The sequence below is a fragment of the Manacus candei genome, unplaced genomic scaffold (genome assembly GCF_025592945.1).
Source record: "Manacus candei isolate 608988 ecotype Guabito, Panama unplaced genomic scaffold, ASM2559294v1 h1tg000010l, whole genome shotgun sequence".
In the NCBI taxonomy this organism is placed as follows: domain Eukaryota; kingdom Metazoa; phylum Chordata; class Aves; order Passeriformes; family Pipridae; genus Manacus; species Manacus candei.
The window spans coordinates 8,698,457-8,941,715 of NW_026138058.1; the positions used below are offsets into that span (position 1 = coordinate 8,698,457).

A 243,259-nucleotide genomic window follows, 5' to 3' on the forward strand; every position below is an offset into this window, starting at 1 on the left:
CTTGTGTCTGCCATACAACTGAAAGACCTTGCCTGAGTTCAGGGGAGAAGAAGGTCCTAAAAATCCCTCTGACCACAGATATGTGCAAGTATCCTGGCTGGAAGGCAGGGATGATGTGCCCAAAATGGCATAAGAAGTCTGTAGCCAAGCTATGAGGAAAAGCCAAGTCTCCCAAGTCCGATCTAGCATATGCTTGATAACATCCATTCTACAAGCCTCACTGTACTCACTTCATTATGATACAAATGTCATAAGCTCAATGCTGGAACAAAATCAGAATGAGTGCAGACTGTGCTGCAGGATCAGAAACATTAGGAAATCCTCTGTAGTTGGATTTGATAAGCCACAGTCTGGAACTGCTGCTGTGTTGGCCATGCCTCCTGCAGGCCAAGAGAATATGACACTTCATGTTGGGTTCCCAGCTGTTTCCAGTCACAATCTGCACCCCCACTCTCCCTCTCAGTTCTTCCCTCCTACCATTCAGAAGGATTTCTAACATGAAGGATTACAATGCCTGGGGTACTGTGATACTTAAAAAACATCCTTGCATAGGCAAAATCTCTCTCCTATTTGACCCCAGCAAGTCAATTACATTCTACCAGTGAGTATTTTTCATCTCTGCTCTCACCTCATTTCTAGCGCTGTGTGAAGACCTGGTTCCCAGTAAGAGACTCCAGGACCTGTGCAGCTTTACTAAAAGGAACTCTCTGAAGCAACTTACAAATGTACAGAGACTTCCTCTGGAAGTACTGGAGAATTCTTTGATTTACAGCAGAAAAATTGAAGAAGAGCCAGGAGATGTCAAAGCTAGATTACACAAAGAATGAGCCACCACATTTTCGACAGGTGATGGTCAGTTTTTGAACTAGCTTTCAAAAGATCTAGTGGTTTCTTTTGAAGCCTCCAAAATCAGATCACATTGTTTTCCTGAAAATACTGTAAGATAAGCACTAGTCTAAAGGCTCAGTATTGACATATGTGGAAGCCAAAGAGAGAGACAGAACTGAGGTCTAAAGTGACCACCTCTGGTTTGTAATGTCTTCCCTGACTACTTGAGGTTAATTTACTGTGTTGACAAGAAACAGCTGAGGGACAGTCACAGACATTTGCTCCTCTAAAGCTGCTGCTCTGTTCAAACCTGCAGAGTTTTCTGGAGTTATGCACGTGACCATATGGAGTCTGCAGACAATTGTGGAACTACAGGGGCAGACTGGCAAGTCACTGGTTCCAGATTTTTCAAGCAAATTCATAAGTGTTTACCTTGGCAAAGACACAGGTCCAGACTCCAATGTAGCATCTTGTCTTGCTTCTCCAGGTGAACAGTGGCGCACACTCCTCACATCTTCTTCATCCAGTCTTATTAGTTCAATTCCTCTACATGTGCAGGGTACCCTGAAATCTAGCCCTTGTGGCACAATGATCTATTAAGCCTTGAGGCTCAGTGTGAGTGTTAAAGAAATAATTCCACAAGTAGCCTCATACACCTAGTGGGATTGCCTACTCGGGACTGACTAAGAGGGAGCTTTGTAGGTCTGCCTACCTCTCTGAAAAGTAAAGGATTTAGCTGGAATTGCTTAAGTGCCTGCATGACTCAGGTCTAAAAGTCCCGTTTCAGAGGTGCTAAGGCCCAGATCTTCAATGGCAGTCATATGCCAAGTTGAGATTTGAGCAGGAGTTGGTCACACTGGCTAGATGAACGCACAGCATTACAATTATGACCTTCAGGGACTCCACAAGACTCTGTGAAAATGGAATTTTGAAACTAAAAAAAGGCAAATTTCTGCCACTCATTTTCATGGTTATGTGTTAGTTTTCCGTATTTTATAAACATGTACAGAACAGCCATTCAGCAAAATGCAGCTAAAATGTTTACCATCTCCAGGAATCATGCTTTAAGGAGCTCTAACAATTTGATTTAATAATGTTAACTAACAAATTTAATGTCTTTAAACAGATTGAAATATTAAGGCATGATTAAACTATGAATAACAAAATCCTGCAAAAATTAACTTTGGGAACTAGTCTTTGCCAGGTTCATCATTGTCATAAAGTCATAGAACCATAGAATGGCATGGGTTGGAAGGGGCCTTAAAGATCATGTAGTTCCAGCCCCACCCATCAAGGGTAACAATGGCACCCACTAGACCAGGTTGCTCAGAGCCCCATCTAACCTGGCCTTGAATACTTCCAGGGATGGCTTGTACAACTTTTCTGGACAACCTGTGCCAGTACCACACTACCCTCTGAATAAAGAATTTCTTCCTGACATCTAATCTGTATCTCCCCCCCCTTTTTTTTTTAAGTTTAAAACCGTACCCCCTTGTCCTATCACTATCTACTGTCACACTATATAAATGTAAATTGTCATTAGAGGTGTGGCCTGACCACCACTGACCTTTCCTTTGGCCCTGTACAGAAGTCCATTGCAGCACTGTCTGTCATCATGGGATTGCAGATGAGGTTTTTTCCTCATAGACCATTTACCTTCTCTACCTTATATGATGGACCTGCTCGTGGTGTGAATAATAGTTTCCCCATCCCCCTGCCCTTTTTAAAAAAAAGCTTATGACAGCATGTTTATCACTTTTTATCACTGTTACGCTAAACCTTAGTTCTCTTGTTAAAAATATGAGCTACACAATGCAAACAATTTACATTTTCTAAATCAGCAGAGATACTTTTACAGTTTCAATGAACAAAGAATATCTTTGAGGCAAAGAAACAGTGACCTTCTTATGTAGCTGCTCAGCTGGCTCTGGAAACTGTGCAAAACATTCTACATTCCCTCTCCATCACCTACACGATCCTTACTAAGGATCAGTGCTGATTATATTGGTACAATATCTCTTGGCACTAGGTATATCCCTTTCCCTGTTTCTTTCTGTTTCCAGCTTCTGATGTTTTTAAAATATCTGGTGGTGATTACAGAACAACATTGTGTGGGCCTCCCCTTCCTCTCAACATACAAAAAATCTCTTGTGTGTGCCTTTGGTGGATGGACTCCCTTACATGGGAGTCCAGAATTCAGTTAATTAAATGGTACTAAATGGGAGACTGAATCAGAAATATTATTGAGCATGAACACACCTATATATAGGAGTATGTAAAACCATTATATACTTTCCTACACCGTGGTCAGACTTTACCTAAACCCCTTAACCTTTTATGGCTACATTTTCTTCATCAATAGAGTAGAAAAGCCTTAGACTGTGGATTGTTCCTTACAGGAGGCTTTTGAAGCCACACTGTTATTTCTCTGTGTGCTGTAGTAATAGAAATTAAGATACTCAGTGCGTGGCAGTTCACAACCCCTTGTGGTTTATGATAAATGTGACCAATCAGCAAATCAAAGGCTGGAATAAACCACAAACTTTTCTGCAAGCTGTGCTTGGTAAGCTGAATGTTTGCCTCAAGCAACAAACAGTTGTGAATTGCAGTGTCAGACAAGAGATCGGTTCACAGAAGATGTGTTGCCAAAACTGGTCTGTGTGTTGGGTGTAGTACCACAGAGTGCAACAGTAAGTGGCAAAGAGAGGAGAGGAGCCTACTGGTTGGAGCAGTATTTTACCTGAGCCTAACATTGACTACAAGATAGCTTCTTCACTTCATTAGTGGTTACATTTGTTCTTCTAACAGAATTCAGGAGGAAAATGGGATATTCGGCTCAGATTTTTAAAAAGTATATTAATTTCAGTAGTATATTAAAGTACTTCGCTGTCAATATCTTTATGGCAGTATATTCACAGAAATGTCTCAGCATAAGCAAACAGCTGAGGCAGTTTTGTATATTGTTTGTATATTATTTGTGTATCATTTTGTGTATATTTCTAATGCACAAATTAGACTGCAACAACAGTCTAGATCATTTAAAGTGCAGGTCCAGCACAGTGTGATTCTCTGCATTCTGAGATTCTTGATGCAAAAGAAATGAAAACTGCTAGCAATTGATATGAACTAATTGCCATTGTTCTTGCATTCCCACTGCCATTACCCTGTTTGTAACACTAGATGTGCTCACAGCAGTCAGACAGACATGGCTGAAGGTCTGGTCCCTATTTAAAATTGTACAAGTTCTACAGTATCCACACTGACATTATGGACCTGGGTAAGCCATCTCCCAGCTGTACTAACTTGGAAATTAGCAGTTTTAACTCCCATGGCTGGTGTTTTCTTTGAGAGAATAATGGTTTGATGTCTTTTGCTACCAAATTAGGGGCTGAGCACTTCGATAGAGCACATTCCTATCTTGCTGTACAGAAGAAGAGATGCAAAGCACCTTCTTCTGACAGCAATTGCTTGGGTCCCCATGAATGGGAGGCAACTAAGGCACGAAACCATGAGTTTAAAACCTGGCATATACCCAACTTGCATCACAAACACATCTGGGCAGACACAATGTCCCAGGCAGGACTGGTATCTGCTCACCACGCTGGAGAAGATGCTGTCACACACAGGGAGTGGAGACTTTGTGACTTTGCTAGAAATCTTGCAGATTGCCCTAGACACTGGATTGATAACTGCCTTTGCATGGTGCAGAGGTTTCCAGCTTTTGTATCAGTTCTTGGACCCCATGGGATCTGAATGTTTCTCAAATGTTTCTCAAAGATGGAGAGGACCTGCTTTTTCTTCATCAGGCCCTGGAATTTCAGCACTTCATAGAATGCTTTGGGTGGGAAAGGACATTAAAGATTGCCTAGTTCCAAACCCTTGGCATGGACAGAGACATCTCCCACTAGACCAATTTGTTCAAAGCCCTGTCCAGCCTCACCTTGAACACTTCCAGGAATGAGCAACCTGTTCCAGTGCCTCACCATCCTCATGGTAAATAATTTCTTCCTAGTTATCTGATTTAACCCTGCCTTCTGTCAGTTTAAGGCCATTCCCCCTTGTCCTGTCACTACATGCTCTTGTAAAAAGTTCCTCTCCAGATTTCTTACAGGCCTCTTATAGGTACTGGAAGGTTCTCCAGGGTCTTCCCAGAGACTCTTCTTCTCTAGGCCTAACAAACCCAACTCTCTCAGCCTGTCTTCACAGAGGAGATGTCCCAGCACTCTGGTCATTTTTGTGGCCTCCTCTGGACTTGTTCCAACAGGTCCAGTTCTTTCTTGTGTTGTGGGCCCCAGAGCTGGATGCAGTACTCCAGGTAGGATCTCACGAGAGCAGAGTAGAGGGGCAGAATCACCTCTCCCAACTTGCTGGCCACACTGCTTTTGATGCAGCTCAGGATACAATTGGCTTTCTGGGCTGCAAGTGCACATTGCCAGGTCATGTCCAGCCTCTCACCCACCAGCACCCCCCAGTCCCTCTCCTTAGAGCTGTGATCAACCTGTTCTCCTTCCAACTTGGTTTTTTTGCTTGGGATTGCCCCAACCCAGGTGCAGGACCTTGCACTTGGTCTTGTTGAACTTCGTGACGTTTGCACAGGCCCACCTCTTCAGCCTGTCAAGGTCCCTCTGGGTGGGTGGCATCCCTTCCCTCCAGCACATCAACTGCACCACACAACTTGGTGTCGTCAGTGAACTTCCTGAGAGTGCCCTCAATCCCACTCTCCATGTCGCTGACAGAGGTGTTGAACAGCACTGGTCCCAACACTGACCCCTGAGGGACACCACTTGTCACTGGTCTCCACTTGGACATTGAGCCATTGACCACAACTCTGAGTATGATCATCCAGCCAGTTTCTTATCTGCCAAGTGGTCCACCCATCAAATGCGTGTCTCTCCAGTTTAGAGACAAGGATGTCATGTGGGACAGTGTCAAATGCTTTACACGAGTCTGAGTCCCATGAAGAGAATTTTGTCCCATGATGACAATTTTGATATCTGTAATCAGCAGTGTTTTCCCTAAGACCTTGCAGAAATGGAGTCCTTTCCTGTACACCAACTACATTATGGGCTGGTGCAACACACAGTATGGGATCTTGATTAAGCCATTGCTTTCCTTAGAAAGCATTCATGTGCTGTGGTTGTTCCACAAAGAAAATAACCTCTCCTGGGTGTTCTGGCTCCAGCATAAGATAGAAAATGTCTGCCAATATTTTGCTTTACAGGCCACTTTACACTTCAAAGTGGAAATGCTCAGACTTGCACGATGTGGCCGGGATATGCCATCAGCTTTGTCCATGAACTCTCATATTGCTGTATTTTCCCTTGGCTATTAAACTTTACGAGGTTATGCACAGAAGCCAGCATGTGACTGAGGTGTCATATCTGTGAGCAGACACACCTGCACCTGCTGAGCTTGTTTTGCAGTGTTGAGGGGTTATCTGTTGATCACAGCAGTCAAGACTACTTCCATTAGTAATATCCATGTCTGTTGTTACTTGAAAAGTCTACACAAAGGATTCTCTGTGTTCAGACAACACCTCTAGGACAGCCCTACTCCTCTGAAGGGTCCCCTCTACGAGGTAAGATTGCTTTCTTCTTTGTGTCTGAGGTTTATCCTCCTGGGTTTGATACACAATTTGATAATTGCACATTTTGACTGTGCAGGCATTTTTGACAATAGTTCATTTTGCATAAAACTCATAAACTTCAAGTGGGCTCCTTACAACAGAAACATCCCTCAGGAAATCAAGCTGTGTTCTGCTGGCTCTTCTTTTTGTTCGGTGGGGTTGGGTTGTCCCTTGTAAGTTTTTCATTGCTGTTCCAAATGCTACTGCTGTTCCTGAGGGGCGTGTCAAGTTCAGCTTTACCACTGACGGTCTCCTGCTGTGACTGCAATTAATCCACTTTGGCCCACCACCTATACAGAACAGTCCTACAGGAGGAATAGCCTGTCGTGTACTATGCGTAAACTTTCACTGATGAAGAGGGGGGGTTCTTTATGGTGGGAAGGGAAAGAGAGTGGGTCGCTCAGTTAATCTGCAAGAAAACAGTGTTCAGTGTTGCTGGCTTTAGAAAGGCACTGGTGAAATGGGACACAGCCACTCTCAAAGACACCTAAAATGGAGATGGGGCAAAGGACATGGTTATATCCCAAAACCTCTTCTCTGTGACTTGGCCTTATTTTCCTCCTATCCACATGGCCCACGAACTTCAATAAAATAACCTCATGCAAGTACTTCACTAGAGGTCTGTGAACATGGCAAAGCTACTGCAGTATATCTAGAAATGTGACATAGCAATAATTCAGAAATTCAAGATGGTGCTTCCTACATACCTTTGGAAGGATACAGACCATCTGGACTCAAAACATGCTATAAGAAGAAACTAGAAGACCAACAGTTGTGAGCACACCAAATATTAAAATCTGGCATTGCAAAACTCCTTTGGACACATTTGTCATCAGAGAAAGATTTTCAAAATAACTTTTTTACTGAAAAATTAATAGAGAAGAGTCTAATGGTTGTCTGGAAGTTTGCTGCTAGCTAGACTGACCTATGTTCTTCTTCCCAATAGCTCAGAATCATGAATTTGAATCCACAGTCAGATTTTGCAAGAAGTCAGCTGGGAAACAGCTCTAGGGGATATCTTCCTGTCAAGGATTCATGATTCACTCCATCTTCTCTCTCCAGACCACATCACTGAGAGAGCTATTCTTTCAGCAAGAAAAGTTAAGGAGATCAGATATATTTTAGACTTTGGAAATAACAAGCCATTAGAGAACACACAGTTTCAGACCCAGGTTTACTTGTTAGGAAACCGAATTGTTTGCAAGTGTTTTCACCCATTAGTGATGTAAAACCTGAGCTTTCTAGTAGAGAAGAGACGCTACTCTGCAAGTAAAAGCTTGTCTTTCAGTGGAAGAAAATCTAAAAAAAAAAAAAAAAGAGATAATCTTGTTAGGACTGTAGTGCTGATTTAAACTTTTTCTTGTGCATTATTGTTTTTGGAATAGTATGGTTTAGATGTTCAAGAGATGGGACATGTTGGACTGAGTTTTAAGACAAATGGAGAATCTTAGAGGTTGGCATTCTTGTGGGGGCTTTTGGCGTGCAGGAGCAGGCTGTCTTCAGATGATCAAGAGTCATCTTGGTATTTGTTTTTTAATTTTGTCTTCCCTGGGTTATTGTACACCACTATCTGAATTTTTATCAACAAGATAGAGTCCTTTTTTATAGATGATTCAGGCTAGTGTCACTCGAGGATATGTCTTTTTAAAAGAAAATAAAAGGGAAATGGTATATACTAAATGGGAAATTAGAAAGACAGACAGAAAGCACTCACTACTGCAAAGGAATTCAGAGGTATTTGTAATCCAGTTCCAAACTATTAAAAATATGTGCTAATTTTTTGTTAATGACGTATCCATATGTAAACTAACTTGGCTTTTTTTTTTTTGTGCTAAGATATAGTGGGATGTTTTTTCTGTTGAAATGTTTCATAGGCTTTTAAAAACTGATAAAAACACTTTGAGAATTTTGATCATTTATTCTGGCTTCCTATACAGCCCAGGGCATGGGCAAAGGAACCTGTTCTGTCCTCCTGCTTAAGTGACATTCTTTAACTTCGTTACACGTGGTTGCATTGGTCCCCGTTCTACACAAGCGGTTTCTCACTAAAATCCTGCCAAAATTTCTGCTTTTCTGAATGTGAACTTACCAGACAGAGAGATGGTAAGATTGCTCACAGGAAAAAAGCCGTACATTTCATTTACCTGAGGCTTCATTCTGCCACTTCTCATAACAAACTGGATATAACTCTAGTGTCACTAGAACTATTTGAAGTTACTAATTGATAAGCTTATCCCAATAACCAAAGCCAACCACTCTTTAAAAAGTAGTCTATGTCTCTTTATTGCTATGAGGATCTACTACTTGATATTTCAAGGTGAAAATCTTACATGAAACCTGTTATTCAGCAATGGATATATAGCATCAACTAGTCAGCTGCAGACTATTCATTGTTGCTCACTGTCACCCCAGTCAGAGATTTTGACAAGCTGACCTCTTTCTAGGTACTTAACTGCAAGAAGTTATGGATTAACTATATTAGCAGTTCAGCTTGCAGTCTAAATGGACAGCCAGCCCATACCTAAATGAAGTGGTTGAGTATGGATTGTCTCAACCTGGAAGGCTGTTGAGACAAAGAGAGGCAATAACTCTATAGATAGAATGGACATCTATAATTTTAGGCTGAGCTTTGTACTCCTCTGTATTGCTTGGAACTCTTTGCAGGGAGGGGTATGGGAAGCTCATGAGATTCAACCAAGCCAAATGCAAGGTCCTGCACCTGGGGTGGGGCAACTCATACAGGCTGGAGGATGCAAGGATTGAGAACAGCCCTGATGAGAAGGACTTGGATGTGCTGATGAATAAAAAGCTGCACATAAGCCAGCAAGCCCCAAAAGCCAACCATATCCTGGGCTGCACAAAAAAAACATGGCTAGCAGGCTGGGAGAGGAGATTCTGTTCCTGTATTCCATGCTGGTGAGATACCACCTGGAATGCTGCATTCAGCTCTGGAATCTTCAGTACAAGAAACAGGTCCAGAGGAGAGCCACAGAAATGACCAGAGGGCTTGAGAACCAGAGGGCTTGAGCTCATGAAGACATGCTAAGAGTGTGGTAGTTGTTCAGACTGGAGAAGAGAAGGTTGATTAAAAAGAGACCTTATTGCAGTCTTTCAACTCTTTAAGTAGGGAGGCTTATAAGAAAGGAGGGGACAGACTTTTTGATTGAGTCTGTAGTGACAGGACAATGGGTAGTAGTTTTAAACTAAAAGAGGGTAAATTTAGACTAGATAAAAGGAAGAATTTTTTTGTGATGAGGGTGGCGAAACACTGGCACAGGTTGCCTAGAGATGTGGTCTATGCCCCACACCTGGAAACATTCAAGGCTGGGTTGGATGGGGCTCTGAACGACCTGATATAGTTGAAATGTCCTCAGTCCTGCAGGAAGTTGGACTAGATGACCTTTAAAGGTCTCTTCCAACACAAACCATTTTAGGTTTCTGTGATTCAGTGATGAAGTTCTATTATCCTTAGTTTTTCTTCCAGCATAACAGGAATGGATCAGTAACTTGCTGCCTGGACAATGCTTTTCAAATCACAACAGGCGATACCTTTTTTTCATCACTAAGTCTTGTTGAAAAAGTTGAGTTAAAACTGCATTTCAACTGGGGCATCATTTCAGTATGCCAACTAAAAAAACTGATGTAACATTTTCATCTTGTTGTGTCACTCTGTTTTCCTCTACAGACAGTTTTTACACCTGAGCTTTTTCTCCTTGAGTACAAGTCACACAGAGACCCTCCTGCCATACCGCAATAGAAGAAACTGAAATGTGTAGTGAAACATATAGTACAAATAAGAAGCTTTACCTTTTGAGGCTTCAAGAAGCTCATGTACTAGGTCTGTGATTCCAAGGAGCAACACAGAGATGTTGCCCAAAATTCAGACGTTGGCCAAAACAGCTCCTTCTGATTTTTGTATGAATTGACATGATTATCTAATTGCAGCAAAACACAGCACTGTTAGTTAACTTGCCTACATGGTGAGTTGGTGTGTTCCCTTGCTCTGAATAAATCTGATTGGTCTGCTCACCACTTGCAGAGGAAGTGGCTCTGTAGCCTGAGTGAGCGCTATCAGTACCTTTGTCCAAAATACAAAAGGAGAAGAAGGTAACCCAGCAGTTATTCATGAATCTTGTTTTGTGAGTTACACTTGCAGGGAAATGAGTGTAGTATTACAGACTCTAAATTACAGGTAGCAAACTAGACTGAATAAGACTGATTAGAAACATCTGTTTGCATAGAGATACCACCTTCTGGCAATGAATGACAGAAGAAGTAAGAATTTGAGTGGGGTTTGGTAGCTGTTTGCCTGCTTGTGGTACTGGATCTCCTTTAGTGCTCAGATGGCTTGCGTGCCCACTTTGAATCAAAGTTTAGATTCTCTCTCTTGTTGTAAGAAGAAAAGCTGGATAGAAAATGGCACAATATCCATGATTTTTAATATTCATACTTAGGACAGACCTGCAAGCTGTACAATCGTTTACAGAAAACAGGAAATAGTATGAGTCAGTGAGGAATGAGAGATACACGTTGCTTAAACCACCCATACTCCAACACAAAACGTGCAGTGCTGTTCATATTTTAATGTGAATACCATTGAAAAGGATAAGACAAGTCAGTTTTGCAATATTGCTCTGTTTTGATACGACCGTGCAAAGTGTAAAACAACACTCTGGGTCACACAACTGTACTCCAGCTTTCCTCAAATGATTGTCACTTTAACACATCCCTTCTAGAAAAACAGAAGATTCTCTTAAGAGTATTAAGTCTTTGTTTCTCCTTCTAGAGCACTGACTATTAAAAGCTATGTACATTCCAGCTGATTTTTTTCCCCACTATCTTTAACAACAATATATTTTTCTATTACTTTTACAAAAGCTTTTTGTTGCAGTCAACATTATCAGTCAAATACCGCTGCTGTAGACAACTTGAAGCAGTAAGAAGTCAGAACTTTTGTATTTCATCTTCTGAATGAAAATACCACTGCTTTTAGTATCAAAACCCTCACTCTCACACACAGACAGTCCTCAATAAGGTAATGTGCTGGTCTCAGATGATGCTATTGAGTGGTAGAAGCTTCCTATTTCAATTTTTTGCCTAGAAAATTAAAATTGGCACTTCAATTTATTAATTTTTTTAGTACAGTCGTTCTATCTTGAAATATTCAAACAGTACAGTCAATTCTACAATTGCAATTGGATATTTCTATGTGGAGTAAGAGTTCCTGTTCTTGTATGTGAAGAGTGGGATTGCTTATGCAACCTGATCTCTAGTCAGGAGGGTATTTACCAGTTAATGCCACGGGAGCCAGCATAGATCTGCAAGGACCACTTAAGGATTATGGCTGTTATTTGATTTTGAAAATGATTTAATTTTTTTTTTTTTTTTTTTAGTCATTCCATGTGGTGGGAGAAACTGTGACTCCTTAAGGGCTGCCCAAAAATTAAAGTGGAAAAAATGTGAGAGATTCTTCTGTGTCAGCCCTTGCTCTGCACATTCTAGTTGCATTACTCCTGCTTGGAGTGGAAGTGTCTGGTAATTTTCACTTTGATTTGTCAGACTGGAGATTTTGCTCCTAGGTGTGAGATTAATTTTGAACCTTCTTGAATAAAAATCTACCTTCATCTGCTCTGCTAGCCTGGCTGCATGAAGTTCATGCAAACCCTTTCAGGAACATGAGGAAGGAGATTTCCAGTGTGAGTTTCCTCAGCCAGTGAGTTTCTTATTATGCATTGCAGGTCTGTTAGGAAAAGCAAGTTAAGGAGAGTTGGCTTGTAAGTAGAAAATTAACATTTCCCCTTCTGTCTTTTGGGATCATGAGATAACTGATTACTCAGCCAGGGTTGGCAGAAAAAGCACAATTCCTGAGGAAGTGAAAGTGTTGAGGCCACAAGCAGTCAGACTGAGGGAAAGAAACTTTGGGTTTCTCCAAGCATTTGTCAACCACTGTTTCTCCAAGACCTTCAGCTAGTGTGGATGACACAGCCTGGGGACCCAGGATCTTGTGCCTCCCTGATGCTAAGCACAGTTCCTGGATGGGGCCATCTGCTACGGGTACTATAAGGACACTGTCTTCACTGTCTTCCTCTCAGACTCATATTGCCATCACATCCCTTCCTGCAGTCCTCAGGCATTACCTGTGAGAAAATGTTTTTAAAGGCAAAGATTCTGTGGAAAGCTCTCTTTTAGGGCATGATGAGAAACATGCAGCACGAAAGGGAGCGTGGTACGAGCTACACCTTGTGGTGCTCACATTACTGCAGAGAAGAGAGGTAGACTTCTGCTACACACACATTGGCATCATTTGTTTTTTTAATACTGAGTCGTGCTGTACTCACCTGGCATAACAAACACCGCTCTATTCATAATGCTGAAGAAATGTAGGTCTTTTAACCAAGGGGCTGATGTGGGAGCTACTTTAGCTACTCTGACCGAAGATTTGTGAAAGAACAGTGACGACACCAGGATAAGCATGTCTCTGTGATGGAAAATATATTCACTGCTTGACATCTAGTGATGTCAGCTCCCATCATTGCCTCACGGCTGATCACAGGCTCTGGGCAGTAAAAGAGGTCAGAGGTCTGCATTTCAGGCTGCTATCAATAATATGACCTAGGACAAACTGCGCGTGAAAATCTCTTCTATTTATCATTTCCAGTTAATAACTCATGTAAAATAAACATATCATTTCACGTGTTCAAATTATAACAAGTAAGTTGTGTTTCACCTCCACTGTGAGTAATGTATTCTGAATATAGGAGTTACTGTGTATTGGAGTGCCAAGCAAATGTTTTTGGGTCAAGAGGTGCCTTTGCTGATAAACTTTGAGGTAAAGAATCCAGACTGGCAGTGGTTCCTGGCTTAGGAGGCCTCATTCCTTCTGCTTCAGGCACCTCATCAAACAGCCCTCTGAAAAATTCAGCTATGCTTCTCTCTAAAGCCAGACTGGCAGCCTATGAAACCTGTAGGCGGGCACTGCTAGAACCTCCCTGCTCCAGTGGTTAGGAATCTTCCTTAATTTCTACCCTAAACTTACTGATAGCCAGTCTGTACTCCTTTGTTCCTATGCCAACATTGTGTTTTAGCTCAAAGAGTTGCTCACCCAACACAGCACTTTGTAATCTGATGTTTTTACAGGAAGTAATTAAATGCCTTCAAGCCTTCCCTTAACTGAGTGAAACAACCAGGCTCTTTTTGTCTTCTTTCAGAAGAACTGTGATTCTGTCCAGAACCCTGAGTGTAGCACTGGGTAATACAGGATGTATTAGGAATTGCCCAAGACCAGGTTTGTTTCAACCATGTGTGAGTTGAGATTTCTGACCCTCATGTTGTGTCTTTGAATATTCTAACTGCTTTTTTCCTTCACTGAATTTTTCTGTCTAATTTCATATTTTAGCATCCATGAAACTCCGGGGGTCTATGAGTGGCATGAAGAAACAGCTAAGTCTCCATTTTGAATTTATAAACTGATTTCTTTGAGTGATGTCACCAGTTAGTGATTTAGGTCATTTAAAGAATCACATCAAAGATTTCAGCAAAAGCACATTTAACATAAATTTGTGAAAGCACAACTCAAAAAAGTTTGGCAGCAAGGTTTTCTCTTACTACACAGATGAAGCATACACAGGGCAATTGTATTATGAAGCATACTTGGGACAATCAGATTAGAAGAAGGTTAGAATGATTTACACAGAGACCAAGGATGCAAAAAGGTAAGGATGCAAAATGGTAAGGGAGACCTTCATGTTGAGTCCAGACATTCAAGGAGGACCCTCTTGCTTTCTAAACTCCAGATGGAGCCTAGGTGAAGTTGAACACAACCTTAGTCCCAGACTGGCTCAGTGGTTTATGTCTAAAGGATTTGGTAGCACTTGATGAATTTAGAAAGAGATGCAATTGGATTTACTACAATTACAACAGTAACTTAATAATAGATGGCAACATCCATACTACACTTGATGAAGGGTATTTGAATTAATTCACACACACACATACAGAGACACAGAGATGTAAATATGCGTATATATGTACAAAAGTACCTTTTAAAATTCACACCTAATGCCTTTGCATCTCTCAACAGGCAAAGGGTTGAGCCTCAAGGAGTGGGGGCACCAGTCCCCACTCAAGGAGTGGAAGGTACTTGTGCCGTCACTGAAGCCCAGGGGAGCTCAAGGGGCCTCGCTGGGAACTTCTCTTCATAATTTATCCCTGTAGCACAAATTCCTTGGTATTACAGGTCTTCCATTCCTCACCTGTTGTGGAAAACAGTATCTTCTCTCTTACTTAATCAATTGCAATAAAAATGAAATCATAACCCACACATACACTGATATCCAGATTTTAAAAATCCTGGCCGTTACCATATCCCATTTTTTTCTCCTGAGAATTGGGGAGGAAGGAGCGGTCTCCATCATTTTAAGTAGGAGGTGCTAGGTTGGGAGTTAAACACTGCAGTTTGAGTTGAGTTCTGTAAAAACTGAGAACTCTCATCCCCACCTGAACATTGCCATGTGTTTGTCACTGCAAACTGACTCTCCCCTTCGTCCTTTTCTTCCCCAGAATGATGAAAGACAGAGTTCATGGCCAGGTCTACAGTGCTAATGTCTGAGTGCTCAAGTGATTTTTGAAAAAACTTTTACTTAGGAATGTGAAACATAAGCTGAGGTATATTGAAAGCATAATTCTAATCATAAGCAATAATTACTCTTAGAACATGGTTATGTGAGATGGTTAGTTAGTAGAAAATCCAGTTTTCACCACTTTTGCTTTTCCTCCTGAAGCTGTCCTGGTTCCATGCTGGCCATGACACTTCTTGGCTGGCTCAGAGTTTTGAACATAGAAGACAGTAAAGCTTCTTGTGTTCACAATGTTTAAATCGTCTTAGGTCAAGAAAAGGCCTGAAATAAAAAACATGTCATTTTTAAGTGGATGTGCAAAACAAGTTATACAAGTGGAAATTAACCTGAGAGCACATATCCATCCCTGGGGATTCCAGCTGATAAAATATCCCTCACTGGGCTCTTGATGTCATTAATGTCTTTGTTCCAATTGAATATAAATTATTCTGATTTTCAAGTAACTTAGTAATTATCTCTTTCTATTGGTCGCATGACCTAGGAGATAACTTTCAGCTTAGTGACTGCATAGTAATTAATAATAAAATAATTTGCAAATTATTTGCTCTCAAGACCAAGTAGCCTCCAACATGCAGCATGCCCTGTAGCCATGGTCCGTTGCAGGCAATATCCCTTCTTGGTCTTTCAAGCAATTACAGGTTTTTCTTGCAAGGAGCAGCTCAAGTCAAAACAGTAACAAACTTAACTTGAAATCTTCCTTCTGCACCATTAAACACAGGAGATGCAATTGCTAGTACCAAATGGGGGGAGCTGACTGCACTGAGCTGGCTGAATTTATCCTGCAGCCAAGGGATCTCCGTAGGGATCCGTAGGGCCATGCACGTACGGGGTAACTGCACTGTGAATCACCAGCTCCTGGACGTGTGTGATGGTCTTCCCATCGGGGTCAATACATTCTGTTCCTCAAAAGGGCCACATCATTGGCTTTGGTGACAACTAGAGGGGAAACATCGCTTAGAAAATTTGCTTGGGTTCACATTTAGCACAGCTGCCCAGTTTGGGTAATAGGAAGTTCTAAGCAACAGCCATTTAGGACCTCCTTGGCTCAGGAGCTATGGAAAGGTTGTTGGAGTCAAGCAGTAGCCATACATTTTCTTTGATTTTTCTGTCGAGCAGTGAGGAGGAGATTTGGGTACTAATCCTACACATACTTTACTGCAAGGCAAAGGCCTTATTTTGCAGAAATAGGTTCTTTTCAGAGATCTTGGAGCAAACATGCTGACTTTGTTGTTTCGCCTGTGGGGCATGTTTCTCTGTCCTTGTTGGATTTAAAAAATCCAAACCAAACCAAACCAAAACAAAACAAAAAACAAAAACAAAACAAAAACCCAAAACCAAAACAAACAAACAAACAAAACAAAAAACAAAACAAAACAAAAAAACAAAAGAGCGACCAGATAAATATATGGTGCAAAATTTCTTTGAGGGTCACTAGTTACTTACATACAACTTCTGCTATTCAAAATCCCTGAACCGTTGGAAACTGGAAAGATGGAGCAAGATCGATACTGCTGCAGATCTCTTCCTACAGGAAACTCATTTTTCTGTTTGTTTCTGGACACTGTCAGCACTGTATTGGACGGACCTCAGTCTTAGCTAGGTCAGCATTTCTCTCCATCATGTCTGAGGCTTTAATTGAGCAGGGCCTTGAGCAATCAACTCAAAAAATACACAAAGTACTGTCATGCTTCCAGGGTTGCAGACACATATTCTTTTATTGGGAAGGGAGAAGAAAACAATCAAATACCTCCTTGATTTTTAGATGAGCTCCATAACAATTGAAATTCAGTTATTTCCAAACCTACAAATATTCTGGTTGGTAGAATAGGTGTGATAAATTCTCCAGTCCTTATCTGTGAATGGGCATTGCATGCAGCTTCTCTGATTGCAACATGCAGTCGCTCAAAAAAGTTATCATAAATAAGTAATTATACAAAGGTTAAGAAGCCTGGAGATATTTGCAGCTAGGAAAAAAGCTTCTTGCGCTTGGATGAGAGTGAATGGATTTTTATTATCATGGAAAAAACATTATTTCTGATCTAATAAATCACATAATAGAGTAGATACATAACCTGTTTGTTTTGTTCATCAGGAAACGAAGTGGTTTGGGAATAAAAGTCTTCAGATTGCTATAACAGTGTGTGTCCCTTTCTCTAGAGAGCAAGACAGCATGCTAGGAATTTATCTCCTACATTGGCTGAAAGGGACCTCATTTGACATTCAGAGTTCTCTGGACAATTTTGATTATTTGAAATATTATTGCATATTCTAGAGATAAATGATTTTAAACCAATAGTGACTGAATGGATGGTTTTATATGCATTTTTACAGATTACTAGTACTCCTTGTTATGTTCCTGGATTATTTGCTGGTTTTTTTTTTCCCCAGATAATCTTATTTCCTGTTGGTTTTTTTTTCCTGAATATTTCCAAAAGTCAGAGTTTACACTGGATTTTTTTTAATTAATTCCAGAGGCATGAATATGCCTATAATTCATCTAAGCCCACTTAGAATATTTCAGAATATTCCGAATACTCTGTTTCATTTTGCCTTGTATCTCTGTTACAATCAAAGGAACCCGTGCTCTGAGTTCATTTTCTGCAAGCTTCTGGCTCTGTCTGTGTACAGTACATCCACTGATGGACCAATACCACGTCTGCAGCATGCACTTGAACTTCCTGTGATGAGATAATTTCAGTTAGCCAAGTGTAACATGTGTAAACCAGGTGTGGTGGTTTAACCCACCAACTTAGCTGCTCGCTCACACCCCTGCCCCTGGTGGGATGGGAAGAAGAATTGGAAGAAAAAGGTACAACCTGTGGATTGACACAAGAACAGTTTCATAATTGAAACAAAGTAACGTGTAACAGTACTAATACTAATGTAGTAATAACAATAATAACAACAACAACAATAACAACAGCAATGAAAAGGAGAGAGGAAAACAAATAAAACTGAAGTGATGCACAATACAATTGCTCACCATTTTTATCTGGGTAACAGGAAAATACAGCATGAGCAATTGTGTGGAATTTCTCAATGATTCTTCAAAAATAACACAAAAAATAAGTCAGTCAAATAACTTACTCTTCTTCAGATCTCATCTTCATGTCTCATTCCTAAAAAATGTATAATTATTGTTCAAATCCAATCCACACGCTAAGACTCAGATTTAATCTGTGTGAAAGCCATGTTGGGAAAAAAAAAAGATCAAAAAGCTGTGCTGAAGCTGTTCTGAAGAGAAGCAGGTGCTGAGTCAGTGGTGGTGATTCTGTTTTCATTCTTTGTTCCTACCACTTCTTACTTTCCTAACCATGCTGCACGCGGTTCATAGCCTGTGAGGTTCAAAGGATATCTCTTTCTGAAAGCACTCTGTGACCAAGACATTCAGATGCTATTGCTAGAGGACATGTGAAAATGCTATTCGTGCAAATAATTAGCCTCGTGCTCCCTGAAGCCTTCTCTCATAGCCGACCTCTGGCAGAGCAGAGGGGTACGTAAATGAAATAGTTGGTGGAACTATTGAATCAACTAAAATAACATGACTAATTTTACCTGGAAGGTAATTTCTTTCCCAGCTTTCATGCATTTCATAGAACACTACCTTTTGGCCTCCAATGGTTTTGGGAATATTTTATTCTCAATTACCCCATATTATTCTGAATCTCATCCAGAAGAAGAAATATCTTTTCTTTCCTTGGTAAAGACAGACACATGCATTTGCACCTATACTGCTTGTTTTACAGCCATTTAGACTGAATGCGTAATATGACATAGGAAAAATAATTAAGATGAGATAAACTAAATAAGATAACTTATGCTGCAATCCAGCATCAACATGGCTTACTTTTCATCAGGCAGACATTGCAAACTAGTCTCAGCTATTGTCCAGAAATGAAGAAGTGCCTGTTAGCTTTCCCTGGCCTGTCTAAGGTGGTGTTGTACTGCATTTTACGTCACCGAAACAAAAACAATAATGCATGTCTCTCAGTCCCTTGTTAATGCAGGTTGAAATGACTGCTGTAGGCCTCATTCCCTGTTGTAAAACCATGGATGACTCACTGAAAAAATTTTCCAACAATAGCACTGAACTGGGAGAAAGAATGTGGTAAATTGCAGACCGGAGACTCTGGGTTATGGCTGAACACAATCATGGATGTAGCAAATACTTAGATCTGTTCACTATCATCCAGCCAGATAATTTCTAAGTTTTCCCAAGGTGCTATATTTCTAATTGCAGGGTGTCTGAATGCTGTACAAGGGTAACCAATTTTATCATTCTTCGCAGCGCTCTGAGGGGTAGCAATTGTTTATTACTTTTTAGAGTAGTGGCCTGAAGATTCATTGCTTCTGATGATACATCATTCCTCATTGTTTGCCCTTCCTGAGTTAAAAACACCAAAAAGACACAGATGTTTCCCTCTTTGTATTCATTAAAAGTTCCATGATCCTTTTTTGACCCACTCTTACTGAGAATGTGATCTCAGTGGAAATGTTGGTGAACCCAGACTGATGACTAATGAGCTGCTGCTGACCTCTGCACTTCATGGAGATGAATTTTATCTTGCATTTATTCAATTATGACCCAGATCCTTGGGGAAAAAAACCCAAACACCACCAGTATCTCTGGTACACAGATAAGTGAAGGCAATAAAACTTTTAAAACATATTTCAAAAGTCTTCAGATGGAGTTTTTATTTTATGCCCCTTGCAACTGGATTCTCATTGAAATCTGAAACTCAAGCAATAGAAATACAAGGTCAGTATTCCAATAATGAATAAAGGAGAAAATTTGTACGTGCAATTGAAGGAAAAGAATCTTGGATGGGTGAAGGTGATATCTGGCCTTATAACAGATCCAGTTGTCACTGCTTACCTAGACCTGCCAGTGTAATCTGAAACACACTTGTGAGATCATCAAATGGAAGATTTATAGCTAATTGGGATTTGCTTAATCTGACTGAAGAAAACCAAGGTTTATGAGAACTTCTGTAGGGGATCTGGTTCCTACTGATATTAGTGTTGTGGTTTATGTGTGATTGAGGCAGCCCTAATCACATATCATACTGGTTAGGGAGCTGTCAACTGCCACCAGCCCCACCACCATATTCCCTGGGAAGCTTACATGGGTCATGCTGCTCTAGCTCAGTCCAGGAGATGGTATCTGTCCTGAACAGCTTCGACAAAAATCCACTTAGCAAAAATCGCTTAGCAAACAGGCGAGAAGCCCACATGGCTAGAACTTGGCATGGAAATACAGCACCAGAAAGGCAGACACAGTACTGTGCTATGAGGAGGAGAGATGCAGTTTACAAAGGCTGCCCTCTCTTGATGGCAGCGTGAATGCATTTTCCTGTCAGCGGTGGGGTTTAATACAACATGAGAAAAAATAGGAGTGGCGTTCCCTGCACTGCACTGAGGGTGTGATTCCCTTCTGGAAGGGATAATTATGTATGGGCTGTTTAATCCTACCACTTGCAGAAAAGCCTAGATGAAGTGGACTTGCTCTGCCAAAGCAATGCACAGTAATTAGGCAGACTCACATATCCCTTCTCCCTCTCAACAGGGCCTGAAAGGACTAAATGTCTTCTTCAGCTGATCTCTCTTCAGCTGCCTGTGCAGTTTCAGCAGTGCAATAGGTTTTGATGAAATTACACTGATGTAAATTTGACAAGGTGTTTCCATGTCAGTTGGGATGCAGATAATTTTATAAGTTTTCCAGACTGGCAAGGCGTTACACTGGGTGGGTATAGCTCCCAGGAGAGGGTGTTTTTCGTTCAGCAGAATGATGCAATACCTCCACTTGTCTAATTTACACCACACTGAGGCTATCTGAACTGTCATGCTTTTTTCTTGCATTACTGTTAACTGCATGACAAATCACACTGCGTTTGTCCAAAGTATAGCAGCACATACACACCACCCTGGCATCCTTCTCTGGCTTATTATTTTACATCTGTTGGTTCTCATTCAAAGCTCTTTCACACTTAAAGGCATGTACTCACCAGGAGCTGGTCACCAAAATTGCCCCGGGTGCCATTCTGAAGATGGCAATGATTGGATGGGATACCCTTCCAAGCAGAGGAAGGCCACACTGCCACAAGGAAAATTTCACAAGAAAAAACTCTCCTTTGACCATGCTCCATGACTTTCCCTTTAACATAATTTTTGAAGGTAATTGTCAAACTTTTTTGCACCTTTCCTGTAATATCCCACCTTTGACATTTTCCTCCAAGCACTACATCCTTTGGAAGCTCTCACAACACCCGAACCTCTATCTTGCATCATTGCAGTACCCACTTTAAAGAAACCATTCTTAATTAAATTCTGCTTTTTCACATCTTTCATATTTACAACTTTAACTTGTAACAATCCTTCCTTAAGCCATTCCTCCTACTTAGCACTTTCAGATCTGTATTTTTTATTCAGACCACCTTCCCAATTATAAAAACTCACGATTAGAGTTTTTAATGACTGATTCATCTCTTTTGAGAGAAAATCTTAAGCTCAGCACTTTCCTATGAACTGCAAATAATATTTTCACTGATCTTTTCCCTATGATGATTAAAATACTTCAAACTCAAATAAATATGCTGGTTGAAAATGAACAGCAAGGAACAGATCTTTCATGAAAGAGAAAAGGATCTATTGCTTCATAGAAGTTTACTTTTGAAAACAGAACATAAAAATGAAGACATTTCACTTTCATCATCTGAGTTAAATCAGAGTCTTCAGTTTGGAATATATTCTTCATTCTATGTTTTTTAAATCAATTCAAAGCATCATAAAACTTCCCTAATGTCATGACATCTCCTCCAACATTTTCCTCAGTCAGATGACCAAATTCCATTTAAATTAATAGCAGCTCAAAGCCAATCAAATACAGGAGATCGCTCTCAGGAGATCTCTGACTGCAAGAAAATATAAAATTTTCAAAGAACTTTCCAACTTTAGGTACTGTTTGCACTTGAAACACCTGTTCTAAATATTTCTGCTATGCTTGATATTACTGAGAATGCTACTGTGGAGTCTTTAAAAGATTTTCAGTCTAAAATTGACTCATTTTATATAATAATAAAAATCTAATTGCAACCACAACACTGTGGCCTGTTCTAATTCTGCTGAAGATCCTTAAAAGGACCTGTCCCCATCGCATTTGGTAGCACCGGGGGACACGCACCACAGGGTGAGATGCCCAACACATTTCTCAGGACTGGGAAATGTTTCTTCCTAGGCAGGAAATGCTGTCACTGTTTCCTTCTCAACAGAATTGGAGCTGTGAGGTGGGAGGTGGAGTTAGCAGGAGTCAGCAGATTCCTGTTGGGATGCAAACCCAGGGTTGGATTCCATGTAAATCGCAGCTTTGGAAGGCCTGTAGTATCCCAAAGCACTTGGGCAGTGGCCCAGGTCAAGGAGGGCTGCCAGACCTGTTGGGCTGTCAGTGTGCTCCTATGGTAGTGCTGCCTTCACAGGCCTGGTGGCAAAGCCCTGGAAGGAGAATGGGGAGTGGAGACAGTGGCCTGTAGAGACAGGGCTTAGACTCCAGCTTCAGGGCATGGCCTGCCTGAGAGCCCTGACCTGTGCCCGAGCTTTCCTCAGAGGAAGCCGAAGGCTGCGGAGTTTTCTCTGGCAGCTGCAGATTGCCTGAGTGGAAACTTCTTCACTTCATCAAAGAAGAGATGCCAGGAGCTGACTCAGGCAGGTAATCCAGCCCATGGCAGGCTCACAAACAGCTGCTGGCTGTAACTCAGCGAAGGGCAACAGAGCCTGGGGAGAGAAAAGCTGCCACTCTCCTCTGTAACCTGGCAGCTGCTCCAAGGGACAGCTCTGCTGAAAGCCTGGCCAACTGTACACTGTGTTTCCTTGGAGCAGGAACAAGACCTGTTCAGGAATAGGAACAAGTAACACAGTTCTCACCTCTACAGTTGCTGGCAGCCATGAGGGAAATATCTGGGACTGACCTATTTCTGGACAGAGAGCCAGATCCTATCCCTCCTGCAGTCTCTGAGTCTTTCAAAAAATGGCCCAGGGTTAGAAGGTTCTGGGGCAAGCACACCCCTGATGAAAGCAACTCTAGACCTGATAGGAAGCAGAACAAATGTCACCTTTAGGGCTGTGACAGGCAGGTCCCAGTGAGTTGCTGCCCTGCATGGGCTTGGGGAGGAAAACACAGTGGAGAGTGCTTTGCCAATTGTTAGCTTCTGTGGGGCCAAGGAAGGAGGTTCCAACACCTCCCCTGCTTTGGCAAAAGGGAAAGGTTTGGGTGAGGGTCAGCCTGGAGTGGTAGAGGTCAGGGCTTTCCCGTAACACCGCAAGGGTAGGGAGGAGGGAGAAAGATTCTGTCTGCAGCTGGGAGACACCGTACTCACAAACTAGCATGGTGAACTGTTTTGGGTCTGGACAGGGTGGAGTTAACTTTCCCCGTAGCACCCATGATAGAGCTGTGCTTTGTATTTGTAGCTAGAATGGTGTTGATAGCATACCAGTGTTTTGATTATTGCTGAACAGGCCTCACACAGCATCAAGGCTATTTATTCAAATTCAGTCCAAAGGCCAGTAGGCTGGAGATGGGCAAGAGTTTGGGAGGGAATATAGTCAGGGCAGCTGACCCAGACTAACCAAAGGGGATATTCCATACCATATTGATGTTGTACTTAGCAATAAAATAAAAGTTAAGGATTGTGAGAGGGATTTGTTACCAAGGTGCTTGTCTTACAAAACAATCACTGTATGTAGTAAGGCCCAAATTCACAGGAAGTGGCTAGACACGACGTGATGATGAGAAAGAGAGAATAAATCTTTTTGCTTTGCTTCTATGCATGGCCTTTGGCTTTATTCATTGAGCTGCTTTTATCTTGACCTACAAACCATTTCATCTTATTTCCTCCACTGTGCTGTTGAGTGATAAAGCTGCTTGGTGGCCACCTGGCATCCAGTCAAGCTCAACCCACCACAGTCCTTTATGGCACCCAGCATGTGTATTGAGACAACATGAGTTTTGAATTGAGCACGCTATAGCTGTAGCAGTTATAAACTGGCAGGCTTCTCTGTCTTTGAAGTTGGCTTGCTGCACTGAATACCCCTTTGTGTTGTTGAACTTTGGAACATGTTAATACAAACATTAGCCATATCCTTGGCCCTGGCACTGATGCACTTAACTGTGCTGGGAAAGTTATCTTGTAGAGAGGATGAGAGAATATACCTCCCACTTCTCATCTGAGATTGATGTTGGTGGTTTCATTGCACAGACTCTCAAGGTTCTTGTTCACCCCTGTGTGAGTGGTTACACCAGCAGCCATACTGCAGTAACAGATACTCTGGCTCCTGTCCATGAGCTGATTCACCCAGTGCAGAGCCGAAGAGTGGTGAGCATCTTTTAAATGTCCTCCTATACGGCCAGTGCAGAAGTCTGATGGAAGGTGAAAGTCAACAGGGACTATTGTACCCTGAATGAAGTCACTGCTGCTGAGTGCTGCTCTAGTTGATCTGCTAGAGCTCCTCTATCAACTGGAGTCAAGGACAGAGAAGTGGTATGCTACAACATATATTGCCAATGTCTTTTTCTCAATTCCTCTGGCAGCAGAGTGCAACAGTTTGCTTTCATGTGAAGGGATGTCAATACACCTGCAATCGACTGCCCCAAGGTGGGAACACAGTCCCCCCATCTGTCATGGGCTAATCTAAGCTGCACCGTAGCAGGGCGATCCCACTGGACATCTACCATACATGGACAACATCATCATGTGGGGTAACAATGCAGTGCTAGGTGGGCAGCAGGGTTTCTAGAGCTGGGAGTCTGCGATGTGATTTTTAAGAAGTTAAGTCTCTAGAGTCTGGTGAAGAAGCCAGGCCTGGATTGGGACTAACAATTAGAGCAGAGCAGGGCTAGTGAGCAGCAGGACATCTGGGCTTCCTGGAAAACCACAGGATCCAGTGCTTCTCTCCCCAGCCTCGCCTTTTACAAGATGGGCATCTTCTTCCAGTTGTACCTGTGCTGAGGGTTGAGGGTTATATCTGCTTCCTTGGTGTTGCAGATAGTTTTGCTCATTACTGAGCTGAACCTGGAGCCTCAAACGGCCCTGCTGAAGTCTGCCTCATGAGGGAGCTGTGTTCCCAGAAAAAAAGAGAGTGTGAGGTGATTCCCTCCCACTATATTAGCCCGAGACCTAGAATAGGGCTGGGGGAAAAGATCTCTCTTTCCTCTCCCTGCATGCCTTACCGAAGGGGTGCCTCTATACAGCCCCAGTTATGCCCCATAGAGACACAGGGGCAGGGAAGATGAGGATTTAGAGCTGTGGGGGACAGGACAGGGGGACCTCAGCCTAGGGAAAGAAGGATCATTGCCTGTCTGTGGGAGGGTCTCCACTTTTGGAGGAATTTCCTCATGCTCTGTCTCTATATTGAACAAGGCCCCACCTTTGGGCAAGCTGGGGGGCATTCAGTCCTCACAAGGCCGGGAAAGGCTGGGTTCTCTCCAGCCCCTTCCCCTGCAGCCCAACAATGTCCTGGCCCACAGAGGACCCAAGACAGCAGTTCTGGGCAGAGAGAGGACACAGCCATAGCTGCTTCAGCCCCTTCAGAATCCTGGGGACTGCACTGTCTGACTGCCTGCATCAGGACCACACATGCTGGGATTGGCCACAACAGCCAAACAATATTTTCATCTTGCATCAAAATATTATTATTTTTTTTTTAATTTTCCAAAACGGAAACCAAAATATTTGACAGTTAGATTTCAGCTTTTCAAGTTGGTGGGTAAAAGGAAGAGGAATGGGAAATTAAGATGAAGGAAGAGGAATGGGTAATTAAGATGAAGGAAGGAAAGAAGAAATGCAGCTGGCTAAACAAATGTAAAAACTGAAATGAGCACAAACAGGCCAAACACATCTTCCATTTTTCTTTTTGCTGTTGTTGCAATAACCAAAGTGCTAGGATTCAGTAACAAGAAAATTCAATATGAAGAAAAATCACAATATGATGAACACTAAGTTAACATTTAGCTTAAATGAAACTAACCTAAAAAATTGCCATAACCCCCACTATTATTGCCTTGGGCTTGGTTAATGGGTCATATCTTTAAAAGCAGAAAAATTTTGTTTTGCACATGAATGAGCCTCCTTCTTCAGCCACGGGGTGGCTACAGCTGTAAATGGAAGACACAAAAACTGAAAGAATGCAGGTGTGTAAAAAACACAGCAGTTCAGCAGCTTTGGTGATCCCAGAATAACATCGTAAGGTGTGTTTTCAGGAAGGTTTTGGGTTTTGCAGAATGTTGAGAAAATGAAAGTAACTAGAACTGGGTCTAAGAACTATGAAGCAGTTTGCAGCACGTCTGATGCTGTGAGGAAAGGCTCTGTCCTGCAGCCAAGATTGTGATTGATGTTCATTGTTCTGTGTTCATTGTTCTGTGCTTTCCAGCTCTCTAATAACACCTTCAGTACTACATATTCTGGACACAACACCAATCAATCAATCGATCAAACAAACAAAAACAAACTCAGAAGAAACAAGGCAAAAAGCAGCTGTCCCTAATTTGCATTATTTCAGTTCAGTCTCACATTTTTAAAATAACCACAGGTATGATTCCACTTATTTGCACAGAGTTAAATCAGAAGAAATCGAAGCTGATGCAATGAAACGCAGAAAGACAATCACAATTCAACAGGAACTCAACAGACACAAAAGGAGCTAAAGTTTCAAGATGAATAATTTTGTGTTGAGCCTCCCATCTGCTGAATGCTGTCTTCTGCATTTGAAATTTGATCTGAAACAACCTCCACATACAGACAGACACTGATACAATATAGTTAGCCATTTGATATAGTTGCACAGGGAAGCTTTAAATAAACAAGCAAACGAAAAAAACCTGACCAACTAACCAAAATAACTTTCATCATTGTAATCCTTTGCTGCCTTTGCAGAAGATGAAGTGTCCCATTTCAGCCTATCCCAAGAACCACAGAAGGCAGGAGATAAAACAGCTGTGCTTATTGCCACCCAGAAAAAGAAAAAAAGCTCAGCTGTTGCTGTTCAGGACAAAGTGTTTCCACCTGCCCTGAGAGTAGCCATACAGGTGGGTGTTTGGCTCTCAGTTTCAGACAAGTGAGAGTCCATTTTTTGGTACTCAAACCTAAGGTTCTTCTGCCTCCAGAGCTGTACTTTCATTTATGGGAAGGGGGCTGCTGCCACCTGATGAGGCCTTTGGAAGAGGCCTTAGGACTCTGCTTGTCATAAGGTGTCTGACCTAAGATAGTTCTTACTCCTGAAAACTTCCAGACTGCCATAATCTGCAGTAGAAGGCAGTTATGGGGAATGCTGATAGAAGCTCTGTGGCAGTACAGTGCACTCTCAATCTCAGGAAGAGAGGAGGAGTTCCATCAGTTCCACTTCAAGTGGCGGTTTGGCTCCCTACCATGTCCCCTTGGCTCATGGGCTCTCTCACTGCTCATCTCTGGAGCTGCAGCTCCCTATTGTGGGAGCACAGTGTTCCCACCCAGACACCTCCTAAGCAGCTAGATCCCAATCACAAAGGCCAAGTTTCTGACTCTCCCTCTTTGGGGCTCACAGAACATTCCATCCATGCTTCACTAAGTCCTATGAGGATGCTAATGGCCTTTTGGAAAGAAGATACTTTGTTCTTTTTCAGAATTCACCACTGCAGTTCAAAAGATTATTTTCTTTCTCTTTTCTTTTCTTTTCTTTTCTTTTCTTTTCTTTTCTTTTCTTTTCTTTTCTTTTCTTTTCTTTTCTTTTCTTTTCTTTTCTTTTCTTTTCTTTTCTTTTCTTTTCTTTTCTTTTCTTTTCTTTTCTTTTTTCTTTTCTTTTTTCTTTTCTTTTCTTTTCTCTTTTCTTTTCTTTTCTTTTCTTTTCCTTTTTTTATTTTTACAGCGAATTTTTTCCCAAAATACTCAGCTTTGCCTTTTCCAGCTATAAGGTAGATTTTGTTTTCCTATCAAAAACACTGCTTGGTGGAAGAGTTTTGATGCCCTTTTGTCCTTCCTCATGTCCCCTTCTCATGCATCTCTGGAAAATTCCCATGTATCCAAACAGCAGTGTTGCTTCAGCAACCCCTGCTCTAGACTATTTATAACCTCTATGCTCCAAGTGGATGGGCCCCAAAAAGGCTTTGTGTCCCACAATGGTCTCCTGGAGCTTAGCAAGGCAAAGACACAGCTCCATACTTCAACATTTCTCTTCCTTAAGAGCTGGCAAAATGCAAGTCTCTCACCTAGAGCATGGAGACAACACTGGCCTGAAAGATTGTTCCAGAGCTGTGAAACAATTTATGCTTCCAGAAAGGTGTGTGCATGGATACACCCATCTCATAGGGTGTCACAGCTCAGTTTTTTACAGCTTTTCTTTCACTGCTATAGTTTGAGGTCTTTGAGCTCACACTCTTCCCACATAGGTGGTAGAAGGAGTGTCCAAGATGTGGAAATCTAATTATCTCTAGCAAAGAAGGCCCATGCAAATCAGGGAAGCCCAGAACACAGGTAAAAATGATCCAAATCATCTGCCCTGCTCAGGCAGAACTAGAGCCCCTGCCTGGGACAGGAGATAAAAACCACTCAAATCCAGATGTTAGTGCTCTTCTTTCACACTGTCACCTCTCTCCAGGAGAACAGGAGAGGCAGACACTTTCAGCAGGCACTTCTTAGCTATGCAGCTCTTTCTGAGAATGCCTGAGCATCAGATCTCAAAGCCCTTTAATGCAGACAGCTGACAGTCTGCATTAGGGCTGACAGAGTCTGCAAATGGGCTCTGCCTTTCTTCTGTGGAAGTGGTTCCCCTGTGCACGGGCACGTCACTCTTCCAGCAGGACGCAGAGCAGGACTAGTTCTGTCCACTGCTCCTTGATCTGGTGGAATCAAGAAGACAGCACTGCTGGGATGGGGCCTAGCTCTTGTTCTTATAATTTCCCTGTCTTGACTGTACCCAGAGGCAGCTGATAGTTCTTTACCTCATCCATGACTTCTCAGGGAATATTTTTTGTCTGCTCAAAATGTAGCATTGAGCACACTAGTGGGCAATAGCAACACGCTTTACAAGGCAGCCATAAGTGAAGGTCACCATGCCCAGTCTGGTGAACATGCTCAGGGACACACTTTATGTAACACATGGAAGATAACCAGAGTGGTGGTGAGCAGCAGCACCTGGGAAAAAGTAGCTCTGCTATTCTCTCCCAGGGCATGAGAATAACCAGTAAAACTTGGGTGTCTCCCAAGGAAGGACATCCTTGTTGTCAAGTTCCAACCCCATCATTTTCTCATGACCTCTACAGAAAGACAGCATATAGCTGAAACGGTATGCAGGGTAGTGGGTTTTTTTTTTGGTTTTGTTTTTGGGGTTTTTTTGTTTGTTTGGGGGTTTTTTGGTTGGTCAGTGGTGGGGGTTTTGTTTTTGTTTTGTTGGGTTTTTTTGTTTTGTTTTGTTCGTTTGTTCTAGGCATTATTCTGAGTCAGCAAGTCACTCTCAGTCTTGTGGTAAAACAGCAGGTGCATAATGACATGACAGGCCTGAAGTTAAGCCTGGAAACCAAACCAACAGGCCAGGATTAGGGTCAGAATCAAGGAGGTACAGGGCAACGAGGTACACAGGTAGTGGCTACAAAGCTGTGATATGTAGCACAGGTAGAGGCCAGCAGTAAATTGTCAGCTTAAAAGCAGCTTTCCAAGTGGAAGAGGGACATGCTCTCATTTTCAGCTTTCTTCACCACAGCTCCTCTTAGTGACAGAGCAGACCCTGGACTCTGCAACTCAAACTCTTTAATTCAGCTTATACGCAGCACCATGACATCAGAATAATTCAGGCAGTCACACAGTGACAGCAGAAAAGACAAGTAAGGGAAGGGACGGCTCAATTTGTTTAACAGAGGTGAAGAACAGCCTTAATAACAACAAAACTGGTGCAACTAATGGCTAGAGGATGGCTGGACCATAGTAATCATGAAATGACAGTGTTTTTGAGTCTCAGAGAAATAAGGATGTGGTTCGTAGGACCGCTACCTTGGACTTCTGAAGGGCAGATTTTGGCCTGGTTGACAGAGCCCCTGGGGAGGCACTTCAAGGAAAGACATTGAGGTGCTGGAGCGAGTCCAGAGAAGGGCAATGCAGCTGGTGAGGGGCCTAAAAGGCAAGTTCTATTAGGAGCAGCCCAGGGAGCTGGGGTTGTTTAGCCTGCAGAGGAGAGTTGGGGTGACCTTACCTGAAGGAGGTTGTAGGGAGCTGGGGGTCAGCCTCTGCCCAGGCAACCAGTGACAGGATGAGAGGAGATAGCCTCAAGCTGTAGTAGGGGAGATTTGAGTTGGACATCAGGAGGAATTTGTTCATGGAAAGGGTTGTTAAACATCTGAATGGACTGCCCAGGGAGGTGATGGAGTCACCGTCCCTAGAGGTGTTCAAGAAGTGACTGACACAGCACTTAGTGTCATGGTCTAGCTGACAAGGTTGTGATCAGTCAAAGGTTGGACTCAGTGATCTCAGAGGTCTTTTCCAACCTAAATGATTTTGTGATTCTATGCTGTCTTAAAGGGCAAAGGAATCTAGGCAGGCTGGAGATCTTCCAACAACAAAATCTTAAAGGTGTGGGAGCACTGTCCCTGTGTGAGAAAAGAAAAGTTGCAGGGTAGGGGGAAGAAAACCAGTCTGAACAGAGAGTTTTGACTGTAACTCAGGAAAAAAAAAGTTTATGACCTTTGAAAGATGTGGCAGTCCACTCAGGAAGACTACAATGATGTCGTGAGTTTATATGGAGAGAAAATTAAAAGGGCCAAAGCCCAGTTAGAACTTAATTTGGCAACTGCAGTAAAAACCAAAATGTTTCTATAAATACATCTGTTGAGCTGGAAGACATAGATGGGGAAGAGAATGATGCCCTCATAATCCAACTGGAAAGAGTTAGAAACCTGCACACCACTTAGACACACAAAAGTCTACGGGGTCAAATGGGATCCATTCAAGGATACTGAGGGAGGAGGTGGAAGGGCTCACTGAGGCATTTTCAGTCATTTACCATCAGCCCTGGCTACTCGGGGAAGTCCCACTAGACTAAAAGTTAGCTAATGTGATGCCCATCTACAAGGGCTGGAGGGGGCATTAAAGGCGTGTCTGCCTGGGAAGGTCATGGAGCAGATCAGCTTGAGTGATCTTTGTACACAGCATGTACAAAACAACCAGGGGATTAGGCTCAGCCAGCGTGGCTGGGTGCTACTTGACTAACCTGATCTGCTTCTGTGACAGGGTGACCTACTTAGAGGATAAGGATAAGGCTATGAATGTTGTCTGCCTTGACTTTAGTAAAGCCTTTGACACCTTTTCCCACAGCATTCTCCTGGAGAGACTGGCTGTTCATGGCTTGGATGGGTGCACTGTTTGCTGGGTAATAAACTGGCTGGATGGCTGGGCCTGGAGAGTGGTGGTGAATGGAGTTACATCCGGGTGGCAGTCGGCCGCAAGCGCTTTTCCCCAGGGCTCAGTTTTGGTGCCAGTTCTATTTCAACAGCCTAACTGATGATCTGGACGAGTGGATCAAGTTCACCTTCAGTCAGCTTGCAAACAACACCAAGTTTGGAGGGAGTGTCCATCAGCTGGAGGGCAGAAAGACTAGCCAAGGCCAGTGGTATGAGGTTCAACAAGGCCAAGTGCCAGATCCTGCACTTGGGTCACAACAACCCCATGCAGTGCCACAGGCTGGGGGCTGAGTGGCTGGAGAGCTCCCTGGCAGTAAAGCATGTGGGTGCTGATTTAACAGCCAGCTGAACATGAGCCAGCAGTGTGCCCAGGTGCCCAAGAATGCCAGTGGCATCCTGGCCTGTATCAGCAATAGTCTGGCCAGCAGGACCAGGGCAGGGATTGTGCCTCTGTGCTTGGCACTAGTCGTGTCATACCTTGAGTTCTCTGTCCAGTTCTGGGCCCCTCATTACAAGAAAGACATTGAGGTGCTGGAGCAAGTCCAGAGAAGCACAACAAAGCCAGTGAAGGGTCTGGAGCACAAGTCTGATTAGGAGTGGCTGAGAGAGCTGAGGTTGTTTAGCCTGGAGACAAGGAGGGTCAGGGGCAAACTTTCCCTCTCTGCAACCACCTGAAAGGAGGTTGTAGTGAGGGGGATGTCAGCCTCTACTCCTAAGTAACAAATAAGAGTATGAGAGGAAACAAGCTCAAGTTGCACAAGGAGTGGTTTAGATTGTATATTAGGAAAAAATTCTTTACTGAAAGTGTTGTCAATTATAGACCAGGCTGTTCAGGGAAGTGATTCAGTCACTGTCAATGGAGATATTTAAAAGATGAGGCACTTAAGAACATGGTTTAACGGTGGATTTGACAGTGTTAGGTTAAATGACTCAATGACCTTAAGGGTCATTTCCAACCTAAATGATTCTATGGTTATATGGAATTTAGAACATTCTCTAGGTATGAACATAACAGACAGATGACAAAATCTTACAGGCCAGCATCTCAATTAATGAAACTAATTAGTGGAGGTAAGTAATAAGATGATGTCAGAGAAAATCTACTATGTTTGTGCTGAATGGAGATTATGAACAACAAAAACCAAAGACATTTTTTATGTGGCCCTTACTTTCACAGAGCTGATAATACTCAGGTTGAAAACACAGTCCATCCTGGCCATATGAAGTTACTAACCATAATCCTTTCATTCTGATTTAATACAATTATATCCCATAACTTTGCATTTGAAAATAATTAATAAGGAACAGGGAGCGCAGGGCTGGTTTTTGCAGTTGAAGAGCAAATTGGAAGTGTAGAGTCTAAATGGAGTCAGATCCAAAACCACTCTACACGTGGATATGTGTGATGTCAACAATGAGTAACATGACCTTCCAGTTCCACAGGGCAGTCCAGGGGAGAAGTTGGTTTGGTCTGTGTAGTGGTGCCTGACATAACTTCCTTGTCCTGTGTGGGAGACCACATGATGGTCTGTGAGAGAAGTCAGGAGGGTCAGTGTAGCAGTTCCAGCCCTACTGTGTGTTGTCTGTAAGGTTGTTGTAGGGTCCCCTCTGTTTCTCCCAAGGCACTCCTGTAACCTCCCTTTTTACTCTCCAGGGCTTTGCTTGAGGCCTCTTCTGAGTCTTTTGCATTCTCCTCAAGTTTCTCTGGTCTCTTCTCAAAATCTCTTCCTCTAGGCTATCTCTTGTAGGTCTCTTCTGTGTCTCTCTTGAGAGACCCTATGCAATATGAGTTAGAGACTGGTAGAGAATGCCTGATTCCCAATAGACTTATCCAAATTCTCTTGGTGTCTCAGACCTGGGTCTTGCCTCACTGGCACTGACAGTCTGCCCCTCCTGAAAGTATCTCCAGATTTTCCCCATGACACTTTTGCAACTTTCATAGCAGTTAACAAGTTGTTTACTCTTAAATGGTTCCCTTATTCTTCTCTATTCTTTCATAGCCAAATTTCAGCAAGGCCCAGCCCACCTGACACACAATCTAGCTCTTATTCTATAAACAATCCTGGAACTCTTCCTATAGACTAATTCCATGTACTTATCATGTTTCAGTCATCCCCATGACTTTTACAACTGAGTAAGTTTCCAACCATCCTGTTGATATTTCTACCATGGCTAGAACCATTGCTTCTTGGAGGCAGACTTGGGGAGCAGGCTATTATGGTCAACTTGCCAACAAGCTTCCTCAGGCTTGTGTCTTGGAACTGTCAGCAGCAATAAATGCAATCCAGGGAGCCTGAAAACACAGGCACTGTTTGGACTAATCTTGTGACTGAACTAAATACAAGGTACAGAGCAGCAACTCTGAATTGTACATACACAGTTCTCAATGTAAGGTCAAGCCCTGAGAGAGGAAATCCATGCTGCAGAAAAAGGGATTTTGTACATGGTCATCCCTTGCAACATATGAACATCCTTTTACAGTAGGACTTCTATTTGCTTTATTTCAGATCAACAACTTTGTTCAGCTGCTGTGCACACCAGCAATAAGTAAGAGAAGGAAGCAATCTGCAGTGTTTTATGTGGGATCACTGCAGATCATTACGAAAGAAAGAATGTATGAAAAACAGTTGATCCCCAACGTTTAACTTCTTTCACCTCTTGCTCAGACCAGGAGTGCAGAGAGGTCTGTTTCATCTCTGTTTGGTTTTCTCTCCTCTGCAGGGAGATAGTGCAGCAGTGTGTTAGGTGAGGGTTTTTTGATTTATTTATTTAAACAAGTGTTAAGACCTCACTTGTTCTGCTCAGGCACTACTTTAAGTACAACCTGAGGACAGCATGAATAACTCAGAGCAGCAGAGGACCGAGTACACCAGAGTATAGCAGAGTCAAAATGGAATCAGAGCCTGGACAAAAGATGGTACCAGCAGACTCCACCAACAATCCCACACAGTGTTTGTGTTGCCACCTTGAGCCATGACACCACAATGAAGTGCAAAGCATGACCCTCTCTGGAATGCTGAGAAGCAGCACACAAGTGTTCATTCTTCAAGTTTTCCTCAGAACACAGGTTAAGGCCATGTTCTTTGAGAAGCTGAAAATGTGTGGTTTGTACCTTTGCACATAAGACAGCCCTGCACTTTGCATCCTGTCTCTAGAGACTTAATTTCAGAGTAAGAGAATAATATGTTATCAAATACAGAAACCATGGTGATGACTGTACTTCCACAAACCTGAATGGTTCTTCCAATTATGGAAGGACCTGTGAAATGTAATCTTGGCCACTAGAGCTCTCCTACCCGCCATACAGATGTTCACAGCTTTCATCAAGCTGTGAAATACTCATCAAAATAGAAGCCTAATTAACACCTCTGCAAAAAGTCTGCAAAAAGTGACTCACCAGTGTTATGCTGTGAGCAGCAATAAATGGATTCCTTGGACACCACCAGCAATGTCATTCACACATGCACCCATGTCAGCCCTTGTAAAGGTGCACATTATCAAAAGAATTAGTCAGGGCAGAACTGAGACATATGATTTTCCAGACTCCAAAGCAGATTATAACCTAATGATTACTTTCACAACACAATTAAGACACACAAACACAAGTTGTTCTGAAAGGCCGCTTCAGTTATTAGCTGTTCATGGCAATGTGAGTACACAATGACAATCAGAGGAAGAAAAGAGAGAGGTTTACATTTTTTTTTAAAATAAACTTTTAATGTGCTATATAGGCATCATTGCTACAAAATCTTCCACCTAAATGCAATACTACACACTGTTACCACACTGCATTTTCACTGTACATTAAAAAATCTGGGAAGAATATTCCTTCACTGGAAAAATATCATACAATCACTTAAATAAACAAAGACAACATTACAGTGCAAACAAAATCCTGGTTTTATTTATTCTGCAATTACTCAGTACTTTCTAGAAGTCTTTTAGAAAAATAATAAAAAACCTTCCCATGGACAACCAATACTTTTGAGATGATTTCTTCTTGCTGAACCAAGAACCTTGATCTGATCCTTGAAGCTGTAATAAGCTGTATACACAGTTGTATGAAGCAATGGATCCCAACCCAAAATTTGCAGACAGCAATAAAATGGCACCTGCTGGCTTCATTTGACATTTGATCAGACCCCTGACAAGACAGGTCTGATACAATAGTTATCCCCATGAATTAAAGACAAAGTGCTTAAGGAAGCCAGGCAAGGCCTTGGATAATGATGCTGTTGGTTTCTACTTGTAATTGCTGTTAGACAGAGTAGGGGCATACTCTTTTTCCTTTAAAGAAGAAGAAAAGCAGACCATGGAACAGAAACAATGTCAGATTCAACATGCAAAAGAAGAAAGATGACATGTTTCTGTGCCAAAGGGCATGATAGTGTTGCTAGAGCCCACAAAGACTGAGAGCAGATGACACCTGATTCCTAATCTGTGTGAGCTCTGCCACCTTCATAAACTCCTACTCTGCTGAGAGAATATGCTAACTTAAAAGTGCCTGTACGCTCTTGTCAATTGGGTGATGTTAAGACAATAAAGAGTTCTGCAAAGACTTTAGGGAAATAAAAAATGCATGTAAGTGAGTACATGAAAAAGTTTCACTTGGAGAAGATTGTTGTCTCTTTGTTCTCCATTGGGTCACCCTTCTCTCAGAAAACCAGAGAACCTATTCCAATGCAGCTTCAGATTCTGGGTGAGACAGGGACAGTCTGACCCACTACCGTTGCTGCACAGAATGACACTATTCACATATGTGTGATCCACTCCTGTTCAATCTGCATTGGATGTCACATAAAGAATAAGGCAGGCTTAAAAGGAAACAGAACATTTAGCACCGGTGATATTACATGGGTCATCCTTGAGATTCTTATCAGATTAGACAATACAATGAAGCACTACTTTTACAGGCAGTAAGTGGTTATTCCATTACAATTTTCAGATTTGCACTTCTTTCTAAGCATACATAAAAAATAGTAGTAGCTAAGAAAGCTGAATTAAATAGCACACAATTTCACAGTCCTATTGCAGTCTGTAAAATACATAACCTGCATATAACCAGTTTGCTACTATAACAGCTGATGGGTTAATGCATGACATTCTAGACATATGTGGGAGATGGTTCAACACGAGGACTATAAGGCTATTGATTCCCCAGTTCCAACTTGTGCACAACTATAATTTTTCACTTATCTCATTCAATGAGCACACAGAACATGTAGAAAATATGTCTCAAGTGGAAAGGCAATGAGCTGGCAGGACTAAGACACAGAGCAGCTTCTACAGTACTTCTGGCTCACAGTGACTGAAATACAGCAGGAGGCTTCTGCTCATGGTGAAAAAGAACACTGGCCAGAAGGTATGTGTCAAAGGGGCTGTGTTTTAAGAATGGTTTGGTAGACCAGAAAAACAAATTCTGCTCTGCTACATATCACAGTTCTCACAGCTGCAAAAGCCTTCTCGTGGAAAGGCAGTGTGACACACACATGTTAGTCTGCTGTATCAGTAGGACACCCGTTTGATCCAGACGAATGAGCAAGTGAAGATTTTGCCTACTAAAGTTTTATAAAAGCCTTTGGCCACCCTCATGCATAAATAGTAACCCACATATCAAATTGACTTATCCTAACTACTTAAAACATTATGGTGTAACTGCCCCAAATAGAATTAGCTGCCTGTACCTACGAATGAAACTTGCAAATGAAGACAGTAAACATTAAGAGATTATTGTACCAAAAAGGATAAAAATATATAACTACTGTTTAATTACATCCCCTATTCATAAGTAATTGACCATGATTCACTCTCACAAAATTACTTTAAGATTGTGTGTTGTATCAGGGATGGTGATACTTTTGGCCCAGCCACCTGTAAGAGTTTATATCTTCCCTGCCAAGTCCACTGATAAAACGGGAACTTCGTCCTTGGAGAGAGAGCTTCTTGTATAAACTGTATTAACTGGTGTTCTGTGATTGGTTCATTGTCTGCCAAGGACATCTGAAGGAGAAACCGAAGAGGAGGGGATGAAGTAACGACTCCTGACTCAATTAGGAAAGACCCTCGAAGCATAGTGTGCACATGGAAGGGAAATCCAAAGTTCTCACTCATGTGCTGAAGTGATGCACATAACCAAGGGAGTGGGACTGAGAACCTCTGGCGGGGCAGTGCTGGCCACACCTGCCTAGGCAGACGTAATCAGTTGACTGTATAAAGCAGACAGCTTGTTTTTTGGGTGAGCTTGCTCCACACGAAGGACCAAGCTGTCTTTAGCAGGGACGCCTGCTATGTGTGAGCCTGCTAACCCTCTGAAAAACACAGCTGCTGCAGAGGATTATATGGTATTTGGAGTTGGTAAGATACCCCATGAATGATGCCTGAGTGAGTAGGGTGTCATATTTCCTCATTGGTTTCTCTTTCTCTCGGGTTCCCATTTACTTCGGCCAGTTCTTTGTAATAAATATCAGTTTTGTTGAGCTTTCAATGGTGTTATGGTTTAAGATTTCGGTATGCTCCAAACCCTTTCCTAATATATGTGTCTAACAGAAGTTCAACATTTGACTACCCCAAGAAACTGCACTAAAAAATCCCAAATCCATCAATCTAAGTGACCAGAGCCAGAGACTTGTCTGCTAAGCAGCTCCGGTCCATCAAGAACACACTAGGATCCCTCAGAGTACTTTACTCTTTCTCATGGAGAAGTTTCTCAGGGTAGCAAGAGAATAGAAGCTGTTGGTTTTTTACTGCTGAGAAGAACTTGTTGGTTCTTCTCAAAACATGAAGGAGCAACTTTTGTTGGGAAGCACTTTCATTCACAAAGAAGGTCTGGGAAGGTTATCTACTCTCCTTGCACTAAAATAAGTTTTCTTTCTCTTACGTAGCAACACAGTTCTAGAGGCATGCTTCAGCACAAGAGTATCATACACACGGTCCCATATGCAACTCTGCAGAGAGCCCACATTCACAAGACTAAACGCTGCCACTCTCCATCATAGACTCAAACTCTGAATTCTGGCAATGAATTCAGTGCAACCCATCTTACCTCTCACCTCCCATCCACAGGAAGGGGTGAGACTAGGTTATCAGAGTGTCCGCACAGCCACAGGGTAGAGCAGGGACAAGTGTTCTGCTCCTTTGATAGGCAGCTTTTTTGTGGTGTAGTAGTGGATGACTTCAGGAACACTGTCAAAGGGAGGGCTGTTCTGGCCCAGGATGTATTTCTCTTTGGTTTTCATCAATTTCATATGCATAAAACCTTGACTGCTCCTGCAAGAAAAGCAAAGTGTTAGTTTGCTGCAGTTTACAGCTCTTTAAATACAGCTCTTTAGGCATACATATATTACACAGATAGGTCAACTCAAATACACAAACCATAATTCTTACAGCTGATAGGTGGACTTTCTTAGTTCTACTTTCTCACAACATCTCTGCACATCTGTTCTTGTTTTCCTTTAATGTTTATATTTTTCTCAGCCACTCTGTTCGAAATAAGTCCTTGTTCTCATGGGACAGCTTTCTCCTGATGTTTTTCTCTTCTTCTCAGAGTGCATCAACACGTTGTCAGGACCAAGGCCTCCATTCTCAGTCAGCTTTTCGTTCTATATCAGGGGTTTCGGTCCAGCTGAGATTCCTCACAGTAGTTCATGCTTGTGCATAAGGAAGCAGCACCATGACAGGCTCTCCTCATGATGTAGGGGGATGTAGGAGAACAAAGTGCAAGTAGTTGCTGGCTCACAGGCCAAGACAGTGGTCAGACTGACAGAGTGACTGCTAGCTGCAAATCCCCACGGACAGTCCAACACAAAGGCAGGCTAAGGCAGTATTTTGTTCTCAGAGCCTATGCTGCCTGGATCCAAGTGCAAGGCTGTGTCACCCTGGAACTGATCCAGATGTGTGCCAGAAGACAATCCCTTTCCTCACTCACGCCCCACCCCCCTCCCAGCCCCATCAATGTTTTCCTGTGAACTATTTTCACTATAGTTAATCATTACTTTAGGACCCAAACATATCACTGGTGTTGGCCTGTCAGAGGCCTGAGGGTCCCTTCGTAGACACAAGCTGGCCACGAGCCCTGCTCATCTTAGGCAAGACCTGTCCCATTCTATCCTATAGAGGCCTCAGGACAGACCTTACCCATCCCACCCTGGCAGTAAGTGCCCAGAACATGTCTCTGTGCATAATCTGGTGGCTTCAGCTGGGAAAACTTCCCCAGATAAGCATAATGCTGCACTGTTCTGAGCACAGGCTGCTATCCTGCAGTCTTTCTGCAGGCAGAGACCATGGTGCGACTTCCACAGCAGAAGTAATAAATTCCTGGATAACCAGCCTGCCTGCACAGTGCACTGTCATGCTGAGGGAAGGCTCATGATTACACAGGTAAGAGAAGAGAGGCATGGCAACTGCCCTGCCTGCTCCTGCCAAAGCAACCCATCCAACACAACGCCACTCTGATGGGCAGAATCCACCCTGCTGTACAGTATAGTAGGTGGTAAAACTGACCTAACTCTTCCCAGAAGTGACCCTTCAGTGTCTGCTGTCTTCAGCACAATATATAGGTTACTTTTAGAGTGCAGAGTTTAGCCCCAACAACACAAGAGCAAAGAGCAGCTCCTACACTGCAAGATGTTAGCTGAGGCCTAGAGGGTTTTTACAGCTTGCTTAATGTCCCCCAATCCCTAACTTTCTCACTCCAAGCCATTATCTCTTCCAAGTGTGTCCAGGGGCAAAGGCAATAGTGTTAAAACTGGAGTTGGTCTATGTCAGCAAAACCCCCACAAATTAAGATGACACAGAAAGCCACAGTTGGAAAACAAATCATGCCGTGTTAAAAACAGCTTATCTAAAATATGCCATTTTCTAGTTAGCAGGTGCAGCACTCCCTCTGGAAATACCTGTAGCATAACCAAGCTCGTATCTTTCAGATGTACTCAACAATTCTCTGATGAAGTGAACCTTCCTAGGGGGCAGAAAACACTGCAGGAAATGTAATTATAGCTCTACATGTTTAAAATCTTGCTTTAAATATCAATTTCTTAGTGGAAAAATATATCCCTCAAGTCATAATTGCTCTCCAAATTATTCCCCTTAAATAAGAGTGACTTATCCTTAAACACTTATTATGAGGACAAAGGTATTGTTTTCTTTCTCCAGTTCCCTATGCATCTGCTTTGCTACAGCATGCCTTAAAAGTGTGTAGATAAACTATGGAATTGCAGGTGCATGCTAAGTTTAGAAGTATAGCAAGGATTAGAGAACAGAAGTGCACTTTAGCAACACTTCAGTGCAAAGACAGTTTCTGGCCTTTTTAAAAATGGAAGACAACACATCTAATGTAAACAAACTGCTACAAGCCATATATTCATGACAGACATTTATTGCTTCTCTAAGAGTATCCTACAGTCAATGAGCTTACAGTATATGATGTCTGTGACTGCCAAAATTATACAAATGAAAAAAAAAAACATCTCTGCTGTATCATGACAGGTCAGCCTTTTGAAAGACCACACTGATTGTGAAGATGAGTAAAAGATAATGTGACATTTGGCTCATTTAGCCATCGAAAGCTGACTGCCTAAGACCAACAAAGCTCAAGATTTTATTTGCACACAGCTTTTCTGTTAAAACCAACTGCTAACCAGGATCTCTGTGGAATATCCCAGATGATTCAACTGCCAACTGGTCATGTGCAGATGAAAAACTGTGAGGTTGTCTTCATCCAGTTATTCAGTCATCTTCATTCTCATCTCCTCTGATTATTCAGTGACATCTCTAACAGCTCTCAGTCAAGCACTAGTTCCCATTTTCTTTTCAAGACAGTCTGTTGGTAAACTGTGAGGACATGGACGGCCACCTAACCTAAGATTTTGATTGTTGAAAAGCAGTTATTTCCCACCTGCATACTGTCTCATTTCCTACCCCCTTTGTATCTTCTCCACTTCAGCAAATGTGGTGTTTCATCAGCATTCACAGTTAGAGCAGATTAAAATCTAGTTTCCCTTTTGTAGGTCTTCATAGTATTTTGTGTAAAATATTTTCCTCCTTCACTCCCTTTCTTCCTTCTCTTAGTTTCCAAAAATTACATTGTGAATCTGCTATGTGCCTTCCTTGTTCCAAGTGAACTGATCTGTCTTTAGCTGCAAGTAGAAATATCAAACCAGACAATTCTTGTCTTCTAGAATGAAGAACAAATTAAGTTGGAAGAAAGTCAGCTTAGCACCTTGAAACCATGCCCTTGAATTAAACACTTCCAACTGCATAAGATTTGAAACTGTTCACATCTACAGTAAGGATTCTTCTGTGCGGTTTCTCTTTCTCTATTTGCCCTTGAAGTTTGTCCTTCTGTCACAGACTCCCCTCTTTTAGTATGCCTGGACTCAGAGAATCAGTGCCTTTAGTAACTGGTAAGGGCAGAAAGCACCTACCCTTGATTAACAGTACTACTGCTGCTAGATCAGTGACCAGGATTAAAGGGACACTGTTAGAAAGGAACCTGGAAGTCATACTCCTCCCTCTTCCTGTCCTCCAAATTCTTTTGATTTAAACTCTGATTTTAGTACGCAAAGACATTACTGAAATTTCAGGTAGCAACAGGGAAAAAGCTTCATGGCTGAACTGGTTGTAAATCAGTTTCTGCTTAGGTCTTGAAGCACTGTTGGAGTCTACCCGAACAAGTGCCTGACAGTGAGAAGACCTGGTTTTGGAATGCTGATTTCTCAGTTCTTTCAACAGCAATACCTATTAGAACCTGCCAGGCCCAAGGTTTTCAAAGAAGAGAACCTAAATGACAATTCCAAATTCACATATGTGAACACTGATGACAGCCAGTATAGTGAAGAGATGAGACATACATGTTTTGCAAGAGAAGATGCTGGAACCTGACCTAAGATGTGATACTGCTACTTTATGAATTCTGAACGTCACTGCAGTTTCTCAAATGTTGCAACTTTTAGTTCAATTGAGGGAAACCACTGACAAAACATTGCTACTGCTCTTCCCTTCTATTTTATTCTCTCCTTTTCCTTTTTGCAACCATTCCCATGAGTTTCAAATACAGAAGGAGAGAATTGCTAGTTGCTAATCCCTGCACCAAATTGCTTTGGAACTCTCAAGCACAGATGTTTACACAGACACAGTACTTGATATATGACTAATAGTCACACCTTGTTTAAAATGTTTGGCAACAGAACCATAAAACCAAGTGACTTTGAATTACAACTTTCCCACACGTTTTCCTTCAGTTTTCAAAATCCAGTGAGGATGGGAAAGGAATTGTGCAGACAGCTAAACAGACTTTGGGTTTTTTTGATCTTATGCCTGAAGTGTGATAAAAGAACATTAAATAAATATTAATTAGGTATTAAACCTAGTATTTTTTTTTTCCAGAAAATGCTAATGGCTTTGAAACATCATTTATGCTCACAATCAAAAAGTTTGGCCAAGCCTTCTGAAAACTGTTTTTGCTGAAGAAAGCGCTGTTTTGTCAGAACAGATTTTCTGCATTAATTTTGACAAAATGTCACTTGAACGAGGAAAAAGAAGCAACAGCTTTGCAGTAACATCAGAAAAAAAAAATTCTTGCAATGTAGAAAACACATATTGTGTAGTTTTTCCATTCTGAAATGCTTTTCCAATTCATGATTTTAATTTATGTTACATGCTGTCACTTTGAACAAAACCTATAATGTTTCATGTCAATCTACAGCAACAAAGAAATAAATTAAAACCTCCTCTGAAAAATAAAAACTCACTTTTTTCCCCCAGATGAAAAAAACTTCCAAAAATCCTTTACTAGAGGCATTCAGAGGATGGTCTGTCTACTGCTTTTTCTGTTTCAGCTCTGCTTTTTCAAGCACAGAATACACAGTGCCATCATTCTACATCTAGCACTGTCTCCATGGTAAAGTAAACAATGTCTCTTCCCCTACAAGCAAGAGCTAGTAGTGTTCATTTGCACCCAAGATGTGAAGATCACCTTATTGAGCCCAGGCTCCATTCTCTATAACCAGCTGCTATCTACTGCTTTGAAGGTAGTGAGGATGTTTAGCTTGTTGGCACTCTGTAGAAGTGACAGAATCCTTGCTGTCTACTAACAGCCTCCTGGCTATTACCTGTCAGTACTACTTAGGCTGACAGCAGACTAGTAATACACTTTTAAATATTTTCATTGAATCGCTGATTTAGAGAGCCATCAAAAAATCCCACTACCTCTTTACAAATTATATTGACAGGAAGAAACTTGTAGTTTTTACAATATCACAAGAGTTACTTACAAGAACATATTGTGTGTTTTAAATCAACTCAAAGGTGCAAGTCTAGCATTCATCCAAAATCCAGAACTACCCAAAGTCTATGTACCTAGCTTTGGAAAACAGGACCGCTTTCTGCAGTAGTTTGGACTTTGTTTTTCCCCAGAGGCTAAGAAAAGTGGTAGACCCCAAGGGGTGGAAACCCCTGGAAGTTTTGAAGTTCTGCCCAATGGGCGCTCCTACAAAAATGTCAACATCCCACAAGCTCACCAGAAGAGATGAGTTGTAGTTGGGTTTGTTGAGGAGAGGTGGCCATGTTGTAGAGCCATGAGGAAGGGGCTCGGAGCCCCTCGGGGCCTCTGAGGGGGGGACTGCAAAGACCTGGAACAGTGTTAGACTGGGCTAAGTGTTTGTGGTTAAGCTGGGAGATGTTTCTCTCCACCCTGGGCAGCGGAGACAGAGCAGAAAGCAGAGACGCAGCATCCAGAGACTGGCAGAGAGCCAGGAGAGATAAGACCTGAACCAGAGGAGCAGCAGAAACAACATGCAGCACACAGAGAGAACTCCTGGAAGGAGACAGAGAGCCAAAAGAGAGCCAGTAGCTGAGAGACAGAGTTTGGGGTAAGAACTGATACCAGACTCCTCCAAAAATTCCTTTGAGACCTCCGAGAAAGGAGGAGTAGATGGACACTTACTTGAAAGAGCCTTGGAGTACAGCAGCACCAGAGAGAGAGAGAGGAGCTGAGAAGCTCAGTCGTTCTGAGAGCTGAGCCAGGACGGTGTGGGAGGTTGACCTTGGAGCCCTCCCTTGCTGCAAGCTAGAAAGAAGCTCGCAGCCTGAGACAGCAGAGCACAGAGGCCCTGCAAGCTTGAATCTCCTGGAGATACCAGACCGTCACAAAGACCCCCCTGTGTCTTCGTGATATGACCGTGGTGATACAACCTTTGTCTGGGGTTATGAAGCCCATGGAAGACCCCTTTGCCTGCGTCAAGGGGGCCGAGGGAGCTTGGATACCTCCCTCGTGAGTGCTGGCAGAAATCCAGCCACAGCTGCTGCATGTGGAGAGGACAGACAGATCGCTGCCTTAGAAGATGCTGCTGCTTAAGGACTGGAAGGGATCTGTCCTTCTTTCCCTCCTGGACTTTCATTTGGAGGGGAGAAGAGATCTGGTCCATTGTAAATACTATATGTCATGGTAGAGATAGTTGTGATCGTGTGTATAATGTGTTGTAGTATTTGTACAGTCATTGTAATATAATCCCTTGCCCCGACTTTGAGTCTGGCGTGTTTTGTCTGGAAAAACCCATCCCACATTAGGTTGAGATGGGGTAGGGGGCTAGGACTAGGGAATTGGGATTTTTGGGGCTATCTCAAACCGTGACACTTCCACAGATCATGTTGACAAAAAAAACTTTGCTTGCTGATCCCTTTACTATTCAGGGAAACCACATGCGTGCTTATGAGTCCACAGGATCGCGATGCCACTGACACCATCCTCTCTGAATTCAGCTCTGTAATTCCAGTGGCTATGATTGTGCAGAAACTATGTGACAGAGCAGAAAGTAATGCCCACTGCTATTTTTACTCGCAGTTTGCACTGGTGAGATAATCCTAACCTAAAATTCATGGCTAGGCTTCGCGAACGAAGGGCTCAACCCACATTTGCTACAGGCGCACTGGTGGCTAAAGAGGCGAGATAGACAAGATCAGTTGCAAAAGGCACAGCAGAAAGACTGTTTCAGTTTAAGAAAATAAACAGTAATGTAGGCATTCTAATAGGTCAATGTCTACTACAACACCTAGTTTTGAAAACTGAAGCCAGCTTGTAAGGTGGAGGCTAAATTTAAAATTTCAACAAAACATTTTAATCTCTTTAGTTACTGACATTGTTCATTATCAAGTAATCTTAGATGAGGTCTGATACACTACTTACTATGTGACTGCTTTAATGTTGGTTTGCATTAGTCTCTAGTCGGCCCCGGGCTGTGCGTGCTCGGCGTGCCCGGCTCAGCCCTGGGTGTGGAAAGGAGCAAGAGAGGGGGAGCTCTGCCGGTGCGGACAGTGCCATCGTGGGAGACAAGAGGGGGAGCCCAGAACACACAAAAGAGAAGGACAACTCCAAACCCAGGCAGATGGAGCTCATTCAGCCCTGTAAGGCCATCCATCTAAGAGGTCACTCTAATCAAACCTACGTCCTGAGGACCTCACTGTCACTGTCCAAGCTCTCTCGGCCCCGGCAGATGAACCTTAGGATTAAAGGGTGGGCTCAGTTCAGCACACACTGTGTCTCACCTAAAAAATCCATTGTGCAGGCTCGAAGGCCTTACCTACATTTGCAAAGCTCTGTATCAACATCTACAAATGCAGTCACACAAAGATCAAAAGACAAAGGCATATACACCTGCCTCCAAAGGTGCAGCCAAATTAACTCTAGCATGTTGGAATATCAGAACCATGCTCAATTCTGCAGATAGTGGACGTCCTGAGTGCCGGTCTGCCCTGACTGCCCATGAACTGTCACGTCTCAACATTGACATTGCTGCTCTCAGCGAAGTTTGCCTTCACAAACAAGGTAGCCTCAGAGAACATGGTGCCGGTTACACAAAGTTCTCTATCAACCAGCACCTCAGGAAGTCCCCCATCATCCCCATATCATCATTGGCCAATCAGAACTCAAATCAGTCCAGCAGTTTAATTACCTAGGCAGCCTCATCTCCTCGGATGGTAAGATTGACGGAGAGATAGACAACAGGTTAGCAAAGGTATATAGTGCCTTCAGAAAGCTTCATAAAAGAGTTTGGCGAAATAAACACTTGAAGACAAGTACAAAGATCAGTGTTTACAGAGCCATAGTGCTGTCTACTCTCTTATACAGTTCTGAATCATGGGTCATCTACCGCCACCACCTGCGACTCCTAGAACACTTCCATCAGCGCTGCATCCATACAATCCTAAACATCCACAGGTCAGATTATGTCACTAATACATCTGTTCTAGAACAAGCAGCAGTCACAAGTATTGAGGCCATGTTGCTGAGAACACAGCTGCACTGGGCAGGGCACGTCTCAAGGATGAAGGACCAACCACTGCCTCCCTAAGATCCTGTTCTATGGATGAACCTCTCCGCATGAGAGGAGCCCCAAAGAGGAGATACAAGGACTCTCTGAAACAACATCTCAGCCTTGGCCATATTGATCATCATAACTGGTCTACTCTGGCCTCCAACCAGGAGGTCTGGAGACACACCATCTATAACGCTGCTGATGCCTTTGAGAACGCAGCAGGATCACCCTTGGGGAGAAAAGACAAGGCAGAAAGAATTGTGCCTTGCAGAATATACCACCTAAGGAGTCTTTCTGCTGTGCCTTTTGCAGTCGGACGTGTCTATCTCATATTGGCCTTTTTAGCCACCAACGTGTTTGTAACAAATGTGGGTAGAGCCCTTCCCAAATCTTCGTTTGCGAAGCCCAGCCATGATTACGCTGTAAACTATGTAGTCTGTTCTTGAAAGTGAAGTGTCAAAGCAGAACACTGATATTTTCCACACTCATCACACGCGATCTTTCCGTATTTCAGCATGCTCCGAGGGACAGCCCTCTCTGCCAATAGCGCCGCCTCAGAGGCACGGGCTGAGCGTTCCCTCCCAGGCAGCTCCGTTTTCCTTCCCATCCTCCGCCCCCGTCCCAGGGCAGGGAGGTTGTGGAGCAAGCGCTGGGCTTGTGCCAGGGCCTGTGCTCGGGCCTCTGCCCGGCAGACACAGCATCGAAAAGACAACGCAGAAAGAATCGTATCCTGCCGATACCATCCAAGGAGCATCACGCTGAAAAAGAGTGTGAATAGGGTTGGTGTGAGAACACAGCCTTGTTTCACACCATTAGTTATTAGAAAAGGCTCAGAAAGTGCGTCACCATATCTGAGTTGGCCACGCTGACCATCATGGAGTGAGATGATCATTTTAAGGAACCTGGGGGGACAACCTAAATGCTCCAAAATCTGCCACAGACCTGGTATTTGTTCTCAGACAACTGCAAGAGAAGTGCAGGGAACAGAACAAAGGTCTCTACGTAACCTTTGTTGATCTTACAAAGGCTTCTGATACTGAAAAGGTCTGTGGCCTTGCAAAGGGGAAATTGTGACTTGAAAGGATTACCTAGTAGAGCCCAGTCAGTGGTTGATCTTCAATGAGCCAGACAAACATAGTAACCCTGTCCTGAGGTCCTGTTCTATTGTTACATTAGATAGGCACCTCTGAGAGCTTGATGTGCAGTGAAGTAATAGCTTAACACCTAAAACACTTAAGAAATAGTTCTCTCTCTTCCCTTTGCACATCTAATTCCAGCTTGATAGTAAAGAACAGGTCTAAGACAAGGAAATCACAACTAGGCATTTCAGTGGCAGCCAGAAAGCAGGATTCCTGGTCACAACAGAGTTACCAGGAGTAAAGTTCTCCAGTTTTTACCAAGCCTTGTGCAACTAGAACTAGGTGTAATAAAAGAGTGGGTGGGTGTGAATGAGTCAAACATCTACAACCCTGAAGAAATACAGAGAAGAGGAAACACAGGGAACAATGCAGCAATGCAGGGCTGACAGAGGAGGTACAAGAGAATGTACAGCTGCCCCTTGGGCCTTTGGGATCATATTGTTCTGGGAAGGTAGATCATATTCTTTCCCTCTTCTGCTATGGAGAATTTAAACAATACTGACAAGGGGGCTCAGCTCTCTCACAATCCATAGAAGGATGCTTTTAGCTTCAAACACTTGCCATCAACAATAATTATTCCGTGTTTCTGACATGAGCAACGCATGAATGTGTACATCAAAAATACCTTCTCTGATGCCTGCAGAGATAGCCAATCCACGTGCAATTAAATGTCCTTGGGTAAACTACAGTATCTCAAAATGACAGACACTGGCATGAGCAACTTAAACTACCTCAGTGGTTGCTTTATGTACAGATGCATTTTAACTTGGTAATGAAGCTGTTTTGATGTTTCATTATATTTGGAATGATAACTTCTGGAATTTGAATCAGACAAATATCTCACACAAATTCCCCATGCAAGTTAAGCCTGTCTGGCCCTCTCCAAGTCCACAGAACACAGAAAGGTTTCCTGCTATAGGAAAAGAAAGTCTACAGAGATGACTCCATTGAGCAACACTCAGTTCTATTAAAAGAAAATGAGCATGTGCTACCATCTTTTAACTTTTCAAATACAGATAATATTTGGGTAGATTCTCATTGCTGTGTTTTGGGAAACATAACCTTTTGCTACTAGAGAAACGAAACCCCAAAAACTAGAGTAAAGTGGTTTGAGTGGCTCTTTAGGTTTTTGTGTGTGTTGGACTTCATTTGTATATTGTTTTTGTTTGTTGTTTTGGTGGGGTTTTGGTGTTTGTTTTTTTTTTTTTTTTAGAAAAAGCTTGCCACATGAAGCTGCAGTAAAGACTTTAAATCACTGTTACTTAATCTCAATACAAAATCAGGGTGTCACTCTTCCTTTTCCCCTGAAGCAGATATGTATGATATTTAACTGAAAAAAATGCTGATTCACACATGCTGGTGAAGGTCCCCAAGAAGCACAAACTAAGAGGGAATATTGTCCTGTGCAAAGGGACTACAAAAGGATACTAAGAGCCTGAACCCAGTTGTTCAAAATAGCAAAATATAAATTTAACTGTCACCTTTTCCTCTGGAAGTTGTGCTTCGGTTGAGTAACAAAAATTACTGGGCTGATGCAAGAATTAAGTGAAATACTTTTAAAAAAGTCTATTCCAAGACTTCCATGAATTTAAGGGAAAATTTAAGCCCTACACCCAAAGCACATGCCATTAATGCTTCAATGTTGGAAAATATCTAGAGACCAACTGTGTCAGAGAATAAGCAGATCAAATGATAAAAGAGACAACACGAGCTGAACCGCACTTCTAAAGCAAGTGTATTCCAGTTCAAGGCAAATCTCTGCATTACAGAGAAATCCCAAAAATAACAGCAAAGGAATAACGATTTAGAAAACAGTCCTACAAAATATTTTTTTATTTAAGTCTTAGAAAAGAATCTTAAAACTAGTTTAAAAGATGCACTTCCTCTCAACCCAAAGTGGGGATATAATACCAATTTGAAATGTACTGTTTAGACAATCAGACCAAACCAGGTTAGAGTAGATGTGGGCCTCTGTTTCTAATGAACCTATGAATGTAAAAAAGGATCAGCTTTCGTGCTACTCATAAAACTTTTCTTGCTACCGTCAATATCACCATCATCCCAGCCATAAATTTGTGTCTTCAGGCACATGAAGAAACAGTGTAAAAGGCAAACTGGCAGAAGTAATGCTAGTTAAAAAGGTAAGTAGGCCTGTGTCTCAGACCTACTTGAAAGGGTAGGTTCCATATCAGACCCTATCCTATAAGACAGAAAGAAAGGAAGCAGTTCCCTTTAACCTGTACAGTTTATACAAAGGTCAAGGGGCTTCTTTTTCTTCTGCACAGAAAACCTTGAAAATCTTCCTCAGCTAGAAACTGAAGTGAGTTTAAGACCCTGCCCAGGCCCAAAGAGTTGAACTAAATGGTCTTTGAACATGCCTTCCAACCCAAAGTACATTCTATGACACGTTGAACACAACATCTGTAATGCACCCTGCTCAGCCTAAGGTAGGTGAGGCAAATTCAAAGCACTGCTAAAACTGGAACAATGCTCATTTCCTAATTCTGTAGATCTTTCATCCTTGATCCTGGGCTTTTTACTTTCAATAACTGTAGCAATGCTGTACGTCTCTACTCCAGTAAAGCACAAAAACCCAAAAGGAATAAAATTCCCGAATAATACAGTTCCTTATTCAGCCTAAAGCATAAGCAGCAAGAGTATCTCAAATCAGAGCCAGAAAAAAACTAATCCAAGTTCATTTAGTTAAGTGGGCACCAAACGAAGACCAACATCCCCAGACTGGAAGGTACTAATTCAAGGACTGTGACTGTACATAATGCAGGTTGACAGTCCCAAATTCTGTCCTTTGGAGCTGAACCAGTATAGCAACAAACTGGATAATCTTCTCTTCTTGCACCAGAGAAGTTATGGCTCATAAATTACATTTATTATGTTTTACTAACAAGTACTTACTTCAGTGAAAGAGAATAGTCATGCTTGCTCGTTTGACTGTTTCTTACAAGGTAGCTACACTCTTTACATAAACGTAACAGGTTTTCTGCATCTGTCCGACTGATTGCTCCATGATACCATCTAGAAAAAAGCCAAGAGATTAATACATACACAAATATTTCCACTCACAGTGCTTTCAACCACCTAATTTCTTTAGGTATGAATAGTCATTAATATCACATGGAATATCTTCATGATCTAACAAATTACGGATAAAGATCATTATCTGAAAGTTAACATTACAACTTGTGGAGGCCTGTAGTTCCTGTCAGCTGAAAGAAAAAAGATCAGGATGCAGCATGCATCAAGACTGGTGTACGGTTTTATGTAAGAGATTCCCATTTAGAGTAACACATTACATAATCTGTCTTGTAAGCAGCAGATCCATGATACAAACATGTGCTCTATTTCATCCCAGTGGCAGATCAGTTTTTAAACTAGTATACCAGATTAAGAAAAAGAAAACAAAAGCAAACAAACAGAAAATCACACGTGGAGAATACAAACAGTTAACAGTCGAAAAGATTTTCTAAAATAAATCTTTGAGGAAGGAGAAAAGCGATAAAGTGTGAAGATCTATAACAATGACATGTCCTAAACAGAGCTGTGGCAGCTCAGAGTGCTTTATGCAAATCCCCCGTGGATCTGTGTACCCAGTGCAATCAATTCAGGGAAAAAAGGGAAATTGGCAGAGGAGATGTGTGTCCTTCATTAAACTGACCACTGCAAACAAAGAACCTCCTCAGCACATGCTGCTCTATATCAGCTTTTAAAATGTCACACTCCCCAAGTAAGTGCTTCAACCCTTCCATTAAGTTTCCCAAGCAACGTTATGTGTCTGGCTCTGTACTGGGTCAATCGCACCTCTGAGGAAGATCTTTCCCTTCCTGCAATTGCCAGATACACTTTGAAACACGGTGTGACACTACCATGTCTCTCAAGGTATACATCAGAAGTGCTTTCTGTCTGTTCTTACCAGGAACTGTTGCCGGCTTTGTGTAAAAAAACTTCTTCCATTTGTTCTGCTGAATTAACTCTAAGGCAGATGCTCCAGCTACAAGGTAAGTGAATAAAGACCCTTTGACAGAAGTCATGCTCTTGACTACCTTGTGCTGGTGTCAGCTTCATTGTCAAAGCTGATGAATGAGTTAAAAAAAGAGTTGGGGCTCAAATTAAAAATTCATTGTATGCTTGGTTACAACCAAAGTCTGCACCAGAGAGAACTAAAAGGAGGTTATACTGTTGTATATTCACAACAAACTATTAAGGGAGGCCCTGAGCGCTTACCACTTCATAAAAATAGAGACACAGATAGAAATGTTTTCAGGCAATGTTCTCCTTATTTCCCTTCAGATATTTACTGCTGAAAGGTATTTGTCAACAAGCACTTTAAAGACTACATTGTCTTATGAGTGCGAGGGAATAATATTAACACAAGTGTGATTCAGAAAGTGGATTTGGGAAAATTTAAAAGCTATTCCTATTAGCTAGAAATATATTAGGGTCAAACAAAAATATTTTTTATATTTTTATATTTATATCCCCCTTGCCAAAATCAGGGAGATATCCCAGACTCTGATATTCAGAGGGAAGTATTTCTTATATTCTTCAGATCTGGTGTTCCCCAGCTGTCAGAGAGGTTCATGGAAGAAGAATACAAGGTTGGTTTGAGAAAGAAAAACCTCCTTTTAAGATCTGGAAGTAAAAGAGCAAAAAATGAAGACAACTGTTGATGAGAGAACATTTGACTCATATCTGTTCAGATGGGATGCATGGAAGCTGTTTTGGCTACAGTGAGAGTAAACAGCAGTATCCAGTAATTGCTTGTGAGTCATATACCCATGTAAATGGGACACTCAGATTGCTCCTGTTCCTGCTAGCTAGTGAGATAAGCATAGTGCTGTACTCAGCTTTAAATTCCTGAGTAATTTGCTGTTTCAGTTGTATTGGGTCTGTTTGCCCTGGGTGTGCTTTTTTTTGAATGTCAACATGTAGGTATTTGTGCAGAAAAGGTCTGCATCAAAGGTCAGTGATGTGATCTTAAAAAAGTGAAATGACAGCTTGTGAGAGACATCAATACAAACACACAGGACAACCTGCATGTCTCCTAAGATAGCCTGAAAAACATAAGCACACAATGCAAATTAAAGCAGAATTCAAAAATAATCACACACTTTGACATTTATTCAAGACCCCCTCCCAAGACTGTAAGTACCCTGATTATGGTTTACATAACATTCTTCCTGATGTCCCTTACTTTGTCAATGATCAAGTTTCAGCCACCTAGGGGCCACAGTTCCACTGAAGACAGGACAGTAGCATCAATTAATACAAGTAAGTATAATCAGTTATTACAGCTCATATAATGTACAACGCTACTCTGCTTCTGAGTTGGTCAGAACAAAACAGGAAACCACCAGATCTTGATTATAAGGCTGGGAGGGATTCACTTTCAATAAGACAATGGAAACAGCAGAACACACTTTCTTCTTTGTACTGTTATTGAGGAAATAGAACAAATTAATTTGATTCCCTTGGGTCCATGAACTATGAACTAAGTTCATAGTTTCCAATTCCTTAACCACAAGTAACTAAAAATATTTTCTTGATATCCTAACACACCTTGGTATTTCTGCCTGTTTGGGGAATTTCCTAACCTAGCTATCCATTTACTAACTTTTGTACTTCCTTTCCTCTAGATTGTGTACTCCTTTCTACAGAAACAAACCCCGTTTTTGTAGAGAAAGATGGAAGGGTTTGGCAAGTGCTGTGGAGATGTCTCACAGCACTAAAACTTGAGCAACTTGAATTATTACGAATAATCTATGGTACAATAAATCTAAATTCTTCCACTTTCTTACACATTATAGTTAACTGTGCATTCATTTCAGGTTTGAGCCTGCATTCTGAGGAATCAAAAATAACCTCATGTCACTGACATTTGAATAATTAAAGGAAGAAAAACTAGCTCTGCAGTTTTTCAGTGGCTACTATCAATTGCAGTTACATGTAGCTGCAACTATACTGAAAAAGAAAACTACACAACAATGTATTTATGAGTCAAAAATTAGTTAACAGATACTCAACCTCCTGCAGTATTATAAATGTATTTGGGGGGCGAGTATGGTGAGCTGGAACTACCAGTCAAATTTATAGCCTTTTAATCATTTATCTATCTAACAGTATTTTGCAATAACGGTTGCTACTTCCTCTGTTGGAGATAAGCACACAACCTGTCAATGAGCAGATGGTTCAAAGGTTGAGGTTGATTAGATGGAACATGACACCAGGTAGATGATATTACTCTCTGTTTTAAGCTTAAGCTTCCAAATACTGCCTGTAAAAATAGAATGTCAAAGGAAAAGGAATTCTGGAACTACCTGCTCTCAGACACAATGAGAGGATTCAATCCTACTGAGGATTTGAAGTGCAAAAGGATCGTTCAACCTCTTAATACCACCAGCATTCAGGAACAAAGTATTCTCACAAAGCACACATTCACATACATGCAAAATTCTGCCCTCCCTCCCCTGTACAGTTAAATTCTGCATCTAAAATAGAATGATAGTTTCTGGAGTGGGCCTGCCTTCAGGGATTCAAGACACAGTTTCCTTCTTTACTTCATGAATCTGCTGGTTTTTTAGTGCCCACAAGTATCAGTCTAACCTGTGTAAATTGCCCCACATGAAGATTTTTCTTTGTGTAACAGGATTTCTGGCCCCTTCTAAGAGGCAGCACCTTTGGTATGACAGAGGATGGTGGATCATTCCATCACACAAGCCACTCTGTCCAAATCATTCAAGGAAGGGTAACAATGAGGCAGCACGAGGGCCACTTTTGTGGATACAGACATTCACTCCACAGAATTCTCTGAGAACCTGATTCTGGAGCTGATAAAACTGCCTCTGAACACTGCTCTCAAGTTTGACACCACCAAAGCAGAAATAAGTCTTTTTTCCAAAAGCTTTTTAAGTGGTCTTATCATTCTCTCCCTGAAAGAGTATCACAGCCAGATGCAAGGCATGTCTGATATATTAGAAACATGTTACGAAGCCACAAAAATATGGAATTAAGGCAGTTTTAAGGCAGGCTTCGTACTAGGTGATATACAATTTTTTTTCACGAATGCAATATAACCAACATGGTTGAAAGTGAAATACCTGCATATACTTGATAGATAAAATTCACTGTTCCCAACAGGAGTTTCCCATTTAAGATTATTCTGCCCCCCACAAAAGTTACTTACACTTAGCAGGATTAATAAAGAGTAGGTTTTTTGTGAGCACAAGGGATACTGAGGAGGGCAGCTGGACAGCAGCATCTGGGCACTTTCTGCTCCTGTATGTGGGGAGGTAAAGAGCTAGAGAGCAATTACTGTGCTTACTTACATCTGCTTTTCCAGTTGAATAGCTGGATCTATTCTCTCTCCCAGGATCCCACAAAATTCTGGACTGCCATGTTTGATGGGTTTAAAGCCTCCTCCAGGTGCTCTTAATTGCCTGTGCTGGTCATTTGAGGGAGAAGGAGATGCTTGCCGTTTCCCACTTCCATTAAACTGGGCTGCAAGATACACAATAGTTACCTCTCCAGGCAAGGTTAAGAAGGACCAAAAGAGTTGTAGCACTTAGAGAGGTTTCACACCCCACGGAGAACAAACATACACCCACTAGCATTATGATGTTTTGCTTTATCTACAGAGTTATATGTATCATGTAAAGGTGTTTCTTACTATGCAAAGTAGTCCTAAAACTCTCTTTCTTTTCCAGTAACAAAAGCCACACTCTTCTAAACCTTGTTATAATAACTAGTACTTATCTTAACATTTGTTACTTTCATCCCCCAGAGATGATGCTCTTAAATAATTAACAGTAACAAGCTTTTAGTCACGTACAAGTGAGAACATCAAGAAATCCTCAGTTTAATGTGGTATCATCCTAACAGTGATCTGGGTGCAAATCCAGGCAGCTAACACCCATGACAAATACTGTCAAGCAGCAAAGAATTAACAGTGGCACTTATACAACACTGGCACAAAGCTTTTGTCTTTAAATACTAGGAAACAAAGAGGTGAAAACAGAAAACAGCATTTGCTAGTTTCTCTCACTAACTATAGTATTCCAAGAAAACCAATATGACTTACTTTGCAAAGCTATAATTTATTAGAGCACTGCACCATCCCTAGCAAAGCACATAATGATGTCAGCGTCCTCATTCTACACTTAGAGATTGCACGTATCTGTAATTTAAAAATAATTAAAGAAGAGAATGTTGACAGAAAGAGCGAAAGAAGCTACCCACACCATATTCCTGACTCTCACTGCCTTCTGTGGTTTGCTGCTTCATCAAAAATTAACATTCCCACCCTGCAGATGACTTTATTTCAAGGTCATCTACTGGGCACCAGGCAGAAAAGGTTTCACTGTATCAGGAAGTCAACATCACAATGTGCACCAGCACAAACAGCTCAAGCAGCTCCTCTGTGAACTTCAACAGCAGCATGAGAAAAAATGTTGCAAGGTAAACTGAAGGGGCCCCCTACGAAGTTATAGGTATTATGCATTTAGAACTAAACTTACTATAACACACAGCCAATTAGGCATGTGGCTGGTAGTACTTAGTGTTTTAAAGCCATCTAAACAGCAGGAAGACAGCTATAATGTTAAAGTTCAAAAAAGATAATGTGTAGAGACATGATGGACATGGAAAATGTTTTGGAGCTTTTTCATAATATATATATATATGCTATCTTCATGGGACTTGTGACAATTCCAAATTTCTCCTCTATTCAGACAAAGCAGGCACAAATTTTTGCCAAAACTGGGCAAATGTATTCAATCTCATTCTTAAGTATGCATGGTAGTAATATGCTGGTTCTTTCTTAAAATATAAACTCAGATTTAACCTCATTACTGGGTAATGAAAGCTAATTAGCATAAGAAGAACAAACATTGCATGTGCATACTTGCCCATAACATGTATGAACAGTACCATTATTTCAACTGTAAGAAAAACAGTGTAATCAGGAGATTCTCTGAAAACCAGTGAACTTAATGTCAGCTTCTGACCAAGGAGCATCTTTCAGACACTAAAAAATTCAGTTCACAAAACAAACATGAAACCCAGCTCTGATTGTAAACAGCAATATCTTTACATCACAGAATCATAGAACGGCTTGGACTGGATATGACATCAAAGATTATCTAGTTCCAATCCCAGAATGGAAGGAGGGTGTCACCACAGGCAGTGATTCCACCCACTAGACCGGGTTGCTCAGAACCCCATCCAACCTGGCCTTGAACACTTCTGGGGATGAGGCATCCACAACTTCTCTGGGCAATCTGTTCCAGTGCCTCACCATCCACCTCAGTAAAGAATTTCTTCCTAGCATCTAACCTAAATCTCTCCTCTTCTAGTTTGAAACCATTCCCCCTTGTTCTATATTTATCTGCCTGTCACTAAAAAGTCACTAATATGATGGTTTAAAGGTAGGATCTATTCTCCAAAACCAGCAAAAAGTTAAATTTCAGATGTTTTTTAATATTTTGGAGGTTTTTTTCTGCCTGAAAAGCTCAGACATGTCTCTGGACTCCTGCCTTTTTTTTTTCCTTTTTGGTGTTTTTTTTTGTGTTTTTGTTTTTGGGGTTTTTTTGTGTGGTTGTTGTTGTTGTTGTTTGGGGGGTTTTTTTTGGTTGGTTAGTTTGGGTTTTTTTGGGGGGTTTGCTTTTTTGTTTGTTTGTTTTGTTGTTGTGAATTAATTTGTCAGGAAGAAGCAGCCTTGAATGGATAACCCAGCAGATTAAACCAACAAGTGAGATACAATCTTGTTATCAGGTCTGAGTTTTGGCTGCTATAAATCCCCTCTTAAAACCTACTGTATACACAATGAAGGTTCAGAAGCCTAATTCCATGGAACTGGCAGTGTAGTTCTTTATTGGTACAGTAATTCTGTTTATCACAGCCATTTCAGTTACAGAATACCTGCACACCTGACACTTCCCCATTCTCTGTGTGGCCTCTCTTCCACTGCCCTGTATCTGGTGCCATATCCCAGGGGTGGTGGCATGCCAGAACTCCCCTGTGCTTTAGTAGCCAGCAGAGGAGACCCAAGTCTGGCATCTACAGATTCCCCTTCAAGAAGCAGTCCATGATCAGTGCTGGAAACTACTACCAAATGGCCCTCTTCATAGCATAGGCCCATATATTTTTTAAGGCAGACGGGTTTTACAGACTTCACATGCATTTTGTTTACCCAGAGGTTTGCTATTCCCCTCCAAGGCAGACCAAGAAGTCAGGTTTCTCATAAACTCAAATGGAAGCCAGTGTCAGCCTGATATGCCTGAATGGGCTCTTCGCTGCCCATGTTATCTTCCATCTAGCCAACGGGGTCTCCCTGGTGTTAGTCATCCCCTTTTCTAGCCAGACTTGTGTACCTGAAAGCTACTTTGTTCCTGTTACTTTGCCAACCTCAACTCTTCTGGGCAAACCAGTCTGCCCAGCTCAGCAGGAGTCCTATCAAGACCTGCCCTCTTCCCAGAAGAGCCAAACACACATCTAGCTTCAGCTGTACAGCTTCCAGTAAAACAAAATTAAATTTGTTTTTGAAGGAACTCAAGCTGCAGACAGTCAAAATGCCACATTCCAGCTCTGCTACACAGAGATGCATCTTTCAGCACTTCAGAAGTCCCTGGGCTACCCACAGCTTGCTTCATCTACAGTGTCAGCATGACTTCAGCTCCATGCTTAGGAGTCAGGGCACAGATATACTCTACTCAACCTGAGCATATTTCATAGCCTGTGTACACTTACATTCTACTTTTTCAACTACAGGTTGGAGATAAATAGGTTTTAGCTGTGCTTCAGCAATAAATCCTGAAATCACGGCAGAGGAACAAATGTTTTCCTTAAAAGACTTGCATGAGTAATTAACTTCACGATAAGTCCGGTGTTGCTTGCCACTTTGGTTTGTTTCTGAGATCACCTAACAAATCAAAAACAGGTGCTGCACAAATCTGTCTGCACTTCACATCACAAATATCTGTTGTTCCCTTCAGATGAACTTCTCAAAATAGAAAATTTTTAGCAGAGGGTACCTTCAGGACCTCCACAACTCCAAGTAGTCAGGGGATGGTAGTTGTGAGCCTGTAAAGTGGGACTTGCCCACTATCAGAATTTATAATACCACTTAGACCAACATTGTGCTTTTCAGAGAAATCCACCTCAGCTAAGAACTAAAAAGAACCCCATCTGGTCTAGGTACATCAGGTAGCTACATTATAGAACCACAGAATAAATCAGAAGAGTACTTCATATATCTCAGCAGTGGGTCAATACTTCTCCATTGCAAACTTTCCACTGTTTCAAGTTGGACCTCCTCTTTCCTTATTTTAGACATCTATAACTCCTAGGACTTAAATGTAGAGACACCAGATGAAACAGCAGCTTGAAACTATGGTTGCAGTCAATCCTTACACACTCCTTTGTAACAAATAACCAGGTACCTAAGATAAACTAAGTTATAATGAATGGCAGATGCAATCAAAGAAATCTAATTAATCTCAAAAATTGTTTACTCTTCTTATTTTAAATAAAAGTGCTACATGCTGAACCAATAAGGAATCCAACCATATTTTAGTCTATTACTTTTAGTCTATTACTTTTGTAAAGCAGTGTTTTGTTCTATGTGCTCTCATAAGAGTTAACTACATAATGCTTAGAAGAATATTTACACATAGACTGGTCATAAAATCTCATATTGGACTGACCTTGTTAATTTACAGTTACATGTACACAAACTAAAAAGCAAATATCAAGAAAAGAATTCATAAAATTAAGATTCTTTTTTTCAAAACAACTAAAAAAACCCCTATTTAAGAATTTACCTGTTAAAGACCAAAAAAGTGGGCATGAAGGGGAGTACAGAGCTTAAGTTCTGAATGAACTAAAAATTATCCATTTCATATAATATGAACAACACATGAAGAATAATGTCTAAGATTTACATACACACACAGAAGACTCTTTAAGACAATAATTTTTAAAACTAATAATCCCATTTCTGTGTCTGCTGTATTACTAATTGAAAAATCTGTGAAGCGTGATCTTACTGGAGACAGACATGTACTGGTCCCACAGTTTGTATCTCAGTGTTTTTAAGGTATGAAGTTGCTGGTTTTTGAAAGGAAAATTACTTCTAGGTAGCACACAATCACTGTTCTTGTGTGGGAAGCTCAGAGCCACTCGCTCACCTGTCAGGATACGAGGCTGCATATATGCTCTAGGCAAAGACAGTACTGCTGTCACCACAGGGACACACAAAAAGGCACAGAAATGTCTACTGAATGCCATAGTATGAACCCAAAGCACAGGGCTTCACACACACGACAGACATCTGCAAGACAGCCATTATGGCACTGGAAACCTAGTGATACCCATCTCTGTTGATTAGCCTATCTTGATATACACCAGATATCCCAAATTACAGCCAGGATCTCACAGCCAGGAAGTCTCCCAGCACAAGCCTTGCAAGCGTTTTAATCGGTCCAGCAAATGGGATGAGTCAGCTCAGACAAGCCTAAACCAAAGCCTGTTTCCACCAGCCAGACCTCAGGAGCAGAACTGCAAGCCACATGAGCAGGTTAGACTATTGTGTTGGAGTTCATGCTCTTTAGAGAAAGAGACTTCTTTACCTGTAAAGCATCCAGCAAAATTGGATGCTGCTTTAGATCCAGGTTCAAAAGATCTATTAGCATATGCTTAATGAGAAAGTCACTGAGCCTGTAGCTCCACAAGATTATTATCAGCTCACATGCCAGAGCAGACCATGTTGCTAGGAAGCACAAATCAGTTTTCTTTGACCTCTTCTGTTCCATAGGAACCCAACAAGAGGAAAGGGGATGTTAAGCAAGAGGTTTCTTTTTAAGTATTTTGTTCAGGTTCATCTGTGTGTCTCTTGTTCCCATGCACATTTCACAGGATGGATAATGCAGACATCAGTTGGCTTGGAAACAAACACAAATCAACCACAATCTAAAAATGTAAGAAGAAATGAGGAAGAGAGGTAGAATCACTCTCACAACAATAGGCCATTGCTCTACTCTGTTGTGCTAGAAGAGGAACATATTTCTGCCAACCATACCCACCTACCTATTAGGGAATCAGGTCAGAAACCTGATAGAACCAAGAAGGGTACTATCACAACAGGCTCTGCTTACAGAACACTAGCCCTGTACAGCTATGAAGGGAAGTCACTTCTCATTTCTGTAACACAGCAACATCTTGACACATAGAATTGCAAAATCACAGATAATTCAGGTGGTAGAGTCTGCTGTGCGATCGGATCAGGTTGTTTATCCAATCACTGCTTCACACAGTACGAAAACATCTGAAGATGGAGACTGCAAGAGCTCCTTGGACAACTGGTTCCAATGCTTAACTGTTCTTGAAGAGAAAATTATTTCCTGTATTGAGTCAGAACCTCTCCTGATTCATCCTATGTCTCATCTTCCCATCACACACCTGTGAAGAAACTGGCTCCATCTTCTTGAGGATCTCCTCTGTACTGGAAAATTCCTATTATGTCTCATCCAAAGTCTTCTCTTCTTCAGGCCAAACAGGCCCAGTTCTCTCAGCATCTCCTCACACATGTTGTCACGTGCTGCAGTTTCCTGTCATTTCGGTTGCTCTCTGCTGACAACATTTATAACATCCTTCCAGTATCAGAATACTGGACACACCATTACACAATGTCCAGGAAGTGTGAATTAAAGAGGAACAGTCACTTTGCTTGATCGACTGGCTTGCTCCTGTTCACACAAGCCAGGATGCTTCTAGCCTTCACCACCAGGTGAAGAGCACTGCTAGCCGTATTTAGCCCACTTTCCCTCAGGACTTCTTAAGCACCTTGTAGCAAAGTTGTATTCCAGCAAATCAGCCAGTTCTAGGTCCTTGTCACTGCAAGGGGTTAGTCTGTTCCAGATGCAAGTCTTTTGGTTTGTTCTGGTTGGAATTTTGTAAGCTTGTTGCCAGCCTATTTCTGCAGCCTGTTCACGTCCCTCTGGCAGCTTTGCACACTCACGCCCTCCCCCTCCCTTGGTTACTATCCCAAAGTTCATAAGGGGCATTTCTTCTTTCTGCTCTGGGTTACTGATAAGTGTGCTGAACAGGAAGGGTTCCAGAACATATCCTCTGAGGAATCACACTCGTAACAAGACTCCAGGAAGAGTATGAATCACCAAGCACTACCCTTTGAGGTCAATGACTAATCAGTTTTCACTAATCTACTAGTCCTCCCATCTAGGCTACAATATTCCAAACACAGTTGATGCCACAGCACACCATGCTGAAAGCTGAAGTCAACCTAGATGACACCTACTGCTCCTTTCCATTAACAGATCTAGTAGTTTTAATACTGAAAGCAAACAGGTTTGTCAAGCAGGATTTACCCAAGGTAAATGCACACTGACTACTTAGTAATCATTGCTCTCAGGCTTCTTCCATGCTCCCTCACAGAGCCTGATCTCTTTTCTTCCCTCCACATCCCCAACACTATCATCACACTGTCCCTTTAAGAATTGCTCCACAATTTCAGGACCTTGTAAGGTAATGTCCTTGTCATAGAGTCAAAAATGGGGGTAGAGACAAGGAGTGAGAGAATCAAAAGTTTTTGTAACATGAACCAAGTGTTAAAGATGATTGAAAACAGGTCAGCTGAAGCACCAAACAAAGTGCAGTGTTCCATACTTCTGCAGCAGGTAAAGATTTGAGACTGCCCACACCTGCTTTTCAGACATTTCTACAGACACACACATGCCAAAAAGAGCTTGCAAAAAGTACTTGATTTCTCCCAAAGGCAAGTGTATATGCTATAAGTGTGAGAGAGAATTTTGTGGTTGGGATCTAGGAAATCCTACCTGCCAAAGCTGGGATGGTGACTTTGTTCCACTCCCACGGCTGATCATACTCATCTGCAGGCCTGTCGTCATCCTGTGGCAATTTGCTTTCTCGTAAACGGTGACTCACCACACTTTCAGAATCAGATTCCACACCACTGCCTTCTGGTTCATAGGGTGTGTCATAGAGCTGCATGTTTTTCTGATGGGACTTCATGCCTTCCTGCTGTTGAAACTCTGTTGGCAAGAAGGAAAATTGCATCAGAATCACTACTAACCATGTCTTATCATTATAGTCTATAATTTTAGAGCATTCAACTTCCACCCATTTCTTAACAGCCACATAATTATAGAGATGACAAGCTTGTACAAGACTTCTAAATTCTACCTCTACATTGGTAGCTGGCTGGAAGCAAAAGTTTGCTCCAGCTAACAACCACAGCACAGTCTCATGCCTCCAACAACATTTCCCAGCTTGTCCAGAGCTAGACTGCAGGAAGCACACAAACCCTGTCAGCCTGTATAAAGCACACTTGGAAGCAACTGTACGTAAGTCCCCAAGAACACTGAAATTTTTGTAAAGAGATTGTTCTGAAGTACAATTTGAAGCTAAAAAGATCATAAAAAAAATAAATCTCACAGTATAATTATACATGCTGATAAAAAAAAAAAAATTGCATTTATGCCTACAGAGTATCAGCAAAAAATTAACTAGGACTAGAGTAAGGACACTAAGCAAAAGCATTGGTAACTACTGCTTAGCTCACATTAAGGGGATTTAACAGCAGCTCTCAGTTGCCCGAAAAGCAGTCAGAATCAAACCCTTCTAGGGCAGAGTCAGTAGATACAACAAGGAGAAACAGATATAAAATGTAGCTCAAGAGTTCCAAGCGGTATGTTGCAGGAACCTTCCTCCCCTGGTGTGTAGTGCAGCCCTGGAACAGGTCACCAGGTGGGTCACAGGAAGGGTCTCCATTCTTTGGAGTTTGGCAGAGCCTGGGCTAGGCAAAGGCAGCCACAGTCACCACATCCCCGATACAAAACTGGGTGGAGTGGGGGACAGGCCAGATGGCTGTGCTACCGTTTCAGAGGGACCTGGAGACTCTGGAAAACTGAGGGCTAACAGGCTGGAAAGCCGCTCAGCAGAGAAGAGCACTGGGGTCCTGTATGACAGCAGGTTGAACACGAGCCAGCAACGCACCCTCATGGATAAAGAGGGACAATGCTAACCTGGAATTAGGAATTTTGAAAGCAGATCAAGGGATGTGATTCTTCCCCTCTACTCAGCATTGGTGGGGCCACAACTGGACTGCTGGGTCTGTTTCTCATGTCCCCAGCACAAGAAAGACATAGAAAGACTGCAGCAAATTTCAGCAAAAGGCCATGAAGCTTGATAATGGGACTGGAGCACTTTTCACACAAGGAGAGGATGAGAGACCTGAGACTGGTTAGCCAGCAGAAAATAACTCTTAGTGGGGACATTATCAATGCATATAAATACCTGATGGAAGAGAGGGAAGATAGAAACAGACTTTTACTGGCAGTGCCCAGTGACAGGACCAGATGCAGTAAGCACAAGTCAAAATACATGCAATTCCATCTGAACGTAGGAAAACATTTTTTAACTGTAATAACAGTCAAACACTTCATGACATAGGTTGCCTAGAGAAGCTGTGAGATCTCTACTTGTGGAAATAATCAATATATGACTGGACACAGCTGTGGGCAACCTACTCGAGCTGACTGTGCTTGAACAGGGCTTTTTGTTAGATGATATTAAGAGGTCCCTTTCAACCTCAGATGTTCTGTGATTATATTTACCACTGCAAGGACAAAGTAGGAATGTCAATAATTTTAGAAAATTGCAAAGTTACAAAAAAAAAAAAAAAAAAAAAGACTCAGTCTGAGAACTTTTTAACCCACAAATGAAGTAAAGATTTAGAGCAGTTCTCTCCGTTAGTGTAACAAAAGTCATTCATCAATTAATCTATCAGCAGAACATTATAACCAAGTCATTTCTCCAAACCACTTCAAAGTACTGTAAAAGTCTGCAAAATGACAGTGCAATTCCTTGGGAAAAAATATTTAGTTTATACATTACAAATACAGTAAATGAGAAGAGATATACACCAAAACTGATGATGCAAATACAAGCAAGATAGGTCCTGCTAATTCCTAGTTATGAACAGCCACATTACCCTCTTTCAATACAAGCAAAACCTACAAAATGCCATCTTTAAAGGGCAGTTTATTTGAAAAAAAGGCTTTAAAGCTTTTAAAAAACCACAGTCCTTGTATTTCAGCTCTTCTTTGAAAAGAATTTTGCTCAAGAAAAAAATGCTGCTCTGAGAAAAAACTGTATTAGAAAGAATTCACAGCTGATACTCTCTAGAATATTCCTGGACCAGAAAGATAAACATTTTATTTCTTCTAAAGTCAGGAATGTGGCATGTATCTGTTTGTCTTTCAGTACCATGAAGCCAGTAACTCGTACACAAAGAAATAGGCATTTCTGTGGAACAGAAGCCATGATCCTACCAAATCAATTATAGGTGCCAAACACAAACCAGTGTGCCAAACACAATTAGGCTACTGGCTCCTTTTGTGTGAGTACATTTCAATACAGGACTCCTTGATCAACATTTGTCTTTTACCCAGAGGATCAAAGCATCAGACTGCACAGAAAGTTTACTGAGAAACACAAGGTGATTCATGTTCAGGGACCACAATTAGAAAAATTACAAATATTTGATCCTAAAGTAGAAATTTTTTTCTAGAAAAAACTAAAACCTACAGAGAGTGAAGTGGAAGAACAACATATACACGTATATACAAAACTATATGTGTTTACACACATACACTTATACACATGTTTATACAGCATCTCTTTTATAAAGCTTCCTATAAATATGTTTGAAAGTTCATCTTGAAGAGTATGTGTAAATAAAAGTAATTTTACTAAAAGTTAAATCAGAAAAAGTTCCTTTCCATAAGTCACAGCACAGCTGAATCTGTACCAGAAGCAGTTTTAGAATTATACACACTGATATGTCAGTGTACACTTGATATTTAAGAATCGGATAGTGGAAGACAACAGAACATTTGTGATGAAGCATTTCTCATGGTTTTCAAACAGTCTGTAATAATGACAGCTCTAAGGGCTACAATAGTCACTGGAATGACTAAAAATCCAAAACTCTGTTAATTTAATTTTTAAAAATATTTTTCACTTTTATCAATTGTATAATTTGAATTCTTACTACTGGTGAAGTATATTTTTATAGAATTATGCGCATTAAGTTCATAGCCATTAGAAGGAGAAACAACCGAAGTTTTGAAAGCACTAATTTTGCTAGCAGGCTGGAAGACTCCCACAAAAAATTCTTATTCTCACAGATTAGAAGTTATGACAGAATTAGGCTCCAGAAGTTTGGGCTCCTGTGTAAAATCAAAAACCTGACCAGTAAGGTACAGGAACTGAGAGAAGATTATGAGATACAAGACTCAACTTGACATTTCTCTTCCCATTCAGTGAACAATTCTGACACTCACATATAGAACAGAGCTCCAATGGATAAGCAAGTAACCTCATGGTAACCTTTCCAGCAGCCACACTAAATGCCTTAATAGCCCTAAATAATGTAAGAGCATTAGTCATAGGTGCACCATATTCCTGATGGGAGTGTGGAGAGAATTAGGGGATCATCAAGAAAATAGAACAACTAGGAAGACAACAAAAGGAAACATTGAACACATTACTACTTGCTTACAAAATCCATTAGGTGAGCTTCTACAGCTTGCTTTCCAAAAGGATTTGACAGACAACAAAACAACCAGATTATTCTGTAATGATACCAATAGATATTTCCTCCATTCATACATGCAGTAACAAGAGGTCAGTGTAGCTGCACTCTCAAAAGGAAGTTCTGATAACATAAAATCCCATTTTCCCAAATCAAGTACATCTGTGTCACCAGGCAGTAGTAAACTCACTGCCATTTTACATCCCCTTTGCAACATTTCTTTTGATGAAACACAAGACAAGCAAAATGCAGGAATCCTCCTGCCACAGTTGTGTAAGGAAATGTCAGACACAGAAAGATTCCCTGAAGTTAAGCACTTGCAAGAGTTTTTGTTTTCCTATCTGGTGAAAAACAATGAGCTAGATTCTGTTGGGTAGGTTGGGAATCAAAGCCAGGTTCCTGCACCACACAGTAGGGGCACACTGTGCTTGCCTACATCCAGTATGCAGAAAGAGTCTTAATCTGCAGGAGACAAAAGCACTAAGCTGTATTAATTCCCTGGGTTTTTTTCAACCTACTCTACTATTCTGTTGGGAAATATAGAATAACTTTTTTCTTTTAAACATTTTGTTTAAATTTTCTTTTAAATATTTTACATGCAACAAATCACAGCATCAGTGGTAACACAGACATAGGTGCTTCTTTATCACTCTGAAAGCAAACAGTACTTTATGGATGCCCCACTGGAAAAAAAGAGAGATCTACAGCGTAATTGGGTACAGTCACATTAACTTATAGATTAATCAAGAGCAGCACAATAAAGCTGTTTTGACTCACCATTATGTCAGATTTCAAAGTGTACTGACCCACATGTGTCCAGTGAAAATGAGATAAGCCAAACCCATCTCCATCTCAGCTACAGCTTTCAAGACTGGTACAGGATTTAATATTACAGTCCTACCACCTCCTCAGGTGCTTTATCTTAGCTAACAGCCCTATCCTAGTAAGACAAATCTGATTGTGAAGGTAACATGCTGGAAACAGTACTGCGAACTTTCAGAAATCTAGCACTGAAACTGTGTTTTAAGCAAAGTACAAGGGCTATCCACACCCTCTGTACCTGATAAGTCTAAGAACAGCACTCAGGACAGATAACAGAATCCTACTGATGGGATTTTACAGAGCACACTTAGTAGCACCCATTTCCATTCAATTACACCACCCACTACAGAGTTTAAACTGGCCATAATGCTGAATAAAGCTTCACTCGATTTCCTAAAGCATTGGACAAAATACTCGAAAACATTACTAACCTCAACAAGCGGCTGTTGATAGAAACCCTTTAATGTAAATATAATGATTTTTAAAGGCCACTTTTGCGTGCACTTAAGGTTTTTCAGATATACAGCTATTTGAAGGAAGCCCAGCAGATTTTTCATTCATTCATTTAACACCCATTAGCATGTAAACACTATGCTGGAGTAAGACTGTACAGCGCACAGCTGTCAAGCTGTCAGCTTTAAGAATTTCTGTCCTCCTATCTCTGCATTCAGACCACAGGTCTCCTCCAGATGGTTGCTTCTCTTCTGCTCTCTTCCCCGAAGTCAGCATTTTAAACAGCTTCAATCCTAGTGATCTGGATTTAGTTTCCCACTAACCAAATAAAAAGCACAACCTGCTGTTAACTACACACAAAACTATAACCAACCTACAGTGAATACCACTGTGATACTATTCTCATTGAGTACATTTGCATCACTCAAATCTACCAGGTAATTCCAGTGGGAAGGGTCTTAGCAGTGAAGCAACTTTATCTGGAACTCACACAAGTTTTCAAGGCACACAGACCTAACACATCATCAGAAAGATATGGATATTTAATTAAAGCAAGCAAGCAAACACCAATATCCTGCAAGAGTCCACGTCTTGCATCTTGTTCTCCTGTGTAGACAAAATGCCCCACAGGGAGAGGGAGCCCTTCAGCAGTGAGAGAACAGGCTAACCTATCTTCAACTACAATAGTCAGAGCAGAACTTTTGGAATGCGGGTTCAAACATTTTATATTCAAAAGCCCCAGAAGGGCAGTCTGCAAAGCGTTTGGAGGACCTGCTATAAGCACACCAGCTTTCTATGGATAAGTCTGGGAAAACAAGAACACCATATTCAAAAGTACCTGAAAACATAACTCAAGAACAAAGCCTGTTCTTGACAACAGCAACTTGTGTTCCTTGTATTCTGATCTGCCATTGAAAACAAGAAATTATCAATGGTAGCAGAAAGAAACTTGAAAATTATCAGGTTCACACTGAGAGGTACTGATGAATATCTGATGTATCCTTCTCCAACATTATCCTGACAGCCTGGCAATTTCTAGCAGGTGAATGTCACATCTGATCACAGAAAACCAAGTCACATCTGCACGAGTTCTTCCTTTTAAGGAACAGGTTTTTCTGTAGTGGCCCAAGCCTCTACTTTCCATGTGTTCTGCTCTTGAGATTTCCAGTGGAAAACCACTGAACTGGCAAGTAATCACATTAAATGGCAGTGAGTTGTTTGCTCCAGGTGCATGGGTAGGCAGCACATCAACCAACAATTTGCCAGTTTTCCAGAAGCGTAAGACAGATACTAATGCGAATATTACCCTGACACAAGAACATTTGCTTCCATTGAATCCATTTCCACATAAACAGGTCAAAATAATTAGTCAACTGCTTACTTAATCCAAGCCTCACCATTAATGTTTCTTTTCACATCCACTGTGGAAAGATAATCTGGAAATATTTTAGGACTCATTGTATGGAATTCTCATTGTATTACTGCAAAGTCTATTCATAAGAGAAGCTAAGTTTTACCTCTGCTCAAATTTCACCTCAGGCCCCCAGAAATCAAATTGCTTTCTACTCTGCTTCCAGAGCCAGCTGGATGCCTCCAACTGCTGGGACACAAGGGAACACCAATAATGTTGCAATGGCAGGGAGGGCTGTTCTGCTTTGAGACTGCAGCAACTGCTGCCGAACGGTGACGATTCCAGATTTTGCTGCAGGAAAAGCTGGATATGAGAAGACCTTCCCTCATCTTTTCTTCTGAACAGAAGCCAAGTGACTCAGAAGTGAGCCACTTTCCAGGAACAAACAGCTGATATTTGCTCCCCTGCCTTGATGCGAAGGCTTGGCATAACCCCTTGATGTGAAAAGCAATGTCTTCAAATGGCCTGAATCATGCTGGAAGTACTACTGAAGTCCAAGTATGACTCATTACCCCAGGAAGAAGCATTCAAAGCAACTTTACATTCCAACAGCCCTGATAAAGAAAAGTTATTAGGCCAGTCAGAGCAGGGGTAGGCTTATTTGTGATAAGTATCAATAAACCAGAAATAAAAACCATTAATATTTTCCACAGAAGGTACGTACTGAATTAAAACAAACAAGCAACCGTACCCTGCCCAAGAAGACAGGAAGCACACATTTGTCTTTATGGGAGGGGAGGGGAAGGGAAAAGGAGGGGTGGGAGTTGGTGGAGTTGAAGGAGGTTGATTAAGAAAACAAAGCACATGGAAAAAACCCCTAAATCCTGGTGGCCTGGAAGAACAGCAGTACAGCTTCTAAAGGATGTCAAACTTGTCCTTGGAGACATATTTGTCTTATGGCACAGCAAAGAAATAAAAAAAAAATGTCTTTTCTCTTCTGAAGGTATTCTAAAGTCTTCCCCCTCAACACCTAATTGTCTGTTAAATAAGCAGTGATTAAACACTCTAACTGCCATCTTAAAATTCTTAATTTTTGCAGACTTCGCCTCTTTGGAAGTGCTTTGAGGCTGCTTACCTACTTACTCCATACACATTTCTCAGTAAGGCACAAAAGAGAATTAGGGATGCCCTTTTTATTTAAGGCAAGGGGAAAGAGAATTCAAGTAATCTTCACCAGACTGTACATTTATTGCTGCCTGGCCAAGAGCCAACTCCAGATGCTGCTACCAGCCATCTGCATCATAGTGCTGTTGCCAGATCCATGGTTAGCTCACAGGTTTTTCTTGATCTTTCTGATCAGGATCACTGACCTTTGGGGTTCACGGATCATTATTCCATAGGCTAAATGGAGCAATTCAAGTGGCAACAACTCAAAACAGAGACCTTAGCTCAACCAAAATTTGAGATCCTCATTCCACAATATGAAGCTTCTGAGCTGTGTAAAAGAGCTTGTGATAAGAGGGGATGGAAGCCCTCTGGGAAACAGAGGGCAGTGCTGGTATTTTCATGTACACCAGTTAGTACAATGGTTCTCATCAGCCTGTGACACAAACTACAGTGCCCCAAAAGGCTTAAGATTAGCACGAACAGAATCAATTCTCCTTGAAAGTGACTGTAACACCAAAGTCATGCCTATTTTAAAGATGTTAAAACTCTCCAGAGAAGCTTGTAGCAAATATGACTATTTCCTGAAGTTAGATCAGTCTAGTGACTCATGACTGCTACTGATGCTCCCAATGGCCTTGCTAGCTCTCTTCAGGAACACAGTATCTCACCTTCACAGGAATCACCTAGAGAGGGGAAAGGAGTGCAAGAAGAACCCATTCATAGTGTAAATGCCATTCAACACTTACACAGAAGGAAGATATCTTCTTGAATCATGTCTGCCTGTGAAAGTCTCTGCTTGCTGAAAGCTAACTGAAAAGAATCAAATGAGATAAGCACTGATCAAAATGATTCTTTAGTGAGTATAAATATTTATACACATTTACATATTCAGGACAATATTGCAAGGAATAACTAGATGTGAGTAAAAGTGAGTTTACAGGACCAAGACAAAGCATGCAATTATTTCCCAACAGCTGGAGGCTTAAATTCAATGAGAATTATGCAGAGGGGAGTTATCTTTTCTGCATGTAACTAACTTTGAACATGGCATTACTAAGGATGGGGAGAGGGCAGAGAAGAAAGGTAAGTGGATAGAGGCCTCTCTCCAGACTTCCTCCCCACTATGCCCTATGATACATATAGTGGGGAAGAAGTTGCCTACAGGTACAACTTGTATGACAGAGTGAGGCAGCAGACTCATGTAGCCAGAAGAAATGCCATAACTGATTTAACAAAGACAGATTGGATGTGTTCAGCCATATGAGATATGTTCTTATCTTCTTTTAGGCACCTGCATTCCCCACAGAGAGTACAAGGCAGAGAGAAGAACTGCTGCTTAAAAACTCCTGTAGTAGATTTATTCCATAGACATGGTGGCTATATGGTTAAAAGGAACACAGAAATGTAAACTGTATATTGTTTTTAATGAAACATCCAGCCTCTGAATTATTGTGTCACTATGATTTAAAAAACCAAAACCAACCAGCCAATAAAAAACAAACCCAAAAAACCCCCAACTGCCAGCTCTAAACAGCCTGAAATTTCCCTAATTACTAATGCCCATTATTTAATCTTTGTTAGTAATTTTTTTTTTTTAAGAAAAATGCTAAGAAAACAAAGAGAAGTCAAACCTTTGGAAGTGGTATCTGATGAATTTACAAGAGATCTTTCCCTGACCAGGATTCCAGAAAGAGCAGGCATTATCAGCACTGTTTGCTCCTTTGGTGGGACTTAAAAGCCACACAGCATGTGGTTTTTTTCCTGTTCTTTGCAAGGAACAGCCACAGTGATTATTTGCCACAGCGATCATTTGCAATTTTGCCTACTTTTACATGCTTTCCCTGAGGGAAGTGTTGTCCTAGTTGCAATCTTTCTGTTCTGTCACTCAAGATGAGTTACCTGCACCATCTAGGAACTCTGATCGGCATCTAAATACCTAATGAAGACTAATCACCACCTCTTGGATGTAAAAGCTTTCAGATCTAACTCCAAATACTAAACTCCAATGTAAACTCTAAGTCCAGCACAGTCCTGCACATGCATACAGCGAGGATCATGAATGTAGGGCACAAAAGATGATCTACAACCTTCACATGATTAGACCAATATAGCTGCTCAGTTGTCATTACACACAGCCATAGATTTTACTCATCACATTACAAGGCTTTGCATGCAGTAAAAGACAGCTGACAGCACAGAAAAAGTGACAGGGATATAAACATTGAAATTATTGGGAAAATATTTCAACTTATCCCCTTTGGCCTATGATCTCTTTACTCATTGAGTCAGCTAGGTCAGCAAGAGATTGATGGGAGGAGAAGCTTGTGTATAGAATTTTTAGGATTTCAAATACTACACGCTGAGCTGTGCGGCTGCTAATAATCAGTACCTTGCATCTGTTTGCAGCTTTGTCTGTAGTTATTATACTGCTCAGACAAACCCTGAATAGATGCCAACTCTTAGCTGAAAGCCCACTTGCAGAGTAGTAAGTTAGTTACACGGTGTTGGTTTTTCCCCTCGGACACATCATCACTCAAGAGCATTTGTACTTTAACAGATACGTAACAACAGCAAATAAATCTGGTTAGCATTCAGCACAGGATCATTAAAAACCGACCCTTTAAGACAGCAAATGACAGTCATGCAGAAACACCATAAATCAGTACTTTTTCACTTCTTGCAAAAGAAGTATCACTAATTCTGGAGAGTAATATTTGACATTTTCCACTTGGATCAAGTCAGAAAATGTCGTGCTATAAAAATCCATTACAGACATGATCCTGATGCATATAACTGAGTCAATACTTTCTGGTAATTTTTCCAGTTACACTCTCATTTCCAATATGCATCTCTAAACCACTAAGCAGTGGGCATACAAATATTTTCAATGTGCAAAACCACACCCAAGGAGACAACTGTGGAAAGCTGTGTTTTTTGCTGGGTATTTTATTTGCTTTTAAAGAAGGATAAAAAAAGAGCCTCTAAAATATGGTTAAGAGAGACTTTGTTGACATGCTACCATGATCCCAAGTTTTCTCAGTGGCAGCAGAACTCACAGCCAAAGTCAAGGGCAATAGTAAGTGCTTTATGTACAAAATCAAGGGTATATCTGAAAGACATCACCTTTTTTTAAAACTGTCTCCCTCTTCCCTTTCTATTTTATTTGAGGCAGCAGCACAGACAGCTTCTAGACAATTTCAAGCTGCATTACTTGCTTAGGAAAAGCTCACAAGGGCTCAAGCTGTGTCATCACATTTTTCTGCCTTGCAGCCCATCCCAGGCAAGCAGGACTGTTTGACAGACCATACAAGAGACATGAGCTAGAACCACACAAGAGCCACAAAATCCACTGCGTCATCATGCAGATTTTCAAATTACCCACTCCACAGAAAATGAATTCAAAACTGAGAGCATGCCCAGAGTTCCTTCAGGCAAGCCTCATTTCCCTAGGTTTACCTGGGTTGTTCTTAATTGCTAGTCTGACCTGCAACAGGATCAGTTTTGCATGCCTTCATCCTGCTTCATAAAACCAAAATATACGTGAACTCTCCCACTCCAAGCCATCAACATATGGAACTGAACAAGGCAGAACCAGGAACAAACTCCGATGAAGGCTGAATATTTCCATCTCCTTTCTGCACATGTTGTTATTATTCAAGGAATTCGGTCACAGTAGCACAGTACAGTCCACCAGAAAGCAGAAACACAATGCAGGCTTCCTAGGTCTTTACTTGAGTAGGAATAACAGAAATAAATGCACATATCAGCACACCAACACACGCCAAAACCAGACAAGGCTTACCTGATCCCAGCCAGAAAGAGCAGGCTGCTCCCACAGACAATAGCCTCTAACAATTTTAGCAGCTGGAATGGTAATCAACAGCTGAGTTTGCACAGATGTTTGAGCTCCTCCAAAAGAGCACTGTCAAGCAGAGTTCTTCATAGCCAGAAACCAGAGAAGGAGAGGAGCTGTATGTTGTTGCCAGCCTACATAAAATGCACAGAGCACAAAAGTTGTGTTTCTCACCACTTCCCACCGAAGTTTAAAGTTCATTTTATGACACTGCTGTGAAGCCAGTGTTGTAATGTTGGTAAACTGATGTGGCGAGATGTTCAGTCTCCGTGGCAAAAGCAGACACAGAACTAGCCGAATCTTCAACTCTCATTTACTTTTAGGGACAAGCTAACACCTGGTTTGGATTACAAAACTGAAAAAGGCACAGGAGAAGTTTTAGCTACTACATTACAGCTGATATCAGAAACAGACTCTGTTTACTGAAGTTTTCACTCATATTTTGCCACCAGGGACTTCTGGAGTTTGGATGCAAAACCAGGAGGCAAAAATTTTATTCATTTACCAGCAAGTTAAGTACAAAAAAGATGACGAAACAGCACAGTTGAAGGGGTACCTTGTTCATTCCAAGAACTACTCTGTTTACTTTACCACATGCTTAACTAACACTTCCTGTACCAGCTTGTTTGAGCTTACTTAACTCTTCTCTACAGTGCAGATAAAAAATCAAAAGTGATTGGAGTAAAAGAGAATATAATATGAAAGAATGATTGAGAAAGTACTTCTGAGAAAAAAATCCTCACTAGTTTAGGGGGAAAAAAAGGAGCCTTGCAGGACCTTTGACAAACACAGATAATTGGGGAAAGGGTAGAAATTCCTTCTAACTTCACAGCACATGTCATGTCCACTAGCTGTCTTAAAAAAAAATAAATCCAGGTTTGGGTAGAAATATCTATTCCCAGCATTGTAATTCTGGCACTGACTTGCATATTAAAATGCTACTCTTAAGCATTTTCACATTTTCTTTGGCTGAGTACCTCTTTGCGAAAAATAAGAGGAAAGAGAAGAGGAAAACAAAGCATAATTTTGAAGATGCATGCAAGTGCAACGAGGGAATTTTATCTCAATTTTTTGTCCCAAGTGCCAGTCTCAATTTTTTCACTTAGTATCACTTTTCCAGCTCCATTTAACAAATCTCTGTAATGCTCATCAGCAACAGTCCACACCTCTCACACTGCTGACTCTTCATGTAACAAATTCTTTCCATTCTCCTCTTGAGCTATGTTGCAGAAGACAATAGAATTGGGACCAGTTTGAGAAGATGGAGGGCTGAACTGACAAGCTGGCAAGATGTACCTCTGATATCTCCCTGCCTAATAAAATGACACTCCTCCCAGTCAGACCGAAAAGTGAGTTTAGAGTGCTTCCTTCCTTTGCCATGGCAGACACAGCGGTATCAGTCATCTACACTTCCATCACACTTCCAGCTGGAAAGCACCCAGAATTCCTGCCAACAGAGTCCAGAAGTGCATATACAGGCCCAGTCTAGTCTGCAAGCCCATCTGTTCAGCCTTTGCTCCTTCCTCCCAAGAAGTGATAGTGAACAGCTGTCAGGAACTGTACTCTCTTGCTGCAACAGCATGCTTTCAGCATGCATACTGCCCATCTAGTGTTACCTCCAGAAAACTGGGATATTTACGGATGAGCCCCTGTTCAGATACATTTCAGCAGGGTGCCTCCTTATGCCTCGCAGTCACCTGTCTGGTCTTTCTAGTGATAAAAGTTTAAAAAGATCAGTACTGGGAGCATACTGTCATGGTGTCAAAGCTGGAAATGGACTGAGAGTAAAAAAACATGAATTCCAGCAAGCTAGTCTGGGATATCTGGATTCTCACAGCCATTTCTCACTTTCACAGATTAGCTGTAGGATCATAGGATAAGCCAGGTTAAACAAGATCTCAGGAAGTCATCTTGTTCAAAGCAGGGTTTAGCTATGAGGTCAGACGAGATTACTTAGGTTCTGGTTCCTCAGTCCAGTCTTGAAAGATTCCGAAGATGGAGACTACATAATCTCAGAAGGCAATCTTCTCCACAATTTGACTGTCCTCAGTTATTTTTTTCATTGTATTCAATGAACCTCTTATTTCTGTTTATGTAACCCTTTCCAAGCATAGAAAGACAGATGCAACACTGACCAAATCAGAAGGAATTGCAGTCTGCAGATTTTCAAGGGAAAATGCAAAACAGTTTCATTTTTAATTTACTTCATCCAGTTAAAGGGTTTACAAAACTCACACAAATCTTTACAGATCCCTTAGCTGCCACATGCCTTCATGCATAGGCATATTCTACCTAAGGGAATCCTTTGCAGTAAAGGAAATTCATCTCTTCTATCCCACTACATGACTAGAGCAGTGAGACATCTTCAAATTCAACACACCTGGTACTAGGGGGTAGGGATGGGGAGAAGAGAGCAGAAATGAAATGGGAGGGAGATTAAAAGGACCTTGAACAGAGCAGCAGCAAGTTGCTTAATCCAGCAAGACACGAAATGCGAAAAAAAGGACCTCTTTCACCTCTGTAGTCAAAAGAATATCAACCTTCCACTGAATTCAGACTACTGAATTCTTCTCACTCAAGGGTCACAGTTTTCTTTTTTGTATTTCTCAAGAGACAGCTGCTGGAGTTCTAAAATCACAGATCCTCTTAGACCACATAGACCTCAGTGCTTCTCAAACTGCTGCCAGAAGCACTGCTGTCTTGAAGTGACAGGCAATTCCCATCCAGTATTAAAAGGACTACTGTTCTTAAGTAGCCTAAAAACTTGAAACTCATATGAGGGGGTAGAGGGAAGACCTGTGGTAACTGGCAGGTGAAAACAGACACAGACTCAAAGCAGCATATTAAAAAACTGAAATACAACCCCCTATGGCAAAGGCAATGCTGCATTCAAACGACATGTAGGCACCAAGGAATAAGCACTTTCATACATTGCAGATGTTGCTCGTACCAGGAAAGCAGATAGGTTTTGTCAAAATAATGCTCTTGATCAAAGTGGCTTGAAACTCCTGCTTCTTTATCAACATGAGTCTTCCAGAATGCAGACAAGGGATTAACAGCATTTTAAGCTCATTGGTTTCTCTTTCCCAACCACCAAAGCATCCATTCCTTCATTTTGCTTTCTGTGGAAGAACATAGGCCAGACTCAGACAGTGAGCAAGTAAATTGCATGAATGAAGTTATATTGCTTCTACATGTACCCTCAGCTAGTCTACTAGGATGCTGACCTGTCTTCTTAAAGTTCTGGACATCTTGTTTCCTTTATTTTGGGCATAAGCTTTGTCTTAGTGAGAAGAAGCAGAAAGAAACAGGGAAGAACTCAATTTATATTCAGGCCTGTGATTCAAGTTTCACATTTAGTCCATTTCCAGACTACATCAAATCATAAAAGCAAGACGAGGGTGCTGACACAGGGGGGGGAAAAACAACAAACAAAACCAGTATTAAATTAAACATATAATATTAAACATTAGAGAGAATGCCTTAAATCTTTCTAAGAGAGGAGACATATTTAAAGAGAGAAATGCTATTAATTTTACACACTACTGGTTTCCAGCCCAGTTATGCATCTAGTTACAGCAACCACAGCACAGTTTCTCCCAACACAAGAAACCAGGCTCTATACATTCTGGCCTTATCTTCTTGTAACCACTGATGGGGTATGAAGTGCTCCATGAAGACAGGAAGAGAAGTACTGATCATCATGGCAACTAGACATGCTTCTAAACTGATCTGGTTTCACAGCACACGTGGGATCTACTGCTTTGCTTACAGAGAAGGTAAGGAAGCAGATCCAGCACTATTTAAAACATGTCTCAGTTCAGGCACATCAGACTTAATGCTAAGGAAGAAGTTCTCTTCTGTAATTTTTCCTAGATGATTTATTTCCTTCAAATCATTGCTGAATGAAATCTCTTGTCCAAATCTCTAATTAAGTAAGAAACAACTTGAAATAGATGCTGAAGCCCAGGAGGTTTCTAACTAACATTACATCTAGCATACTTTAAAGAAGGAGCACAGCTGTTCAGAGCACATGTCCTCATTTCTAATGGGCTGTAGGGAATTCTGCACTACAGGACAGTAGCAGGTGACAGTAACACTAGCACTGTGTTCCAAATGATGGGTATGCTCAGAACACTTCAGACATCCCCATCTTTGTCAGTTCTAGGAAGAGCTCCCCAAGATTTCCAGTGCATCCCTATAGGAAATTCCCAACATATAAATAAAGACATCTTGTTGCTAGTCACAAGCTTACTTCTGTGTGCTATTGAACTTCTTCAGATCTTACCCAGTGGTTCTCCACATTGCAAATGCTGATTTGAGAACACATACACATCAAATTTCAAGAGTGAAGAGTCACCTTGCACTTTCCCTGACTTTTTAAAGGAAAAAATTATCCCCAAACTTGTTCTTCTAAAATGGCCAGCGTGTAGTCATATCCACACCATCTGGCAACAAGACAATAAATGTAATGCTAGTGAGGAGTCCAGAATACCACATGAGGTGGATTGACAGTGGGTCAATTCTCATTTTGGGCTGATTTCTAGTCATGGCTAGCCTACAGTTAGAGCCTTGAAGAGAATTAGAACTGGAACACACAAATGTAGGAACAAGAAAAGGGGTTTGAAGTTTTTTGAAAATTATGCCAGCTGTTGAGCTTAGTGGTCAAATATACTGCCTTTTCTGTGTTGGCTACGTTCAGCTGTTTGCCATGTCCAAATACTAGCAGACAGCAAATCTTGAGCAGAGCCATCACAGTGCTTAAAGGTTGGCTTGCTAGGCTCAGTGTCCTTCAGCAGGCCAGAAACATTCTTTCTACACTTCCCATGCTGTACGTTGCTAATCAAGGCAACCTAATCAAAGCCTTTATCAAAGTAGTTATCATTGCTCTTTCTATATTATTTGCAGTCGTAAACTCAGTGCCAACAAGCAACATGCCAGAGGCCACCTGGTAAAGAATTTTACAGTATCTGACTCACCACCGATGTGCTGTAGTGACTATTCAGATGAAGTTACAGGTCTGAACAAAAAACCAGCCTTTCTAGTTACAAGGGAAACTGACACCCAAGAGCTTTTGAAGTAGGTGCAGGTTCATGGGAATGCTGTTTTCTCCATACTCCCAGCATTTCTGTGATAGCTTGCATGAAGACTGAGCTACTTCTCCCAGCATGTCCATGGCTCGCTCCCAGTTAAGGCAGGTGCACGGCTTTTTTTAGGCTGCCTGTCATGCACTGGAGATTCCATTGTGATGCAGCCACAGACTCTTTCTTACGTCAGTCCCTAGAAAGAACCAGTGAGTGCAGGAAGGCATTTACTCTTCCAGCACTGTCTGCAACTAGAGAGGAGTCTCAGCTTTCTGCACCCACAGGGAGGGAGGCAAAGCACAAAATCTCTAAGTGTGATCTATTTAGACTTGCTCACTGCTGTTCTACTGCACAGCCAGCATGATACATACAGAGACAGGATGATAAATACATAGAAAAAGAAAAAAGGAAGAGGATGCTAACGTTGTAAGCCTGTGAAAAAAGCTGTGTTTTTTTCTTTTGGAATTTTCTCTAATATCCCCTCGTTTCATTTTAAAAAAGCTCCTTTTGGCAGAATGTTCATATTTATTAAGGCCTCTCCAGATGAAAACTCTGCCCTTTACTCATCAAGCACTTCCCTTACTTTATGCTCACTTTTGCTGATGGGGCAGATGTGTCATCACCTAGGTTGATGAATACACTGAATAACATAGGCAAGACAACAGGTACCATGATCCAAATGCTCTAGAGCACCCCTAGAAATAATTTCCAGCTCTTCAGGTCCAGTACACAGGTCCTTCACACACACCAGTCGCTCAGCCCTGGAGCATGTATACAAGCTCATCTACTCAGTCTGTGAAACTTGAATTCAGCTATTATGTCCAGAAGCCCTTTTGTGACTTACTGGGATTTTCCAGTCTTCAACAGGTACTGGCAGCAGGCTTCTGAGCTGATTTGGGACTTACCCGAGGCACACTGAGCTTTCCCTGATCTCATGTGTTAGCACAACCCACCTACAAAATCTAACACGTCCAGTTCCCAGGACAACTGTGTGACCAGCCTCCTGTGAGAAATGCATCAATAACAAAACTGATTTCCTTCTTCCTCAAATACCTGCTCTGGCTGTACAAAAGGAGATTTTTTTTTTTTAAATGTCCTGAGTAGCTTCTAAATTTATCCTGATCAGAAGAGAAGCACAATGTATATTTTATTAATAGTGTTGTGACAGCCTTCTGAAGTCTGTTCACAACGGAGCATTTCCTTCATGAGGAATACCACATGGTATGTTACATCTCAGGGAAAGTACCTGTTTTCAGAAGTGCTACTCATTTAGGTCTGCAGAATTCTGAAACACAAGAAGAAGGTTTTCTCCCTGTCTACCATATGTTTGAGGCAGATGCATGATCTAGAAGATGCCAGAACCCCATGAAGGGGGTCCTTGGCACAGTCCTAAGTCATACCTACAAAAGCAAAGGAAAAACATGGTGTACATTAGAACTTCCAGAGCACATACCTGAGGCATTTGTAGACCTCTAAGAAATCAAGGCACTGATGTACCACAGGCTTAACTCAAATTCCAAACTGTTGTATTAACCTAAGGGCTTAGCTTGCCCTAACTCCCCATTCATAACCATTCTAGACAACAGAAAACACAGCTCCTGATCTGGAAAAAAACAGAAGTGATTTTGCTAAGAAACATTTCTCAAGGTAGGCATGCCCCTCAGATAATGCTTTTTACTTCCTTTCTCACCAAACAGCACCTCCCCTCACCCAGCCATTTTTGATAATGTGCTTCCGAATTATTTTGAGACTTGAAGTGACCTATGACCTTAATTTTACTGTTTTTCAGTTAATTTTATTTAATAGCACGTATCATGCTAGGCACCTTGCACACAAGACATTGTGAGTTAGAAGCAAGGGGCTCCCTTCAAATCCAAGCAGCAAGAAGGACAGCAGACAGTTCTTCATGCAACAACTTGGCTGACAGCATATCTCAGTCTGAGTGATGATCCAAAACTGGATCCTCCTCCAAAGGTGAGTTCTTTCATACAGCATATATAAGGCTGTGGTATAGACAGCCTTGACATGGCATTTGATTGCAAATGTCTCATGCAGTCTGAGGACTTCTCTTAATTCCTTCTGCAAGGCAGAGATGCCTGAAAAAGCTATGTCAACATGTGCAGCTGTCAGGGGAACGTGGAAAGGCATACTCATAAGAGTATGGCTAGAATAGGACCTTATGACTTATAGGGGATTTTAAAGGGAAACAAATGCACATTTTCCCCAAGTATAGCCATAGCAACATCCATGAATTAAGTGCACCTTTCCTCCTCTCAGGTAAGGGATTACCACAGAAAACAGACTCCTCTCCGTGATTTGACATCTAGTGCAGACCAATGGAAGTAAATACTCAGGTGGAACTCAATTTCTCTTCCCCCAGCACTCCCTGCAAAGAATGGATGACAGAGAAGCACTGACACTCTGACCTGACAGTATCTCAACCATTCACTTCTGGAATGTTCAAATGCAGCATCTCCAGCCACAGCTTCTCTGGAGAACTCTTTCTCAAGCACGAACTAGCTTCTACACCTGATCGAAGCAATGATGCTTGGTTACAGGCTAGGTAAGGCAGCACAGGCTTGTTTCTGTGGCAGGACACACGTCATTGCAGCAGCTACAGACTGATACTATGGGGAAAGTAAGGTCCACCTAATTCTCGGGATCCATAGAAATCATCATCTTAGCTACGTCTGTTGCTCTCATGCATGCACGAATCTCACTCCACGTGTAGTCCATGACACAGTTTGTCAGATATTAACATCACAGAGAACTTCCTTCATACATATGTAGTTACACTGAGACATCGAATCTCCAAACAGGTTCTGGATAAGGCAAAGATACAACGCTGTTCCCATGGCTTTAGGTGCACACACAGCCAACCAGAGACTCACACCACACAGCACATCAGGAACTGTACTCCCAGGGGTTTTCTCTGAACCTCTGGCACAGACTTCCTGAAGACAGGACACTTATGAATATCACTACTAGCCAGCAGATGTGCTTGGCTGACAGGAGATGACAGCTTCTTATAAACATGCATTTGTTATCAGCACGCTTTTCCTTAGCCTCAGGTCAAGCCTTCCTTCAAAAAGTCTTTCCAAAACTTGGCATAAAGGTTGCTTTCTTTCAGTCCTCACAACCACAAATCTGGCAAGACAGTGTTTTTGGAGGACACTATCAGCAGAAGAAACTTCAAGCCTGATTGAACCCAATTCTAACCACAGACAGCATAGAAACAGATAGACCATTAAATAATTAATTGAAATAATTAACTTCAAGGATTGCATTTTTTTTTCCAAATTAAATATCCGCTCAGAACAAATTACATGACAACTGCAAGCCCACAGAGCTCTCAGGGAGAAAGGAGAAGTACTGAATGAAAATACTAGTTATTTCAGACATCATACATTTCTATTCAGGTGAAGTTTACTTTCTCATATTGAAATCATAGGGTCTTATTTCATATGGACACCTGCTGTTGCCTAATCCTTTCCTAACTCAAGGAGCAGGTAACATGCACAAAAATTTTAGGCTCATATTTCAACTAGCCTTACACCTGTTTTCCAGAATGCAAAAGTTTGGGTACACCAGTAACATGTTTTCTGTCTCTCCTACATTTCCTGCGTTCTGCTGGGGTATGCAAATTACTTCTCTCTGGGATTAACCCATTTTAAATACAGTCCGAAGGATTTAATCAGATTAGTCAAGCTACACAGATAGCCATCTCATGTTCTTCTATTCATCAGACAACAAAACCAACAAATAAACATAACAAACAAAGCAGTAAAGATTTTGAGGCCAATCAAACTGCAGTCAAAAGGTCTTCTTTAGAAGGTGCATATACATAATAGAACTCACCTGGTAAATAAAAACTGAACCTTTAAAAACTCTCCAACAGGATGCCTTTGGATTTTCATTTGTCAAGTAAAGGGCAAAGGCAATACCTGAGCAATAAAAAACCCCAAACACAAAACCACATGCTTGAATATAGCCAACACAACCTGACCTCATGGAGGTTTGCAGGAAGACCTTCTCTATTTCTATCTGCATTAGGACAAGACAGCCGGATCTCAAAACACTAAACATCTTCATGGGTACATCAATCATCTTCTGCTGGCTCAATCAAACACATATTCAGAACACTTGTTCTATCATTATAATCAATTAAACCTCGTTTTCAAAAGGACATCTTTGAGAGCTCCTCAGGTTTCCTTTATAATAACATACGGAGCAGATATAACAGCTTATCAGTTGCATCAAATACGAATTTGGCAAAAGGGTGTCTTGTAAGTGCAAGGGTTCGCAAACCCACTGTTCCTTACTTTAGGTAAGTCATCCAGTATTGTCCACTAAATCATCTCATTCGTTATGGCTAATCTGGAAAAGGAGATAGAATAAACTCCTGTCCTGAACACAGGGAGAAACCAGTGAACGCACTGTAAACTTCACAGTTAAAAATCACAAATGCTCATCACAAAACACCTGTGCATTTTGCTCAACACAGAGCAAAAAATTATTTGGACTAATTTGTTTTTCTGAAAAATTACTCAACTTAGAATGGATTCACACTAATGAGAAATAAAAGCTCCCAGCCCCTCTATAAGATACTGAGAACTTCCAAACAATAGTTTCCATGTCATTTCCTGTCTCTCTTCAGAAATGCTATTTAAGAAAAGAAAAATAGGAACACTTGCATGAAAAAAGGATCTTTGCATCCAACAGCCTCATCTTCCCCCACTGATTAATCTTTCCTGAGGGCCCAAAACAGGAGCTGCCAATAGAAAAGGAAAGCATACAATCAACTTAACTGGGCACAAGAATGACTTTTACTCCATAACGAGAAAAAGAGGACCTGCTCCACAAATCCAAGAAATGCACAATTGATCTGCACAGAAATGTGTGTTGATTGAGTCAAACCATCATAAATTAAGAACACGTGGTCCCATACCTTGGAGCATTTTACAGAATGCATAGCCAATAAGTAGGAAATTGATGCAGATAAGGAGAATATACGGAAAATACAGTTGCATAACACTAGGACAAGGGGTTCAAACAGTCCAAACTCCTACAACAACGCTACCATTAACCACCTCCCTACATGACGAAAAAGGAAAAAACCTATCAAGAATAGCAGTTAAAGGCTTACAGGCATCCTATAGTGTCTCATTCTGACCACTGGTAAAAAACAATCAGAGCAGCAAGGAAGGAAAGATGGAAGCTACATGAAGACGTAGCTTTACAGCCATCCTCCAAGAGAAGGAAGACCAAGAAGTCTGAATCCGATTGAGGAAAAAAGTCCATAAGCAAACTGATCAACTGTTTTTAACTGAAATAACACAATGCCATGCTTTGGCCATCCCTACTACATACACGAATTACAGCCTTGACATTGCCAAGCTGAGCAATACACACTCCAACTCTCACTGCTCATATTTTTTTAATCTTCTCACATGACAGCACAAAACACCTATATTTTAAAGTGAGGTCCAGAGCAATATTTTTAGATATCAAAGCACATGCAGGCAAATTAAAAGCTTTCATGGCATTTACTGGTGCTTACCTAAGTATCTTCAGAAACACGGGTTTCCATGCCAAAGTTTTCCAAACAATGACATTTCTGTTTCACAGCAGCTATAATATACATGGAAACTGCCATACAACTGGAGTTCACATGTGCAATTGTCTTTTCTTACCAGCCATTATTCTCTGGGCTTCATATGGTTCCATGTAGCCAGTGTTCTCCCCTTTTCCCATTCTGTTCAACTCACTTTTGGCATCAAACGGATCTGAGTAGTCATCAGCTATCAGTACCTGAAAGACAGGAAAGTGACTGTTACTGAATTCTCCAGTCAGATGTGCAAATCAGAAGGCAGTAACATCCTATCAGCAAAAAAAAAAAAAAAAACCCCAGTTCCACAGACCTGTATCCTATTCCATCTTCAAAGTACAGTCTGAGTTCAGAGGAGAAACACACAATTGCCACAGATCAGTTACTAAATGGTAAACTAAACAGAAGTGTGCTCCTGCTCACACCAGAAACCTAACAAAGGCAGACTCCGTGTTGAAAAGATTTCTGACAAGCACAAGCTATAGAATAATTGCAATGGACAAATTAGAATTGTCCACTGAGCCAATCAGTCAGCAAACTCAACCCAGTGCAACTCCTATCAGAGAAGTTTGCTAATATTCAGGAAAAAAAAAATCACATTTTCTCTTGCACATACTTCATACCCTCTGCTTTTCAGGTTTATCAGCTACAACTGAAAATATTGCTAGAAATTTTTCAAATAAATACGCTACTATTTATCATTCAAATAAATAAGTCTACTATTTTCATCGCATTAATAAGAACCTTTGTAATTTTAGTTCTCAGCTGAAAAGAAACAAGACATAAAACAAGCTTCTTGGCTAAATTTAAATCCTTGAACCTATTTGTGTCATTCTTTCTCTCAGAAAAACATTATATTTACTTATATTTCGTGAACTTAGACAAAAGGCAGCAAAAAGAAATTCTATCAGAACATGTTTTCCTCCTCTACTAGAAGACTAAAAAAATCTGAAGGCTTGAAAATCTCACACCTTACATTACTATGCTTTCTGAGCTCTGTAAAAATCACTGAAGGTGTAAGTCCCATATATAGTTTTTTTTAATCAGTCAGTTGAAGTCACAGGAACTATTCCTGTCTATAATTGAAGGGGCAGAGCTAATCTTCATTTCTGCAAGGTGACAAGGGGATCAGGGCAAGGGCAAAAATCCTCACATGAGAACTATTGCAGAGCACAGAAATGCAATGTACCACAGACAAGATAATCTCAAGCTAAGCAGAGGCAGACCTCAGCACCAGAATCCCCATAGAATCATAAAATAATTCATGTAAGAAAGAACCCCAGGAGACCACCCTGTCCAACCCATCACTCAAAGCAGGGCAAGCCTAAATGGTTTACTCTATTAAAGAGGAATTTTTCAACCCACCAGTTACTTTGCATCTTTAAGACCAGCACCAGTACGACTTAGAACAAACTGCTATTCCAACAGCTTCAATCTTTTCAACAAAGAACCAGGAGTACACTGCTAGCTAAGAGACCAAAGCTGCATCCACTTCGGTCTCCTGCTGCCAACATACCCCACCAGACAGAGAAGAAAAACAGGACACACGAGTATTTACAGATCAAACACCTGCACAAATTCTATGGAGTAAATGAGCACTGCGTAACTCCTTTAAAATTACGGAACAAAACATCTAACACACTTCAGTGTCATTACTCAGGCCCTGCAACACTGCCATTTTATACTACTTATTTGCTTATTTCACTACTAGGACTGATGTTTTACCTATATTTTTTGTGTGTTTTCCTCCAGTCAGAGTCTAAAGTGACCAGAAGTTTCTTTTTGACCAGAAATCACCAGACTGGCATGGATCATAGAGGGAGGAAAACATAATCCTTTTTCTCACTTGGTGTCCAAAATTACTCCCTCATTACTGCAAAAAGCACTTAACACAAAGGGGGAAAGTCCCCTCCCCCCTGTCTAGCAACATATGCCCAAGCAGCAAATCAAGTGACAGCAGCTGCACACACTTGAGACAAAGACAACAACGTGTATCACGCAGCAGTAATTTCTCCTAGTCACAAGGACAAGTTTATCTCCAAGTGATGCAGCTGAAATGCCATCCATGTAGCCTTCTGATCAGATCCTGTCAAGAGCTGCTAGATGGTAGCATGGGCTCTGTACTGCTCTCCTATTGCAAACACTGACATGTAGTACTCACCAATCCTTAGCATAACTGTACTGAAATATGAAACAGAAAGCAGTCTTAACACAGCTATTTTTGCCAAAAATTTACTAGGACGAAAATTATACATAAAAAATGCTGTCAAACAAGACCACCCCCTCAAAAAGCAAAAAGACCCCCACTCAAACAACCCTCTCCCACAACAAACTCCAAATCCATTTTTCAGCACTCAGTCAGGCAGAAAGAGCAGCCTGTTTCACCTTTCCTGGAACTGTGTATCTCCTTAAAGGTGGATTTACAACTCTGAGCTGTCAGAGGGCTTCCCAGCTGACTGTTACTGTTTCCATATATATTAAAATCTAGTAATTCTCAGCCTGGATATAGCAGCTGGCCAGTGTCAGAATTTGATTTCTTCTACACTTGCAAACAGCTATAAATTCTCTACTTCTATAAAGTCTCAAGTTTTTCTACTTCTTTCAAAGGGAAGCCAAAGCCTCAAAACCTCAAATGACTGTGCTTGTTGGTTCTATTATAACATACCTACTTTAAATGTCTGAACTCCTTCTCACGATCCCATTTCAGAAGACTGTTTCTCCTATTTTCAGAGATCTCAGTCAGAAAAAGGATTCCTAATCTGCAAGTCCTTGTGCCACCTCCACATAAATTACTTTTACCTAACGAGCTCATTTCCCAAGCCTATATGCAGCAGGACAAAGTACAGACAAAGACTTTTGATGAAATACAAGGTTCTGAGTACATGAATTTCCTAGTTATGGTACACATAATAATCAAAACATTTGCTTCATGATAGGCAATATTAATACACTGTCCTCGTACTCCTTAGTGCCATCCTCACAAAGCACATGCTTGCCACTGCTACACAAAAGTTCTGTTCACAAAGTATCGCAGGTACATGCCTTGATTCTGCAGACCATCTTTATCACCTCAATGCCATGTAGGGAAGATCCAATGTGAGAACATTACATTGGCACCTCTCCCCCATGGCCACGTGGGAGCAGGTCTTTCTGTGTGTTGACTGAAGTGCCTCCATGTTCACTAGGGCTCATCCATTTTCCAGAAAGGGTTATTTGTTGCCTGCTTTGTTTATTTTTCTCCCAACAACCTTTCAGCCACTGCCCAGCAAACAGGTCTCAGTCAGCCATTTGTTTTCTACAGTTGAGAGGCCAAGGCCAGTACAGATCATCCCAGGTTATGGCCTGTATGTAGTGCCCCTTCCACATCTTTGATTAGGCGCACTTTCAAGGCAAATGACTAAACTTGTTCAGTTGGCCTCCAAGTTGATGTTTCATGTTAGTGACAAACACTGGACAGGAAAGAGAAGGGAACAGATGCCATCCATCATCTACCAATGCATCCCTCCCAAAGGTCTTGAACACTCAGACTATCCAGGATCTAATGCTGTACTTCACACATCTACCCTGGACACAATCAGAGGAATGGCAAAGTGTTGAGGTTTTGTAACTGTGGCTAGAAAGAACATTCATATACAAGTTCTGACCCTTGGAGCAGGACACATTTAATTTGCCTCCCTCTTCTGCTAAATCCAGCCACCTTCCTTAGGGGTCTTATTTATCAAAATGAAAAACAGTTAACAGGAAACCCTAGAAGGACTCAGGCAGTCATTCAGATTCCATATCAATGTTTAAACTGGCTGCATTTGTCAAGGCTATTTTCAAAGACCTGTGGCTTACCTCTTAACAGAATGCAAGATCACCAGAGTGGACTGTGAGCTCCTACAGCTATTCCTGCTCTATACAAGCCCATTCTATGGCACCCCATGCACATATGATACTATTTTCTATCAGGCACATTTAGTAATAGTAGCTTGAGGCATCAGTACCATCAAGCAAAGAAAATTCCAACCCATCAATAGAAGTGCACTGATCAAAAGAGGTCAACAAAGATTAAGGGAACCCTCACAGGAGTATGTCCCAGTAGGTTGTCTTTAAAACTCTGAAGACAAAGAGTACAGCTCAGTTACCAGACCAAGTTGACAAATTCAAAACCATAGCTCTAGCTAAAAAGTTAGCCAGCAGATACAAGACCAAAAAAACAACCAACCCCCAGAAAATAAAATAGAAGCTGGTTGGTTTATCCCTCTATTATATATTAACTTAGTTGCAACCTTCACTGTTGATGCATAGTCTTTGTTCTTCCACAGTCTTAAAAAAAAAAAAAAAAAAGTCTGACAAATATTATCATATTAAATACAAGTTTAAGTGGATGTTTGCATATACAAAAGAATGATTTGCATATACTGTCACAGGAAGAAACCAAGGAACACACCTATATGCTTAATTTCACAGGTATCTCTATCTGACTAAAAAACACATTTTAAAGGGAACAAACAAGAAAGAAACAAATGAGAACTTACCACAGTGAAATAATCGGGGTAAACCCTTTTTGAACTGAAACACAGAAGATCTAACTACCTTTAAAACAGCAACTTCAGCACAGAACTGTTTGCTATTTCACTGATTTAGTGACTATGATGATGAAGGACACACTGTTCCAGAAGAATCCAAGAGGAATTACAACATGTAGCAAATAAACCTAAAAGATCTCTCCTGCCCACCAGTCCTTTGGGAGATTTATTATGGGAGATCCAGTTGTGGTGGGGTGGGGGGCTTTGTCTTTTTTGGGGGGAAAGATCTGTTATTAATAAATATTATTATTTTATCAATATATAGAATCATAGAATGGTTTGGGTTGGAAGGGTCCTTAAAGACCATCTAGTTTCAACCCTCCTGCCACAGGCAGGTATACAGTTAAATAAATATATAAAGGCAGATCATATATTGGTCTTTTTGACCTTTGTGATCAACAGTTAAGTCCAGCAATACCACAGACAAGAATATGTCACTGTCAGCAGAGATACAGAAGACAACAGTAATTAGAAACTGTGAATATGTCTACACCATAGTTAACTGACACAATTTAACACAATGTAATGAAAATTCCTCGTCCTCTTTGAGAATTTTTACTCAGAAAAGTCACTAGCTACAGTACAAGTCACTCTGTACTATCACAGAAACATAGAATGGCCTGGGTTGGAAGGGACCTCAACAATCATCTAGTTCCAACCCCCCTGCCATAAGTAGTGACTCTTTCCACTAGACCAGGTTGTTCAGAGTCCCATCCAACCTTGCCTTGAACACTCTCAGGGATGGGTCAGCCACAGACTTTCTGAGCAATCTGTTCCAGTACTTCACCACTCTCACAGTAACATCTAATATCCCAGAATCTAATCTAAACCTACCTTCTTTCAGTTTGAAGTCATTCCCTCTTGTCCTGTCACTACATGACCTCGTAAAAAAGTCTCTTGTAGGATCCTTTCAGGTACTGGAAGGCTGCAATTAGGTCACCTGGGAACATTCTCTTCTCCAGGCTCAACAAACCCAATTCTCTCAGCCCTTCCTCACAGGAGAGATGCTCCATCCCTCTAATCAACTTGGTGGCCAATACCAACTAACAATATTAGATGTTTTGTTGCTGTTGTTGTTATATTTGATTGTAGTCATGAAATTAAATCTTTGAGAAACACCAAATTTCTCTCCTTGTCCCCAAGCAACCTCCAGGTCTCACATCCCAGACAGGCCCTGGGCAGATGTTTCTTTAAAAATTACACTTTCATTTAATGTTCAGGTAACTACACATCAGAAATACCTCTGATGTTGAAGCCTGGACAAAGCTCAGCCTGCATACAGCAGTACTGTGAAGTTTTGTCTTGATTTGTTTTGCAAATAAATAAAGACTTGCACTTACGTTTTCCTCCATGAAGCACTGAATTCCAGAACCTGTTGGGTTCTCCCTGTAGCCTAAGCACAACCTTTTTTTTCAAAATTAAGTTCACAGCCTTGGAAAACCTGCTGATACAGTGATCTGTACATAGTTGGATTCCCAAAAGTATCAGGAAAAATAAATCAAGGATTTTTAATATCTTGCTAACAAGTTAGAAATTTAGGACACGATTCTGGAGGACTACTCAACAGATAAAATGTGTATAGAGCCTTTCCTTCTACTCCTAAATTTGAGTATTGGAAAGGGCTGCATCAGCTCTGGCCCTGTAAGAAAACACAGGCCTCATTCATAGCAATGATTTCCAGAGTATGATACATTTCTTGTCCAAAAGGTAACTGAAACACAAATGGGGAAATGTCTAACTTTCTGAGACAGTTGTGAACTGGTAGTGAGGTGCTGGGGAAAGCAAAAAATACCTAATTCAGATTTACACACTGATCTTTAAAACTAGATTTGGAACATTTGTGACTTTTCTTGAATTTTTAAAACCATCTCTTGTTCCTTTGGGTTTTCTGTTCTTGTTTTGTTTTAAACCCAGCAAGATTAAAATAGATCTTTAAATATCTCAGAAGAACAGAGATCTGAAATCCAGGAAGGCAGTCTGCTCACAGACAGTCCTCCTGTAGTTCCCTTCAGCAGCCTTTAGTCCACAATCATAAATAAATATATATCATGTTGTAAATTTCGAGTAGCTGAAGTCTCCCCATGGTCACTACTGCTCACACATAAAGCCTGTAAAATGCTTTTAAATCCTCTGGGAATACAGCTACTGATAATCCAATATCTAGTATTTTTGCAAAGACACATGGAGAGAACACAAGAATTCATGCATTACTGTTTAACACCAATGTATGGAATTTGGGTACAGAAACAAAAGAGATCTGCAGGTTTCTTTTCATCTGGACCAAACAGACTGTAGCTATTTTTTAAGAGTCAAATATTAACAATAAATTAACTTAAAAATGGCATTTCATCCCTCCAATGGAAAACATCCCAAGTACTTGCAGCTGTGAATGGTTTTGTTAGTTTTTCAGCTAGAACTGAAAACTGTAGCAAGGAAATCTGACTGACTGCCCCGGTAGATGAGGGGGAAGCAGTGGCTCTTGTCTATCTGGACTTCAGTAAAGGCCTTTGACATTTGTCTCTCATAAAATCCTCATGCACAAGGTGTGGATGTAAAGGCTGGCTGAGCAGTGAGGTGGATTGAATTCTGGCTCAACGATGAGGTACAGAGGGTAGTGACCCATAGCACAAAGTCTAGTGCTATGGGTGCACCAGTGAAGTGGTGTACTCCATGGGTCAATATCGGGTTTAGTCCTGTTTAACATCTTCATTAGTGACACGGGTGATGAAGGAAGAGTGCACCTTCAGCCAGGTTGCAAAGGACACCACACTGCGAGGAATGGCTGAGATACGAGTGACCAGAGGGGCCTCTGCAGCCTGGAGAAACAGATCAACATGAACCTCATGAAGTTCATCAAGAAATGCAGTCATGCACCTGAGGATGAGCAGCCTCATGCAACGGCGCATGCTGAGGGACATCCAGCTGCAAGGTAGCTTGGTGGAAAAGGAAGTTGAACATAAGTCAGCAATGTGCCCTTATTGCACAGAAGGTGAATGGCACCTGGGCTGCATTAGGCAAAGCATTGCCAGCAGGTCAAGGGATAGGATCCCTCTCCTCAGCACTGGTAACGCCACACCTGAAGCGTTGGGTCCAGCTGTGGGATCATCAGTATAAAAGAGACATGGACACACAAAGCCCAGCAAAGGGCCACAGAGATGAAGGGAATGGAGCACCCTGTGTACAAGTAAAGGGTGAGTGAGAGGGGACTGTTCAATCTATACAAGCTCAGGGGGAATCTTATCAATGTGTATAAATATCTGAAGGGAGGGTACAAAGCCAGGCTCTTTTCAGTGGCACACAGTGACATGAAAAGAAGCAATGGGTACAGACTGAAACACAAGAGCTTTCAACTGAACATCAGGAACATCAACTGAACAACTTTTTCCAATGTGAAGGTGACCAAGCACTGGCACAGGAGGCCCAGAAAGGTTGTGGAGTCTCCACCCTCGCAGATATTCAAAAGCTGTCAGGACATGGCCCTCAGCAACTGGATCTATGTGGCCCTGCTTGAGCACAGGACTCTAGACAAGCTAATCTCCAGAGATCTCTTCCACCCTCAACCATTCTCCAGTTCTGTGATTCTGTCCTTGCAGTAAAGGCCCCCATGCCATTTTTAGTCATCACCAAATGTCTTTTGGTAACCATTTCAAAATGTGACTTGGAGTATGTATGGGGAGACAACAGTTAAAGCACTAAGCTCAGACTAACTGCCCTAAAATATATACCAGCCACCTCTCACACCACAGGATGCTCAGAACACAGGTTGAAGAGACAGAAAAACACACATGCTTATTCTTGTTGCCCAGCAGTAGGACAGGGTCACAAGATAAGAGATTGAAGTGTCTATAATTACAGATGCAATCAAACAGACTACAGTTGGACAATGTGAAGAAAGACAAACACAGGTACTTTTAACAAGAAAAATTTATCCCGTCTGAGTTTTCTCTAAAACTTTTAAACTCATACCTTGTATCCTTCACCCTTTCAGTCCTAAAGGAATGAGTACTTTGTAACATGCAATGAGCCCAAAAACTTAGCACATGATAGCCCAGATCTGCTGTTTCTAACAGCAATGGGGATCCCTTCAGTTTGGGAAGACAGCCCAGCGCAGAAACATGTTTGTCTTGCATGCTCTCCTGTGAAACAAGTGCGGGAACAGATAAAAGAGTGATGCAGAGATGTTCTTGCTCACTGGGGGCCAAGTGGTCAAAATTCATAGAGATTAGATACACAGGCTGCTTGGAAAGAGGTGGAAACAAGACAAAGGTCCACCACGTTGCCCAGTTCCCTTACAGTCATTTGTACTGCAATATTGGCCTTTTTTAAGAATATGGAATGTGTTCAGTTACTGTCCCAGTAAACAGTTCAACAAGCACATTTCAGTTCAGAACAGGCAAGTCAGTCTCCTTGTTTGAATCCAGTAGCTAAGGTATGTTTTTTCAATGGGATTGATATGCATACTGCAAAGGTATACACTCTTCCAGAAGGCTACCACTCCCTCCTTAAATCTCCACGTGTCTTCCAACTGCTTCATACTCCTTCCTAGTAGTGTTTCTCTGCTTGGATCTCTGTGTCCAGAAGTCTGATAATATGGATGGCTTCCAAAGCTGAGTGTTCCAAGCTGTGCATACACTGCAGATGCCAGGCATACTTGTAACTGAACAGCCTAACACATCATTTCAAAAAGCCCTAAAGTTCCTGAGCCTGTGGACATTCAGCGAATATATGAATATCTTCCTTTTCAGAAGACTGCAATAGTCCATTAATCATGAGACTGACGCGAAAAAACGCGTTTCTAGCTGCATTATGACATCATGAGATACATGAAAAAAATAGTTTGTTGCCTTTGTGCATAGCCTTGCTCAAGCTTTCCATGCAACCAGATATCATATGGGCATCTGTGCCCATAACCCTATCTAATGGAGATGAAAGCTTAGAGTCAAAAATTTCTTTAACACCTGTGGAAATGGATCTTGCAACTTGCAGTGTCTTCTGCATTCAATATGCGGAACTGTTGCAAAGTTCTGCCTCTACTGTACAGAGAGAGGGCAAAATAATGTTCATTATGAAATAGTTATCCTTTAAAGAACAAGAATACTACAGTCCCACCTTTTAAATCTTAAGAACTTCCTGCAATGAAGTATGGTACAGCTTGTCTTTGAATAGTGTCCCAGGTTCTTCAGCTGCAAAATCAGGCAGAGAACATTTCGGTTCAAATAAGTAACAGGTGAGAACATAAATGAAGTATCCTTTTACACAGGCACTGTCTCCTCAATTATTGCTGCTTTCATGGATCTACACACTCCACCATGCCAGACAGAGGACAGTCACTCAGGAAGATTTCAGCTCATTGTTTTCAATCTCCAGTTCATTAAGTGGTTTGCCTATTGAGCTGATCTTAAACCGAGTCTCTCATTTATTCTTGCACAAATACCGTAGCTCCTAGGTTGCTGCAGAATACAGCCACATATTGTTTCAACTTGCCTACACTCATTTACTTGCAACAGAGGAATTAAGAAGTTAACATCTCCCAAGCCAGCACTAAAGACGGAAGCCAGTAATTTCTTATCTGCTACACTGGAGGAACCGAGCTGCTTCAGCCATGAATTCTAACACAGCCTGCTCCCCCTTGTCTGAAGGTAAGCATCACAGTTAAAGCCCCTGAACTCAAGTGATTGTATTACCTTAATAAAAAAAAAAAAAATCTACCCAACAATTTGGATTCAGAAACATCTGGAAATGACGACTCTCCTCTGAGCATCTGCTGTAGAGGTTAGTCGCTTCACTGTTAAAAAGTGCATGGCAATTTGGGTTTGTCTGTTTCAACTTGAGTTTGTATTACTACCTCTACACATCAAAACTTCTTGAACACCAGATAAATTACATCTGTGCCATTACTTTTACAGCCTATGTTGGGCGTCTTGCAGAGCACAATCATGTCTGCCACTGCTTTAAATATCTATCTCCTTTATTCCCTGAATCAGCTAGACTAATTTTTTTTCCCCTGGGAATTTCAACTAAATTGTCACTATTCATACTCTGCCATTTGCCCTTTATAAGTAAACACACCAAACAAGCACCTTCCTGAATCTCCTTCACATTCCAGTAAGTCTTTCAAGACACACAACTCAGTTCTTCAGCCAACTCTTTACTGATGAAATAACAGAAATTATAAAATTGCTTACTGAATTTGTTGAAAACAATACTTCTCACTTCTCCATTAACACATAAAGGAAAACAGCACCCTATCCTTGTAAATGAAAACAGAAAAAAAAACACCCAACAAATGCTGGAATGGAACTCAAGCAGACAGTATTGGATCATTAAACACTAACATACTTCCACAAAGTCAGACCTATATGGCATCTAGATCATTTTTTTCATTACCAAGTTGTTTAGTCGTTTATGCTACAGACTTTTTTTCCCTTAAATGTTTTTATCATTTCTATGAATTCTTCTGAATATCGGACCTCAATAAGCCCCTAGTCTTGGGGGGGTTTATTGCTTCTTTATTGTCCCCTGTACTACATCGTTCTTACACAAGTTTATTTTCACTTGCTTTATTTGCTACCAAACTACAGACACTCCATTAACTAAATTCCTCATATCTCTTCCTCAGTGAATCACAGGTGTAGAAGACAAGCAGTTCTCTGCCTGTCTGCTATGACCCTTGCTTACCAAGTTCACCTGTCAGACTTTACACTTCGGGGCTGTGAAATAATAGAGATTTCACATCCACTGCTGGGAGGAAATAATACAATTAAACAAAAGCATGTGTTGCTTTTCTCATCCAAATTCTGTTGTGGGCAGGCACACCTAACTTTTTGAGGCACAAGGACTATTTTATTTCTCAGACATGATAAGACTTCCTCCTTGTCACATATAGTTCTCTGCCTCAAAAAGAGAAAAAAAAATGTGACTGTGACTGAAGCTTTTTGCGGGCAAACTTTAAAACATACAAGGGCTTGGGAGCAGCACACAGATTTATGACCACACGAGGTAGCAGGTTACCTAGCAACAAATATATAGTTTCTGCTTTGAAATTTGCTTCAGTAGGTTCTAAAACTGAAAGACGATTAAAAAAAAAAAACTGAAGTAAAAGGAAGAAATAAACATTTTGCCCCAAGCAGTTGTTTTTGCTGAAAGTGTTTCCCTAAGAGCAGATACCTGGTATCAACCCAGGAAATTTAAAGAAGACTGAATATATCATAACATATCATGTAACACAGTGATACACCAACTTTTAATCAATCATTTCCACAAAAGAAGTTGTTTCCGGTCTGGAACTACACCTAAAAAACACAGTGTAATAAATTCTAGACTTTTAATCTTGTATCATCACTGTCACAAGCTGATTTCTTTGGAATGCCACCTGGACAGATACAAAGTTTATCAAGTTGTCATGAAAGTGTGGCAATGCAATCATGTTACATATTTAAACATGTACACACAGATCAGTCAGACTGATAGCATTCAGCACATACTTGCAATTCTTGTGATGTGACTATTATACTGAAGCTGAAAATGCCAATTAACAAAATTGAGAAATATTTATTTCCAATATAGAAGAAAAACTAAACTATACTCACAACACCAACAGAGGTGGGGGGATGTGCTGTGCTTACAAAATATTTGATGCTACTTCCCTCTGTAACCTGAGTTCCTGAGTCCAGCACTTTACAATGCTGTGTCTAGAGAATTTGTTAAAATTCGTAGAGAGTGACCACTGAAAAACAAGACATTTGCATCTCAGTAAGTAGCTACAGAGTTTGCTTCAGCCACCTGCCAGTTGGAAAGACAGTTAAGGAAGTTGTGATGCTCTTGTGACACAGGACTTTGAACTGCCTCACCTTTGGTACTGAACTAGGAGGCAAGAAAGTTATTACTAAACAAATTACAAACTGGCTCCTTAAAAACAGACAGCATGACTTGGGATGGCATCAATTACCTTTTTTTTTTTTTTAATGTATTTTTTATATATGACTGTTCCATATCACAAGCAATGGGCCTGAGGCCACAACTTTGGATCACAAGCACGAGGCTTTTCAAGGGACTCTAGCGCTCCCAAAGCACCTCCCTAAAGATTCACATCCTATTCTGCAGGAGCATACCAACCCAAGAGCCTCGAGGTTGGCAGTGCATTGCGCCGCAGAGCAGGACTAGGCACACCTGTGAACCTGCCCCATAGAAGGGAGGTGAGTTTGAAAGCCAGGAGGACAGGGCACCATCACTTCACGTGCCAGCCTTGCACATGCCCTGCCTGCCCTGAGATACTAAAAAGTGCCAGGCCACCCGGTGAAGGATGATTGAGAACAGCGGCGGCTCCAGATGCAAACAGGAGCTAGTCCCCTCGCCAAAAGTCCTTCCAGGGGCTTACGTAGCCCCAGCCCTACTCCCTAGTCTACAGGGGCGGGAACGGGAGCTCAACACTTACCTTATCTTTCACGGCAGAGGGAGCAGCAGTCGCCGGCTGCTTGGAGCCCTTGTGAAGCTTCTTGCCCGCGCGGTCGCTGCCGCCGCTCTCCACCTTGATGAGCCGGTGCTTGGGGGAGATGTACTTCACGTCGGGCGGTGTCGCCGGGCGGCGCTCGCTGTGGCTGCGGAAGAGATGCGGGGAGCCGGTGGTAGGAGGCGTGGCGCAGCACGACGAGGAGGAGGAGGAGGAGGAAGCCTTGAGGGCCGCCTCGCCCAGGTCCTCGGGCGCCGAGTAGTCCGGACGGCACATGGCGCGCAGCTTGCGCAGGGACGAGCCGGGTCCGCTGTAGGGGTCCTCGAAGTCGCGGTCCTTCTGGGCGTGGTAGGCGCGGAGCAGGTCGCTGGTGTCGTCGCGCAGGCGGCGGCGCGAAAAGCCAGGCGAGGTGTGGTGGTGGAGGTGGAGGTGCGGCGGCCCCTCGGGGCGGGGCGCGCCGCCGGCACCGTTGCGCTTCTCCCGGTAGTCGGGCCGCGGGGGCTGCGGAGGGCTCTTGGTCTTGCTATTGCCCAGGCTGAAGTACTTGTTCAGCCATTTGGCCATCGTCTCCCCCGGCCGCGGCCTCAGCGCCGCTGCGCGCTGCCCCCGGCGCCCCGCGCCCCAGCGCCGCTGGCCGCCCGCATGGAGGAGCGGCGGGGCGGCGGGGCGGGCCGGGCGCCCCGCTCCGCGCACCGGGCGCTGTCCCGCTGCCCGCGGCTGGAAGGGCTTCACCGAGTCCCCCGGATTCCCGGCGACAGGGAGCCGCTCCCGGCCTGAGCCAGGCGCTCGCCGTAGCTCCGCGCCCGCCCCCGCGGCTCCGGGTCCGCCGCGACCTCAGCCCCGCTGCTCCGCGCTGGCAGCGCAGCCCAGCCTGACCTCAGCACGCACCGGAGAGGCGGGGGACGCATCTGCATGCGGGGCCCGCCCACCGCCGCGGCCGGGCGGGGCCGCGCCAGGTGCCGGGGCGGGCGGAGCGGCCGGGCCGGGCCGGGGCGGGCGGGGTGTCCGCGGTCCTCGGTGCGCGCTCCCGCGGGTGGGACCCGCCGCGGCCTCCGCTCCGCGCCCGCCAACGCGCGGGGGAGAGGCGCTGCCACCGTGAGGAGGCGGGAGGTGCTGTTGCTTTCCTAGGAGCCTCCGTCCGTCCTCTAGACAGTCGCCTGGAGGGGCCGGGATACCTGCACAGTCTGAGCTCTGACTGCTCTACTACCGCTGCCTCTGTGTCCCACTTCCCCTCCGTGGGGGGTCCAGCTGGTTCCTAAAAGGCCACCGAGCCCTGTTGCTGGCTAGGGCTGATGCTAAGCAAACAGGATATTACATATTTTCTTGGTAGGTACCTTTCCCACGTGCGTTCCTAGGTAGGGCTGCAGTAAACCAAGTGCAGAGGTGATACGTAGGTGAATCATGCTGCTCAGCTTGTGCGTTGCCAGGAGGGTTTGTCATCTGGGCCACCACAGTTGCCACCAGTTAGTATCACACTTTTTTTCTTTCTCCATCTGCCCAAAGGTAAACATACACTACAACAGGTTTCCCCAGGTTCTCTCTGCCCAGCTGTGATAGCCTACCTGTGTTTTTAGTTTTCCTCCCAATGCTGATTTGCTCTCTTCTTAGAGAAGGCTGGAGGCATTGCATGGATGTTCAGGTGGAGATAGGAATATCTGCAGACCGATGTCTCCAGACCCATCTATGGCCTCTGCCACAATAGAAAAAGTTAAGCAAACAAAAGAACTACTCAGGCGATAGCTTTAACCGTGGTGCTTCAATTGTGCATTCTGATCTGAGACAGAAGATTTTGTTGCGATTTTATTCTGTCCACACTGCACGGTGGAATTCTGCTTCACATAAAGAGTTGGAGAAGGCCCTCACAGTTGCATTTTTGGGAGACTTCCACCAATCATAATTCAGACCCATCAATACAAGCAATAAAGTTGGTTGTTCTTTTCCTTTTGAGATCATCTTTTTCATTCCTTCAATGCAAACCATTCCAACCTGTGATAGTGTTTTCCAGATCTATACTTTCACACAAAACACCATTTCTCTGTTGCTTTATCAATGAATGCAGAGACACAAGTGAGCAGGGGACCTCTTTTCATACAGGTCAAAAGTCTGCACAAGAATATCCCAGTTTCATTGGGAGCCATGGACATGTTTGTAACATGTTGTGCTGGTTTTGACTGGGGTACAGTTAATTTCTTCACAGTAGCTGTTATGGGGTTATGATTTGGATTTATGCTGGAAACAGCACTGTTAATACAGGGATGTTTTCTTTACTGCTGAGCAGTGCTTACACAGAGCCAAGACCTCATCTTTTTCTCACAGCACCCCATCAGTGAGTAGACTGGGGGTGCACAAGAACTTGCCAGGACACAGCCAGGACAGCTGACCCCAACTCACCAGAGAGATGTTCCATACCATATGGTGTCATGCTCAGCACATAAAACCAGGGGAAGAAGAAGGAAGTGGGGCACATTTGGAGGAATGGCATTTGTCTTCTCGAGTCACCATTACTCACAATGGAGCCTCACAAGGGAGATGGCTGCACACCTGTCTGCCCACGTGAAGTGGTGAATAAATTTCTTGCTTTGCTTTGCTTTGCTTTGCTTTGCTTTGTTTGTGTGCACATCTTTTACTTTACACATTAAACTGTCTTTATCTCAAACCATGAATTTTCTCACTTTTACCCTTGCAGTTCTACCCTCCATATCACTAGGGAGGAGTGAGGAGTGGCTGCCTGGTGCTTAGTTGCCGACTGGGGTTAAACCACAGTACATAAACAGCAAGAGGTCCTAATATGCTTTTTGCACCAAAGGGTGGCCTGGAACTAGAATTGAGATGTAACCCTTTTTTGGAGATGGGAAAAGCAATGTTATGCAGTGTTTGGAAAGTGGTGTGACGATGTTGTGTTTGCACTGTTGCTTTTAATAATCTCTTTTTATCTTTTTATATTCAGAGTAGTAAAGGGGAGAGTAGAGGAGCCCTTTATCAGCTTATCATTGCAAGTCATCTGTGTGTTGCCCTGCTGCATTTTGGCAAATGCCTATGTAGTTCGCTGTTGGCATTGTTGAAGCCCAGTGTGAGAGGCATACCTGTAGTGTATTTTACACACCCACCCCCAGTCATGAACTATGCGGGCAAAATGGAGTCAGTTATCTTCATGAAGTAATTATCTTTATGAAATATAGATTGGATTTTCACATAAAGTTTTTATCTGGTTTTATGAACCCTTTTAACCTTGCTCTTGGCTGCACATTCTCTATAAGAAGCCTCATTCTCTCTTTTGAGTGCAAAGGAATTCCTCGAGCTTGGTCACCATCATACAGCTTGCTCTAAATAAGTGTGTCTGTATATTTAAGTGTGTTCCTGAGAACAGACCTCCTCCACTATGAACACATGGTTCAATTGTAATTCCTTCCTGCAGCATTGTCATCAACCTGTGTGGAAAGGAAGATAGCATGCTCTCTTTACTGCCTTGAGCAAGTGGAAACATTTATTTTTTTACATCCTTAGTGCTGTTCTCCCATCTCTGCTCAGTATATTCATCCTGTCCAACTATGGGGTTTATGCAGAGCAACTTCTCAGCCTGAGCCTGAAAAGGGTCCAGTTTCTTGACTGGCTAGTACCAGGGACTCTCAGGGGGCTGCAAGACTCCCAGCAGTTGCTGTTTCAGAAATGGCGTGTTAGAGGCCCTTTGTACAAGAGCGAGCTTTTGCCCTGAAGCAAGATGAATTTATTTAAAACTTGAAGGATCTCATTATCCAGAAGTCTAGCAGCTCCCTAATTCTTGTTCTGCCAGTCTTTCAACCAAGAATTTGACTCCAGCATGGGAGGGGCAGGAAGGTCCCAGAAGAACCCCAAACTCAGCCTAATTCTGTCCCTTGTAGCTTAGTGAAGAATCACGTTTTCTCTGCTGCATTGATAGGCAGTATGGGGTGACAGGTGAGAAAAAGGATGCCAATGCGGGGCAGCTTCTCTAGTGTTTCAGAATTTCTCTTAATATACCTACCATCAAATCTCAGCAGTATGGGAGGATAGCAATTATGGGCAAACCTGGGTAATACCTATGAATGAAAACAGAATAATCTGCAAGAGAGGCATGGCAGAGAAATAAAATTAATAATTCTATTGTCTGTCTAATCTCAGAGGTTTTTCCAGTCTAAGTCTGCAAGGACCACAACACTTCTGAATGTGCATAGGCTGCTTTCCAACCGCAGTCTGCTCATGCAGGGTGCATCTGCACCTGCAGCACTCCAGAGTGAAAACTCTGAGGCATTTCCACATGGGTTTTTGGAGGAAACAGGCTTCATCTTTTCAGAGCGTTGACTGCATTTATGAGTTCTGGTTGGTTGTTTGGTTTCTGGCATATTTTTTTACTAAACATAAAGATGGAGGGGCAATAGTGAAAGTGAACTTTTTCTGTGAAATAAAAAATCCTAAAATTTTATGATCTGAATAGAATACCTGATTCTGCTTGGCTCTGCCTCTATCAAAGTAGAAATAATTTACAATTTGTTCCAGCATAGGAAATGAGTAATAAAGATACTCTTATCATGCATATTATACATGCATATTATTGCACACAAGTAATTCATTTGTGCTAAGTAAGCACTCTCCTAATCATATTAATTTAATTAAGTAATGAAGTTAAGTAGCATCTACTCTGGAATTTATAAGACATTTGTTTCCTCTTATGCTTCTAGTTTCCATGTGTAATAAGTGTTGCAGTACATGCAGTGCATTTCAAATTAAGATAAAGGAGAATAAGTAGCAAGTGACATAGAAAGCAAGAACTTTCTGCATTAATAAACACTGAAGCAGTGCTGCCATATCTAACTTTACAGTTGTCCTACATGAAAACAAGTCCAAAATTTGGAAAATCACAAACAGCTCCCAGCTTTACTGAAAAGATTGAAAAAAAATTCTCCACTCCTTTTAACCCTTGCTCACATCAGGCTTAGAATACCTAATTACTTTTTCAATTTGGTAATGAAGAAGAAATAGTACTTTACAGGAGTTAACTTGTGCACTCCTCAAGGAAAATACTATCAGAATAATTCATCTTCATAATTTATTAATGATCAATTTTCACTGGTCAGAGATTAGAAATGAGGATTTTTTCAAAATGAGCTTCTTGGCAGAGAATAAGAACAGAAACATAGAATGTTTTGCATGTTAAGAAACAATTAACCTGCCTCGATATATTGCAGGGAATTGAGGAGTAGCTCAAATACAGAGACTCCAGGAAATTAACACATCAACCCATAAGCATTCTTCTGAAAAGCTGAAGCAGACACTGCAGCACAGTGAGTTCAGCCTCAGCAATTGGGCAAGTGATCATATATAAGTACTGTTTAAATACACTAGTAGCAACTACTGAGACATGAGATGTGAGAAATTTCATAATCTTTTCAAATTGGTCTGTAGAGGATGAGGCCTTGCTCCATGCATGAATCCACCCAGCAACCCATCCATCTGGTGCAGTAATTGAACCTGGATTGTATGGAAACATGAAGCCTAATTCTGTAATTAAAAACTGAATTATAAAAACTACAAGTAACCTGTTGAATTAAGTTTCTACATGCAACCTTGACTCTAGCATTTCCAAATCTACATTGCAAACACAGTACTCTATTATGTTGTTGGTTATGTTTTAACATTTCCCTCCTTCGAGTAGAAGAATAAATCAATGACTTTCAGAAGTCATGTTATACCTCATTTTCCTGAGGTTTCAGTTACCACAGAAAGAGGAACGGTTCTCCAGTCTGATTTTTTAGATTGGCCATATGTTTACACTGCTTTTGGAAGATGGGCCTGTAGATTTTCCTTTTGGTTTCCTGCTCGTTGTGGATCTAAGGAAGAAAAATGTTGTTTCAGATAATCCAGATCAAGTATTGCTTCATGCCTCTAAGAGCCAGCAGCAGTCATTTACAATGTGTTTCTGTCCTAGTGCATTTCTGTGAAGTAAACAGCTCCTACAACCCTTCTCTGTTCACAGGTTCCTTGATTCACAGCTTTCCTGTCACATTCTGAATATGCAGCAGGAACATAAGCCATGTCTGCCCCTCCTGATCACATGGTGTTGACAAAAAGAACCTTGCCTCTCAACACCTGCAAATTTTGTAGGTCATTTTTCTACTTTAGCTTGTACAGAAGATGAGAATGGTCAGTAACCAAACAGTACTAAGGTGTTTCACAATAACCAAGCTCCTACAAGAAAAACATACACACAGTTGTTGCTGAGGCCTGAAATTCTGCAGGGCAACCAAGGCAGCTCTGATTCCTTAATAAATTACTCCTACGCCTTGAGTCAGTGTTCTCCTCTCAGGCCTTTCATTCCACTGGACTCAATACTAGGTTAATTGCTCCCATTTATCTGGTGTCTGCTGGTTTATGGGTGTCCAAACGTGGCTATGTTACATAATGAGAGATTTTGCAATTGCCTTGCTGGTAATCCCGATGCATTTTAACATGCTTGGAAACAATAAAAGGAGCTTTAAACAGAATCAGGTTGTTCAAATGCAGTCAAATGGCAGACTTGTCAGTTAAGATAATGTAACTCACCCAAATAATATATCTCACCCAAACGCCAGGGGTCCTTTCTGCACACAGCTACTATAGCCTTTGCACTTGTATTGGGGTCTGGCTGAGATGGAGTCTATTTTCCCCACAGCAGGCCTCACAGAGCCATGCTCTGCATTCGTAGCTTAAAAGATGTTGACAACACACCAGTGTTATCAACTGATAGCAGCTGAACAGCACCAGTGCTATCTCTACAACATTCCACCCGCAAAGGCCAGCAGGCTGGGGGTGGGCAAAATCTTGGGAGGAGACGTGGCTGGGACAGCTGACCCAAACTCAGCAAAGGGTCAGACATTCCATACTATGTGATATCTGTCCAGATACAAAAGCTAAGGGAAAGGAGGAGGAAGGGGAGGCGTTAATTATTTATGGTGTTTGCCTTTTGGAGCATCTGCTGCGTCTACTGAAGCCCAGCTTCCCAGGAAGTGGCTGGGCATCACTTGCTGATGGGAAATAGAGAACAAAACCTTTTGGGTCTTTTCCCCCTTTGTTTGCACGCATGGAACATTCTCTTTTGCTTCATTAAACTGCCTTTATCTCAACCTGTGAGGGTGTGTTTCCCATCTTATTTTCTGCCCCATCCTGATGAGGAGGACAGGGGCACAGAGGCTTGGGGGGCACCTGGCGTCCAAAAAAGATCAGCCCACCATATCACTGTCCCCTTGAAGCTCTCAGAATTCACCAGGTTTTTAAAGAATATTCACAGATTGAACTCTGAAGAGACTAGTGGCTGCTGATTATCCACTGATGACTTCATAACAGTCTATAGTGTTTACTGCACATGCATCCATCTTTGGCAAAGAAAACCTCTTTTGTTTTGTTTTGGGGTTTTTTTTGGATGGTTGGTTGGTTGGGATGGTTTCTTTTGTTTTTGGAGAAAAAAGTTGGTGATCCCCAGTGTTTCCCTGTAAACTATTCACGGCAAATTCAAATGGAGGATGTCTAGGTGTGTCAGCTGGTGTCTGTGATCACTTTTAATAAGGAATGGTGAAAGGTAGGGACTGTTTGAGGATGCTGTATACTTTTTTCTCTGAATAAATATAAATGATACTTTGAAGGAATTCAGATCAGAATTTCTTCTTCAACAGCACAACATGAAAGACTGAGTCATTTGAATAGTTTAGGTTGGAAGGGATCTTTAAAGGCCATCTAGTCCAACTCACACCTGCAATGAGCAGGGATATCTTCAACTAGCTCAAATTTCTCAGAGCTCCATCCAACCTGATCACTTCTGAAATGGACCAAAAGAAAAAAACAGTATTTGCAAAAGTTTTCCTGAGAATTGTGTTTCTTTAAATATCCCGATCCCTTATAAAATATTATGTAGTGAAAAAGCAAGCAATGTGCACATGTCAGCAAACCTGCTCCAGCAGGGGTTCCTCTCTCCACAGGTTCACAGAACCTGCCTGGAGCCAGCTTCACTGCAGACTTCCCATGGGGTCACAGCCTCCTTCAGAAATATCCATCTGCTCTGGTGTGGGTCCTCCACGGGCTGCAGGTAGGGATATCTGCTCCGCCATGGACCTCCACGGGCTGCAGGAGAACAGCCTGTCTCACCATGGTCTTCACTACAGGCTGCAGGGGAATCTGTGCTCTGCCACCTAGTCCACAAAGGAAGTGAAAGATTTCTTAATCAGTGAAGAAAAGCCTCATCTGAGGCAGGCACCAGGAAGGGAGGATATTTCTTAATTCTTGTCTATTCTAATCTCCCCAAGGAGTCAAATGCTGCAGAAATCTCAGAATGCAAGTTGTCTTGTCTGTCATTTTTCATTGCTGGTTGGCAGGATTTGCATTCATGTTAAGCAAGCAAAGTCTCTTCCTTTTCTCTCAGTAACAGATAGTTCCTGAGAAAAGCCTGTGATTCAGGTTTGCTGTTGTGAAGTAGGTAAAGATGTAATGTGAATAGGAACAGAGGATTGTGGTAATTCATGTTAGCTGACAGCCTGGCTCTAACTTACACTTTGTCTACCTGGGAAGATCCAATTTCAGGTATTTTCTAGGCTGATCTTTTGCAGAATACACCTTTACAGAGCCCATCCTACTCGACCAGGAGATTTCAAGAACAGATATTCAAGTGCACATATTGAAGTGCTTAGTCCAGGGTTTGCCACTTGATACTGTCTCTGAGGAAAACTATAAATATATCCGTAAAGTATCATTCCAAACCCAACAATGAAGCTCAGGTTCCTCCTTTTGCCCTAACCAAAAAGAATGTTCTTGGTTGCATACCATTCACCCACTCAAACTGGAGCTGATCATTAATCAGAGAAACTGCAGCAGGCCAAGATGTAGCAAGTGAGGGGAAAAAAGAACAAGTGAACAGAGTGGTAGATCTGCTGGACTCTTAACACCGGTGTGAAACAGCATGGTTAAAGGGAAGGCATGGTCTGCATTCACACTGCAACTTTCTCCTGGTCAATGGCACTTCTACTCACAGGCCACTGGAAAGCTGAGTGGCTGGGTTTGTGAAGCTGCTTGGTGTCTGCCACAAAGGAGACTTTGAGAGGATTTTAGATAGGGGCTGAATTCTGGAGCAGTGCAGAGGTTCCTGGAATAGACCTCCCTACTGCTGGAAAAAACATCATATGTGTGAGTCTCCAGTGAGTGAATCCAGCTTTGTGGAATAGCTCTTGCCACTAAAATGAACAGGAAAGAATAGATAATTTATCTTTCAAGACTGCAACTTGCAAAACCCTTTAACATATTAACCCATTTGTTTATTACTCCTTCACTGATGAAATTACATTCCCTTATGAACTGACACTTTGTCTTTTACACTGACACAATAAAACATGATTTTTTGGGATACCAGAACTTAACATCCTTTGAGTTCCCGGCCCTGAGTCCAGATGGTTATTATCCAGAAGTTACTCGGGTCTGACCATGAACTTGCTTGACTCAAAGCATGGAATAGCAATTATGTCTTTAATTGACATTCATTTTCCAGTAATTATAATGGAGCCTGAATATTTGTTTCAATTGAATAAAAAACGCAAAGAAAATCCTGTCTCATTGTCATCTGATATATTCATCTGCTGCTTTCCCAAATTGGTATGTGGTGTCATGAAGGGAGGAATGATCCTTACATAGTTACAAAACTGACACAGCATACGTGCTGCTGCAATCAAAATACTCTAACTGCTGCCATTCTAAAAATAGAAGAATGGTGCGGGAAAGAGAATTTTTTTTTTAATAGGAAGCATGAAATGTCCTTCTTGTATTATTGTGAATCATAGTGAAAAGCCAAAACATTCCTTAAATATCAGAGGTAAAAGGTAGATTACTTATTTTGCAGTATAAGGTCCTACACCTGGGTCCCAGCAATCCCAGGCACACCTACAGGGTGGGTGGAGAAGTGACTGAGAGCAGCCCTGTGAGAAGGACTTGGGGGGTGATGGCTGATGAAAAACTCAACACGACCCAGAGATGTGCACTGGCAGCCCAGAAAGTCAGTGGAATCCTGGGCTGCACCAAAAGGAGCGTGGTCAGCAGGTCGAGGGAGAGGATTCTACCCCTCTACTCAGCTCTTGTGAGACTCCACCTGCAGTACTGCAAACAGTTCTGGTGTCTCCAACATAAGCAGGACATAGAATTGTTGGAAGAAGGCAAGAGGAGGGCCACAAAGTTGATATGAGGACTGGAGCACCTCCTCTACAAAGACAGGCTGAGAAAATTGGGGTTGTTCAGCATGGAAAAGAGAAGGCTGCATGGAGACCTCACAGCAACCTTCCAGTATCTGAAGGGGCCTACACGGAAGCCAGAGAGGGACCCTTTGTCAGGAACTGTAGTGGCAGAACAAGGAGTAATGGGTACAAATTGAAAGAGGGGAAATTTAGGTTACATACTGAGGAAAAATTCTGTGCTGTGAGGGTGGTGAGACACTGGAACAGGTTGCCCAGGGAGGTTGTGGATGCCCCAACCCTGGCAGTGTTCAAGGCCAGGTTGGATAAGGCCTTGAGGAACCTGGTCTAGTGGGAGGTGTCCCTGCCCATAGCTGAGGGATGTTGAGACTAGAGGATCTTTAAGGTCCCTTCCAATACTTAACATTTTATAAATAGTAAATTAAGTAAGTAAATATATTCAATATAAAATTGTTAGTATAAAAAGTATTATTTTCAAAGGGTAATAATATTTATTAATTGAAATAAAAATATAGAGAAAAGAAATAGACTTAACCCATACTTCCCTGCAGAAAATTTTTCTTCATAGAACTGGAAGTGATTGAGTAACATGCTTGCCTTTTTTAGCTGAGAACTTGAGTTTAGAATGAAACATCAGATATTATTATCAAATGCTTTTTAGCACTTAGCCTCTTTCCATTCACAAGGTTTTCCTCTTCTTCTTTTTGGTGAGCTGGAAAAATTTTCCACATTGTTTGGAGTACTTTACTGGAAAGAGACTGTATATACAGACATCTCACATGGCTCTCCAGGGCTGAACTGTGACCTGCTACCTCAGCCCTTGTACCTGTAAACTGCAGCTGCATCTCAGAATTTGTTCTACGGCTTGTGGATTTTCCCTTCAAGGTAAAGTACACAGATTTAAATAATATTATTACTCTGCTGATTAAGACATTATGAATTATGTAATGAATGCCTGTCAAAGCGATCACAAAAGGCAAAACAGCTAGAAAATTATTTTCTTCTTCTCTCTCATATGTTAGTAAGAAATTAAAAAGAGAACAATTAATATCTTCTGCTCAGCTAGGCAAGGAAATGGCTGGCCTTCTGTTAGAAGGTAAACAGAACTTTGGCAGAGTGGTTACAGCATGTAGAACTGACATTTTGGTAATTATTTAATAACAGCACGTCCTTAGGGTTTGTCTTATTTTGTCCCATCTGCTGTTTGTCAGCTGTAATGTCAAACAAAGCCAATTCGAATGTAACATGTCTCTCTGATCTACAGTTCTCGTGCTTGCCGTGTAATATAGGAATGCAAATGCCTTCACTGACCTTCCTTATTCCCTGATTCTGCCGCCTGGTACATTTAAATATTGCAGTATAGCAGTTCTGCTCCTTGGTGAGTGACGAAAACTCCTCAGGTGTTTTCCTCTGTTCACCACTCTGTTTACAGACCAAAATACTGTTCCTTGCCTCTGGGATCTAATGTACCAAGAAGCTTTAGCTTGTGTATAAATATGAGCTACCCCAGCTCAGCAGTGCACACCACAGTTGGCTAACAATTAGCTTGCTCAGGAAGGACAGATTGTCAAAAAGGCAGACTGATAAATAGCCAATGAAATCATCTCTGTCTTGTATATTGGGCAGGTTTCCAGCTGCTTGGAAAAATGCAGTATGCATGTGGATTTGGCTGATAACTTGAACTGATATAATTAGCTTCTAAAATGAAAACCACGCTGTCGTTTGTATTATTTGAGTGTAAATTCATAGAGGAATTAAAATTGAGTGAAAACATGATCTTGCTATATATATATGTGATATATTTACATTGCAGATTTAAAATTCTGAATATTTTCTTAAGTTTTTATAAAACCCATATTATTTTCATGGAAAAATTCCCCAAAATCATAGAAAGTCATCTTATTCCAAGCCATATTCTGAATGCAAACATGAACTTCTATAATACTTTATCTCTAAGTCAATATGAGAGAAAAATATCAAGTACGTTAAAGTGCATTAAACAAAATCAAACAGTAAATATTATGTAAGACAAGGACTGATCTTGTGATTGTGACAGACGTTTGACCCCTAACCATACCTTTTTTTAGACTGACTAAGGAGCAACAGGCCTCATGCCTGTGATGAATCTGCATGCTGTTAAGCTCCTGGCTCACATACAAAGGAGTGGGAAGTGCTGCAGAAATATATGTCCAGAAGTGGTCTCAAAACCCAAAAATGCAAGATAATTGAAGTACAGGATAAGGTAGTACAGCTAAAATGAAGACATCTATTTTGTCTACACTACTGAGTAGCAGCCAACTACTTCACTCTATAAATATCACCACCAGGATGGGCTGAATTTGAGCTCTCCCTGGACTGTAGCTGGGCTGCACGCCAGGTGCCTCTCCCCTTCAGCAGGGATGCCTCAAGAGGTTTGAAATTCCCTACCTGAGACTAGAAGATCCTTCCTTACCTAAGGTGGAGAGATCCCTACTTGCGACAGATCCTTGGTAAGTGATTGAAATGGTGCTGATAATGTGTTAATGTTATTATTATAAGAATTTGAAATAATGCTAATAGTAATTAAATATTACTAATCCACAAAACTATTCAATATTATTATAAACATTGTATAGATAATTCCACTGGGCATAAATGACCGGCCAAGTCTAGCATTATGATTGGACCTAGCCATCCCTAGAATCCATAAGGCATTAGGAAAGTAAGGTGGCCCCACTCTGAACCTCGTCACTTACTGAGAGTGTTTCCCTTACTCTCTGGTCTCCATGTGAATCATTCTAACTCAATTTGCTTGTATTTTACTAAAAACTTTTTTTTTTTGCTTCCTGATAGATGTTTCACTGTGGTACTGTATGCTTCCTGTTCCTTCAGCTCAACAGAGATAAAAATGCTGGAGGTGACCAGCACCAACAAGCAGCCTGTGCCTTGAACTGCTCAGTAAATAGTGGTATGTGTTCTCACCTCATTTAGGCAATGTGCAGCTCTTACAGTATGCCATGAACCTTCAAGGGAAAAATATTAACACTTGCAAATATAGGTTTTTAAAATTATGTCAAATCTCTAAAATCCTGTCAACATAATAATGACCTGGTTATCACAGATGTTATTCATCTCTCCCACTAAACTCTGAGGAAGCTGTGGGTGCTTCTCCTCAGAAGACCTCTGACAAGCAACTTAGTGTTATCCAAGGTACATCAGCCTTCTAAGATAGCCAGATATCTGCTGAGGTAGCTAATAATAAGATTTGCTACTGAGAAGTGCTTCTCAGTGTGATTCTAGCCTTTCTTGTTTTGTCCTAAATCAGGTTTCAATAAATAATATTTTTTTCTTTTGGACTTATTTTAATATCAGTTATTCATAATGTAGGTAGCTGTCAGAAGGGAAGAACTACAGAGGCAGGGAGAAATACAATAGAAAATATGAGTGAATATTTGCTGCAACTACAGAAGAAACTTAAGTATTCAGTCCATACATCCTCACAGGAAGTAAACTATGAACTAGATAAAAGGCAACTTATTTTACATAGTGTCATGAGATTAAAAGAACATAGAGTGATTCTTCTAATAGTAAGAAATAAATTAGATTTACAAAAATTTTGCGTAACAAGTCACTCAGTGGCTCTCTGGGTAAAGACATGCTTTTAATTGGAATGATGTTGTGAAGGAAATTAAGAACAAATTCAATTTTGAGGAACACTGTGAGGATACAGTGCAGTATTCTAATTATTGCTGAAAAGTGTTCATCTTCACAGATTTGAATTAGCTTTTTTCTCCATTAGAACTAATTTTTCTGGGAATACATTTTACTTTTTCTGGGGTGAGAAGATGTTTACACAAACCAACAAGCAAACTAAAAGCACAGAATACTGCAATTATTAATTGCATTATAAATCATTAAACTTTTGTCTTTTGGTATTGGGCCGTGACTGGATGATTAAGGGAAAGAAGATGACGTAAGGTTTGGATATTTATCTAATAAATCGTAACAGTTTAGCCCAATGTCTGTGTTAGTTTGGTCTTTACCTATATAGTATGATATAAGCTGGTGTCCTCCGAATGTGTTGCTATAGGCAATACCATAGTATGTGCAGCCCTTCTTAATTGATACAGAAGGAGATTTAATCTTCTGATAATTGTGTTTGTGTTCTGGCTTTACTTTGGAAAACATATGTAGTTCACAAAACAGCATGTTATCAATAATCACTGTCTCATGCAAGCTTTTTGGTAGCTGAAAAGGTGTATTTCTATTTGTTCCTTTGTTTCTTATATTTATTAAGCACTAGCAATTTAGGGACCACATACTGGGCCAAAGGATTTAATTCCAAATGTAGTTCTTACTTGACTTAATTCTTATTAATATCAAAGGGAATTTCTTATTGAGAAAACTGTCCTAAAAAGAGTTATTTTTACAAATATTAAAAAGTTCTACAAAATTCAGTGGGTGCTTTATTCTATTATAGGATAACTTCCTCTGTTCCTTGATACAAAATCATCTCAAGAAAAATGCAGCCAAACAACATAAGCAGAACTTATCATCAAATAGAGCCATAATAGGCTGGAGCACTGATTTACAGAAAAACAAACTCACTTTACTCCTGTGACCTTATGAATTTTCACAAGTCACTGGTTAGGAAGATGCAAGCCTCTCCTCACGCATAACCTTAGAGGTCAGGATAAGGAAAGCTCAAAACTCACAAGTATGGTTACATATTTTGAACTCATTGTTTACCTTGCATACTGTATTTGACGGAAACTGTTCTTCTGGCAGAGGTGCATGACTAAAGCTGACTCACATCAGGTACTGATTGACATTTGGTTTTTCTAGACAAAGGTTACCTGTAAGCCTCTGGAGAACCACGGATTGTGGCTGCAAACCAATGGGATTGTGTCGAATACCGTCACCAGGAGCCTCAGACAGCTGGAGAAGAATCTCAACAGCCTCAGACTGGCTGCTGAATCAAAGGTGAAGAGAGACTGTATGATGTCTGATATATATGATCTAAATCACAGACTCACAGAATATGCTGAGCTGGAAGGCACCCACAAGGATAATCGAGTCCAACTCTTCACCCTGCACAGGACCATCCCCAAGAGTCACACCATGTGCCTGAGAGCATTGTCCAAATGCTTCTTGAACTCTGTCATGTTTGGTGCTGTGACCACTGCCCAGGAGAGCCTGTTTCAGTGCCCAGCCACCATCTGGATGAAGAACCTTTTTCTAATATCCAACCTAAACCTCCCCTGACACAACTTCAGGACATTCCCTCAGGTCCTCTCAATGAGAAAGGATGTAATTAAGTGTTTCTATTCTCTGCTGGTAGTCATTATTTGGGTATGGTGTTCATTCAGAAAGAAAATGTCAGGGCAAATAGTCAAACCTGGTGCAGCTGGCAAGAGCAAATGTACACATGCAAACTGGAAAGAAACTTGAGAGGTAGTCCCTGGTTCAACACTGGCAAGTATGTTTGGAAAGAGTGCCTGTCACAAAAAAACCCAAAGGGCTGCGAACATGTGAAGGTCTTGTCATGATACAAGGCTGTAAATATTGGTCTGGAGACATACTTTGTTTACAGCTTAACAGGAGAAAACTTAGCAGATATTTTTTCCTGTTTCCTTCTATTCCACTGTTCAAATTATTTTTGTCTTTTATAGTTTTGGTAACAGAAAAAAAGGAATGTGATATTGCTAGAAGTTTTTGGGTGCAGGCTGAATTGACTTGGAAGGATAAAGGACACAGAAAACAGATTTATAACAGGTGCTTCCATAGAGAAGTTACTTACTACAGAGAAATAGTCCAGTAGAAAACACATGATTATGGGTCAGAGGTTCTTAATTATCCTTCTGGCTCTGTCAATTACCTGCTATATGACTTTGAGTTAAATGATTTCTTCATTTTTCTCTATCTAAACACTCCACCTCCTTCTGTTGAGATTTTACACCCAATATTTAAGCTTTCTCTTGAAAGCCTTCTTTGCAATGGTGATCTAAAGTGGACTCTCCTCTCAGCACTAGTCCAAAAAATTCTCTAGAATTAAAAATGTCTGAAACATAGGAGAGGATTGTACTGGTTTTAAGTCTTTTTCCTACATGGCAGATTCTTAATTGATTTTCTCCCCTAGCTGAAAGTACAGTGTGTTTCTTCACCTTGTGACTTTAGAATTTTCAAAACAGTTAAGTTCACTAAATGATGAAGTAAATTCTGTACAATATCACACCCTGTTTTCCCCCACTCCCACGTCCCCCAGATCAGTGAGCAATATGTAAAAGCACAAAAAGACAACAGGCTCATATAAGAATCCATAGCATAGCATTCTAGAGGGCTTTTATTGGTATGTCGCCTTAAAGGCATTTAGCCAACAAAATACCCTATACAAACCATTCAAGTAATTCAGCAGTTACAATGCTTTGACTCCTACTTCTAAGATTGCTAGAAATTAATAAATTGAGTCTTTTGACAGAAAGAAACTAATTTGTTCCTGTGAAAGCACACTCTTATGAAGTATCCAACTGTCTCATACAAGGGAAGGCTAAAACTGTGCAGCTAAGTTTGCAAAGTGTCTAAGGATTTTACAAGGCCTGGATGACCAACTTGAAGCATCCTTTTGCCCAAGTCCTGAACACTACAACCCACTCTAGGGCTTTTGGGAGCTTAGACATGCTGTATCTGATCACACTTTAGCTGGTTTTTACATCATGGTCCATCTTCCATATACATTTTGGCTAAATGCATTACTTCTCTAAGGTCTTGTTTTAGCCACATCCAACACAGAAATAGTGTTCTTCAGATGTCTTGCACGTTCATCTGCTTTTAGCTTACCTATAATTTCCAGCATTGTGTGGAGAGAAGTGAGAATCAGCTACCATTCAGAGGCTGCCTGTGATCACAATCACTCTTCTCTGTTGAAGTGCTCTGCCACCAGAAAGTAAAAGTAGGTAGTTAGAGTAGAAGCTTACAGTTAGTTAGTATAGCCAGTACTCATTTGTATGCCCTGGAGAAAGCAAACTGATAACAAAGTGAGGAGCTGCTCCCTGGCAATACCTGACATCTTGTACTTCCTATAAGGTTCAGGGTCCCCAGAAAGAGAAACACTACTGTATACTACAATATTTTCCTTTATGTTTCATAAGATGAAAATTTTACAACGAATCAAACCTCTTAATAGCCCTAATAGTCCTCTGTGAAAAGACTAGAAAATATATTACTCACTGCCTGTACAATTTGGCCTGTTGGGAGCTGCTCTTTTTGCTTGGCCATTGCTAATTTGGTCTGCCAATTCTGAACAAATACCATTGCCAAATGGTATTCATTCAGCATCATACAGCTTGCTACTGGCAATGGCCAGTCACTGCTGCTAGGTAATATTCATCCATTTTCTGTACTTGCTTTGTTCCAACATTCCACGTTTTCCTCATGTTATGTAATTTTGCAGGAAATAGCTGTAAAGTGATATATTTGAAGATGATGAACTCAGTTTTTAAAAGAAAATACTTTCACAGACAATAGTACACCTGGCTACTCTGAAGTCTTAGAGAGAAGAGATCAAGTCAGAGATTAAATTACAATGATGTAATGAGCTACTGCTCATTATCCAAATAATTGGATTCATGATAAATGATTGCGTGCAGACATATAGTCTGACGAATAAAATTTATTACATGAATCTACTTTGAAGGTACGTTGTTACACTACAGTAACACTTCTGATTGAATTGCTTTGCTACTGGTGTCATTTTCCCATCCACCAGTAAACTAATCAGGAATTTTTACTAAATGTGTAATGGCAGCACTGAAAGTAGAGAACTTGGAATGACAGCTTACCTGAGAACAATATTGGGGTTTATGTAAGGATGAATTTAGGAATTTACAAGCTACTTTCCCTCTGCTGGGAAAAAAACAAACAACAGAAAAACCCAAACCAAAACCAACCAAACAAGACCCCAAACAAAAAACCAACCAAACAAAATCCCCAAACAAACAAAAAACACACACAAAAATCCCAAAAAACAAACAAACAGAAAACCCACCAACAAGACAAAGTTTTATATTGTTCAGTTGCTAGCAGTCAGGACACTTACCTAGGGCTTGGTTACTCAGATTACAGTTCTAACTTTACCTGACCTAGAGGTGACAAATGCTCAGGCCTGCAGAATCACACCATCTGTCTCTCTAGTGACCTTAGCAACTCATCTGTTAGGGGAGAGATTTTGACCTTAAAACTGTATTAGCCATAACATGTACTGTGTATAACACTGTGAGATTAATAACTAGGACACAAAGACCTAAAATCAAGTCTTTGCTATCTTCAAGTTCACGCAAACATTTCAGGACTTATAATTGACCTTTACTATATCTCAGTAACATCCTGGCAGGTCAGACGATTGTTTAGATCTAGGATGACCTGCCTTTTCTGTGTATTTTACAGGCACGTGCTAAGCCAGAGAACATGGCTGATGCAAGCTCTAAAATTCTCTGTCTCCAGCCATCCTGCTCTCCAGTTTCTGTCCATAGTGATTGGACAGAAAGAAGAACAGAATAGGCAGCCTAATGTGGACACCACAAGCAATCAGTACTTCTTACTCAGCACAGGCAAGGATTGTCTTCTTCAGGCTGAGTCAAACATCAAATGCAGACGTATCCTAAGACATCTGCATTTTAGATGACTATTATAACTGCCAAGTAATTAATTGGGTCGATCTCCCTCTAAATTCAACTAAGAATTCCATATCTGATGTGAAAAATCTTTGCCAACTAATATTTTATTGGCAACAACATATTTCTGGGGGAAAAATGCAGTTTGGTGAGTAATATTTTTCTGAAACTATATACTTTACTCTAAGAACTCTCAACTGGTTCTAGCAAGTGCCTGAGTTTTCCTCTAAGTTTTTGTTATTTATCACTCTCAGTATTTTCAAACATAAATGTACAAGACATATGTCAGTGCACCTCCAATTTTCTGATAGCTGAAGCCTATACTTGTTCTGTAGCTTAAATACATTATTCATAAGACAAAATATACCAAATAACTGGATCTCAAAAGTAGTTAGGCAAGTAAGAATATTTCAATATTATTAGGCACATAACAGGTTAAGTTTGTTCTGAGAATACTCTATTTCTGGCCTGTGATTCATCAGTTGGCATTTGAAGGGGGGATTTAAAAAAAACCTGAGGTGACATCATCTCATCTTCCTCCTGTAACCACGTGTTTGGTTTTTTTTAATTTAATTTTTTAATCCAACTTTTTGCTAGTATCTTACCACAAGTAAACGAATAGAAAAGCTCTTTTCCTTAGCTTGGCAACTGTTTTTCCCTAAGATGGTGTTTTCTGGTGCTTGTAGGAACAGCAACTGAAGGAAAATTAAATAAAACTAGGTATATTCAAATCTCAAACAAATACACATTTTTAAAATACATATTAAAACCAACAGACGTTACACATGAAGAGTGTGTATGTAAAACCATCTCATCATGCATAGGGAGTTTAGTCCTTCCTTCTTTCATCTTTCTACTTGATTTCTTTTTCGCTTGGATTTGTAAGAAGAGTTTGTAAGCCTCTTTCAAAGGAGAATCTGGATGTAAGAAAGCTCCTTTGCAGAAGACTGCAGCGCCTCCTGAGGAATTTAGCTCCAGGTTTAGGGCAGCTCAGGTGCCACATCAGTGCCATAGAGCTGACTGTCTTGGGGAGGCAGTATGCTCCCGCTGCTTCCCATCCCCAGCCTCGCTTGTTTATGAACAGGTCAGATTTCTCTGCCTGTGGGTGTGTCCAGAAGCCTTGGCCAGAGAAAGAGCCTGCGTGAGGCAGTGCTATTATTGGATACCAGCATCCTTGAGGTACACACACACACACACACAGTTTTTTAATAAATATGGAAGCAACACCTTGTCTGCTGCCTGTAGAGATGTTTCTTCTTTTAGTAGCCTTCTCATATTATCGTGATTGGCTTTGTTTGTTGTTTGTCTTCTCATTTGGCAGTGGTAAAGCATTGTCTGTGCTTGAAACACTGATGTGTATCAGTACTAAGCGATCCGAGGCAGTTGTTGAATGTGCAGTTGACTACCCCTGACATTGTTACGTGGTGATTATATTGCATATTCCTAGTGTTACATCCCCTCACAGCACACTGATGTTTTGAAGTGCATGCTCTGCATTCCAGCCAGACGTCTTATCAAGCACCCATTCTGTTCCAACACTGTGTGCATCTCATGGTATTCATTAAAGGTTTTGTAAGATTCCCTCCAGACATGAATAGTACTTTGAAAGTTTCGTTTACAGCATAGTCTTATAAGGCTTTTTATAGCTCTGCACAGTTCTTTTCCTCCAGGACAGTGATGTTTGTCAATGCTCAACCAAGGAAGCATTACTGCTAAAGTTCTCAGAACAGTGAGCACGAACAGGCTGCACACACAACCGAAATCGTGAATTTCTCAGAAACAGGACTGCAAGACTGAAATGTTATTCACAGTCATCTACTTTATTTTCAATAGATATGCACTTCCTAAGACTGTTGAAGTAATTATAACATTCCTTGCATCATGCTATCTGGTCAGTATTGTTGCTGATGCGGGGCTGAAGATGACTTGGGGTTAGTGTGAAAAGTTCAAAGTTGTATGCTTCAGGTAAGCTGTTTTTCATATCACATTCCATATTCAATTCTTAGGAGCTTGGTCCAAGGTTTCTGAACAATCCTTTAAGTTTTCTGCCTAGGTTTTCTGCACTAATGAGGTTAATGAGGTGGGTGGAGAGAGTAGGATAGAAAGAATGGCATTTTGATAGGGACTGATAAGTGCAGACATGCTGAGGGTATTTTGGGAAGCAAGTTAGGATGTTGCAAAACCAGGCAATTGCATAAGCACACTTGTAGTTAGTTGTTCTGGAGAATTCTTTCTTTCCTTCTTTCCTTCTTTCTTTCTTTCTTTCTATCTTTCTTTCTTTCTTTCTATCTTTCTTTCTATCTTTCTTTCTTTCTTTCTTTCTTTCTTCTTTCTTTCTTTCTTTCTTTCTTTTCTTTCTTTCTCTCTTCCTTTCTTCCTTTCTTTTTCTCTTTCTCTCTTTTTTTCTTTCCCTCTTTCCTTCTGTCTTCTCATTCTCTCTTCCTTTCCTTCTTTCTCAAAACTGAATTGCAAATGTACTCTTGCAATGGAGTATCCTAGCTAACCAAATCATGACATTAAAACTACTGTGAAATTCAGAGCTTTGTTTCTCCTCTATATAACTGGCAACTGTCATAGGTGCTGGAGAGAATTTATTGCTCTGTAATTGTAATGATTCTACACTTGGATAAAAATCACCAGTGTGAGAACTGAACTTATTCTAGTGGGCAGGTATTGTGCATCTTTTCTGTGGTTTCTTTTCCAGGGAAGACAGCAATTTTTCATTTTCCCATACCAGTCTATGGGGAAACTGGTCTTCAGTCTAGAAACTACGGAGTTAAATTCTTAGCTTATAATTCATTGTAAAACTACTGAAGTCCAATAAAGCTATGTCAGTCTACCTATTCCTGTCAGCAGTGGGGCCCATTAAGACTAGTGTATACAGAGTCTTGGGAATTGGGGACTACTTAAAAAGTTTCAAAAATTGATGTTTTTAAAATATTGCTTAAAGGAATAAAAATACACAGGACTGGTTAACTCTGAGCCCTATGTTATTTGATTCTTATATAAGTTATGCTCTATTTCTTTCTCTTTGAGTCCTGTGACTATGTTGTTTTCACTCTATGACTCAGTCTTGAAGGAACTACTACAGTGAAAGGTGCCAAGACAATAAAGGGAGCACAAGCCATTTCATAGGAGCATAAGATCTTCATATAAATCCCCTCAGGAAAGCTGAACTACAAAATGACTTGTTTTCTAGTTTAAGGGCTTGTCAATACTTGAAAGCTATTCCAGACAAAATGTCATTATTCAGTACTGTGTCTTATGTCCACAAACATTTTTTGTGCATTATTGGTGCTTTAATAATTGGTAATTATCCCCTGCTGCCTTTGGAGCCAGAGGTGTGTGGATGATGAATTTCTAACCCATACCACATTTTGCTATCTGACAGTGGTACCTGCCTGGTAAATGATGTTGCATTTTAGCTATTTGGATTATCTGTCATTGCACATCTGTATCACCTACTGGTTCAAAGTTAGCCTGACCAAGTGGCAACTCAATTTTAAACCAACGTTTTTGTAAGCCATCTAGAATTACCCTTCCCAACTGCCATCAGCTGCAAAGTTCACATAGATGTGCATGCGATCATGTATCTTAACTATGAATATTCACTGCACTATTTTGTGACTCAGACTGCACTGACTTTCTCAAGAGAAACCTTGTAAATATACTGCTATTCTAACAACAAGGATCACATGAAATCAGTGTTTTTTAATGTGGTTGTGGAACAAATGTATGAACAAAGACATTTCAAAGGACAGTATACAGACTATAAATTTAATACCAGCAACAATTCTATAACTAGTTTCTCACAGTAGCGCATAACTAGCATCAAGCAGCAGCACACAAGCCTCATTAAGTCCAATCTACTGCTTAGAATGGATAACAGGAATAAAAAGGGGCTAAAAGCATTGAGATTTAAGCATTAGCATTAGCATTTGTATTTAGCATTAAAGTATTAACATTTAAGCATTATTCCTTAGAACAGTGAATATCAGGAGGATTATATTAATCTCTGAAATTCTTTTCACTTGTTATTTAAAAATACAGTAATTATAGTGTTTGATTAGAAACAATGATACATCTCTTCAACACAGTGTTATCAGGTTATTTGTCACCTGACTTTCTCAAAGATTTGTTTTCAAAGAAACACTGCCAACACGTGGATAGACTTGCAGTGAAATAAATACACCACCACAAAATTCACCATGGGCAAGTGGAAAGAACTCCAGTTTCTGCATATATATTTAAATTAGAGCTCAAAAACACTGGCAAGACTTCATGCTTTCTTGTTGCCTTGAGATGCAAGTTAGATTGTCGTGGTTTTAAATATATCACTGATACGCACACCTTGTTTAGCTCATGGCATGTTCTCTATCCTGTTACTCATGTTATCTGACTGAAGGCTACATTTTCATAACAAGTAAAAGCTCTACAGCCTTCTAAATTTAAGATTATGAAAGAGTGTCACTAAGGAACACTATTTTGCAACAGAAGCATTATTCACACTGTTTTCTCACAATTTTCATCTATAATCCTTTTTAGATGGATGCAAAGGGTTTTGTTCCCATGAAAGCCTTGTGCAACTAGAATCAAATTAGGGATGTCAACACTGAACACTTCTGAGAAGTATATGTAATAATATGGATATGTTCTGTATCAGCACCTTGACCATTCCACCATGCCTTTATGGAGGGCCAAGAACACATCAACCAACTCAGTACCCCTGTGGCAGGCATGTGCACAGAACACAGCATATCAGCATCAAAGTTTCTTTGGATGATTCACCAGTCTCATGTTTCTCATATTCGATACTTCCATGATTCACGTCTCTTAACTTTGTAATACTAGCACAGAAATTATTAAATACGTCAATAAAAATACATTGAATAAACAGTGCTGGTTTTTCACTATGTCTGATGAGTGGCTGATAATTTCAGTTCATAGTTCTTTAGCAGTTTTCCAGTTTGCAGAAGCAGAAAATAATACTATTCAGTTGCCTAATTGGGTACTTTAGAGGTGAGCTGCGAGCGTGGATGACTTCTTAAATTCCACAGTGTTATTATGACTATAAAAAAAGGGCTACTTATGTATCATTTTTATAACTTATTTATTAAACGCAGTAATTGAAGTTCTTGAAATCCACGATAGTTGCTGTTGCTTTACTGCTGTTGATGTCATTTAGAGTTGACTTCTGTGCTGATTTTGACTGGAGTAGAGTTAACTTTCTTCACAGTGTCTAGTATGGGGCTGTGTTTTGGATTTGTGCTGAGCACAAGGTTGAAAATACAGAGATGTTTTTGTTACCGCTGAGCAGGGCTTACACAGCATCAGGGCCTTTTCTGCTTTCATACTGCCACACTGGTGAGGAAGTTGGGGGTGCCTGGGAGATTCAGAGGAGCCACAGCTGGGACAGGTGACCCCAACTGACCAAAGGGATATTCCAGACCATATGACATCATGTTCAGTATACAAAGTGGGGGGAAGAAGGAGGAAAGTGGGAGGGGAAGTTTGGAGTGATGGTGTTTGTCTTCCCAAGTAACTGTTACACGTGATGGGGCCCTGCTCTCCTGGAGATGGCTGAACACCTGTCTGCCCATGGGAGCAGTGAATTAATTCCTTGTTTTGCTTTGCATATGTGTGTGTGGCTTTTGCTTTCCCTATTAAACTGTCTTTATCTCAACCCACAAGTTTTCTGGCTTTTGCCTTTCCAATTCTCTCCCCAGTCCTGCAGGTGGGGGAGTGAGTGAGGAGCCACGTGGGGCTTGGCTGCTGGCCGGGGTTAAACCATGGCACTTTAATAAGAAAAAGTCCTGTCGACAGTGAGTGCTTTTGAAATGCTCAGTGTGTATTTATTTTGATCAGATTTCCTACTTTATAAAACTTCTGCCTTAGAATCAATTTGCTGCCATTTTTTCACAATATTCAAGAATAATTATTTTCAATGCCATAAAGCTTCAATTAGTGGTGGATAAGAGGAAGCTGAGAATGGAATCACTGGAAAAAGAAAGACAAATCTAGAGCTGGGATACAAACATACTAGAAATACTCCAAGAGAAAGACAAAAATACACTGATTTAATTTTAGGACCTGAAAATTTTTACAGTAGCTTATTTATTTTTATGATTTAAACAAAATCATCAAAGCAAGAAAAGCATTTACGGGCAAAGTGACTATACTGTAATAAAATGTTCTAACCGTGGTATGACTCTTCCTTCTTAAAATAGCCTGGGTTTTTTTATCTGTAATGTAGCACGGTAATCCATCCAAAGGTTCATGTGCCACAGATGTTTATTTCTATATGACTACTGAGAATGGGACTGCAGTTGGCATCATGTCAAATCCTTGTTCTAGGCCACAGAGAATAAAAAGTTTGCAGGATTCTATGAAAACACACAGTGCTCTTGAGGTTCCTGAAAGAGACATGGAGAGAGGAAAGGAACAGTGTAAACTTAACTAAACTCTGTGAAAAATGGAAGGTAGATCTAGGAAGAATTGCAGAAAGGTATGTTGTAAGATAACATAAAGCACGAAGCAATGATGTTTCTGTGGAGCAGCTGCTTCTCCTACCAAGCATCTGCAAGGAGTTAAGATATGCAAAGACAGCCACGTCTCATTTATCTTCATTGTTCACAAAATCATTTACTTTAATTGTTTAACTGGATACACCTGTAGAAATAGAAAGACACACAGTTAGATAAGGATATTTATTTTGTAAACACTGTGCTAAGGATAACACTCTGAACAGACAGTGGTTATCAACAGCTGTAGTTCCTGCTGGCAAGGGACGAGGGTGTCAGATTTATGCAGAGTAGTGTGCACAGCAATAAAACAATTTTGGCTTTAAATACAAAGCCCTAAATTAAGGAAGAAATTAACATGCTAGAATTAACCACTTGAGTCAATGAATAAAAAGAATTTCCCCCGTTCCTTATCTCTCTGCTCAAGCTTTAGGCACAAGCATTCGTTGGGACAATCTTTTCATCTCGGTTTAAGGTTGTCAGCCAAATGAGTCACCAGTCCCACACCTGATTCTGAGCTACCTCTAACATGTTCTAGCAAGACTGATGAAATAACTCCCTTACCTTCAAATCCCTGGAGGCCCGGCGACTTCTCAGCTACAAAGCTCTACATCTTACTGTTTGTAGTTGCTTCTTGTGTGCAGATCAGGTTGAAAACAACTGACAACTTTTCCACTGCGTCAAAGGCACCCAAGGGTTACAGACATTTGTACTGTTCGTGAAATCTTTGTTCGTTTCACCAGAAAAATAAACCAGGACAAAGAAGGTCTGTGTCATGTTTCCGGCTGTTTAGAAGCTGAAATATCTAAAGCATTCTTAGGGATAGCATGTCTTCAAAGACGAGAGGGAGGTGGGGTTGCTAGCAAACATGTTTTACCCCATGGAAAAGACCCAATTAAGATATTGCCGAAGCTACCAAACTAAGTTGCGATATAGGTCATTACAGATGCTTTAGGGATATACTTAGGGTTTTGAGCAATCAAAGAAATGTTTTATTCTACGTCTCAAAAAAAAAAAAAAAAGACGTTGTAATAGTTGACTTAAAATTTGGACACAGGTACCAATTTAAAATTCTTCACTTTTATAAATCTCTCATACTATAAAATATAACTAAAAACTATATTTTAGAGGAAAAGATCTGTAACTTTTAGACACTTTTTTAAAAATCATGTTGTAGAAATTCTAGGGTTTTTTCCCAACATGAGCAAAGATGAAGCTTCAGAGCCATTCAATTTTTTTTTCTAAATGACGTTATACAAAACTACAGTGAAACCCTTATTCTTCTGCTATTGCACAGATGAAAATAGGTGCTACTGTGAAATAAGCTCTTTACCTGTATGAATAATTCCCATTGCATTACCTTAAAACCTGATGTTAATATGAAAATTTGGATATGGAAATTGCTGCGCATGTAATGGAGCATGATCTTATTTTAGCTTTTCTGCTTCAGAGATGTATCATACTAATTAAGGACTTTCAATTAGCAAAATTGAAGAACGGTGAAAAGAAGTGATGAGGAGCTCAAAAACCACCATTCAGACTTCTCTTCAGCCTCTGCATAACACCATGTAGGATCCCAGAACTGCAGAGTTAGCCAACTAGTTATTAATGTTTCTTTAATATATTTAAATACAGGCTAGACAGGGGCAGTGGTTAGAAAAAAAAGCTCTTGGAACATGTCATCCTATTAAAAGAAATGCTTTGCTAATTTAATAATTTAAGTTTTTCTTTTGCAGATGGGCTCTTGTGACATGTTAAGGGGTGTCTAAGAATACATAAATGGTTATTAAAACTCATATAGCTCTGTGCTCAGCATTAGGGCCAGTATTAAACTCCAAGGACTTAGTGTTAAAAACGACTTTGACTTAGTTTGTGCTACAGGGTTGTCTTTATAACCAAGTTTATGAAACGCACTCAGGTATGAAAAAGTGCACTTCTAGGTTTATGAAACAGTAAGAACAGGTACAGGGCTGCAATAGGGCCTGGGCTCTTGTGGACCTCTGGCCTTCGTCTCCTCTCTCACCCAAAGAACAATTAATCTTAAGATATTTATTGTTGTTTGAATAAATACAGGGCCATTAGATTTTATGTTCTTTGGGATTAATCAATTCCCATTTTCTCCTTTCCCAAAAATCAGCGGTTAAAAATCTCTCGTATTAAAGAAGAAAAAAAAGCCATTCAGTACATCATGTGACAGCAGAAGCATAACGGTTGGGGAGGAGGTAAGTCAGTAGTGAGGCTATTTATCAAACACATGTAATTTATATATGTTCCTTTTCCATGCTAAGTATAGGTGGCCTGCCCACCTTGGTCAAAATTGGTAGAACGTTGTTCCAAAGCAATGGTATGTGACACATCATGCAATGACTCCTTTGTCACCTCTCCTTACAATCATTTCTTGATGTCAACTGGATTGCAGTGGCTTCACGTTCACCGTGTTCGCTTTGATCTTACGGCTCTTTGTTGGTGTTTGCCCATATTCACAAGCTTTTGTCACTCCTCCTGACTCCTCTGGGAAGGTAGGGAGTGGCAGCAAGTGTTACTGTCACCTGTCAATACTTTATTATAGATATTAATACCTATTACAGTAAGTACAGTAGTACAAGGTGCTACATAGATATTAAATATTACTTAGTTTAAGATGACACAATACAATGTGCTTTACAGCAAACATGTGCACAACGTCCACAGAAGTAAAAAGTGCCCTGGAAGCCAGGACATGGGCAGCTCTCTCTTGCCTCGAGCTGGAGAGACGCAGAGTCTTCAAAGGTTTGTAATTGCCATGACACCACTTCCCACGTGTGCCAAGGGGAAAACCCATAAACACAGTATTTACAGCATTTGTTAGTTCTTGAATGTGCTCTTGAAGATGTTTCTATTCCTCTACTTTTTCCACAGCAGCCTCTTCCGATGATGTTTCGGTACTTTCATTTCTCACAGTGACATGCACCACAGACGGTTTTCTTTCACAGAAAAACCAAGTCTGGTTTTGTATGTTTCGATCTCTTGCATTCGGTTCCTGGAAACACTCTATCCAGTCTTTCTCTTTAGCCTCGTTTGATAGTATTTCACACGGTTCGTTGTGCCTTTTGGCTCTTGCCTCTTGCACAGAAGAACAGCACCCAACAGTATGGGAATTTTGTTATTATTATCATTATTTTATTTTTACAAAAACTAAATTGCGAGATGCAGGCAAAGCTGCCACGGCCTGCGGGGCCCCTCCGCAGCCGGGTGCCGCAGTGGCCGGGTCACCCCGGCTCTGCCAGGCAGCCCCGGCCATCCCGCGCTCGGCTCTCGCTCCCTCGCCGTCCGCAGCGCCCGACACGGCACCGCCGGCCAGAAGCGAGCCCCTGCGAGGAGGAGGCGGCGCAGCGGGCCCAGCCAGGGGCGAGGAGGAAGCGAGCGCTGAGGCCCCGGCGGGAGATGGTCGGCAGGAGCTCCCTCTCCCGACAGAGCCGCCGAGCAGGGCGCGGGGCGGTGCTGGCGGTGGGCAGGGACTGCGCCCGCCCCGGGAGCATGCGGCGGCAGGAGGAGGAGGAGGAGGAGGAGTGAAAAGCCGTGGCAGCGCCTCCGCGTCGTTGCCCGCCTCGCCAGGGCTGAGAGCGGACTCGGGGAGGAAGATGGAGCCCTTTCCCAGCGGTGAGTACCCGGCCGGCCGGCGGAGCCCCGAGCGGGGCCTCCCGGCTGGAGGCGCGTCCGGCGGGAGCCACTTGCCCGGAGCGACGGGAGAGGCTTCTTAGTCGTGCTGCCCTCACGGTCCGCGGCTTGAAAATTGCCTCAGGTCAGGTTTAGTTTTGGTTGATTAGGCATAGGTGCCTTTAGCGAGAGAGGTGAGAGGAGGCGCTCTCTCTTTCTCGGCGCTGTTGCGCTTCTCAGAGCCCGGCCGTGGTCTGACCGGCACCAAGGAGCCGGGGCGACTTGTACGCCAAGGTGTGCGCTCGCTGCGTGTTGCACCGGTGAAAGAGCCTTACGGGCGTCTGGAGTGCCAAAGCCGTCATGAGTGATGGGAAGGAGGAGCCAGGCTCGCTGTTCATGGCGTTTTCCTGATCGGGGCACTCTCGTCAGAGCGTTTCCTCCCACCGAGCGAAAGGAGAAATAGAATACAGAAGTGTCTGGGGTGTACGAAATAATGTTTGAGGGTGCTCATGAAAGCCAGAAGGCTTTCAGAACTGCCCGTGCACTGACAGAAGTGCTTGAAATACCGACGTGGTTGCATATGCTCCGAGGTGAGCATACGGGAGCGTTTGTTGACATCGTGATACAGCAGTGTGCGCGCATCCTGCTTGAGACTAAAGTGAAGCCATGTGAATTCCGTGTTGCTACTGCCTCGTCTAACAGAAACTCATTCTACCCGTCCAGGACAGAGGAGGAAATGAAGCTCTCAGATCAAACTGAAACTAGAGTATGTTTGGTTAGATGCAAGACCGTGGCCAAATATGGAATTAGTGCTAGACACTGGGTAAAACAACAGCCTTCCTGTTGAAAACACAACACTTTTGTTACAGGTGGGATTTGGTCTGTTAAATAACTTGCGTATTGAATAATCATCGCTAAAACACCGGGTAGAGTTTGCTGCATTATATTTTAACCCCTCAGAGGCCTGACAAGTCAGAGTATAAAAACCCCCATGCAGTAAAAGGTAAATTTTCTGTGTCATGGCAGGTGAGTTGGAACTAGATGATCTCTAAGATCCCTTCCTATCCAAACCATTTTGTGATTTTATAAATTTATTATCACTGCCTTGTGTTTTCCTTTTCTCAAATACACTAAAAATTCTCTGTAGTTTGATGTTGCTGTTAAAAATCTAAAGATTATGAGCTTTGGGCATATTTTGGTGGCTTAACTAGCAAGATAGACCTTTTCCCTCCTTCCCCCCCCCCTTATGTTAATATTACAGTTCGTAGAAGCAGTTGATGTTTTGGTTCTGTAGTTAATCCTGGCCTTAGTAAGAGATCTTTCAACTTCATCTTATTTCAGTCACAGGGTTGTTATCTGCATTCCTGTATGTGTGGTAAAAAGACCTTATATTTAATAGTAATGCACTTTGGGGAAGAATTTTTTTTCTAAGTCATCCTGCTAAGTATGTTCTCTTTAGAAGAGACAGCCATCATGTTGCTTTAGAAGTCTATTTGACATAATACTCTTACTGCATTGTGCAAGAAAACATTAAAAAAATTCAGCTCCATGTGACTGGAAGAAATGGCCTTGTGGGCATGAGCATGTAGCTTAAAGGTACTGAGAAGCAATGTTCATGGACAGAGCTTCCTAATTGTGTTCCCTAAAGTAAAAAGTGTGGAGGTGATGGTGAGACTGTTTGGAAGAAAATTTGGAGTTGAAGCTGGTCAATAAATTTCTTTGGAAAGCTGGCTCTGCTGGAATGGACACTACAGAGAATGGGAAAATATTAGAGCAGAGATGTTGTTCCTTATTTTTGATGACCTTGGGACATGTTTGGTGCTCAATACCAGCTGCTAAAATCTGAAGTGAAGAGATTGCTTACATTGTTGGCTTTTTTAATTTTCGTTTTCATGGCTGGTAATCTAGAAGCTCATGTGGACATCAAGTCTTCCAAATAAACTGAAAGGCTGTTTGTTTTGTCTTTCAAATAAACTGAAAGGCTGTTTGTTTTGTCTTATACAGTAGTAATGAGTTCTCTTTGTGAGTCTGTATGTTGATTTCTCGTGAAAAGTACCGTGTAAATTCAGAGGAAAAGATGTCTATCTTACAGTATCTTACAATGTTATGTCTGTAGGTCTCTGGCTTAGTTCTCTGGGGCTTTTGCCCTTGTAAAACAGAGGGAACAGACTGGGTCATAAGATTTTCCAGAAGTGTTTCAGTTCGATTCAGAACTATGATGCCCATTTGTAAAACTGGCAATAAGACAATTTCTTGTTTTACTTTATGGATGTTGAGCTGTATCAGAGTGGATATGTATTTTTAAGTAGTCTTTTTAAGGCAATAGATGCTCTAAAAGGGGTATGGAAGATCACTGGTTTTCTACTTCAGTATTTGGTGGTTTTTTTTTTTCTTTTCCTTAAATAAAAGAAAAACCACACCCATAATGCATTTTGAAAGTCAAAGAAACCCTTGTCCTTTCCTTGAAATGCTAGTGGGTGTGCTGAATCCTGTATTGTTTTAATACTTTTTGCAGTGGAAGGCTTCAGATAACCTAATTAAAAATACTGAAGGTTTCTTTTTTGATTTCACCCCCGTACTGGGATTTTGGTCCTCTTTGGAGAGATCTCTGCTATGCCTTCCCTACTGCCTTGGAATTTAGTTGAAGATAATATGTGAGGTCTGTAGCTCTGGAATAACAGTCAGTTGAAGATTTATTTTTTCGGGCCTGGAATACCTGAGTTAATCATAGAATATCTTGAGTTGAAAGGGACCTTTAAAGACTGTAGAGTCCGACTCCCTACTCCTCACAGGACTACCTAAAACTAAACCATATGACTAAGAATGTCATCTGGAGTTCCTTTGATCTCTGGCTGCTTTGGTGCTGTAACCAATTCCCTGTTCTAGTGACCAACCACCCTCTCAATGAAGAACCCCCTCCTAATATCCAGTTTGAACTTCCCCTGAAATGTTATGAATGCTATAAATTAGTAAATGTTTTAGAAATGCAACTAGTAAGACTTTTTTTTTTTTTGAGAGGAATTCCTCTGTTTTACATGACCATCCTTAATTTGAGATATTTTCCAAAAAATGAATAATCAAAGTTTAATTAGAAGTGCATGTAAGTCTTCCTTATTGTTGCACATTGTTTTTCCCCCTAAGTTGTATGATCTCAAATTCCTCTGAATTGGAAACTGCAAATTAATGACCAGTATTACTTTTGACTAGTCGTTTGTTACTTCGTTTCACTATAATAAAAAGAAACAAGCAAAAAACCCAAAGCAAAGAGAAAAATGAAATAAAGGGAGCATGTCATGTCTTTTGGGATGTCTCTATTTTGGGCATTATTACAAATTATTTTGCAAGTCTTTTGCCTTTTTTTTAGGTTGCATGTGTTTCTGAAAGATCATTTCCTTTTTAATGCATTAAACATGGTACTTATCCATTTGAGATGAAAGTAAAAGGTAGAAGTGAGCTATTACATGTTTCTCACTTAAATAGGTGGTATGCATGAACATGCAACTGCAGAAGGGATAACTTGTGATGATTTGCTGAAATACAAATAACATTCACATTCGCTGACATCCCTGATTTATTTTTATCCTTTTTATACACAGCAAATGGAATCTTTGATATTAATTACATGACTAAACTGATGAACAAAATAAAAAAAAAAAGTCTTTCCACGTGGAAAGAAGTAGGAGTTTTTGTTTGGTTGTTCTTTTTGTTTGGTTTTGGTTTTGTTTTGGTTTTTTTTTGAAAGTAGAAATAAATCAAGTTAGCCAGTTCCTGTCAATTCCAAAATGTTTTCTTTCTTTGTGTTAGTTTTGTTCAGTATGTGAATGTGTTGGAGAGTGCAGGAGCATGTTCTGTGTGCATAGACTAAGTCTGTTGGGTACAACAGGCAATACTGTATACTCTTGTGTCTTGGAGAAGAAGGATTGCTGATTTTTATTCAGTCCTAAGCAACAGATTGAGTAATCTTTTTTTCGTAAGATGGTAGATAAAAAAATCTAAGAGGTCTGCTCTCAATGTCTTTTTCCATCACCCATATTTTGCATATCCCATGAAATATTACTGACAGAAAAAAATGCTGATTTCATCTGTTCCTAAATTTGAGTTTTATATTGTTCAAGTGCATGTTGCTGGATAGAATTTTCCACAAAGCCGTGTTATAGTATCTGCACTTGTGTTCCTGTGCCAGCTAAGCTAAACAGAAACCTGTTTTCTCAATGTGTTGGGTATGTATTTGCTTTTACTGCATTTCTGTGAATTCCCTGTCTAGCAATGGATGCTCAGAAGAGAATTCAGTAACTTAAAACTGTGTCTGAAGATCAGAGTATAGGTGTTCACCATGGATCGTTTGTTAGTATTTTTCTACTAAGGAATTAATATTCTACTTGCATATTTGATGGACATTGATATAGTAATTACATAAGAATAAGAAATTGAATTTACCTTTGTTAATGCATCCTCTGATTTCAGTAGTGATGAATTCAGAGAATACAAGTTTTTCTTTTCCTCGTTTATTCAGTGATTTGAGTGAAAAGAATTCAGTGAATTTCCAGATCTGCAGAACAATATTTTTTTCATTAAATACAAAAGTAAAGATTGCGTAGAAGAGCAAAAACATTAAAATGTCTTTATGAGTGAAAGCAATATTATTCCTTTTTCTGTCCAACAATAACTTAAAATAACATCAAATTAACTTTTAAAATATGCCAAGATTTTGTGTGATCTGGGTTTTAGTTGCCTGTAAATGTTTTAAGGAGTACATACGGACCTTCTAATAGTTATGTTTTGACTATTCATGATACTGCTTTAAACAGTGGAAGTATACTAACCTAAAATTCTACTAATCCCAAAAAGATTGTGTGCCTTCTTGCCAGAAAGAAAGGAGGAGGACAGATGGATACTCCTGAAGGAAATTTGGAGGAAGAAGGAGAGGGAACATCTGTGGAAATCTCATGCAGTTGATCAAAGAGACAGGAATTTCAGGGTAATACAGTGTTTTGGGTTCTGCCCAGTTTGCATCCCTAGGGCACAGCCGATGCTTTATTACATCACAAGTGTTGTCTTGCAATAGATATTCAGGGAAGACCTCAGAGGCCAGTTTTTCTGATGGATTGTTCATGATGTGTAGTAGTTTACTGCACCGGTGGTCCTCTTTACTACATCTAGTGAAGAGTGAAAAAGTGGAATCCTGATTCTGCTGAAATATGTGACACTTTTGGTTCATTTGTTTGTTCATGTGGAAATAAGGTGGATTTTCATTTGGGGATTATTTTTTTCCCCCCCTTCGGAACTCCCACGGAGATTTTTGGAGTCGTCTGTTTCATTGCACTTTATTAAGCATAGCTGAGTGCAGAGAACTTTTATTCAGTTGTAGACACTCTGATATTGAAAGAATAGATTCTGTAAACACTGGAGTTCACGTGTAACAATTCTTCCATCAGTGCTGTTGGCTTTTATGGATAACCACTTGCGTTCAAAACTAAGAATGTGCCTGATTCACCTACTGCTTTAGGGCCTAATACTGCTTTTTATTTAAGGCTTTCTTTTTGTATAAAAGCTGATAATTTTTTCTGCAGTAACGATGAATTGTTAATACCTCAATCAAACCACTTGTAACTCTGTTTCATGCATGAAAGCTAAGCTTCTGGAAACAGCAGATTGTATCAATGGGAGTCCAAAATCTTCTGTATACTTCTCCTTACTTCTGAGCTGTAAACCATTATAAGAGAACAACAAACAGTAGGTTTTTAGGAAATGAGGCTGTGAATACAGCATGTATAAGCTGTTAGTTTTGTTGTCAAAATTTGTGCCTTTTATCATTGATGGAGATATTAATGAGGCCTTACTATCTCTTTTGGCACAAGTGAATGTTCATAAGAGTGAATCATAGAATGGTTTTTGTTGCAAGAGACCTTCTGAAAAGTGTCAGATATCTGAGCTGATCACTCCCCCATGGTGGTGGTTGTAATGAAGATAATTTCCAAGCTAATATATAATACCTGGTTAGGGCTTTGAAGTAATTTAGATCTCAGTATTTCTGGAGCTACCATGCAGACATGCTGCCACTTCTATTTCTATCAATATCCTTTGTCTCATTATATCGTGAGACTGACAAAATTTAGGTAGATGTCTTGTTGCTCTCTTAAGAGGGTATAAAATTTACAGCGTTGCAAGTCACAGGCAATAACCTTTAGACATTGTTGCTTCTGTGAGATGAAACACCAGTTATGGAGCAGAGACTGTTTAGGACAAGAAGGTGTGATTCTATGAATTTATTGCTTAAAAAGAAAAAAAAAGACCAAGCAAGCATCAAGTTGTATGCAGTCTGTCAGGTTTCATATCTGACGATCTGTTAGATGTTTCACAAAGCTGTCAAAAAATTTTTCATTAGAACGACTGACACCAGCAGAGAAATGTTTTGTATTTTCAGCTGTGATGAACCTGGTATTTATCAGCTATGAAACTGATGGACGGATGTTTTGAAGAGGATTGTCAGCAGTTCTGAATATGGGAGTTGAGTAGTTCAAGAAATTCAAGAGACAACTTCCTGCGTGTCTCCCTGGCTCAAGGCCTTTTCATTAGACCCCTGTGGTTAAACATTTTATATGATTTTAATTGCAAAACGTACCCTTGGTAAGATTGAAAACAGGAAACTAAAAACCCATGTTCTATAATTAAATGTCAAAGGCTTCTCTCCTAGCCTGTATTTTGTTCAGCCAGTGGCTGAGGATTGAACATTGGCTTCATGTTGTTGGGACTTGTGGAAGGTTTTCTCTCTCAGTAGTGCTGAAAGAGTAAAGTGTCATTTAAAACAACCTCCTCTTCCCATCCTTCCACTTCCTCTGCCTTTCCTCTTTGAAAATGTAACTGGCACAAGATTGAAATTTGGAAATATGTGGATGATAAGGTGTGAATGGACATGGTATATCTCTGTTGGATATGAAAACCCAGACTAAGCTTGAATTGGTTAGCCTTAAATTCTCCACTTATCTCCATTGACCTTCTTCAGCCTGAGATCCTGACAAAAATTGCAATTGGACTTCACTTAAAAATCAGGAAGAGACTTTCAGAAAACCTTTTAGAAGCACCCAAGACCAATAAACAATGACTTACTTGAGATTACACTCTTAGCTTATGTTTCTTGTGGCAGCTTCAGATAGAAGAGGGTCTTAAAATACATAATCACATATTGGTTTTATTTCCACGATACAGTTAATTGGCAGAATTTTGCTGCAATGTACATGCAGAAGCTTGTCTTGCAGTATTTGATCTGATATTCATTTAAAAAACCCACACAAACAAACAGCAACACTAGACTTCCCAGTATAGGTTGAAGGAGTGAGTGACCTTGTAAGGCTTGGGATGCAAATTCCCTTGCTTATTTTGGAGTGGAAAGGAACATTTATCCTCCTTTACAGTACAGCAAAACCTGTTAATTCTCAAGTTAGCTGTTTTGTGGAAAAGGGCTTTTTTTTTTTCCAAACCAGCATCTATGTAGTATGTTTTTTTGTCCATACCATGTGACTTAATTGGGGAAACTGTGATATGTGCTTAACTATACAGATTCTTGTAAACTTCTACCAGTTAGATTACAGTTTGTCTTAGCTTTATTTGTCTCTTGAAATCAAACCCTTACAAAATGGCATTTGTCACTAGGATGTACTTCTAGTCTGCAGCAGACTTCATGTACTGCTTGCCTTTTGAGAAGAGCTTGTAGTAAAATTGTACAGAGTCATCATATCTGTTTGCATGTAGATGTTGACTACAAGAAGCAACAAGACCCTATTTTGTTTTATTGGAGTCAATGTGTACCTTTTTTTTTTTTTTGGTACCTAAGTAATATTAGAAGGACTAGAAAATGTTGGGTTAGGCTCATTATCCACAGGAAGCATAAGTGGCTTTCATGTTTCTGTTTCTTTTTAAATGATTGCATTCAGTGCAGAAAAGTATATAAGCATATATGTCTGAGTTTCATCTATTAAAAATGTGCATATGTAATCTTGCAGCATCATGAGAATTAAGGACATGATGTTAGCCTGTCTATTGCTTCTGTTCTATCTCCAAAAAGCAGATAAGTCACATGGATGATTTAGATTTTAATAGCAATACTTCATATTACCTAATACTCCTTGGTTATTTTTTTCTATTTGATTATATCCTTTTTTCCTCTGAATTCAATAATTTTAGATAGAAAGTGGTGACATCTGTCTTCTTAGGTTTTTTTTAGAAATGTTTTTCTTCTGTGAAAGCTTTAGAAGTGAGATTTAACACGTTTAAAATAACTGCAAGCATGAAAGTTTTTATTTCTAAATTCAAATATTTGAGCCTTCCTGTAAGTGGCTATATATTGCCCTTATGCACTGACTATATAAGTAAGTAAAAATTCTGCTTAAACTTTCTTCTTGGGGGTAAAACCTGACAGGCAGCTAAGCTCCATGCAGCCACTTGCTTACCCTGACCCAGCAGAATGAGGGAGGGAATCAGAAAGATAAAAGCTGAAAAACTTGTGGGCTGAGATAAAGACAGTTTAATAAGGAAAGGAAAAGCTGCCTACACACAAACAAAGCAAAGCCCCAGCTCAAGGTCATATGTGAAACCATGATGAAATGAGAGCAGAGTGGTTTCCAGTAGGACTTACTGATTTCCCTGAAATTCCACGGGCTAGTTGTGTCCTTGTTTGTTGTCGGAGTGGAGGTTATAATTGTATGTTTTCTTATTGTAGAGAGATACTGATTTGAAATTACATGAATGACACTGTGCACTCTTTCTGTTATAGTAATAGCAAATAATTTTTGTGTATAGAATTAGATTATTTTCCTGCTCTGAAGGAATTTAAAATGCATGGAACTGTTAGGGAGACACAGTAGAGAAGAAAACCTTTAGTCAGAATCTTAGCATAACTAATATGTTTGTAGATATAGGCTTTGTTTGCTGAACAAGCAAACAAAAAGACAAGATAAGCTTTCCTCCATTGCCTCCAGACACAAGAGTTTTTAATGAATGAGTTGGAGAAAGCCCAAAGTATAGCAGTGCAGGAAGTAATTCACATTATAGAAGGAAGAACTAAACTGATATGACAAGGAATAATCATCACAAACAAATAAGTACCTTTTTTTAGTGCACGCTGAAAAGAAACCAGGCTTGCCAGTGATGAGCGATGGGATGGTGTGCCAAAACTCGAAGAAAGGAGCACTAATGGGATCCCTCAATCTGGTTCATGAGGTGTTGGCTACAATGTACCACACCTGAAATGTTTCTACACCAATGTCCGCAGCATGAGGAACAAACAGGAGGAGCTCAAAGCTTCGGCCCAGTCCCAAAGCTTTGGCATCATTGAGATAAATGAAACCTGGTGGGATGAGTCCTCTCACTGGAGTACCCTGTTGGATGGTTTCAGGCTCTTCAGGAGGGACAGGCAGGGCAGAAGAGGCAGAAGGGTGGCACTGTGTGTAGTAGAAAGGTCAGGATGATGGAGCTCACAGTTGGCAGTGGCACAGTCAGGAGCCTCTGGGTAAGAATCAAGGGGCAAACAAATAATGCAAATGTCATTGTGGGAGTCTGCCACAGACCTCCCAGCCAGCATGATGATGTCCACGAATTCTTCTTTGAGGGACTAAGGGACACTTCCAAGTCAACTGCCCCTGTCCTTATGGGGGACTTCAGCTTACCAGAAATTAACTGGGAGCATCACACAGCTGGTACAGACTGGACCAGAAGATTCCTATAACAAAGTGGGGAATGAGAAGCTGGAAAGCAATGCCATGGAAAGGGACCTGGGCGTCCTGGTTGATGGCAAGTTGAATGTGAGTCAGCAGTGCCCTGGCAGCCAGGAGGGCCAACCCTGTCCTGGGGCATCAGGCACAGCATCACCAGCCCAGTCGAGGGAGGGTATGTTCAGCTCCGCTCTGACCTGGGGCAGCCTCACCTTGAATACTCAGTACAGTTTTGGGCACTGCAATATAGAAAAGATATTAAGCTGTTAGAGAGTGTCGAAAACAGGGCAATGAAGATGGTGAAGGGCCTTGAGGGGAAGCCGTGTGAGGAGTGGCTGAGGGCACTTGGTGTGTTCAGCTGGAGAAGAGAAGACTGAGGGGAGAGTTCACTGCAGTTACAACTTCCTTGGGAGGGGAAGAGAGGGACTGACACTGATCTCTTCTCTGTGGTGACCAGTGACAGAACCCAAAGGGATGACATGAAGCTGAGTCAGGGGAGATTTAGATTGGATATTAAAAAAAGGTTCTTCCCCCGGAGGGTGGTTGGGCACTGAACAGGCTCCCCCGGGAAGTGGTCACAGCACCAAGCCTGACAGAGTTCAAGAAGTGTTTGGATAATGTTCTCAGGCACATGATGGGACTCTTGGGAATGGTCTTGTGCAGGGCTAAGAGTTGGACTTGATTCTCATGGGTCCCTCCCAACTCAGCATATTCTGTGATTTTAAAATTAAAAGTCAGCCTTTTAAAAAATTACTGCTTTCTTGAATTGTGTAATTTTTAATGTATGATGTGCCTGTTGACACTTATCCACAGGAAGAAATAGTGTAATGCAATACTGAAGTGTTGATACAGTTACTGAAATTACATCTTCAACAACATGCAATTGTCCAGCAAGAGTTTTGAAAATATAAAGGTTTTTACTTGTTTTACTCTACTTATGTTTTACTTACATACTGTTCTACTAGCGAAGTACAGTATCTTTCAAAAATTAGATTTCATAAGTAAATTTTCAGTTTCTTTTTTTTTTTCCAGAAATGTGTGCACTCAGAAATTTTAGTATGTCTTGAATTTAAGGAGTTATGCTTGTCTTCTGTAGGATCCATGCAAGCAGCTTAACTGCATAGAGTTTTTCTTTAAGTGTCAGGGTCAGAAATCACTTCAGATGAGTAATTTGCTTTCATGCAGACTCTGAATAAATATAACTTCTTGCTTGAAGTTCACCCTTACACTTCCTTTCCTCTGGGGGAGGGAGGACAGGACCAAAAATATTACTGCTTGCCTGACCCATGAAAACATGAGGTTTTAGTTAGGATTTTGGATAGTTTTCCCAATATACTCCGGGGCTTTGCATGTTATCATCGAGAGCCTGTGCCAATACTCTTCTGTTCTTTCTGCAGGTGAATTTCTGTGTCCCAGAGAGCATAAAAACAGCCACAGGGAATATTTACTGACTATGCTGTAAATCAGTTGTCTGTGGGCAAAATTTAAGAAAACTGATATAACTTCTGTTGAGTGGTATTTTAGAAGAACAGCAAAGCTATATTTTAAATCAATATTTGTTAGTGAAGTACTTTTTTCCACTTTAAATTTTTTTTTATCACTTCATCAAAAATTTCAAGGCATTTATTTTCAAGCTATGACAAGACTAGACATGCAGTGACAGGGAGGGGAGAGCTGGCAATTAGAGAGGGGAGGAAATAGAAGTTAAGTGACTCCTATATCATGGCTTGGAAACCAAAGTAAGGAAAAATCTAGTTAAGAATCTGTGACCATTCCAGGCTCCAAAATAAGAAACTACATTAATTCCTGTGTTAACTGCTCTTGGAAATAGGAGTACAGTCCCACAGTGTATCGGTGGATATAGTGCTCAGAGGAGAAATAGGAAGAGCTTGCCTACATTTTTAATGATTTTATCTTCTGGGTAGCAGCAGGAGGATGTCCAAGAGTTGTATTCTGAAAGGAACAAAGAGGAGAATGGAAAACAAAACAGTGACTGCATTATCTTGAACACAGGTGTCTGGAAAGGAATGGTGGGACGTGATGAGAGGATGATATATCTTTCCATTAGAGAAAGCAGTGAGTTAGGAGAGGGATTAGTCACAATGATGTTCACTGTGTGGTGCTCTACCAGTTTTAACAGCAGGGAATACAGTATGCCATGAGCAAATAAATTGAGAAAGTCTGCAAATTGAGCAATGTACTTGATTAGGTCAGAGTTATAAAATTTGTACCTGATGTTAAAAACCCCCACAGTAAGCAATTAATTTATGGAATGATTTAGGTTGGAAAAGACCCTTAAGATCATCAAGTCTAGCCGTTAGCCCAACACGGCCAAATCCATCACTAAAACATGTCCCTAAGAGCCACATCCACATGTCCTTTAAATACCTGTAAGGATGATGATGACTCCACCACTTCCTGGGCAGCTGTTCCAATGCTTGATAACCCTTTTGGTGAAGAAATTTTTTCTAATATCCAATGTAAATCACCCTTGATGCAACTTGAGGCCGTTTCCTCTTATACTGTCACTTATTACTTGGGAGAAAAGACCAACCCCACCACAATACAACCTCCTTTCAGGTAGTTGTAGAGAAACAAAGTAAATTGGATAATTTCTTCCTTTCTTAGTTGGGGTTTGTGTTTTGATGTTGTTTTCTTTTTTTCCCCCTCCAGAATGTATAATTGAAATTTGATATAAAAATGGGAATTCTTTATCTTGTTTGTATGTGAACGGTCATACAATTAAATAACTCAGTATTTTGGCTCTAAGTTTGTTACTATTATTTCAACTCCCTTAAATTTAGACTAATTTACTGGTTGATAGAGCAGATGAAAAAGAAATATCCCAGATTTAACCAAGTAAGAATTTAATTTCTGGAAAGAAAACATTAAATCTATATACTGCTTTGAGTTCCTTCATCATGAACATACAGCAGTGGCTCTGTAAGTTGATGAGGTCATAATCTGAACAAAAGATACTCTTTGTTTTTATTCCTGTTGAAAGGAATTGCTTACTGATTATCAATTTTTTTTTTCCAGAAAAATTTTCATGACTGTAACTCAGTATGTAAGTTACACTTGTTTAGATGTTCTGACCCTAAGCCTACACAGTAACTCAGACTCTCCAAGAGGTAGGTATGGGCATGCAGTGACAAAGTTGGCTGTCAAGCCTCTGAATTGTGGCTTTTGTTTTTCAGCAACAAACAAATTTCAGACTTCTGTTTACTTGTTTCTTTTTTCTTTTAAATAACCCACTCTATACCCATATGTGATATATTTGAACTGATAAATACAGAAATCTTTATGAACAAGCCCTGGGTATTTTCATGCAAGTTTTAAATTGAACATCAACAAAAACTGAGAAATGGAAAAGTCAGTAGCAAATAGTTTTCTGAGTATTTTTGGTGGTTTGCCTTAATTGGAATTCATATATTGTGAAGGTGAAAAATGGCTCTATGGGATGGGGAAGAAGGATCAACAAACAAAAGACAAAAAAATTACTGTTTTGGAAGAAATTTTGAGGGCAGTCAAAATATCTGCATAGAGGAATGTGCAAATGAGATGCTGTTTTCACTTGGGCTGCTGAGATTCAAAATAATTCATCTCAGAAGAGATCATTGCTGAACTATCAAGTAACACCCTTATCTCTTTTTTAAACCTCTGTTTTACAAAAGAGGAGGGAGGTCTTTAAGAGACCGGGTAACACAAACAAGCTGTTGTTAATCACAGCGTCTTTGTTTTATTTTTCTATTGTCTGCACCAGCAGTTTCAGAAATCAGACTGTAGACACCTCTCTAAAGATAAATTTGTAGTAACTTCATGGCCTGTTTAACCACTAGAAACCTTTTTTGTTCAGTTTGAGCCTTTTGCTCAAACCTTTAAGCGCTACTTCTGACTCAACAGCTGTCACTGAAGGGATCTACTCTCACTGCAGCCCAACCTACAGGCCATATTAAACCTTTAGACCAAGAGTTGCCTTGGAGTCATATGTCTTTTTAAGTGCAGTTATAATAAGAGGAAAAGCATTTAGAGGAATGATCTCATTCCCAAATAGATCAGAGAGTTTTGTAAACCAGGTGAAATAACTTCTTTTAAATCTGTCAGAATTTTTTTCTGAAGTTTTATACTCTTGGGCACAGATTTATGAATGCTGCTTGCTCGCCACTATCTTCTATCCAGGAGAACTTATTAGCAAGCAATGAATGAAGGTTATGTTCTCTCAAAAATAAATACCTCTCAAATGGACTCATCCATACAGCACTTCTCTTAACTGTTTATAAGCACAGGTCTGATTGACTGTTCTTAGTATCATTTTCTGCTGAATGTGTAAAATGTCTGCCTTTTTTCTTGGCCCAGTTTCTATCTTTTATTTATTTATTTATTTATTTATTTAACTAAAGCAATCTGCAGAACCATTATGTACTGATTTTGACCACCATAGTGTACATCCAGGAAAGTTAAGGCACTAGACCACAGCAGTCAACAGCTGATAAAAATGGCAAATCTGATCCTTAAAGAATGGCTGTTACGTAGAACCTGCAGTTCTGGGAATAATTGCCTGCTGAGCATGGAATATTGCTGGCAAATAAACTACAGAAGAGTGTATTTTGCGTTACTGACATTATAGGATATTTAATTTCCACTGCACCTTTTTTTTTGTTGGATGCTGAAGACTTTTTCCTTGAGGTAGTGAGTAATCAGTTAAATAAATAGAAGGTATTGCTAAGATAAGGTAAAGGGGTTGTGGGACTTGGTTTCAAATTCATATAATTTCAATCTTTTGAGAATAGAATTGCATGTGAAATGTCTAGATCGGCCGTCAGTTCTTTTGGTTGTCTGTGACAGTAAGAACTGGACTGCACAGCTCCAGTCAGTACTGTATTTCTGGTGTTTAATTTCCTGATTCAGCAGAGTTGGAAAGGAATTCTGCTTCACAAGTAACTTTGGAGGTGGTCTCCTTTCAAGTGTGGGAAGGTAATGAAGCTTCTATGTACTCAGGTGAAGTTCAGGTGAATTGAGAGGCTCCATCCCATTTTTTTGGACTGGCCATAAACAGGCTATTAAGATGACAAGTACTTTTGCTTATGAGTAGGTCTGTTTACCTGTTTGCTCTAGCTAACTTGGAATGTAGACTTCATATTTATGTTCAGTGCTCAGAAAGCTTGGCTTTCCTTTCACAGCTGCTGATGCTGCATCGACAGGTAATTAAAATTTAAAGGTTAACTACTGGTATAGTTACTTTTAGCCAGTTGATTCAAATGTCTCTTGTATAATTTTGTTCAGATAATGAAGTGAAAATGATTTGCCTAAGCAAGCAATCTATCGTAAGCCTTATTACAGAACTGAGGTTATTTCTGATTTGATCAGCAGCTTTTGAAATTGCAGTAACACAGAAAGCAGCTCTGAACCTGCATCCAAACATTCATAAAGAGCTTAAAGAAGGCTTTTGATAGCAGGAGCTCTGTTACTCTTAAGCACTTGTAGACTGAGAAGTTACTGGCATATTCAGCCAGGGATCAGTCAGTGCCAATTATTTGTATTCTTCGAGAATTTTTGTGGGGGAAAAAGTCAGATGTCACCTAGTAGAGAGATAGTCATCTCTGTGTTCAAATCCTGTGCCAAAGATCTCATGATACAGCATATAAATAGAGCATAATAGATATGGATTTGAATTATGCCTAAATAAAAAGGGAAGTGAGACCATGAAAATCAAAAGAACACTCAGTATTCATATCTTTTGAGGATTTTATTCATAAAATACTTATTTATCTTCCACTAAACTATTGATATAAAATAATGTAAAGTTTCTGAGTTGTCACTCCTGATTTTTTTTTATCTTTTTTTGTCTATTTTTTTATTTAAAAAATACTGATTTGCATTAATAAAAATTCTAACTGGTGTTGTTTGGAACTATGACTTTAATTGCAACCTCTAGTGAGGAACCTTTTGGATTTCTAGTGTAGTATTTAGAATCAAAATTTTCTTCAAAATGCCTCTGTGTGCCAGTTTCAGCAGCTGTGACAATGAATCTGTGTTTTGGCACTCCCTTCTGGGCTGCCTGTCTCTCTTCTTTCCTCTCAGCCAAGGCAGAAACAATAACCATGACAATAGTTTTGGCTGAGAATAAGGTCAAGATTTGGAGCAGGTCTCAAGCAGTGAATCCAGCATGGGGTGCACAAATAAGAGTGAATGTTCTCTTCTGTACTCTATAATAATGTTAATATTTGACAATTTGGAATTGTGGAGATGGATCTGTTTTGTGTTAAGCAGAACTGGTAAACTACCATTAGTAGAAGAAGCAGAGTATATCGTTCTAATTTTTACAATCTATTAAATTATATTTTTACTAAGTAACTCAGCATAAATGGATTTATTGCTTTGATTAATTAAATGTGGAATTTATACCAAATTGAAAAAAACCCCAGACTTAGAAAAAGGTGATAAAAACCCATATGTTATGTTTCTTTTCCATAGTAACACTTCTGCAATTTTAATCAGGACAGTTCAGAGAGATTTTGAGTATTAAACATTTCTCTCTCTTTACCTTCTTTTTATTTGAGGTTGAAGATACAGATTTTGGGACAGACAGTTCAGAAGAAAAATTTAACTCCTTAATAGTCTTTCCAAATCCTTAGTGCCTCAGATGTCCTTACACACATTTTAGATGACTCTTTAATGTGAAAAGTTACAGTTTTGTTTCTACAATCAGGTCAAGCTTTCCTCTCCTCCCTATAAGGGATATTTTTTTTCTAGTGATAGCTTTAGTGGCTTGTACATTTAAAATGTTGACTTATTTTAAATTTATATAGAAACTAGTATTTGTTTATCTATTGATTTAATCTTAACAAACCCATAACATTTCTGAAAACTTGCTTACACTGTTTTCCAGTGGCTTGTTTTCTTCCTTCTTTCATTCAAACTGTACAATGCAAGTACATCTGGTTTTAATTGGCTCTCATATTTCATCTCGTTCTGGTCACTAGCTTGGGAGGACTGATGACATGAGGTATGTGTGAGAAATTTCACTGGGTAAACCTAAGTAGCTGTATTTTTGGTTTCCTCTCATAAATGTAGATGAATAAGTGATCTGTTCATCTTTTCTCTAAAAGAAGAGATTCTGTAGAAGGTACACCTTCTGTAAAATTTCTGGTGGCATATCTGCATGTCAACTGCACAGATCCTCTTAAAGACAATGCAAGCACAGCAGAAAAATTTTATACCTTTGTCCTGGCTATAATAGGTTCTTTTTAATTTATGGAGTGCTTCCAATTTTTTTTTTTTTTCCAGATACAGTGAGAAACTTTTATTTCACTAAGCAAAATATAAATTTTAATGAAAGCATTCTTTTGATATTTAATTTTCAACCTTTATTTTTTTCTTCTTTTTTTCTGGAAACATGGCTATACTGAATATAGTGCTTTTGATATGAGGCAGTGCAGCGACTTCACATGTGTCATTATTTCTCCAAAATTCCTTCACAGGCTTTTCCATGTGACATAATGTTAGTTGCTGACAAGGATTAAGTAACAAAGAACAGTAGCATTTGACAGTTTTGTATCCATGGCTATGTATCAGTGACCTGCTTTGGCCTTTACTATCCCATTCCTTTCCTTTACTACTAGTCCCAAGGACCAATAAAACAGAGAAGATCAAGTTCCATGTACTCTAACCAGTCTTACTATGTTTATAGGTGACACATACATAAAAGCATACAGCTCTCTGCTTGAATTGTGCTTACCTGCCATATACACAATGTATTTGCAAGTGCTTGTAAGTCCTTCAAATCATTCCCTGGAGTCTTGGAAACAAAGAGTTTTATGCTGATTGCTAAACCTTAAAAGTGTAAAAGTAATTTTCCAATTCTTAAGGAACGGTGGAGTCTTTGCTCTTTTGGCTTTAGACTGTGTGGCGCAGTATTTGTGACCGATGGCATTGTTTCCCCAAACTCACTCTACCATCCTGGAAGCAAGCTCATTTGTATATTAGGAATCACATATTCTGATCTTACTATCTGTGCCAAAATCTTGCAAGTGTTTCACGGCTACTTTTGTGTGAGGCAGCATTTAGACCAGTACACGCAAATAAAATGTATCTTTAAGGGGAAGAAATCCACCTCAAAGTTGCCTTTTGCCCTGTAGGATGGCCTCAGCAAAAGCAACTAGACTTTAACAGGAGCAAATCTGTAGAATTTGCTGTTTTGTCAGCAGCTGCTTCTGCTAAACTAAAAAGGCCAATGCTTTCAAATTTGGGCATAAAAATTAGGTATACAAAACAGTATTACGGCTCTTAATAGCTAATGGCATTGTTAAACATCTGTAGCTATTCCTGAGATCACTGGACAGAATTATTCTTTGACATAGTATGAGTGAGGTGCTTGGTAGCGAAACAGGTACTTGATTCACAGTGTTTCTGTGTTCTCTCCTGATCCACCAGGCACAGTTGTTTGATTTGGGGCTGGAGTAACTCTGTACCTTCTCTCCCATTGTTTGTATACAACTGAAGTAGTTTACATTCGGTGGGAATCAGTTTTTACTCCGGGTAGTCAGCACACTTTATACCACTTTACACAGCGCAGTTTGGTCTGGACTTGGGTTTTCCTACATCTGCTGGTGTGTGCTACCTAACAGTTGTTTGGCTCCAAGGTTACTCCAGGGTAATAGAAAGTTTTCTATTATCTGCAGCAGGAGTTTGGTTGCTACAAAATGCTAGGTGTTACTGTAATTCTTTTAATATTTTTTTTCAGTTAAAATATTCTGTGATATTTACTCACTATTTGAAGATGATGTTGTGCTGAACTTCAGAAAGTGGCGACAATCTGTCTGAATCTAATAGGATTTGTTTGTTTGTTTTTTTATTTTAACCTCTTAATTAGAATAGAGAAAGTTGGAAAAAATGCCTTTGAGTATTTTCTGCATATGTTTTAAAAAGGAATGAACTTGAGGAATGGGTCACTTAGATTCATATAAGAATTTTGACTGTTGAGATTTCCATTCTGACATATGACCAGACACAAATCCTGATAGACAAGTTTATTTATTTTGCTTTGCAAGGGAAAAGTACATACTTCTAGAATTAAAAAGAGGTATCAATAGCATTAGAGGAAGATATTGTCTCTGAAATATAAAGGAATAATGATTTTTTGTATTTTAGAGAATATTTGTGATGAATTCCCAAGCCAAAACATTTTAAGATACTTGTTGCTGCACCTACTGAAATTGAGTAGGTGGTGTTGCCTGAGGCCTTTACAGTTCAGGGAAAAGCTTACATTCTCCTCATTAATGAAAACGGAGCTCTTCAGACAAAATAAATACTTGGAGGAAATGCCAGACTGTTTTACTGCAACACCTGATTGTTCCTGCGTGATCACATTTCATGCTGAAATTGGGTATTGTAGTAAAGTTGCTTTCTAAGTTAAAAGACTAATTTGTGAAGGGGTGTAGGAGTGAAAAACATATGTGTTCTAGGAACAAGCTGTGTGGTTTGGTCTCATTAATCACTCACCTTTGTGTCCTTGAGTCATGCCACTGTTTAACAACTAGATATGACTTCGGGGATCACGTTATCAAAGGGTGCAGTACATACAGGGAGGTTGTTGTACTGTTGGCTTGGTGCAAACTGCATTTGAAGTTCCTGACTAAACATTCTGCCCTCTTCACAGAAAACAACAGACCCAGCTCGTTATAACCCCCTGAGCATACTTGTAGTGAGGAGATATGTTGAGATAGGTTTATGGGCATCTCTGCTGTAGGAGGCAGCTCTGAAGAAACTTTTTCAGAACAATGCATTTTGAGAAAATGTCTGCCTTCCTTCAGCTTTTCAGTATGAGGAGGATTGGTTTTCTGGATTTGTCTATCACATAGCGTTTAACCTCACATCTCTTCTCAGGATTGTTTCTAAACTGTGACTATTCAGACTGTTCTCTGCTAGATGTGACAGTAGGTATGTATTGGGGGAGATGTTGAAAATCTCTAAGTTTTGGATTAAAAATTTGTAGAATTGTGTAAAATCACTTTTATTTGGGTGTGTTTAAGCTTTTAGCTGCTGTAGCTAAAAGCTTAAGCTTTAATCTTTAAACATTTAGCATAATTTCATTAGTGCTATTTAGGGAGCAACAAGATTCAACTCCATGACACTTTTTTTTTTTTCTTAGAGAAAAAAAACCTCTCACACTAAGCTTACGTTTAGCAAAGATTTAGATTCAAATTGCCATGCCTGATCACAGATAGTTTCTGTAGTGCATTTTAGCAGCTTGGATTGGTACTTCTGTAATTGTGGACTTGTGTGACCACAAATGTCTCTAGTGCACCTGCAGCCCCTGGCATGACAGTGGTGGTTCACTGGAACCCTATAGCTTCTTTATGGGTTACGCTTCCTAATCTTGCAGTTGTACAGATTTTTCCTGTGTTATATTTGGAATCTGAATTAATCTGCTTGAATATCTGGATTAATGTGCTTTTATTATGTTTTGCAGTGGGAATGTTTGCCTCTTGGCCATACATGGTATGAGAGATGACAGTGAAATGTGATGCTTGCAATCACGCTCCTCAGGCTGCTGCTTACTCCTTGTGGGTTGTTTCAGTTTAAAAATACTAGTTTTTCCCTTTCCTGTGGGCAACCCATGGGTTAAAAATGATATGTCTTAGAAGTTCAATTTGCTCACACTGCCATGTTATCAATTCCAGTGAACCAAACAGGAAGTTTACAGTTACCAAACTGTAAAAGTTTTAAACGAATTTGCCGTGGTTCATCCTCAGAAAATGTATTCTGTGAATAAAGAAAATTGTAAAAAGATTTCTGTGCTTCTGTGAATGCATATGTCAGCATAAATACCTTTTGGTACCTGGTCAATGTTCTTTTCAGTGGAGAGTAGTAGTCTCATGATGCTCTTCATCTGAAATAAGGTTTTGATCTTACAGATTTTGGTTACTTCCAATTTTTGCAAATACTTCCATAGAAATTGGCTAAAACTGTTGTTTCCTAGAAATTATTGTCTCTTAGGTATTAAACCTGTGAATTGTCTTGAAACTAACTTCTAGTTTAACTTTTCTATCTTAGTTTCACTTTGATATTTTCTTTGTATAATTCTTTTTGACTAAAAGAGTTGTTAGTGCCTGCATGCAACTTTGCAAATATTAAGGTAGTTGTCTTTAGAAGAAACTTATTAGAGAGTAAGCTCTTCAAAAAGCAAACTGTTCTATGAGCAGCAGAGCTGATGAAACCTACTTTCTGCTAGATTTATGCGCTTTATCTTTCTCCTCCTTCCCTCTGCAGTGCCTCCCCTGTCTTCTACCTCTTTTGCTGGCCATGCAGCAGCACATGCCATGGCTGGGTTTGGAGCTGTGTACTGATTGACTGCTACCTTTTGGAGTGGTTAAGATGTGAGTTTTAATACCTGCCTTTTCTACATCACGGATATGGATTTGGGTGTTGTCCACCAGCAGCTGGTTGTTTTGGGGTGGGGTGGCATTGGGGCTTGAAATTTGGTCTTGACTCTGTTTTCAAATTTGATTGAAGCTAGTCAGCAGGTTTCAAAATCAACCAGCTGAGGGGAGTAATCAAATACCTCTGCTAAAAGTAGCATAATGAATTCCTGATGGACTGTTCCCGGGCAGAGGAATTGTAAAAGAGCTTCTGTCTCATGGCACTTTTGTCTTTCCACCTTTTTCTCCCCTAGTTTTTCTGTGTGTTTTCATTTGTAACTTAACTTAATCCTCTATATTCTGTGGCCTCCAGTCTGACATAGGAGTGCACGTGCTCCAGTGTACATCTGGAGCCATAGTGCTGGGCCACTGAACTGCAGCTGTGGCCTGAAGGCTGGCACATGAGTGCTGTAGTGGGAAATACCACAGGGACAGGAAATTTCAGAAGCACTTTTGCCTAGAGGTTTGAGCAGATAGCCTTCTGAAGTCACTTCCAACCTCAGGTATCTCTTGACCCTACAGTGCTATTCCTAGTTAGAGCAGCATGTTTCCAGTGGGACAAAGGGTAAGCAGGTAGATCCAAATTCCAGCAACTCCCTGCTGTTATGCATCTCCATGTCTCTTGTTCAGATTGGCTGGTGCACCTTTCTCTTACTGAATTTTGTGGGTTAAGATTTTTTATTTTCTTTTTTTTTCTTATTTTAAGGCCTTTTCAGTGTTACAGCTACTGACACTATAGTCTTCTGAGTTTGTGGCCTGAAACAGGAAGTTAGAGTAAATGTTGAGGACTCTAGTACATATGGTTTGAAAGTATTCTTGCCATCTTTTCTTTAAGATGCTTTATTTTCACCTTTGAGAATTTCAGCCATATGGAAATTTGACTCTAATAAAATACAAAATAAAATAAATAATGTATTATAGGAACACTTTTATTCTAAAATATATATAGATTGGCAAAATGTACGTTCTTATCAGAAATTAATAAAAGTAAACCCACTTTCAGTATGTTTAGATCCAAAGAAAAATTTAGCTTTTTCATTCTGAAAACACAAAATATGGAAGATAGGGGTGCAAAGGGATAGTTGTTCACTTGGCAGTAGACCTACATGTCTGAAAGATTAGTTTAATTTCTGAAGCCTTGCAGTTGCACAAAAGTTTTGTCTAGTCCCTTAGATAGAACTGTGACAGGAGAATAATTCAAATTAATTTCAAGGCCCTAAAAAGTTGATAGTGTGATTTCTTGAGCTTTTGGGAAAGAAATCTCCATGTAGATAGCTTTTCCATTTGAATTGTTTTGCTTTCTAGTCAACTCCATGGTGTCATAAGAAAAGCCAATCAGCATCTTTTCTGTGTTGTTTATGGTGATTTGGATTAAATACAATATGAAAACAAAGTTCCTTGCTGCTACGTTAGCTACTTTTGGATGTCCATGTCCCATTCCCTATATAAAATTCTCTCCAACAGTGTTTTTATTTTTTTTCCACTTTCCACTGAGCAGGTTAGCTGAAAGATAAACTTTTACATAAACAGTTACAGGTATGATCAGAATTTTCATTAAAATATAACTACATGCAGAATATGAGAGTATCTGATGCTTTTAGAATTTGGTATGAATTTCAATTCCTCACTTATGTTCAGTGATACATTATCTATTAAGGACAAATTTTATGGAGGCCAGCAGTTTGATTGGCACTGATTTGCCTTCTTAGTTGCATGGACAGTTTAAAGCACTGTACAAGCTAGATCTTATATGAAGATCAATTTGAACTATAATTTTTATACTGCTATTTTTATGTGAGAAATACATTTTTATAATTTTGGGGATGTGTGTGAAAAATGAAGTTTAAAAATGTCAAATGGATATTTTATTTGTGTGGCTGCCAACACACTGGCAGATTTTCTCCTCTGCTGAAGAACTTAGTAACTAGTATATTCAGAAGCACCTCTAGGACTATGTTGGCTGCTGTGCTTTACCCTGCAACATAAAAAATAATCTAGCTCAGATAATTGAGTCAAATACCAAATATAGGTTACTGGGGCAGAGGAAATGCAGCCAAGACAGTAACATCAGTGAGTTGTGCATTGGTTTAAATGATCTCCAGTTGTGGTGCAAAACATTTGCGATCATGCACAAGGGAAGCATCCTTTTGAAGGTACTGAAAGCAAAATTACAGTAGGCAGAAAGGCACAGAAGTATTTCCTGGAAACAAACCTAGGAGAGAAAATTGAAGAGGTCTTGGTGGTATGTGCTGTAAAAGTGTTTCCCATTCTGTAATTCGGTAAAGTATCTTTGAGGTATTATGCTCAAGCCTTTTGTCTGTGATGTAATGTATGTGGTGATTTCTTTTTCAGATCGAATTCAGTTACCCAGGAATATGATTGAAAACAGTATGTTTGAAGAGGAGCCCGATGTGGTTGACTTGGCAAAAGAGCCTTGTTTACATCCCCTGGAGCCCGATGAAGTGGAATATGAACCAAGGAGCTCCCGTCTCTTGGTGCGTGGCCTTGGAGAGCATGAAATGGACGATGATGAAGAGGATTATGGGTCATCAGCAAAACTGCTGGGGATGTCCTTCATGAACAGAAGCTCAGATCTGCAGCATAACATGTCTACATATAGACAAAATCCAAATGGATCATGCTCAGTGCCCTCTGTGAGGACCATGGTGGTTTGCACAGTTGTTTTTGTGATTGCAGTTTGCTTAGTAATAGTGATTTATCTTCTTCCCAAATGTACCTTTACCAAAGAAGGCTGCCATAAAAAAAATCACACAATGGAACTAATATACCCTTTGGCAACCAATGGAAAAGTATTTCCATGGGCAAAAATTAGGCTTCCTACTGATGTTGTACCACTGCATTATGATCTTGTCTTGCAGCCAAACCTAACTACTTTGAAATTTGCAGGCTCTGTAAGAATAGTGGTCAGCATCCTCCGGGTAACTCAGAAGATTGTACTTCACAGCTCAGGACTTAATATCACCAAGGCAACCATTACTTCAGCACAAGGGCATCAAGCAAAGCCAGTTGAATTCCTGGAATATCCATTGCATGATCAGATTGCAGTCATGACTCCAGAGGCTCTCCTTGTAGGACAGAATTATACTATCGACATAGAATATTCATCTAATCTGTCGGACACCTACTATGGCTTTTACAAAATTTCTTACAAGGATGAGAATTCCAAGCAAAGGTATGCCCACAAATACAGCTTCTCTCTTCTGTCCCTTCTAGGCTGTGCTTTGGTGACAAAAAGGGTTTGGGTTTTTGTCGGACATTTTCTACAACTTATTCCTATTGAGAAAAATCAATCTTTATAATCCACCTGAAAAAAGTCTTTCATAGGTGAGTTCATTAAGTCAGGGCAGCCTCTCCTACAGTGGAACGTAGTGCAGTGCAGGGGTTGTAGGTAGTCGTAGTGTGGCTTTTGGTTTGTTTAATTTTCAGTTTTTCTCTTTGGAAATTCTTCCCACATCTCTCAAGTCCTTGAGTCTCAAGACACAAACAAGGGTAACAAAGTCCCATCATTACAGAAGGAGATCAGGCTCAAGACTGTTGGAGGAACCAGAACACTTAAGTCCGTGGACCTCAGTGAGATGCATTGCACAGTGCTAGGGGAACTGGCAGATGTTGTTGCCAAGCCTCTCTCAATCATATTTGAAAAGTCATGGCAGTCGGGCAAAGTCCAGGGAAACGTAACATTCATTGGCCTCTTCCTGAAACTGTGGGTTTTTTTCTAGCCTGATGTAGTTGAAATTTTCTTTTCTTCTTGTATTTACTGTAGTAGAAAGAGAATGTGTGATCACAGAGGAAAAAATATGACCTGTAAGTTTGTTCTTGAGTTTCTGTCCCCCTTCGGTCCAATGCTACCTACCTGTGTTCAGGAAGAGGATGTAGCACATGTTTTAACCTGTATGCTTTTCAGTAAACCCTTTTCAGATAACTCTTTGCTGATGTCATCACTGCCGTTGCCTTACCTGCCTCTTCTGTTTGCAGAGGCATTGTCTCTTTGTGCCTGATGTCTGTGCTTTTACAAATGCAGACTATTCTGACAACCTCTGTTGTTACTGTATTTTCCGTATAAAAGTCAAGCTGTCAAGCTGATTTTGCTGGAAAATGTATTTTCTTCTAGTTTAGTTTTACTTTATTTTGAAGATGTTTTATACTGTCACAAAAATATAAAAAAAATATAAAATGGCAAAATAGCTCACTGTTGCCAGAAGCAAAATAAAAAATTAATAAGTTGGGCCGTATTTATAATTTTTTGCGGAATGGTTCTTTATTATTTGTTTTTCTTCTGTAAAATCATGGGGTAAAACTCCACCAACTTGTCAGGAGGAAGAGAAGAGTGAGAAGTTGAAAGCAGGCATGGAGTTTAGTCTTATGAATTGTCAGCAGCGTGCCTTCTCAGAAAAGTTGTATGTCCAAAAATATTGGAGTCATGGTGTGGAACAAATAAACCCCCAAAAAACTTGTGGGTAACTTGGCAGTAGGGTAACAAAACAAAAAGGGCAAAAAAAAAAAAGCAGTCTGAACCACTACTCTCTCCACTGTCTAGCTCCAGTAGATACACAACTTCAATTAGTAAGCTTCTTGTTGAACTCCTGTTGTTCTCTTGCAGGTGCAGAAGTCAGAGATGCTCTCTATCAAAAGCCGTAGTTTCTGCAGCTAGTTAGTGTAAAAATACTACACTAGTAAGGTACACTTCTGAGAAGTCTTCTTGTGATATGACTGACTGTTGGATGGGAGACAAGACAGTGCATGAACTTAGACAGAATCCATCTCCTAGCCAGCACAGGGAGCAGGCATACACATTTGGTTGAGCTGTGGGAACATCTGCAGGAAATGGCATGGCAATTAGATGAAAAAGCTTCCTTGTAGTCCTATCTACTGCTGAGGTTTCAAAACTGTTGTTTAGTGGGCATGCCCTCTGACTTCATTTTTCAATCTCCTTTTTGTTCCTCCTTTCTGGAAACTGGCTGGCTTGTATTTTGGTGATTGTTCTGTAATTGTGTTATTCCAAATGTATTTTCCTTTGTTCAGAAAGCAAAAATCAGCCAAGCAAGATTACTCCTCAAATAAATACAGTATTGAGTTTTAAAAAATCTGTTAATGAAACGTTTATTCTGGCTGGACCAACCTTGTAATTTACTATTCAAAATGCTACTTCGACAACAAGCTCTCAGAAGGTTCAGGAGAGAAATTACTATTTTATCTTAAATAAACTACGTTTGTCCTTTCCATATTTCTTATTTTGCTCTTCTCTACTCTTCCCATTAGGTGGTTTGCAGCAACTCAGTTTGAGCCTCTGGCAGCAAGGTCTGCTTTTCCATGCTTTGATGAACCTGCATTTAAAGCTACTTTTTTAGTCAAGATCAAAAGAGATGAGAACCTTTCCACTCTGTCAAATATGCCAAAGGTACATGCTTTTGTAGAGGAATTCTAGTAGAGCTGCTGCTTAGGTTTAACTGCTTTTGATTGTGTTTTTATTGCATTAATGTCCAGAGGATTGACTAATAACGCCAAGGTCATGGGTTCAGTCTCCTGTATGGACCATTCACTTAAGAGTTGGGACTTGATGATCCTTGTGGGTCCTTTCCAACTCAGAACATTCTGTGATTCTGAGACTTGAGTGGATAAGCTATAAAGTGTATGACTGAGAAACAGATGTTTTATTCCAATTTCAAAAGCGTGAACTTTCTGAAGAAAACAACTGTTCAATGCAGTGCACAGTGTAGGATGTTACTGTCGAACAGTTAAATGGCTGAGGGATTCCTGCTGAAATTAAATGAGTGATTATTTTGCAGGAGTTTTGTTGGTGGTGACGTTGGTCTCAACTGCCTTAAGATTTCCTTTCAAGTTTTCTGTCCTTCTAACTATCTTTACCAGTAGTTTGTGTAACTAGCACCAACTCTGTGAAAGATATGCCTGATCTTGAAGGTCATGCTTCTGTGCCTAAACAAGGGGAAGTGAGGTGTGAATACAGAGTCAACTCCAGATTGAGGGATCTGAAATTCCTTCAGTTAGATCTTTTCAGGTAAAATCTTGTAAGAGCATATCTGAATTTTATGATGCTGTTTTATGCCATTAAGCCTTTGGACAAGCCTTTATAGAAGCCTAATTTATTCAAACAGACCAGCAAGACTAACACTTTCTAGTCTGTGTGAACTAGGTCCTCTCTCATCAAAACATTACCACAGTTTATCACCCAACAGAAACTCAATGCTGACATTGATCTAACCCATAATGAAAAAAATTACACCCCTGTTGTTGGTGGGGCATGCATGTACACTTGTGCTCCAGAAAGTTGTCTAAAGCTCAGGTGCTGATGCAGCTACCTGGTTTTTGAAAACCCACCTAATGGTTGCAACCTTATGGAATAATATCTTTTCACAGTGCACAAATGTTTATGTTCCTGGATTTGTGTTGATACTTTAGAATTACTTTAACAGAGTTGCAGCACTTTAGTTTGCATCCAGAGCTAAGAGCACTTTATTTGCTGTTCTTTTCTTCACTGAGATTCTGGTGGACCACTCTTGTATTTTATGTAAAACAAGGAAGAGTGCTCGCTCATTCTCTTCTGCTAGGAGCTGGACAAGTGCCTAAGGCATCTTTCAACAGCTTGCATAGTCCTTCATGTGCAGAAAGTAAATGATGGTTTACCATTGCTGCATGTTTATAGCAGACATTCTGAGATAATGGTCAATACCTATATGAGCAAGAGATATCAGAAGCAGGCCCTGTCAGCTAGCATGTACATCACTAACAAGGCAATGTATAGTGGCTGACACATTAAGGCTAGAAGTAAACTGTGTGGTTTGGGCTTGTGGTGTTACCTTTTGTGGGTTTGGTTGGTTGGTTTTGTTTCTTTTTTTTTAAAATGAGGATAACTGATTTTTTGAACCAGTTAATCTGCAGCTGCAGCAGATTTTCTTAAACAGTGTGTTACCTCCTTATGATGCCAAAGCTGCAATAAAGGCAGAAATTTATGAATTTAGTAGAGGAATTCAAAGATGGCATTCTATTCATATGCAATGGTCAGATTAGATGATTATATTGATTGTACATTCAGACTTGAAAATCTATTCCTCTTTAAGGCTGACAGTTAAATTTTCAGTAGCATTTAGATATTAAATCATTGTTTGGTTTCAAATGATCTTGTCTAAAACTAAGGTTATTGTTACCAGTTTTTTTACGCTTGTGGTTTCTGAAAACAAAATAATTTATGAAGTCTCACAGTTTATGAACTACCATCTCTCTCTCCACACCTCTACTATTCTGCACTACAGTGATTTCAAACATTTTGCTTTGTTTTCTATTTTATGTTTGTGAAGGAATATATAGAAAAGTACTTTAAGGCATATAGCATACTTTTCTATGACTAATATTAAAGAAAACCTGTGTACCAAAAGTAATTTGAGGTACACTGTGGTGTCTTACTTCAGAAGACTGACCACTCAGTTACTTTTGACTGTGTATGTTTAAAGTGGGCATGTTTTTGCTTTCAACTAACTGGAATCGTAGATTTTTCCCATTTTTTTAAATGCAATTTCTTTCAATTTTTAAGAGTGAATGTGAGGGGTATTTTGCTCTGTTTTAAATAATGAATGTCTCTGGTTACCTAGTTTTGAAGAGACTTCTAAGAAGAGACAAATATGTATCTCATGCAATACCAGTATTTTTAGTAGGCTATTCTGAACTATGTCTCTGATCTAGCCTAGAACTGCCTTGAGTTAATGCTAGTCTTTATACTGACTTTGGATTATACTGGGACTGTTAAGTGTGAATTAAATTAGATGGATTTTTATTCCAACAATGTAGTTGTTTGGTAATACTACCTAATAAAGCTTGACAAATAATTTTTGGGTAGGCTTAAATGTTTATTTTCTTCTTAAGTTTGTTAGACTGTTTTAAGTATCATCTGTCCCACTGAAATATAACCAAAATACGAAGATATTTGTGTAAATTTGCCTGTAAATTGTTCCTAACATGAATTACTTAACATTGATTCCTTGCATGTCTTAGTGTTCTTTTGCCTGCATTAATAATATTTAATTTCACCCGCAGAAATCCACTACTCCTGTGACAAATGGAATTGTTCAAGATGAGTTTTTTGTGAGTTTGAAGATGAGCACCTATCTAGTAGCTTTTGTTGTTGCAGACTTGAAAAACATCAGTCAGGAAACTAATGGGAGTCTGGTATGTGTTAGTTTCACTTTTTCTGTGTCACCTGCCCAACCAGCCTACCAAAACAAAACAGAAGATTCCCAAACCAACAAGCAAACTCTGTCTCTTTTAAATTTACATTTTTCTTGGTTTTATTTTACTCATTATAGGTAGGGAACAAAAGCCATATATTGTAAGTTGAACTGAGTTCAGGGCTTATATCAGGCTGTGAATATTTTTACAGCAAGGGGCTCAGCATCAGGTCTTGTTAACGGGGGGAAATTTACAAAATGTAAAATTCCTGAGAGCTTTTAGAGCTGGAAACTTTAAACTCTTTGTTTCGCTGCTTCATCTGTGAGCAGTAATGTCACGCAAGCCAAGAGTTGTTCTGAGGATGTAAAGAAACATTACAGTTTACAGGAACACCTACACGTGGTTTAAAGCAGTGTCGCAAGTATTCTCTGTACCAGCAAAGATAACCTACCTTAAGAAACCCATGCCCTGCAGTAAAGCAAATTTAGGCTGATTTTAAATCTGCATTTAGTTACTTAAATGCAATTACTTCATTGTGAAGGTTTTGTTTTTCCAAAGGTTCAAAAAAAATCAAACAGTTGGTCCTGTTTGATCTTTGTGCTTTGCAAGGATGTGACCTGTTTCTACAACGTGTGCGATTAGAGTAGCTAAAGAAAAAACATGGTAATATTAGGAGTTGCTTCTTCATCTTGTTTTAGAAAGTGCAGAAGTTTCATGACAGCAATAACTTTCATGACTCTCTAGCAGGAACTTTCCCTTTGTGGTGAAATGTCATTATGTACCTAGAAAGAGCCAGAGGAAATAGTGCTAGTAGCACTGCAGAAGAAGAAGCCCTTACTTTAATCCTATATACACAAGTAAAGATGCTAGACAATAGGCTTTGATTCTCATTTAGACAAATATTTCTGTATACAGCTGAATGGAACAGACTGTTTAATTTTCTTTTTTTCCCCCTTGTGGCTACTGTTCAGGTCTGTATTTGAACTGTGTTCTGGTAAAACCATTTAACCAGTTCTTTGAGGCAAAAAACTTTTTAGCTTATTAAAAATACTTATTACTTTTAAAAAAATTATTTACTTACTTATTTACTATTATTTTTATTTATTAATATTTTTAGCTTCTTAAGAGTGCTTGCCAACTTGAAGGGAGAATAAAAATGATCATACCAGAGTCTAGCTAGTGGGTTTTTCTGTTGCCAGCAGTGTCTAGTAGGCCAAGGAATTCAGTAAAAAGGAAGCATATAATGACATTTCCCATGAAATACAGACTCAAGATGCTTCTAGCAGTTTGTCCCTGGGAGATTCAAAGCGTTTGAACTAAGCAGTTCACATGGAGTAAGTTTATTATCATGAATGCTCTAAGACAGCTTGGAGTTGAAGTAAAGTTGCTTTTCTCAACTCCACAAGATCCTGGGGATTTTTTATACTTTGGTTTTGAGCTTAATATGTGCAGCTAATAATACTTTTGTACTCCAGGAACAGTAGACTAGATTCTTACTTGTCTGTGCTTCATTCAAACTCAAAAATCAAAAGGTCACCTTATCCATCTATTTGAAATGTCATTTGTTTACTAATTTGTAGCACAGTGAGAGGGACTTTTTTTTAAAATGAAACTGGAAAATTGATCTCCACATAGTTTTGCGTTTGTGTATGAGAGGGTGTCCTAAACCTCAATCTACCTGTAACCCAATCAAAGTTGTTTTCTTGATACAGACAATTCAACATGAATAGAGGGAGTCTATAACCTCTCAGTTTTTATGAATGCTTCTTACATCGTGTCTGATGTGACCCTACCTTAGATAGGGAAATGGAGCTTTATGCCAGTTATTATTTCTTGAGAGAATTTCTGGCAGATTGCACCAGCGTTATCATAATGATGGTGATACTGAAAAGCAGCAGAGACAAACTTCTTAACCCCAGTCTGTAGGTGTTAAAAAGGGCATTCTTTATTCAGCATGCTGGATGTTCAGAGGACAGCTCCTCTAACTGAACATGCCAAATGACAGACAGATAGGGCTTTTTATTACCCATACTGTTTACATAGTCATTAGATACTCTCACTTACTTAATAAATATTCATTAGCTTGCTTTACATAGTCACACCCTTGTTGGAAGTCCTTTTTTGGTCCTTCTGCATCTTCTTTTGACATCTTGACCTCAGTTCTTGAGCAGGCACAGCGTCATAGTGTTTCGCCACCAAAAACTGTAACGTTTGTTCTTTATCTTATTTGGGTAGGCAGAGTTTAGTTTGCATCCTGTTTGTTTGAGTTACATCCTTTGTCTGATTCTCTAGGACTTTTCTAGGATTATATTATTCCTTATTTGGGCATTCTGGGATACTCTGAGTAAATTGTGTGTGAATTGTTCTTGCATACACATTGGTCAGTTAGACACTGTGCCTGTATTTTGGCTAGTTAATAAGCTCTATCAATAAAAATTAGCTTTTTATTGACAGTTTATTTATGAGTGTACTGCCAAAACTGTGTCCTGCCTGTTTCAGGAACTCCTTCCAGCTCCTCCTTCAATTCCAAATCTTCTGTAGCTATATGTTTCAAAATATTTTCTCTGTTTGGACTAGGTATCTGTCTATGCCGTACCGCAGCATCTGAACCAAGTTGGGTATGCCCTAGACACAGCAGTGAAACTTCTGGAATTTTATCAGAAGTACTTTTTAATGAAATACCCTCTTGAAAAATTAGGTAAGTTTTTCTGAACTTTTTTTAAACATAAGAAGAAACCCTAACTTGAAAAATGCACGGGAATTTTCATTAAAAAAACCCCAAAAGTGTTACAACTATGAAATTATTAAAATAATTTTAAAAAATCATTACGTGTTTGACTGAGTGCAAGTATTAAGCGAGTCCCAACTTGGAAAGTTTTTGTGAGCTTTTGGAACCAGATTGCTTAAATTTGTACATAAACAGCATCAAATAAATAATTCTGCGTGAATTTAACTTGGTAGTGAGATAATTCTCAGTCTGTGAACCATGTTCTAAAGTGCAAGATCTGCAGCCTGACTTCTTTGCATGCATTAGTTTGACTGGAAAGATAGCGAAATATAATTTTCTAGGACACTACTTTCAGTAGGGGCCACCCCATTTCCTTGTTACTTCTGTTCATGCAGGATCCATAGGGAGTGTCTCTGGAGTGCTTTAAGTTTCTTGTGTCAGAGTACTACTAGAGAAACAGGGTTATTAATCTCAGGCTTTTTGCTTGAGTAGTGAGTGTATGTTCACACCACAGGGTTTAAAAAATGAGGTTTTTATTGATTGTGTAATATAATAGGTAGGCTCGAAGGACAGGATTGCTTTAACAAGCAGTTTTCAAAAGCTTCTTTCAAATCCTTTCCAGATCTGGTAGCAATTCCTGATTTTCAGTCCGGTGCAATGGAAAACTGGGGCTTGATCACCTTCCGAGAAACAACACTCTTGTTTGACAATAACACTTCTTCAGCAAGGGACAAGAAGTTAATAACTGCAGTGATAGCGCACGAGCTTGCCCATCAGGTACTAGACTGGGAAGGTTACTGTTTTCTCCTTTTTTGTTTGTTTGTTTTATTTTTTAAAGTGCAATCCTGTCCTTAAATTCACCCCTCCCCTGACTGTGACTGGGTTGTGCACTGCGTCTGTTCAGAAAACCTGCAGCTGTATTTTCTACAGCACGACAGGCAGAGTGCAACCACCGTGACGTACTTGGGGAGTTGTGCCTGCAGAAACGTTACGGTGGTTTTGACTGAACTTGATTTTACCACAAGATAAGGCAGAGGATGGATGGAGCGTTAGTATACTCGTTTGATTTTAATTCTAAGAAAATAACGGTGGTTTTGGTCTTTCATAGTGGTTTGGCAATCTAGTAACTATGGAATGGTGGAATGATCTCTGGCTGAATGAGGGATTTGCCACTTTCATGGAATACTTTGCCATGGAGGAGATTTTTCCAGAATTACATTCAGTAAGTACTTTCTGTAACTATACTTTACCTTCACTGTTATCTGTTTTTAATGCTGCCTATAAAGCATTGATACTTACATTCACTGTGGGCACCATTGGGATCGTGCTACATCTTTGCTTTGGCACTCTCATTATGGTGAAAGTGGCTTCGAGAAGGATACATTGTTTTTGTGATTATTTAATATTTTTGCTTTATTTTGCTAGTAGTCTATGTTGGAGTCTACTGCTTAGTGTAGGTTAAAGCATTCTGCACAAAATAACAGGTGTTAAAAGGTGTGGGTGTCTGTATATCACATTATAACTTAAAATTTTTAATAAATAAGTCCAAACGTGTTGTTGACCGAGTCTGTCTGCCTCTACTTTTCCTGATAGACTTAAGAGGCTTTAGGTTACTAAATATACCTGGAGTAACTCCTGCCTTTCCATCATTGTCGTACTTGCTTTTGTCTGAATCAGTTTGGGTTTCACAAGTCAGTGGACCTGGTAGTAAAGTATCAAATGGTCCCCCCCAGAAAATTCTGACAAAGTTGACTTACACTTAGTAGTACAAAGCACTGCTCCCATAGGCACTTCTGTTACCTATATGGCTGACAGGTAGAATATTTTTTATATAATAGGATAGTGATTATTTAAAAACTCATTCAGGTACTAAATGACCTAGATTTTCAGACTCTGGAAAACATGATGGATTCAAACTTGACCTTTCTTCTCCAAGGAAGTAATAACAACTGTTGTTATAAACCATTCCTGTCGCCGAGAATCCTAGAGAAATAAAGATTAGTGGAACTAAATGGAGGGGGTAGTGGAAAGACTAATTTTGCATTTTGACTAAAGGTATCTCCTAGAAGAGGACATACCTGAGGCCTGAAATCAACTTCTGGGTGTGTTTGTGTGATTTGCATTAGTCATGGGATTAAACACCTGATGTGTACTGACTGTTTCCTGCTCGATGGATTGTGTCCTTCTCAGCATTCAGAATAAGTGTGATTTTTGATTTCTTAAATCACTTTGTTAGTGTTAAGAAACTTGGGTTGCTAATACAGTTCAGTAGAACTCTTTCTCAGCACTGGGTGTTTCAAAAGTTTTTCATTTGGCCTGGCTTGGTTGTTCAGTTTGATTGTCACTTAAAAGTATGCTTATATAGGTATTCTACTTGTTGAGTGCATATGTGCTGAGGGCAGGACACAAAACTAGCATCCCATTTCAACAGGGACACATCTAACACCTGCATACTTCATTCTGAAAGGTGCCTGACAAGGTGCCTTCACCAATATCTCATTGCACCACTTGATGGTGCCAAAATGTGTTTTGGTAAGGAAAAAAAAAAATCACCCAGAATTTCTCCATTCAAGAATAGCTTTCAAGTTTTCAACTTTAATTTTTATTGTGTTTCACACAGGTTTTAAATTTTTTAACTTTTTTTCTTTTTAATTTTTTGTAACTCTCTACTGCATAGAGAATTGTTTGCTCATCTTGATGAAATGAAATGGATTAAGGACAACTAATATGGGTACAGTCAGCTTGTTTACAGTGTTTGGGATTTTCTTGTTCTGGTACCAATGTAAAAATAAAATTCAATTATCTTCATTCTAGAAGAAAAGAAGTAAGAGACCTTGGTAATCACTAGATAAGGTGCTGTTTACATTCTCACAGACATCACTGTAGTGAGTAATTTCCCTAGACTTCATGCTGAAAGGATACTAAAGTCATGCTTTTGTATTCCCTGTGTCCTGTAAATGAACTGAAAACACTGGTGAGCCAAATCTGAAATGTGACACACACTTACTTAGAAGGCGTAGTTTTTTTGTCTAGTGCCAATGATGCATTTATCTGAGACAGGAGCTTAAGGGATAATGATGCAAACTCGAAGGTGAGATTCTACTCTTAAAATATGGCAGGGAAAGAGTAGATTGTATAAATGCTACCCCTGACAATTCTGTTGCTGCATAGAGCAATGGAAGAGCAACGCAGAGACAACTTTTACTTTCCTGCTTACCATGTGAGCTCCTGCTTCCTAAACACTTATTAGTGTTTCTCTTCTAGGATGAAGATTTCCTTAATTTAATTTTCAAGGCTATGATGAAGGATTCTTTGAATTCTTCACATCCAGTCTCTTCTGCTGTTCAGTCTTCAGAGCAAATAGAAGAAATGTTTGATGCACTTTCTTATATCAAGGTAACTGTAAAAATATTTGGAAACATTTGAAAAATTATGTTTGAGCTATTGAAAACATGAATGTGGAATCATGAGCAAGCAGGCATGTATTGGCAAATGTTTGGGGGTTATTTACACCTAACACAAACAATGCAGGATTTCTCAGTAATGTTTCTGATCATCTACATAGCTTTCAGTTAGGAAAATATTATGTGTGTGTATTTGTGTTCTTACTTAACGTCTTAGTGAATGCTTCAGCACAAAGTATGATACTCATGAAGATGTAAGTATCTTTATCCACTGGGTGAAGTGACATATCCAGTTAGACATTTATTCTTTTTTTCGATAGCAGACTGTAGCAAATGCTTAAGAAAAGAGTAGCGACAAAACATTTGTTGAAGTAATCACTCCTTCTTATACTCTCCCTGCTTTAAAAAAGTCTCAGTATTTGAGAGACTTCAGAGGCTTGCCTCTGAAACATAAAATTATTTTACTGCATGTCCTAGTTGTCTGACAGTTGAATATTTCTAATGTCTAGTGAGGGTTGTGTGTGAGGCTTATGTTATTAAAACCTCACAGTGCCTCACGTAAAAATGCATAAGAGAAGAAATACCTGTACTTGCAAAATTTTTATTCACACTGTCTCAGGTTTTAGATTCTGCATCCCATGATTTTGGTAGCGTTGGAGGAAAGCCTTCTGTATGTTTTTGATTAGCTGACATTTTTTCCATCACTGTATTATACTGTGATTTATTTAGAAACCATGGGGACAGCTATTGTTTACTAGAAAATAATCAAATACTGTCTCTTCCTCTGCCTGGTGGAATGCAGTTCCCATGACAGTCTTGGTTTGTCTCCTCTGATTTCTTTTGGCAAGTCTCAACTGATCAACACAAGTTGTCTGGCATCCTTGAGTAATCTGAGATGCCAAGTAGACCTACAATAGTGATGTGCTTCCATTTCTTTTGGACTCTTTTTAATGAACTACAAGAACAGAGATGTGTGATTTTCAGTTTACCTGGTGGCCCAATTGAAACTTCTCTATGTAATTTGAATGGAAATGTTCCCCAAGTGATTGGGTTGGAGTGTCAGTCAATTAGTATGCCATTATATTTGGAGAATTGTTTTGTTTATTGCTACTAATAAGTACGTGCACATTCTGAATAGAATTGTACCAATATACACCTTTGAGTTTAAGAGCTAACCAAAAGAGGTTTTGCCCTTACTTTGTCAGAAATGGAGTTTTCATCGCTGCTTTCTGTGTTTCAGAGGATTTCATTGCATAGCTTCTCATTCATGCATGCACTCTTCATATTCCACTGCTTTTGTAGCTTAGCTCTTGGCAATTTGAGTGAGAAGACACCTGCAATTTAGTCCCTAATCAGCTAAGGGTGGTCTGTTACTGAATTGTACAACTTAATTTGTTTTACTGTCCTGCCAACAGACACAGATTGGTAGGTGGCCTCTCCATTGTATTGTCTAGAATAGGAATTATTGCAGGGTATTATTTTTAGCTTGGCTGTTTTGCAGACTGTCAGTAAATCTAGCACCCACGGGTGGGATAAAATCCACCTGCAACAACAGAGTGTTTGGAAGGATATGACAGTAAGAGAAACAAAGTGGCAGAGCTGTAGTTGAAGTATGGATGCATGAAGAAGAGGAAATTATGACCATATTACTAAAAAGTACAGTAGTGGCTGTTCCTGCAGTTTGATGATAATGAATAACCAGGCAGCCTTCAGTTTCCAGTAAGATGTTACTCAAATTCCAAAACTTGATTTTGGAATATGTGAAAACAATACGTGATCTCTTTAAAATCATCTTCTTTATTTCTTGTTCCTTTCTCAGCAATAGTGAGATTCCACTCTGAAAATATCAAGTGCACCTTTAAACCATTCATAATGTATGTCTCTCATCTGCACTCAGTTGTACAGTATGCAGGTCCTCAGGAGATTTACTTAGTAGTGACTGTGAAGCATTCATGGCCATTTTGATATTAAAACTACTCAGTTACTACTTTTTATTTTTTTTTACAAAACATGGCTGTATTTAAACACTGACAGAAGGCACTTTCCCTTCTCTAGTCAATTCCAGCCTACCAAGTGTATCTCATTTTTTTCCTGTGCTTTCAGGCTTTTGGTATAACTGCAGATCATATGACTGTTAAACACTGTCTCACAAGTGCTGTTCTTACCATATAGATGAGTATTGGTAATTAAAAAGGGCAGTTAGAAGAGACTCATTAGTAAGAAGACAATGTTTTTCAGATGATGTTAAATAGAAAAAATGTCAGATTCTGCTAGCCTGTTGTATAACTGTAATTTGAACCTTTAAAATATTTTTTTTCCAAAGCAGCTGGGACAAATTTTCAAGCTGTATTAGTCTTTTGGTAACTGTATTTGGAGTTTATGAAATATTAGAAGAATAACAAAATAGAAAAGAATAGCAACTGAGTTTAAGGTAATTATTCAAATTATATTGTTTGGAATAAAATCTCCAGCTTCTGAGTTATTCTTCCACTGTGAAATAGCTATAATATGCATATGCTTTAGATGGTTCTATAACTTTGCCAATTCATTTTCCTTTTTTTGTCCTCCCTGCAGGGGGCTTCACTTATTTTGATGCTGAAGCATTATCTCACAAAGGATGTTTTCCGAGCTGGTATTGAGGTATACTTGCATAATCACAACTATGGAACTGCTCGTAGTGATGACTTGTGGGACAGCATGAATGAGGTACCCAACTTTGGCACACTGTTCTTTTCTTTTTTTTTTTTTTTTTTTTTAATTTCTTTAAGAGCGTCATTAATTTTTATTTATTTCCTTGTTTATGAAAGAAATAGGGTAATAGGCTGCAGGTGAATACTCTGAAGTTTTTGCTTATCCTGTTCCAAAGTTCTGTCATATAGATATGGAGATTCCTGTAGCTGCTAGGACTACACTGAGTATCATCCCAAAAAAGCATTTTGAGTGGCTAAGCACTACCATGCATATCCATGTATGTGGACACATTGGTATGGACCTGTCTTCTCTAGAGTTACACTGGTAGTGTGTTAAGACCAGAAGGAAAATAATCAAATGCAGGACAAAATTTGCTTTCACGGAATAGCTGAACCCAACCTCTGCAAAGGTCTTGGGTTACTCTCTGCTAGTATAACCTCGTTTCAGTGATAGCTTCAGTTTCAGCAACTGGTGCTGGAATTGTAGGAAAACAGATTGCAGGGGACAATTTAGTTCAGCAGCTCTCAAATTATAAGTGAGTGTGTAGGTCTCAAGAAGGCAAAGGAGAAAGCAAAGGCTGTGGGAGTGAGGGAGGGCGGGGAAGGAGGGTAGAGAAACAGCAGGAGTGAGAGGGCAAAGAAGGAGGATCCAGGGATCAGCTTGGATAATACAAAAACAAATCTATGATATCCAGCAAATTGACTGGCTCTTTTCCCCTTTTGCTCACATTAATTATGCCTAGGCTGAATGTGCTTGAAAATTCAAACCGTAGAAGTGTCATTTTCTTTGAACATAAATTTTTGCATTAATTTTTCGCACGGCAAAATGCACATTCACTTCTTAAGTCTTAACCTTCTGTATGGAAATGGAACAGAAGCAATCCTGTCAATCATAGTTGGAGTGAAGATGAGAAAACTGCATGCTCACTAAAAGAAAAATCTGTAATGTGGCAGGGAAACTTTTGTATGCCTTGCCTGGAAGGAAAAAAAATGAAATCCATTTCTTGTGTTGCTTTCATTGGAGTTAGAAGCTGCTGTTCAAAGAAGAGGTGTCAGTAAAATAAATTATTGTCAATAAATTCTTGCTACTATGAACTATCAACCTATAATTTCTAATAATTGCTTTAATTTCAGGTGATCGAGAAGGATTCTGTATGAGAATAGAATTATTTCAGTGGAGCAAATTTGAGATTTATTCGTGTCTCTGTACAGATTAGACACAAACCTTTCTGCCAGTCTTTGGGTAATGGACAGTGGGTAACATTAATGTAACATTGTAGTAATAATTAAAGCTTGTGATAATAAGATAAAGAAGATTTAGCCAAGAGTGGTTTTGGGGGAGTATGTAGAAAATAAAAAAAAAACAGGTAGTCCTCAAATTCTATAAATTTGAAGCTTTTGACTGAGAGTTGCTTCCCTGGATTCGAAACTCCTATTTAAAGTTTATAGCCATTCTTTACATAAATAATATAGTGTTTTCCCATGAGGGTGAACTCTACATGTTATTCCTGGCTTGAACAGAGAACAGTGTGCAGTAAGATGCTGATGAGGTAAACTAGAAAAAGACACAGTAGAGGTTGGTAAAAGGTAAATGTAACTTGAATAATGATATATTAATTTTCCATGTTCCTGATAGCTCAGCCTAAACCACATTTTTGCATGTTAGGGGACGTACTATCTTTTTCTGGGTGTATGATGATCTCTGCTAATCAAGAGATATGTAGACATAATAAAGTACTTGTCCTTAGTGGGGATGTTGTAGGACAAACAGTTCCGGGGAGATCAGAAGAGGCTGAAGGTTAAGCTATTCAAAGGCTGGTAAGTGGGAGGGGAAAAAAGAAAAAAAAAAAAAAGAGTTATAAAGTATATGTAGTTTTTGTGGTACAAACGCCATCACTTTATTTCAGATTCTAATATTCATTTCATAATTAAAAGAAGATTTTTCAACCTGAAATACTCACATAATGTCATCATACCAATAAGGAATGAGGAAGAGTAAGAGGGAGCTTGGGAGCTTACTGTAATTTTCTATTTTGTGACACTCTCTCTCCACTCTTATTACATACCAGTTCAACCTACCTGATGTTTCCAATCTGTCTTTCCACTGTGTGGCTAGGATCCCCTCAATTTAAAATAAAAACCACTTGCTCCCCTAAATTGTTGCTTATGAAATTTACAAGATCATTGTCAAATTGGTTGTTTACAGATGCAAAATCACGCTACAACTTAATTGGTAAGTTAAGAAGGAAGTAAAGTGTTCTCCATTTGCTATTTTCTTGTTACGTTATGGTTGTTTTTACAGATTACCAATGGAACGCTGGATGTGAAAAAAATGATGAAGACTTGGATTCTGCATAAAGGGTTTCCTTTAGTCACGGTTGTCCGAAAGGGAAAGACTGTTTCTGTACAACAAGAGAAATTCTTGTATCGCGTGGAACCGGAAAATTGGACATCAGATGCAAGGTTATTACCTTCTTAATACCTTTTATCCATTAAAAGCAACTGCAGATATCTGTCTTAGATCTTGTACATCTGTCTCGCTTGTGTTCAGGGGTTTTAGTGTTTTCTTTGAAGGCAGGTAGTAACAGAGAATTTGGCACAGAAATTCACACATCTAATACCTGCCTGAAGGTTGATGTCTATTTCCACCCAAGCAGCTGGTAAGAGTCTGTGACATCCTTTGTAATCTGAGTTTCCTTTCCTGAAGCTTTTAAGCTTGATATAATGAGTTGGCTCTTAATACCAAAACGCAGATCTCGTTGGTAAAGGTTTCTTCTAATTTAAGGAAGTTGTGAGTGAATAACGAGAATGTGAAGAAAGGCAAGTTGCGGAAGTTTACAGAAGTTACAGATGCATATGTCCTACTTTAGAGCCTCTGCTTCTTCCTGCCAAAATTCAGTGTACATCTTGGGCTTTGTTAGAAGGTAGAGAAGCTAGAATCAAAACCGCCTTGGCTTCAAAATTTTAAGATGTCAATACCACATGACAACAAATGACTGAATATATAACAGAGGCAATATCCATTTTACCAAAACCTAAAAGGAAGTACATATGCAAATACTGAATGATGCCTTAAGCCCCAATGGTTTTTTTTATTTTTCTAATATTTGTAAGACTTGTAAATTTTATAGGTAGGTTTTAAAAGCAGAAACCCCTCTGTCCCTTGTTCCTTTCCCTTGTTTGTACATTCCCTAACCCTCTTACCCCATTCTATGCCTTCTATATCAACCTACCCCTGAATCCAGTAACAGTGTTTAGTCTTTTGTCAAGGTAAAGGCCTAGACTGTTTGGAGAACAGCGTATCAGGGCCTAAACCACAGAGTACGGTCAAAAACTAGGTAACAATATACCCTTTGTACTCTGATGAAGCTGAAGATAATGAAGTAGGTGGTCCCAAAAAGACCCCAGACCCAATTCTCAGGGGGAGGGCCCGGGGCGGTCCAGAGGAAGGGCCAAAGGGTGGACACATCTGGGATTGTATGGATAATGTTATAAAATGTAACCTCTCGGGCACGGCGGGCACGCGCGTCTATATCACCTACTGCCTTGGCAAATAAACCCTTTCTTATCTCACCCCTAATTAACTGCTCCGGAGATTTTTTTCAGAACCAAAATACACCGGCAACAGGAAGAAGCAAAGATGTGGCAGTTGCTAATTTTTAAATTTAGTTTGCTACGAATACAACTTACATTATGAATCTCAACAGCGTTTTAGTATTTTACAAACTAAAATATGTAAATGTGAATTCTCTGAGGATTTTGCTCGTTTTATTCAGCTGTTTGAAGTTTTAACAGGAGCTGAGTCCTTTACATCATCTTGCAGAAAACTAGGCCTGTGAAGGAAATTTATCTCTTGAAAAGTAGGAAGTTACAGGGCTTTATTTTTGTGATGTGAAGGAAGAAAAGCAATGTGTGGTTGAAAAGTAATGGAAGAAGAGAAGGATTGTTAGGCTTGGTAATTCTTCTTTTCCAGTTGATCTCAATTTTGGTCGTGCATGAAAAGGTTTTGAAGAAGAGCATTCCGTGTGAAGCATACACAGAAGGGGTCCCTGTCAAAGTTAGATTAATATGTGCAACTTTTTTCATCCCACTCAAAGTGTTTTCTCTAAAGAGCCAAGTCGTTATCATCTTTTTGATCCTCTTTAGCGTTTATTCTTCCAGCTTGCAGTTCAGAGAAAGCCTTTGTGGTATGCAATTAATTATGGTTTATATTACCATGATGTGGAATTTGAGCCTAGTACTTCAACTTTTTTTTTAATTAAAATTTGTAAAATTTCAGGAAAACAGAACATTGGACTGAGGTGGAAATAATACTAAATGAATTTCTGATACAGCCAGAGATTTCCTGTCCATATGATTTTGGACAAGCTACTTAGCCTGCTGGAACTGAGAAAGAAGTACAAGGAAATGTGCTGTCCATCAGGGGTCCTTATTGGGACTGGTGTGATTTGCAATCTTCATCAGTGATGTGCACAGTGGGATCGAGTGCACCCTCAGCAGATTTGCAGATGACACCAAGCTGAGTGGTGCAGTTGACATGCCTGAGGGAAGGGGTGTCATCCAGAGGGATTGGACAAGCTCAAGAAGTGGGTCCATGAGGTGTCATAGAGTCCTAGAATCTCCTGAGTTGGAAGGGACTCACAAAGATCATCAAAGCCTAGCTTCTGGCCCTGCACAGTACAACCCCAAGAATCTTACACCATGTGCCTGAAAGCGTTGTCCAAACGCTTCTAGAACTCTGCCATGACTGCTCCCTGGGGAGCCTATTCCAGTGCACAACAACACTATGAGTGAAGAACCTCTTTCTAATATCCAACCTAAACATCCTCTGGCACAACTTCAGGCCATTCCCTCGGGTCCTGTCACTGGTCACCAGAGAGAAGAGATCCGTGCCTGCCCCTCCTCTTCCCCTCACAAGGAAGTTGTAGACTGCAGTGAGGTTTCCCCTCAGTGTCCTCTTCTCCAAGCTGAAGAATTGAAATGACTGTAGCCACTCCTTGAGTGGCTTCCCTGCTCTCCAGCATCTTGTTCTCCAGTCTGTACATACACACAGAGTTACCTCATCCCAGGTGCAGAATCTGGCACTTGTTGTTAAACTTCATACAGTTGGTGCCTGCGCAGGCCTCCAGTTTGTCGAGGTCTCTCTGCAGGACCTCCCTGCCTTTGAAGGAGTCAACAACTACTCCCAATTTAGCATCACTGGCAAACTTATTTAGTAGGTTAAGCAAGACCAGGTGCAGCACCGTGCACCTGGGTCAGGGCAACCCCCAGTATCAGTACAGGCTGGGGGATGAAGAGCAGCCCTGCAGAGAGGATGGGCTCTGCCAAATTGTACAAGCCAGTTGTATCCTGGGCTGCATCCAAAAGGAGCGTGGCCAGCAGGGCAAGGGAGGGGATTCTGCCCCTCTGTTCTCATGAGACCCCACTGGAACTCTGGGGTCCTCAGCAAAGGAATGATTTGTTGGACCTGTTGAAATGAGTTCAGAGGAGGGCCACGAAAATGATCAGATGCATGGAACACCTGTTCTTTGAGGACAGACAGAGAGTTTGGGCTGTTCAACCTGGAAAACAGAAGGCTCCAGGGAGATCTCACTGCATTCTTTCAGTACTTAAAGGAGAGATGGGGGTCATACTTTTTAGCAGGGCCTGTAGCAACAGGACAAGGGTTAATGGTTTTAAACTAAGAGAGGGTAGTTTAGACCAGATATAAGGAAGAATATTTTTACAATAAGAGTGGTGAAACACTGGCGCAATTGATGCCCTGTCCCTGGAAACATTCAGGGCCAGGCTGGATGGGGCTCTGAGCAACCTGATCCAGTTGCAGGTGTCCCTGCTCATTGCAGGGGAGCTGAACTAGATGACCACAAAAGATTGCTTCCAGCCCAAGGTATTCTATGAAATTTATCCACTTCTCAACATGATGGGAATAAAAAAATAATTGCTGTACATGCTGTGCATTTTTTCTTTTACCATATTCTGATTATATGAGTGAGATTTATACTTCATTATTTTACACAGCATAGAGTGGTTCTAGTATTATATATAAAAATGCTTAAATTAAAAAAAAAAAACAGGCCCTTCTAGACAGATAATATGTATATAATATGTCAGTAAATGTTTGTTTTCCTTTGCAGTTATCTGTGGCATATTCCTCTCACTTACATAACTAGTAAATGCAACTTTACCCATTGTACTAATGCATATTTACTGGATCAAAAGTCGGGTAAGTGACTTAAAGCTTTGGTAGCAAGCTCCTTAAGTGTTGTAGATTTATGTTTTTTCTGGGCACACCCTTACATAAGGTGTGAAGGTGAGTACATAGAGAGCACAAAATAATTACAAAGATCTGGAGGTCGGCACTGCTGCTGTTGTCATCATCAGAGAGTTGATTCCCCATAGCATTATATGTACAAATAAATGACAGCAACTGGAACAGAAACACAGGTTTGAAATTTGTAAAAGCCTGTACTCTTTTCATCACAGTGCATACAGAAAATCTCTGAAACTCTACATCCTTTAGAGAGCAAGTAATGTGAAAGTAGCTCTGCCAGTTTGATGAAATTTAAGGAAATAAAGTTCCACTGAAATACTACTTATTTTCTTTAATTGTGTAAGAAAATGTATCTGGAACAGATGAGGATTTTGAGAATGCTGTTGTTGAATTTGAAACCTTTAGATCTTTTCACATATGCTCTCTGGTTTTGGTGCAGTGATTAGTTTGAATCCTAAACTGCTGGTCTATGAGACTATTTTTATTCAGCCCTGTTTTTTTTCCTTACCAAATGAACAGTTACTATGCACTTTTGTGTAGTGCTAAAATCACCTTGGCTGAGGACCTCAGCACAAGAAGGACATAGATCTGTTGGACCAAGTCCTGAGGAGGGCCCCAAAGTTGATCAGAGGGCTGGAGCACTCTCATGTGAGGAAAGGCTGAGAGGGTTGGGGTTGTTCGGGCTGGAGAGGAGAAGGCTTTGTGACCTAAAGGGTGCCTACAAGAAAGATGGGGAAATATTTACATTGTAATGACAGAACAAGGGGAAATGGCTTTGAACTGAAAGAGAGTGTATTTAGGTTAGCTATTAGGAAAAAAATTCTTTACTCTGAGGGTGGTGAGACAGTGGCACAGGTTGTTCAGGGAAGTTGTGGATGCCCCATCCCTGGAAGTGTTCAAGACCAGCTCTGAGCAACCTTGTCTAGTGAAAGGTGTCCCTGCCTGTGTCAGGGGGGTTGGAACTAGATGATCTTTAAGGTCTCTTGCAACCCAAACAGTTCTGTAATTCTGTGATTCCTTTCCACTGACCTGCATAGGTTTTTGCATTTGATTGAAGCTGGTCTGACTCATCACCTTACATATGCTGATGTATTTTCTTCTCTCCCCACCATTCTCCCCTGCGCCATTAAAGTTACTAGGCAGTGCATTTAACTGGGAGTTATATTTAATTCATAAACCTATTTCACGCCTCTAATTTTTGAAATAAAACTACGCAAATTTTAAATCAAGTTCTTAGAGTTGATCTTGACATTTTCACTGTTTACTGATTTTTACCAACTGCCACTCCCCTAAAATTACATTAGAAATACTAAAAATAAGGTAAGTAGTTTTGCTTTATGTCATTCTGACATTGGTTTTACAAAGTCTTCAAGCTATTCTTATTCTTTTTCGTTCGAGATGGAGTTTTTAGGAAAAAAAATCACTAATTATCAAAATGGAAAAACAAAACTCTTTAATTGAATGTGTTCTTGATCTTATTAGAACTAGTAAGTAAGTAACCTGATTTCATCATTTTTATTTCACTTTAAATGGCCCTGTTGCTAGTCTCATGTTCATCATATGAATTCCTCATTCACTGTAGAAAGTTGGATGTGGAGGATATGACAGTAGGAGAGATGCACAAAAGAGTTTGGGGTAGAATATTAACTAAATTTCAAAGGCCTTGTAGGTCCTGTGCAAATTGATGGTTTTGTTGGTCATTATGGAATCAACTGAAAGGAAGAACTTTTCCCAAAGCCTTTCTTTTTCTGTCCAGTTGACTTAGAAACTGGAGTGTGATCTTTCATCTACTTAAGGCCATCTCCATTTCTGCACCCCTTTTTATGATACATGTAACTGCTCTTTGTGTGTGTGTGTATATATATATACCTATGTATATATATGAAAGTGGATAAGAGAGATGGAGCTGTTTGAAAGAAGGACTGGACAGGAGAAAAATTACTGCACTAAGTAATTACCTGCATGGATGCAACACAGGGCAGGCTGTGATACTGTTCATTCAATAACATGTAGGAAGAACGAGGAAGAAATACAACCTGGAATTTCTGAGCCTTCTTGTGAAACCTCTGTATGGGCTGTTCCTTCTTCATAGTAGGGGGAAATAGTGGGTGTAAAAGAATTTATTGTCTCTCTGGATCTAGTCTGTTTCATAGACTTGGATTTGAACAAACAATTGTTAAATATTTGTTTCTGCTGCTAATTGATTTTCTGTCCTATAGCTGTCATTGAACTTCCAGAAGAGGTGGAATGGATAAAATTCAATGTGGACATGAATGGCTATTACATGGTACACTATGCTGAAGACTGGAAAACACTCATTGATCTGTTGAAACAAAACCACACTGCTTTGAGTCCTAAAGACAGAGCCAACCTGATCAACAATATCTTCAGCCTTGCAGGGTAAGATTTTCATACTGGAAAACATATTTAATATATGTTTAAAGGTTTTTGAAGTCAAAGAAGATCATATTTAGTTTCTGGAGACAACTGCTGTAGAAAAGTTTTAATTCAGTCTTTGATAGCTTTGTTGGAGCTGTTCACCATTCACTACTATTTTTTTCAAGTTCTTTCACTGGTGCTTTCATACTGGTGCTAGATGTTATCTGCCTGTTTTTATAACATGATCTATTGATTTGCATCACACAGAGCCACACGATAGCTTCTGTTTCAGGAAGACACTCTTTTCTTTAGTGACTGATAACCTGCCTAGCAGACTGTTTTCCTGTACTCAGTCAGTGAAGGCTTCACTTTAGAGAAGTAAGCTATTTTCCTCTCAAATTTTTCCTGGATCCCTCTCATGTCTTTCACCACCACTGTCAGAGCAGGTGAGACTGAGCATTCTGGATGATCTCTTTGGGAGTTGCTACCTGTATCTGATATTATGATAAACATTTTTAGACATCATTGCCATACTTGAAGGCATGTTAGTGGCTATTGCTCCTTTTCTGCAATCTTTCTGAAGGTAAAATATGAAAGTCTCTGCCTGTAAATTGTTTGTTATGTCACTCCCTCTATTCACTTGTCTCTCTGTTAAAGTGATAGAAAGCGTCACTTCTGATCTTGTTTCAGGGAGTGATTTTGTTTTATAATCCATTAAAATGTTTCTATTCGTTGACCCACAGTCTAGGAAGAGAGTCTCTGGAAACGGCCTTTGAGCTGATTGATTACCTTAACAAAGAGAACAGCACTGCACCGCTCACTCAGGCTTTGTTCCAGCTGAGTCACATATACAACCTCCTAGACAAAAAGGGCGAACAACATCTGGCAGCACGAGTCATGGTATGCCTTAGCTTTTTGTAAATTGTAATTTGAAATAATTAGCTGTGATGTAGTGTAATATAGTTACATTATCTTTTAAAGTGTTGACTGTTGAATGTATCCAGTAATTTCACTAAGTTGAATAGGGATTCTGGAGAGTTGCCAGGCTTGCCTGCTTTTGTTAATGATCTCTTACTGAAACGCTACATTTCTTGGACCAGCTTCCTACCCTCTCCTTCCCCTGTTTCCACACCATACCCACATGCCCCAAAATGTTTTGTAGGAAGTGTAGTGCAGTAGGAACACAGTGGTGTCTGGGTTTATCTTACAGTGCCTAGAGAGGTCACTGTAGTACAAATATGTAATTCGACCAAAGTCCACGACATTTTTCTTGTGCAGTAAAGTTATCCCCAAAAATTAGAGTGGTTGGAGATCATAGGTCTAATTGCTTTGTGTAGAGGCAGGAAAAAAAACCAGAACTATTTTCTGTAAAAACAGGAACACATGAATGGTTGTCATTGTCCCATTCCAGTTGTATGCTAGATTAATACAATATAGTGCTCCAGACTTAGCAATAAAATGAATACTGCAGTCTCAATTCTTGATGAGAATATGTTTTTCATTTCTCTGTTTACCATCTTATTATGAAGCTTCTTGTCTATATTCATCTACTGGTTGAAAATGCTCCTTGCTACTTTACATTGTAAAACATCAGTAAAGGCATATAGTCTGTAAGCAAAATCATTAAGTTATTAGATAAAATAGCAGATGTTTTTTCTTTATGGTAGGTATGAATAATTAGCGAGTACTTAAGGAAAAATAAGAAATAAAAAGCACTATTATAACAATTTTCCTTATTTAGAATTATTTCAAAGTTTTTACACATCTGCTAGGATAAACAGCCCAAGCTGTGATTTATAATGCAGTGTCTGTGCAGTCATATGTAAGTTCAAAACTTCTCAGCTGAGATGTGGTAGCTGGTTGGATGCCTAGCTGTGGTTTTGGCAAGTTACAGAACTACAAAACTGAAGGGTGCTCAGCCCGTAGATAGATAAAAGTTGTTTCTTTGTGCTAACCTAAGGTATTATTAACTGTCACTTGGTGAAGTTAAAAACAGTTAACATACAGAAGTTGTAGTTAGTTGAGATGGTAAGCTGATTACAAGCAAGTCTGAACCATGGCTTGAAGAGTAGTCTTCAGTTTCCATGTGCAATTGAAGATGTAGACCTGGTCCATCTTTCAGATCTATATGGTATCAGGTACTTATTTCTACAGATAAGGAATAGCATTTTTAAATTGGAATAAATAGATGAAAAAGTATCATATTTAGCTTTCACAGTTCTAAATCTTAACTTTTATTTTTCTTTTTTTTTTTAGACTAATTTTGTATATAGAAAATAATTTTTGGAGGAATTAGCTATTGCTGGTAATTTTTTCCTCTTTTAGCATAGGATAGAGCACTTACTTGGAGATAAAATTGATCAGCAGCATTGGACAGATGATGGGACCTTGTCTGAACGAGAGCTCCGGTCGACACTCCTGGCTTTTGCCTGCACCCACGATATAAGAAACTGTAGAACGACGGCCATGGAGATGTTCGAGAGGTGGATGAAGTCTAATGGAACAGTAAGGTACCACAAAAACTGAGCTTCCAGTTCTTTTATCTGTCTGTTTTCCTGTGACATTGCCGCCGTTGTACTGGGGGAAAGTAGCACAACAAACAGAACAATCAAAAAAAAAAAAAACCAAACCACCGCACCACCACTGAGTATTGATAAAGCACTTCATTCTGTCTTTTACTGTTCCATATGTAAAAGTAATTGCTGTTTTAAGATGAGAGGGAGACTGTGCTAGACTTTGTCTCCAGTCTCATTATGACTGCAAAACCAGCCACAAATTGCTTCCATCTGCATTTCCTAAGCTGCATGCTGAATGAAGGAGGATTACTTAGTAGCAATGTCAAAGCACACCTTTTTGCCTTGCAGAATTCATTCTGTTCTGGATTCATTGTGCATTTTGAGCCATAGGAAATTACTCTATTTTTTGTGCAGTTGACCATGTTTTCATGTGACTAGTATGATTTGCTTTTTCCTAGTGACTTAAAGTATTAGACCAACATGAATTCAGTCCAGCAAACTTTAACAATTGCTAAAGAATTAAATTTCTCTAAAGAGAGCTATCTCTTTCAAGTTAATCCTTTAGTTTTGTGACTTCTTTTCCTTCTTTTCTCAGATGAACATTTTTATGTCCCCTTTTTCTGTTTGTTTGTTTTGTTGCTTTTGTTTTTCCCTGTAGTCTGCCTAGTGATGTTATGAAAACCATATATACAGTTGGAGCCAAAACTAGTGATGGCTGGGAATTCCTCCTAAACATGTACTCCTCTTCAGTTTCTGAAGCAGAGAAAAGTAAAATGATTGAAGCCTTGGCCAGCACAGAGGATGTCAGAAAGCTGATCTGGTATGAAGGAGACAAAAAGTCGTATGCTGTGTAAATTAAAAGCATTAAAAATCTTCTTTGAAAAGTGCATTGTCTTTTCTGTATTGTTGAAAAAATTTCTGATTGCTAAAGAGAACCCATCCACATGTTTTGCACAGGCTTCCATTCACATGAAGAATTGATATTTTTCACTTAAAAATAATTTATGTAAAAAAGCAGCACAAAAGACCAAACTCTGAGTATGCATTACGAGAAAAAAATTTAACCCAAAGACTTTGCACTACCAATAACACAGAATTTCAGATTTTATGGTACAATTAAAAAATTACAGATTGTTCTATAGAACCTAAAAAGATTGCCATATTTTTATGACCAAAATAATAACTGGTTGGGGTATTTTTTTTCGTTTGATGTCTTTTGCTCTTTTTTTCTTTCTTTGGATGAAATTTTGACTTTATGTTGTGCTCCAACACCCCTCTATAGAGCAAATCTCAGTACTGCACCAAGAACACCAAGTTGTCCCAGTTTATTCTTCAGCTTTCCTCTCTTAACTTTTCAACATATTATTTTTCTTTAACAAGTTGTTAAAATTTATTTCATCTTTCCCAACAACAGTGAAAATTCAGGTACTTGGTTTAGAGCCAAGGTCACTCTGATTTCTGGAAATTAAAGCTAAGTAAGTACAGTTTTTATGAAATGTAGCACTGCTGTGTTCCAGATGCCAGAAGGTGCTTGTTTGATGTATTATATAGTCTTTTTCGATCTAATTGAGGACTATCAGAAAAACCATCTGAAAATATTAATAGATTTTTTTTTCCTCTCTCTTTTCATATGCTTTGTCTCTTAGGCTAATGCAGAACAGTCTTGAAGGAGAAGTCATCAGGTCACAGGAGCTTTCACATATCATAGTAACTATTAGCCAGAGTTTGCCTGGATATTTGCTGGCCTGGGACTTTGTCAAAGAGAACTGGGAAAAGCTTACACAAAAGTAAGGCTTGTGATGCAGTTGAAACTTCAAATTCACAGTGGCAAAAGCACCTGTTTGTTTTTTTCCAGCATAAGACAATAAATAGTTGCATTTGTATAAAAAGATTTGTATTAGAACTGTAAATCATGTTTTAAAATCTCAGTTTATGAATAAAACTTGCCACATAAGCTTTGAAGTCTCACCAGTCATTGATGGGACACGTGGAATTAATTCAGCATTTATATTTTATGCCCTTTACAGCAGTCCCAAAACCAAATAACAAAAAATCCCACTTGCTTCAGAAATATGTGTTCTTCCTAACTGGCCTTTAAGGGTACCCAGCAGGAGAGCTGACTCCCAAGTCTTCAAAAAGCTAACAGTAGTGGACACCTCTGTTCCTAAATCTCAGCTTTGATTTGAAACAATTATAGATTGCTAAAAAAGCTTCCACTCAAAATTTCTGCTCTATCAAACTCTTCAGTTATGCAGTTACGAAGTTACTGTGCTTGGAACAAAACCTGGTTACCAGTTGAATTACTGTAGAGCTTTGGAACACTTACCACAAATAGAGATCTTGGTTTTCATAGTGTTATGTCCTCAGTTCTTTGCTGTTTGACCTGTGATAAAAGTTTGACAATTTTCCATGGTCTTTGCTCTGAAGTTCCATTTTCACAGGGAACAGGGAACTCGAAGCTTGGATTTCTAAGACCATATTTTTTTTTTTTTGAAAAATAAGATATGTAAAATTGAATTTGTGCTTCTAATTATTTCCCACTACTAAACAAAAAAGGAGAAATAGAAATAGTTGAAAAGAATGTGTACTGAAACTGCATCTTAAAGTGTCTCCTAGTTAAAAATATTTGTTTGCCTTTCAGGTTTCACCTAGGCTCATATACCATCCAGAATATCATTAGCTGGTCGACTTCTCAGTTTGCAACAAAGCCACATCTGCTTGAGGTTGGTGGCTTAATCTACCAGAAAGGGTTATTTACCAGTGCCAGTGCTGTTTTCATTTAGTTGAGGGATGAGGAAAATGCATGTTTACCTGTTATTTATATCCTTGAGGCCCTTCTGGAAGGATATACACATCTATTGCTTTCCCTATTTCACACATGGCAAATATATGCATAAACATGTGAGAGGTTATATACTGAGACTGTGACAGAGTTGAGTTGTAGAGTTGAACCCAGTTATTGGTTTATACTGTTTTGTTTTCCCGTTCACTGGAACACACTGTCTCCCAAAATAATGATTTGATCTATATACAGTTTTGGTCTAGATTTTGTAAACAAGATATGCTTTCTGCATCTCTGGAATGTGATACCGTGCTGTAGAAAATTTCTTTGTGCTATTTTTAATGTCAGCAATACCAAGGAGCTATTGCAGAAGTTGAGTATTGGCTAAGAACTGGGTAATAGCTGTTAGAAAGACTGTTGTCTTCCCTAACAAGACCTCGAATTTAATATGTCAAGAATGGTTTAAAGTGTAGATTAGTGTTTTTGTTCAGATAATTTGGTAGAGATAGTTGTTTGTGGTTTGATCTATAGTATTTTAAGTGTTAGCATAGACAACTATAATGATGAGTGGGTGTGGGGACCATTCCAGAATGCTGAAGAGGGTTGCTTGCAACAGGACTCCTTTTCAGAACTCTTAAGTACTGTCTGTTTGCTTTGTGAGGAATTTGATAAGTAAATGTCTGTTTATTGATGAAATAATTTATTGAAACCAAATGAGTTATTGCTGCTGTATCCTTGAAAAATGCTTTCCTTACATTTTGGGAGCTCCTTTGAGAGTTTTGCTTACTGCAATAGGTGAAAATGATTCTCAAAAATGGATTTCCTGCAACGTATACATAGCCTCTGCTTCTGAACATATTTGTGTGGCCAGTATTGATTTTAATTAAAATTTTATTTTTCTTTCTTTACTCTTGCTGTGCAGGTGAAGTCATTTTTTGAGTCAAAATCAGAGGAGAGTTCTCAACTGCGCTGTGTAAAAGAAGCAATTGACACAATTCAGCTCAATATCCAGTGGATGGAGAGGAACTTAGCAAAGCTGCAAGAACTGCTCTAGTGCACATAATACTGTGGTGTGTCAGCCATTTAGGAGCTCTGTGAACAGTTACTGTGTTTCCTTTGCAAAAGCCAGGGTGAAATCAGGCATCGCTGCAACATTGCACTATTTAAGGAGTCTAGATAGCTCAGGGCATGTCTCAGATAAATTTTTATTTTCCTTGAAGCGTTTTTGAGCAATATGTAAGTATTTACCCTGAAATGGTTTTCATCTATAGACCAAACGTCTGCACAAATGATTAAATATAATTTTATACGTGAAACTCACACCCTTTCCTTTGGAGCTGTGTTGTAGTTTCTTAGCAATGGGTCAGTGTTGATAGTCAGGTCAGAAAGAAAGAGTTACCATGAACTATTACTTCTTTGCAGACTCTCATTGAGCAGTAGATTTTTGTTTAATGCAAAACTGTATGTGGTTTCCACACTTGTAGATATAGAAGCTATTGTGAAACAAAATCGTATTTCAGGTACATAAGTAGTAGTGAATCTTAAAAAACTATACAACTGAGGCAAAATAAATGCAATTCCAATTTGATTTAAGTTTGGGCTTTTTTATTTTCATGGTGTTCTTTAGGAATTACACACATAAATCTCGTGCTAATAGTATACACTTTGGTGTATGAAGTGGCTGGATAGTAGTATGGAGAAGAAGAAACAGATAGCAAAACCAAGTGTTTCAGAGATGGGATTCCCAGAAGCAGTGGTGTGACCTTGGAACTTTTACTCTGAATTTATCAGATAGTTTTGAGAATCTCGTAATGAATCACTGAACTTTAACTGATTTTGCTGTATTGGTCTCTGACCAAACACAAAAAATTGTGTTTTTCCAGGTTGGTTCATCTCTCAGACTGGCTATTGTTTTATGCCCTTTTGACTGCTGATTTTTAATTTCACCCCTTGTTGCAGAGGGTTTGCAGTTAATAGATATGTCAGTCACTTCATTTATGTAAACTGCTGTTTTTTCGTTGCCTGATAACTTGCAGATCACAGTATAATTTGTGAACATTGCTCATTCTTTATGACATAACCTTTAGGAAAGCTTCTAATTTAGATTTTAATTATTCGTTTTTCTGCTGTTGTGAAAAATTCTGTGAGACAAATCCTCAAGATCTTTTACAGAAGGGGAACTAAAACTCTATTGTGCTACACTAGAAAGGCAAAATAACTGCAGTGCAGTCTGTGTCTTTCAAAAGTAGCAAAAAAAACCATTTTTTAAGTATGGCATATGTATACAACACATGCAAGAGTAAACGTACCTTTTATCTGGAGATCTGTTCTACTCATTTCACTACCAGTGTGTCTTCTGTGGACTCATGCAAGCAGATTTAGAACTGTTGTTAAATTATGGAATGATAATTGCAATCAAGTATATTCTTGGGAGTTTTTGTACTGTTATGTGCTATTGCTTTGATCCCTCCTTTATTTTAAGTCTTTGAAATCTTTACAGAAATATTGTTTCCATGTTTGCATATTTTATGTGTATATATCTGTGTATATATGTGTGTATATATGTATATATGTGTATGTGTATATATATGTGTGTGTGTGTGTGTGTATATATACACTTTCACTTTTCTGTCCCTTCTGTCTCCTCATATGCATTTTACTTAATCCCTGGGCACAGTATTGAGTCTTATAAAATTTAAAATCAAAACTGTGGAAGAAGATCCCATCTTCCTCCTGATTTCTGCTGTGGAATTTTAAAAATTTACTATTCTATTCAAATACTTTAGTGATAATTACGAAGAAATAGTATGGAGCTGAGTTTTAGACAGCAAACTATACCAAGAAAATCTGGAAGGTTGGGGAGGTTGTTTTAATTTTATTGTTAGTTGCATATGCATACTTTGGTGTGTCAATTGTAGGGGTTTTAAAATTATTTTTCTGTCAGGGAGTCTCCAATCCAGTATTAAAAAATTGTACTAGTGTCCTCTTTCCATAAGAAATGCTTAAAGGTAATTCTCCCTTTTTGAGTATACTGGGAATTGATGAAGACTAAAATGGCTAAGAGCTGGTGCCTGGTGGGCAGCCTTTGCTGGCAAGGCTCATGTTGGACATGGGCTTAGGGCAGGATGAGGGTCTGGAAAAGAGTGGCAGTGCGAGACAAAGAGCAGAACCAAGGGGTTAGGAGGGCTGTGAAAGCTGAGGTAAGGTAATGGCTGCCACTTCTGCCTGAGAGCCAGAGAGAGCTGGGTGTCCCATTAGCTGGGTGTCCCATTAGCTGGGTGTCCCATTAGCTGGGTGTCCCATTAGCTGGGTTCTTTTTAGGACTAGTTGGGAGGGTTAAGCTTAGCTATAGGTGCAGGACAAAAAGCAAAGCCCCAGTCTTTATGGGGCTGTGAAGGAACAGCCAAGGGAGCATGAGGACATTCAAAAGCTTTTGGTCTAGGCCATGAAAATGAGAGCCATAGCTGGCCCCCTGTTGGAGCTGGGGTCTGATAAAGGTTAATACAAGGGTGAGAATTAGACATAGGTACAAGAGAGAGCCCTGCAGTATTTGTGGGGGTGCAAAGGAGCTGCAAAAGAAAGGTGAGGGGTACCAAAGCTTTCAGACTTGGCCACATTTTCTAGGGAGCCATTGCTGGCAGAGTTTGGCGTGGACCTGTGCGTCGCATAGGGTTGTGATCATGATGCCAGTGACCATTACAACGTGCGAGAGCAAACACTGAGACCCACTGCGAGTTTGACTGTGAAGGGTCTGCCAATGAAAGGTGAGGTTTGGCAACACCTCTCACTCCTGGCTAATTCTGTTGGGAGCCCTGGGTGGCTGGAGTGTGCTTTGGAGCTGGACCCTGGGTGAGACTGAGGTGGTGGGTGAGGGTTAGGCAGTAGAGCAACTGCAGAGCCCCAGTGTTATTGGGGCTTTTAATGAGCTGGCAAGGGAAGGTGAGGGCTGCCAAAAGCTTTCAGTCCTGGCTGTTTCTGTGTGAGAGCCCTAGCTGGTGAGTCAGTTTCGAAGCTGACCTCTGGCTACGTTTGTCATGATGTGGAACAGGATTAACTGCTAGAGCAATCACAGAGCCCTGGTATTGGTGGGGCTGCAAAGGAGCTATCAAGGGAAGCTGAGAATGGCCAAAAGATTTCATTCTCTGCTGCTGCTCTAGCCTGTCCTACCCAACTCTACACCAAGCCCATGTCCAAAACACAACCTTGCCAGCAATGACTCCCAAATAAAAGTCCCCAAGAATTAAAGCATTTGGCAGCCTCTTCAAATCATCTCAAATATTGGGGCTTTATTATTTGTCCTCTCAGATGAAACTTCTGAGCACCTAGTCCAGTTGCATCTTGAAAACATCCAGTGATGTCAACTCCACTACATCCCTGGGGTGATTGTTCAGGTGAACAACTGTTCTCACTGTAAAAAAAACAAATTCTTTTTATATCGAGATGAAATCTCTCCTGGTGCAAGTTGTACCCATTACTCCTTGTCTTCTGCTTGTGGATCATCGTGAACAGAGAACCTCTTTCGTCCTTGTAGTTGCACTTTGAGTGCTGAAATTCTGTGATGAGATGAGACCCCCCTGAATCTTCTTTGGGAAGATAAGACCTAACCCATTCAGTCTTTCCTCTTCAGACAGGTTTTCTAGGACTGTCTCCAATCTGTCTGCATTTTTCTTGAACTGTGGAGACCAGAAGGAGGAAACACCAACTTCTCTTAATTTTATTTTCACTGAATCGCTGAATGCTACAGACCATTTCCAAGGCCATTTTACTCAAGCTTTGCAACAACAGAGCAACAGCAAGTGCTTCTAAGAAGCGTCCTGAAATTATGGAACCTCTTCTCAAATTTAAGCTTTGGCTGGATAACTCAGACTTCCTCATGAAGCCGCAGCAGAAAGTAATTATTTTTTAAATCTTTTTATGGCACAATGCAACAAGAAAAGGTCAAATCAGTCCCATGATAATGAACTCAAGAACAAAAAAAAGAAAATCACAGCCCCCCATCAGCAGCCATCACGTCACTCTTCTGACCTCTCCAAGCCAGGAGCAACCTCTATGAGAAATCAAGCCATGAATTATCCAGCCCCATGGCTAAAACTCACACCAGGGCCTCTGTGGGGGCTTTTTTCTTTGGTTTAGAAGCTGTAATATTAAAAAATTGTGAAAGTGACTGCTCTTATTTACGTAGTAGCGCAGCACAGTTTGCTGCACGTGCTGTGATGCTGAGCTAGGGATCTTGTGGGGATTTTGTGCAATGGACAAATGAACTGGGGTGGTGACCCTTCTAACAGGATCTCAGCAGAGACTCGCCTTCCAACTCTTCCTTCTCGTAGTGAATATTGGCAGCATTGCTCGTTCTTCCCTGGTCAGTCGCTGCCTCTTCAGTGTGCCTCTGTACAGCAATGAGAAAGTAAAACCTGGGGCTGGGTGTGTACAGCTCCCCTGTGTCCTCCCAGCCATCATCCACCTCTGCCTCCGGGCGAGTCCATAAACATCACACCTCTGTGTGCCTCCTCCTCCAGGCACGGTTCTAAAAACATGGTAGTTTTTCTCATATCCAAATTAAAAAAACCCATAACATCATATAACATATGCAGTGGGAATCTGGAAGTGTTTATTACAAGGGGAGAAGCTGAAAGTTTCAGAATAAACCTCCTTTTTTGTTCCTGCACTAAGGAGAAAAAAAAAAACAAAAACACAAACACAAAAAAACAATCAAACGAAAAGCCACACAAAAAAAAAAAAAAAAAAGAAAAAAACAAAAGAAAAAAACCACAGCAAAAAACCAAACCTAAAAACAATGCTTTTGGCCACAGCAAGTTCCCGTCTCCCAGTGTGACACGTGCAGGACTCACTAGATTGCACTTGACCACAAGGATATGGCCATCCACAACAAAGGCCCTCAAGAACCTGCAGGGGGAAGCTGCTTCTCCAGCCCAACAGAGTGCAGGCTTCCCTTGGTGAAAGCACACTTTTCATGGAAAACTTAATTTTTCTCTGCAGAAACCAAAGGCTGAGAGCTAATGCCCACTTTGCCAGAAATACCACTGCCAGCGCTGCATGAAGAACGTTGGTGCCTTAAAAGCTAAAGGAGAACTAGAGGAGCAAACTGAAGTAAGTATTTTTGCTTTTCTTATCCCTTAGTAACCAAGGATGGGGAAGGGGATTACCAGAGTTACTAACTTCGAAAATTAAAAAACCAGCCACGTCTCACAGTCAAGTCCAACATCAGCTTGAAGAAGGGCAGTCTAGAGCATAAGATGTGCTACGGAGGGATGGACAGGCTGTGGCACAGGCTGTAGTGAGCCATAACCATGTCCTTCTGGGACAATGCCTGCTGATCCAAAGGCAGCCTCAGTACCAAAGGCCTGCTCTGTCCTGCCCACACTCCTCCTCTACATGCACACAAATGCTGATGTGGACTTAGTTGTTGCTGTTGAAATAAAGTTGCCTGTTTTCACCATTAACCATGTTGGCAGTCCCACTCAGTCTTCTGTGCCCTCGAGGCCAGGCCTCCCTAGGCCGACACCTGCAAAATGAGGCTGCACAGGCAGGCAAAGGGAAAGGGCACAAAAGGGAGCAAAGGGAAGATGTCCCTCCAAGGGGCTGGAACCATGCCTGCTCAGAGAGGCCAGGGGTGCAGTGCAGAAGGGAACACAGGTTTAGGGCCTTACAGGTCTTGGGGCCAGCAGCTGGAAATGCACAGTGTCTTAGGCTACTGACCAGTGGGATGCCTCTGTGTGTGGATGTGTGTACAGCACACCAGGGAACTGGAAACTGGACTCGGGATGTCTGGGCAGGAACCTTCCAGCTCCTTGGTCTTCCTTTAACTTCATCAAAGGAAAGCTCAGAGAACTCTCCTTGGTCATCAAGGAGAGCAGCTTATTGGCTGTAATTGAAATGACAGTCCAACAGCCAGGGTCTGCTGTACCTGGGGAAAAAGGGGGAAGCTGTTCAGCAGTCAAATGGAAGCAACTAAATAAGCAGGCTTAATCCTGAAGGGGCTCCAGTTTCTTCCCTTAAAGGAAAAGAATGTTTAATTAGAGGTGTTCATAGTTACGTTGTAAACACCACCTAAAAAACCTTAGACCCAGAGACTGTTACATTTGCTAGTTGATTTTCTTGTCTCAAGCAGGGAAACAGTGTCACAAAGTGTTTTTAAAAACCTCAGTGTGGGGCTTTTTGTTGTTGTTGCCACAAATTCTGGACCAGTTTTTGATGACAGGTAAAAAGTTTATCGTTGGCAGAGTACTGGCACAGCTTGACCTGGAACTGTTCAAGGCCAGGTTGGATGGGACTCTGAGCAACTTGTTCTGTTGGAAGGTGTCCCTGTGCATAGCTGGGGGTTGGAACTAAAGGATCTTTAACGTGCTTTCCAAGCCACACCGTTCCATGGCTCTATGACTCTACGTTACCCCTCTTCCCCTGCCTCCAGAGGCCACCACCATGCCCAGATCATGGAACCAGCCCCTCTGTGACATCAGCCCCAGGCTGAGGGCACTGACAGTAACTCCAGTGCTGCGGACACTTTGTTGGTAGCTGTGCTGGAGGAGACAGGCCCTCACTCCTTGCAGCTGACTTGTGTCGCTGGTAGCGATGATTTTGCTGCGCCTGCTCATCCTGCTGGCCCTGTGTGGGGCCGCAGATGGCACATCGTGCGGGTAAGTGGCCCCAGGCTCGGGGAGGGAGCCTGGGCAAGCTGCAGGGGCTACCCAGAGGGTGCCTGCTTGTCTCCGTGGCTACACCAGAGCTTCCCAAACCCCATGTGGGAGCCTCAGCCCCTTGCCCGCACTCAGACTGCTGACACAACTCATCTACAGGGCTGAAGCAGACACAGGGGCAGACAGACACACACCCCCACGGGGTCCCCTGGCCCTGCTGGTTGTGCAACCCTCCCCTGTGGGGAGGGAAGCAGGCTGCCCTTCAGCCTGAGCAGCATCAAGCCCTCAAGCAGGACAGTAATGACCTTCTGCTTACAGACAGGTCTGTGGGCTCCGGCCTGCACCCTACAGCACGATGCGCATCGTGGGTGGCGTAACTGTCCGGCCAGGAAGAGGGGCCTGGGCCGGCATAGTCAGCATCCAGAGTCTTCGGACAGAAACATTGTTTAGTCATAACTGTGGAGGGACCATCATCAGACCACAGTGGGTCCTCTCAGCTGCCCACTGCTTCATCAACCGCACAAAGTAAGGAGGATCAGGGAACCGGGATATCCTCAACACCCCAGCCGGTGCTCTGTGCCCAACACCACATGCCACTCCCATCCCATTTCCTTGCAGCATGCCCAATGCCTGGGCACCACGAGCCCAGCTGAGAGACTGCTCAGGGAGAAGGCTGGGCTCGTGTCCCTGCTTCCTAGCAGCCTCCAGCTTGGCATTTCTGGAGCCTAAGCCATGCTAGTGCGGTCACCCCCCTGTAACTTTGCTTTCCTCTCTGCCTTGGGCAGCAGCAGGCAGGGAACTGGTGGGCTGCCACAGCACATGGCTCTGCTCCCTCTCAGCCCTCTCTCTGTCTGCCTTCCAGTCCTCTCAGCGAGTGGGGCGTGCTGGCCGGGCTCACATCAACTGATGAGTCGGGGCCTCATATACAAATACGCCGGATCAAGCAGGTGAAGATGCACGAGCTCTACGATGGTGCCCTGCGTCATGATATTGCCCTGGTGGAATTGACGAAGCCCTTTGAGTGCAACCCCTCCGTTCAGCTCGCTTGTCTGCCTGGTCCCACAGTGAAAGTGGCGCCTCTGAACTGCTATGCTGCTGGCTGGGGTGACACTGAGGCTAAAAGTAAGTTTCCCAAAAGGACCTGTGCCCTGAGGGCAAGCTTGGCACACTGGGGAGAGATGGGTGGGGCTTCCTAACAGCAGAGGCCAAAACCAGGGTTGGGCTGCGGGATGTATGCCTCTGGAGAGATGGGACGAGCCTACTTCCCAAAGCCATACAGCAGTGACACAGCACTCCAATGCCTCTCCAGAGACAGAGCCAAGCCCCAGGGAAGGGCTTCACCCCCAGACAGGCCAGGGGAATAGACAAAGAGCTGCTGGGAACTCATTCCTTTCTCTGCTCACAGCTGTAACTTCACCAGCAAGACCCTTGAAGGAGACCAAGGTGCACCTCATTGACACCCAGCTCTGCAACAGCACTGACTGGTATGGAGGGATAGTTGCAGACGACAACGTGTGTGCTGGGCACGCAAAGGGTGGCACGAACACCTGCCAGGTAGGAGCGTGCTACGAGTCATTCAGCCCCCCTGTCAGCACTTCCCAAACACAGTTCCGCGTGTGCTTTCCCTGGCCAGCTGCCCTCCCAGCCCCGAGGCCCCACCAACACTGGGGCTTCCCTCCCCTTCTCCTTCCAAGGGTCCTTGCCCAGTTCCCCCCTTGTCCCAGCTGCCTGGCACTCTTCCCAGAGAGCCTGCCTAGTGCTCTTGGCAGCACAGAGGTCCAAATGCCAACCCTGGAACATCCACTCTCCGCACTTCCAGGATCACTGAGCACAGAGGACAGAGAACCCTACCTTACAGACCTGTAACCTGCTCCCAGCCATGGTTCTGGAGGCCTCAGCACCTGAGCAGAGCCTTTCCCTGCCAGGAATCCAGCTCTGCCAGGGGCTGGGAGAGCAAAGGAACCAGCCCTATGTGCTGACAGAGGCAACCAACACTCCCTTAATCCTCTCTGCTTTGCTGCAGGGTGACAGCGGGGGGCCTCTCATCTGCAAAGATAGCAAAGCTGACATCTTCTGGGAAGTTGGTCTGACCAGCTGGGCAATCGGTTGTGCCAGACCCAAAAAGCCTACAGTTTTTGTCTCCACTCAGTACTACTACAGCTGGATCATGAAACACATTGGCCAGAGCTCAGCTATTCCAGCACCAGTGCAATCCTGTCCATTCCCACGTAAGAAGCTGCTGCAATTTTTTGATCTGCTGCAGGAGCTCTTGAAGTTCCTAAAGGCAAAACCGGCTTGAGCAGCAGGATGGACAGGCTGTGGTGCAGGCTTTAGTGAGCCCACGCTCCTCCTCTGCATGCACACAAATGCTGATGTGGACTTAGTTGTTGTTGTTGAAATAAAGTTGCCTGTTTTCACCATTAACCATGTTGGCAGTTCCACTCAGTCTCCTGTGCCCTCGAGGCCAGGCCTCCCTAGGCCGACACCTGCAAAATGAGGCTGCACAGGCAGGCAAAGGGAAAGGGCACAAAAGGGAGCAAAGGGAAGATGTCCCTCCAAGGGGCTGGAATTGTGCCTGCTCAGAGAGACCAGGGGTGCAGTGCAGAAGGGAACACAGGTTTAGGGCCTTACAGGTCTTGGGGCCAGCAGCTGGAAATGCACAGTGTCTTAGGCTGCTGACCGGTGGGATGCCTCTGTGTGTGGATGTGTGTACAGCACACCAGGGAACTGGAAACTGGACTCGGGATGCGTGCGACCCCACTCCTCCCCGCCTCGGCCACTCTGGGAAAAAAACGGGGGGGGAGTGCCCTTTCATTTTTGGTGAGTGCTACACATTAATGGGTAGTCGGAAAAAATTCCAACAGGTCTTTGCAAAACTAAAACAATTAGTTAATTTTCTTGTCTGAAGCAAGGCAGATGGAAACAGTGTCAGAAAGTGGTTCTAAAAACCCAGTGCATGGCTTTTTGTTGTTGTTGCCACAAATTCTGGACCAGTTTCCGATGACGCGTAAAAGCTTTCATCGTTGGCAGAGTACTGGCACAGCTTGCCCAGAGAGGCTGTGCATGCCCCATCCCTGGAACTGCTCAAGGCCAGGTTGGAAGGGGCTCTGAGCAACCTGATCTGATGGAAGGTGTCCCTGCGCATGGCTGGGGCTTGGAACTAAAGGACCTTTAAGGTCCTTCCCAAGCCAGACCGTTCTGTGGCTCTGACTCAGGGATGCAAGGAGGGCCATCAATAAAACCTCTGTGCTGGACTTCCGGAGGGCAGATTTTGGCCTATTCAGAAGACTTAGTTCAGAGCGTACCCTGGGAAAAAAACCCTTGAAAACAAAGGGGTCCAGGTAGGGATGGACATTCTTCAAGAAGGAAGTCTTAAAAGCACAGGAGCAGGCTGTCCCAGTCTGCCAAAAGGCAAGCCGGCCGGGAAGATGGCCAGCCTGGCTAAACAGGGAGATTTGAAGGAAATTAGGGTAAAAAAGGGAGCTTACCAATTATGGAAAAAAGGGCTGGCTACTCATGAAGAGTTTAGGAATGTAATTAGGTCATGGAGAAAGAAAATTATAAAGACAAAGGCACAATTTGAACTCAATCTTGCCACTTCTGTTAAGGATAACAAGAAGTCTTTCTACAGATACACCAGTAGCAAAAGGAAGGGCAAGGAAAACCTCCATGCTTTATTGGACATGGGGGGAACATAGTTATCAAAGATGAGGCAAAGGCTGAAGTATTTAACACCTTCTTTACCTCAGTTTTCAACAGTAAGACAGGTTGTCCTGAGGACAGCTGACTTCTGGAGCTGGTAGAAAGAGATAAGAAGCTGAATAGCCCCCCTGTAATCCAGGAGGAAACAGTTAGCAACCTGCTGAGCCACTTGGACCCCCACAGGTGTATGGGATCAGATGGGATCTGCCCAAGGATGATGAGGGAGCTGGCAGAAGAGCTCGCCAAGCCACTCACCATCATCTACCAACACTCCTGGGTCACTGGGGAGGTCCCAGATGACTGGAAGTTGGTGAATGTCACGCCAATCCACAAAAAGGGCTAAAAGGAGGACCCGGGAAACTACAGGCCTGTCAGCCTGACCTCAGTGCCTGGCAAGGTTATGGAGCAGATCATCCTCAGTGCAATCACACAGCACCTACAGGATGGACAAGGGATCAGACCCAGCCAGCACAGGTTTAGGAAGGGCAGGTCCTGTCTGACCAACCTGATCTCCTTTTATGATCAGGTGACCCACGTGGTGGATGAGGGGAAGGCTGTGGATGTGTCTACCTGGACTTCAGCAAAGCCTTTGACACCGTCTCCCACAGCACACTCCTGGAAAAGCTGCAGCCACGGCTTGGACAGGGGCACTCTGTGCTGGGTTAGGAACTGGCTGGAGGGCCGGGCCCAGAGAGTGGTGGGGAACGGGGCTGCATCCAGTTGGGATCTGGTCACTTGTGGTGTCCCCCAGGGATCAGTGTTGGGCCCAGTTCCCTTTAATATCTTTATTGATGATTTAGATGAGGAGATTGAGTGTACCAATAGCATATTTGCAGATGACACCAAGCTGGGGGAGTAGTGTTGATCTGCTGGAAGGCAGGATGGCTCTTCAGAAGGATCTGGACAGGCTGGAGAGTTGGTCTGATTCCAGTGGGATGAGGTTCAACAAGGCCAAGTGCCAGGTCCTGCACTTTGGCCACAACAACCCCCTGCAGTGCTACAGGCTGGGACAGAGTGGCTGGAGAGCAGCCAGGCAGGAAGGGACCTGGGAGTTTGGATTGACAGGAAGCTGAACAGGAGCCAGAGTGTGCCCAGGGGGCCAAGAAGGCCATTGGATCCTGGCCTGGATCAGGAACAGTGTGGCCAACAGGACCAGGGAAGTGGTTCTTCCCCTGTACTCAGTGCTGGTGAGGCCACACCTGGAGTGCTGTGTCCAGTTCTGGGCCCCTCAGTTCAGGAAGGACATTGAGGGACTGGAGCAGGTCCAGAGAAGAGCAACAAGGCTGGTGAAGGGACTCGAGCACAAGTCCTGTGAGGAGAGGCTGAGGGAGCTGGGGTTGTTTAGCCTGGAGACGAGGAGGCTCAGGGGAGACCTCCTCACTCTCTACAACTCCCTGGCAGGAGGTTGTAGCCAGGTGGGGGTTGGTCTCTTCTCCCCAGCAGTAGGACAAGAGGGCACGGTCTTAAGCTCTGCCAGAGGAAGTTTAGGTTAGATATTAGGAAGAAATTCTTTATGGAGAGGGTAATCAGGCATTGGAATGGGCTGCCTAGGAAAGTGGTGGATTCTCTGTCCCTGGAGATTTTTCAGATGAGGCTGGATGTGGCACTTAGTGCCATGGTCTGGCAACCACGGCAGTGTGGGATCAGGGGTCAAACTTGATGATTTCAGAGGTCTTTCCCAATCCAAGCTGCTTCTATGATTCTATGACTCTACGTTATCCCTCTTCCCCTGCCTCCAGAGGCCACCACCATGCCAGATCATGGAACCAGCCCCTCTGTGACATCAGCCCCAGGCTGAGGGCACTGCCGGCAACTCCAGTGCTGCAGGCACCTTGTTGGCAGCTGTGCTGGAGGAGACAGGCCCTCACTCCTTGCAGCTGACTTGTGTCGCTGGCAGCGATGATTTTGCTGCGCCTGCTCATCCTGCTGGCCCTGTGTGGGGCCGCAGATGGCACATCGTGCGGGTAAGTGGCCCCAGGCTCGGGGAGGGAGCCTGGGCAAGCTGCAGGGGCTACCCAGAGGGTGCCTGCTTGTCTCCATGGCTACACCAGAGCTTCCCAAACCCCATGTGGGAGCCTCAGCCCCTTGCCTGCACTCAGACTGCTGGCACAACTCATCTACAGGGCTGAAGCAGACACAGGGGCAGACAGACACACACCCCCACGGGGTCCCCTGGCCCTGCTGGTTGTGCAACCCTCCCCTGTGGGGAGGGAAGCAGGCTGCCCTTCAGCCTGAGCAGCATCAAGCCCTCAAGCAGGACAGTAATGACCTTCTGCTTACAGACAGGTCTGTGGGCTCCGGCCTGCACCCTACAGCACGATGCGCATCGTGGGTGGCGTAAATGTCCCAGCAGGAAAAGGGGCCTGGGCCGGGATAGTCAGCGTCCAGAGTCTTCGGACAGGAAAATTTTTTAGGCATCACTGTGGAGGGACCATCATCAGACCACAGTGGGTCCTCTCAGCTGCCCACTGCTTCATCAACCGCAGAAAGTAAGGAAGACCAGTGAACCGGGATATCCTCAACACCCCAGCCGGTGCTCTGTGCCCAACACCACATGCCACTCCCATCCCATTTCCTTGCAGCATGCCCAGTGCCTGGGCACTGCGAGCCCAGCTGAGAGACTGCTCAGGGAGAAGGCTGGGCTCGTGTCCCTGCTTCCTAGCAGCCTCCAGCTTGGCATTTCTGGAGCCTAAGCCATGCTAGTGCGGTCACCCCCCTGTAACTTTGCTTTCCTCTCTGCCTTGGGCAGCAGCAGGCAGGGAACTGGTGGGCTGCTACAGCACATGGCTCTGCTCCCTCTCAGCCCTCTCTCTGTCTGCCTTCCAGTCCCCTCAGCAAGTGGGGCGTGGTGGCCGGGCTCACAACAACTGCTGACTCGGGGCCTGAGGTACAAATACGCCGGATTAAGCAGGTGAAGATACACGAGGAATACGATGGCCGTATGCGTCATGACATCGCCGTGGTGGAATTGACGAAGCCTTTTGAGTGCAACCCCTCCGTTCAGCTCGCTTGTCTGCCTGGTCCCACAGTGAAAGTGGCGCCTCTGAACTGCTATGTTGCTGGCTGGGGTGCCACTGAGGCTAAAAGTAAGTTCCCAAAAGGACCTGTGCCCTGAGGGCAAGCTTGGCACACTGGGGAGAGATGGGTGGGGCTTCCTGACAGCAGAGGCCAAAACCAGAGTTGGGCTGCGGGATGTATGCCTCTGGAGAGATGGGACGAGCCTACTTCCCAAAGCCATACAGCAGTGACACAGCACTCCAATGCCTCTCCAGAGACAGAGCCAAGCCCCAGGGAAGGGCTTCACCCCCAGACAGGCCAGGGGAATAGACAAGGAGCTGCTGGGAGCTCATTCCTTTCTCTGCTCACAGCTGTAGCACAAGCAAGTGTCCTCAAGGAGACCAATGTGCACCTCATCGACACCCAACTCTGCAACAGCACTGACTGGTATGGAGGGAGGATCCAAGACGACAACGTGTGTGCTGGGCACGCAAAGGGTGGCACGAACACCTGCCAGGTAGGAGCGTGCTACGAGTCATTCAGCCCCCCTGTCAGCACTTCCCAAACACAGTTCCGCGTGTGCTTTCCCTGGCCAGCTGCCCTCCCAGCCCTGAGGCCCCACCACTACTGGGGCTTCCCTCCCCTTCTCCTTCCAAGGGTCCTTGCCCAGTTCCCCCCTTGTCCCAGCTGCCTGGCACTCTTCCCAGAGAGCCTGCCTAGTGCTCTTGGCAGCGCAGAGGTCCAGATGCCAACCCTGGAACATCCACTCTCCGCACTTCCAGGATCACTGAGCACAGAGGACAGACAGCCCTACCTTACAGACCTGTAACCTGCTCCCAGCCATGGTTCTGGAGGCCTCAGCACTTGAGCAGAGCCTTTCCCTGCCAGGAATCCAGCTCTGCCAGGGGCTGGGAGAGCAAAGGAGCCAGCCCTATGTGCTGACAGGGGCAACCAACACTCCCTTAATCCAATCTGCTTTGCTGCAGGGTGACAGCGGGGGGCCTCTCATCTGCAAAGATAGCAAAGATGACATCTTCTGGGAAGTTGGTCTGACCAGCTGGGCAATTGGTTGTGCCAGACCCAAAAAGCCTTCAGTTTTTGTCTCCACTCAGTACTACTACAGCTGGATCATGAAACAAATTGGCCAGAGCTTAGCTACTCCAGCACCAGTGCAATCCTGTCCGTTCCCACGTAAGAAGCTGCTGCAATTCTTTGATCTGCTGCAGGAGCTCTTGAAGTTCCTAAAGGCAAAACCGGCTTGAGCAGCAGGATGGACAGGCTGTGGCACAGGCTGTAGTGAACCATAACCATGTCCTTCTGGGACAATGCCTGCTGATCCAAAGGCAACCTCAGTACCAAAGGCCTGCTCTGTCCTGCCCATGCTCCTCCTCTGCATGCACACAAATGCTGATGTGGACTTAGTTGTTGTTGTTGAAATAAAGTTGCCTGTTTTCACCATTAACCGTGTTGGCAGTCCCACTCAGTCTCCTGTGCCCTCGAGGCCAGGCCTCCCTGGGCCGACACCTGCAAAATGAGGCTGCACAGGCAGGCAAAGGGAAAGGGCACAAAAGGGAGCAAAGGGAAGATGTCCCTCCAAGGGGCTGGAACCATGCCTGCTCAGAGAGACCAGGGGTGCAGTGCAGAAGGGAACACAGGTTTAGAGCCTTACAGGTCTTGGGGCCAGCAGCTGGAAATGCACAGTGTCTTAGGCTGCTGACCGGTGGGATGCCTCTGTGTGTGGATGTGTGTACAGCACACCAGGGAACTGGAAACTGGACTCGGGATGTCTGGGCAGGAACCTTCCAGCTCCTTGGTCTTCCTTTAACTTCATCAAAGGAAAGCTCAGAGAACTCTCCTTGGTCATCAAGGAGAGCAGCTTATTGGCTGTAATTGAAATGACAGTCCAACAGCCAGGCTCTGCTGTACCTGGGGAAAAAGGGGGAAGCTGTTCAGCAGTCAAATGGAAGCAACTAAATAAGCAGGCTTAACCCTGAAGGGGCTCCAGTTTCTTCCCTTAAAGGAAAAGAATGTTTAATTAGAGGTGTTCATAGTTACGTTGTAAACACCACCTAAAAAACCTTAGGCCTAGAGCCTAGAGACTAGAAACATTTGCTAGTTGTTTAGGTTAACAAGGCAAAAATGTTTGCTAGGGATGGCAGGTTAAGGAAAAAAACCAAACTCCTCCTTCTAAGTTATTATGACTTTGTAATTAAGAGGCTTCAGGCAAAAAGGTTTGGAAAAGGACAGCAGCAGCTCTTTATTAACATACATATGTATGTAAAAAAACAGAACAGGGAACAATACCGTAACCAAAACTTTCAAAACAAAGCCCTACTTCCCCTCTCCGCTTAACCAGAAACCACCCCAAGCAGGGGCTGCTCGCACTTTTCGGGAGGCGAGGGGTACGGTGGCTCACCGGCAGGCAGCAGGAAGGCATTAGCAGGCTCTGGCGAATTGGCGATCGCCGTGGCTCTCCCGTGGCGGTCAGGGGCCATCCACGGGCTGTTCCCGGCGGCTCCGCAGTCGCTCACGGCCACGTGAGTGATGGCAGCCGGGGGGCCAATAATTTAGGGGGCTTCCCGCCAGTGCCGGGGCTACGGGCACGGTCCTCAGCAGCAGCTCCGTGCTCCCCAGCTCAGGAAACAGCTGTCCGCAGCGGCGGGCGGTGGGGCCAGGCAGCATTCGCAGGGAGATGCTCGGATATGTGGCACCGGCGCAGGGCGCGGGCGGGGGCAGGTACCTCGCTCCGAAACGGCCGGCGGCGGGGGCTCCAGCAGGGCTTATCCCAGTGGTGCGAGCAATGGCCGGCAAGGACCTGGGACCAACCCCGATGGGGGTACCAGGCAGGGAAAGCTCCTTCTCGGGGGTTAAACAAGAGAAAAAAGAGGTGGCTGCCAGGTCCGTGCGTGACGAGCAGGAAGATACATAAAGAAAAGGCCCAGATGTGCAGCGCCGGCCGGTTTTAAAAAGCCCTCCCCGCTCCCGTGCCCTTCTGCGTGCGACCCCACTCCTCCCCGCCTCGGCCACTCTGGGAAAAAAACGGGGGGGGGAGTGCCCTTTCATTTTTGGTGAGTGCTACCCATTAATGGGTAGTCGGAAAAAATTCCAACAGCTCTTTGCAAAACTAAAACGATTAGTTAATTTTCTTGTCTGAAGCAAGGCAGATGGAAACAGTGTCAGAAAGTGGTTTTAAAAACCCAGTGCATGGCTTTTTGTTGTTGTTGCCACAAATTCTGGACCAGTTTCCGATGACGAGTAAAAGCTTTCATCGTTGGCAGAGTACTGGCACAGCTTGCCCAGAGAGGCTGTGCATGCCCCATCCCTGGAACTGCTCAAGGCCAGGTTGGAAGGGGCTCTGAGCAACCTGATCTGGTGGAAGGTGTCCCTGCGCATGGCTGGGGCTTGGAACTAAAGGACCTTTAAGCCAGACCGTTCTGTGGCTCTGACTCAGGGATGCAAGGAGGGCCATCAATAAAACCTCTGTGCTGGACTTCCGGAGGGCAGATTTTGGCCTGTTCAGAAGACTTAGTTCAGAGCGTACCCTGGGAAAAAAACCCTTGAAAACAAAGGGGTCCAGGTAGGGATGGACATTCTTCAAGAAGGAAGTCTTGAAAGCACAGGAGCAGGCTGTCCCAGTCTGCCAAAAGGCAAGCCGGCCGGGAAGATGGCCAGCCTGGCTAAACAGGGAGATTTGAAGGAAATTAGGGTAAAAAAGGGAGCTTACCAATTATGGAAAAAAGGGCTGGCTACTCATGAAGAGTTTAGGAATGTAATTAGGTCATGGAGAAAGAAAATTATAAAGACAAAGGCACAATTTGAACTCAATCTTGCCACTTCTGTTAAGGATAACAAGAAGTCTTTCTACAGATACACCAGTAGCAAAAGGAGGGGCAAGGAAAACCTCCATGCTTTATTGGACATGGGGGGAACATAGTTATCAAAGATGAGGCAAAGGCTGAAGTATTTAACACCTTCTTTACCTCAGTTTTCAACAGTAAGACAGGTTGTGCTGAGGACAGCTGACTTCTGGAGCTGGTAGAAAGAGATAAGAAGCTGAATAGCCCCCCTGTAATCCAGGAGGAAACAGTTAGCAACCTGCTGAGCCACTTGGACCCCCACAGGGGTATGGGATCAGATGGGATCTGCCCAAGGATGATGAGGGAGCTGGCAGAAGAGCTCACCAAGCCGCTCACCATCATCTACCAACAGTCCTGGGTCACTGGGGAGGTCCCAGATGACTGGAAGTTGGTGAATGTCACGCCAATCCACAAAAAGGGCTAAAAGGAGGACCCCGGAAACTACAGGCCTGTCAGCCTGACCTCAGTGCCTGGCAAGGTTATGGAGCAGATCATCCTCAGTGCAATCACACAGCACCTACAGGATGGACAAGGGATCAGACCCAGCCAGCACAGGTTTAGGAAGGGCAGGTCCTGTCTGACCAACCTGATCTCCTTTTATGATCAGGTGACCCACTTGGTGGATGAGGGGAAGGCTGTGGATGTGTCTACCTGGACTTCAGCAAAGCCTTTGACACCGTCTCCCACAGCACACTCCTGGAAAAGCTGCAGCCACGGCTTGGACAGGGGCACTCTGTGCTGGGTTAGGAACTGGCTGGAGGGCCGGGCCCAGAGAGTGGTGGGGAACGGGGCTGCATCCAGTTGGGATCCGGTCACTTGTGGTGTCCCCCAGGGATCAGTGTTGGGCCCAGTCCTATTTAATGTCTTTATTGATGATTTAGATGAGGAGATTGAGTGTACCAATAGCATATTTGCAGATGACACCAAGCTGGGGGAGTAGTGTTGATCTGCTGGAAGGCAGGAGGCCTCTGCAGAGGGACCTGGACAGGCTGGACAGTTGGACTGATTCCAACAGGATGAGGTTCAACAAGGCCAAGTGCCGGGTCTTGCACTTTGGCCACAACAACCCCCTGCAGTGCTACAGGCTGGGACAGGGTGGCTGGAGAGCAGCCAGGCAGGAAGGGACCTGGGAGTTTGGATTGACAGGAAGCTGAACATGAGCCAGAGTGTGCCCAGGGGGACAAGAAGGCCAATGGCATCCTGGCCTGGATCAGGAACAGTGTGGCCAACAGGACCAGGGAAGTGATTCTTCCCCTGTACTCAGTGCTGGTGAGGCCACCCCTGGAGTGCTGTGTCCAGTTCTGGGCCCCTCAGTTCAGGAAGGACATTGAGGGGCTGGAGCAGGTCCAGAGAAGAGCAACAAGGCTGGTGAAGGGACTCAAGCACAAGTCCTGTGAGGAGAGGCTGAGGGAGCTGGGGTTGTTTAGCCTGGAGACGAGGAGGCTCAGGGGAGACCTCATCACTGTCTACAACTCCCTGACAGGAGGGTGTAGCCAGGTGGGGGTTGGTCTCTTCTCCCAGGCAACCAGCAGTAGGACAAGAGGGCATGGTCTTAAGCACTGCCAGAGGAAGTTTAGGTTAGATATTAGGAAGAAATTCTTTACGGAGAGGGTAATCAGGCATTGGAATGGGCTGCCTAGGAAAGTGGTGGATTCTCTGTCCCTGGAGATTTTTCAGATGAGGCTGGATGTGGCACTTAGTGCCATGGTCTGGCAACCACGGCAGTGTGGGATCAGGGGTCAAACTTGATGATTTCAGAGGTCTTTCCCAATCCAAGCTGCTTCTATGATTCTATGACTCTACGTTATCCCTCTTCCCCTGCCTCCAGAGGCCACCACCATGCCCAGATCATGGAACCAGCCCCTCTGTGACATCAGTCCCAGGCTGAGGGCACTGCCAGTAACTCCAGTGCTGCAGGTACCTTGTTGGCAGCTGTGCTGGAGGAGACAGGTCCTCACTCCTTGCAGCTGACTTGTGTCGCTGGTAGCGATGATTTTGCTGCGCCTGCTCATCCTGCTGGCCCTGTGTGGGGCCGCAGATGGCACATCGTGCGGGTAAGTGGCCCCAGGCTCGGGGAGGGAGCCTGGGCAAGCTGTAGGGGCTACCCAGAGGGTGCCTGCTTGTCTCCATGGCTACACCAGAGCTTCCCAAACCCCATGTGGGAGCCTCAGCCCCTTGCCTGCACTCAGACTGCTGGCACAACTCATCTACAGGGCTGAAGCAGACACAGGGGCAGACAGACACACACCCCCACGGGGTCCCCTGACCCTGCTGGTTGTGCAACCCTCCCCTGTGGGGAGGGAAGCAGGCTGCCCTTCAGCCTGAGCAGCATCAAGCCCTCAAGCAGGACAGTAATGACCTTCTGCTTACAGACAGGTCTGCGGGCTCCGGCCTGCACCCTACGGCACGACGCGCATCGTGGGTGGCGTAAATGTCCCAGCAGGAACTGGGGCCTGGGCCGGGATAGTCAGCATCCAGAGTGCTCGGACAGAAAAATACACTATTCATAACTGTGGAGGGACCATCATCAGACCACAGTGGGTCCTCTCAGCTGCCCACTGCTTCATCAACCGCACAAAGTAAGGAGGATCAGGGAACCAGGATATCCTCAACACCCCAGCCGGTGCTCTGTGCCCAACACCACGTGCTACTCCCATCCCATTTCCTTGCAGCATGCCCAATGCCTGGGCACTGAGAGCCCAGCTGAGAGACTGCTCAGGGAGAAGGCTGGGCTCATGTCCCTGCTTCCTAGCAGCCTCCAACTTGGCATTTCTGGAGCCTAAGCCATGCTAGTGTGGTCATTCCCCTGTAACTTTGCTTTCCTCTCTGCCTTGGGCAGCAGAAGGCAGGGAACTGGTGGGCTGCCACAGCACATGGCTCTGCTCCCTCTCAGCCCTCTCTCCATCTGCCTTCCAGTCCCCTCAGTGAGTGGGCCGTGGTGGCCGGGATCACTGGTACTGCTGAGTGGGGGCCTCATGTACAAATACGCCGGATTAAGCAGGTGAAGATGCATGAGCTCTATGATGGCCGCCTGCTTAATGACATCGCCCTGGTGGAACTGGAGCAGCCCTTTGAGTGCACCCCCTCCGTTCAGCTCGCTTGTCTGCCTGGTCCCACGGTGACACTGTCGCCACTGAATTGCTACATTGCCGGCTTTGGTCGCACTGAGGGAAGAAGTAAGTTTCCCAAAAGGACCTGTGCCCTGAGGGCAAGCTTGGCACACTGGGGAGAGATGGGTGGGGCTTCCTAACAGCAGAGGCCAAAACCAGGGTTGGGCTGCGGGATGTATGCCTCTGGAGAGATGGGACGAGCCTACTTCCCAAAGCCATACAGCAGTGACACAGCACTCCAATGCCTCTCCAGAGACAGAGCCAAGCCCCAGGGAAGGGCTTCACCCCCAGACAGGCCAGGGGAATGGACAAGGAGCTACTGGGAGCTCATTCCTTTCTCTGCTCACAGCTGTAGCTTCAAAAGGAAGCGTCCTGAAGGAGGCCAAGGTGCTCCTCATCGACTCCCAATTCTGCAACAGCAGCGACTGGTATGGAGGGCTCCTCCACCCCGAAAACATCTGTGCTGGGTATGAAAAGGGTGGCACGAGCACCTGCAAGGTAGGTGCGTGCTACGAGTCATTCAGCCCCCCTGTCAGCACTGCCCAAACACAGTTCCACGTGTGCTTTCCCTGGCCAGCTGCCCTCCCAGCCCCGAGGCCCCACCACTACTGGGGCTTCCCTCCCCTTCTCCTTCCAAGGGTCCTTGCCCAGTTCCCCCCTGTGCTGGTTTAAGAGTTAACCAGCAGGGGAAATGAACTCAACTCAAAGGAGAGATTATAAGTCAGAATAACAATTTATTAAAATAATACAGTAAGTACAATTATACAAACAATTGGTTTTAACCCACAAAACCCAAATGTATAACCCAGCACCCTGGGGCATGAACAAAGTGGTGTTCCTTGGGCCCCCCCTTGAGTCCACAGTAAAGGGAGAAGGGAAAAACCTGCTGGTGGGAGAGCTGTTGCAGTCTGGTCAAAAGTGGTGATTGCAGTCCAGTTGAGGGTGGTGGTCTCAGTCTGGTTGAGAGCGGTAAGCTGTAATCTTCCTCTGGATCCCAGGAGTGGTGGAAAGGTTCTGAAACTCCAGGTTTACATATTCTCCAGTTCAGGCAGTAATGGTCAGTCGTTCCCTCAGAGCGGGGAATTCCATAAAAGGGTATGAGGATGCTCAGAGCGGGGAATTCCATAAAAAGGGTATGAGGACAGGAACACCCCACCACACCTCGCAGCCCCCTCCCCCCTCCCCGACAACAGTTTCTGGGAAAATGGCATGGAGGACCATAGAATACACAGTTTTGGGCTACACCCATCCAGTGATGAATCGGTCCCAGCTGTTCTAACTAGGACACCCCCTTGTCCCAGCTGCCTGGCACTCTTCCCAGAGAGCCTGCCTAGTGCTCTTGGCAGAGTAGAGGTCCAGATGCCAACCCTGGAACATCCACTCTCCGCACTTCCAGGATCACTGAGCACAGAGGACAGACAGCCCTACCTTACAGACCTGTAACCTGCTCCCAGCCATGGTTCTGGAGGCCTCAGCACTTGAGCAGAGCCTTTCCCTGCCAGGAATCCAGCTCTGCCAGGGGCTGGGAGAGCAAAGGAGCCAGCCCTATGTGCTGACAGGGGCAACCAACACTCCCTTAATCCAATCTGCTTTGCTGCAGGGTGACAGCGGGGGGCCTCTCATCTGCAAAGATGGCAAAGATGACATCTTCTGGGAACTTGGCCTGACCAGCTGGGCAATAGGTTGTGCCAGACCCAAAAAGCCTTCAGTTTTTGTCTCCACTCAGTACTACTACAGCTGGATCATGAAACACATTGGCCAGAGCTCACCTACTCCAGCACCAGTGCAATCCTGTCCATCCATATGTGAGAAGATGCTGCAATTCTATAATCTGCTGCAGGAACTCTTGAAGTTCCTAAAGGCAGAAACGGCTTGAGCAGCAGGATGGACAGGCTGTGGCACAGGCTGTAGTGAACCATAACCATGTCCTTCTGGGACAATGCCTGCTGATCCAAAGGCAGCCTCAGTACCAAAGGCCTGCTCTGTCCTGCCCATGCTCCTCCTCTGCATGCACACAAATGCTGATGTGGACTTAGTTGTTGTTGTTGAAATAAAGTTGCCTGTTTTCACCATTAACTATGTTGGCAGTCCCACTCAGTTTCCTGTGCCCTCGAGGCCAGGCCTCCCTGGACCAACACCTGCAAAATGAGGCTGCATAGGCAGGCAAAGGGAAAGGGCACAAAAGGGAGCAAAGGGAAGATGTCCCTCCAAGGGGCTGGAATTGTGCCTGCTCAGAGAGGCCAGGGGTGCAGTGCAGAAGGGAACACAGGTTTAGAGCCTTACAGGTCTTGGGGCCAGCAGCTGGAAATGCACAGTGTCTTAGGCTGCTGACCAGTGGGATGCCTCTGTGTGTGGATGTGTGTACAGCACACCAGGGAACTGGAAACTGGACTCGGGATGTCTGGGTAGGAACCTTCCAGCTCCTTGGTCTTCCTTTAACTTCATCAAAGGAAAGCTCAGAGAATCTCCTTGGTCATCAAGGAGAGCAGCTTATTGGCTGTAATTGAAATGACAGTCCAACAGCCAGGCTCTGCTGTACCTGGGGAAAAAGGGGGAAGCTGTTCAGCAGTCAAATGGAAGCAACGTTGAATACTTATGTGTGTGTGTGTATGTACAGTGCACCAGGGAATAGAAAACTGGACTCTCTCATCACTGCAAGTCTTCAAGGCCAGGTTGGATGGGGCTTTGTGCTACCTGCTCTAGAGGAGAATGACTCTGTCCATGGCAGACGGGGTTGGAATTAGATGATCTTCTGACTATGACCTCATGGCTTTCTCCTAGATCATATCACACATGGAGGGTGGCACGGGTATCCAGCCAGGGTCCTCATGTGGGATTGTCAGCGTCTGGGATCTCTGGGATCCCCGCACAGGGCATATCTGCCCTATATATATGTCCACTGTCAGTCCACACTGGGTCCTCACAGCTGCCCACTGCTTCATCAATGCCATGTAAGAAGAGTTAGAGAATGAGGATATCCCCACAGCACCAGCAGCTGCCCTGTCCCCAGTGCTGCATGCAACTCCCATCCCATTTCCTTGCATCTTGCCCAGCGCCTGAGAGACTGCTCAGGAGAAGACTGGGTTCATGCCACTGATTCCTTGCTGCTGCTGCCAGTCATCTTCTCCTGCCAGTCTGCCATGACTGGGAGAGAGGGTGGTTAGGCAAGCCCCACACCAGGCAGCACCACCAAGGGACAAGAGACCTCCCCACAGGCTGGTATGCCACCATAGAAAAAGAAGATGGTGGTCAGCTGGGTGGCCAGACAGTGAACAATTTAAGTTGCATTACTTTAAATTTAAATTGTATTAAATAGTATTAAAATGTTTAAAATCTAATTTTATTTCATTGTGTAAACTTTATGTTATATCTGTTTAAATTTGAATTGCATTAAGTTGTATATGAGCTATATTAATTTGAATGTTATTAAACTGAATTAGATTTTAACATGTCAGCAACAAAGAGAGGTCTGTATTTTCTGCTCTGAAGCTATTCTACATGTAAATTCTATAAAATCCTGCTGGCTTGATTTTTGCTCGAGCATTCCTGAACTCAGTGATCACTCCATCCTCAGTTGGGAAGAATTTAGCCTCACATTGCCTTCTGTCCAGCTCTGTATGTTCACTACAGATATTGGCACCATCTACAGTGGAAAAGTGGTGTCTAACACCTTAAGCCTGCAACAACTACAAGTGCAAGAAAGACAGTACTAGAGAAACATGAGAAAGAAAAAAAAAGAGTGCAGATGTTGCCCTGTCATTAAGAATGCAAATCTTTTACTGTCCTCTGGGCCCTAAGGATGATTTTTGTCCCCATTAGATGGTAATTGTTTTTTTGAACTAACTGCAGAAAGCTGGGCAGTAAAGAGTTAATGCATTGCAATGCCTCAAACACCAAGCAGGCAACTTAGAACAGGATGTGCCTGGAAAGGGGGTTTGTATGAAGGTAAGGTAGCACCTTTCTGGGGGCAAATTTCCTGTTCTGGTATATGGTGACTACACAACACTAAGGACAGCTCAAGTGCAGAAGTAGGGTCAAGGAGTGAGCAGGACCAATAGAGGGGAATCAAGACCACCAAAAGACCCTCAAGGCCCTCCAGCCCATTTCCAGAAAGGTCCAGAAGACTGTATTGCACATGCTCACTTATTTGCATGAAGAGTGAGAAACTTAATCCCGGGATGAGGAAAATTTATCTATAAAAAGGTACCCCCACAGAGCCTGGGTGGTGCACTCCCAGGACCCTGGACACCCTGTCGGTTGGATCAGTGCTGGACCCAGGAATGGTGATAGTCTTTCCTCTTGCCCAGAAAAACAGACAGGGCTATGGGGACAGAGTAGAGCTGCCCTATCTGTCATAATGCCCAAGAGAGTGTCTCTTATGTGATACATACACGTTAATACAATGGCCACGAATTCTACATGGTCTGGATCCTGCTTTGGGACGAGAAGAAACCAGAGTGCCCACTGTGCAGAAGACTGATAGAGTCTGTCAGGTTTTCTCTGCAGGAACAAAAGTATCTGGAGTGTGTCATCACACTCCCTGAAGAATCACCAGAGGGCAGCAGCCAAGCAGAAGGAGCTCTTGGCCTCCTGGATGGAAACAGCTGCCATCGCCCTGCAGGGTCCCCTCCCTCTTCTCCACAGTGGACACTCTCCCCAGCTGAGCAAGGGGCTGCAGGGACTGGGGTCGTGGCTGGCCTCCTGCCCAAGGTCTGGGCACAACTCTTCAAAAAAAAGGAGCATCTCCTTGACCCTGTGCTGCCCTGGCTGCGCCAGAGGCTGGAGGCAATATTTGGGTCCCGATGGTGGCTGGCAGTGAGAGCAGAGAAGAGCATCTTGTACATCCTGTGCCTCTGGGGTCCAGACAAGGAGGTCATGCTCCAGATGCTGCAGCCTCTCCTTGAGCAATGTACAGAACAGCTGGTTGATGGCATCATCAGCATCATTGTGGGTCAGTGCAGCGAGGAGGCCCAGAGGCTGCTGCACTCCCATGCTGCTGGGGAGGAGGACAACAGCCCTGAGGCCAGCTCCTGCTCCACCAGCTCCCAAGGAGGCACTCCCACTTGGCCCCCAAGCCCTGCCAGCAGCCCTGCAGGCTCCGACATGGAGGACCAACCCAGCACAACAGAAGCTGCCCTCTGTGCCCTCCAAATCATCCATCCATCTGTGCCTATCCCTACAGAGCAGGTGCAGCCCCAGGAGAGCAGGGGGAGGCAGTGGTGGCAAGTTCCTCTTCCCACAAAAGCAGCTGCAATCCTGTTACTCCTTGTCAGGGCTGGAAACACTCACCTAGAGGGCCCAAACAACCCCAAAAGAGGAGGGCCCCTAGTGTTCAAGGACCCTCCGCAGCACTGCAAGCAGCCCCTCCACTGGCAGCACTAACAGGGCTGCAGCGAGTCTTTAGATAAGAAAAAGGAAATAAATTATTCCCCCCACACAGTCTCTGGGTGCTGCTTTCTCCCTCTTCTGTTGTCTTTCCCCTTCCCCTCGGTCAGCACCCACCTGCTAGGGAGGCACAGCAGTGGAGGAACACATTCAGCACCAGTAGTTCCATGTGCAGCTGCAGTGGGAGCTGAAGGTTGAGCTCTGGGTGGGAGCCCGAGGCAAGAGGCCAGGAACTGTTGACCCTTTGCTTAACAAAGGGCGAAGGGACCTGTGACCCAGTCAGGTGACCAGACACTGAGACACAGTAGGAGCCAATGACCCCCAGACTTAGGTGTGCTTAGACTGTGAGGGTATAAAAGCCCAGGGGTTGCTTTGTTCGGGGTTCCTCATCAGAGGCTCCAGCTCAGGCTGTTACTTTGTTATTTAGTTACTGCACCAAGATTAAATTATTTTAAGGATTAGGACATCTGAGACTCTGCTATGGGAAACCTGGGGTTGGGCTGGTAAGGAAACCTGGCCTGAATGTGTCAGTGTGGGGTGTGTAGCTGCGAAGGGTCTCTGGTCCTAGCTCAGGTTGTGAAAGTATGACTGCCAAGTGGCCCTTGGATGGACAGGGAAATTTCCCTAACAGCAGTAGCCAGGGCTAGATCCAGGTGAGTCTGGGCTGTGAAAGGCCTTGCAGGTCTCCTGGAACAGTCAGCTGGGCAGCAGCCTGACAGGGAGAGTAGCAGGGAGGAGCACATTTCCCAGCTGGACGGTTCCTGGGCCTTACCTCCATTTGGAAATGTTGGCCAGCCCATGGATCAGATTCCTGATCCTCCCCAGAACCCTCTTCTGCACAGCTGTGCTTTCAGATTGGGTCAAGTCCAGCAGCACCTGGGAAGAGAGAAGCTGCAGATGAGCCCTGGGAGCAGACACTCGCTCCAGCAGCAGTGGCTTAACTCCAATCCTGGGCAAGACTTGGACCATCCCCCAAGGCTTCCTCTGACCTTGAGCAAAGTCTTGGAGGGCTCCTGTCCCTGGAGTCCCTCAAAGGCCTGGCACAAAGGCTCTGGGCCAACTCTGTGGCCAGGCAGGTGCCATCCTCTGCAGCCACTGTGCTCCAGAAGAGCTTGGTGCCAGCCTCTGCCTCCTCAGGGGAGGTGGATACCCTCCACACAGCGTGCTCTGCCTGCGTAGCACTGGGCTGGGGGCCACTCACCCAGGAGTGGGCAAACCCTCCCACACAGGGTGAGGAACAGCACTGTGATCCCCACTCTTCGCACAGGCCAGACCTCAAAGCTGTCCTGCAGCAATTTGTCGACTCTGGAGGCAGAAGAGCTGAGCACCGTCACCTCCAGCATAGTGTCCATGGTTCTCAGAGTCTGCAAGAAGGATGCAGAGTGGAAGCAGTAATTCTGCTATTCCTTCCACCCTGGGGGACTGACAGGAACTCCCAGTGCTAGGGCAGGATGCCCTTACTGCCTGGGAGAGAGCCAGGGGCACTCAGCCTGTTGGCTATATATAAATCTACATATAGCAAATTCAGTTTAAAAAATTGAATTTATTGCACATTACTACAACTGTACTGTCTATATGTAAATATACAAATATCAATATACCTATCTAAATATCCATATACCTACAGCTATATACATCTATAAATATAACTATATACAGGGGTATTCCAGGTAGCCCATTTTCACGGGCTCTCCCTTGCTAGCTTCCTCCCACGCAGAGCAGCCCTTCTGGAAAGGTACAGCAGATGGACATCTAAGAAGCAAAAGAAATACTGAGTCACTACTGGTCCTTGTGAGTGTATGCCTCCCTTGGCACCACACCTAGCAACTGTACTTCTATCAGAGATTATAAAATACAGCCTGAAAGACAGGCTCTCACTTGTGAATTTCAGGCCTGCTGTTTAAAGAACAGGAATTCTTCCAAGTTTTCCAAACTTTCAGGTTTTGAAGTACCCCAATAAAAGTTGCAGCACTAGCATTGCAAATGGCACCCGGGAGAACTCTGAACAGAGACATTCACCTCTCACAAGCAGAACTCCAGCCTTCTTCTTTCTCTGTACTGACAAAGAGACCTCGGTCCTCTCTTAAATGGTTGAAACCAATGGGCATTGTGAGTTATTAACTAGAATTGTTATCTGGGATCTAGAAACTGCCCTTTGAAATAAGCAACAGCTCCTCCAACTCTACCATCAGCTCTTGGATCGACTATTCCGCTCTCCCCTTTCTGTAAAAGTCAGGCTCAGAGTAGCTGTCTCAGTCATCTCTAAAAACATGCAGACTCTCTTTTTACCAGGGCCCTCTGGCTCGGGGGAATTGTTCCCACAGCTCACGTTGCCAGCTGAAGTTTTCTCTTCTACCGTGACACTCCCAGGTTCACTTCCTGAAGGCTCACACTGACCCATGATATTCTCCTTAAAAGAGAAACGAATAGAAAAAAAATATAAACCCAGAGATCACTCCATATTTTCTTGTAATCTCTTTAGGGACACAATAATAACTGTTCTTCTCCCCTCCAAAAAGACACGTAACACAAGGTGAACACTGCTCATTTACATTATACATAGATTGTTTACACTGCATGTAAGAATTACAGTTTTGTACACAGGGAGGACCAGGCACAGGTAGAACAAAGGGCAATCACAACTTGCAGGATATCACAAAGTATAAAAAATGGAAAGTACTGTATTCCAACCAAATATTCATAAATTGCATTTTCCACAGAAAACAGAAAGTTAGTAACTCAATCTAACCATTTCCCTGAACTTTCAACAAAAAATCTTTGCCTTCAGTGGCAATCTTCAAAATACTCCATGATTTAAGATCAAAGACAGTATCCTATAACCTAAAAAGCTTGCACTTCATCACCATGAATGCACCTGCACTATGTATTTTTCCTATGAAACTGCACCAAAACCTGGCCAATACAGGCTAACATCTCATTCTCAATAACATGGGGTACCTTTTCATTCCCTGCTCTTTTTCAGTCTTGCTTTACAAAGCAAACACTTCACTGTCCACTAAAAGCTTGGTTCAAGAAGCCTTTTCTTCTCAGGCATGCAACAATACTCACAAGCTCTCAGTGCAGACCCCAGCACTGCTATCAAACAGAGTTACCTCCAAAAAGGCAGCCATTTCCGGATTGGATGATAACATCTCCTCCAGCAGCTGACATGCAATATCTAGTCTGACTTCTCCCTGTGACAGAAAAAGACAGAGGAAATCTATCTGCCTTCACTTCTTCAAGAACTACAGTGTTCCTGCTGTATATAAAAGCATCACAAACCACAAGATTTTTAAGAGACAGGAAAAGGTTCCTACACTGAAAACGTACATATGGACAACGCAACTGCAGGAACACAGTTCCCTGCCAATAATATCTTGTTCTTCTTCAAGTAGTTGTCCACATACACATCCTCCCAAGGGGTGATTTCCAAAAATACCTTTGCCACCACAGAGTAGGTCTGAATGCTACTAAAACATTTCATTGCCATTAGAAGCTGACAGGATACAGTCAGTAATCCAAGGGTCCTTTTTTTTTTGGTAGAATTCATATAAATTAAACAACATTCTAAGCAGAAAGAAGACAAGAAGAGTTTTTCAAAAGCAGCAAATCCTACCCTAGTGAAAAGATCAGTCCCATTTTAACAAACAGTGTCCATTCTGCTGTTTCTTCTGGAGATGCCTCAGAGTTAAAGGACTCTGGAAGGGTAATTTCTTCTAACAAAGATGAGTCATATCATGATGTTGAACAGAAACTCGTGTATATGTGAAATAGAATCTTACTTCGGAAGAGATCTAACATGAAGGATTAGACCTTAGTGCCTCATTATCCTCAGACTTTCTAGCTGAGGTAATGATTCATAAAAAGCTTCTTCCACAGATGAATAAATTAGAGAATAGGAAGCCACAGAATCACCTATTATAAGGAAAGTCATAACAGATTAAACGCTGGTGAAAGACGTGGTCTCTCAGCAGCATGAACATCAGAAGTCCCCAAAGGGAATAGCAGAAAGAGATGAGACCCTTTCTGCTGGGTATGAAGTCAAGTCCTAGTGTGGATTCATTGAGATGTGCCAGCCTGAAGATAGCCACAAACTGAGGAGGATGGAGGAAAGGTAAGGAAAGGTAAAAGCTGGAATTTGAGAAATTTTGGTTAAGCAAAGCCTTTTCATTAAAGGCAAGCCACCTTTATAATTTCATGATTTATGTTTAACCACAGTTCATTTCGCATTTTTTTCAGTTGGTTGCTTTTTGTTTGCTTTTTTTTTAATATGAACAAGGTGTTTCACTTTTGCTGCACTGCTTGTTTGTTGCCTTAAGTAGCCAGGATTTTAAGCAAGATTCAGGTTACCAAGTCAACAGCCAGGGATGAGCTTATCCCTGATAGAAACAAATCAACCAACCAACTCACACTGCAACTTCTTCTGCCTCTTCTTAGGGGACCTCAGTCTGAAGCTGTTATAACACAGATCATCTTCTTGGGTGCATTACAGGACCTCGTACACCAATAGGAGAAAGTGCCTCCACCAAGATACAATTGACATCTTTTTAGTTTATCTAGAGAAGATGTGACAGACAAGGATCAGAGGGAGGCAGAAATGAAACAATGAACCGTGATAAAACATTGCAGAGTCAGGACTCAGAAGACTTAATAGTTTGCTGGTTCCTGGAGCTCATGTGGAAAAATAATCTCATTTACAAGACTGGTGAAAGAGAAGGTGAGCATTTCACTTATAAGACCGGCACAGTGTACCCAGGAAGTTAAATGTCACCACACCTTTTCAGGGACTGCAAGGACTAAACCAAAAACTTTGGAATGATTTGCTGTCTCAAACATTGATCTCAGCTGTCTGAGAGACAAGTTCTTTGATTGTGACTTCCCATCACTCAGACTGATCCTAAAGTCCTGGATGAAAAAGTAGCTCATGGTGAAAATGAGAGGACAAAGATGCGCTGTGTGAAAAAGAAATATTAGAGTATCAATGGCCTTACTGGACATTGGCTATTTCTATCCTTTCATGTTATTGTGGCCATAACCCAGTCCTCTTGGATATGCTTGTATGTAAAAAAAAATCATGAACACAAGACAAAGGTTGATATTTGCAAGATAGGAAACTGGATGATCACGCTTGGGTAAGGGATCAAGCCTTTTTTTAACACAAGTAAGTATAAATTGCTTTGCTTGTCCTCTGTGAGAGAAAAAATCCCAAGGGATATACATTATGCTGCAGTAGAAAAGGAAGCCTACTTCCAATCCTTTGCCATTTGATAAGCCAGGCCCTCCAAATAAAGTGTGGTTTCCACTAGAATCATATAAATCATTTATAGTAAATACTGTAGTTCTCTTGAATAAGACATCTCTGAGGTGGAGCCAGTTCCAAAGATTATCATAGTTTTTCTCAGTCTGCAATTGAAACTCAGGGCTCCCAGAGTCTTTTCAGAATATTAAAGACTCTCTTTTTGTCCAGGCAAAGAAATTATTCAAGGACAAACATAGACTAGTTAACTAAGACAAATTCTGGTGGAGTCAAGACAAAAAACTTCTGAAGAAAAAACCACTCCACTGATGAGGACACACACTATGCTGCTGCCCTGAAACCTCACTTGAATGACAAAATTACTCTTTCCCTCTTCAGTGCTTCTTTTAATAGATATTTGTAAACCCCAATATTTTCACCTTCTCAAGGAGATCCACATTTGAATTTAGCTCCTTCATTACAGAAGGCTATAAGCCTACACTTCATTCATACAGTCTTCTCCACTTTCCCTGGGTGGCAGGATGCTCCACTCACCTGGAAATCACTGCCACTGGTGTTGGTCAAAGCTGCAGAACCAGCAGTGCCAGTCACAGGATTGAGGACTGAACAATTCTGCAGTGTGGCTGCAAGAATTCAAACATAGTCATCAGGCTTACAGAAGCTGTGTTTGGTATGCAGTGTGTTTGGTATACTTCCTTTGATTGAACATTTCAGGAATCGCACAGAGGACTAAATTCCAGAAATGTATTCTTACTTCCCAAGTGATCTGAAGACTGGTTTCTTCATTTTAAAAAACATGTATTCTAATTGATGTGTACAGATATTAAAAATATGGATTGTAAATTTTATATACAAACACATAGAAACTTCATAATCACAGTCCTTTGTATCTTCCCAAAGATTTTTAAAAGAAATAACTTGTCTATTTAGCTCTCACCTACCCATTCAGTCCTCTTGAAAAACTGTTTAGCTTGCAATTCCTTTGCAGGAAACAGCTGATAGAAAGCTTACTTCCAGGTCTTTTCCTCTTTGCACAAAACTGACAGGATGCTACAGCTGACCCTGCACACGACCAGCCTATCATCTCACAAAGACTCAGTGAGAGCTTGCTACAATTAATCATCCCTACAGCTGGGCAAGGAGCAGTATGTCTCATCTGGCAGGGCTGGGCCAGCTCCACAGGGAGCAGGACAGGGTATTCTCAGTGCAGCACACACAGAGACTATACTGTAGCCTACAGGCAGACTGGGGTACACATGAACCATGTTCGCTGTGCTTACTGGCAGCCTTCCTGAAGAACAGTCCTTGTCCTATACTGGGTGAACTGAGCTGAGCAGCCACCAGCAAGGACAGGTAACCTTCCCCCATCAGGGGAGTGCCAATTTTCAAATCCCATGCCACCCTCAAACCCATCATAGTTCCACATGGACCACTGCATCTCACCGGTCTTGCTGGCCTTGCCAAGGGTCGAGGGTGACTGCAGCAGGTCCCCGTTCACTGCTGTGCCCAACTGCTGCTGGAAGTGGCTGGGTGGGTGGCTGGGCACCTCCACGCCAGCTGTCAGCTTCTCTGTGTGGGCCCTCATCAGGCTCTTGAGGTTTACAAGGATTTTGTGGTGGTCATGGTAACGGTCAGGGCATGGCCCAGCAGAGCTGCAGCCATCATCACCTGCCAGGGCTGGCCCAGGCCTGGACCTCACTACCTTCCTCCCACGCAGAGCAGCCCTTCTGGAAAGGTACAGCAGATGGACATCTAAGAAGCAAAAGGAATACTGAGTCATTACTGGTCCTTGTGATGCATGCCTCCCTTGGCACCACACCTAGCAACTGTACTTCTATCAGAGATTATAAAATACAGCCTGAAAGACAGGCTCTCACTTGTGAATTTCAGGCCTGCTGTTTAAAGAACAGGAATTCTTCCAAGTTTTCCAAACTTTCAGGTTTTGAAGTACCCCAATAAAAGTTGCAGCACTAGCATTGCAAATGGCACCCGGGAGAACTCTGAACAGAGACATTCACCTCTCACAAGCAGAACTCCAGCCTTCTTCTTTCTCTGTACTGACAAAGAGACCTCGGTCCTCTCTTAAATGGTTGAAACCAATGGGCATTGTGAGCTGAGTTATTAACTAGTATTGTTATCTGGGATCTAGAAACTGCCCTTTGAAATAAGCAACAGCTCCTCCAACTCTACCATCAGCTCTTGGATCGACTACTCCGCTCTCCCCTTTCTGTAAAAGTCAGGCTCAGAGTAGCTGTCTCAGTCATCTCTAAAAACATGCAGACTCTCTTTTTACCAGGGCCCTCTGGCTCGGGGGAATTGTTCCCACAGCTCACGTTGCCAGCTGAAGTTTTCTCTTCTACCGTGACACTCCCAGGTTCACTTCCTGAAGGCTCACACTGACCCATGATATTCTCCTTAAAAGAGAAACGAATAGAAAAAAAAATATAAACCCAGAGATCGCTCCATATTTTCTTGTAATCTCTTTAGAGACACAATAATAACTGTTCTTCTCCCCTCCAAAAAGACACGTAACACAAGGTGAACACTGCTCAGGTGGTTTACATGGTAAGTGTTTTAAATTCAGAAGGTTGCCAAATCGAAACTCAGGCTCTTACAAAGTGTCCTATTAATCAAAACATGAAATCAGAAAACTAGAATACACCAAGTGAGAGTACATCTCCTCACAGTCTGAATTGCACCCTCGCTTACTACACTTTCTATAAGGAACAAGCCAGGAAAAATCCAGGTGCCCTCTTAGTTACCAACACATGTATTGTTAACAAGAGATCTCGCTCAAACCACTGCAAAGGGCTGTGTGGTGCAAAACTGTACACATGAGCCACATATATCTGGCTGGGAACCTCAGCTCACCCCATTCATTTGCTAAGTCATTAAATTCTAATATGTTGCTTGCTTTTTGGAGCCCTCTGCTACCACTCCATATATTTTGCAGGCAACCATTTACTGAATGGGCATGTTTCCATGATCATGACACTAATCTGTAGGGTCAAAAAAATCCCAGAAAGCCAGACAACATAGCTAGGTTTTTATTCCACTGAGGAAATTAAGGGCCAAAGTTAAGTACCTAGAATTTACTTTTAGCCATAAAGATATTCTCACTATGAACAGTTCAAGAATATCTCTTCTGTGAACAGCCTATCCAACAGTATCCTAAGGATGGGTGATTGTGCACGGCCTGTAATGTTTCATTCTATTAAGGAAAAGAAAATTTTTGAAAACTGGTAGGTGTGAGTTTACAGAAGACGAAAGAGCATCAAACTGGGTAATAAGACATGGGTAATTCCAAAAAATTGCATTTCTCACCTTAAGTCTGGCCTTACTCAACCTTAGATACTTCAAAAGGCAATGCCTGTGCATATTAATAGAAATACAGAGACATTATTTGGCAAAGCTGTATTGTAATATGCAAAAAGACCTGTGCCAATACAGAAATAGAACTCTCCAGGAAAGTCTGAGAAGATGCAAGAGTTAGAGAAAGAACATTTCTAGTAAAAAGAGGGAATCTTTCAAACAAAAGGCCTAATAGTCCCCAAATTGCTCTTAAACACAGAATAAGCTCCAAGTCTTTAACCACATCACATCCAGGACCAAGATCATCCTTCTCAGTAATTACACAAGTCATGAGGCCTTAAAACCAAAACACCTGCTCCCCAACAACTCCATGGCTCACACACTTAATCCCTCTGTTCCTAACAAGGAAGTCTAGACCCCAACTGCCAAAGGCCTTCAACAATGGAAAAGATACACTTCTCAACGTGCAGTTCAAAAGCTGTCAAAACTGCCAGAGTTCAAAGTGCAGGCAAGACAATACATTGAGCAGGCATTAAGGAAGGAATCCTGCCACCTCCATATGCTCTGGCGAAAGGAGGTACTCTTCCGTACACAGCACTGAGCAGAAGAGTTCCAGTCCAGGCTGGAGCTTTGCAGGAATTGGAATACACAGCTTTGATTGGAATATACAACTCTTTCTGGAGAGACACGCAAAAGGAAGATGACGAATCTTCGTAACATGGAGATCAATAGTAGGAAGTTTACATCAGCTAGATCTCCAAGCTAGAAAGTTTATTGAAGGCAACAAGATACTGAGAGAACAACCAAACTGCAGCTTCAGCACATATACCAACATGGCATTTTGAGCACCCACATGCAAGGCAGATCTTGTGCAGCAGCAACTGATGCTGAGAACCTCTTGCTTTTCCTTTGTGTTGAAAACCAAAAGAAGGAGAGCCCGCATTTGGTGCCACAAGAGAGTGACCTCTCCCATGCCCCTCACTGCACGTGAGACTTACAGTTTTGTACACAGGGAGGACAGGCACAGGTAGAGCAAAGGACAGTCACAACCTGCAGGATGCCACAAACAACTGAAGATGCTTAATACCAACCAAATGTTCATAAATTGTATTTTCCACAGGAAACAGAAAGTTGGTAACTCAATCTAACCATTTCCCTGAATTTTCAACAAAAAGCCTTTCCCTGAATTTTCAACCAAAATCCTTGGCAAAAATACTCTCTGATTTAAGACCAAAGACAGTATGTTATAACCCAAAAAAGCTTGTACTTCATCACCACGAATGCACCGGCACTATGTATTTTTCCTCTGAAAATAAGCAGCCAAACTTGGCCAACACAGGTTAACACGTCTCATGCTCACTAACGTGGGATACTTTTGATTCCATCTTCTTTTTAAAATATTGATTTAGCAAGCAAACCCCTCATTAAAGATGCCTTTACTTCTCAGGCGTGTGACAACACTGAAAGCCCCTCCGTGCAGACCCCCAGCCATCGCTATGCCGAAGTCACCTCCAAAAACGCAGCCAGTTCAGGGTGGGACGAAGCAAGCATCTCCTCGAGGGCCTGAAACACCGCCTCGAGATCAGCCGGGCCGGGGCCGGCGGCGGCGGGCGGCGGGGGCGGCTCCTCCATCGCCCGCCGTCGCGACAGCCGCGACACTCGGGGGCGCGCGCGGCCGCACAACGCCCCAACGGCAACGGCCGAGGCGCGAGGGCCGCGCCGGCCCCGCCCCGCCGCGCGCGGCACGAGGGGGGCGCTGCGCTCCGCCCGCCGGCCCTCGGTTGGTGCCGCCGGCCCTCAGTGGGCGGTGGTGCCGTCCCTCAAGGCGCTCCGCCCGCCGGCCCTCCGTGTGTCGTGGTACCGGCCCTCAAGGCGCTCCGCCCGCCGGCCCTCCGTGTGTCGTGGTACCGGCCCTCAAGGCGCTCCGCCCGCCGGCCCTCAGTGGGCGGTGGTGCCGTCCCTCAAGGCGCTCCGCCCGCCGGCCCTCCGTGTGTCGTGGTACCGGCCCTCAAGGCGCTCCGCCCGCCGGCCCTCCGTGTGTCGTGGTACCGGCCCTCAAGGCGCTCCGCCCGCCGGCCCTCAGTGGGCGGTGGTGCCGTCCCTCAAGGCGCTCCGCCCGCCGGCCCTCAGTGGGCGGTGGTACTGTCCGTAAGGGCGCTGTGCCCGCCGTCCCTTAGCGCCTGGTCCCTCCGCGCGCTCCGTCCGCCGTCCGTCTGTCGGTGCCGCCGCCCCTGGGCGCTCACTGCCACCGTCCCTCAGACTCATGCAGTCTCCATGACTTTACTGTGACCCATTGGTTTTCTAATCCCATTTTCTCCCTGAGGCTGTCTGTAAACTGGGAATATCGTCACTGGGAATATCTCATGTCAGACGGTGTTGCCAAGGCAAAGGTTATGAAGCAGCAGCCTACCACGACGCTAAATAAGGATATGGCACGGCCTATAATGCGTGCTGGTGCACAATGTATCACCACACAATAACACAGTCTGAGTTCTCCCTCCCCTCCCTTTCCCTTTCCCTTTCCCTTTCCCTTTCCCTTTCCCTTTCCCTTTCCCTTTCCCTTTCCCTTTCCCTTTCCCTTTCCCTTTCCCTTTCCCTTTCCCTTTCCCTTTCCCTTTCCCTTTCCCTTTCCCTTTCCCTTTCCCTTTCCTTCCAGTTGAGGAATAATTCAGGCTAGAAGGCAGATCAGGGGATCTTCTGCTTCCTGCTCAAAGCAGAGACATTCATCTGCACAGACCACATTGCCCGGGACTTTAGGCAGTTGAGGCTTGAAATCCTCCAAGACAGCACAACCTCTCGGGGCCCTCACTCTTGTCCTTGTGGGGAAAAAGCTTTTCCTTACCTCCAACCCAAGCCTCTCTAGTTTCAGCTGATGCCACTTTATCATCTCCTGCCAGGCAGCTCCATGAGGAGCCTGGCCTCTGCCTCTCCATCCCATCCCTATAGCCTCAAGGTGCTTTCACATGTCCTACAACTGTCTCAGCTCCAGACTGAACCAGGCCTGGACCCACAGCCTCACCTCACAGCGTGAGTGCTCCAGCCCCTGTCTTGGTGGCCTCCCCTGAACTTGTTCTGTTTTCCCAATGTCTCTCCTGACTTGTGGGTCAGGACCTGGATGTGGGTCCCTGGATAGAAGACCCGTTTGTGGTCTGACAAGTGCTGAGCTGGAAGGGATAATCTCTGCTCTCAGTCTGGCTGTTCATCCTTGCTGAATTTAATGGGATCTTTTTTTAATTCATTCCTCTCCTCTATTCTGGTCCCTGAAGATGGCAGCCTGCTCTTGCACATATTGACTGACCCCTCCTCCTCTTCCCCAGTTTAGCAAACCTCACATGGCTCTCCTTCACTTTGCCTATTGCCCACTGGGTAAACAGAAGACATCCCAGGACAGGCTCCTATTGTACCCCACATGTCGCCAGACATTTCCTTCATTGTTTTGCAGTCGGAACCTCATGCTTGGCAGAAGCACTTGTCCCGTACCTTTGAAAGTAATGCATTTTCCCTTCCTGAAGGAGGGAAGGTTTTAATAAAAAGCCATAAGGTTTAAATAATTGGATTTGCGCTTGGGTTTTCAGTTTTATTGTTGGACTTGATCTTAAGGGTCTTTTCCAACCAAAATGATTCTATGATTCTATATTGTCATATGCTGGAGTGAGGAATATCAACTGCTTCATTCAGTGTGATTCAAGTAGGTCTTGTCTTTGTGCCATGTTATAAAGCACACATATACAAGTCCATTGTCTGTCTAGTGAATGCAGCCACAATTCTGCATATTATTTTAGGATGTGTTTGACAGAAAACATCTCAATGCTTGCTCCATTGATTTTTCTGCTGTTGGCTGCAGCTTCTGTTGCTCTTTTAGTATCAAAAAGTCCTTGCAGATGGGCATTTGATTTAACTGACTTTCTTGTATTTCCTTGTGATGAATATTCACAGCAGGAAACACTGGGCCTGATATCTGTTGTTTAGACATTCATATGTTAGAAAAGGGCACGCTGAGAGAGCTTCTGTTGCATGTAAAATTGCATGTGATGCAGAAAATTAGGAGTCATTTACTAATTAACAAGAAGTAAAGTAATATTTCATTAAGCATAGCTAGAACAGCACCAGAGAAGAGAACCAAGGTACATTTATTTATTTGGAATTTTTATTCTGTAATATTCTGTATCACTTTTATATGTGAGAGGATAGTACCAGCAAGTAATAGGGAAAAATATCCTTTTTCACTTCTTATTACAGATGAACTAGTTGTCAGGAGTTTTCTCAGGGAACATCCTACAGACATTCTTCCATGCTTGATGTTGGATTACAGTTTGCTGCTAGGGAATAAGGAAAACTAATCCAGAGATCCTAGACAGAGCTTACAGATATTTTCTCCCCAACATTTTTTACTCACTTTCCCTTCCCTAAGCTACTAAAAAAATAACAAGATGTGGTTTAAATTAGGTCTTCTGTCAGTTTCTGACAAAATACATATATACTGAGGATATGAGAGCCTGGAGGACAGATTATATATCTCCTGCTAGTCTGATGGGGCAAGTGGTGAGTGGTATCTCAATCTATTTGTGTTAACCACTTCCAACATGTTGGTTGCCAGCAGCAGCAAGTCCATTTGTGTTAAGGAACAGATACTACAAGGCTCAAACTGCAATGTTTTGTTAGCATGACCAGTGACTCTGCTTTATTTTATCAGAAACTCTGATTATTTGCAGCCATCAGAGGTCAGATGCAAAATTTATATCCTTCTATTTTGGCTATTGCAATGCAAATGACCGTGAAAGTGGCAAGATCGCTAAAAAAAAAGGTCCGCCTGTGTTTGGACAATCAGCATCTAATTCACATAACCATTTGCAGTTATTTTCAGCTTGGACAATAGCTCTGTGCATGTGGGGAGGGGGGTGCACAGAAACTCCAAGAAAACATTTCCCTCTCGTTATCTTGGAGCAAGGAGTTTGTTCGCATTCCTTGTACATTCCCGCAGAGCCATGGAATCCAAAGCACATTTAAGCCTTTTCTGATTCCAACAATCCATTTTATATATTTAACTCGCTAAATCATTGCTTCAATGCACCCTCTTTGTCACATGCTACTGATTTTACTGCTACCATTGCTGCTTTCTCAAGTGACCAATCTTGCTTCACAGGCTGGGGTGTCAAAAATCAATTTCAGCACCTCTAACAGGGAATTAATTTGTCATGACTTCAGTAAGCAGTCTTAGTTGTATATGGCATTGATTCCCTTCACCAGATCAAAGGTGTGGGGCCTTAGAATGCTCTTCTGAAGGAAAAAGAAAGTGGTAAAGAATATTTTCTTTGTGATACACTGCAGCTGTCTCTTTTACATTTAAGTTTGCCCGTATGCAAGGACAACTCTTTTGGAGCCTGTTAAAGCACATGAAAATGCTGTTGCTGCACTAGGCTTTTACCTGCTCATTTTGAACTGTCTGATTTAAAATTGCACACATAATGTCATGTTTTAGCTTAAATGGTAAGTGGACGTATTTTACTTCTAATTTATTTTTCAGTGGAATAAAAAATATTACTGATCAACCAATACAGTTTCAGGAGCACAAAAATGATTTGCAAAAGGAACCTTAGGTCCACTAGAGCAAATCTATTAGAAAAGTATCTGACTGAGTAAACGAAATTAAATAATTTTAAGTTGTGTTAGATCAGTCATTAATGACAGGTTCTCCCCATGAAGACTTCAGTTGACTCCATTTATTTCAGTGGTGTCAGATTAATGAATTTTGAGGAGGGTATGAATAAGAGCCAGTGAGTTGGGCAAACAAACCGGATAAAGTATTTAAATAATGCAGCCCTCTACCATCTGTGAAATTTTCCCGTTGTATATCTACGTATTAGCACAAGTGTTCATTTGCCTCAAGTCTAATCACAGCTTTACTACTTTCCTGAAATACCGCTTATTTTCTTTCATGATAACATGCAACTGAAATGCTATTGTATGATTTTTATACTTTTTCCTTTTAGACCTAGCCATTGGATCTCTGTCTTGATTATATATACAACTCTAATGTTGTATATATATAGCTCTAATGTCTGTCTGTCCGTCTGCCTGTCCAACTATCTACCTACCTACCCACCTACTCACCTACCTATTTACCCAACTATCCATGTTTTTGAGAAGAGCTTTTGTAGTAATCACTCCCCTTTACACTAATTTTCATATATAAAAGCAAGCATGCATTTACTGAAAAACACCTCCCTAGTGCTAATTTTTACTGCCCACCTGGCCCAGTTGAATCATGAGCTGAAAGAATTCCCACCCAGCTCTCTGGGTCTTTGATTCATCATGGATGACAAGATAAAGTGGAAAGTGGAGCTGCAGTAGCCCCAGATGGGTGTGTGGAGGCATGAAGGGAATGCAGGGGCAAATGTTCCATTGAGACATCACTGGGTGGTGGAGAAGGATGACATCACTGAGTGGTGGATTGTGACATCACATCCCTCACTGCTAATATTTGGGCACCAGCAGAGCCAGTCTAGCTCAAGCCTGGACTTCAGCTGAGCGTGCCTGCACATGGGAGCAACTCCTGGTCCTCAGCTCTCCCCCACCTGCTACAGCAACTAGATATGGCCACAGGGACGAACTGGAGCTGCCCCATCTGTCACAACACTCGGAATGATGTGGCCTCTGCTCTGCCTTGCCGTGATCAATTCTGCCTGAGCTGCATCCTGCGGTGGGCAAAAACAAATCCAGGGTGCCCACTCTGCAGCAAACCTATAGAGAGTGTCAGGTTTTCTGAGCGGAGTGAACGGGACTATCTACAGTTTGCCATCACAGCTCCAGAAGAGACAAGAGAGAACAGTAGCGAGGCAGGGGGTGCTCCTTTCCACCTGGCTGAAAACAGCTCCGATGACCCCATGGTGTCCCCTCTGTCTTCTCCAGAGGGGACGTTTTCCCCATCTGAGCAGAGGTCTGCAGGGCCAGAGTTCATGGGTGGCCTTCTGCCTGAGGTCTGGGCAGAACTTTTCCGAAGGCAACAGCAACTGCTGGATCCTGTGCTGCCCTGGTTGCGCCGGAGGCTGGCAGCAGTCTATCAGAACCAGTGGTGGCGAGTAGAGGCTGCAGAGGGCTCCATCCTGCACGGCCTCTGTGTCTGCGGTCCAGATGCAGAAGTCTTGGTCGAGGTGCTGGAACCTCTCTTCAATGGGCACACAACATCTCTTGTCCATGGCATCATTGATGTCATTTCAGGCCAGTGCAGTGAGGAGGCCCAGAGGCTACTGTGCTTCTATCATGCCAGCATCACCTCCAGCAGCTCCAGCTACACTAGCTCCCAGGAGGTGATTCTGGCCAGTGGCCCCACAGGCTCTGACGTGGAGGAGGAAACTGTTACATCAGAGACCAGCCTTCAAGGGAGTCCCAGCTGCCCCCCTTCTATGTCCATGTTCTCAGAGCAGGACCAGCCCCAGGAGGAGCCAGGGCAGGTGGTGGTGGTGCCAGGTCCATCTAGTCAGGGCTTCAGCCCCTCTGCTCCTGGCCAGGGCAGGAAACATTCACCTAGAAAGCCCCGGCGTGGCCGAAAGAAGAGAGCTTCCAGCCTCCGGAATTCTTCCCAGCCCACCAAGAGGCCACCCCAGCAGCGGCACTAACGGGGCTCCGGGAACTCCTTAGCCAAGAAAAAAGAAATAAATTGCTATTTTCCTGGCAAAGTCTCTGAGTGTTGCTTTCTCCCCCTTCTGGAGACTTTCCCTGACCTTCATGCCCCACCATCAGCCAAGGGCCCCCAGGGCCATTCCAGCAGCGCCTTCTCACACAGGAAATCCTACTGCAGCTGCGGTGATGGAAGAGCTTCTGAACAAGCATCAAGGTGATGTTTCCTGAGGCATTGTGAGTGAAAGACTGATCAGGTATTCGTCACGAGAAAAGGAAAAAAATCCAATCGTGCCTAACAGTGGAATGACTACACCAGTGGATAAGGGAAAGGCTACAAATGTCATCTCTCTGGAGTTCCGTCAAAGGCCTTTGACACTGGCACCCACAACTTCCTGTGCTCTAAATGGGAGAAAGACAGATTTGATGGGTGGACTTTTCAGTGGATGAGGAATTGGTTGGACAGGCACATCCAGAGGGTAGTGGTCAATGTCTTAGTTTCACAATGGATATCAGTGACAAGTGACATCCCTCAGGGGTCCCTACTGGGACCAGTGCTATTTAATACTTTTATCAAGGACTTAGTGGGATTGAGCACACCCTCGGCAAGTTTGCAGGTGACAAGCTGAGCAGTTGATCCATCTGAGGAACGGGATGCTATTCAGAGGGACCTGGACAAGCTCAAGAAGGGGCCCATGGGAACCTCATCAGGTTCAACAAAGCTGTGATTGCAGTCCAGAAAGCCAGCTATGTCCTGGGCTGCATCCCCAGCGGTGTGGGCGGCAGGATGATGATTCTGCAGGGAGTGATTCTGCCCCTCTGCTCCGCTCTGGTGAGACCCCATTTGGGACACTGCACCCAGCTCTGGAGCCCCAAGCACAGGAAGGACATTGACCTGTTGGAGCAAGTCCAGAGGAGGACACTAAGATGATCAGAAGGCTAGAGCACCTCTGCTGTGAGGAACAGCTGAGACAATTGCTCTTGTTCAGTCTGAAGAAGAGAAACCTCTGACAGACCTTAGAGTTCCTTCTAGTTCCTAAAGAGGCTACAAGAGAGCTGGAGAGGGACTTTTAACAAGTGCATGTAGTGATAGAATAAAGGGAACTGAGAGAGGTTAGGTTTAGATTACATATTAGGAAGAAATTCTTTACTGTAAGGGTGGTGAGATACTGGCACAGGTTACCCAAAGAAACTGTGGCTGTCCCTTTCCTGGGAGTGTTCAAGGCCAGGTTGGACAGGGCTTGGAGCAACCTAGGCTAGTGGAAGATGTCCCTTTCCATGGCAGAAGGGTTGGAACAAAAAGGTCTTTAACATCCCTTCAATTGCAAACCATTCTATTATTCAAAGCATTCTATGACTCTATGATTTCAGGTAAACCAAGTAGCTTTCCTTATATTTGTGACCTGTGGTGTTCATTGCATGTTTCACCCTTCAGGCCAGCAGTTCTTCAAGAGACATAAAAATGAAGTTCTCCTTTAAAAATCTCACAAGATATTATAGAGCTCTATGTTTTTAACAATTTGTTTACTAGAATAAATTTATTTACTAGTGTAAAACACTAGTGTTGTGCATGACAACATAATACCTTATCAGGGTCACCTATTGTGGAAGACCAGGTACAAGCACATTTTGTCTCAAACGTTCTGACTGTTGGAACAGGAAAATTGTGATTGGAAGAGAGGGTTCTGAGGAGGTGGGCAGTGCTGTGCTGACCAACTTCCTTTTCTGCCTTGAGAACTGTACTCAGTGTGCCTGCATCAACTCGCATCCCCTACTCACTTCTTGGAGGGCTCAAAAGGGCTGACTGCGAAAGTCCAAACAGTATGGCATGAACAGCTTGAAAAATCTCTTTTGTATAAGATGTGCACCGGGTAAACTATGAAAGGAAGTGGATAAGTCTCCCTGACTCTTTTTCTCACGCTGTCAAACTCAGATGAGCATAGGCGTTCACAGACACGTGGTCTGGTGCTTTATTCAGCCTGACAAGAATTTATAATGAACATCATGCCCCCTTTGGAGTTGTTGTGACACCGGGGACTTGGAAAACAGCACAGGAGTGAAATTATATATCAATATATTTAGATTATATTGATGAATAATTGCGTTCAATATGCAGTGTAGTTGCCTATATTTGAAAGCCTTTCATTTTTCCTATTTACTGCATGGCTATCAACCAGCAGGTTGTAGGGCTTACAGAATAGAAAACCATACCTCAGCCTTGCTGCAAACCGAGTCTCAGGAAATAAATTCATATAGCTTCTTCCTCACAAGTTCACCACAAAACAAGGTGGGACGTGGGCCTCCAAAGTTTAGAATTGTTAAAAAAAAAGTGAGCAAAGCCAAGCAACAAACCAGCTGCACACATATCAGCCTGCTGCTGCAATGCTCTGGCATGTCCAAGAAGCCTCTCGGGCCTGTGACACACCTCTGGCAGCTTCCCTGGGCGTATCTGTGAGCCACAGAGAACTGCCTAGTATTGATGTAGAGAAAGAATGAAAAGAAACTTCCAAGGGCTTGTGGGACAACTTGGAAGGTGGTGCTAGGAGGAAATCAGTGGGCCAAAATGGGAGAGTCCCTTCAGAATTGGGAGCTGTGAGGCAGAGACCAAATAGCTCAGGTGGTGGGCAGGCTCCAGGAAGGCAGGCTTAGGAAACCAGCAAAATCCCAACCGTTCCAAAGTTTGGAAGCATCCTTCCCTCAGCTCTCACTCTGAAAGCAGTTTTTTTCTCCCACATAAAAAGAGAGGGCTGAGGATTGATGGCAGCTTGTCTCACGTGAAGAGCTGAGAGGCTTTTGCCCCTGCTGCTGTGCTACAGGCGGACTGAGCACCACTGCTGAACACAGAGACACCCAGAGGGACCAAAAGCAATTCCATTGGTGCCCCTGAAACTCCAAGGTCAAAAATCTCTATATGAAAAGGGAATTGTGTGGTGACAAGTAACAAATTAGCATTTACTGACTTTATGAATTCACTAGAGAAAATGCAGTTACTCATCATGTGACCATTGTTAGCTAATTAAATGCAATTAAATTATTTTTTTTAAATGTATCACTTAATATGCCCAGATAGTAGTTTACTTCAAAAGAAAAGCAGGCTGCTGCAGAAACATACCACTGATAAGACCTCATTTAAGCAAAGCTTTCACAGTTTTCTGTCTGTAAACCATGATTAATTCATACAATTAACACTTTTTTTTAAAAAAAGCCCTGACTTTACACAGCCGTTTGCTTGAGTCCTGTGATATTTCCACTATCAAATCAAAGCTGGCTTTCTGCTCTTTAACAATTACACTCTATTTTTTCAACAAAACAAGAAAATCAGGTTTTTCACATCTTACAAAGTCTTCTACGGTGTTGGTTTAAGTGCACTGCGGGTTTTTTTTGTTTGTTTGTTTTTTAATTCTAGGTTTATATCCAAAATTAGTCATTGCTGCTAACCATTCTGTATGTGCAAAATGCCTTCTGAGCAAACTCTATTAATTGTGCCTAATTACTGCAGGCAACCAGTCTTACTCTCTGCATGTGGCCCCTATTCAGCACAAAGTCCAAGCTCTGAAGTTCTACTTGAATTACCACGTTTTGCCACAGCCACTGAGACTCCAGAATTATGGAATGGTTTGGGCTGGAAAGGACCTTAAATTAGCTCATCTAGCTCCAATACCCCTGCCTGGGCAGAGACACCTTCCACTAGACCAGGTTGCTCAAATCCCCATCTAAATAAAAGCTACTTACTGCAGCCACCAACTCCAGGGTCTTCCCCAAAATATTTGGGAGCTATCCAAATATAACTATATAATTATACAATACTCAGGAAAACTGAAGGTAGAGGCTGTAACCAGAAGGTATTTTTAATTATAATTATTTTTTTTAACCATCACTGCCCTCAAAGTGGGTCTGGCTGACCAGGAAACAAGCTCAAACAGTAGGTGTGAGCAACTGGCTTCCCCTGGAAAAAAGAGAGAGCAAACATGCCTTTAATTTGATGGGAGTTGTTTTCCTGGACATGATAGGTTTGCAAGCTCGGTGATTAAAAGTAGGAGAAGTAAAAAAAAAAAAAATAAAGCATGAGAAACTTGGTACAAAAGAAGTAACTGACTCTTTGGTGAGTATTCAGATAAAAAAGCCAAATGTAAATAAACTGCTTTGGGCCAACTTAATATTTTCCCTGACTTAAAATGGCATTCTGTTTTCTCTTTGATTCATTATTCATGAAAGAAATAAACAGCATTTAATTGTCACTGTAACAATTCTATATACCCTTTCTCATTGTCTACTGGTGTATTTTGTACATTTTCAATTTTAGAATACTCTTCAGCAATGCTGAAGGAAACAAAGATCCACATCATTTCTTGCTGCATTCAGGACACCAACCTTCACATTCTCTACAGTGCTCGTACAGTATTGGGACATCTACTTGAGTAGGGAAACCTCTCTATGAAGAAACTTGGGGTGTAACATACCATTAATCTTTTATTCCACTGTTTGTGGCCCAAGAGCAAGAGCAAGGAGTCTTTGAAGCATTAATCTTCAGAAAATCTGGGAGCCAACTGAACATTTTGTCCTCTTTGGTGAAATTATCTCCATCTCCTTTATTTGTACAAAACGTTGGTCTTATTTGTAAATAATGTTAGTCTGTTACTAAATCTTATAAGATCTTGAAAACCAGAACTTAATAACACGCCTAGACTGCGTCCTCTGCAGAAAGACAGCTGTGATAAGCTGGAACAGAGAATTATCTTTATCATAGGGTTTTATTTTTAAAGACTTGTCTCCCCTACTTTACATAGGGGAAAAAAATTTCAAGGAAACCTATTTACTGTAAAAAAGCTTATGGGTATGGGAGAATCATAAGATGTTCAGTATTTAACAATTTATGAACCACCCTGTTTCCATGGCTGTCTCAAAAAGGAACTTTACAGCATCAAGAGTTTACAGTATTTTAATTTGAATCTTTATCCTGTAGAAATCCTCATACATTTTTATAAACCATTTTCAAGAGAACAGCTGAAGTGCCATAGAAAAAAAGTTCTTCTTTTAAATTAGCTGTTTTATAGGATGAATATCTAAAAATGTTTCTGTGACATCTTATTTAACAGCCTCATAACAAGCTGCCTTTGAAAAAAACTACTGGAAGCTTTATGAAGGAATGACAACCAAAGTTAAGAACAACTCTAGAGCCTCCAACTCACTCATGGTGGGAATGAGTCCTGACGCCAGTCCATAGGTTTGGTTGCCTCGATTACCACACGCAGAAAGATCTGTTCTCAGCAAGTCTTTGTGTCTATAATTGAGATCAATCTGCTTCTTAAACTGCAGCAGTTCTTCCTGGATTGGAAAAAGGCGACACAATCTTTCCTGGCCCTCTTCCTTATGCAAATGCTCCAGCTCCTCCTGGCGTTGCCTCTGCTGCTCTGCCTCACTCAGTTTTAGGTCAATACCTGGGGAGAAAAAGACGCGAGAGAAACAAAACGCTTAAATAACATAGTGCCTTTCCACAACAACGCAGCAGGTGCTCGGGACAGCATCAGAAAATACAACCTCACTCCAGGGGCGCCATGTAAATGCAAATAAATCAATCAGTCCTTCCTGTTTCCAACCCAGTAGTCACTGTCTTTTATGAAAAGCAAGTCTTTAAAGTCTCAGACCTTTGCTCTGTGTAAGTGTTCTTCCTTCAACTTCTCTTGCTGTCCCTAAGTGTCTTTTGAGCTATAATACACATATAACCAGAAGACCTGTATTCCAAACATGCACAAAACAAAATATGAACAAACACACAGCAAGTTACTTTTAAAATAAGCTAAAAAACCTGTAACTGTCACAAACAGAGTATTTTTTTCTAACCAGTGAAACCACAACAATAGCCAGAGATTCACCCTGAAAGACGAACTATAATGGGACAATTAATATAAGAAAAACAGCCAGTGAGTTTCCAACTCTTGGAATTCCTGATGCTGCTTTACTTGCCGTAGTTCATCAAAGTGCCTCAGTTGTTCGCTTCCCTGGGCATATACTACCCTCACCACCCACTGTGGCTGCTCCTGCTGTTGTCTTAGTCTCTCCTGGAGATTGCAGAGGGGCCAGAAGCACCACAATGTGGTAATTGCCAGAATTTGGATAGAAAAAAATACAAACTAAATTGCCCAAAGCAGACAATTTAGTGAATTTTGAAGAATTCAGAAAACTTGGGCTGAAGCCTGGAGAGAATTTCTGCACAAAAGAGTTGGAAAGATTTTCAGCTGAGTCGGTGGTTGTGATCTCCCACTGCCACATTTACCTCTCCCTCAGTTACTGCTCAGTCCTGGTGCAACTGCCAGAAAGGGAAAAAGATGATAGATAATATGATGAATATGATTTTGATTTTTTTTTAATTGGTTCTTTAATATTAATACGTGCTTGCCCTTGTGGCATTCTCTCATTAAGCAAGAAAAATATTTTAAAAGGGTCACCGAAAGAGGTTATGTACTAATAACAGGGAAAAAAAAGAGGAAAAAACAATTAATTTTTTGGATGGGTTTTGGAGTATGTTTGAAGGTCAGCCAGGACACACACGGAAGGTGGCCTCTGACATGCTGTGTTGGTGTGAGTGCCCCAGCGCTGGGTGTCCCACTGTGATATCACCAGGTACTGTCACCTGGCAGTGGACTGTGATGTCACCAGGAGTAGATTGTGACTTCACATCTATCACTGCTTTGGGTACAGGCAGAACCTGATTCAATCTACCTGCATCTGAACTTCTGCCAAGCATGTCTGTGAAATCTGCAGGGCTGAGAGAGGCTTCTCCTGGTGCCAGGGGGTGTGTTGGGGCCTGCCATCATCAGCTCCCGGTGCCAGTTGCAGAGCCATTGCCACTGTTCCTCCAGCCCTGCAGGGGCTCCCCAGGACAGCAAGGGACCATGTTTTCACCATTTCATTGCAGTGTGTGAAAGCCTTTGGTAGTGTCAGTGATGGGGAGCAGCTTCTCAGGACTCCTTGAGTTGCCAAGGAGAACAGACAGGGCCATGGGGACAGAGTGGAGCTGCCCCATCTGCCATGATGAGCAAGAGGGTGTCTCTTATGTGATACCCTGTGGCCACAAATTCTGCATGGGCTGCATCCTGCGTTGGGCCGAGAAGAAACCAGAGTGCCCACTGTGCAGAAGACTGATAGAGTCTGTCAGGTTTTCTCTGCAGGAACAAAAGTATCTGGAGTGTGTCATCACACTCCCTGAAGAATCACCAGAGGGCAGCAGCCAAGCAGAAGGAGCTCTTGGCCTCCTGGATGGAAGCAGCTGCCATCGCCCTGCAGGGTCCCCTCCCTCTTCTCCACAGTGGACACTCTCCCCAGCTGAGCAGGGGGCTGCAGGGACTGGGGCCGTGGCTGGCCTCCTGCCCAAGGTCTGGGCACAACTCTTCAAAAAAAAGGAGCATCTCCTTGACCCTGTGCTGCCCTGGCTGCGCCAGAGGCTGGAGGCAATATTTGGGTCCCGATGGTGGCTGGCAGTGAGAGCAGAGAAGAGCATCTTGTACATCCTGTGCCTCTGGGGTCCAGACGAGGAGGTCATGCTCCAGATGCTGCAGCCTCTCCTTGAGCAATGTACAAAACAGCTGGTTGATGGCATCATCAGCATCATTGTGGGTCAGTGCAGCGAGGAGGCCCAGAGGCTGCTGCACTCCCATGCTGCTGGGGAGGAGGACAACAGCCCTGAGGCCAGCTCCTGCTCCACCAGCTCCCAAGGAGGCACTCCCACTTGGCCCCCAAGCCCTGCCAGCAGCCCTACAGGCTCCGACATGGAGGACCAACCCAGCACAACAGAAGCTGCCCTCTGTGCCCTCCAAATCATCCATCCATCTGTGCCCATCCCTACAGAGCAGGTGCAGCCCCAGGAGGAGCAGGGGGAGGCAGTGGTGGCAAGTTCCTCTTCCCACAAGAGCAGCTGCAATCCTGCTACTCCTTGTCAGGGCTGGGAACACTCACCCAGAAGGCCCCAGCACCTCCCAGAAGGGAGGGCCTCCAGGCCCCAGCACTCTTCATGGAGTACAGACAGGCCCACAGAGACAGAGTGGAGCTGCCCCATCTGCCATGATGGTCACGAGGATGCTGCTTATGCGATGCCCTGTGGCCACCAGTTCTGCCTGGGCTGCATCATGCATTGGACAGACAGGAAACCAGTGTGCCCAGTCTGCAGCAGAACGATATTGATTGTCAGGTTTTCTGTACGTGAAGAAGATGACTATCTACAGTGTCTTGTCACTCCCTCCAGAGAGTTACCAGAGGTCTGCAGCCAGGCAGGAACAGCTCCCAGCCACATGGCTGAAAACAGTCCCCATGGCCCTGCTCCATTCCCACCATCTTTTCCACATGGGACACTGTCCCCAGCTCAGCAGAGAGCTGGATGGCCAGAGGCTGTGGGTGGCCTCCTGCCTGAGGTCTGGGCAGAACTTTTCCAAGGACAAAAGCATCTTCTGGACCCTGTGCTGCCCTGGCTATGTCAAAGACTGGAAGCGATATATGGGTCCCAGTGGTGGCTGGCAAAGAATGCAGAAGGCTGCATCCTGCAGGTCCTGTGCCTCTGTGGTCTGGATGGGAAGGTCTTGTTCCAGATGCTGCAGCCTGTCCTTGAGGGATATACAGCACCGCTGGTCTATGGCCTTATCAATGTCATCATGTACAGGTGCAGCACAGAGGCCCAGAGACTACTGAGATTCCACGCTGGCAGGGAGACCAATAGCCCTGCAGCCAGCTCCAGTAGCTTCTGGAGGGAAAGTCCTGCCTCCTCTATGGCCCCTGCGAGCAGCCTTGCTGGCTCTGATACAGAGAACCAACCCAGCACCTCACAAGCCACCTCCTGCAGGGATACTGGCTGTCCCCTCTCTGTGTCCTTGTCTGCAGAGCAAGTGCAGCTGCAGGAGGAGCTGGGGGAGGTAGAGGTAGCAGGTTCTTCTGCCCAGGGCAGCAACTGCAGAGCCTCCACTTCCAGCCAAGGCAGGGTCTGCTCACATGGGGGGTCCCAACACCCCCGGAAGAGAAGGGCTCCTGCCCACCAGGACTCCCACAGCTGTGTAAGGAGCCGCTCTGGTAGCAGCACTAGCAGGGCTCCAGCAAGTATTTATTCAAGAGAAAGGAAATAAATTGCTATTTCCCTGAAAGAGTTGCTGGTGCTACCTTCTCCCCCTTATCCTGGGTCCTGTCCCTGACCTCATGACCCTCCACAGTCCAAGGCTCTGCAGACCCCCAGGGTCCTGTCAGTAGTGCCTTCTGCAGGAAATCTTGCTGCAACCACAACAAATGAAGAGGTGCTGAATGAAAAGGGAGCAGTGCATTTACATAGGAGAACGTGACAAATAAAGGCTGATGGTGTGTGCAGACAGAATGAACATGCTGCTCTCTGCAATGCCTTTCTCTGTGTCCAAGAGAACAGTAGGGACAGCTCCTCCCCTAGCCAGTCATGACAGGCCAAGTCACTGAAAGGACAATGGCCCTTCCAGGGTACAGGGAACTGGGGCTTCAGAGCCTAGCTTCTCTGAATCCAAACACCACTTTGTAGGGATAACCAGAGCACTGTGGCTGGTCACAGCACTCGGAGCAGATTAGCTCTGACAAAAGAAAAAGTGGCCTTGATGCTCCCTGAAGAGCTACACCTGCATGCAGAAATGTGCTTCACAGAAGACACTTCTTAGCTGAGCCCTTGGCTGACTCTCAAAGTCAGGAAGTATCTGGCTTATGGAATGATTCCTCCCCCCCTCTCTCCCTCCTTCCCTTCTTCCTTTCCTCTCTCTCTTTTCCACTTTCTCTTCCCACTCCCTTTCCTCTCTTTCTCACTGAAGAGAACAGTTGATGGCACCGCACATTCCATGTGGTGATGGATCCTGGTCTTCTTGGAGCAGTGAGAAGGTTGTCTTCTGCAGCCCTTGTACACTGCTCTGAAGGGACAACAACTACAGCTCCTTCCTGCATCTATGGGATGAGGCTCCCACAGAGGTGTTTTTGAGGAGCACCAGTGCAGCAGCTGTCCAGGTTCACCAGCTTCCAGAGGCATGGCAGACTTGGGAAGCAAAGAGGGATCTGGCACTGTGGGCAAGTGCCAGCGGCAGCGGATGGGGCAGTGTTGTGGTTTAACCACAGGCAGCAACCAAATGCCACGCAGCTGTCGTCCCATTCCTCTGTCAGGGGCAAGGGGGAGAGAATTGCAAGAATAGAAGTTGGAAAACTCCTGGGTACAGATAAAGACAGTTTAATAGGCAAAGCAAAAGCTGTGCACATGAGGAAAACAGAACAAGGAAGTCGTTCACTGCTTCCCATGGCCAGGTAGGTGTTCAGCCATTCCCAGGAAAGCAGGACTCCATCATGCGTAATGGTTACTTGGGAAGACAAACACCATCACTGCATGTCCTCCTCCCTCCTCCTGCTTTATGTGCTGAACATGATGCCATTTTACAGTTACTGCACCAAAATTCATCCATTCCATCTTTGTTTCCTCTGGGAAGCTGTGTGTTCTTGGTTACCCAGAGCTATTCTTCCTGTGAACTGCCATGCAATAACAAAATATTCTCCAGCAGTGCCTCGAAACCTGCTTGCCAGCTATTGTCTAAAAATTTCTTGAACTCTCACAGGCTTGGTGCAGTGCCCACTTCCCTGTGGAGGCTGTTCCAGTGCCTAACCACCCTCTGGGCGAAGAACCTTTTCCTAATATCCAATCTAAACCTCTCCTGACATAGCTTCATGCTATTCCCTCAGATCATGTCACTGGTCACCAGAGAGGAGAGATCAGTGCCCGCCCTCTGCTTCCCCTCGTGAGGAAGCTGTAGACTGCAATGGTTTCCAGTGTTTCTTCTTTTGCTTTTTCTTACTGGGAGGTCTCATTGTGTTCACCGCTTTTCCTTCATAGACCATCTCTACACTTGGACTCCTCATTGATTTTTTTCTTTTTCTCACTCTCTGTCTCACTGCTTATCAGCTACACAAAAGGCTGTAGTCACCTGTGCAGCAGTCACTGAGTTATGATAGTTTTCTCAGGGTCATTTTCTCTCACTATACTTCTGAACTCCTCAACTGTGCTTTTCACGTGGCAAGTTTTTTTATTTCCTTTATCCCTCACAGTTTTCACTTTTCATCCTGTTCTTTTCTCCAAAAGTGGTCCTTGAACTGTTGCTTGATCAGTTTCTTGACCTGCTTCTTTTGTCAGAGCAGTAGCATCTGCTTGCAGTGTCCCCTCTGGCTCTACAGAGTTCTCCATTCAGTAAAGGATTGTATCTTGAGTTCTGTACTAGTAAATTGCTATAAACTGTGAACAGTAGACTGAACCTCCTCCTGCAGGAGGACTAACAGCCATCTTCAACAATCTCATAAAAAGCAGAACCTCTCCAGTATTTGCATTCCCCACTGTATCTTCAGTAATATTGATCACTGTCTCTGCTTCCTTATCTCCTTTTACCATGGCCTTTACTACACAATCATGATCTGTTTCCTTCTCTGAATGTAGTGCTCTTATGACTTAAAGAGCCTCTCTGGCTTTTTGGAGAGAACACAGAATCATGGCATGGCTGAGGTTAGAAGGGATTTGGCATTGGTGGAGGAGGAATACTTAAGCAAAATGGAAATAATGACGGCCATGGACCCTGGTGGGATGCACCCATTCAGTGCTGAGGGAGCTGGCAGCTGTGAGGCCTCTTTCAACAATCTTTGGTACATCACAACAACTATGGGAAGTGCCCAAGTACTGGAGGAAAGCAAATGTCACTCCTATCTTCAAGAAGGGCAAGAAGAACCCTTTCCTACCTTATCCTTTTACTATGGATGTTGTAAACTATTTCCTTTTCTTGCAGAATAAAGAAAATAATTACATGCATGAAACAAGCTCTCTGGATGTAATTTGCAAGGTTTTTCAGGTGATGCAAAATGTGCAATAAACAATCTCCCTTTTTTGATGAAAACTAAAGGCAAATAGCTTTGGTGAAAGCAAAATGACATTTTGATAATTTCTGCTGTAAAGGTACTCTGTTCCCTGTTGAAACTCAGTAAAGTGAGCTGTGCAAAACATTTTGGATGTATTTGTCTGGAGCAGGAATAATGTTTTTTGACAATGAATATGTAGAAGGGTTATGTCTGTTATGTATAACCTCAAAATCAGTTAACACCAATCCAATATAGATATCTGCTATGCCAGTGTTGATGTAATTTCATGCAATGCCCTATATTCTTGCTAAGCTTTGTTATCAATATGTCTCTACAGATCTAAGCTTTTATGATGTAACCTTAATTCAGAGGAGGTATTTTCATTGCTCAGTTCTGTATATGTGTCTAGGTCCTTACCTCTGTACTTGCAGCATTTTTTAAATAGCCCATTGACTTTGTGTATGGCACTTCTGAAATTATTTATTTTGCTCTGAAGTGACCACAGCTGCTGGTAAATTGAAGAGCTGAGATTATACTTGGGATATATTAGCTGTGTAGCACGTGAGAGGGAAGAGAGCCATGCTTCTAGGTTTAGCTCGTAAACATGGAAATGAAATTATTCTGGTGGTGTCTTCTGGCATTCTAAGTTTCTATCATTTTGTGTGCATCAGTAAAAGATAACAAGTTCCTCTCAGTAAATACATTTTGGCATTTTGGTGTTCATGCCAATACATGGGTAAATGGATGGAAATATCCAAGCAAAGCTCACTGGAGCTCTTAAGTGGATCATAAAGAGCTTTTACACACTGTAGAAAATCTAAATAGTCATAAAATAGCTTTAAATTTTAAATACACTAACTTCAACTACAAAAACCAGAGTTAAAAAGAGAACTTGAGAAAAAGCAAAAGTAACAGTTTGACAGATTCTATAGAATAGGTCAGAATCAGATACTCAAATCACATTGCACCAAACACTGTTGTCTCATGTTTTGTTTAACAGAGATTAATCAGAAGGGATGACCGTGTCAAATAAAACTTGCTCAGTTGTTCAGGTGTTTCAGTTAGATAGCAGATCGGTACTCAGTGATGTTGTGTAAATTCTGGGGAGACCTCACATTGATGCTGCTCTCCCAAGTGCCATCAGAATGCAGTATTACTTTTTATACATGTGTAATTTCGTTCTTCATTCGTGGGTGTTCGTGAGTGATACCTGCACTTTGGCAGTATTAATGGATAAAATGGGTCCGTGGTTATCATGGGAAAAGAGGCAGATAAATATGTAAAACATAAGTTCCCTTAGTTCAATAAAGAACTTTTCACCCACCACTAAATCCGATTGTGGGTTTAAACTTTGAGTATTAAACTAAAAGAAGGGTTTGTTTCTTGCAGCTGAGATCACTGTGTAAATAGTAGGTTGTTAGAAGAATCACCTAAATTAAAGATTTCCTTTGCCTTCTTGTATTTCAGTGAGGACATTATATAGGTCATGCAAATAGATGAGAAATTAATAATTTAACACAATATAACTGAAAAATTATTTATATATATTTGCACTTGTGCTTTATTTATAAAGAAGAAATTTTTGAGAAAGGCAAGCTGTACACTCATCAGAGCTAGAATGAGTAGCCAAGAATTCCAGGTTCTTTTTGGATCCATTATTCATTACTCAAAAAATACTCCACACCCTAGAGATTTCTCTTAAGGTGTAAAAGTGTAATGGAGTATTCTAGTTTAGGTGACTTCCTAATAAACAAATTTTCTTTTAGTGCTCCTATTCATAAAATCCTTTCTGTTCATTAGTTTTTTTGGATTTTTTTTTTTTATTCCAGATTTAGAACATTATCAGTAGAAAAGTAACAAATAAAAAACTTAAAAAAAATATAAAGCACGCTCTTTATCCTGATTGAATTGTTTCTTTGCTTGCTCATTGGAGAACAGTTTTTAGTCAAGGAAGAAAGAGAAACCTCACTTCTCAAATATGAAGTGGCAGCCGTATCTAAAGGAAAAAAGGAAAGCATATTTATTTGATACTTCAGAAGAATAGGAGATACAAGGTGGAAAAGGTGCTTTCATCTGTCTTTTCCATGTTTAGGGGAAAATAATTTACTGCAAAAGCGAGAAGGCTTTGACTCATTTTTCCTTCTCAACGAGAAAAGAATGTCAGCTGCTCGTAGCTGGGTTTGCTAAGGCTTAGGGTGGCCTCTAATTCATGTTTGGACATAATAACAGGATAGAACAGTAATATGAATTTGTAGTAACTGAGATTGCAGCTGTCTACATCTATTAGGCAAATAGCACATGCTTCAGTAAAGGTCTACAATATATATGTAATAAAATTAGACAACTCTAGTTGCACTGGGTTCATGTACTGTCACACACAGAAAGCTAGGTAAATATCCACCACATTTGTTGCCTTGCACAAAAGCAAAATTTCCTTTTTGTGCAGAATTACACACAGTTGTGTGGTTATGTTTTGTATTTCTCAAAGGTTACAAAACAGTAACCTGCAGCCTCTCAGTTACTGCTTCACTTATTTGTGTATATGGGTGTGATTCCTTCTGCTGTTTTTTCCTCCCTCCCTTTTCTCTCAGCTCTGTGATTCCCATTATGAGAGATGTGTGTGAACTCCTTTCTGACCTGAAGAGTTCTTCCACCTTTCTTTGATACCCTGTCTTCCCTTCCATAATGCTTTCCACTTTCCTACTGTTGAAAATTCAACATTTCATAAACTCAAGTTCTGTAAATTACTTCCTATCTGCTCCCTATAAGTGGCCACAGTGTTGTTTTTTAACATTTAAAAACTATGATTGGCAAGAATTTAATACTTATTATACTTCAACACTATCTGCACTCAGCTAAATCAGGATCCATAATGCCATTGGCTTTCCATCTTAAGGTAACAATTCACATATCAGTTCCAAAATGTCTTGAGGAGAAATACTGAGATGAGGGGATAAGAAAATAGATTGATTTTATTATATAAAGCATAATATAACTAATTAGATGTTGACTATGTGATACTGACTATGCAAATAAGTACATCTGCATCAAGAATATCCTAGGAACTGAAAACGATGTAAAATGTTTGTTGGTAGAGTCAAGAGTTGCTAAGAATCTTGTTCAAGATACATCTTAAGTTGCTACTCATGGTAGAGCAAGAACATCCCTATTCTTGCTCCTTCTCATCTATATTCTAATTTTGACAAACATTCTCTATCTGACCAGCTCATGATAGAGGGTGGAATTCTCCTTGCTGCAACCTTTCGATGCTGCCTTTTATCCTTCTGCTCCACATTGCCAGGAGGAATCTGAGATCACCTTTCTCTTACCATCAGAGCTGGAGGCAGCAAAGCCTTCTGCCCCTCCACCCACCATTAGCTTTCTCTGTGAAGAAACCAGCCTCCCTCTTGTACATTAGCACCTCTTCACAGGGCACAAGTGCCAGCTCCCTAACCATCTAATTGCACTCTAACTTGTCTAGGACATTGTTCCTTCTGCAGTGTGTAAAATTGGAACTAATTTTTTTAATTGTTTGGTTTTTTGTATGATTGTTCATTTTAATAGGAAATTGTAATAAAGTCACATATGCCTGCAATGATGTTTAACCTATCCCTTCACCAGAACTATGTAGATTTTTTTTTCTGACGTAGATGATGTCGTAAGAGACAATGAATACTACTGCTGTTGTTCTTTGTGGAAATAGCACCTAGGAAGATAAATGTAATTTCTTATGCATATATACATTTTTTTATACACTGAAATTGAACCTCTAGATTTTTTCCTCTGTCCATGGACAGCAGAAGGCAATTATTTTCTTACAAGGTGTATGGCTTCCAACGTCTATTTTAGTATTGGTGACAGTGAATTCCTAATGAACAGTAAACTATATCAAAAGTATGAGAGATGCAGGCCATCTGTGTACAGCTTTTGTCCAAGTTATGTCAGCATTTTATTATAGTGGGTCATAGTGTCTATAAAATGTTCCACAAATCATTTTTAAGAAGAATAAGCATATGCTAACACTGTATTAGAGGCCCTATGCCTTTTTTCCAAAACACTTGAGGATTTCCATTCAGTTGCTTTCCACAGTAACCTGAATATCTTCTGGACACACTGGGTCACTGCTGATACACAGTGTGGTTTACTTTGAAAGAGACGCACTGTATAGAGACCTTGAGTTCATACAATGCCTGTTTTCTATCCTAGCCACAACTGAGCCATGGAAAAATATCATGTGTCCGTGGCTACTTGAGTGGTGATACACCCAAATGCAGCCAGGGTTTTTTGCCCACTGCCACACAGGAGTGGGGTCCTGGCCTTTATGTAGCCCCAGGGGTTCCTTATCAATGAAAAGGTAAATGCTTGATGCTTTGAGGGAGATATTAGACAAAGATTTCTTAGAGAAGAAGGTAGTACAGGTGAGATTTCCATTCAATGCTAAATGTGTCAAATATTTTAGTATAAACTACTTCTAAAAATATACTTGGTTGAAGAGGTACATTAGTATTTTTCCTTCAATGGAAAAACAAACTGGGGTCCTCTGACAAATTCTGCTCTCTGTGTCCAAGTTAGTCTCTCTCCATACGTTTGGGAGAGTCTTAATCCCAAGTTCATGCAGACAAAATTAGTGTTGAAATACTGCAAAATATTCCTAAGGGTAAGTTTAAGCTTGTGCAGATTAAAGCACACTAAACTGTCATGTAAGTTTACCAGTTTTTAAGTGTTTATCAAAAATAGCTCTTTCATGAGACACCAAAGTTTTTGTCGCTTTTTCACATTTGAATCAATGCTTTTGTAGAGTGTAGAAAAAATGTATGTTAGTCCGCACTGGTGGTGAAATCTATAATCAAAGAATAAAAATTTTCAGGAGCCTTTAATATCTAGTGAAGGCAAAAATGAGGGAATTCACCATGTTTATGATCTGTACATATTAACTACAACTGCTTATCTCTTTTCTGGATCCATTCTTCGGCAGCTTATGTGTAGTTATCATTAAAACCATCTTGCTGCTTTTCATTGTACAGAATATATACATTAGTTATGGTTTAGCAGGTTTTTCACCCCTGTTTTGGTGTTTTGGCTCCCCCTTACGGTGTCAAGAGAATTGTCTTGCTACAAAATCTCTTTTCGAGCTGCTGTTTACAACCGGAGCTATTAGATGGAGTTATTGCTATGTTAGCAAACCCAATGAGTGTACCTCTTGCAATTAGTTGTGGGGTAGTTGTTTGTTTGTTGTTGGTTTTTTTGGTTGGTTTTTTAAATCAGTAAGCATAATATGTTTTTGTAACACAAAATGTTACAAAAATGTTTTTTAGTTGCCTAACTAAAAAACCCACACGTGGTATACATGTATGGTGGGTACATAAACACGCTTTTAGTCACGTAGCCAAGATTCAAGCTCTCCTGTTGGTTTTGTGTTGGGAGGAATGGATTAAAAATTGAAAGACTGTTGAGGAGGATTGTAAATCACTCAAGCAGTTGGGAATAACTCTTGATAAGCCTCTGTGAAGAGCAGATCAGTGATCCTCCTGCATGGGTCATCTCCACTTGGGTGCTTCTGCCCATGTGATGCTTTGGGGTTCCCCTGGTTAGAAAGGTAATGGGAATAAATTTATTCTTTTTGTTCCAAGAGTTTGTGGTTGTCCTGGGTGCCTTCCTGTGTTGACTAACACAGTTTGAAGCAACACCAAGAACATCTTCAAAACTAGAGTAACTTAAAGAATGAAATAGGTGTCTGTCCCACCAGAAATGAGGCATACATGATGCTTAATAAACACATGAGTCAGGGTCCTCATGTTGCAGTATTTAAAATCCTTCTTCTCTTTTTTTTTTTTTTACTGCATGGATTTCAAGTATTTGTGTATGTTTAATTCCGTCATGCTTTTATTTTGTCATTCCGTCCCATAAAGTCCAGATACAATTCTTCTGACAGTCCACATTCTTACTAGCCTGTCTAACTTAGAACCATCAGCAAGGTTGCTCGCCTCCCTCTTCTCAGGGTTATCCTTCTTTTTTTCACAGAGTTACGTTCAGGAATGTACTGGATTGCCAAGGTCCTAGCATCATCTCTGCAGAACTGTAGTGGCAACTTTCCTCCATTGCAGGAGTTAACCATTAACTCATACTCCCCTCTCCCATTTCCTATCTGTTAATTATTTATCAGACTTTGCTCTTAAGTGATTCTTTCAGGCTTAAGACTTCTCTTAAGGCTTAAGGTTTCTTTTAAAAGCCTTTAGGAGACTTGGTGGGAAGTCTTTTGGAAATCCCACAGACTAGATCCTGTATTAACTAGATCCTCGTTCCTTACCGATTCCTTTAAAGTGTTATCAACAGACTCTAAAGGTTTTGAAGCTTTTCCCAGCTAAAATAAACAAACCCAAAGTTTGCAGTGCATTTAAAAAATTGTGTAAGATGAGGCAATCCATTAGCAGGTGATTACTGTGTATGGTATGTAATCCACAAAACACTGTTCAGACATCTGGGCCCCTTTGCTATGTTAATTACTTGTAATAAAAAGCTTTATGCCTTAACTAAGACTTTACTGTATGGATTAATTAATTTTTCAGGATATGTAATAATAACTCTGTAATAAATACATAGCTGATGGACAGTAGGGAATTATTATTCTTTGAAGGAAGTCTGTAAATGTGGATATGTAAATATAAAAATGAAAATGCATCAAACACTTCAAATATATATAAACTCTTTCAGTATCCAAAATAATGCAAACACAAACAGGACCACTTGACTAAACATACGATTTATTTTTCAGTGTCTTTAATTCCATATGCATTGTAATCTATCCAATATGATACTGGTGATTATTTATCTCAGGTCAGATTTATTTTATCCAGGATGTTGGGAAGCTAACAATAAAGATATTTTGGGAGATAAGCTTGACATTTACTTTCTTTAAGAACACATTTTTTTTTTATTAAATTAAGGAAAATTATACAGGAACATCTTTAGTGTACAAGTGCAATGTGACATCTTTCCTCACTTGCAGCCTTATTATTTTATAGTTTGGCTCTTAAAACTTTTTTTCATTTCAAATCTACATATAGTTACAATGTTAGTAGCAGTATTTTAACTACAATCTTGTTTTTTAACCCTTGTATAGCTTTCTCTTCCATTGAGACCTAGGCATCATCTGACCTTAGGCATAGGACTGTTTGTTCAGTGTGTGATCTGAATAAAATCTTTGGGTTTTGGAAATTAAAATATTTAAGTGAGAATAAAATTGTCAGCCAAGGTCAAGCCACCACACTAGTCTGTGCAAAAATGTTTATAACCTTATTGTGCTGGTTTAAAGGTAAACCAGCAGGGGAAATGAACTCAACTCAAAAGAGAGATTAAAAGTCAGAATAACAATTTAATAAAATAATACAATAAGTACAATTATACAGACAAACAATTGGTTTTAACCCACAAAACACAAATATATAACCCAGCACCCTGGGGCATGAACAGAGTGGTGTTCTTTGGGCCCCCTGAGTCCAAAGGAAAAGGAGAGGGGAAAACCTGTTGGTGAGAGTGCTGGTGCAGTCTGGTCAAAAGTGGTGATTGCAGTCTGGTTGAGGGTGGTGGTCTCAGTCTAGTTGAGAGTGGTGAGCTGCAGTCTTCCTCTGGATCCCACGAGTGGTAAAAAGGTTCCAAAACTCCAAGTTTATATATTCTCCAGTTCAGGCAGGAATGCTCAGTCCTCCCCTCAGAGTGGGGAATTCCATGAAAGGGTATGAGGACAGGAACATCCTCCTATCTCACAGGCCTCTACTGCTAACAATTTCTGGGAAATGGCATAGAAGGCTATAGAATACACAGTTTTGGGTTACACCCATACCATGATGAACTGGTCTCAGCTGTCCTAACTAGGACACTTACAAATAATTGTAGAGTTCCTTATACCATAAATTTTGTCTGCAGCATACATTTAAATACTAAATCTTTTGTATCTGCATTAATAAGTTGGGTGTATTCCATTTCAAGCTTTATCTGAGAGGATGTTTCATATATTCTGTGGATTCTCATTGGTTTCTCATGTACTATTCAGTTCTGGGCAGAAATATCTGTAACTGGAAGATGTGCACAGAGCTACAAAACATAATACTGATGGTAGTGATGTAAGAAAAGAATGTGTAAGGCTTGAGTTAATGGTGTTGAATAGAGGTTAATACTGGCAGAAATTTTGAAATCAGTTGAGCATCAGTGAAGGGGGAGACGTGTGGAGTGAGGACAGCCTTTTGTGTTTGTTTCGGGTTTTTTCCCATGGTAATTTCCCATTGCTACTCTAATGTTACAGTTTGAAACATTTACTGATAAAGATCCTGGAGTGGCAAACTTAACTGCTGCTTACCCTGCTGATGTGAATGCTATGGGTATGATTGTACTGATGGAGAAAGGCGAGATGAATTACTTTCAGCCAATGGACTGGAACCCAGCATCCTTGCACTCTGCAGGCTGTATCTAAAGCAATCATGGAGGAAGATGAATTAAAAACAGAGGAACAGGAGACTGACTGAATATAACAAAATATCAGCCATTCACTCACCAGAACAGATTAATATGCTACAACAGGCTCTGCTAAAGAGAGTGTGTTCTGCATAGAAGTACTGCCTTACCTATGGAGGCGGGCTAGAAGGCCAAGTCAGCTTCAAGGCGAGTTTCCTCAGCTTCCCCTTAACTTTGCCAGGATCAGACCTGAGCTGAATACGAAGTCATAGGCCTGTTCTGAGCCACATTTATAAAAAGAGGTAACAATAAATTAAGACTGATACAGTTAGAAAAAGACTGCAGCTAGTGGCGCTCTTTAACACATTTTTATTTACTTTGCATTTGTACAGTGTGTTACTAGAGTCAACACTTGATAAGTTGTGAGCATCTGAAGGTTTTATTAAAATTTATACCTTAAAAAAAAAACAACACTATTTGGAAGTTTAAGCCCTCTGAAAAAAGAGACTGAAGTGTAATGTAAAAACTTCGATAGTCCATAATGACAGTGTAAGCAAAACTCCTACTGCATTAATGCTGTTTTGTACTCAGCTGCATGTATTTGAGGTGAATGTAAAACGCCCTTTGTGTTCTGCAGAAGACAATGGTGCAGCACACAGGATTTCTCCTTCATCTCCTGAGTCTCACAAATGATGGGAAAACAGTGGTGTTGGCTTGTCTGAAGAGACTGCTTGGCTCCTCGTGGTTCCCCGTCACTGGGCCGGCTCTGCACCAGGTGCTGCCCGAGCACCAGCACATGCTGGGGGCTGACCTGCTGGAGAAGTGCTCTGTGGAGAAGGACCTGGGGGTCCTGGTGGACAACAAGCTGTCCATGAGCCAGCAGTGTGCCCTTGTGGCCAACAAGGCCAATGGTATCCTGGGATGCATTAGGAAGAGTGTTGCCAGCAGGGGGAGGGAGGTGATCCTGCCCCTCTACTCAGCCCTGCT

At 42.0% G+C, this 243,259-nt stretch overlaps 7 protein-coding genes and 1 long non-coding RNA gene across 21 annotated transcripts; 6 read left to right on the plus strand and 2 right to left on the minus strand.

Moving 5' to 3' along the window:
- Window positions 1–14,977: 14,977 nt before the first annotated feature.
- Window positions 14,978–98,831, minus strand: SHB (SH2 domain containing adaptor protein B). 2 transcript variants are annotated; one of them, XM_051777498.1, is made up of 7 exons: window positions 97,932–98,831; window positions 85,012–85,129; window positions 62,807–63,022; window positions 55,286–55,457; window positions 50,859–50,978; window positions 38,541–38,764; window positions 14,978–15,351 (listed from the first exon to the last, which is right to left on the minus strand). In XM_051777498.1, the coding sequence occupies exons 1-6, from the start codon at window positions 98,508–98,510 to the stop codon at window positions 38,581–38,583; spliced, it is 1,389 nt and encodes a 462-aa protein (XP_051633458.1). In that variant the 5' UTR covers window positions 98,511–98,831; the 3' UTR covers window positions 14,978–15,351; window positions 38,541–38,580. The 2 variants fall into 2 exon arrangements, with proteins under 2 accessions (XP_051633458.1, XP_051633457.1); XM_051777497.1 differs by lacking the exon at window positions 14,978–15,351 and adding an exon at window positions 35,194–37,498.
- Window positions 98,832–110,618: 11,787 nt separating this feature from the next.
- LOC127466594 (uncharacterized) lies at window positions 110,619–113,632 on the plus strand. The gene is made up of 3 exons (XR_007902790.1): window positions 110,619–110,649; window positions 110,993–111,107; window positions 112,985–113,632. It is a non-coding gene; the product is annotated as an uncharacterized LOC127466594 (long non-coding RNA).
- Window positions 113,633–126,839: 13,207 nt separating this feature from the next.
- LNPEP (leucyl and cystinyl aminopeptidase) lies at window positions 126,840–180,649 on the plus strand. 2 transcript variants are annotated; one of them, XM_051777478.1, is made up of 19 exons: window positions 126,854–126,968; window positions 147,944–148,050; window positions 150,445–151,285; window positions 153,373–153,511; window positions 156,160–156,291; window positions 158,869–158,989; window positions 159,642–159,796; window positions 160,128–160,241; window positions 162,284–162,415; window positions 164,998–165,129; window positions 167,416–167,576; window positions 171,248–171,336; window positions 173,604–173,784; window positions 174,507–174,663; window positions 176,089–176,273; window positions 176,938–177,099; window positions 177,926–178,066; window positions 178,921–179,002; window positions 179,984–180,649. In XM_051777478.1, exons 3-19 carry the CDS (start codon window positions 150,468–150,470, stop codon window positions 180,113–180,115), a joined length of 3,033 nt encoding a protein of 1,010 aa, XP_051633438.1. In that variant the 5' UTR covers window positions 126,854–126,968; window positions 147,944–148,050; window positions 150,445–150,467; the 3' UTR covers window positions 180,116–180,649. The 2 variants fall into 2 exon arrangements, with proteins under 2 accessions (XP_051633436.1, XP_051633438.1); XM_051777476.1 differs by lacking the exon at window positions 147,944–148,050 and having other exon boundaries at window positions 126,840–126,968.
- A 3,716-nt stretch (window positions 180,650–184,365) lies between these two features.
- On the minus strand, window positions 184,366–215,976 carry LOC127466586 (uncharacterized). 11 transcript variants are annotated; one of them, XR_007902789.1, is made up of 9 exons: window positions 215,846–215,976; window positions 213,318–213,438; window positions 212,468–212,776; window positions 211,559–211,647; window positions 208,881–208,961; window positions 208,097–208,177; window positions 206,540–206,643; window positions 195,085–195,341; window positions 184,366–184,447 (listed from the first exon to the last, which is right to left on the minus strand). XR_007902789.1 is itself a non-coding variant. In XM_051777507.1 (9 exons), exons 1-8 carry the CDS (start codon window positions 215,966–215,968, stop codon window positions 195,293–195,295), a joined length of 957 nt encoding a protein of 318 aa, XP_051633467.1. In that variant the 5' UTR covers window positions 215,969–215,976; the 3' UTR covers window positions 185,788–185,910; window positions 195,267–195,292. The 11 variants fall into 11 exon arrangements, 8 of the variants coding, with proteins under 8 accessions (XP_051633467.1, XP_051633466.1, XP_051633469.1 ...); XR_007902788.1 differs by lacking the exon at window positions 184,366–184,447 and adding an exon at window positions 184,467–184,585; XR_007902787.1 differs by lacking the exon at window positions 184,366–184,447 and adding an exon at window positions 185,318–185,408 and having other exon boundaries at window positions 194,764–195,341.
- Window positions 186,954–194,782, plus strand: LOC127466588 (acrosin-like). 2 transcript variants are annotated; one of them, XM_051777515.1, is made up of 4 exons: window positions 186,954–187,241; window positions 187,579–187,838; window positions 188,122–188,270; window positions 188,740–189,140. In XM_051777515.1, the coding sequence occupies exons 1-4, from the start codon at window positions 187,072–187,074 to the stop codon at window positions 189,013–189,015; spliced, it is 855 nt and encodes a 284-aa protein (XP_051633475.1). In that variant the 5' UTR covers window positions 186,954–187,071; the 3' UTR covers window positions 189,016–189,140. The 2 variants fall into 2 exon arrangements, with proteins under 2 accessions (XP_051633475.1, XP_051633476.1); XM_051777516.1 differs by lacking the exon at window positions 188,740–189,140 and adding an exon at window positions 194,402–194,782 and having other exon boundaries at window positions 187,026–187,241.
- Window positions 191,927–202,449, plus strand: LOC127466589 (acrosin-like). The gene is made up of 4 exons (XM_051777517.1): window positions 191,927–192,907; window positions 200,189–200,448; window positions 200,732–200,880; window positions 201,983–202,449. The coding sequence occupies exons 1-4, from the start codon at window positions 192,738–192,740 to the stop codon at window positions 202,256–202,258; spliced, it is 855 nt and encodes a 284-aa protein (XP_051633477.1). The 5' UTR covers window positions 191,927–192,737; the 3' UTR covers window positions 202,259–202,449.
- A 4,837-nt stretch (window positions 215,977–220,813) lies between the features above and the next one.
- On the plus strand, window positions 220,814–222,003 carry LOC127466585 (E3 ubiquitin-protein ligase Topors-like). Its single transcript, XM_051777504.1, has one exon. It carries the CDS (start codon window positions 220,930–220,932, stop codon window positions 221,950–221,952), a length of 1,023 nt encoding a protein of 340 aa, XP_051633464.1. The 5' UTR covers window positions 220,814–220,929; the 3' UTR covers window positions 221,953–222,003.
- A 6,640-nt stretch (window positions 222,004–228,643) lies between these two features.
- On the plus strand, window positions 228,644–231,131 carry LOC127466575 (uncharacterized). Its single transcript, XM_051777485.1, has one exon. It carries the CDS (start codon window positions 228,898–228,900, stop codon window positions 231,058–231,060), a length of 2,163 nt encoding a protein of 720 aa, XP_051633445.1. The 5' UTR covers window positions 228,644–228,897; the 3' UTR covers window positions 231,061–231,131.
- Window positions 231,132–243,259: the final 12,128 nt, after the last annotated feature.

Excerpts from the sequence above, each read along its gene's own strand:
- SHB (XM_051777498.1), bottom strand. The coding sequence starts at position 98,510 with ATGGCCAAATGGCTGAACAAGTACTTCAGCCTGGGCAATAGCAAGACC. Across the intron at positions 63,023-85,011 it reads AGCCCAGAGAATAATGGCTG|AGTTTCAACAGCAGGAAGGC; the intron begins GTAAGAAAAGAC and ends TCTTGCCAACAG. Across the intron at positions 38,765-50,858 it reads GACTATTCTCTTTCACTGAA|GAGCAGTCAAGGTTTTATGC; the intron begins GTAAGTACTTGT and ends CTTTTCTTGCAG.
- LNPEP (XM_051777476.1), top strand. Across the intron at positions 156,292-158,868 it reads AGGAAACTAATGGGAGTCTG|GTATCTGTCTATGCCGTACC; the intron begins GTATGTGTTAGT and ends TGTTTGGACTAG. Across the intron at positions 177,100-177,925 it reads GATGTCAGAAAGCTGATCTG|GCTAATGCAGAACAGTCTTG; the intron begins GTATGAAGGAGA and ends TTTGTCTCTTAG.
- LOC127466588 (XM_051777515.1), top strand. The coding sequence starts at position 187,072 with ATGCGCATCGTGGGTGGCGTAACTGTCCGGCCAGGAAGAGGGGCCTGG. Across the intron at positions 187,242-187,578 it reads TGCTTCATCAACCGCACAAA|TCCTCTCAGCGAGTGGGGCG; the intron begins GTAAGGAGGATC and ends TCTGCCTTCCAG. Across the intron at positions 188,271-188,739 it reads GTGGCACGAACACCTGCCAG|GGTGACAGCGGGGGGCCTCT; the intron begins GTAGGAGCGTGC and ends GCTTTGCTGCAG.
- LOC127466589 (XM_051777517.1), top strand. The coding sequence starts at position 192,738 with ATGCGCATCGTGGGTGGCGTAAATGTCCCAGCAGGAAAAGGGGCCTGG. Across the intron at positions 192,908-200,188 it reads TGCTTCATCAACCGCAGAAA|TCCCCTCAGTGAGTGGGCCG; the intron begins GTAAGGAAGACC and ends TCTGCCTTCCAG. Across the intron at positions 200,881-201,982 it reads GTGGCACGAGCACCTGCAAG|GGTGACAGCGGGGGGCCTCT; the intron begins GTAGGTGCGTGC and ends GCTTTGCTGCAG.
- LOC127466586 (XM_051777507.1), bottom strand. The coding sequence starts at position 215,968 with ATGGAGGAGCCGCCCCCGCCGCCCGCCGCCGCCGGCCCCGGCCCGGCT. Across the intron at positions 208,962-211,558 it reads CCAGTGGCAGTGATTTCCAG|GGAGAAGTCAGACTAGATAT; the intron begins GTGAGTGGAGCA and ends TTTCTGTCACAG. Across the intron at positions 195,342-206,539 it reads GCCAACATTTCCAAATGGAG|GTACAGCAGAGCCTGGCTGT; the intron begins GTAAGGCCCAGG and ends CTTTTTCCCCAG.
- LOC127466585 (XM_051777504.1), top strand. The coding sequence starts at position 220,930 with ATGGCCACAGGGACGAACTGGAGCTGCCCCATCTGTCACAACACTCGG.
- LOC127466575 (XM_051777485.1), top strand. The coding sequence starts at position 228,898 with ATGGGGAGCAGCTTCTCAGGACTCCTTGAGTTGCCAAGGAGAACAGAC.